At 40.9% G+C, this 288,358-nt stretch overlaps 12 protein-coding genes across 13 annotated transcripts; 7 read left to right on the forward strand and 5 right to left on the reverse strand.

Annotated features, from left to right (window-relative positions):
- Positions 1-6,315: 6,315 nt before the first annotated feature.
- On the reverse strand, positions 6,316-35,558 carry neurl1b (neuralized E3 ubiquitin protein ligase 1B). Of its 2 annotated transcripts, none has more exons than XM_083891278.1 (6): positions 35,467-35,558; positions 13,142-13,386; positions 12,731-13,064; positions 10,799-11,539; positions 8,835-8,963; positions 6,316-7,299 (listed from the first exon to the last, which is right to left on the reverse strand). In XM_083891278.1, the coding sequence occupies exons 1-6, from the start codon at positions 35,540-35,542 to the stop codon at positions 7,052-7,054; spliced, it is 1,773 nt and encodes a 590-aa protein (XP_083747404.1). In that variant the 5' UTR covers positions 35,543-35,558; the 3' UTR covers positions 6,316-7,051. The 2 variants fall into 2 exon arrangements, with proteins under 2 accessions (XP_083747404.1, XP_083747403.1); XM_083891277.1 differs by lacking the exon at positions 35,467-35,558 and adding an exon at positions 18,107-18,208.
- Positions 35,559-45,613: 10,055 nt separating this feature from the next.
- On the reverse strand, positions 45,614-49,626 carry dusp1 (dual specificity phosphatase 1). The gene is made up of 4 exons (XM_083891319.1): positions 49,024-49,626; positions 48,639-48,784; positions 48,191-48,410; positions 45,614-47,503 (listed from the first exon to the last, which is right to left on the reverse strand). The coding sequence occupies exons 1-4, from the start codon at positions 49,430-49,432 to the stop codon at positions 47,148-47,150; spliced, it is 1,131 nt and encodes a 376-aa protein (XP_083747445.1). The 5' UTR covers positions 49,433-49,626; the 3' UTR covers positions 45,614-47,147.
- A 6,821-nt stretch (positions 49,627-56,447) lies between these two features.
- ergic1 (endoplasmic reticulum-golgi intermediate compartment 1) lies at positions 56,448-79,398 on the forward strand (the record flags this gene model as incomplete). Its single annotated transcript, XM_083890947.1, has 10 exons — positions 56,448-56,467; positions 65,533-65,594; positions 69,277-69,349; positions 69,825-69,919; positions 73,898-74,022; positions 74,551-74,655; positions 74,739-74,799; positions 75,060-75,160; positions 76,405-76,527; positions 78,322-79,398. 10 exons carry the CDS (start codon positions 56,448-56,450, stop codon positions 78,427-78,429), a joined length of 873 nt encoding a protein of 290 aa, XP_083747073.1. The 3' UTR covers positions 78,430-79,398.
- A 2,011-nt stretch (positions 79,399-81,409) lies between these two features.
- Positions 81,410-141,093, reverse strand: flt4 (fms related receptor tyrosine kinase 4; the record flags this gene model as incomplete). The annotated part of the gene is made up of 30 exons (XM_083891827.1): positions 81,410-81,635; positions 83,264-83,349; positions 83,477-83,597; positions 84,608-84,732; positions 84,852-84,957; positions 85,123-85,222; positions 85,437-85,548; positions 85,747-85,869; positions 87,311-87,405; positions 87,857-88,052; positions 88,960-89,048; positions 91,842-91,955; positions 92,180-92,284; positions 92,754-92,889; positions 93,383-93,489; positions 94,487-94,618; positions 96,550-96,696; positions 97,246-97,605; positions 100,334-100,442; positions 100,998-101,133; positions 104,264-104,429; positions 107,242-107,426; positions 107,513-107,630; positions 108,894-109,065; positions 109,167-109,306; positions 110,954-111,119; positions 111,254-111,375; positions 113,572-113,846; positions 118,052-118,148; positions 141,036-141,093. The coding sequence occupies 30 exons, from the start codon at positions 141,091-141,093 to the stop codon at positions 81,410-81,412; spliced, it is 4,224 nt and encodes a 1,407-aa protein (XP_083747953.1).
- A 7,079-nt stretch (positions 141,094-148,172) lies between these two features.
- Positions 148,173-157,901, reverse strand: trim105 (tripartite motif containing 105). Its single transcript, XM_083891828.1, has 7 exons — positions 157,830-157,901; positions 155,608-155,942; positions 152,260-152,355; positions 150,720-150,953; positions 150,603-150,616; positions 150,353-150,468; positions 148,173-150,215 (listed from the first exon to the last, which is right to left on the reverse strand). Exons 2-7 carry the CDS (start codon positions 155,911-155,913, stop codon positions 149,656-149,658), a joined length of 1,326 nt encoding a protein of 441 aa, XP_083747954.1. The 5' UTR covers positions 155,914-155,942; positions 157,830-157,901; the 3' UTR covers positions 148,173-149,655.
- Positions 157,902-164,990: 7,089 nt separating this feature from the next.
- Positions 164,991-166,109, forward strand: npy7r (neuropeptide Y receptor Y7; the record flags this gene model as incomplete). The annotated part of the gene is made up of 1 exon (XM_083890620.1): positions 164,991-166,109. The coding sequence occupies one exon, from the start codon at positions 164,991-164,993 to the stop codon at positions 166,107-166,109; it is 1,119 nt and encodes a 372-aa protein (XP_083746746.1).
- A 3,395-nt stretch (positions 166,110-169,504) lies between these two features.
- prelid1a (PRELI domain containing 1a) lies at positions 169,505-173,467 on the forward strand. Its single transcript, XM_083891760.1, has 6 exons — positions 169,505-169,605; positions 171,046-171,161; positions 171,687-171,912; positions 172,067-172,180; positions 172,454-172,532; positions 172,867-173,467. Exons 2-6 carry the CDS (start codon positions 171,070-171,072, stop codon positions 172,986-172,988), a joined length of 633 nt encoding a protein of 210 aa, XP_083747886.1. The 5' UTR covers positions 169,505-169,605; positions 171,046-171,069; the 3' UTR covers positions 172,989-173,467.
- A 1,172-nt stretch (positions 173,468-174,639) lies between these two features.
- mxd3 (MAX dimerization protein 3) lies at positions 174,640-179,784 on the reverse strand. Its single transcript, XM_083891088.1, has 6 exons — positions 179,694-179,784; positions 177,882-177,981; positions 177,683-177,712; positions 177,470-177,584; positions 176,028-176,193; positions 174,640-175,270 (listed from the first exon to the last, which is right to left on the reverse strand). Exons 1-6 carry the CDS (start codon positions 179,761-179,763, stop codon positions 175,152-175,154), a joined length of 600 nt encoding a protein of 199 aa, XP_083747214.1. The 5' UTR covers positions 179,764-179,784; the 3' UTR covers positions 174,640-175,151.
- Positions 179,785-182,842: 3,058 nt separating this feature from the next.
- On the forward strand, positions 182,843-193,951 carry fam193b (family with sequence similarity 193 member B; the record flags this gene model as incomplete). The annotated part of the gene is made up of 10 exons (XM_083891048.1): positions 182,843-183,001; positions 184,368-184,646; positions 186,678-186,864; positions 189,877-190,095; positions 190,840-191,251; positions 191,360-191,543; positions 191,636-191,869; positions 192,469-193,537; positions 193,630-193,705; positions 193,824-193,951. The coding sequence occupies 10 exons, from the start codon at positions 182,843-182,845 to the stop codon at positions 193,918-193,920; spliced, it is 2,916 nt and encodes a 971-aa protein (XP_083747174.1). The 3' UTR covers positions 193,921-193,951.
- Positions 193,952-195,677: 1,726 nt separating this feature from the next.
- Positions 195,678-202,926, forward strand: ddx41 (DEAD (Asp-Glu-Ala-Asp) box polypeptide 41). The gene is made up of 17 exons (XM_083891049.1): positions 195,678-195,775; positions 196,717-196,812; positions 197,014-197,164; positions 197,283-197,357; positions 197,473-197,533; positions 197,624-197,760; positions 197,860-197,932; positions 198,160-198,313; positions 198,531-198,667; positions 198,908-199,070; positions 200,869-201,000; positions 201,096-201,167; positions 201,251-201,347; positions 201,638-201,787; positions 201,895-201,966; positions 202,082-202,192; positions 202,655-202,926. Exons 1-17 carry the CDS (start codon positions 195,749-195,751, stop codon positions 202,789-202,791), a joined length of 1,845 nt encoding a protein of 614 aa, XP_083747175.1. The 5' UTR covers positions 195,678-195,748; the 3' UTR covers positions 202,792-202,926.
- Positions 202,927-207,708: 4,782 nt separating this feature from the next.
- LOC310928870 (putative ATP-dependent RNA helicase DDX41) lies at positions 207,709-215,022 on the forward strand. The gene is made up of 17 exons (XM_083891531.1): positions 207,709-207,842; positions 208,784-208,879; positions 209,081-209,231; positions 209,350-209,424; positions 209,540-209,600; positions 209,691-209,827; positions 209,927-209,999; positions 210,227-210,380; positions 210,598-210,734; positions 210,975-211,137; positions 212,936-213,067; positions 213,163-213,234; positions 213,318-213,414; positions 213,705-213,854; positions 213,962-214,033; positions 214,149-214,259; positions 214,722-215,022. Exons 1-17 carry the CDS (start codon positions 207,816-207,818, stop codon positions 214,856-214,858), a joined length of 1,845 nt encoding a protein of 614 aa, XP_083747657.1. The 5' UTR covers positions 207,709-207,815; the 3' UTR covers positions 214,859-215,022.
- A 378-nt stretch (positions 215,023-215,400) lies between these two features.
- On the forward strand, positions 215,401-219,045 carry dok3 (docking protein 3; the record flags this gene model as incomplete). The annotated part of the gene is made up of 5 exons (XM_083890799.1): positions 215,401-215,457; positions 216,414-216,710; positions 216,967-217,057; positions 217,529-217,716; positions 218,239-219,045. 5 exons carry the CDS (start codon positions 215,401-215,403, stop codon positions 219,043-219,045), a joined length of 1,440 nt encoding a protein of 479 aa, XP_083746925.1.
- Positions 219,046-288,358: the final 69,313 nt, after the last annotated feature.

Consider the following 288,358-nt stretch of genomic DNA (forward strand, 5'->3'; position numbering starts at 1 on the left):
AACGAGACCGTTTCGTCCCATTTGGTTTGGTTGCTTTCACACCAGAGGAACCGTACCAAAAGTAGGGCAAAGCGAGACCTGCCTGAAGCTCAAAACGGAGAGATCGTCTGTTAACTTAAACGTTTGTTGTGTTTCCTTCCAAGCTACACATGTTGTGTTGGACCTTTCTCCCAAAAGATCTCTGGTGGATTTAATCCCATTAAAGGAGATCACTGACAAAGGCATATCAGGACTGTAACTTTTTTTTCCATAATGAGCCATCTTGCACTTCTGTCATCTGATAACCACACTATGATTGCACAAAGTTGTGATGCTAGGCAGTAATGCTTCAAGTTGGGTAAACCTAAGCAACCCTTTAGTTTTTTGCAAATTGGGTTAGGGTTAGGCTTCTGTCTTAGTCACATTTATTTTGCAAAGTAAAATCCAAAGGTCTCAGTACATTTCATTAAATTTTGTATAGACTTTATAGGGTCTGAGATATACACAATTACATTGTCTGCATATAGCGACAACTTCGCTCACCTCAATACCACTAATATCTGTTCTATCTTGTACAAGATATGCAAGAGATTATATACTGAGGGCAAATAGGAGAGGCGAAAGAGGGTCTCCCTGCCTGCAACCCCTCCCCCACTGGATATTTTTGTTATCCTTTTGGAGACGAGCATAACAGTTGGACCCATTTAACAAAGCCAGGACTCAGGCCGCACTTCCTCAAAACTATAAAAAGGAAAGGGCAGGAGACACGGTCGAATGCCTTTTCTGTGTCCAGAGCCAGTGCCATGTTTCCACTTGGCACGAGACATAATATTCAGTAACCGACGACTATTATCAGACAGCTGGTGACCAGTAATAAAGCCTGTCTGGTCTGGGTGTACTAGAGTCGTAATAACCAATTTAATTATCTTTGTCAGTATGGAGGTCAGTATTTTCAGGTGTATTTTGAGGCACTATGGGTCTGTATGAACTGCACTCAGTAGGGTCCTTTCCCTCCTTATAAATAACCAAAATGATTGTCTCTACCCAATTTGGTGGGAATTCCCCCTTTGCATCTACAGTACCTACCTGCCTGCTGTTTCCCCTCAAAGACACAATTTGCATCTCTGTGCTCAACTGTTCTTAATTAATTAATAATAAGTAGGGGAGACTGGGGTAAGTTGAGCCAAAGGGTAAGTTGAGCCACCCCTTGTTGCTAGGAAACGGTAAAAAAACATTGATCATGTGACCAAATATTGAGGAGGAAGGCATCATTTCATGGAGTCTGTGAAGGTAAGAACCACATAGGTAAAGTGGTTAGACATTTATTTCCAAAAAACATTTTTCACCCTTAGACCAAAATAGATCATCCAGTATCTATGTGCTACAACACGAGGTCATAAACCTAGCATAAAAATGCACAATTTCAGCTGTGGGGACTAATAAAGTCAAAATGGTAGCTCTGGGCTAAGTTGAGCCATTTGGCCAAGGGTAAGTTGAGCCACTGGTTTCTTGGCTGTAGCCTATACAGTATGTCTTAAATATTAAATCAAGATTCTGCATTTGTATGATTACAGAGCGGACATCATGCCTCGTGTATACAAGCGCAAAACAAGCAGGGGAGCCACCACTGATGTTTTTGAAAGAGCCACCAGTGAAGTGAAAGAAGGTGAATATTTTAAATATTTAGTTATTGGCAGATATCAGCAAAACTTCACCTGTAGTAAGTAGCCGCCTACCATTGGCAACTACTACAGCAATCAGAATGAGAAAATGTCTTTGGAAAACGAATATCCAACGAACCTGCTGTTAACTTATACCCGCTTAACAAACACACGATTCCCTCCGCTGTGCATACTATGAAGAATGTGGTGCTTTGTTTGCATAATTAGCTCCCGCTTCAAACAGAAAAATGCACAACCGGCGAAGGAAGTGGACACAAAAGCAGGATACTTTAGTCATAGGTTGGAGGGGAAAAAAACAGACATTTTATTCGGTTTGTACAGGTTCAGTGTAGAGACAGACAGTTTCCACTCACCTGACTCCACCCCCCCCCCCCCCCCACCCCCCCACTCTACCTGCTAAGACACACCTCCTCATCAATCACACAACACTACTCACCTGTGATCACTGCTGCTCCTCATCTCCTGCAATCATCCCTCTCTATATACAGCAGCTCCTCACTCACTCACTCCTTTGCCAGATTGTTCTTAGACCTCATGCAAGACTCTCTGGCGTCTGCGGACTTGGTTTTGTGTTTTGGGTTGTGAGGGATACGTCTGATGCTGTGAAAACATCCACAATATCATTGCACACTGAAGTCAAGCAGTGACACTTTTTTCCGTGAAGTACATTTAATAGACTTAACCCACAGTCTGGATCTTTATGAGAGGCCAAAACACCCAGAACATGCCGTTTTCAAAAATGAGCACCTACATTGAGGACATGGGTTTGGAAGTGAGTGAACTGGCAAAGACTGAATGGTGAGAGGAGATTATAGTGAAGGAGAATAATATTGCAGGTCAGTGGCTGAATGACCACAGGTCATCGTGATCAAAGTGGAGCATGCAATCAAACCTGTCAGAGCGGAATAATGACAGGAAGTCAAGTGATCTGTCAGGAGAGGAGAAGGAGAAGTTTCGTTAAATGGCATAGGAAAAACAACATGACGAGAAGTTGATATGTTGACCTCTGTGTAAGAGGCTCTAACTGCAGTTTGTGAACAATATGAAGCAGAAAGTCAGAATATGATATAACCTCCAGTCACTGCTGTTTTCCAGAAAAGGGAAGGAACTCTGAATCACATTCCCTGAGTCTGATGCCTCTTTGTTGCAATATCCAGAGTTTGTTTCTACAAGGAGAAAAAACACAGATTTCAAAGTTTGAGGGCTCAATAAAATGTGACCGTGATAGAGAAACCTTGTGTTTTTTTTGTCTCCACTAGTTTCCTTTTGAAACAGAGGGTTATTGGATCTAAAGATGTTCACACTGCTGAAGCTCTTTAGAGATTTGGGGTTGGATTGTGAAAAATCTTCACCATACGGATGGAGAGGTCATTTAAATGTGTGATTTATTAAAAACGGACACATTTTTGTCAACTGTTTTTTGACTCTAAGGCTATAATTATAACATGGTCGCTACCTCAAATTGTAAAATTTAAACTACACTGCAGACTTGACACGCTGTTCAAATGCATGCATCAGCCAAATCTTTTATATACTGACCCACTTGTATGCTATAATGCTTACCCCCATTTTTATAATTTATCAGTGATTTCCACGCAATTTTCCAAACTTTGCTTAATTTTCTCAGGGACATACAATTGACAAAAACATTAAAAGTTGTATGTACAAAGCCGTTCCCTGTTAAGTCAATAAAACAAAACATACATCACACATGAAAGACACTGCAGATAACAGATAAAAAGGGTTCAAACTAAACAAACAACAACAATACAACACCAGTCGGTACAAGAATATAATAGAACCTTAACAATCGCTGCTATCTATCAAAATTCATTGACACGGGGCAAAGGCACTTGAAGGTCAAAGGTCATTCTGGAATAGAGATGGAACTTCGGAAGAATGGCCCCCAATGAAAAACCTGAGTTGTTCCAGTTTTCGGAAATAAAGAACATCTCTAATCCAATGACAAAAGGAGGGTGATTTAACCAAATAAGAGTAGCAGAAGAGAGAGCTGAGTGTTTTAAAAAGTGAATCAAAACTTCATTTCAAGATGTACTCATAAATCAAGTAAATGTCTAAAAAAAAATAACTTGGCATAAAAAGGATTAATTCCCCCCCCGCTGGGCCCATCCATGATAACCACTCTTGGATTATTTCAGGACAAAATGTGTCCGTGTCACCCGTCACATACAGCGGGGAGCGATTCTCCAAGTGGCGTTTTAATCTCTTGTCGATTGTGCGATACATGAAGTCAACTTGTGTGACCAAAGTGTCCTAAACTGAGGCCCACGCCCTGAGGGGGTCTGAGGATGATGATGATGATCCAGAGACACTGGCTGTTTGTTTTACGCTTTATCTGCATTATCAGTGTCTTCAGAGATGTTCCAGAAGCAGACAGTCTGCCGTTGTCTCGTGTGACACAGCTCCAATGAAAGAACGACTGAGGAGAAAATGTTTCTTAATATGTGGATAGTTATCTTTGAATGGCATGACCTTACGTCGGCTGCAGAGCCAATCCAGCACTAACAGAGTCAGAATTTGAAGTTTAAATCATTAATCTGAGTAACAACAAAGCGTGAACAAAAAATGTGTGTAAGGTGTGTATGAAATGGTTTTGTGACCCCATGAGTGCAAGATTATTCTTAGTCTGGTAAATTAATCTGCAACCCTCTGTTTTTTTCTGATATTTGAGGAGAAATGCAGGACCTTTCATTAGAACACGGATTTTCTACCCCCTGGTGGAAGAGACTATTATTTACTCTTCCACCAGTGACAATCAGCATTAAAGATGTCATAAATAAACTGCATCAGCGTGTAGTGAAGACACAGGAAGTCGAGATACTGACATGTGAGCTGGATTGAGACCAGGCTTCCCGAGATAAAAGTGTCTCATCATCATAGATTGTGGTTCGAGCTCTTCTACAGTTTATTTAAGGAATATAGAACAGGGAGATACTATAAAAGGGATTTTTGTATCACGACTCGTCATTTTTATGCAAAATAGAGTAAAGTCCGGCACAGAAGTGCAGCAGTTAACACCGTTAACTCACACAAGTAACATGGTTCTCAGTTTGAAGCAGGTTAGAGTTCATTATAATTGCCCTCAGGTGAGAACGGTTGTTTGGCTCTGTTGATCCTGTAATAATGATGGTCTCTATGCTGTAAATTCAGAAGTATCTCAAAACTTAAAAAGGCCTCCACCTAGTGTAGTGGGTATACTGTCAGCATGGGTTGCCAGACCAGTAGCACAATACCTCCAAAAAGAGTATGCACATGACAAATGTTATTATAGTTAGACATCTACTCTTCATTTGCCAAAAACAAATTACATGAGTATAATTTCTATATAATTTGATACAAATGCCCATTTTTAAAGGTGCCATATGTAAGACTGTGGCCAAAAACAGTTACTACACTAAAATTCAAAATACCGAGGTCTTTTAGGTTTTCTGACGTAACTGGCAACCCGTGGTTGCTCGGCAGCTGAGACTCTACTGACTGCAATGATTGGTAGACAGTGGTAGGTGGCGCCACATGCCAAAACATGATTTCAAAACATAAACATGATTTGCAGTTTGCAAAATATATTTTTTAATGCAAATATTTTGGCTGTACTGTTGTTGTTGGTGAGTTCAGTTTGTTATATGAACATTATTCCTGAGTCTCTGTGACATATTAGGAGGATTTTATGGCCAGTTGCTTTAGATTTATTACATAATGCACCTTTAAGTAGATATTCCAGAGGTGTCAAACTCAATTGACCTGGGGGCCAATGAGCATCTAGTTTGGGGTCCGGTCTAGAGGAAAAAACTGAGGGAAAAATAACAGCTGTTCAATAGTGGGTGGGCAATATGAGCTTTAAAATGATTAAACAATATTTCATCATGTTATCACAATGAAGACTTTTCATGATGATCATGATTTCACAGAATTTCAACGTAAACGTTCTTGTTTTGATACAAAACGATGTATACCTCAGAATCATAAACATATTTATGATGCAAAATAAATGAATACATCTCAAATTAAGCAAATAATAACATGGAAAACTGTCTATAATGACACCAGAAAAGCTAATATGTATGTATGTATATATGTAGGCCATGTTTTCGTAGTACCACTATATTAAGTGACGGGTCGCATGTGATCGATTGGGGGTTGCCACATATGGCCCGTGGGCTGCCGGTTTGACACCTCTGGATTATACCGAAATCCTGGCCTTTTTGTAGTGGGTATATGCCGTATACCTGCATATCACATATAGATTACACAACTGCTCCTCACTGTGATCAGAGATGCAGAATCTTTTCACACTTTTGCAGATTCCTCACCTATACCATCCATCCATTTATTCGTCCATAATTTGCGCGTGTGCAGCACAATTGTGTTTTAAAGCGTGCTACATGAATAAAGCCTTATTTATCTTACCTGCATCCCTCCCAATGTCATCTTCCACAAGTTTTGATCACTAACCCTTAATTTGCCTTTTAAAATGTGTTTCTTTTCACTACAAATTGTCTTTATATTCATGGATAACGGACACACACAAGTCTGTCAGTCAAACTCCTGATAAGAAGTCAAATATGACAAATGTTCCGATAAAAGTAACAGTACAGAACACTCCTGATAAAGTCACATTACTCATTGGAAGAGGATTATTAAAACAAGACTCGTTTTAATCACACATAGTCCACATTTATTTATCTCTCATTGTGCAAAAACCCAGATTCTTCATGTTATGCTTCTCCAAACACACTCCACAGAAGACACTATACATTCACGTACATTAACTACATCGTTCCACTTACTAGAGCACTCACTTTATTGCATTACGTCTCACACACGTGTGCCTTATTTTTTTGTTGTTGTTTTCATCACAAATATTTGGTACTGTACACTGAAATATGGCTAAGGTTGTCAGCATAATTACTTGGACACACGATGTGACAAATCTAAGGCACTAGGAGTCAAAGACTACAGTCTACATGTTCTGCTGAAGCACACATATCTATTCTCTTAGGAGGATGGCAGTGGGGACAATAATATTCACAACAGGCTTTTCTGCTTAGCAAATATGTGACGTAAGAGACATCAAATGAAAAATACAAAATGTGAGCGCATGATTCATCTCTCCGTCTCGTTTCTTCTCCAGCCAAAATATAGAGGCTCGTGTGCTTTGAAGCATATGAAGAGCCAAGTCCATCTCCAGATATGATTTTTTTTCATTTTATTTTTTTTAAACCATACACAATGGATATATAGGCACAGTTATATCCTGGTTCATCTCAGTATCGGTGTTGAGTTCTGCGGTCAACGAAGCCTGAGAAGGAAACACTGGCGCGGCGTCCAGTGATGGAAGTCACAGCACCTCGTTTGAAAAGAGCCGACTGTCACGGCCGATACGTCTTGATGACGTCTTTGATGGGCCTCCTGCATATCGGGCAGCAGGCGTTGATCTGTCTCTTCAGCTTCAGGCCGCAGTCGTTGCACAGACACATGTGTCCGCAGGTGTAGATGACGGTGTCCACCTCCTGGTCGAAGCAAATGGTGCACTCGCCGCTTTTGCCAGCAGAGGGCAGCTCTGAGGCAGAGAGACTGGGAGAGGTGGGAGGACTGAGAGGAGAACTGGGAGCAGTCACTAGATGGAGAGAGAGAGAGAAGAGAAATGTGAGTGTTGAGATGCAGAGGACTGTCTTGTTTTTGAGGAGAGCCCAGAGGTGGAAAAAATAGTAAAATATTGTAATCAAGTAATTGTACTCAAAAATCCATTTTTAATATATTTATAAAGTAACTATGTACAATACTTGAGTCAATACGTACTCAAGTAAAATACAAAATCCTGATTTTAAATTGTACTTAAAAAATGCAAAATACACAAAAAAAGGATTCAATACAGTAACATGAGTAAATGTATTTCGTTACTTTCCACGTCTGGGAGAGCCACGTTCAAATTTGAATATTAGAGCCTGAAATCTTAATATTTGCTCAATAGTTGATATAATAAACTTTGGCTGAAAGAAATAGTTATAGTGTATCTATAGTTACTTGTTTGGCTGATTGTTTCCTCACTTATATGCATTTTAACCATCATAAAACAGTGACAATTATCTATCAGTTTAGCTGATCTACTCATATGTCCCATAAACACATATTGTAAAATATTGTATGTTAGAAGGAAAAGCAGCACATTTTCTCATTTGAGAAGCATAAACATGATAATAGGAAACAAATGACTCACTGTTACTCAAATAGATTCATGTAAAAGTTGTTAAATGGCCAAACCAAATGTGTTCAATTCAGACTTAAAGGTCCAGTGTGTAAAAAAAAATAATAATAATAAAAAAAAAAAAAACTTAGTGACATCTAATAGTCAGACTACAGATTGTAACAAAGAGCAGATTCCTTCACTTCACTCACTTCACTTCCCGCAAAGTATGTATTCATTTCTGTTTGCTTGTTAGTAAGTTTCTTCTTGAAAACAAGAAACGCACGCGCTGTGACTGTTTTGTCCCTTCAGGCTGTTGTAGAAATGTGGCAGCACAAGTGAGGCCCTTGCCTTACATTTAAAAGCCTTATTTAAAGGTGCATTATGTAATAAATCTAAAGCAACTGGCCATAAAATCCTCCTAATATGTCACAGAGACTCAGGAAAAATGTTCATATAACAAACTGAACTCACCAACAACAACAGTACAGACAGAATATTTGCATTAAAAAAAAAAAATTTGCAGACTGCAAATCATGTTTATGTTTTGAAATCATGTTTTGGCATGTGGCGCCACCTACCGTCGTCTACCAATCATTGCAGTCAGTAAAGTCTCAGCTGCCAAGCAACCACGGGTTGCCACTTGCGTCAGAAAACAAAACCTTGGTATTTTGAATTTGAATGTTGGCCACATGCTTACATATGGCACCTTAAAGGCAAAATTTAAATTTATGCCAAGAACTTGCTAAATGTTGCACACTGGACCTTTAACTATGGACTCACAAGTCATGAAACACATTACAGAGTCTAAAAGGTCTATTGTTGTCCGTTCAGTCCTGAGACATAACGCCTTATGACCCGTACTGTACAGTCCATGCAGGACGCTACACAACGAGAGCCTTCCTGCTCCAAACCTGTGAGGTTTTTCTACACAAACTGCAGCAAATGACCACATTTCAGTTGCGTACCCAGAGAGGATTCGGAGGCAGAAGACGACCGGTTGACACTGAACGCCAGGTCTGAGTCACTGTCATCTGGACTGCTGCTCTGAGAACTTGTGCTGGGGGACGTTGGGGGAGGACTGGGCTGCAGAGTTCCTGTGGCACAAAGATAAATTCACATGAACAAACCCCAGACGAAGTCGTGCAGATCCTTTAAAGGCGGCAACCAGACAATGTGTAAAATGAACTGCCGTCTCTGTCATTTCGACACAGTGTGTCCTTGAGTGTAACACCGCGCTGTCCTGACCTGGATCAGATTAGATGTAGCCTTCATAATTCTACGACTTGAACTTTAACGGGGGTGATTTCTCTGTGTCTGTTTGATGGCGAGAAGCCAGCGAGAATGTGATCTGAGCCGATGGGAGTTTACGTGGGAGTAGTGGGAGTAGGACTAACAGGTCACAGCTCAAAGCTGGAGAGGAACACACAGACCAAAATGACTCAACTGCATTCCTTCAGCCTGGGAAAAAAATACATTGCTGGATCTGTCTGGAGCTAAGATGATGCTTTTGGGGGGTTTTATAATGTCAAAGCAGACTTTCGACATTTTGTCAAGTATCTGCTTCAACGGAGAGCTGAATGAAAAGATATATAGGTCGGCTTGGCTTAAAAGATGCAGCTAAACCATAGATATCCTGTTTTATTTGACAAAAGGGTTCTAGTGACAGCTCATGTCTAGATCTTGTGCACTGAAACAATGTAATACTGTTTGTATGCTGCATCCTTTTTCTGGAATCAGGCTCTGCCAAGCAATACTATCAGACCAGACTGAGAACAACTGGGGTTTTTTGAGCAGTAAAATTTATTTCTGGAGCTTTTCTCGGGCATTTATTTGAGTTTTTTAATCATACTCCAACCTGCTCTGAGCTGTGTCGCTTTACTGGTGCGATTGTGCTGTTGCCTTTGTCGATCTTGACATAAAACAAATAATTTTCACTGTGCAGTGTGGAATTGTCGCCGGTATTTCACACTGCTTTACTGAGTACTACAAAGATAGCTGTTTGGAGCTGACAGGCTTAATCATTCATTCATTTAAATATCGATTTGGTGATATCCTTCCTCATGCACTGTGATACCAGTTACCAGATACAATAGCAGGGCAAATATCGATATTTTAATTAACAAATTAAAGCACTCTAAAGTAAACAGTCCCTTCCACTTCATCTCTCCTCCTGGTGGCGCTGCTTAAATGAAATAGGGAAACTTGGGTGGAAGTTACCTGGATGAAGAAGAGGGAGTTTGCGGCAGGATAATAATGGTGGAGAAAGCTATGCTAAGAGATGCTCCATCCATGTTCAATATATAGACTGTATGCACTTTGTTCTCTACACTCTTAGAAATAAGGGTTCCCAAAGAGTCCTTCTACAAGGGCTGGGGTTCTACCTGGAACCATTTGCTTCTGAAAAACCCTTCCCCGTAGAAAGGGTTTTTCAAGGGTTCTTGGTAACACTAATGGTTCCAGTAAGAACCATTTTCATCCAGAGAACCCTTTAAAACCCCTTTCCTGAATAAAGGGGTTTAAAAGTGTTCTTGGTGGAACCTTTATAAAAAGGTTCTACCTGGAGCCAAAAAGGGTTCTCCTATGAGGACAAGCCGAAGAAATGGCTCTACTGAGCATTTTTATTTCTAAGAGTGTATGCTGTGAATAAATAGAGAAATCCTGCTTGTTTTCTTCAGTTGATCACAGAATCGTTGTATCGTGATGTTATTGGTATCTTGGACCATGCATCGTACCATGACGTATCATGACCCTGTGATTCACACCCCTAGTGGTTTGAATGTGTTACGTTCAAGTATATCCGCCTTATCCAATTTCAATAATTACACAAATAAACCATAGGATTTGTGCATGCAACAGATTCAATAAAAGTTTAGTTTTGGTTTTTTGAAGTCATCTGACTCTACGTCATAGAAACACACACCAGGCCTACCCAGTATCCTGAGTCTGTTGACGGCCCCGTGCAGGGTGAAAAAGGCCCACAGGACTTGAGAGGAGTCAACACAGAGCAACCGGCCACGTCCCACTCCGTTAACGCCGTGGTGCACCTCCCCACTGGGCAGCAGACTAAAGCTGAGCACGTCTCCAGAGCAAGGCACAGGAAAGTCCCGGTGCACCACCCAGTACTCTTTGCGGTCCAAGAGAACTTCCGGGTCTGCTGGCAGGTCCCCGGCGTGGAGAGTTGCTGGATCGCAGGATGTTAAACCAAACAGCAGCGCTCCAAAGTAGGGAAGGCCCAGGTGGCCAACCTCCACGTACAAAGTCTCACCCACACGCAGAGGCCGGTCACTGAACACCAGCGTCCGGCTGCTGTCCAGAAAGTGGATGCAGGCAGCTGAGCGGTCAGCAGAGAGAATTACGTCAGAGCCACGGATTGGGTGAAAGTGCAAGTCATTGTCGAGCGGGGACGGAAGGCCCCGCGCCATCCTCGGGATGCTGAATCCAGTGGTAGCAGAGGAAGATGCCGTGGAAGACGAAGAGGGGGAGGAGCAGCAGGGGATGAGCTGAGTGTAGTTATTGAGCTGGAGGTTGGCCATCTTGGCTGCAGCGGTCTGGTTGTTTTCCAGCTGATTGTTGCTGTAATTGGCCGAGTCGTGGTTACTCTGGGGCAGGTAGGCGCTCAGACGGGCCGCGCTCAGGCAGCTGGAGCCTACGCTCTCGGCAAACGTGCTTTCTGTGGTGGAGAAGATGGACAAACAAGGATGTGACTTGTGCACGTAGCATCATATGATCAGACGACCCAAGGAAACTCAGGTCACATCCTTCTTTTCTGTTTTTCTACTATGAGGCCTTAAATCTTTGTTTTTTTTCCGCTCTGTGTGTGGTTTTCCCCATAAGCCTATTATTAAAAAAAGCTGAAACGAATGATTGATTTTATTATTGATTATTTTCCCATTCCAATGATTAATTTTCTATAGTACATTCCAATAAAGCATGGGGAAACGGTTCATACCCCGAAGACATTCTGTTTACTCTCACAAGATACAAAGAAGAGCTGTGTCTGGAGAAGAAGAAGAAGAAGAAGAACACCCCCTTTTTAGTGTTCAGTCATATTGTGATATTGTTTGTTGCATAAGTTTCTCAGAACAAATCAGCTGTGTCAGCCAGAAGCTTTATTTGACATTCACCACTTTATGTTCCTCCCTATTTCATTTCCTCACACACACACACACACATAGACACATTCACAAAACCAGTTCACGGAGCTGAATTTCAGGGCTGATGTAAACAAATCTTTGAATACACTGCCCCCCCCCCCTCATCCCAACCCCACTAACACCCTCCACACCAAAGCTCCTGGGATCTGCTGCCCTGACCAAACATGGACATAGCTCTTCTCAGACTGAAGATAAACACCCCCACTGAGCACGAGAGAAGAAACCGCGGGGGCAGAGAGTGATGGCAATTATGGAGATGTAGTAAGAGTTAAAAAAAGAAGAAGAAACAAATGGGGATTTAGAAGTTCTGTGTTGAATCGACTACACTGATTTGATTAGTTTTGTCATGCAGGACACTGAGTCATAAAGTGGCAGCTAAGGAGCTACTGAATCAGCTTATGCTGCCTGAGGAGTGTTCTTTTAGCTGTGAATGTATTTTACTGCCGTGAATTTCAAGGCAATGTTCAAAATGTAGCACAAGGTTTGTTTTGGTGCATATATATATATATATATATATATATATATATATAAATGACTATTGTGCCGAAAATGCATAAGCAGCCAGTAGTGAAATGTGTTCCTCTCACTTCCCTTTCGCACATGAATCACCTCCCGATTGTCTCTCTCGGCTGCAGTCACGACAAAAGCGTTGAGTATTTTTTTTCGAGGAGCGCTTCCATATTCCAACAACACGATAAAATGCTTACCGAGCAGCGTGACCTCCTGAGTGATGCCATAGATGTCTATGATGGCCCAGAGTGGACAGCCAATGCTGAGCCCACAGTGGAAGAGGATGGGCTCTCCTTCGTTGATGCTGTAGAACACTCTTCCGTGGTGATCGGCCCAGAACGACAGCACGTTGTCCTTCAAGGCCAGCCTCTCGGGCAGAGCCTTGGCCCAGTAGCCGGGGCGCGTCACCAGGTCGGGGCACGCGTACTTGGGGATGTCGGTGGAAACCAGTTCACTGGGGTCCAGACTGGTGAAGCCGAAGCGCAGCGCTCCGCTCCAGCCCGTGTGCACGCCAGTCAGACGAAGACGCACCTGAATGAACGACAGTGATGTCAACGTGCTTTTCTAGCCACAGTTAAGAGCAACTAAAAAAGGAGATCGGAGCAAACCTTCTCATAGAGGTGGACAGGCCGGTGGCTGAATGTGATGCCATTACAGAAGCTGTTTTTGCGCGTGGCTCGGCGAAGCTGCCCGTCCAGCCTGATGTTCTTGCCTTTGGCGTGGGGGTGAAAGCGCGGCGACTCCACGTTGATGCTGACCGGAGGAGCAGACGTTCTCCTCTCCACACCGGCCCCATTGTGAGGCAGGGTGTAGTACTGCCGGCTGGCCACTGGGCGGGGTTGCAGAGTTGCATCTAAGGGAGAGAAAGAGAGAAGGCCATCAATACTTGATCAACAAAACAAGAGGTTGACATGCAGGAAGTACTCAAATCCAAGTCCTGTATAATAAATATTATGTATTGAAGTATTAAATTCTGAAACTATGATATACAGTCAGACATAATTAAAGGATTTCCTCCTTCTTCTGAGTGTTTCACATCAAGCACAATGTTATTACCTTCATCTGGATTGAATCATCATCAATACTGAAGCATCGATGAGTGATGCGGTTGTAGCTGCTGGTTTGAAAGAGTTTATAGACTGATTTATTTAACCTGAGGCTCATCAGACGATTTATGTGAGATATTCCATTTTTGGATTCTAATCTTCTTCATCTTTTATTTTAGATGAGATATTGGATCATTTGAATTTTTCACTAAAATGAAACCATGTGAGAAGCTGAGTTGTGTGTTTGTTAACAAATCAGGCTGATGTATTCTCTACCACTGCCTTTTACTCTGTCTGTGAGTTAGCTCATGTGCCACCACCGTCTTCTGTGTGTGACTCATCAGTGAAGGTCAAACTGGTAACGTTATTAGTGACAGCGGTTATCGGATACAGACATCAGTTCATCCAAACACAATGACTCGTTTGCAAGTGGCCCATGGCAGTAAGTTTAGAGGGCAGAGGCCAGTTATGTAAAGGAGCCCACAGTCCCACACACTTCCTTTTCCCACACTGACACTATGAAGCCTCTCTGTTCCATTCAAAAAGGTCATTAAAAAGTCATTTTTTAGGATGGAGCCCGCTTTTTCAGTATAAAAAGCCAGATCCAAATCAGTCCTCCTGCCACAACCATATGGGATGTTTACATCAGAGAAGTGAATCACAGTAAATTTAGACAAAACCTCAAAGGCAGTGTTTGTCTTATGTAAAAAATCAACACAGATTTTAGAAAAGCTAATATTATCAGCATCACACGAGGGAGAGAAAAAACCTTAAAGGTGCAATAAGTCTCCATCTTATTTATGGGCCATACACACCCTTTGCCTACAGCATCAACAAGCACTGAATTACCCTTTTCATTCCTCAACAGTTATCTTCAGAAGTGGAGAATGAATCCCACAGTGTCTCATCAGTGTGGAGAAGCCCACATAAAAGGTTTAATCTCTGATCTTCACAGGAATTAATGTCCAAGAAGGGAAATTTCTTGATGAACGTGGCAAAAAGATTTTACAAAGGATCAGAAATCAAATGACGCAAGCTGACTTCGGGCAGGGGGCCTCGGATCGCTTGAGTTTAATACGAAATAAAACGAGTGCTGGAGATGAGTGTTTATGGTATGGACTGAAATCCAATATTCAAAGGGAGGGCTGTGTTTCTGCGCCGCTTCGGGGGCCACAGTCAGCCAAGCGTGATTACATTTTCTGTTTAAAAATCCACTGTGAAGTGCTGTAAATACAATAAGTCAGTGAAATGTTCCACAGCACATTTCCTTAATTAGACATTGTCACTGATTATATTCTAAACTCTGAAGCAGCAGCAGTGAGAACATCTGTAACATCTCAAATTATGCCCCTTTCCTTGCGCCTCAGAAAAAATGTGGCTTTTTCACTGGCTGAAGCACATGGGAGTGCGAGCATGATGAGGGGCTGGATCATAGGCCTTTAGGCTCAATATCTCCTTGACAGTGATGTACTGTGAGTCTGCACTCAAAGGACCTAGAGTGAGAACTGATATAGACACTTGCCATTATTAGATGAAAGGCATAGCACAACAGATCACGCTGCGAGGGACAGCTCCCAGAGCAGCCAACGTTGGCCCCCAGTTTGTGCCTCACTTGTTTCACGTTTGAGTCACACGGCGCTAAATATTTAGCGAGCTAACGCCGTGGTGGAGTCCTTTATTAAAGGGGCCATATTATACCCTATTTCTCCAATTTAAACTAGTTCCCTGGCGTCCTAATGAACATGTCTGTGACATGCTTTGGTCAAAATACCATAAGGATGAAGCACCACAGCAGTTCAATCACCCTGCCAAAACAGCCCTGTTCAGAACGCTCGGTTTAGTAGTATCTCTTTAGGTCCACTTTAAAAAAAAAAGTAAAAAACAAAATTTAAGGGACAGGAAATGACATCAGCCACAGAGGCTACTGGGAGCTAACAGCAGTTATCATTTGGAGAAGTGATCATTTGCAGGCTCTAGCAGGCACATTGCCGTCATATATAACATGTATCCACTGGACAGAAAAAAAACTCTGAGGCTGGAAGTTTGTGTAGAACTCTGTGCTGCACTGTGGAGCCAAGAATAGAACTTTTCGCGGACTTCGCAGACTTCCTGTATTCAGATACCGTTGCCCTCGCCAGGACACTCGCATGTTTTACGGAGCTCCTTGAGACAACAATTCCAGGAATTTAGCACATTGTGATGTCCCAATGAGTGCGGAAGTCAACATCGCGTTTTATCTCCTTAGACTGAGGAGGACCACAAAAGTCAAGTCATCTTTTTTCACACTTTGCCGACTGATAGGGCCTCCCGAGTCCCAAATATAAGGATTTAAATGATTAAAAAGTTGATTTTGCATAATATGTCCCCTTTAAAGTTGTGATTGTATTTAAAGATGTCTCCGTCAGTCCCACAACTTTTTTTTGGATGCGTAGCAGCTCTACGGAGCAATATTTGACGAATGAGTCACCATTTTTATTGGCCTTGTACACATGCATGTGCATGCGAGTGGTGCAACACATGCCACCAGTGTCGCATTATTTCACTCATCCACAGGTGGCAGTAATTTGCCAAGTAAAGGCTGCAACGCACCAGAGGAGAAAAAGAAGAAGACGTTGAAACGTAAACATGCAGGTTGCCTGTTCATGGTATTTGTTTCTATTATATACACAAGTGCGGTATGACGTTATATTTTTCTGCTGTTTCGCAAACAGAGCGAGGAGAGACGATATTAAGTGGGGCACTCCATTCATTTGTTATGTTGACAAGAAGTAAAAAGTGGGACTTGGTCAGTGACAGGAGATGTAAACAGCAAAAAAAAAAAAAAAAAACCCAGCAGAGACACTGAGGCTGGTCCAGGCAGCAGCTGATGTGCAATGTGGTTAGTGTGTAAAGTTCAGCTGAAGCTCGGAGGCTGCTGCTGTCAAACAAATTCACGTATAGCATATTTCTCCTAGAGTCCCAATCACTTGAGAGTTGGGTAACAGGACCGGAGTCTCAACTGTTGTTTCTTTAAAGCACACATAAAATGCACCAAATCATAAGACTGCACAAGACACACACTGCTGTGCCAGGGGAAGCTTTTGGAAATGCAAAACTGATTTTGTGCATTCCTCAGTCGACGATCGGTCTTGTTTTTCCCACTGTGTACGTTCATCCCGCCGTGATGATCCTTTGTTCGCTGCGGAGGATCCGGAGGAAATGTCGTTTACGTCTTTTGTTTATTAGTCATGAATATAAGCTTCCTGATTAAAAAAAAACACCTCAGTGACATCACTGAAAAGTCAAGATTGCAGCTGTCGGTCATGACCTTTTCATCACTCAAACGCTGACAAAAACAACCTATGCACACTGGTATCCTGCACATCTCAACTACAGACCAACACAACCCAGATAGTGTATTAATTCTATGTTTAATGAAAGCCATGTAGAGTGTGAGCAGCAGGACTCAGGCTGCTCCTGCTGCTCTGTGACTAACTGTTCTCAGTCCAAACCCTACTATGTCAGCTGGCTCTGGTGGCAGCAACCACATCATTTAGCTACGGAGTGGGTTTGTTGGGGGCGTGGAAGAATGACAAACATTAAATCAAAGCGATGGGGAAGTGATGATCACGTAATATGCTTCTTGTGGCATGACAGTGGTTTGGTTAGTGATGTTCCAATATGCAGCTTTAAGCAAAAACAGAGGCTGCATGCAAATATGAATTCTTGGTAACATGAGTTACACAAGACAGCTCATACTTGCGGGAATTCCAGAATATTACCAGCCAGTTTAGTTGTGTCTTTTATTTTTTATTTTATTTTTTTTTAAATGGAGATGTTTAATAATTTATGTTTATGTAATTCTAGTTTGTTATAAATCTTGTTTTGCTCAGTGTGTGCGGTTTTTGGGTTGCTGTCCTATCCTCGTTGGTAGCAATACAGTAATCTTTCCACGAATATGACTGAAAACAGACAAAAATAAATTGTATTACTGTGCGAAACGAAAGCCAGATTCACAGAATGCTATGGTAGGTGCTGTGGTTTTGTCACAGATGACAGAAACCAGGCAAAGAGAGGAGGCAGCAAGTGCTTCCCATGTGGTGACACACAACAAAACAGAAACCAATTTGGTTTTGGAATGGACCTCAAAGTTACAGTCTTGAATAATTCTCAATCCATTCATTCAATGTAAAAAAAGTTAAGCTCATAATCAACATTTTCATTATTATTATTATTATTATGAGGGTGCATCACTTGCTTGAATTGAATCCAGTTTATATTTTTTTTTAAAAGTGGACCATTTGCTCTGAAGGAGCGCGCTCTGTCTTGGACTCGCTCCCTGAAATCACGCTCTTTCTCCCCGCGTGATGGGCAGCGCGTCTTTGCGCAGAACGAGCACAAGTGTGGAGCAACATTCAGGGACTAAACCATGTGTGTCTGCGTGCTACCGAGCCATTTTCACACGGCTGTTTCGCCTGCGCGTTTCTGCACTGTACAAGATCCAAGTCTCTCACAGACAAACAGACAAAGAAATGAAAGAAGTCTCACCTATTAAGGGTTTTGGTGTCGTATTCCCCATTACATCCAGGATTTTCTCGCGGACAAGTTCATTCGGATTGAAGTGCGTCTCTGTGACCATCCATGTGTACGCGCTCCGATCAGGATCTGGATTCGGACTCGCCTTCAAATTGCGTGGTATCTCCGCTCCTCTTAATGTAAAAAAAAAAAAAAAAAAATACCCCAATCCGCTGCGACAGGGCAGACACCTATAAACTGACGCACAGCAGCCCCCTCCGCTCTTTAGTGTACAGGCTCCCCTCTGCACGACTTTAAAGACACAGTGAAACACCGCCTCTGAATAATTGCTCTAATAATTCACTCAAAGCCAGTGATGAAGTGGTGCAGCCTGGAAGAGGCTGTTTCATGTAAAGTAAAGAGTTTCACCACATTTGCATACACGAAGGAGGTCATGCAGACACTTATCTGTGATATTATAAGATTAAAGGACCACTCATTTGACTTAATGTTTTGTTTTCCACTCCCTTCCTCAAAGGGGGGGTTAAAGTGACCTGAATACAATGCCAATCAATCAGAGACGTCTCTTCCATCTCCTTTTTTAAAAAATCTGATCCCTAAAGGAACACGGGGGCATCACAGAGAGGGGATCTACTCAAGATTAATCACACTTTTGATAAAAGTCCAAGCTCCATATGAGGAAATCCCCCTTTCTTTCCCACCCTATCCTCTACCCTCCCATAGCCTTGACTGCTGGGCTCCTCTCAAGCTGCTTCCTGTCTTCTGGACCACACTCCTCTCTGAGGAGTCATGGCCTGCAGGGCCTGTAGGACAGAGACCATGAGAGGGGAGGGGGTGCCTGGACAGAGTATGAATCTCCCATAGTAGGAGGATTAGAGGCCTGAAGCATTGCAGCAGCTGTGTGTCAAGCACGCAGTTTCAAAAGCCTCCTGGTGGAGATATAAAAAAAAAAGCATGAAAAGTTATGTGTCCTTGAGGTCAACGAAATATTCAGATTGCGACCAAAACATAAGACATTACTTTGGTATTTTAACTCTTCGGCTTGTGCATGAAGTTTTGCTGTGTTGTTACGGTCCGTGTCACACGCACACACACACCGGAAAAGTGCCTTTTGGGGTTTCCCGCAGCTGCCACCATGGACGGTGATACGTGTTCTCACTCAGTTCTGACTCCAGTGAGGGCAAATGCTGTAAGTCTCAGGAGAGATGGCGATTGGGTGAAGGGAGGCTGGGACTAAATATAACTCGGAGACAAAAGCATTTGTTTCTGCCTCCTCAAAGCTGTTTGTTTTAGCAGGATATGGTGGCTCGGCTACTTATATGAGCCCTGAGTGAATAGTGTTTGGGGTGAAGAGAAGCAGAAGTGAAATCAGCCCCCCCCCATCCCCCCATCCCCCCACCCCCACGCCCTCGCTTCTTGCTCAGAAAGAAAGAGCTGCTACGGCAAAGGGGATTAAAACAGGAAGTGAAAATATGAGGCACCGATGGAGTCTGCAATCAAGCCTTCCCTGTAAACACAGCAGTAACAAGTGCTGCTTCTCCTGATGATGCTTGGTTTACTGACTGAGTGCTGACTGCGGGGTGCAAATGAGAGTATAATGATTGCTTGGTTTATTTTATTCCAAAGGCGAGGAACTCGACTTTCCGTCATGTAGAAATCTGTTGGGTGCGTGCAGACATTTTCTGCTTCTTCAGTATCGAAGCTGCTTAATTCTAGGGCAAATAAAGGGATAAAGCTCCCATAGAACGGAAGTACCAATTAACACTGTTTTTTTGGTGTGTATCTGCGCCATTACCTCGTTTATGAAGCCCTGAAGGTTCAAAACAAACAGTTCAGCCTCTGCTGAGAATGCTGTGTTTTATTGTAATCTCGGGCTCAACGAGAAAAACCCGGTCTGGTTACGTAAACAGCAGTTCTCCCAAATAGCGGAACCTCCTGCTCCGGGCACTAGTCCAGGCACATCCGGTTGCGTACATTGAACTGCAGGTGAATAACGTCCATTGTGGAGGTGTTTCACAAGCGTCAGTGTCTTCCGACTCCGGGTCAAAATCGTAAAAGGGACTGCGGCGGGGAGTTGTGACAAAGCTATTTTTAAAACATTGTTAAAACAATGTTTTGATAATGAGTAGCAGTGCATCCACCGTTCCAGAGGGGGAGCTGCGCTTCTGAGAGCTGGTGTGCTGATTACGTCACTTCCAGGTATTAGCCAATCACAAGACAATTGAGAAAGCTCTCATAGGCTGGCCAATCACAACACAGTCTGTCTTCTGGGGGTGAGATTTATGTCTGAAACAGCGCGGCTGACGAGAGCTTCAGTGAGGAGAGATTTCTATGGGCTCACCTGCAGCAAATAGGAGGTTTTTGACCATAAAAACAAGTTAATGTATGTTAGTAGACCTCCATAACTCACATATATGTGCGATAGGACCACTCTATGGGAGCTTTAAGTGCATAGAAAGGTAGTTATTTGTTTGATCCAGACAAAAGTTTAGTTTCTTCACTACTACTGCAGTCGATGACCACACGATCTGGCAAGCGCTGGACATTCTGCTGTGATTACAGTCAGTATGATGTGTGAAAACAAGTTTACACTAACAAAAGTAGGTGAAGGGCACACACTACAGAACTGTAAAGCCGCGTCTATTTTTATGTAATTGGATTCAAATGGGTATGTTTTGCTCTAGCGTGAACCGCAATGTATACCGTCCCCCTTCTGGGCATCGAGCATCTGTGATGCAGCAATCTCACGAGAGCTCGCACAGCAAAACACGGTTATTTTGAGAGAAGCGGGGCAGACATGCCTGGTTCGCTCAAGGAAAACTTGGCCCAGAGCGGTGTGAGCGCTGCCACGCAGAGCAGTGCAGTGGCTGATCCTTGGATGGCAAAGTGTTACATTTGCAGTATTTTAAATTCTTTTTAAAGATTCAACGGCAGAGGAGAGAGAAATGCTCAGCAGATGGCGGTTTGGGGAGGGTTTGTATGCGGTGGTCTCAGTATCAGGGGAGGGCTCCTGTCCAAGTCCCACTGATCTAATGGATGAAGTGAGTCATACCCACCTTCAATGTGAACACAACCATCTCCATCAAACACACATGGGCCAGCACAATGAGCCACATTCATACACAACAATGTTTTTCTGGTCACCTCTTTTTCTTCAAGTGCTGTTTTCAGCGACATCTGCTTCCAATGTGTGCTCCCGTCTTTTCATTAGCTCTACTCTTACCAGTCCGTTTGGAGTCAAGCACCTGCTTTTCAAAATTTCACCTCCTGCCAAAGCCATTGTATCAGGGTTTTGTTTTTTTGTTTTTGTTTTTTTAAAGTCCCTCACAAACATGATGAAACAGTGAACCGAAAAAAAAAAAATCTCTGTTTTAAATCAAAGCAACAGCGAAACATTTGCCTTTTAATTGGAGCCATTTTAGAGGGAGTTCTGGCCATATGTTAGATGCCCTTCACAGATTGTTCCAACTTCCAAATCCTCAGTTCGTGAGTCTGAATGTTGTGGGCCATCTTGTGCAGACAAAGTGCATGCATGCTCGGTTCCACTTGTGCACTTTCAGATTTTCTGTAAATCAAAAACACTACTACGGAAGTGAATCACTGGCAAATGGTGTAAATTGGGAAAACAAGGCACTGCTATGAACATGGTACAAGAGTGCAGGAAACTAATAAGCAGTTAATAATAACTCTTGACTGGGCTTTGGGTTTAAAAGAGCACACTTGTACTCAAATGAATTGAATTACTACACCTCATTTTCCAGTACCAACAATATTTTTTAATTTTTTTCTGCAAAGGCTCAGCTCAGACCATACTGTAATTCTTTAATTGGTTTAACATTTACAATAAAGCTTCAATCTAATGTTTATTTTAACAGGATGTCAAGGTCTCAATCATGTTGATGTCTTTGGACTGTGAGAACCTGGAAGACCCCACATGCACAGAGAGAGAGAGAGTACATGCAAAAGATTAATATGCTAACCATCACTCCACCATCACTCAGGAAAAAAGTAATTTAACTAATTTTAATTTTGTCCTTAAAGGTCCCATATTATGCAAAATCAACTTTTTAATCATTTTCATACTTATATTTGGGACTCTGGAGGTCTTATCAGTCGGCAAAGTGTGAAAAAAAATGACTCACTCATGTTTTTGTGGTCCTCCTCAGTCTAATTACAGGAGATGTAAAGCATGCTATGTTGACTTTCGCACTCATTGGGACGTTTGCACAATGCGCAAAATTCCTGGAATTGTTGTCTCGTGCAGCTTCGCTTTGTCCATAAAACACACAAGAGTGCTGGCGAGGGCATGGGCATCCGCAAACCGGAAGTCCGCGAAGTCTGTGAAAAGTTCTATTCTTGGCTCCACAGTGCAGCACAGAGTTCTACACAAACTTCCAGCCTCAGATGATTTATCTGTCCAGTGAATACAGCCTGCAAATGATCACTTTTCCAAATGCTAACTGCTGTTAGCTCCCAGTAGCCTCTGTGGCCGATGTCATTTCCTGTTCCTTAAGTTTCGTTTTTTACTTTTTTTAAGGTGGACCTAAAGAGATACTACTAAACAGAGCGTTCTGAACAGGGCTGTTTTGGCAGGGTGATTGAACTGCTGTGGTGCTTCATTTGACCAAAGCATGTCACAGACACCAGGGAACTAGTTTAACTTGGAGAAATAGGGTATAAATTGAGACCTTTAACTTTTGAGCCTTTGTCCATTGAGTTCACACAGTGTTGATTCAGATCTATATCAGTGCCACATGACTCTCTCTGTGTTTCTCAGCACAGCAGTGTTTTGAGTCGCCCACTGACATCGCCATGCAGCGCACAGGAGGTGATTTGTTTTTTTTATGTCACGACTGGTGGCGACAAGGCGGAAGCACAGCAGCAACATAGCGCTAGAAAAGCAAGGCGACTTAAAAACATCAGGAAGCAACCAGGAAAAGTTTCAGACATGGACACTCTGAAGTGCTAAAGAAAACCCTGGACATTCAGCAGTTTGATGAGATGGCATGGTGCTAGAGCTGAAACAATTACTCGATTAAGCTTTTTTCATCATTAAAACAAGAGTGCCGATTGTTTTAGCTTCTTAAATGTGAATATAGTCTTCATTTCTTGGCTTCATATAACAAAGAAATCATTAAAACTGAATCATTTTGGTTTGCGGACATCGACGTATTTTATCGTTTTCTGACATTTTATGGACCAAATGATTATTCAATTAATGACAGAAGTCACACAGTGGAGCTTTAAGTTGCTTGTTCCTAAGGTCATGAATTACTTTCTGGTCATCTATTAAAGCGTGCAGATTAGTTTGTAGCCATCAGAGTTTATGATCAGTTCACAAAAGCGACAGGAAACATGGGAAACAACACGAGACAAAGAGTCCCAGCTGTAATTAAAAAAAGGAACATTGCACCTACACGGCACGTGTCCCTGGTCTATAATAATTCTAGTGATAATGGACAGAGATATTGACTGGGATTGAAGGAATTTTCCTGGTTCATTTTTCCACTGAAGGAATCTAAATCATGGCATTATGTAACATGTCAGGCTCTGACATGACATGAACCCTTCTTCTTTTACATATTGGAAGGAGGGGATGACATTGAAAAAGGTTGTTTTAAAATATTTAGCGTGAATGACATTGTGAACCGTGGTACGCTGTCACTAAATCCGTGTTGCACAAAATGTTTCGGCAGTCTGCAGCCGTGCAACATGAAACAGTGGCACAGCTCCACTGAAATGTTGTTTTAGGCCTCTCTGTCAGTGGGAGACGTGCTAAAAATGGCCTTTCAGTGCATTTAACCAGATGCACGGACAGTGTTCTTCCTCCATCTGTTCCATTGTCTTGCTCTTCTCGGGGATGAGGAGCGGATGCGCCACCGAATGAGACGCAGGAAATACTCTCGGCTGAGAACAACACAGCCAAGTTCATCCAGCCGTCAGACACAAGAGCATCTTAAGATTGTGGCAAAATGGAAATATCCCCGTCGTACATGATCTGTAATGTCTTAAAGGTCCCATATTATGCAGAATCAACCATTTTAATACTTATATTTGGGCCCTACCAGTCTCCTAAGAGTGAAAAAAGATGACTCACTCATGTTTTTGTGGTCTAAGTACAGGAGCTAAAACTCGCAATGTTGACTTCTGTGCGCACTGGGACGTCACAATGCGCAAAATTCCTGGAATTGTTGTCTCGCTGAGCTCCGTTTAGTCCGTAAAACACGTGAGAGTGCTGTGGTGAGGGCAACGGTATCCGAAAACCGGAAGTCCGCGAAAAGTTCTATCCTTGGCTCCACAGTGCAGCACAGAGTTCTACACAAACCTCAGAGGAAAACCAGCCTCAGATGATTTATCTGTCCAGTGGATACATGTTATATACGATGACAATGTGCCTGCTAGAGCCTGCAAATGATCACTTTTCCAAATGCTAACTGCTGTTAGCTCCCAGCCATAAGTTTAGTTTTACTAAAGCATGTCACAGACATGTTCATTAGGACACCAGGGAACTAGGTTAACTTGGAGACATAGGGTATAATATGGGGTCTTTAACATGTAATAATATCTTGAAATCTTAATTTTATGAGCTAAAGCAAGGACATCGTGAGTTCCCTTTTCTTGCATCGTTTTTTCCTGCCGGTGTCTTAACCGTAGTGGAAAATACATGGAGTCGGGCAGTTGTCAGAGGTCTAATCACAGCTCTGACTGGTGTCCAGTATCTGAACAGAGGGACAGGGACGTCTTAACCGGTGTCCATGTCAAGGTCTTTGTCATCTTTAACATGACTCCACACAATCAGTGAGCAGCCTCGCGTCTGTCAGCCGCGCTCCAAAAATAGATGTTCTGGTCAAGCCATAAAATTTACGAGGTGAAGCTCAATGTTTTTAATGATTCTTCAAAAAAGCAATAAAAGCACAAGTGATGTTGGTGTGTGTACATAGCCGTATAAATGTGTGTTTTTGTGGCAGCTTATAATCGGAGTGGGATGGAAGCTGTTTAGCCACAGCTTTTTTTTTTTTTTTTTTTTACTGCAGAACCGCAGATATAAAAAAAGTCTTGTGCCAAATTCACATTAATCCTGTCAGGCATTAACAGAGGTTGGGAAGCTGTGAAATCTTGCGGTGTATACCGTATATAACAACAAACCTATAGTTAAGAGGACCCCAATTAAGCCTGTTAACATCATTAGAATTTATGACACCGTTCAAAAAGAAAATTGCTTCCCAAGCCATTTAAGGCTCATCAGAATTTGCCTTCAAGCTCCCCAATTCTAACCTCCAAACTGCTTTAATCTACAATATTTGGTTTAAAAGAACCCAAACTCTAATTAGAGAAATGCAGGCCGTTTTAGGAGGAAGTGCTAAGCAGCCAGAGAGTATTTCACCAATTAATCAATGTCTCTGTGTTGCTGCTCTTTCATGTTGCGATCATGTAATATAATTTCTCACCACAGCTACAGCAGCAGTTTATCAAAGTTAATGTTCCAGAGAAGTAGAACGTTAGTTTTTCACTCTTGTAATATGAAGTGTGTTGTGTATTATAGTGTGTGTGTGTGTGTGTGTGTGTGTGTGTTGGAGGGATGTGGGTAAACAAGGCAGTAAACACTGCACCAATATACACATCGTTGTTTTTTTTGTTTGTTTTTCTAAAGCATTTCCTCAGAAGGCTGTGTGGACTACATCATGGAATAACTGGAACAAACAATAACAACAGATGAAAATCCGAAGCATTTTTCACTCTTGTTTTTGGAACTTTTTCCATAATCAAATATTAGCACATCCCTAAAAAGAAAAAAAAGTCTTCTACTAACAAAACGTTCACCCAGCACCAGCACGCCTGGGGATGTAGACCGCAGAGGGCTCAACGACCCGCGGAGGACCCTAGGGTTATGACACAAAATACCTGAGCTATTATTACACTCTGTGGTCCCCCAGTGCACTAAAAGACATCTAAGACCACGTTCAACAACAGCCTAATACCAAAGGAAAGGGCATATATATATATATACGGCTGCAGGTAGTACATTACATAATATTTTTCCGTCCAACTTTAGCCTCTCTCCATTCATCTCTCTACAGTCAGAAATAAGACTGGAGCTGTACAGCAATAGCATGCAAGGTAAACATAGACTGTACATATAAAAACGGACATAGTCTCCCAGTCAGAACAGTGGAGCAGTTCATGGAAGTCTATGAGAACATGTGCCTAATTCTTGCTGGATTTATAAACATTAAACATTAAACATTTTACTGACAAGTTAATGGTTCCAATCGCTATAGTGTTAGGTCTTCAATAGAAAATGAGGATGATTTGAGGAAAAAGGTCTGTATTTTATGTATCTTTGCCAGTCACCCATTGACACCACATCAGCATGTAAACTAGCGGATTCAAACGCAGAAAATTTGAGTTGTAAGACGATTCGCTCGACCGCTGAGCTACTGTCGCCTTCACTGTCACATTTGAGATAATACACATAAAACACATTATCAATAGCTGCCTGGGTGCGGATGACAACTGCCAACTGTTTCAGTCACACACCTGATTCAGATGAACAGCTCGTTATCAAGAAGCCTGATAACGAGCTGTTCATCTGAATCAGGTGTGCTGGACCAGGGTTGGTAAAAAACTGCACTAATGGTGCGTTCCAGAGCCCATCCAAACCAGTTGGACGTGGGACTTATCCTATACCAACAACTGCAAAAAGGGCACTTGAATGCCTGTCGAAGTGGGACCTCCTACCAGCGAAGTCGGGGCTGATCGACCTACCCCCCCCACTTCACCAAAATGAAGTCGGAGAATAATGGCGGCGCCCATGGAGTCGCATGAATAGGCTATAAACTTTACTTTTATGCGTGTAGAGTTGTTTTAGGCACAGCAATTCTATCACAACTTGTTTTTCATGTTATGGCGTGAAATTATGTCGTTGTCGTTAGCTGTTAGCATGAAGATATGTAGGGCTACGGTAAAAGTATACTCATGACGTTACATATCCATATGCATCGCTTTCACATATACGGCTCGCTTGTGTATGTAAGTAGACTGAATTGCTGACGGTCAAAATGCCTCTTCAAACAAATAAAGTGAAAGTGCGGCGATCGTCCATGTTTTCTAACATTCGACTTCAATTGCCTGGAACGCTTTGAAGTAGGAGCTAGTACAATTCAGGTAGAATAAATCCCACATGCCATTTGTTTGGATGGGCTCTGAAACGCACCATAAGTTATCGGTATCTGCAGATATTGGCTTTAACAGGTACAACAGTAGGCTAAATTGGCTACTACCTATTTGACCTATTTGATTCTACAGCTATTGTATTATTTACGTTTATTTATTTTGCTCAATGAAAGAAATGCATAATTTCATTAAAGAAGAGGCTAAATGACCTCTGCAGTTTGGTGCAGGGAAAATCAGTCCAATATATCAGAAATCAGCAAAAAGTCCAATCTCATGCATCCCTAGCTTCCACTTTCAAAAACTGACATGCTATGTGTAAAATGACGAGTATCTTTTCTGTTACTTTGTTCCACCAGTCAGCTCTGCCCTGCTCCTCTCTGGAGATGTCACTTATAAACTGTCCAGCTCCAAATGTCCCATAGAAGGCAGGAAAATCAGAACTGGACCAAAAGTACTGATCCGGAGGTCGTCAAAGGTCATGGAAACTGCTGTGTTGCAAATGCCAGTACAGAATGTCTTGGCGTGTGAGCATTGAATGTTAATAAAAAACAATGTTAACTTGCTTTGATTTCATGTTATGTCTGATTCTTATTATTCTTATTTACATGATTTTTGTCACTGTTTCAGTTCTCTAACTGTGGCTCACGTCCCAAAGCAGATCACAGCATCGAGAAGCAAATTAAATTCTGACCAAGCTAAAATGAGAGGCTGCAACGCGCAGCAGTTTTTTGTTTTTTTTTGTTCTCCACTGAACTGTGCATCACATCATTGACACTCTGGGGAACATAAGTGAAGCGTTTTCCTTCCAGAGCTCTGGGTGCATGAGTCACTCGTGTCAACTGTCACGAAAGACATCCAAGCAGCTAGCAGCAGCAGCAGCAGCAGGTCTAGTAATAATCTGCTGTTGTTTTCTATGTCAAGGGCGATTTCAGAGCCTGTGACTCTTAATGCTTAAGCTTTACATGTCGTCTCTTCCTGTAGCATGACAAGAATGGAGCACAGCAAAGGAAGCCATGCTAGGGTGCATATAATGTCACTTACATTAGTGGATGCTACTGCACAATCTATTCATGTCTGTCATCACAGCTCTGTATTCATGCCAGGATTATGTTGTTTCCTTTCCAGTTTCCATGGCCTCAGCTGCAGCTGTTTTTGCTCTTTTTTTCTCCCTTCCAACAGCACTTTTTCAAAACAAAGCGATGCAATGTAAAATCAAAGAGATGTTCATTATTGTGCTGCGCTTAGGTCTCGAGCTGAGGCACGCTCCCTGCCTTTGCGAGTGACTTGGGTGGGCGTCGGTAATTAGAGAGCAGGCTCTCCGAGTGCAGGTCTCCAGGGAAACAGCTGCCATCCATCCCCAGTTCCTATGGAGCAACTTGAAGCTGAGGTGTGCACTGACTCCTGTGCTGTTCTGGACAGACGCCCTTCACTGAGCACATCCACACTTCCTCCTTCCGTGCTAGATGAGGTCTTACCTCGGTGATCACTAATCATCGTGACAAATTGTGACTGCAAAGTGGGAGTGGGTTGTGAATGATAATACATCTGTGCGGAGAGTCTATCATACTTCAGTGTTTTGCAGAATAAGACAAGTTCATGTTGACATGTCTCTATTTCAAGGATTCAGACATAGATTGTGTATAAAAGTGGTTGTATTGCTCGGTTTGAAAAGTGAAGCCGACTTAAACGTTGGTTTAAACCTCTTGACTCTAGCCTTTACCTATTGTATTCCACCCTGTGTAGTGTTTTATTGTTGTATTTGCATCTCTTTTCTTTTTCAATGTTATTTTCTTTAATTGTGAAGCACTTTAAGCTGCAATGCTTGTATGAAATGTGCTATACAAATAAAGTTTACTATCATGGGTCTAACTGCAAAAAATAACTTTGCTTGAATGGAAGTCAATTGGAAAATGAACCTACTTCTGCCCTGATTTATAGCGTCATTAAAGGTGCATTATGTAATAAATCTAAACTGGCCATAAAATCCTCTTAATATGTCACAAACTGAACTCACCAACAACAACAATATAGCCAAAATGTTTGCATTAAAAAAAAATCTTTTGCAGACTGCAAATCATGTTTATGTTTTGGCATGTGGTGCCACCTACCGCCGTCTACCAATCATTGCAGTCAGTAGAGTCTCAGCTGCCGAGCAACCATGGGTTGCCAGTTACGACAGAAAATTAAACCTAAAAGACCTCTGTATTTAGAATTTGAATGTAGTAACCGTTTTTGGCCACATTCTTACATATGGCACCTTTAAACATTGTCCTTTATTGTCTCAATCACTAGTTTCAGCTCTTCTTCCAAAGGAGCATGGTGTCGATTCTGTACCTAATGTTCCCATTGAGGGCCACATGGTTTGTTTAGTGATTAGCACTCTTGCCTTTGCAGTAAGAAGACCCGGATTTTGCGACCCAGTTGGAGCAAGGGTCTAGTTTGTTTCTAGTGTTGTTTCATTGTAATTCGATTCGATTTTATTTTATATAAGTTTATGGATTCAGATCAAATACAAAAGGCCTCTCTCTTTGTCTTGAACTGTTCATGTCAAAGCTGTTCACTTGAAAATGTTCGGAAAACAAGGAGAAAGAAGCAGATAATGAGAATCCGGTCTTATCATAGCATCCCAAGTCAAGAAATAAGGGAAAATAAACAATGTGCATGGAAAAGCAGCTCTTCCTTATGGCTGACTTGCAGCAACAGGGACAGATCAGAGGCAAAGAGCCAGACACCCTCTGTTTTCCTATGATTCAGATTAGTTTGTTTTGGCCAACCCATTCAGAGTCCAACACAAAAACAAACATATAACTGGGTTATTTCCTTAAATGGAAGCAAAGGGACCGAAAATATTATATATATTTTGGAGAAATACAAAATCGTTGTTTTTTCCTTTTTGATGGCAATATGAAACAGATGATTGTCTTTTTTTCTTTGTCTTATTCCTTCAAAGCAATCTTCAAATGTTCAAATAAATAACAATGAAGTGAAATCAAAACAACTTCATCACCAAGTGTTCGTGCAGAATCTGTCTCATGCTTTTCTTCAATCTAAGGCCCGTGAAAGGGGGACCAGCGAGCCAAGTTCAAAGTTGGCTCGAGTGCTATTGAAATCTAGCGAGCCTGGATGGGACACTCGCCGCTATCTGGAGCCTCACTTCATAGATGGACCTGCATACCAGACATCAAAGGCAACTGTCAGGGAACTCTGTAAACCGATCTGCTGTCCAGGACACTTTGGGACATTTACAGTGTACAGTATGCAGCCGATAGTGTTGACGCAGGTAAAACAACAAAGGTAGAGTTTACAATCCTGGAATCTTTCCTTCATTAGTGAGAACGCCATTAACGCCACGTTACGTAACCTCTGCATTTGATTTTGAAGGAGCTTTATATCGGGGTCAGTTTCACAGACACTTGGTTCACCTTTAACACGTCTACACCACTGAGTGCTTCCGCCCATCTGTGCCCCTTTTCCTGTTCTCCATGTCCCACTGCAGCCATCTGCCCGACCACCAGCCAGTCCCTTTGTCTTCACCCCCCTGTCCCTTTCTAACTCGAGCCTGTAAGCTCCCATTTATCGTACTTATTATTTCCCTCCTAATCTTCCCTCCTTCCCATTCCCTGGCCCTCTTTCCCTCTCTCTCTCGCTCCCTCTTGTCATGACATTGGCCTGTGACACGTGTGGGAAACTTCTGCAGGGCCCCAGCTTCGGACAGGACACTGATATACTGACAGTGCTGGCTGACGGAGCTATTTCTGGATACTTGTAAATATGAGAACTTCCTTTCTTAACGTGTATCTAAACTGATGTCACATGACTATTAGTGCCACAAAGCAAATAAACGGGTGACTTGTTTTCATCACTTCACATTTAGTTTGCCAGAATTCGTGGAATATTGTGATCCATTGTGAAAAAAAACACACAATGTTGGGTTATAGGACAGTGAAATTGGCTCTCACTTACGGGCCTGACTTTGTCAGCAATTGTTCTTCTGTCATTATAACCCTTATCAGGTGCTTCCACACATTAGGCCCCAGTTTTTACGGGAAACATCCGGCTCAAAGTTCTGTGGACGGCCAAACTCTCTCCCCCTGCTTGGATGTGAGGAGACAAGACAAGGAGAAAGCGTTATTGAAGTGTGACTTCAGAGGCGGAAGCTGAGATTGCGATAAGGGGATGTGAGCTGTCCGCTGCCAGCCTGCGAGTGGCACACAGTCCAGATGGGATTGGATGAGTGACTCCATTCACCGCAGTTAATGGAAGATGGTGAACGATTTCCCTGCACTCCATTATGGGTCACATTGAAAATGGAGCTAAAGATGTAATTTAGGGCTGACACTGTTAAAAAATGGATTGGCAAGAACTTTGATGATTGATTATCTTTTTCGCTGATGATCTTTTAAAGCAAAATCTCCTGATTCCAGCTTCTCTAAAAAAAGTAATGGGAATATTCCCTGTTACAAATTAGTGTAGCAACTCTCTGCAGGATTTAAAATAGTTTGGTCATAGATCTTAGCTCCATATAGAGTTTCTTCACCTTTATTGACCTATATACCTTTGTCTTCGAACCTCATCCAACCATACTGAAAACCCAAATCGCACTGGTGTCCCCTCATGTGCAGTGCTTCATTTTTTCTAAATGGGAACATCATTTACAATCAATCAAATCATCATGTTCTATTTAGCGCAAGAAAATATCAAGAAAATTCTTTCGTTACAACTCCCACTGACTCACATAGACCAGTCGTGAAGTTCTAGTTTTCCAGGGGACATATATATATATATATTCTTACTTCCTGTTTAGCTTTAGATAATTAGCTTCAGCTGGCAGAGTAGAAGACATCCTCTTTTTATATATGGTCTTTGCCGAAAGCTCATTTAATTAAAGGGAAAAGACACAACATTGAACTAAGTGTATGGACATGTTTTCCAACACTGTTTAATTCAAATCAATACTTGAATTCAAACAAGATTGAATTATTGTTGTTATTAAGGGTATTGCTCAATATTCATGGGTCAAAATATCGATTTGCTGATATATTGTCAATCTTCTACGTGCAATACAATAATAGATATGCCAGGACAATATCTTAATTAAATTAAGGCACGCTCAAGTCATTTTACTCGCTGAGTGTCATTACTTCATGTCTCCTTGTGGTGGCGCTGCTCAAATGAATGAGGGGAAACTTGGATGGATGTTACCTGGCTGACAAAGAGGGAGTTTACAGCGAGGTAATGGTGCAGAAAGCTACGCTAAGAGATGCTCCATCCAGGTAATGTATCGCTATATGATTGTCTCGCAATATACTGATCATCACAGAATCATTGTATCGTGAGAAACCATTTTCACACTTACAGACTCCCAATATGATATGTGAATATTACAAATAAAATTATCATGCGTTTTAATTTATATGGCTTTGTCACAGACACACAAAAACACAAGCTTGCATATGGAGGACAAAACCTGCCATAATAATAAATAAATGAATGCATGAATACATAAATGCATAAATGAACAAATTAATGAATGAATACAGGAAGAAATAAATAAATAAATGTAGGTGAGCAGAAATTTAGAAATAAATGTAAAGCATTATTATATTATTTATTCTTCTATTTATACATGTATTTATTCATGTATGCATTTATTTATGTATTCCTGTTTTTATTAATTTGTTTATTTATTTATTCCTGTATTTATTTATTTACTTGTTCCTGTATTTATTTATTTATTTATTATACAGGTTTTGTCCTCCATACTCACACACATATACACACATAGTCAGGTAGTCTTGAATAATTAAGACAACGCTGAATATTTAACTGCTTCCCCTTCTGAGTTCCCAAGAGCTTCATCGCATGTGATAGAAGTGACCAAGGCTGTGCTCTCTCTCTCTCTCTCTCTCTCTCTCTCTCTCTCTCTCTCTCTCTCTCTCTCTCTCTCTCTCTCTCTCTCTCTATCACACAGACACATTCTTGCCATACATTCAAATGTACGTTTCAGACGCTTCGTGCAACGTGGCACAAATTAGATGAGATCTGAAAACAACAAATGAAGCAGCCCACGATGATGGACCTTGTGTATCAATCCTCTGGGTTTTCTTTATGACTATACTCTGTTCTCCACTCTCTCTCTCTGTGTGTGTGTGATGTTATCAGTGCAGGACAACACTGACGTAGACCTCTAACATACATAAAAACACATATATTAAGCACCAGCACTCTTCAAAGGCGCCGGGCCCTGCAGCAGCAGCAGCAGCAGCAGCAGCATCAAAAATAGGACCAGACCTCAGACAACGATTACACAACCACACCTGTTGCTCCAGGCTGAAGCAGCCTCTTCCAGTTAAGAGCTGCTTCACCGAGTGTGGGTTTACATTTAGACAATGGATCGTTTGATTGAAACGATGTCACTTATGAGCTAACAATAACACAAGCAGAGGATAGGAATGATGAAAGAGCTACGTTTGGCGGCAAACATCCAGTGAACTCATCTCTCTATTAGCCAGAGTCACATCATCTGTAGTGTTGAGCTCTCGTTGCTGCCCAGCCCTTTACTTTGGAGAGGTCAGAGTAAAAAGGTGGCGCCACCTAGTGACAAATAGTAAAACTTCAACTTCAATTTCAATGGATTTAAAAGATTTGGTGAAAGACATGCAGCATAAGAGTAATATGAATAATGACTATGTTGGTGGTGTTGGTTATATTTAATAATCTTCAATGTGTCTTTTTGTGTTTTTTTGAATGTAATAAACTGTTGTTATAATAAGTGAATGACATAAAAACAACATTTGATAAACTCAAGCTCAAGAAAAACAAGTAAGTATAATCTAAAACTATCTAAGATCAAATAATAAATAAATTAGAATCTAACATTTACAGTAAGGGACTGTCCAAATTTGGGATAGAATATTTCTCTTTATGTCCATTCTTATCCTCCTTTTTCTATTCTCACCACTATTTTGTCTTTTACTTTTTCCCGTCGTTCCACAGGAGCCTGGGAAAACTATGACATCACCAGAGGCCTCTTTTAACCTCTCCCAGTCACATGGGGGCTGAGTGCAGCAGCAGCAGCAACAGCAAACGAGTGACAGGCATTTCCTGTCCTGTCTAAAACAACAAATAACAAAGCTTAATGGATGTAAGATGCGGTACGATACGCCAGAAGTGGAACATTTGAAATTCAGGCACAGATAATTTAGTAAAAATAAGTTGTAAGTGTAACAACTGTACTGATAAACGCTCCATTATGAGAAATGACTGTTTATCCTGTTCATAATTCCAATGTCATCAACTTAGTATGACCTGCACTTAACTGTGGTTGTGCTTTTACTGATTTTGTTTTGTGCTAAACTGTAGGACTGAAGAAAACCCTGTATCCTAAATATGCATATTCACTTTATTAGGTACACCTGTTAAAATGTCTGAAAACAGAAATAATCAATCACCTCATCACATGGCAGCAACTCAATCCATTTACACATAAAGACAGGGTGAGGACAAACTGCTGGAGTTCAAACCGAGCATCAGCATGGAGAAGAAAGTTGATTTAAGTGACTTTGAACAGGATTTCAGAAACACCAGAGTTTTGATGCACAAACATCTCTAGTATTTGGTCCAGAAAAAGAGAAATTAGGTCAGAGGAGAATAACCAGACTGGTACAAGTTGATAAAAAGACAAGAGTAAATCACATAACTGCTCAGGAAACTCTGAAGCACATGGGCTACAGCAGCAGAAGACCACACTGCCTGCCATTCCTGCCATTAGACTCGGTGTCATGTGTACCTTATATTGTGGCCAGTGGGTGTTAGTGGACAAAAATTATGACAAACTTATATTATCTTTTAAGTGTCTTTTAGGAAGGTCTCAGACAAATTAAATTCTAATAGAAATGTAATACCATTGCAATGTAACAGGCTAATGTAATAACGGTGTAACTAATGTAGTGTGTACCTAATATTGTGGCCAGTGAGTATTAGTGGACAGAAATGATGACAAACTGATATGATCTTTTAAACTTTGTTTAAGGAAGGACAGATTACAATGTAAGAGGCTACTTTTGTAAGAATACTCTCTGTGAGTTGAGATCAAACAATGATTGTGTCTTATATCAATGCATTTGGATTTTCTTTGATTTAATCACAGGCAAAATCATTAAGAAAATACCAAAGAAAGAGGGATAAATCAGACTTACCTTCTCTGTTGTGATGACGTTTCTTTTCTTTGGTGGACACAGGTGAAGTGTACAGACTGAATGGTCTGCTGCACATATCTGCTGACTGGTTATTTCCCATGTTTGACTATGACAAATGTTTCAACTTTTAAAAAGAAAAACTACATGAAATGAATAAAGTAAAGTCTGACAGTGTGTCTTCTCATGTGGCTGCTCTGTTTCACTGTGTGCCTTCTCTCTGCTTTTTTGTGTTTAAGTAATAAGAAGAAGAGAAAAAAAAATCCCGCCTGAAATTTGAAGATATGTAAACATGAGCACGTGGCCACTGTTATCTTTTCATTCTGTCCAATAAAAAAACAACGTAAGAGGAGGCAGAGCGTTGGCACGCGCGCGCGCGCGTGTGTGTGTGTGTGTGTGTGTGTGTGTGTGTGTGTGTGTGTGTGATAGAGCGAGAAGTGGGCGGTGCTTAGTAACGTTCCTGTTGTCCTTGAGGGCTGAGTGAGCGCGAGGCTGAGGAAACACAGCAGTTTGCAGCAACACGTTCAACTCTGTCAGGAACGACCATGAAACAAACACATATACTTCTTTGATAAGTGCAAGTGCTGTACTCCTCACAGTTAAAGTCAAGAATCCTCCCTGATTTATGGTGTCCTTGAAAAATGAAGAAAATACAAAGTTATATATAATCAGCGGTTCATATGCGGATCATCTGTGGCGACGCCGAGTGAGGGAGAAGAGGAAAAAGTGTTTCATTATTATCAAACTTATGGAAGCCTGAAATACTAAGTCATAAGTATGAGACACTTGGTCATAATTATGAGATACTAGGTCATAATTATGAGATTCTAAGTCATAATTATGAGATACTAGGTCATAATTATGAGATTCTAAGTCATAACTATGAGATACTAAGTCTTATGACTTAGTATCTCATAATTATGACTTAAAATCTCATGATGTTTATTATTTTCTCATAATTATTTATGAGAAAATAAGTCATAATTATAAGAAACCGGGTCCTAATTATGAGATACTAGGTCATAATTATGAGATTCTAAGTCATGACTACGAGAAACTTGCTCATAATTATGAGATACTATGTCATAACTATGAGATACTAAGTCATAATGATGAGATACTAAGTCATCATTGAGATAGTAAGTCATAAGAAAGTAAGTCATAATTATGAGAAAGTACGTCATAACAATGATATACTAAGTCATAATTATGAGATACTAGGTCACAATTATGAGATACTAGGTCACAATTATGATATTCTAAGTCATAATTAAGAGATATTTAGTCAGAATTATGAAATACTAAGTCATAATTAAACTACTTGAACTGACACATTCGTTATTCACCAAATATCAAAAGTGTATCAAAAACAATCATACAGCAAAATTTCCTCCTGTCAATCTAAGAATGTGTAATAGTTTATTGTATTCACAATAAACTCATCACGTTATTACGTGATAATGATCTGCTTCTTTACCAGCCAGTCAGAAAATGCTCAAAATACTAATAAATATACTACAACTATAATTAATAAGAAAGCGACAGCGAGAGAGAGCAGACATGTTGTTGTGCTTTGAAAACAGAGCTTGTTGTTCCCTCGCCAGATGTTCACAAATGTACATGTTTAAAAAGGCATTAAACGGACATTTTGAGCGCTGGTGTTTTTTAATAAATGATGGCTCTATTCCAGGGTGTGAAGCCACAACACTCCACACATTATGCCTGTATGGAGTGCAGCTATTACTGTAACACCGCATGTTCTTTTTCTTCTCTTGCCAGCAAGAAAAATGTTCACCACAACTTGTATTAACTTTATTGTAAGAATTGCATCACTTCTAGCCTTTGAAGCTGCCATTTTACTGACTGGTTTATAAATAGCATGTTGTATATTTTTTTTTTTTTCCAATGTTGCCGTTAAAGTTAATCATTAACTCATTTTGACATTTGTCAGTGAATGTACATGCAAATTGCTCAAGTGTTCACATGTCCCTCTGAACTGCTGACCACAGCACAGTTACTCATTAACAGTAGTGGTCAGGAGGCAACTGTTCAAACCAGGTTTGACCAATAACTGTCGTCCCGGTGCCTTTGTTCCTGCAGAATAGCTCAGCAGTTTTCTAAGAGCCCGGCTTTTTCAGTTTAAATTTGAATAGTGATGCGACAGCAAGAGGCCGATGCAACATCTGCTGATCACACAAAATAAAATCACCTTCCAGATGTGGACCACCGAGGCTTCCAATGAAACGTTGATTGTGTTGGTGGACATAAAGCAGGGGTCTGCAACCTGCGGCTCTAGAGCCACATGTGGCTCTTCTTCAGCCTCTCCGAAGCGGCTCCTTGTAACTTTGAAGTGAACACCACTTATTTAGAGATCAAGGCAACAAATAAGTGTTTGAATATTGTGTCACATCCAATGTCGACATCAAATAAGTGATATTAAAAAGCCTTGACAAACTTGAAGTATTGTGTACATGATGAAGTACACATGGAGTCCTGTACATCTTTGGATCCGTCAGGCAGGTTTTCTCACACGTGATGAACCACATACAATCGAAATATTGTTTTATTTATTTCAAAGTGGGTTATTTTTTTTATATTTTATTAATATTCCAAAAACAATGGACGGACACGGTCGACATAATTCTGTTTTATTTAACAATAGAGATATTTAATTGTGTATAAACAGCAATAAAACGTCGACCGTTTTCTTAAATTTCATAAATGCAATTTTTATTTTGAATATAATGTAAACCTGTATCAAACCGTTTTTGTGGAAAGGTTGCAGACCCCTGACTGAAACAGTCCAAATGCACACATGGCTCTGTTTTTGTGGAGGCTGTAACGTCAACTGGAGAGAGTAAGTCTTTCTGCCAGAAGATGGCGCTCACACTCAGTAAATGTGACGTTTGTCAGTTTGAGGATTCCTTTGGAGAATCTGTCTGCACTTAATGTTCTCTTCAGTTCACTCTCACTCTCACTCTCACTCATCTTCTACCGCTTTATCCTCCACACGAGGGTCTTCCCACATGTGTTCACCACATCAGAGAACTACCCTTATTGAGCCCAGCACATATTGACAACATCTTACAAATCACATGTTCTTAAAAGAGCTCTTCTATTTTAGGTATTTTGCACAATTTACTGCAGCAAAATGGAAGTGGATGTTTAAAATTATCACAAGATTAACAGATAAAATGTGGTTAATCGCTTTAATATGACAAGTTAAAGGGATTATTCAGGTTTTCAGAAATTGTTTTCTCAAACTGAAGTGATTACACGTGTTGTAATGTAGTGAAGTACAAATACTTTGTTACTGTACTTAAGTACAAAATTCACTTATCTGTACTTTACTTTGTTATTTGTATTTCTAGCAACTTTTAATTTTACTCCATTACTGCACTTAACTGTGTTTATTACTCGTTACGACCAAATAAAATCAGAAGTTGGTGATGGTCTGTATTTATATAGAGCTTTTCTTGACTTGATGATCTTTCATACCCATTCACACGCTTCAATATTAGGTTAAGTGTCTTGCTCAAGGACACATAGAGTAGCAGAGCCAGGAGTTTAACCCACAGTTGAAAGACAACTCACCCTAACACTTAGCCATGGCTCAATCCTAACTCCTCACTTTTTTAATATTTTTACTTCTAAGACTTAAGTATATTTCATACCAGAAAAGTTCTTTTGATACTTACAGTAAATGTCATATACTTTAAGATTTCGATAAGTAATATCAGAAAAAGTGACTTCCGCTTCTACCAAAGTCATTCTCTGCTACGATACTTGTTCTTTTACTGAAGTATCCCTCTAAGGTACTTTATACAAGACTGGTTCGCACCCAAATCCACTGAGAAAATCTGCTTTTTTAGCCTCCTTTGGTTAGTTTGTGTCACTAAGGTTAATCTGAATAAAGGCTTTCAACACCTGAAGTTACAAAATAATACATTTGAAGTTACTGTTGGGGGCAGCAGTGGAACTCCTGTGTTTGCTGATGTAAAATTGCTGATTTCTCTATGGACAATTGGTGTGGGGAGTGAGTTACTTACTAAGTGACCCAATTATCAGTTTCCAGCCATAAAAAGCTGTTTAATGGTCAGAGAAAATTACGAATATATTCTTAAGATTTTGTGGACTTAAGCAGAAGTTACTATCAGTTTCATTATTGTGTCTCTGCTGGCTGCTATGTTTTCATTTAGAGCACGCAACTGTGTCCAAGGTTGGTTCTCAGACATGCTTACGCTCTCTTCAAAACTAAAAGTCGTCAGAAATAATATATTGACAGTACACACACTGTACGTCACAATCACATCTAAAGAAATGGGGCAGCTGTTGTCTGTTGTTGAGCCGAGGGCTTAGTTTGTCACCAACACAGGAGTATGATCACTTTCCTCAGTGAAAGATGGACACAATGACAACAAACATGACAAACATATTTCATTGGTCTCAGCTTGCTGTGCTGTTTCAGTCCATCATGGAGAACTGCAGTAATGTTGCGAGGACCAGCGGTTCGAGCGTATGAATAGCAATCATTTCACAGTCCTGTCGGACCTGCTGCAGCTTGTCAGACAGCCACACCAGCTAAAGCGGGTCAGACTTTAGACGTCCCCCCGTGTTTGCTTTTGCCCACAGCTTTCAAATGATTTATGTTCCTGGTATTTCGGCTTTACGTCAGGAACCCAGAAGATGTGATTCGTGAACTTGTTTGTCCTTGTCGGTCAAAAATCCCCACTTCATCAAAAGTAGTATTAGATATCACACTTCGGTGCATTTAGTGGTTTGTGGAAACAGGAAAGCCCCACAGTCATTACACAAATCCATAAATCCATGTGGCCTCAATTTTTTAATTAAAGGTGTGTAACTTTGCCCCAAAATAACATGAGCTATACTTTTCGTAAGTTAGCTTTAATGTATTGTACACTCTTATGAATAAGGGTTCCAAAATGGTCCTTCTACAAGGGCTGAGGTTAATGTAAGAACCATTTTGATCCAAAGAACCCTTTAAAACCCCTTTCCTGAATAAAGGGTTTTAAAAGGGTTATTGGTTGAACCCTCCAAAAGGGTTCCAGGTGGAACCTTTATGAAAAGGTTCTACCTTTTATTTCTAAGAGTGTACATTAATTTTGTAGAAAGCAATTAATAATTATTTGGGGTGACCTTTTTCATTTGAGCCCTTGCACCTTGAATGGTCTATGCATGCCACTGATGCAGTATAATCAGTATATTTGTATGTCACTGTGTCATTATATCAGCAAAAGTTCAATGACATAGATGTGAAAAAAATTGTGAATTAAAGTAAAGAGATATTTAACATGAAAAGGCCACGCAGCATGGTGGTCAATGACTTTTTCAGGCCAACACACTATCCAAACTAATATTCAAGGAGCACAAACCAAGTCTTTATTAAAAAAAGAAAAGTATTAAAGGTAGATATTGATACAGGTCTGCCTTCAGCTCTGCGATATCTATCTGCTCATATGTCATGACATCACCAGCCCACAGTGTAGCACTCAACGTAGAAGACAGGATGCCAGACATTCCTTGAATACTCCACAGAGGATCTGATTTCTGCTTGTGAACACAACCCTGGAGCTCCAGTGAGTGGAAAAATACAGGCTCTGTTCACAGTCACCGGGGTGAACGAGGCTGTAGGAGGTTTTTACATGCGCGTCTCTGGCTGTCATTCAAATATCTGTTGCTTTTCTTGTGATAACGAGTAATTGAAGATTGTTCACTATTGTGCATTCAGTCATGATAAAATAGCATAAGCATAAAAATAGCATAAAAACATATATATCATGTATGCATCATTTAGAAGATTTCTTGCCATTGCTCCTGCTCCCCCTCCACCATCGTCTAACATTCCAGACAGGGTTGTTAAAGGAAGGGGAGCCATGCTGACAAGGAAAAGCCACTTCACTGCAGAGCAGTGTACGTAATATCCCGACATTCCTTGTGTTATTCAAGTCTTATCATCGGCTATCATGTCACAGATCTCACCCTATCTCGGCGCTTGTCACGAAACAGCAGCTTGTCTGCCGGAGTGGAGTTTTGCTGTGGAATTTGCCAAGAATTCAGAATATCAGGTAGAATATAATGTGTGGTTTCCTTGTCAGCAGTGGTGGAAAAAGCTGGTCACTATAATTGCATTTTCTTTATTTCCTGTCACACATGATACTTGCAACAGCCGAGTTAATATGTCCAATATATCCAATGTATGTCAGAAGGTTTCGGTTGCGACACATTGTCCTCATTTATATTCCTGTTGTCGACAATATCCACATGAGATTTGTTATTTCTGAAGTTAAAGGTCAAAGCTATGATTAAAGTTGCAATTTATAACAGATATGATATCATATTCCATATTCCAGCCATCCATTATCTACTGCTTTATCCTACACCAGAGGGTCGCGGGGGGTGCTGTGCCTATCTCAGCAGACATAGGGCGATAGGCGGGGTACACCCTGGAAAGTTCTCCAGTCCATCACAGGGCCACACATATAGAGACAAACAACCATTCACTCTCACATTCACACCTACGGTCAATTTAGAGTGACCAATTTCCCTAATCCCCAAATTTGCATGTTTTTGGACTGTGGGAGGAAGCCGGAGAACCTGGAGATAACCCAAAGGCTGTCAAGCAATACTATCAGACCTGACTGAGGAAAAGTTGCGTTTATCCCAGGTGTCTCGAGAGCTGGATGTGGCATTTCAGCCTCTCAGCGGTGGCTCTCTGTAGCTTCTGTAAATCAAGGCAATATATTTAAATATTTAAATATTTAAATATTTCCTCAACTAAACATATTCGTCACATCCGTTGTCTACGTCAAACGCGATACTTAAACATCTCCCCAAACTCTACAGACCTGTGTTTGAAATTTGGAAAACCATTCAAACACTTACATAGAAGAAGAAGTACACATTTGGATCCATATACTTATGCCAGCAGGTTTCCTCAAGCATAAGCTACATAAAATCCAAACATTGTTTTATTCATTTCTATATTTATTTATTAAGTAATGGAAGGACATAAATTGGTCTAGGCCTACATGTCAGCAGTGTTTTTGTCAGTTTATACATGATGTTATCTTCATTTTATGGGTCAAATAGGTGTTGCTGTTCCAGATTAATGTGTTATTGGGTGGAGAGGGGACATGTCTCTTCTGATACTACAGATTGCAGACCACTGGTTGATCCCATCAAACTACTGAAGGATTGGATTACTGAGCTGTCGCGTTCATTTCTGAAACTTTCCATGGACTCTTCTTCGTGTTTGCAGCCATCTTGCTTTAATGACGCAATGTAAAGCAAGATGTCTGTCACCTGGTTACACAAGATTTAAACACTGCTATACTGACAAAAAACATGGAAAGTTGTGTGAACTCTTTTGAGAATTATTTGAATGTAAAGGATGTAAGTTTACATTTAAAAGTTATGCGCTACAGTTTTGGTTAGAGTGAGGGTTAGGGTTAGGGTTGGGGTTAGGGTTAGGTATTGACTATGGTTATGGTTGAGGTTAGGTAACAGGCTTTGTTCAGGATGGCCACGTAAATTGAAGCAGTGTCCCAACAAGGATAGCTGTCCAAAGTGTATGTGTGAAGGTTTTATGTAAGCTTTGAAACAAGGCTCGACAATGCTTTGCCGCTGGGCATTACAAAGGCCTCCTCGTCACAGTCATAATCCTCTTACTGATTTACTGCAAGGTGAGTATTCTGCCATGACATCAATGTGTGGCCTAAATCTTCTCACCCAGTACACCAGTACACTGTGAGTGTGAGAACAAATGTGTGTGTGTGAGACTGAGAGCGAGAGACTTAATCCATTTTCAAGGTACGATTAAGTGTGAGGGGTATGTAATTACTCGGCACCCTCCTGCAATCAGACCAGCAGCCGCATTCCCACTTCACACAGGAAGTCGGTTTAAATACTGTTGATGTGCGTTCCTGTTCCTCTGGGAGCTCTTCCGCATAGACGATGGGGGTTTGATGCTCAGTGTTATTTTTGTCGGTCACAGTAAAAGACAAGCTGTTTGTTTGTGGTCGCTTCCTGAACTATTAAATTGATTAGAATAACAACTTGCGGCCCCTCAAACAATCTGATTTTCCGTTGGGAATTCAGTGCAGAAGGAGAAAAACGTAAATTGGGGTGATGAAACTTACAGGTCATATGGACTTCAGGGAGTGTGGTTGGTCAAGAAATGTGGATTTCTGCCATGATGGTTGTAAATAACATCTTTTTTTCCTCAGATGCTGGACATGTGAGCAAGAAACCAGGAGAGCAAACTGGAAACTCACCACTTACCACTCTTCAACACAAACACTCTTTCATAAAGAGTCAAGTCAAATAGAATAAGTTTAATTTGCATGGCTGAAATAAAATATCTCCTCCAGCGATGGACAAACATGCAGTAGATGTCGTGTGTACAGAGCAGATCGGCAACAACAAAAAAAACACATTCTCGTAAAACATTGCCCTGTGATGTAACTGCTGTTCAAGTTAACCTGCAGTGTTCTACTGCGAATGTAATGGAGTTATATGGCATCTACTGTGTAACCACCATCTTGACTTAGAGCACTACTGTTTATGGTGCAAAGAACTGCAGACCTGGCGTGTATGAGCAAACCTTTCCTAAACATAAAGCGCCATGTGATGCCATGTTTATATATACACATATATATATAGAACTAGAACCTAGTGGATCATTCTGTATGTTCAACAGAGTCCACTTTCAACCATATAGTTTACAGTCTAACCAGTGTGATGCAAAACTAACAGAACACCAAAAGCTCCTACTCATGTGATTTAAAAGGATGGGGTGGGACTGTGTGTCTTCCTGCTGTCTGACACGTTATATAATCATTGTTTCTCTGGGACTGTGTTCATTAAAATGACTTTGAAGTTGAGTAAGAGCTTGGGTTGTAAAAATGGAACAGTCAATTGACGACGAAATGACGTTATGGTTAATCGTGTCTCACAGATAGCGAGTGAAATAATGTGAGGGTGTATGTGATAAGACTGTCTAGCGTTTGACCTTTGACTCTTTGCACGAGTTAAAAAGCTTTGTCACAGCGCGCCTTGACATTGTCTCACACACAAACACATCAACTCACAGTGATGTGATGTCCCAGACTTGGCAATTGACTGAGGGCTTTCTTCCCCTCGTCAGATTATAAAAGATGCCCTAACGACTTTTTCACACACACTCACACACAGAGACAGGAGCACACACACACTCCTGCCAACCTCCTTCCTGACAACAGGGAATCTAAAGACACAAAGGAGGGTGGGCTGGTGGGAGTGGGGGTAGCACATATGTCACAAAAAAACCACAGCTCCTCAGAGGAAGCCGGTGACGTATTGACTGAGCCTTTCATCACAGAGGCATTGTCATTAGTGATGTTTTCATTCAGGGACAAACATTTTTATTCCTGAAAGATAAGAGACTGATGACAGGATAAATTCACCATCGACTCCAGTTATATATTGTTAAAGTTTCCTCGACAGTGGCAGTGATTTTTTTTTTGTGAAGTTCTTCAGGGCATCATCATCATCATCATCATCATAATCCCTCGAGGAAGTTTTGTTTTTTTCTCATAGCCCACTTAGGGTCACAGCTGATGTTTTGGGGCTAATTTGCAACCCAAACATATTCCTTTCCCTTTTCACGGCCGTGTCAGTCCCCACCTCCCCGTTGGTGTGTGAGGCGGCCGACACAAGGCCGGTGCTTGACTGAGCACTGAAAAGCGCCTTTAGTTGTCACACTTTTCCCAAACGCCTTGCAGCTGCTCCTATTGTGGCCCCGGAGGGAGGGATCCTCGGGGCTGATTCTTTAAGCCTCCTGCTGTTACCCTGCTCTCAGATGGGTTCAGAAAGAGAGGGAGTGTGGTCCGAACAATGGCTGATGCTATGACATCACGCGTCTTATGAGGGCAAAATCCATGTGCTGATATAGAATAGGATTCCATTGCATGGGAAAGCATAGAGGGGTGGTGTGAAGATGTCTCTGGCATGCCAGAAGGTTATAAAATATGCGCATTTGCTAGTTTTCCTCTGTTAAATTAAGTGAGTGTGGGTCAATGTCAAATGTGTGCTTGTTTTCTTTCACTTTTAAGGATGAAGGATGAAAAAAAGAATGAGCAGATGTCTGAGTACAAAAGTCCAATGAGATTTATTCAACAGTATAAAAACACATATTTAGACAAACACGTGAAAAAAATAGATATGTTAAAGAAATATATTACTTTAGTTCAATAAATATGTCAGAATCCAGACACTGAGGACTACCTGGCCCCCGTGTTAGTCGTTTTTCCGGGGGTTCCCGTCTCCCTCAGCGCCGCAGTACACAGTACAGAAACATGAGGTATTCAATGGTCGCTTTCCCCGATTTGTCAGGATCGTCAAAGTTTCGCCACGATTTCTCGGAAGGCAGGTGCTGGCATTTTTAAATTGGCAACCCCACACGGTTCTCCAACTGAGCGTGAAGATTTCTGCCACATCTACACCGAAGACGGGGGGGTTTTTACATTCATTGTTCGTCGTATGAAGGAGTAAAGCCCAATTTATACTCCTGCGTAAAGTGCTCTGCGTAGCTACGCAGAGTCCTCTGCGTCGACGCAGAACCTGTCGAAGAGCCTCTGCGTCGTCTCCGGGTGCACGGAATATTTTTTAAGTGTCCGTCACTCCGTCAAGGGACTACGGAGACGGCAAGAGCTGCGATTGGTCCTCAGGACAGGCCGAGCTAAGCTGCTCTGTGCCGGCTCTCAGTGCGCTCCGGGCGTCCTGACAGAGGCGGAGCTGATCCCCGCCGATAACGCCGCTGCCGAACTATAAATACGTCATATCTTAACACACACAGCACATGTTTAGACTCTAAATGGCCAATTTCTCGCCTCAAATTATCTTAAAACTGCGTTCCGTGACACAGAAAAGTGAGAAACGGCCACTTTTTCAACAACAACAGTCTTTCTCTCTCTTTCTTTCTCGGACGCCATTGCTCACTGTAGCCAGAAGCACAACAACCTTGCGCAGCGACCCCTACTGATCGGGCGGGAAATTGCAGCGAGTGTCCGTCACCACGACGCAGAAGTATAAATGCTCGAGTGGTCTACGTGGTGACGCAGACGGATAACGCATACGCAGTCGGAGAAGTATAATGTGGCCTTAACTCTTCAATGGTTCAGATTGCTTTCTTTGACCAGTACAGAAAGCCAACTGGGCATGTTTCAACTTTCCTGAGACAACATTTCGCCCTCTCCATTTTGTTTAGCTTACAATATGATTGTGATTATCAAAAGCAGTTGCCTTCATTGCAAAAAAAAATGTCACTTGAATAAAGAATATTCAGATACTTCTAATTTCCTCAAAAGGGAATAACTTAAAATGCTTTTTTTCAGCCTTACCCCACGTTTTTGAACTGTGGGTGACTTTCACATTTAGGAGGTTAAACATCAATACTGCTTATTGGTAGTCATCAAATTTCCCCCTTGAAATTATGAGATTGACCTACAGAGATGCAAGGATCAGATCAGAGTTGAATGTGCTGACCCCGATCGATAACTCACATTCTGTCATTCATAAACCCAATCATAACCAGCACTGTGTTTTTTTGCGTTGTGCGCCGACTTGAGTCACTCCTGTGGTGCAGTTCAAGTCCAAACAAAGTCTGTGTTGCCCACGTCTTCTCCTCAGCAGCTGGGAGAGGTGGTGATGGGACTGTGGAGGAATGAGAGCTGACCAGCAGATGCGTGTACAGGGATGGAGACGGGGAAGTTGAAGACCGTGCTGTTGTTGCCGATCGCCGGGCTGCCGGCCTCCGACGAGCACGTCGACGAGGCCAGGACCTGGGACTCGAACTGGAGAAGCTGACCCATGAAGCTGAAGTTGGGGGAGATGATGCTGCGGCGCTGTTTGACAAACTCAAAGGCCTCGTCCAGCTTCACGCGGTTGGTCCGCATTAGGTAGGCAAGGCAAATAGTGGCGGAGCGGGAGATGCCTGCTTGACAGTGCACAAAAACACGGCCTCCTTTGTTTCTCACCGAGTCTAAGGGGAAAGAAAAGAGAAAGCCAGATTAGTTCACTGTAAGATGATGATAAGATCTGGAATTAGGGTTTTTTAACAGTCACAGGAAACCGCCAACACAAAAGTCCTTGCAACACTTTCAGCCACTATTTAAATTCAACAGTGCTCATTATAAACACAGGAACAACGTTAATAGGGGTGCGGGGTGTGAGTTTGTGGGGGGTTATCCCCAAAGGAGGCAGTCAGAGGAGGACAAAAGAGGGGAACAGACCCCTGCTGCGGCTATTGATCTGGGAGGAAGGCCGTCAGTGAGTGAGGAGAAATTGCCTTTTGTTTAGCCAGAACAAAGAGTGGCGTGGAGGGGGCCATTCAAGCCCCGCCATCCTGTCCACTACAAAACTAGTTTGGGGGCCGCGGCCTCGCGATTCATTAAAAGGGGGCATCCCTTTATCTGCGCCTCAGAGGTGGCGATGATGTAACCGCTATTGTGGTGGAAGTGGGGAGCCTGTGCCGAGCCAGCTGGTCTGTTTTGGAGGGAACTTTTTAAAATTTAAATCTTGGAGTCAAAGAGTGAAGTGAAAGGGGGTGGGGGGGATGGGGGTGTGTAACCTTTTGTAATGAGCCAAAGGAGGTGGCAGTTGTGTAAGGTGCAAACATTTGGCAGTTGACTGTTAAAAAGGTGTAAAAAAAAAAACAACAACAACTTACCAATAAACTCGATAGCCTCATTGAACCACGAGCTGATGTCGGCTTTGTGGTTGTCCTCAACTGGGATGCTCTTGTAGACGAAGGAGTCCTCGAAATGGTTGGGGCAGTTGGCAGAGACGTTAATTAAAGCAGTGATTCCCAGCAAGTCCAGCATGTCTTTTCTGGACGCATGGTAAGCGCTTCCAAGGTACAGGAAAGGCAAGATCTCGACAGGACCCCCCTATAGACAGAGGAAAAATAACAGTCAACATCGGCTCCATGACATCACATTTGAAAGTTTAAAAAGTGTCTTTTATAAGCTGTCACAAACTACATTTCAATCTTCATATATTGTTTTCATTTTCTTTGTATAGCTGAGTAAATGCTTATATCCTTATTAATATTCTATATCAATATATAGGTGTTTTATATTAATAGTTTGTTAAGAAGGAATAGTAAACACACAAACCTGATCATATAGAGGAGTGTTGCATGGACTACAGCTTGGGTCTGCACTCTCAGGACGGCTGCAGCTCAGGGGCAAACTCAGACCTTGAGGAGGGGAAGGCTTAGTGCACATCTCTGGATACTCAGTGGAAAATATTTCAAAGCCACCTAAAAAAGAAAGGCGAAAGAAGAGGAAGAACGAGGTCAGATCATACACATCCACACACTAAGTATAGGTCTGTGAAAAGGTGCCAACTGCTCATGGGGCTATTTTGGATCACTGTTTACTCGCAGCACCAGCTGGTTTGGTGACAGCTGTAATCCGCATGTGTTGCCCCGTTGTTAGGAAACAATCAAACAACTGCGCTGCACAATATAATAACACACACACTTTTTTTTAAACTGACCTTTAAGAATGAAAACACTGGCTCCACAGGGGTCGCGACACAGAGCCGAGACCGCCAGCATCAGCGTGCCGTCTTTCTTGGCCTGGCTCAGCTCCAGACTGCGGTCGTCCAGCAGCACCACAGACTGGTACTCTCCGGTCAGCAGCCTGGTCCTGGTGTCCTCGTTGGGGACAATGTGCTCCAGGCCCAGACCCCCTCTGGCTCTGCGGCGCACGATGGTGCTGAAGCGCACGTTCGTGGAGCCCGATATGTGGGACGAGTTGAAGGAGAGGAACGACCGGCAGTCCAACAGCAGACAGCCCGGGTTGGCGACCTTCAACTGGGCACGCAGGGACGCACAGTCGATGGTGGGGACCTCCATTATGACCATAGTAGGACGGCGGGATAAAAGCAGTAAATCCAAGTACATAAAAGCGCGAGTGGTAGGCAAACAAGTCAAAATGATGTCTTCTGAAGTTACGAAGTCCTTTGTTCCGGTTAAAAAACAAATTATCTCGTTATTAAAAACAAGATATTAAAAAAAACAAACACGTAAGATTGTCGACTCTGGTCCTCTTCTTTTGAGTTGTATCCAGATGTCGCTTTTCTTCGGAGAACTTTAGAACAGTGAGTGGCTTCTGCTTCACAGCGCGTTTAAAACGCCTTTATATACGAGCCGTGCTTGTGAATGAGGTCGCTGACTCCAGGACCCGCCTCTCCTGGCGCGCTGCCAAATCTGCTCACGTCATTGCTCGCGCCCGCCCCGAGCTCAGAGTCAGCTACAACAGCTCCGTGAAGTTGGCCCCCCACCCCCAATAAAACCATTTCAAAATACTTGTAATCGATTGTGCTTCGTTTGTGCAGGTTTGTGCAGCAAAAATTTTCGTTTGTGCTGCTTTAGTTTTTGAGTTATTGACATGTTTATATCCAGCCCCCCATATCGTCCAAATGAGCTGAAAATGGTCTCGTTTGTTTCGGCTTCGTTTGTGCTGGTTTGTGCTGCAACAATTTTCGTTTGTGCTGCTTTATTTTTTGAGATATTAAACATTATTTCAAAATGGGGCGCGCGCGCGCGTGCCCGCGCCGCACAGAGCGAGCCTCTTCAGCACTCGGTAGGTGAGGAAGAGGAGGATGAAGCAGAACCAGTGAGATTTGTCCAAATGAGCTGAAAATGGTCTCATTTGTTTGGGCTTCGTTTGTGCTGGTTTGTGCTGCAAAAAGTTTCGTTTGTGCTGCTTTAGTTTATGAGATATTAATAAATCTATATTGTCACGCAGCCCCCCATATTGTCCAAATGAGCTGAAAATGGTCTCATTTGTTTGGGCTTCGTTTGTGCTGGTTTGTGCTGCAAAAAGTTTCGTTTGTGCTGCTTTAGTTTATGAGATATTAATAAATCTATATTGTCACACAGCCCCCCATATCCTCCAAATCAGCTGAAAATGGTCTCATTTGTTCGTGCTTCGTTTGTGCTGCTTTACTTTACAGTACTGGGGTTAATATTAACCGTTTTCCGGGTTTTAATTTTTTTGGACCTCCAGGCTCCACACCGGGACTTCCCCGGAGGTCTACCCGGCCCAGGGGGCCCCTGTCCCGGCCACAGTCACCGCCACACACCGCCCCCAAATCCTGGAAGTCAACACTTTGACATTTTTTCAAGTGACGTTTCGGTCAACGTCACACCTGTTTGTGCTTCGTTTTTGTGCCGTCTTTTGGACCCTGGGGTCTTCTGTCAGGTGTGACGTTGACCGAAACGTCACTTACCATCAAAGACCAAACTTGTGTGACAAAGTGTTGACTTCCAGGGTTTAGGAGCGGTGTGTGGCAGTGTCTGTGGCCGGTCTGAGGGCCCCCTGGGGCGGGTAAGCGTCTGTGAAAGCCTGGGTGTGGAGCTCCAGGAGTTAGTGAAAAAATGTCAAAGTGTTGACTTCCAGGATTTAGGGGCGGTGTGTGGCGGTGACTGTGGCCGGGACAGGGGCCCCCTGGGCCGGGTAGACCTCCGGGGAAGTCCCGGTGTGGAGCCTGGAGGTCCAAAAAAATTAAAACCCCGGAAAACGGTTAATATTAACCCCAGTACTGTAAAGTAAAGCAGCACAAACGAAGCACGAACAAATGAGACCATTTTCAGCTGATTTGGAGGATATGGGGGGCTGTGTGACAATATAGATTTATTAATATTTCATAAACTAAAGCAGCACAAACGAAACTTTTTGCAGCACTAAGCAGCACAAACGAAGCCCAAACAAATGAGACCATTTTCAGCTCATTTGGACAAATCTGGCTGGTTCTGCTTCATCCTCCTCTTCCTCACCTACCGAGTGCTGAAGAGGCTCGCTCTGTGCGGCGCGGGCACGCGCGCGCGCGCCCCATTTTGAAATAATGTTTAATATCTCAAAAACTAAAGCAGCACAAACGAAAATTTTTGCAGCACAAACGAAGCCGAAACAAACGAGACCATTTTCAGCTCATTTGGACGATATGGGGGGCTGGATATAAACATGTTAATAACTCAAAAACTAAAGCAGCACAAACGAAAATTTTTGCTGCACAAACCTGCACAAACGAAGCACAATCGATTACAAGTATTTTGAAATGGTTTTATTGGGGGTGGGGGGCCAACTTCACGGAGCTGGACACAACGGGGCTCGCGCACATGCGTGACATTTTTGTACTCGCGTAGCGCACGTACGCGTTCACGCGGTGTCAGATGTCGAGAGTTAGTTCTTTCTTTCTTTCTTTCTTTCTCTTTCTTTCTTTCTTTCTTTCTTTCTTTCTTTCTTTCTTTCTTTCTTTCTTTCTTTCTTTCTTTCTTTCTTTCTTTCTTTGTCTGTTTTTGTTTTTACTTTTTTTAATATATATATATATTATCTTATTTTCTTTTTTGATATTTGTTGCCAGATGTCAATAGTGTTTTCTTTCTTCTTTTTTTTTTATCTGTTTGTTTCACCTGCTCACACCATCAACAGTAAATAAAGATATACAACAAAGATATGGTTTATTGGTTTATTGGTTTACGCCCGTAATTTATCTGGTCACAAAGGTCAAAGGTACAAAGTATGAATTCACTTAAATGAGGACAATATGGGTTGGGCCCAGATCACTAGTCATACGTGATGATCTCAGAATTGCACTGTGTCCATGTGAGTGAGTGAGTGAGTGAGTGAGTAAGTGTGTTTGTGTTGTTGTTGTTTTTTCCACATAGTCATCCGTGTAGTCACTTTTAATGACCTTATTTTAGTGCTAGGTGAATGTATTCATTTTGATGTATTTTTAACATGTTATTTAGTCACTTATATAGTTATTCATATATTGGGTATACAATTGTGTTTACACTCTCACAGGTTATTATACTTGTCACACTGTTAGATTTGATCATTTTAAGTGTCTGCCTCTGTGTGACAGCATAAAAGGAATGTGTCAAAATTTCCATGATGTTAGTGTTTAATTGGATTTCAATTTTGCCTCTTCAACCTGAGAGTTTGACAAATAACAAGATAATAAGTAAATATCTGCCCGGGCGCCATAAAAGTTTATTCTTTGTTTTTATTAGTCAGAGGTACATAGTGTTCAATGCCGCGAGAGCAAAGGCTGACCATAAAAGTTAATCACTGTATAGAAATCTGAAGTCCAGTAAATTTCCACATGCAGAGAAACAAAAACACTGATGTACCAGGAAGACAACTTCAGATGGAGAACTCTTGACCTGTACGTTTATGTATCTGTGACCTAATTGAAACAGCTGGACGAGGTGGTTTTCCCAAAATCAGTGTATATTAGAGGGGGGGGGGGGGGGGGACACATGATGGCAGTCACCCTGGGAAACCCTTTTCATTTGTTGGTGTGGTTTACTGACTCAGAGAGGACGACACTGTTGTCTCAGAATAAGGAAGCCGGAGGATCGCTGTTGACAGAAGACAGGCGCCAGCTGAGAAGAGGGTGTGTTCGTGCCTTGTGTCTTCAAACTGCAGAAACATGCCAGGATTGTCTTGTTGTGATACAAATGTTTACTAAGCAGACTTTAAAAAACAGGTGTTACAAACATGCCCTACTTTCAGTTTACAGCTGTTTCGTGACATTTAAACAGTTAATCTTATTTTAACGTAACACATAAATATATAGAAAATATGCTTGTATTAAACTGACTTGAGTCAATGACACTACATGTAGAAGGTTCAAGGTTTCTCATGCTCCTATAGATGAGGATGACATACAGTATAGGCTGGGACGTCATTCTCACTTTTCTGTAAGTCGTACAAGACTGTGAGGACCTGCTGAATCCACATTCGCACTGTTTTGCCCTTGTGTTTTAAAGGGGAGATGGATGGTGGGGGGAGGGGAAGCTCAAAAGACAGAAACTCAACCAATCACAACCGAGTGCAAAAACTATCCATCCGGTTAAACCTCACACTCCGGTGAGATGAGTCAACTGTGAGGCACTTGCCACAGGGCAGGAATGTTACACACTATACACGTAAAGAAGGGTCTGAAGACACGCTGTACCCAAACAATCTGTCCTCAGTGGGAATACATCTTCCCCCCCAGGTCATACGTGGAATTAAACACCTGAAACAGAGTGAGCTGAGTACAATGATGACCTCGAGAAACACACGTCTATTGCCACAATTAAGCTGTAAATGTTAATTTTGTACCTTAAAATTACCATTGGTGTTTGGTTTGTTCTCAGAATATTGCACAAACAGAAACTGTTAATGATAGTGATCATCACAATGATAACCTATAAAGATTTGAGCGTTTCCATGGTGGACTGTGGGCAACAAAGTATTTCAATGCAGAGCCAGAGTTGTTGTTTGTTTTCAATTCCCATCATTTTGGCCCATAACCGAGCGTAGCTTTCATCCAGAAAGGGAAGTGGAACAGAGAATGACAGAGAGGCATTTCCTGTGGTGTGGACTCACTGTCACTTTACTGACTGTTTACTGTCATTGTCGCCATGGGCAACAGCTGAGCAATCGGTGTGAAAACACAGTGTCTGTCCTATCTTTCTATGTCTCAACGACAGATACGCCACTTTTCAAATAAGAGTACGTACAAATTACGTGTTCATGGGAAAAACCTTACACGATAAAAGTGTCTGCTAAATGACATGTAACGTAATGTAATGGAGTTTCTGGATTTTCCAATATGACAGATGGAGTTCGCTGCCTCCTCATTGTGGATTGTGACAGTCCAAATCTGTGCAAAGTACCCAGGCACCCATATGGGATGTGGATATAACGAAAATGTAAAATTCTGTGAAGTGGATTAAAACATACTTTCATCTGTTTAATGTTGAGCCTAGTGAAAGCAAAATAAGCATTGGTAATGAATGAACTTACTAGTACTTAAAATGTAACTTTTATCAAGTAAACTGTGTTGATAATTAAATTTTTAGGCTTTCTAACAATGTTCTCAGACCTTATTTGTCATTTGAAAAATGGTTTCAAAGACGTTTCCTCAACGAAGCAGCGTGTTTGTGTTGCGTAAATACTTGACATAGCAACAGATGTTCATAAAGCCAAGGTTAAAATAGGCAAAGTAAAAAAAAAGGTTTTAATATATATATATGCAGGTCAGGCTACTAAGAATAGTAAGAGGTTGAGGACATTCTCTTCTTCATTATAACAACAATAAAAATAATTAAGCTAATAATACATGTAATGATATAATTACCGACAACAATTTTCTGGATAATTATAGTGTGTGTGTGTGTGTGTGTGTGTGTGTGTGTGTGTGTGTGTGTGTGTGTGTGTGTGTGTCTGTGTGTGTGTGAATGTGGTACATGCTAAACAGGAAGAATGTGTTTCAATGACATTTGTTATGGTTTTTCACAATGTTCTCTAGTAAAGGTAACCTAAATAAAATTATGGTTAATCAGGTCAACCTTATAAAATCTAAACTAATGCTCAGAGTACTTAGTTTAATTGTTTGTTTGTTAATTGTTGTTTTTCTTTTATTGCTATTTTAAGGTATTAATCAGGGTCATAAGGTGAATGAAACAGAACAAAGATGTACATTATGTTTTGAATGATGTACTTGAAAACAACATACTTTTGGGAAAAATATGGCCAATCTAAGTGTATTACTTGCTGAGCCAAATTATTATTATCATACTTTAAAAATATATTTTTACAATTGTCGTGCAGACTGACTGGCCTCTGTCTTCCTGGCATATAGTCACAAACTCAGAAAAAAATCAGAATGACGTCACGTTTGCCACTCATGTGTATGGGCATTGTAATTATAGAGTTCAGTTGCAGACTCTTTTTGCAGTTTCAGATATCTACAACTGAATTGTGTTCACATTATTTGCCGGCTTCAAGATATGAAGGTCCTGCACCCAGCTGTTAGTGAACAGTACATCCAATTTTGTTTTTGTTTTTAAACCAATCCAATGTGTAGGCACTCACACCACAAACAATGTAAGCAAAGATGTCTGCTGTGCACAACGGAGGCTGAAGGTCCGATCACTGCCCCACATGGGGATTTTATACAGGTCCAATCTATTTGTAATCTGTATTTTTGCCAGATCTCTGGCTTTCACGGTCCAGTCAGTGTCTCCTGGTAAATCCCCTTCATTTTATTATTTTTAAGCACGCTAATCAATTAAGTTGTGAAGTCAGTTACACTAACTGACTTCACAACACGGATAGAGCTGAAACAATTAATTGGTTATTAATCGATTACTATTAATCTATTATTTAAATAATTAAACTATTTTGATAAACGATTCGGTTTGAAGTTTTTTCATTTTTTTTCACAAAACAAGATTTCTGATTGTTTCAGCTTCTTAATTGCAAATATTTTCTGTTTTCTTTGATCCATATAACAAAGAAATCATTAAATAAACTGAATAATTTTGGTTTATGGACAAAACAAGACATTTGAGAACATCATCAATTTGACAAACACAATATTTATAAAATATTATAACCTATAAACTCAATATTTTTTTTTAACGTTTTCTGGCATTTTATGGACCATACATAGACAAAACATCCCACAATGCAATGCGGTTAATTTAGTCATGATGACGTTGTAAATTTGTAGCTGTAATGAAAGAGATCCATAATTTACAGCCGAATTGTATCAATAATGACAAACCCCATACACGAATGACGAAAAGTGACGTCATTCTGACTGTATCTGTACTTTTAACTTGTAAGAATGACGTCGCACATTCCTGTAGTGAGTATTCTGTGTAAACCGATAAAATGTTAAAACCGCTGTGTCACTTTAAAAATCAACGACGGCTCAAGGCGGAAGAAGAATCAGCGAGAACAGGAAGTCGCTCTCAGCCAATCAGCTTTTGCAAAGCGTCCTAAGCTGACGTCAGCCCGGTACCGACGAACAACCGGTAGCGTTGAAGAAAATCACTGCTGGAGCCTGTTGTTTTTAGCTTTGTTCGCTAACTAACTTCCATAGTCAAACGTGCAAACATCACCATCATCATGCCTTTCGATGTTAGGAGGTGAGTACGGGGCTTCTTCCCTTCACCGGGGTTGAGACATGAGGGGATGAATTAACGGAGGGGGAAAACCCGCAGTATCGTCTTTAACGAGCAGCCCACGATTGCCATGAATGGGTCACTTTGTCGTTTAGGGTCTAGTAACAGCTCGAGTAGATGACCAGGTGGTATGTGCGCTCTTTCCTGTGTATGTGCAAACTTTATTCAGCTTAATAATGATCTGCAACACGTCAGAATTGGGTTGGGCGGTATCCATATCTCGATGAAGAAAAACAAAATCAGATAAAAATCACGGTGAATGATTATTTAAGAGTTCTGAGTGAAAACTGAGGAAACTAGTTACTTGTTTTGAACTTCAAACACACCTTAAAAATAGAGAAACACTCCAGATATCTGAGGTAGAATAGTACAATGTGTGTTTACAACAAACCCAATGAAAACCTGTAGCTTGACCAAATTTAAATGTTCTGTCTCACATCCAATTCACGTACATTCATCAGCATTGAGATTTTACCAAAGTTGCACAAGTGATATCAGAATCAGAATATTTATTTATTATCCCGGAGGAAATAATTTAGTTACAGTTGCTCCATATCAGACTCATTAATACCCCTATCCCATCGGTAGACGGGATATCTGCAACGTCATTCTTACTAATAAAAACTACACTTACAGATTTCTGCAATTCAGTTTTTCACTTTTGCCATTCACATGTATGGGGTTTGTCATTAGAGATATCTACAGTTCAGTTGCGGACTCTGATTCCAGTGTCGGATATCTACAACGTCATTATGGCCAGTCATGAATCAAGTTCAAGATCTCTTTGATACGTTGGCGTCAACAGTGATGTCATTCTGACTAGTGAAAACTGAATTGCACATATCTGAAAATGTGGGCTTGACTAGTCAGAATGACGTCACAGATATCCATACTACAATCACTACTAGTCACAGTGAAGTTACGACTACTCGAAATCATGTCACAAAGTCATTATGACTGGTCGCAATTCACGTTGAAGATATCCTCAATTATCCTCCGTTGAAGATATCGATATTTCCCTTTTTAGATATCTTAAATTAAGTTCCAGATAGTTGTACTGATGTTGTAGATATCTGAAACTGCATTCATGTCTATAATTCAATTGCAGATATCCTGGAATTAGAGTCAGCGACTGAATTGTAGCTATAATATCTTATAGTTATGACGAGTTAGAATGACGTCACTGTAATGGAAATTCTAGATAGTCTAATTTGCCGATTGAATGTTAAAAAGGTGTGGTCATGTGGTCACATAGAAGTTCTTTTTCCAATAAGTTCTGGTGGTGGATGCGCACAGCTCAAAGTTCCCCAATCATATTTTTGAAGCCTGAACTCATAGTTCAAAGTTCTCTACCACAGATAGAAGTTGCCCTTCATTATCATCCTTATTCTCTCCCTTAATCCTTCCATGTGAAGCTCTACGACACGTCTTCTACTTGTATATACATTGTGTGTAGGTTCAACCATGGTTTATTTTCTTCTGATATAAATATAATTGCAACAGACACAAATTGCACAAAAAGGACCCTGTGGAGTATTGCATGCAAGTTACAACACACTAACACACAGTTAGTTCTACTCAGATTTCCATGTTGAAGTGACTCATGTGTTTTCCATGATGTGACTCAGGGCTGCATGGACTCAGAAAATCAGATTGCCAATTGAAATTTTCAAATCAGAGTTGTGTCACAGCAGCATGTGGTCCATATGTGGCATAAGTGAAGATAGTTCTATTATGTAATCTGTCTGGTAAAGGCTAGAAAAGCTGTGGTCTAACATTTTGTGACCAATAGACAGTCGTTACAGTGACATCACCTTCACCTATCTTCTCAATATACATTCAGGACCATTAGCATCCAATAAACAGCTGTCAAAAATACACCAGACTGCAGCCAGTGCACATCCATTCAGCTCATCTATAGTATATTGTACGCAGAGATAGTCGCACCTTTTGTCTTTTGTGTGGGGCTGTTGAAACTGTCAATAGAGCACACCCTAATCAAAATAAAGGACAGGATGTTTGTTGAATGAGCACATTGTTACCGGGCAGATACTGGCCGCTCTGTGGTGATGTTACATTCTGAATACACATAAACCCCTCAGTCTTTGTGAAAGTCGAGGATAATTTTATTACAGGTGTTGCAATTTAAAAAAAAATTGCATCACAATTTAAAAAAAAATTGCATCACCATTAGAACTTCCCAGAAACTATAGGAAGGCGTTTTGTCCAACTAAATTAATTGTTTTAATTGTTCAAATTTGGTGTGGTGGTTAGTTACACATTATTCTGTGCTATGAGTCATAAGATATATTTTTGTCACTTTACAGGGACTTTAATGTCACGAGGCAGATTAGTGCTGAACAATTAACCGATACCATTTTTAGATTAAATGACCTACATCGTATTCTACACACAGAAGAAAACATCTTTGTTTCACACAGATTTGCACACACAGTATTAGTATTTTAAATAAGTAGTATTTTTCAAAAAACAGTTATGAACAGTTACGTAAATATTTTTGAATTTTCTAATAGAGAATGTGAGCTGGGTTTAGACCGTCATGAGACAGGTTATGTTTACCCTACTGATGATGTGTTGATGCAATAGTAATTAATTTCAAAATCGTTCTGCCTTAAGACACGTGGAGGTAATGACAACATTGCGCTAGCTGCAAACAGGTTGGAGTATGACTGAAAACAAAAACACTGGCAATATATTCAGTGCAGTGAATCAAAAGTGAATTCCACACAATACTCGAAAAATATGGGAATTCTGCAGTTTGACATAATAACAAATGCAGTTTATTACTCATGTCTGATAGTATTGCTTGACAGAGCCTGTAATCACATTCTGTTCATGAAAACTAAACGGCACATTAATTGTATCAACAACAATATGCAAATTATTATTTGTGATCCCAGAGTAGCAAATGTTGAATAATTGGTTGATCATAAAAGTTTCATTTACATTTTCCAGTTTCTCGCATGTGAATATTTGCTGCTTTCTCTGTTTTACGTCATTGAAAAAGATATATCTCAGCAGGTTTGTAGTCGTAACCATGGTAACCGGTTTATGAAATTGATCGCCGCTATAGCTCACACACACATGTCTGTGTCTCAGACTGGCAACAGTTGCTGTCATTTCGTGACGCAACGAGCAAAGGGATTTACGGGCACACATCATGTCATGTGGTGTTTCTCTTGATTGTGCCACCGCAGCAGAGATTACCTGAGTTTGATGTCTGTGTGAGAGCAGACGTATCATTGAGTTACGAAGAGGTCATGTCCTGTTTGGATGCTTCGCTTGTCTCGAGTCTCCGACCGTGATCTTACAAAACTTGTGTTGCAACACCTGGAAATCACTCAGTTGACTAAGTAGCTGGTTGTTTCACCCTCTCAGAAACACCAGGGTGTTAGTCAGAACGTGTAACCGTGATTACCAGAAGTTATGCCATACGATAGTGTAGGGTATGTATTTACAGGACGTTGCTGGACTACATCCTTTTTGCCGGTTCAGCATTGTTATGGTGTTCTTTCTATCAGCAAATCACAATATAATACCTTGTTGAGGCACAATTCAAATACTATACATTTCAATTTTGTCTAATCTGCTGATGACTTTTCAAATTAATGGATTAGTTGTTTAGTCATTTTAAAATCAGAAAGCGAAAATGTCTACTGGTGCTTCCTAAACCTGAAAATTATATAGAGAAAGCAGTGATATATGTACTGTCATAGAAAAGCAAAGAAACCAGAAAATATTCACATTTAAGAAGCTGAACATGCAGACCGATTTATGAATTAGTTATCCAAATTTAGCAGTTATTTTACTTTTATTCCAATTAATTTCATTGTTTCATTGTTGTAACTCAACTTTTAATGGTAAAGATATATCATTATCATAATTTTTTATGCATTTCAATTGCAATTTTATGGGTTGAAGTAAGGAGAAAATTAGGTATCTACATGAAGCGTACACTAAACTCTAAATGATCAAAATCTTAAGTAAAAAAAAAGATGCCAAACAGTGCTTGGGATGTTCACAACATCTATTTATTTAAATATTCAGTCTGTATTAAAGTAACAAAAAAGTTTTACATTTTGCCAACTTGTATATTTACATTATCTTAACATTTCCAACAATGATTTTTAACTTAACATAACATTTTGTTTGGTGTCCTGTCCTGGAGGACACAAATGTGGCAAGAAGTGAATATAACTGAACATACCTAATAAGAAAATAAATACTGTTCTTTTTCTTTTGGCTTCTCCCATTTTTGGTTTCTGTTAAAAACTCTAGACATTAGAAAAAAAACACTGGACTCTTGTGAGAACAGGTGAATGTCACATAGTGCACCCTGAGAAATGCCCATAATAATGAATTGGACAGATAACCTAAACAGAGAACTGGCATCATGTGTGAGGGAACTCAGTCTTCTGGCTCTGAGAGAGTTGGTGTGAGAATCAACTCACTGCAGTCAGGTGTGTGTGCCACTGATTGGCGTTGATGAAGCTCAGGTGTGGGGAGTGTTCATATACCCTGAGTCTCCAGAGATCTGTTTTGACTCACTGTCTCACCTTCAGAGGTAGTGAGAGGTTCTCCCTGTGGCTTCTTAAGTTGTCGGTGTATCTATAAACACCAACTCAGAACTTTGTGTGTGTTTGATGTCAGTTGCTTGTTTCCCAGTGTATAACTTGTGTTCCTGGAGAGTTTTGTTGTGACTACTGCTGCAGCCTTTTGGGTTATCAAAGGTCTCCCGGGCAGCATTTGCCTTTCGTTTCGTGTTTTCTGGGTCTCCTGGACAATTCTGCTTTTGAGTCAGCTGCTTGGCAGCAGTGGTTTAATTAATCATTTGAGTGCTTTATTTCATTAAGGAAGCCTGTAGAGGCTCTATACAGGCTTTTTTTCCCCTTTCCAATCTATTGCTATTGCGATTTTGTGGTTAAAGGTGCCATATATAAGAATGTGGCCAAAAACAGTTACTACATTCAAATTCAAAATACACACAATGACCACACAAAAACTGCGTATAGTGAAACACCTGTAGCCTAGCACTACGCAAAGGCAAAAAATCCATCTACTTGCCCATTTAACGTCCACTAATTATAATAAGTGATGATATATTATTTGTATTTGTATTAGTGTGGGATAGAGCCAGGATGACTGTTTGTGATATTTATGATAATTATTTTATGTAACTTGTTTCCTATAGCTTCACATTTACCAAAGTTGTACCAATAGGCTCGTCTAAGTCAGTGAATTTTTTTTTTTTAAAGTATATTTTTTTAGGCTTTTTTGTCTTTAAAGGTGCCATATGTAAGAATTTGGCTAAAAACGGTTACTACATTGAAATTCAAAATACCGGGGTCTTTGAGGTTTCGTTTCTGACGTAACTGGCAACCCGTGGTTGCTCGGCAGCTGAGACTTTACTGACTGCAATGATTGGTAGATGGCGGTAGCTGGCGCCACATGCCAAAACATGATTTCAAAACATAAACCTGATTTGCAGTCTGCAAATATTTTTTTTAATGCAAATATTTTGGCTGTACTGTTGTTGTTGGTGAGTTCAGTTTGTTATATGAACATTATTCCCGAGTCTCTGTGACATATTAGGAGGAATTTACGGCCAGTTGCTTTAGATTTATTACATAATGCACCTTTAACTTTGAGACACCACTGGGTCTGCACCTGTGTCCCAAACCCCCACATTTCCTGACATGTGACAAGTGCAGGTATGCAAATAAAAATCCCCATACTCAAACTGGTAATAGTGTGTATCGGACAATACTGGCCCACTTCAATCATTTATTCAGTATACATAATACTCGAATATCACGTTTTTTATGGCCGAGTTCCACATGACATTGTTTATTGGCTCCAGAGGATGAATCCAAACTGTCCATTCAACGCGGAGCAACACATGTAACGGATGAGCCACTGACTCACTCTCGTTCATTTGCGAGATCTGGTTCATTTAGTGCGGGCTCCTTCTTTGAAATGTGGCCCTGCGCTTGCACTGTGATGGTGTCAACAGAGGGATCATACTGGTACATCATGTCCTCGCAGAACACAAAACATCTGCGCCCTTTTGCAGAAGGCCGAGTCGTGGGAGGTGACGGAGGGAGATGTGTTGACTGTAATTCAGGAAATTACGAAAGGCAACTTTTGACCAAGAGGTGAACTCTCAAGAGACCTCATTAATATTCATGTAAAACAAAGTGTTCTCAGTGAGGGGAAATTAAGTAAAGGCCACATTATACTTCTCCGACTGCGTTTGCGTTATCCGTCTGCGTCACCACGGAGACGCCTCGAGCATTTATACTTCTGCGTCGTGGTGACGGACACTCGCTGCAATTTCCCGCCCGATCAGTAGGGGTCGCTGCGCAAGGTTGTTGTGCTTCTGGCTACAGTGAGCAATGGCGTCCGAGAAAGAAAGGGAGAGAAAGACTGCTGTTGTTGAAAAAGTGGCCGTTTCTCACTTTTCTGTGTCACGGAACGCAGTTTTAAGATAATTTGAGGCGAGAAATTGGCCATTTAGAGTCTAAACATGTGCTGTGTGTGTTAAGATATGACGTATTTATAGTTCGGCAGCGGCGTTATCGGCGGGGATCAGCTCCGCCTCTGTCAGGACGCCCGGAGCGCACTGAGAGCCGGCACAGAGCAGCTTAGCTCGGCCTGTCCTGAGGACCAATCGCAGCTCTTGCCGTCTCCGTAGTCCCTTGACGGAGTGACGGACACTTAAAAAATATTCCGTGCACCCGGAGACGACGCAGAGGCTCTTCGACAGGTTCTGCGTCGACGCAGAGGACTCTGCGTAGCTACGCAGAGCACTTTACGTAGGAGTATAAATTGGGCTTAAGACTGAGCACTCATTCAACCCAAAAATAAATGTGTATCAAAGGTGTGAAAGGATTGTTCAAGTGTACTGAGGACAGAGTAATATAAAGTCTTAAAATGTAAAGATTTATAAAGTGAAGTCAGTACATTTTAGATTGCGTGTTACTCTGGAAAATTCTATTCTGTGTATCTACAACATTTACCCGTACAATTCTCTCGTCATGGAAGGAGTGAAGTGACAACTTGAGTAATGTCCTTGCTCATATGTATATGTTTACATTAGGTCTGGACTATAATTAAATAATGGTATACATTACAATATAATTTCCTTCAATATATCAGCATAACAAACGTAGACATGTGGGACAATATAAAAGTTTCCCATGACGATTATCCTGACCAAAATAAATATTGTGTTGACTGGAGAAATCACTAGGACAGTATGTTGTGAGATAGACAGGATTTTCACATTCAATATTAGTGTTTTCTCTTCACTCTTGTTTGCACGATAAAGGAAATTGATGTGTTTTTTTTTATCAGGATGAGCGATAACATTATAGTATATTGTCCCATAACTAAACTTATATAGTATATATAGTGATTTATAGTTCATACGATGTGAGACCTAACTGATAACTGAATGTTTTAGCTCAGATGTGTGAACTGTTTTGCACTCTGGTGTAAAAAGGAGCCTTTAATTGTCAGACATTTATTGCAATTATGATCAAAATCACAATTACACTATTGGTTACATCCTCTAACCCTAGTTAACATGCATTATTGATATTTACACATACAGATTGTATCCATACAGTGACAGATGCCAGCGGTATTATATACGTACTCTTTATCGTATTTTCAGGAGTATTTCAAATAGTTGCCACTGTATAAAAAGTATAATCACAATTCACATTTATCAAATACACTTTTTAAAGTTGTGTTCCTGACCAGCCTGACACAGTCTGTGGTTTAAATAAATATAGCTGACAATGTTCCAAGGAGTGCATTTTCTTCACAGGACCGTCCACAGTTTATTGGCGAGGTTGAAATGTTTGAGCTGAAGTCACAAAGAGGATAATGGACAAAAGTTTCAAGGTTTTCACATGGAAGTGGCGCTACATCACTGCCTGCTCCACCTGCCTGGTCGTCTCAGGAGATCGGTATACTGAGTCTGGGTGGAGAGGATGTGAGGAAGGAGACTGTCTGTGCATGTGGAAGCTTAACATTCAGGAAGCGTGTTACGGTATAAGCTGTTATTGTGATCCTGATACAGGCAACCGCTCCCTGAATTGTCTGCCCCACATATCCTGCCAGTCTAGGAGATGATAGGACGTTGTTTGAGGAGTTTAGGATCCAAGGATTTCTTGTGCAGTTGATTTAAATAAATAAAGAAGCGAGAGCAGGGAACTATGACCAGAGCTGGAATTGTGATTATATCCCTAAAGCCTCTTGGTGGAAGAAATGTGAAGCGATCCGCGAGTGTTTTTTGGAAGGAGACGAGGAATGAAGGAGAGCCTATAGTGTGCGAGGAAAGCTGAGAAGAGAAAGTGGGTGGTGTTTGTGCAATCGGCAGTGAAGTTTGGGGTCAAAAACGTTTCACTGCCCAAAAAGGACATGCGTAAGAACTCGTGAACCTGAATAGTTTTGGTGTTGAGTCGTTTTCCCCCCTACTCAGCTCCCCAAATAGGCAACAACAGTATTTCACAATTGTTTTCGTGCGCTTCTGATTCACCGATTTACACACAATCCGTTGGTAGAGAAATGATGTTGAAGATTTAAGCATCTACAGACTGTGGATATTTCACTGCTGCAGTTACTGTCCAATATTCTACTAGTTCACTTAACGCCAAGGAAACCTAACAATGTGTTGCGTTTATATTCTTGTTTCTCTCCTTTCATTTGTGTGTGTTTTCCCGTGTCTATGTTCGAGAGTCGTTTTTTGGGGGGTCAAGTCAGAATCACAGAGCACACATTCAAAGAAAGAGGTGTAATGGTTTTGTGTGTGTGTGTGTGTGTGTGGACATGAGTGTGATGGCACTGGTCCACCGCAAACATTCCACCTCTCTTCTGTAATATCGCACAGCCTTATGGGTACAGAATGTGCTTCTTTTCTCAGCGAGCAGTGTGTTTACATTTGTTTTGTTTTTTCTCTCACTCTTCCTTTCCTCTTTTTTCTTCCTTTCCCCTCTCAGATTTGATATCTACAGGAAAGTGCCAAAAGATCTCACCCAGCCCACATACACAGGAGCTTTCAGTGAGTACTTTTTCACACACAACAGGCCAAAACTATGAGCCTGTGTTTTTGGCAGGGTTTTTTGGATATGTTGAACAAATTGCCCGCTTGTATATTTAAAACCACCGAATGTTGAACAGAATTTGCAACAGTGTGCAAAATGTTTGGTTCAGTTTTGGTTAAATAAAGTCCAACTTCTGCTTCTTTTACTATTTTAAAAATGTGCTTATTTGTGTTCTTGCTCAATGTTAGCTGAAAAGACTGACTCATGAATGTGTGCTTAAAAATATGAAAATGCCTCCTTTTAGTCTTTACTTAGACTGATAAGAGGCGACAAAGTGTTAAATTGACATATAGTATTTATTTTACACTTGAATGTAGTGTGTTGGTGATAATTTCAGATGCCACTGGTCTGTTGTTTTGAACTAAGCCAAGACTCTTTGTTGCTAAGCACAAAAATGAATTAGCTACTACTGTTTTACTTTTAGCCTTAATTTTAGCCTTAAATGGCACAAGGCTATGGGTAGCATACTATTTAATTGAAGTATAATATTTATTTTACAATTAAATATAGTGTGTTAGTGATAGAATTTGTTGCTAGGCACAAAAACGAGTTAGCTACTACTGTTTTACTTGCTAATTTTAACCTTAAATGGCACAAGGCTATGGGTAGCATTTAGTTTGAATATTTCAGTAGCATGAGAGTTGGTGTTTGTTTTAGTTGAAAAGAAAATAACCAGAGAAAAAAGTAAAGAAGAAAGCTGTAGCTCAAATATAGTAACAATACTTACCTAAAAACTATGGAGAAAAACTGGAAGGGTGGTCAGAAACATCACAGAACATATTTTCTTTATTGTTTCATTTCAAATTTCGACTGTTATTTAGATTTTTTATCTCATAATTTCGATTTATCCCATAATTATTACTTTTTAGCTCATAATTTGGACTTTAGCTAATACTTTTGACTTAAGCTCATATTTTCGACTTTTTAGCTTATGTGTTTGACTTTTTAGCTCTGCACCTACCATGGTGAGAAACATCGCAGATAGAATACATATTTTTTCAATCTTTTTAGCTGACACTTTTGCCATATCTCATAATTTAGAATTTTGACCATAATTCTGACTTTTGAACTTATAATTCCGAGGTCTTATCCCATAACTATGACTTTCTATCAAATTTTTTGAGTTTTTTGCTCATATTTTTCAGAAGCACTGTGGATAGGATTCATGTTTTTTAGTGAAAAAGAAATACTTTAATGAATCACAAAGGACTGTATTATGGTGAGCGAGAAAGGATTTTCAAGTAACTCATAAGAAATATTAATGTTCGTCTACTACATTCATGATTATCATGATGATAAAAGTTCACCACGATTAATTTATTGTGAGTACTTTTTATATTATTATTATATTTATTAGCAATACAATACAGGTCACAGATATTCACTAATGAGCCATAGCATTAAAGCCAGATATTGTTTTTACCGTTTTTAGATTATAACATGACAAACTGTGTATTGTAATGTATTCTCTATCTTGAAAAATAAAAATAAACAATTAAAGTACCAGTTCATGCTCACTGAGATGAGTGTTTTAGGAACAGGGAGGAGATGACAGCTGTACTTCAAGTACCAGCGTGCCCCACTTTAAAGGTACAGCTTAACTGCACAGTACCTGTTTTAGCACAGTGAGTATGATAAGAATGTTAATGGTCGTGCTCTTTCACTGCCTACAGGCACCTGAGAAGTCATCAGTGGAGATCTGAGTGTGTGTTTTTTTTCCTCTGTCAGGTCATGTGTTTCCTGTTTGTCATCAACATGTCACTGTCCTAATCAGGGATTGTGTTCATTATTCACGGCTTAATAGAATACACAACACCGGATGACACATTTTTGGCTCCGTCGGTTTGCAATTGTTGATTATTCGCTGGTCATGTGATGACGGTACACAGGAGAACAAAATGATCAACTGATGACAGCGTGGATAAACAGTGTAATCACTGACAGATAGTGAACACTTTTAATCAATTTCAAACACTTCTGTGGGTGACAAAGAGTAGAATGAGATTTCTAAAGATAAACACACACACACACTCACACCGTTTCCACCCATAAGGAAGTTCTTCCTGTATGGAGTGGACTCCCTTCCTGTCTCCATCCTCTGTCTAGGGGTGAGAGCATGTGGTTGATTTGGATATTAGAGAGACCTGAACTGCTTCACCCACAGCAGTTTTGCTTACATTTTGATTTGCCTGGTTCAGAGACGACCAGAAAACAGGCTCCCTCTTTTCACAAAAGGTCAAATATTTAACCCCGTCTGCTTTTGTTTTTGTTGTGGTTTAGGGTCACATTCCTGTGGGTTCAATTTGATGGTATTTACTTTGAACAATACATCTGTTTTTTCTTCTACCATGGTTTTCCAGAGGCCAACACACTGTAGACATAATGTATGTCAGTTGTCTGACGCAATAGCAAATGATTTATATAATGTTTTTCATGTTTGTTTTTAAATATTTGTCAAATGTTTAACATATTCGTTTGCCCTGCTTGTGCTGACCTAAAAAAACATCTAATTTTGTTGCTTTGTGTGGGCAAAGTGAACTTTTTAAGCCGAACGAAAATAAATAGAACATCTAGTCATGGAAATGTGCTAGTTTCAGACTGATTCATCGTATTACTGTATCTGAGTCATTTGTCAAAGTTCTGATAAAAAGGCTTTTAGAATAAAGCAACTTCTGAGCCCCTTTCATCTCATGTACAGGCTTTAATTTTGAGATCTCAATGATGACTCATCTGCCCTATTGTTTCAGTCTAAGCCAGTAGCTGTGTACTACTCTCATATTTTGTAATCACCATTGCGCCCTGAGGCTCAAAAGGCTTTGGATGAACCTGAATTGGTGATCTGTGTGTCATAGTGACACTCCCTATTGAACACCACTTTTATGTAAAGTCTCTGTCAGCCACAAGGGTTGGCAGTGACGCTCCGACAACCACAAGGTCATGTGATGGTGTGATCCCAGGAGACAGTCGTCATGTAAACACGCCTCCCCTCGCTGAGTGAGTGAGAGCTTTCTGATGAAGGCTCTTGCCATACCAGATAGGCCACAGTTACGTGGACACGCAGACACGTGACATTGTTTTATGTGACACTTGGCTGATTTGTTTGACACATGAAGTGAAACAGGCAGCCTGACTCCTTCCCCTTTTTTCAAACCCAGACTTTATCTTGGCTCGGACTTGACAAAAACACCTCATTTTTAAAGTTAATATTCCTTCTCTGCTCCCTGTACAATTTTTTGTTAAATCCTTCAAGCTTCACGTGAAGAGCCATTTTTGGTCTTGGGTAATTGTCTGCGAGTTTGTTCGAGTTGTAATTTGAAAAGGTTGTACGTGGCATGAGCTCACCTTTTTCAAAGCAGATATGCGGTAATGGCTGCCTGTTGTGCTGCTATAAAATGTTTAATTAGTGTGAGAAGATGCTTAAAAACCTGCATAATGGCAGGACTTAACACCGCCAGTAAAACAGCCATTTAGGAAAAGATTTTATAGCTGCCATGATTTCATTAATGTCAGGATCTTAGGTCAGCCGCTTGGATGGCGTCATTTATTGAAACGTGAGATTAGTATAAAAGAAGTGCCATGTGTAAGTAAGCTCAGCGGTGACTCGATATTCAATCTGACTTTCTTTCTCTTTGCCCACAGTTTCCATCCTCTGCTGTGTCTTCATAATCTTCCTGTTCCTGTCTGAGCTGACGGGATTCATAGCCACTGAAATGTACGTATTGTACCAAATCATCCCCCTCACCCCCCTCCCCAACAACTGCCGCTTACCCCACAACATCCTGTGGTTTTAACACAGTCGTAACACCGTCCCCTCTGCCACCTGAAATTGACTTCATCGTGAACGTTATTGCTCACATTATGATGTATTTTGCATGACCTGTGTTGTAACCAGTGAACAGGGTCAATTTGGTCGCTGGGAATTGGCTCTGTGTATGAGTCAGCCTCTTGGCCATGTGTAATAAGGGACTACTTTGGGGAGGGTGTGACACAAAGGAAATGAAACAGAGAGAGAGAGACAATGTTCTGTACTTTGGCAGAGGATTAATCCTTTGACTTTTTAATGAGGTTAGCTAAGAACATGTTGTCTGGGGAGAAAATGTCTTTGTGCCACTTATTTGCTCTCTCTTTTATTTTTCTTTCCATTTCAGCTTTTCTAACCTTTGATTTCTTTTCTCTGTCCATGACAGTGTAAACGAATTGTATGTGGATGATCCTGATAAAGACAGTGGTGGGAAGATAGATGTGAGTTTAAACATCAGTTTGCCAAACTTACACTGTGATTGTGAGTATATACATATATACATATATATACACATGCAACTCTCAGTTTCTCTGCCACACTTCCTTTTTGTCTGTTGTCTTTCCCACACTGTTTATGTTTGTTGTCCCTTTTCAGACAGTGTCATACTTTCCTCTAATTTAACACAGCACACCCTCACTGGGCTTCTCTGATATTCAACCACTAAAACATGTTTTGTTGCAAACAAAAATGCAAGTAAATAACTATAATTGTACATCTTAATCAATGTGCTTAACTATTTGGTCAAAAATAATAATTGTATTTTAGCATTAAAAACATAATTTCAATTAAAGAGCTTTTACATGCTGGTGTACTAACCGTATGTAGAAGCTCTTGAAACATGATTTTGATAATTACCAATGCTGTTCATTTGTTGCTCTGTTGAAATTGCACTTATTTTTCCTCAAGAAAATTCAGGTTTTGTAAAAAAAAAAAGATACTTTATTGAATGTAAACCAAAGGAAAATTACATTTAATAAACATGTAAATAAATTACAGGTTATTATGCTATTATTTTACACGTCCGGCCCACTTGAGATCAAGTTGCGTTGTATGTGGCCCCTGAACTAAAATAAGTTTGACGCCCCTGTTATAAATGCTTCAAATGGCACACTAACACGGGTCATTTAAATTAAATCATTTAATTGATTAATTGCCCAGCCCTACTTTTATTTGACCTGGTTTTATTTTAACCGTGAACCCAGATGTCACTGAACATATTAACACCAATCACCTAATTGGGCAGATGTCTTTGACACTTGTAGATGTATCACATTACTTTGGGAATGCCTGCACTGAAGAACAGATTCAGCACATAATAGTTTGTTTACCTCGCTGTGTTGTCTTTCTCTAAATGACACCAACAACCAAAGGTCCAGGTTGTGTTGCCTCGGTTCGCTCTCGTGCTGCCGCACAGCTGCGCTCTGAGTTTGATATATAAAGTCTGTTGGCTCATCTACTGTACCTCGATGTCAGAGAAGTGAGCAGGCTGAAGCCGTCACCGACTATTTACTCATCATGACTCTGCTCAGAAACTATGTCCACTGACAAATCACACACACACTGGTGAGGCTCAGAAAGCACACATACACACACACATAGTCATTAAGTTGGAGCAATATCCAAAAATGGTGAAGCCAATAAAGCCTCATGAGAAAAAATGAAATCCAGATTTGTGTCAGAGAGACTGGGGTAAGCCGACACACAGCTGTTGACCATGTGTTTTTTGGCATGTGTTCTATAAACAAAGTACGTCCCCTGCCGCTTTCAATGAAATCGTTTGACGGTGATTACATGTATGCTGGTTTTGTTTATTTTCAGAGTCAAAACTTCTTTTTTTTCTGCAGAAATGTGGGGCTCTCTGAAAATATCAGGCCAAACGCGTCGGTGTAACCACAGTGCAGCTGCATGTAATGAGCAAAAATGTTCCTCAGCCCTCCCTCCCCCGCGACTGTGGGTTAATATTATACAACAGTTTATTTTCCAGGCCTGCAAACAGGTTGTCACACATTACAAATTTACTTGGAAGAGAGAAAACATTCTTCTCATCATGGAAAAAAACCTTTTGACTATTTATCTGCTCCACGGACTTTGATTTGTGACTTCATGGAAAAGTGGAGCCTCATGTAATACCCTTATAATAATAATCCCCTCTACATACACACACACTGTACATGTTCACACTTGGAGTCTTAAAAGTCTTAAAAAGGAGAAAGACCAGCTCCCACACTCTCAGTGGCAGACTTTGATTTGTGCACGGTATTTTGAGATCGGCATCGAGAGGAGATCAGGTTGAGTGAGAGGTCAAATTTGTCTTGAATGTCAAAGGTTAGACCGACGCTATGTGGATGTTTTTAGCACAGATCCTGTAGACGTCCTCTCTCTCTGCACTGCTGGCCAACACTGAGCACAGCAGCCTCTGAAAATAGGCCACTGGCCAGTGTGCCAGTGCACAGCGGCTTGCAGGGGGGTGGTGGGGTGGTGCGGTCAGTCGAAATGGAAAATCACAGACGGAGAGAAGATGTGTTTGGACTCGGTGTGTTTACTTTGTGGCCTATGCTCTACAGGATATTGGAAATTAGTCCTTTATTTTTATGTCAAGGTGTGTTTTTGCTTATTGAATGTGGCTAAGAAGATGCAGATAACGATTATTCTCATTATAGGGGAATCTATGTTTAAGTTTTTTTGATTTAGGGCTGTGTAGTGATTATTAAGTTTTGACATAGTCTCAGTATCGATATTTGGATGTCGAAACACTTATTTTGTTACCAATTTAATTAAATCATTTTTGGAAAAATTTAATGAATTGCACATGACCGTAAACTTTCTAGTCTTATGTTTATTCTGTGCATTTTATATCATCTGGACATTAAAGGTCCCATATTATGCAACTTTTTAATCATTTAAACCCTTATATTTGGGACTCTGGAGGTCCTATCAGTCAGCAAAGTGTGAAAAAAGATGACTCTCATGTTTTTGTGGTCCTCCTCAGTCTAAGTACAGGAGATAAAACACGCGATGTTGACTTCCGCGCTCATTGGGACGTCATAATGCGCTAAATAAGTTGTCTCGCGGAGCTCCGCTTTGTCCGTAAAACACACGAGAGTGCTGGCGAGGGCAACGGTATCGGAAAACCGGAAGTCCGCGAAAGGTTCTATTCTTGGCTCCACAGTTTAGCACAGAGTTCTACACAAACTTCCAGCCTCAGTGGATTTATCTGTCCAGTGGATACATGTTATATATGACGGCAATGTGCCTGCTAGAGCCTGCAAATGATCACTTTTCCAAATGCTAACTGCTGTTGGCTCCCAGTAGCCTCTGTGGCTTTTTTTAAAGAGATGCTACTAAACAGAACATTCTGAACAGGGCTGTTTTAGCAGGGTGATTGAACTGCTGTGGTGTTTCATCCTTAAGGTATTTTGACCAAAGCATGTCACAGACATGTTCATTAGGACACCAGGGAACTAGGTTAACTTGGAGGAATAGGGTATAATATGAGACCTTTAAGCAAGTGCCTGCTGCTCAAAACGCAACACAGACACACTCACACACAAGTGTAAACGTACAGAGATTCTCCTCTTCACACGTTAGAAAATAGTTTATAAGAATTAGACTAAAGTCTAGTCTGTTGTTAAACTGTGAACAAAATGGTGAAAGTGTTGGTTAAACATGTGGTTTGAAACTAGAACATTTATGTTGATATTCTACAAATACTGATGAACAGAGACATTCAGCAGCTTCGACCCCCCCCCCCCACACAAACACACACACACACACACCCAATAAAGCCTGTGGTTGTGGTTCCTCCAGAATGCCGCTGAATTTTTCATGACTCGGAAACTAACTAACTTTAAACATTTAAATTTGGCAGGGTGGTCAGTCACACATTTTCCTGTGAGGTCAGAAGAGACATTTTTCATCGCTTCACACGCACTTTAAGTTCTGTTTTCTTCTCCTATTGACACTCGTGTGATTAACTCCTTCGATGTCAACCTTTGATACTGAACAACACATTTTTGATATTACAAAGGTATTGCAGTTCAATATGCATCTACAAGTTGTTATGGCCGTTCAACAATCTGTAATGATGTTTTTTTGACGTGTGTGCGATTTTGTGCTTGTGTAAGCACTAAGTTAAACCCATGATGTCATTTTATTTTTTTATTGCATTGTGGTCAAAGGTCAGATCTGAGGGAAGCAACCGATGTTTGCTATAGAGCTGTTGAGTTGATTATTCAACAACTTCAACAAGTTTGTTGCTTTTTAAACAAAACCTTTACTTTAAACACATCAGTGGGGGGTTTGGAGCATTTTTTGGATACAAATAAAGTAATAATAAAGTATTTGAAAATAAAGAAAAATGTATTTATTAAATATTCTTTCTTGTTCTTTACATATTTTAATTGTGATTAACAAAGTTATCTGTGTAACTGTTAATTGTGTACTATTTTGTTCTTCCAGTGGTGGGTTTGGACATCCAGGATGAGATGGGCCGCCATGAGGTTGGTCTCATTGACAACTCCATGAAGATCCCTCTCAACCAAGGTGACGGTTGTCGCTTTGAGGGAGAGTTCACCATTAACAAAGTAAGGCCTCATGACATAATGAAACCCACTTTCAGGAAAAGTGTTTTTTTATGACGACAAATCAGATTGTGGGATGTTAGTTTGTGGTTATATATGTTGTGTATTTGGCTTGGAGGCGAGTCAAATGAGGCCCTGTCTGAGTCCAATGACGCTGACCTACTTCTCCCTCTTGGCTAAATTGTGTTATGTTAAATGTAATTACTCAAGGTTTTTTTTGCTTACATCTGACAGCATAGTGAAATTTGGGTCTTGTGATGCCTTATTTGTTCCACCGCTACTCTGTGCGTCACTGCGTTTAAAATGATTAACCCAGCAGTTGCACATTTAACACTCTCACTCGTGGAATAATTGCAAATTTCTGGAACATGTTAAAGTGGATAGATTTGTCCTCCGGAGGAGGAAGAGGGGGCAAGGGCCATTTAGTGTCCGACTAAGCGCGAGTGCATGATCAGGCTTGATCACTAGATAAGTTAATGTGTTACTGGTGCTCGTGCTGTTACCCACGTTAGTCTCTCTGTCTGTCCCCAGGTGCCAGGAAACTTCCATGTTTCAACACACAGTGCCACAGCGCAGCCCCAAAACCCTGACATGACCCACAACATCCACATGCTGGCCTTTGGGGCAAAGCTCCAGGTCAGATCTCACACAAAAGGCGCTTTGAGCAAATCTGCCGGAAAACAACGCTAATTCCGGCAAATTTCTCTCTTCTGTCACAGGTTCAAAAAGTGCAAGGAGCCTTCAACGCATTGGGAGGGGCTGACAAGCTGTCATCTAACCGTATGTACACACACATTGCACATGTACTCATCACGACCACAGTGTGACTTTTATGTAAGACACGATGCAGTGAAATGAAGACGCCAGCTGAAACCAAATCAAGTTTCCACTCGATTTGGTTTCAGCTGACACTGCACCTTTAGAAAGAGGAAAAAAAAAAACTCCAGTCAGATGCGTCATGATCACAACCACATCCATGTTTGGACATTTAAACCCCCATTTAAAAAAAAAAAAATGTAATAACTTTTTTGTGTTTGCAGCTCTGGCCTCACATGACTACATACTGAAGATTGTCCCAACAGTGTATGAAGATCTCTCAGGCAGACAGAGGTTCTCCTACCAGTACACAGTTGCCAACAAGGTTCTGTATCCTTGCTTTTTTTCTTCTTTCCATCCTTCCCATGAGGTCATACCACATATATAGTTATGTGTTTTTTTTCACTCGTCATGGAAGCAGCGTGGCCATCCCAGCATATGGCCCGAGCACGTACTGCTATGTTAACATGTTCACTCACCCAGAACTGCAAAGCTCACCCTCAGTCACTGGAAAAGTTGCCTAGATGTCAACAAACCACAAAACTCACACACACGTCAGGAACTGTGTCGTCTGCACTGACAGCTGGGTTTGGAGTTTGGAGTAATAACAGTCCAGGTCAGCTGTGAAGTAGGGAGGATGAGGGCCTGAAGAAAATCCAAAATCACATGGTACGGTTTATAAATACAGGTCCAGCTGAGGCACACATCAGGACCTGGACTTCAGCAAAAAGTCTATTTTCAGTGCGCAGTGTTTTATTATATATTTCAGTGTGATTCATAGAAACTGAGATATCGCTTACATCAGGTAGCAGAAGCCTCCTCCTGCTTACTTCATCTTAGTGTTAGCCAAATTTCTTCTCTTTCATGACAGCTATTCTCTTTAACTTTAGAATGTTTACAGCCATTTTAAAGTCTGGTATCCACCTAATCCTAAAGATGCATCACTCATCAATGTACAAGACTATATCAAGTATTTCCACAATTTAACCATTTTTTTTAACTGCTGGAAAATAACATTTAGGGCTGCAACCATGTGATTATTTCCATAGTTAATTGATTTTCTTGAGCAAGCATTAGGTCTGTAAAATGAATCTGTTTTATTAGTTATATGGAGTAAAGAAACCAGAGTATATTCACATTTTAAAAGCTGGGAAAATCAGAAAGCTTGTTTTAATAATGAAAAAAAACCTCTAACTGATTAATTTAGTAATTGATTAATAATCAAGTAATTGTTTCAGCCGTAGTAACATTTGAACTTTCAGACTGGCCTTTGCATTTTAAAGATAAAAACAAAGCACTTAATTAATTATATATAAAGTTTCCATAACAATCACCCACTTTTAGACATAACAGAGCAACTTTTTAAATGAATTATTATGAAATAATGTATTGTTGTTGTTTTTTTTAAAAGATTCATTAAAAAAGAAATTGTTTTCATCGCCAACCTGCAGTACCTTCTTAGCCCACTAGGCGGTTGTGGCCCACACTTGGGTCATCATTGATTTTTTTGATGTCACAATGTTGGCAACAACTTAAATTGATTGATTTTCTTCTTCCTAATCCACACAGGAATATATCGCTTACAGCCACACGGGCAGAATCATCCCGGCCATCTGGTTCAGATACGACCTCAGTCCGATCACAGTCAAGTACACAGAGAGGAGGCAGCCATTTTACCGCTTCATCACGACAGTGAGTAAAATCACCATCAGATTTTGACAGAAACTAAAAGTATTTTCTTAACAGTTTTGTTTGTAGAAAAAACATCATCTCCCGTGTTCATTTCCCTGCTTCCACTCCCACCTGACCCTTTTAGTTGTGGAATTTTTCCCTGCACCACCTCATGAGGAAAGTTTCCTGTTGACTGATGATGATGTGGTCAGGAGTAGATTGGCTGCTTAGCTGATGAGCTACACCATTAGTTGTCTTTGTGTGTTGTCTGAGTATATCATGACCTAAGGCAGGCGTAGGAGATGACTGTGCTTATAGTGTGATTATGAGTCATGGTGAAAGATCGAGTCAAGCAGCAACAGTTATGCTGAATACCAGCGCATACCGAGGCCTCAGCATAATGTATTATTGTGATTAAATTTGATTAAAGGAGACATGTTATGCAAAATCAACTTTTTAATCATTTTATTACTTATATTTGGGACTCTGGAGGCTCTATGAGGAGGCAAAGTGTGAAAAAAGATGACTCAGTCATGTTTTTGTGGTCTGTCTCAGTCTAAGTACAGGAGATAAAACACGCAATGTTGACTTCCGCAGGGTATCTGACGTCAGAGATGGAATTGTTGTCTCACGGAGCTCCGATTTGTCCCTAAAAAACTTGAGAGTGCAGGCGAGGGCAATAGAGAGCAGAAGTCCTCAAAGTGTTCTATTCTTGGCTGCACAGTGCAGCACAGAGTTCTACACAAACTTCCAGGCTCAGAGGATTTCCGTGTCCAGTGATTACATTTTATATATGACGGCAATGTGCCGGCTAGAGTCGACAAATGATGGCTTTTCCAAATGCTAACTGCTGTTAGCTGCCGGAGCCTCAGTGACGCTGACGTGGTTTCCTGTGTCTCATTTGCATTTAAACTAGTGCTGGGCACTAGGTTAACGCATGACGCGTTTGCATGACGTTAGCACTGGAGTCCAAGCACAGTTTACCAGTTAGCTCCGTTAGCTGCATTAGCTCCTTTAGCGCTGTTAACGCGCCTACAGTCGAACTGGAGCGGTATGTTTATTAAACAAAAAGAGGAGTGCTACAAATAACCAGCGGACCTGTGTTCTGCGTATGTGTGCCTCTGTTTTTAAAGTTTAGCGTTACTTTAGAGCAGGGGTCTCAAACTCAATTTGCCTGGGGGCCGCATGAGTTTGAGTCTGGGTGAGGCTGGGCCGCATCTCTGCCGCTGAGGATGCGCGGACGCACGTTTAAGTGAAAACAGAATCACATATAGGCTGCTATAGTAACTTGACAACAGCTGAGATGACGCGATATAGATGTGTGTGTGTGTGTAACTGATGTTTTGAATCAACAGCTGCTACAGTCTGCAGCTTTTTTCTCTCCCACTTGCGCCGTTCTTCCTTATCGTCACTGCGGGCCGCACTTACATTATACTTTGATATCAAGTGGGGGGCCACAAAATATCGTCCCGCGTGTATCTCGGGCCGCGTATCTGAGAATTTAGAGATTCATTCACGCAAACTTGACGTCACACACGTGCGTTAACGTTAACCACCACTATCGCGTTAACACGCCCAGCACTAATTTAAAGAGACAGGCACAAAACTGACCGTTCTGAACAGGGCTGTTTTGGCAGGGGGATTGAACTGCTGTGGTGCTTATTTTAAACAAAGCATGTCACAGACTTGTTCAGCAGGAAACTAGGTTAACTTGTAGAAATAGGGTATAATATGTCTACTTTAAAACCCGGCTAATGCTAATGCCATTTATAATCTGTTGAGGAAACATCTGACAGACTGATTTTCTTTCTGCAGATCTGTGCCATCGTCGGCGGGACGTTCACAGTCGCGGGCATCATCGACTCCTGTATATTCACCGCTTCAGAAGCCTGGAAGAAGATCCAGATCGGGAAGATGTCATGAGGATGGCTCCTCCTCACTTTTCGCCCCACATCTCTATTTATAAGTGCAAAGTTGATAGCCTGTTCGCTAAATCCAGTCCTGCCTGAAGGCGACTTCCTTCTGAAGCGCGCTCCGGCACACAATTTAACTACCAGGCTAACCACGCAACTACTGCTTCTCACTTACCAAAGCTCCTCTCAGCTTCCATCAGCTCGACTGACGTGTGGACGCGGACTATCACATGTCCACTTCCTGCATCTTCAGACGGAGCAGAGGAGAGAAGGGAAGCTGTTTTGATACTGCGGAGATGAAGTCTTAAGTATCGGTGTCAGGGTTCGACTCGTGTGGGTGAGGGCTGGTATTTTTAGAATCAAGGGAAAGAAAATAGCCGAGATTTGTGCTGACGTTCAGTGTTAAAACACTTAAGTGATATGTAATGTAGTATCCTACTTTGAGTCGAACACAAAATCACTTTAATTATACTGTGTTTATTTCCCTAATACTGCAAAAGGGTCTGATTATTTGAAGTAAGTGTTGCTTTGTGTTTATTTCATATTTCCTGTTATTTCATCTCCAGTATTCAGACTGTGCCTTTGGGTTTACTCCTCCATCTTGAAGGATTATAATCACCTTTTATTACTAAAACTTTCATTAATGTTACTGCTACAGTATTTTTTTTTTACACTGGGATCATTCGTCTATCATTCCATCAGTACAATATGGTTCATCAATGCTGGATTATTCCACAGTGCTTTTTCTTTTTATACAACAGGTACATGAATGTGTTTACTTAAGAGTTATTCCATGAAGAACTTGTGAGATTTGGTTTTGTTAAAGAGGGAATACGCAAGAACCGGGAAGGTATTTTTTTATTTTATTTTTTTATTTCCTTTCATACAATTGTCACTGCAGATTTTTTTCTGATCGTGATTGGTGATCATTTCAGGGCCTGCAGAGAACAGTCTTTCCTCTGTTCAGGTCATTTTAAGTTCTGTCTCAAGTTTCTATGTAATGCTATGTGTTCCTCAAGTAAAGGCACCATAGAAGACACTGACTGTTGTATTTGTACTTTATTTCTATAGATCACTGGTTCTCAAACCTGTTATACCAAGCACCACCTGAGAAAATATTGAGGCAGATTTATTCCCAATAAGATGATTTGCTCTCTCATCATCGTCCTCTTCCTCACATATACTTCACACACTGGTATTGCAGAATTAGAGTAAGATGCAGTGAGAGATAAGCTGATTATTATAAAATTGTTTTGTTATTTGTCCCTTTTTCTACGCACTACACATCTCTGGTATATACACTACCATTCAAAAGTTTGGGGTCACTTAGAAATGTCCTTATTTTTGAAGGAAAAACACTTCAATGAGTATAACATTAAAGGAATCAGAAATACACTCTATACATTGTTAATGTGGTAAACGACTATTCTAGCTGCAAATGTGTTTTTAATGGAATATGTACATAGGTGTGTAGAGGCCCATTTCCAGTGTTCTAATACATACGTACATTGTGTTTGCTAATCGCGTTGGAAGGCTATTGGATGATTAGAAAACACTTGTGCAATGATGTTGGCACAGCTGAAAACGGTTCTGCTGGTTCTTTGACAAAAGCAAAGTTTGAAGGGCAAAATTATTCTAATTCTAATCTTGTCAATGTCTTGACTATATGTTCTATTCATTTTCCAACTCTTTTGATGAATAAAAGTGTGAGTTTAAATGGAAAACACAAAAATATTGTATAGGTGACCCCAAACTTTGTATACAGTAGAAGAGTATTTCTGTACGGTACGCAAGCTTCCTCTGGTGGTACACGTACCACAGTTTCAGAACCATGGCTCTAGATTGTTCTAAATTCAATTGTCTTCCTGTTTTATAAAAATGTTTGCACAGGCTTATTTTAATCTATTATGGAAGGGTATTTAAGAACTCCTTGTGCCAGTGCCAAGTCCAAATAAATGGGGGTGAAGGGCATCCTGCATCAAATCTTTCGGTAAGTCAAATATGTGGATCACTGACAAGAGGACATGAGGGTTAGGGTGAAACGTGAAGTTTATCTCAAGATCTTATCAAACTTTTCAGGTTCCCATGACAACAAGGAAAGGAAAAAATAACTCAGCCCATTGACCTTCTGATTTCATAACACTCATTAAGCTGCAATGGCTGGAATCGTGCCTTGTGTGATGTGAAAGTGGACTTTGCACCCAAGACGCTGCTCATCTCTCCACATCCCTGCAGCTTGTCATATGTGTGTGTGTGTGTGTTGTTGAGAGCATGTAAAAAGGGTGTTAAGCTGCCACAGCTATCATCATGCTGACGTCCGGCACTGATAAGCGGTGCTTAGTGTGAGTCACTCCTTTATTCGGGCCTACATCGCTCTGTTTACCTCCGTCACTTGTTCCCCCCTTCATTCACGGTGCCACATATCCCAGCGTCTCCACCTCCACTGCATGACACAGAAACCGTGACTGTCTGCTTGGTTTGGGTTGAGTGGTTCATTACGTGGATCATCAGATGCTGTAGCTTAATGGTTGACCTGTAATTTGTCACAGCGTGACAAGAAGGAAGATCTGGACCGAGAACCCTGTGGGCTGCTTGGAACATTGACTCACGGAGAAAAGAGACAAGATAAAATGTCTTTATTTTCTTCCCGTATGAGTCATAATCTGAACAAACATAGGACGAATACTCTGTATATAAAAGATAAAAAATATAAATGTGTGAATAGAAAATACTGAGGATGTGTTTTTTGTCATAATGCTGCCACCCAGTGGCTGGTTAGAGAAACATCAAGCACACACACACACAGAGCTTTGAAGAACTTTGAGATGAGTAGAGGTCAGCTCCGGCCATAAGGATCAATAACCTGATCATTAATAAATGACTAGTTACGTGTCATCACTGGGATGTTGTGAAATCCTACACATGTCCCGTCAGCTGAGCTGCTTTTAACCCCTTCGCTTCGCTCCAGGCCCGCGTTTCCGCTCAGATTACTACACGTTAGAGGAGGCGAGGCAGGGAGCGTCCGGCGAGGAGAAGAAGTCGCAGAAGCCCTCCTCGGACAGGTGTCCGTATTCGTTGTTGTAGAAGGTCTGACCTGACAGCTGGCTGAAGAAGGCGGGGCGCTGCCACGGGCTCATGGCACCGCCGACGCTGCTTTGACCCAGGGAACCGTGGGAGGCCGTGAGAGGCTCCGTGCTGCTGCTGCTGCTCATTCGACTGGGGACAGGGGAGCAAGAGAACAGCAAAAGCCACTTTGAGTGCAGGGTATCACACACGTGTGCAGGATTGCATGGTTCAAAAATGCAACAAACCCAGTGATCCAGATGGATTCTGGCATTTAAAGACTTTTTATTCTCTGTCATTGTGTATTGTATGTTTTGGGTAACATCTACTGCACGTCTGTCCGTCCAGGGAGTGGATCCCTCACCTGTGGTTTTTTCCCCTGGTAGTTTTTCCTTACCCTGGTCGAGGTTTCTAAGGACAGAGGATGTTACCAACCCTGTGAAGTCCCGTGAGACAAACTATGTTTTGTAAACTGTGGGCTATACAAATAAAGATTGATTGATTTATTCTGCATTCACGTTACACTGGTCAACACCAAATATATTGTTATACGTTTTTTTTTTAGCTGATTTAGGAAAAAAAATCACATTGGTTTTGCTCAATCAGGTCAACTTTCTGAACAAAGCTACATATTTTATTTATTTTTTTACATTTTTGTTTACATGTACGGGTATTTTCACGTCATATGATGCACAATGATTTTATATTTCTTGCAATAAACACATTCTGAAGATTATGCATGTGCCAACTTATGACAAATTGTTTTTTTTTATATTACAAGTGAATGAAATGGCTTCAACGGGAAGATTGTGCAAAAATAAGCCTGTCATATTCTGCTACATACACCATTGTTCCTAACAGGCATCTCGTCACAAGTTTCATAAAGCGTGCTTACCGTGCTTATTTTGCTATTAAACTTGGTGACCAGGATAAAGCTTGGGCTAAATGTAATCAATTTAGTCATAAATTAGCAATAAAAACCTGACCTGATTGACACAACACAGAATATGTTGTTCTTGTTCAAAATGCTAAATAATATATATAAAAGGCAACAGATTGTATTTTTAAAACTCCTTTTCTTTAAAGGTGCCATATGTAAGAATGTGGCCAAAATAATTCAAATACTGAGGTCTTTTATGTTTCATTTTCTGATGTAACTGGCAACCCGTGGTTGCTCGGCAGCTGAGACTCTACTGACTGCAATGATTGGTAGACGGCGGTAGGTGGCGCCACATGCCAAAACATGATTTCAAAACATAAACATGATTTGCAGTCTGCAAAAGATTTTTTTTAATGCAAATATTTTGTCTGTACTGTTGTTGTTGGTGAGTTCAGTTTGTTATATGAACATTATTCCTGAGTCTCTGTGACATATTAGGAGGATTTTATGGCCAGTTGCTTTAGATTTATTACATAATGCACCTTTAAGTGACAGTCAGAGAGCTGAAAATAGTTCTTATTTGTCAGGGTTTTTTTAAACTCATAGTGTAAGTTGCTTCTTTCTTTTCAGTGTTTTTCTCAGAAGAGTTCCTCAGGTTTTACTGACTCACTGTTGCTCACTCTCAAACATCGAGACGCTCACTGACGCTCACTTCCTTTATCGATCTACTGCAGTTTCTCTCCACGTGAAAAAACTCTGACTCAAATCTGCATGTTTCCAACAAACAGAGCACGGTTCACAGTGAGTAAGCAGTCCACATGACGCTTACTGTCACTATCTACACATCGTCTCTTCTTAAAGGTTGAACAATCATTGCACAAAAAAGAAAAAGAAAAATCACCTTTTTAAGACGGCGCCCCTGTGGTGGTGCTCAATTCTCTCAAATTCCTCAGAGGCCAGAACCATCCCGCTGTCTGTCTGGTTGTCCTGAGTGCAGACACAGTTTGACACCACATGAATTAAAACAGCGTGAAGTTGACCCCAGTGCCATTTTGACGAGAGAATTCTGAAAGTCGAGTGGCATTCAGAAAATGTCACCTTTTTTTTTTCTTACCTGAGCAGCTTTCTGTGGGAACATCTCCAGGGGCGACTCCTCAAATGTCTTCACTCTGGGCTGACATACGTTGGTGGGCCCCACAAACACGCAACCACCAAAGGGCACACAGTTATAATACCTGAACAGGAAGTGAAGAAACAGTTATCAGATGAACACATCATAAAAGCCTCCTGATGATGTGCAAATGTGAGGAGACAAATTAGACGAATTGACTTAAGCTTTTGGAAAATAAGCTGTTTTAAGTTCAGTTCAGGTCACTTGAGTAATCATCTGTGAGAGGAACAATGACAAAAATACATTTCCCAGCACATCAACCATCTCATTGTTCCCCTATGTCATTTCCACAGGTTTATCAGTCTGTCAATAACGCCTGGTAATCTTAAATTCACTTTTAACATCTTAGGTCACATGACTGTTTTCCCCTATTTAGTAGGGGTGGGGAAAAAAATCGATTCACATAGGAATCGCGATTCTAATCATCCACGATTCTGAATCGATACATAAACCTCAAAAATCTATCTTTCTATTTTGAAAAACCACACAAAACACCAGTTTGTGTTATTTGTATAAGTTTATTTTTGTAACTTCTCAGAGAAAAAGGCAGCCAGTCTAAACTTTTATTTATGCAAGTTATTTTTTTTTGTACAGTAAGTAAGTTTTTATTTGTTTTGAATGAATAAATGTTAACTTTTGTCTTAAGTTTGCCTCTGTGTGATCACATTATCACATTATCTTATACAAACTGTATTGTTTTGATGCCATAATTTGCCTTAACACACTATGCATTGTATAAATTTTTGAATCGAGATGATTCGTTTGAATCGAATCGTGAGCCACCCAAAGATTCACATCCCTACTATTTAGTAATAAAGGAGATTTTGCCTTAATAAATAAATAAATTAATAAATTAACGTTAACATGATGTTAATTCAGTAACACTGTAAAAAATATAAAAACAATGGGAGAAAAGAGTATGGTAAAAGAAGTGGGAGTTGTGTGCTTGAATGATCAGCACATGAAAGTACACAGCATCATGTTTTTTTCAACTAAGTCAAACAATAAACCAGTGAGAAGAAGAAAAAAACCAAAACATAATAATAGATGTAGTGATATGTGCAGTACTAGTACCTGGTGGGTAACGTGTTGCAGGCCACTCTCAGCTCCTCCTCAGACGGAGGCCGTGACGAAGGCTGCGAGAAACCGTCGTCCTCCGAGCTCTGTGAGTGATTCAGAGGGATGTAGTCCTTCCCATCCTGGAGGGAAACACAGAGACAGAGAAGATGTCGATAAAGACCTGGAACTAATAAACAAACTAATAATAATAATAATAATAATAGTAATAATAAAAAGAAAAATAAACTTGTGAACTTGCAGGTAGACTGTTGTCCTGCAGCAGGTCTCCCAGGATCTTCACCAGAGCGGGGAACGTTGGTCGCTCTTTGGGTTCACCCTGCCAGCAGGCCAGCATGATTCCATATCTACCAGCAGAGGGCAGTACCGTCAAAACAAACACAACATTCACTCTGACTGAGTAAAGATAACTGATGTTGCCTTAAGTTCCTGATGTTTATGAGCAGATGGTTCAAGAAATTAAAGAAATGTCAAATAATATTTGAATAAAAAAGTAATGCTTTTTGAGTTACATTTCTGGGGATGCAGTTTCTGGCGCTCGCATCCTGACGCCATCTTTTAACCGTTTGCAGAAATCCTCATCAATTTGTACTCCAGGGTAAGGAGATGCACCTGAAGGTGGAGAAAAGGAAGATGAAGCATTCACTAATGTGGCAGGGATGGGAAATTAAACTTTATGTTATATTTGTGTGTTTGATCTGCAGATAAAAGCATACAAATAACATTGCAAATAGCTTTTGTCAGGAAGAGAGATTCATAGAACATCAAACTCTGTTTTCTTAAAAGGATTCAATTAGTTTTCTTTTTGTTTTTTTGTTGTCATTACCCAGCGAAAAGATTTCCCAGAGCAAAACTCCAAAAGACCACACATCACTCTGACTGGTGTACACTTTGTCAAAGATACTCTCTGGAGCCATCCACTTTAAAGGCAGACGAGCCTGAGGGAGAATTAAAACACCAGACAACAATTACAAGATATTTTCCGTAGCAGGAAAAGGCACCTGAATATAAAATGTAGTCATTATGCAGGTTATTAAAAAAAAGTGCAATATTTCTCACAGTAAAAAGAGATGAATAATGAAAACCTAGGAGCTCAAGTGTATTAGGTGAGCTTATGGAGTGTGAGGACGCCGTACATTGCCTTTCCTGACGTAGTCGGGGTCTTTGTATATGTCTCGGGCCAGGCCGAAGTCACAGATCTTCACGATGTTGTTCTCTGACAGGAGAATGTTCCGGGCTGCCAGGTCTCTGTGGATACACTGCAGATACACACACACACATACACACACACACACACACACACATACATCACAACACTGCAGACAGGCATGTGTGTGTGTGTGTGTGTGTGTGTGTGTGTGTGTGTGTGTGTGTGTGTGTGTGTGTGTGTGTGTGTGTGTGTGTTTGCATGCACTCGGTTCCACATCATTCAATTACAAGCATGATGACCTCAAAGGTTACTAACGTGCATGTACTTGTGTTGTTCCTTTAGGACGTTTTCTGATATAAGCCCTGACTTATTCTCAAAAGGAAGTCCATGCAGTGTCCAAACAAGAATAAGTGTGCAACCTGTGTGTAAGTTTGTGTGTGTGTGTGTGTGAGACTGTGACTGGACAGTGTCTCCGTCAGCCTCACTGCAGTCGATCCAACATCATCCTCCACGGCGCCGTCATGTAAATGTGCCTCCAGGGCGAGACAGATGTGAGTCCTATCAGTTCATTAATATCTTTATCACTCATAACTGCTTTTTTCTTTTTTTCTTCCCGCGGGTTTGAATTCATTATTCATCAGTCAGTCAGACTGTCGTTGAATACAAATATGAGTCGGCGATCGGTAAATTCAGTACTATTTCAGAATCAAAGAATGGCGATTTGACGAGACACAAAGCAAGTCCGTCTGTCTTCTCATGATATCCTTAATTAATTTGCAGTTTTGAAAATTTTAATTTAAAACATGTAGCAGTTATGGAGATATTATTATAATCAGTGAGTGATCCATATTGTCTCTAATTTGATTTATAATATAATATAATTTGGTTATACACTCTTAGAAATAAACGTGCTAAGTAGAACCATATAAGGTTGTTCGGCTTGTCCTCATAGGAGAACCCTTTTTGGCTCCAGGTAGAACCTTTTTATAAAAGTTCTACCTGGGAGCCTTTTGGAGGGTTCCACCAAGAACCCTTTTAAAACCCTTTATTCAGGGAAGGGGTTTTAAAGGGTTCTCTGGATCAAAATGGTTCTTAATGGAACCATTAGTGTTACCAAGAACCCTTGAAAAACCCTTTTTTCTGGAAAGGGTTTTTCAGAAGCAAATGGTTCCAGGTAGAACCTCAGCCCTTGTAGAAGGACTCTTTTAGAACCCTTATTTCTAAGAGTGTACTGTGTCAATGCAGCACAGAACAGGAGGTTTTTGTCCCACTGAATACTGAATGTTGTTTTTAAATTGGTGCATTGCATTGTGGGTCCAAGGTGGCCACTAACAGCACACTCACACAGTGTGTGTGTGGAAGTACACATTGACCTATAAGTTGCTTATAATTGGTTTGCGCTGCAGAATGGTCGCACAGCTCCAGTTATTAATGTCCACGCGTCGAGTTAGCGAGAGCGCAGAGAAAAATATGAATGAAGCAGGTTTACGACCTCGACAGCTCTCTCTCTCTCATCGCAAACTGCGTTTTCTGAAATGATGTCAATTAACCTTTCTGGAGGCCAGGAAGTCCATCCCTCGAGCCACCTGGAAACTGTAGCAAATGAGATCTTCTATGGTCAGAGGAGTTTTCCACAGGTCCTCCACTGAAAGGGGGGGGAGGGGACACAGAGGGAGTGGGACAACCACAGAGAGAGAGAAAAAAGGAGAATGAGTGACTATCCATTATCCCATTATCTATACAGATTATATACTTTGAGGATTGCAGAGGGAGCTGAAGCCGGGCAGCGGGGTCCACTCTGGACAGGTCAGCAGGCTTTCACTGAGACAAACGGCCATTCCCACGTTCAGTTTACGGGCAATTTACTCTCCAATTAACCTAACGCCAATTTGCATGTCTTTGGACTGTGGGAAGCTGGAGTGGCCAGAGAAAACACAAGGAGAAACATGCAAACCTCACACACACACACACACACACACACACACACACACACACACACACACACACACACACACACACCAGGATACAGCATGAGAAGCTTTGTGTGAGGCGCTAATGCAAAGACAATTTACTATTGTGTGTGGAAACTAACTCACTTTTTTCCACATCAGGCTTTTGATTAATTGCGTTGGACGATGGCGCCTGGGGGCAGGTAGTCGGAGACGAGGAGGAGGAGGAAGAGGAGGGAGGAGGAGGAGGAGACGAAGAAGAAGGTGGTTGACGAGCTTTTTGGTCCATTTGGCCCGCTTCAATCATCCGTCTCACCTGGCTCTGGGTTTTCGGAGAGCGATCCTTAGAGGGGAAACAATTAAATAGACATTATTAAACATTTTTTTTGGAAGAGTTAAAGCTGCATTATGTAATAAATCTAAAGCAACTGGCCATAAAATCCTCCTAATATGTCACAGAGACTCAGGAATAATGTTCATATAACAAACTGAACTCACCACCAACAACAGTACAGACAAAATATTTGCATTTAAAAAAATATTTTGCAGACTGCAAATCTTGTTTATGTTTTGAAATCATATTTTGGCATGTGGCGCCACCTACTGCCGTCTACCAATCATTGCAGTCAGTAGAGTCTCAGCTGCCGAGCAACCACGGGTTGCCAGTTACGTTAGAAAACTAAAACTAAAAGACCTCGGTGTATTGAATTTGAATGTAGTAACCGTTTTTGGCCACATTCTTACATATGGCACGTTTAACCAAGAGGCTATTTCTCATCTGAAACCACTGGATTGACAACGATGTCACGCTTGAAAGAGAAATATATAATTGAAGCAAAAAAGTTATGCAGAACGGTCCGATTGTTTGGTGAAAAGACAGAATATTCAGAATATCATTATTACATGAACAGATACTGAAAAATGTACAATTTAAATAGGTTAATTGGAAACGCGGAGACATAGTACAAGACAACTGCGCTGCACAGTTACAACACATTTTAAAATGCATGCACGGTATAATATAAAATACATAAAACAGCCTGACACAGCAAGTATAAAATCATGCCTGCAGGCAACAGCAGAGGATGTTCAGCACAGACTCAAGACACGTACGAGCATTTCACTCTTTAGCGCTGAGAGACCTGAGCGCTCATTGAGTGTGTGAGTGTTATTATATTTAATAAAGAAAAGACAAAGAATAGGAATGAAATTAACATTAAATGATGAAAGGTTATGCAGTGTTTTGATACCCTGTAAGGGAGGAAGAACTCTCTCTTGGCTCGTAGGAAGTTGGACAGGTTCCCGTACTTGCAGTATTCCACAACCACCATCAGCGGACCTGGTGATACACACAAACACAACAGTAAAAAAAAATCTACAATCTTCATTCAACGCACTTCACTTGATTAAAGCGCTGAAATGATTTCTTGCTCTCGCCGAGCGGGGTGCAAATATTTTTTACATCCCAAAGTGCTGGCGTCTGCTTTCTGTCTGCGATCATCAGCGCGGTCCAAGGTGAATATGATAAACATTTTCAGATGCAGACCTTTCAAAAATGATCTACAGGTCAAATAGGCTCGAACCGACAAAGAAATAAAGCGGTTGTTTGGCATCTTAATGTGTGTGTGTGTGTGTGAAAGGTGCAGGGGGTGAACACGGTGATGTAAACGCTTCATTAAACAGGAATTCATTCACAGCAAAGCCCCAAAGCACAGTTCAAGGGACATAAACCTGCAAGTGTATATTTGTAGTAAACAATAAATATGTGACATCAGCCAAAACAACATTATGTTTTTATAACACTGTGTACACTACATCCTTAAAATTGCAAAACTGTGCCGCTGAGGTTCTGGTGGAAATCATACCCATAATGCATTAAACTAGAATGTTTCGTCCCATTTGATTTGGTTGCTTTCACACCGGAGGAACCGTACCAAAGTAGGGCGGATAAAGCGGTCCGAGACCACCCCTTCAGACAAGTCTCGGACCGGTTGATTTGGTGCGCACCAAAGGACCGAGATTACATTCACCTACGCACCTTACCACCTTACCACAGCATTTAGTGCGCACCAAATGTTGTGTGAACGCACCCTAAGAAGGTATACAGCAGCTGAGGACCGCACTGGACGTTTTTTAGCTACACATGACACTACAGTTGGTGTAGAGGTTAGCACTGCAAGGAGTTTGCATGTTCTCCCTGTGTGTGTGTGTGTGTGTGTGTGTGTGTGTGTGTGTGTGTGTGTGTGTGTGTGTGTGTGTGTGTGTGTGTGTGTGTGTGTGTGTGTGTGTGTGTGTGTGTGTGTGTGTGTGTGTGTGTGTGTGAGTGTGTGTGTGTGTGTGTGTGTGCGTGGGTTTTCTCCGGATTCTCCAGGTTCCTCCCAAAGTCCAAAAGAATGCAATATGGGGATGAGGTGAATTGGTCACTCCCTCTGGTGGAGGATAAAGCGGTAGATAATGGATGGATGGAACCACTGTCATTTCAAAATGAAAGTTATACTGCATGTATAGTGTGTGACTGAGTTTGCATGTGTGTGTGTTTCTTGTCATGATCTTCCCCAGGGTTTCTCACTCCTCATCCTGGGGGAGCCACTGACTGTCCTGCATGTTTTACATGTTTCCCTGCACTAACACGCCTGATTCATCAGTAAGCTCTGCTGAAGCCTGATAATGACCCATTTATTCGAATAAGGTGAGTTGGAGCAGGGGAAAAAACAGCTAAAACATGCAGGACAGTGGCTCCCCAGAACCAGGAGTGAGAAACCCTGATCTTCCCGCTCAGTCATCTCATTCATTCAGTGTTTCCACTGGCCCCTCCCTCTCCTCTCCTCTCCTCACCTGTTGCGCTCAGCTGACTCTGATCACCAATCAACCCAGTATATGGACTCATCTCTCAGTTCACTCACTGCCAGATTGTTCTAAGTCACCTGTAAGAATCTCTCCTGCCTTCTCGGTCTCTGCCCCGGTTATCTACTCAGCCTTCCGCCCTCTTGACAACAACAGACTGCTCCCTGTCTGTCTTCTGCCTTTTAAAGACAACCAGAGATCGACAACGAGCACAGCTTCTTCCACGCCCCCCCCAGAGTTTTCATTGAACTGTCGCTGAATTTCAGGTAAATAAACTTCATTACCAACTGTCTGTGGGTATGGGGATTAGATCAATTGGACACTGTAAATTGTGCATAATACAGGGAGCAGGGGGGGCTAGACTGCCCTGATTAACATTCGGGACCCCTTGAAAGCCTCAACGGCAAAATAAGCCACTGTTACGTGTTGCAGTGAAATTGGAAAAGATGTTTTTTTCCTAAAGATTTTTGTAATTTCAGTTTTACATCTATGATCTACATACATAATAAACTTTGCATGCTCTCTTATCCTTTATAACAGGGCTGTCAAACTCATTTTCACTGAGGGCCACATCAGCATTATGGTTACCCTCAAAGGGCCAGATGCAACTGTCATACAGAATAAATGTAACTAAATGTCACCAAATATAAAGTAAAATAAAGGTAACTACTCTTGCTAAATAACTTTCTGTATTTATTACTTATTCGATACCACTCGTCGCATGATGCATATACAATGATACACTGCGATCTAGTGGCGGTGCCGCCACTTTGCGGGTAACGCAATCGCCGTGCATTGTGGGAAATGTAGTTTATGGTCAACACACGCCTTAAAGCGGCATTGACCTATTTTAACACCGATTTTTTAAGACCAATTAATCACTCGCGGGCCACATAAAATGACGTGGCGGGCCACATCTGGCCCCCGGGCCTTGAGTTTGACACATGTGCTTTATAACCAGACAAAATGTAGATAATTGAATTTATAATTTTCTATTTTAATGTTTTAATTAATCGCATTCCAAATGGCGCTGTGGAAAAGGCCCACACGAGCCACACAAGCCCACATCTGACGGGGAAGATCTTCTGATTATTAATGGTTATTTCGCACACTGCCTGTGACGGACTGGTGACCTGACCAGGGTGTGACCCCACCTATCACTCATGTCAGCTGAGATTGGCCTAGCAAATCCCCCGTGACCCTCATGTGGAGGATAGCTGTAGAAGACTAGTGGACGGATGGATATATTAAGTGTAATCCGTGTCAGTTTGTGTGTGTGTGTGCTCACCGTTTGGTTTGGTGCAGGCTCCCAACAGGTTGACGACGTTCAGGTGATTACCGATGTGAATTAGTATCTTCAGCTCTGACATCAAGGCTTTGTGCTCGCTGGCCGTGGCTCCATCTGCGTCGCACACACAGTTCCACATTATGCATAGAAATCCATTCTCATTGTTTATGTTTGTTTATGCGTGCGCACTCCCGACCAAGTCATGTGCTGCGCTCACAGCATGTACATCTGTATTTGAGTTGTTTACTCGGGATCGAGAGCTCCACATCTATGCAGCACATATATATATATATATATATATATATATACAGTTTAAACAAGGCAAAGACAAATCTCACCCTTTAACATCTTGACAGCGACCGTGTCCAAACTGTTGCTCTTGTTGATGCCGTAGATTGATGCCTCAATTACTTTTCCGAAGGCACCGTGGCCTAAAACTTTGCCTATGCCAGGAGAAAGAACGGGGAAAAAAAGAAGAAAACACAATTTGATCTATGTCTCACTGGAATAGCTGTGGTCGAGAGCAGTTGCAAAAAGTAAATGCATCTGGAAACCATAGAGACCAAAGGGGGAGGAAGTATAACCTGAGTTGCAGCATTTGGAAAAACATGTTCTCATAAGTTGCCATCGTGGGATCGATGTGTTATCGTGAGGCCATTTTTTTTTTTTTTTTTTAAAGAAAACCTTTGCTGGGAATGAGCACATATTTAACATTAGCACTTTGCCCGACCGGCTGCAAGCCAAACCCATGGCGTTATGGATTCTGAAAATGGAAAAGTAATTCAGTTTCATCCATCTACCCACTCTTCTCCACACCCCTGTATTTCCTAACAAACACACCTCCTCCCTCTCATGTGCTACTTAATCCAACCATTCATCAGTTCATCCGCTCTTTTCTCCCCGACGGCTCACCCAATCGCAGCCTGTCTCTGGAGATCTCCCACTGCGAGGAGTCGTAGGGCAGGTATTCGCACTGCTCGTCCAGCGGCACCTCCCCTGGGTCCATAATGATGGACAGATAGCCCGTTTTTATGTCCGCCGGGTTAACCTGAGGTGCACGGAGAGAACGGAGTAAGAGCGACGTGAGGTGAAGAGATGAGCGTTGAGCGGGAAAATAACAGATGAGGGGGTGGAAAGAAGCACAAAAATCTAAAAGGAAAAGGTTGAAAGAGACAAAAAAATGCAACCATGAAAAGGGAGAAGAAAAGAAGCATTGATAGACGTGAGCGAACAAGAGCGCAAACACAAAACACAGAGAATTTGATAATGACGGTTGCCACCTTGTGAATTATGCCTGAGAATGGTGAAGGGAAATAAGAAGCAGTTTGAGCCCCATTATATGAATGTTTGGAGTAGGAGTGTTAGCGACTAATTGGGCTCAGATCTCAGGCGCTCGCTCTGCAGTCAGCTACAGACTCTCTCTGAGATCAAACAGTCATGCTGCGATCCAGAGGTTAAAGTGTCTCCATCACGCACACTGAGAGTCTCTCACACACGAGAAAAAAAACACAAAGGTACGGAGAAATGTGGCCCGCTCTGACCCGTTTCACGTTGCAGAAAATGATGATGAGCATGGCCCAGAAGAACACGGCAATGACTCCGGTCCCGATGAGGATCACGATCTCCACGTTGGCCTTGTCGCTTGAACCTTGACGGAGAAAATGAGGCAACTTTTAGGGCTGTATTACAAAAACCAGTCACCTGAGGTTTAGGTTACACCAAAGTGCTAAATAAGCAAACATTCATTTCAAACAGTCTTTAATAACTGTGCTCAATTATTCATCCCCGCATATGAAACACACGGCAGAAGTCAATGACTTTGATATTGACATGGAGAACTGTCACAAAAGCACACAAATATACCCCGGCAGTGCAAAATTGTGAGAGGTGAATGATTTAGAGGTGCAGACCTGTGCAGCCTGTGTGTGAAGGCCTGAGCTCCAGGGCAAGTGTGATTTCAAGCCTGGGTGCACTCGAAAAAACATGTCAGTGGCGAGAGTGTCAAAGCAGAGTCATGTGCTCCAGTGACCGTTGTGTATCAGCCCGCTTTCTGTGCATTTCTATCTTTGTGAGGACCAGTTTGAGTTATAAAACCTGCACTCTTAGAAATAAAAAGTGCTAAGTAGAACCATATAAGGTTCTTCGGCTTGTCCTCATAGTAGAACCCTATTTGGCTCCAGGTAGAAACGTTTTATAAAGGTTCCACCAGGAACCCTTTTAAAACCCTTTATTCTGGAAAGGGGTTTTAAAGGGTTCTCTGGATCCAAATGGTTCTTACTAGAAACCATTAGTGTTGTTTCAGAAGCAAATGGTTCCAGGTCGAACCTCAGCCCTTATAGAAGAACCCTTTTGGAACCCTTATTTCTAAGAGTGTAGTGAGAAGTTTAGAAGTTAGTTTGGTTTGTATTTCAAAGAGTTTTTTGAGGGTGAGGAGGGTGGGGTTACTGTAGGGAATGTAACGCATACCAATAAGTGTTCCAACAAAGATAGGAGTGTGTGTGTGTGTGTGTGTGTGTGTGTGTGTGTGTGTGTGTGTGTGTGTGTGTGTGTGTGTGTGTGTGTGTGTGTGTGTGTGTGTGTGTGTGTGTGTGTGTGTGTGTGTGTGTGTGTGTGTGTGTGTGTGTGTGTGTGTGTGGCTGCCTCACCTATGACCTTAACAGCAGCTGAGGAGTGGACACATCCACGCTGGTTGCAGGCTGTGCAGGTGTAAAGCCCGGCGTCCTCCTCGCGCACCCTCTGGATGCTGAGTGTGCGGTTTGAATCCTGCAGCTGGATCCCTGCAAGGAGGCATGGCATGATTAGTGGTGCACGCACACACACACACACACACACACACAGGATGTGAATCAGTGCGCTGTGTGACTTTTCTTCTCACGTCATAAATTCCCCAACATCTTTGCTAACGTTTCTTCGATTCTCGTCACACCTCTGGATGCCATGACAGAGCTCATTTATAACCCCCCACCCGCCCCCCCAATGTGTCACGCTACATATCTCTGCAGCCCGTCTGAGTGAACCCAGAGCAACAGCTGTCACTCAGACCCACCCCTCCTCTCCCTGATCTCCTTCAGATGTAAGAGGATATGCACAGTGAGAAAACTAATGAGCCAAATCCATCAGCCTGCAGGGTGTTTGTCTGTGTGTGTGTGTGTGTGTATGGGGGGGGGGGGGATACTTACACAAGTATAACAATGAGTGCGTGGGTGAGCTAGTGGGTGGTTTTGTGTAAGTATATGCGTGTGTGTGTGTGTGTTTCTGTAATTATATGATTACTATTTATCATAACGCAACTTGGCAACAAAAAAAGAAAAATGGTGCCATCTGCTCGAAGTCGTCAGTGTTTGTGTAGACGTTAACAAAACTTATTGTTTCACTAAACAAATGCTATAGAGCCAGAACGTGGCAGAACGTGGCAGACTCTCCTGGAAACTGACCTGAACAAAAGAACCTGCTCAGCTAAAAACGAGTCCTGCGGTATTAAGATGCAACAGGCAACTCTTAATGAGTAGCTGCTGGTTGTGTTTGTGTGTGTATCTGTTACCTCGTCAGGACATTTTATGACCTTGTCATGGAGACCGAAAATCGAACCCTTAATGAGGCAGAACCTCATTTCTGAGGCTATCCATCAACTCTTTAGGGCTAAGATTTGAAGGGGACATATTATGCAAAATCTATTTTTTTTAAATATATTTTTTGGGCCTTTTTGCCTTTAATGGATAGGACAGTGGAGATAAACAGGAAACAGGAGGCAGAGAGGTGGGGAATGACATGCAGGAAAGACTGCTTGATGCGGGATTCGAACCAGGGTCGCCTGCAGCGAGGACTATAGCCTCAGCATACGGGGCAGGTCAGGTGCTCTACCATCTGAGCTTAACATTGCCCCCAAAACCAACTTTTTAATCATTTTAATACTTATATTTGCGACTCTGAGGCCCTATGATTAGGCAAAGTGTGAAAAAAAGATGACTCTGTCATGTTTTTGTGGTCCTCAGTCTAAGTACAGGAGATAAAACATGCGATGTTGACTTCGGCAGGGTATCTGACGTCAGACTGATAAATTCCCGGAATTGTTGTCTCGTGGAGCTCTGCTTCGTCCCTAAAAAACGCAAGAGTGCAGGTGAGAGCAATAGTATCTGGATGTGTTCTATTCTTGGCTGCACGGTGCAGCACAGAGTTCTACACAAACTTCCAGCATAGGATTTACGTGTCCAGTGGATACATTTTATATATGAAGGCAATGTGCTGGCTAGAGTTTGCAAATGATGGCTTTTCCAAATGCTAACTGCTGTTCGCTGCCGGAGCCTCAGTGACGCTGATGTAGTTTCCTGTGTCTCATTTGCATTTAAAGAGACAGACACTCAAAACCGAGCGTTCTGAACAGGGCTGTTTTAAAAATAAATAACACTTTTATCAGTCCCAGAGGGAGAACTTCCTTCTCTGCATTTAACCAATCCTCTACTAGAAACCTTCCTAGAATTAAGAGTAGCGACCACTGAGTAGCACTCCGGAGACAATGGGGTTGGGCAACCGGTTGGAAGCCAAGTTCCTTTTCCACCTAGCCATGGGCTGCCTATTTGCATTGTGTGTTAGTTTAAATGCAGTGTCCTAAGAAGTATAGCTGCCCAAACGTGCGTGTGTTTGGAGCTACCAGCTTGGCAGGTGCACTGTTGTGAAAACAAGTATTGCCTGTGTAGGTGTATTTTCACACCTGACATTTGGTGGAGCGGATGGTTGTCTTTGAACCAGGAGAGGTGGGGCAGAGGTCTGCCTTCCACGTCGCACTCCATCCGCAGAGACTCCGTCACATTCACCGTCTGGTTGGTTAGACTGCGCTTGTACCGCGGCGCCTCCAGGGCTGCAAACAAAAAACAGAAAAACAGAGACAGAGCAAGAGAGGGAGAGAGGGAGAGAGGGAGAGGGGGAGAGAGAGGGGGGGGAAACATATCTGTCACTTGTCTGCATTTGTGTGATCAGCACACAATCAACTCAAGCCCTGTAAATGTAAGTGGTATTTACTGAAAGGTCTCGCAGGACGGAGGAAAGAGCAAACTCCCATCAAAATATACATCTCTCCTGAAGGCACCGATGCAAGGTTACAAAACATAACATGAGTGAAAAATGGATTTGTTTGTGTTTTTTTCCAAAGCCTGCAGCGTCTCAGCTCTGTCCTTCCACATGGATGCTGTGCAGTCACTCAGGTACTCTCACCATGTGCCTATTGGCAGCAAACACTTTCTAAGTGTTTTCTGATCCACCAGCATGTCAGACTCGGGCTACATCTCATGTTTCCAGTGCAAAAGGTTGAGCTCTTCTATATTAATAATTGTGGTTACACTGACTGCTCTCTACTCCAGGCTACGTGTGCATGTCTTCGTCTGAGGAGTTCATCTCTTTTATCTCTCACCTTTGACAGAGATGTATCTGAACAGACACTGCTTCTCCCCGATGCGTCGGCTCTGAGCTTCACACACATAATGACCCTCGTCCTGGAGCTGTATAGAGGCGATGGTGAAGTCCAGGACCCAGCTGTTAGACGGCTCCTGGAAGGAGAGCTGTCCGTCAAGCATGTCGGCATAGAGATGCACGCTCCTGCAGTCCAGCTCCCGCGGTTTGCCTTGGTCGTCCTTCAGGGCGTGCGGGTCAAGGCGATACCACTGCAGCTGCTCGTAGGTGTAGTTGTCAGCGCTGCAGCACAGGGACACTTTCTCCTGCTCCAGGAGATTCTCAGAGGGCCGGACATCAACGCTGAAGCCCTCGGGGATGGCTATGAAGGAACAGAGAGGAGCAGGTGAAATGTAGCCTCGCATGACAGGTGCATTAATAAGTTATGTAAAAAGTTGGTCCAACCCCTTTCCTATTCTCAGCCTGATAACCACAAACCTGCAACCCTACTTAAATAGCAGTCACTTTTTATTTGTCGTGCTCACAGACATTTTTAAACATCCACGACAACATTCTGTGCCTCTTACATCACTACACAGTTTTCGTGAGGACCACCTAATTGTCATAAATTAGGCCACGCGTAGAGCAGCTGCCTTAATCTTTTGGTGTTCACAGCTGATTTGTTAGATTTTTCTGATATTTAGCATATTAATAATAAGTCAAATATTCTGCTGTTGGTTGAAATCAGAGAGAGCTCTCCTGCTATGAAACATTAACTGCTCTGTAACTTGCTAAGTTTAAAGCAGGCAAACTTTTTTACTGAATCAGGACAATTAATGAACAACTGTAGGGTGAAACTAAGCTCACACTTTGATCATTTAAGGTCCAGTTTGTAAGAATCACTAAACTAATAATTAGTGATCTAATGGTGGAACTGCAGATTTGCATGTCATTGAATTCTGGTGGCTTCCAGAGGCGGAAAGAAAAAAAATTAATTACATTTACTCATATTACTGTAATTAAGTGATTTTTTTGTGTGTACTTGTACTTATTAAAGTTTTAAATTATATCCCATCCATTACTGAGTAAACAAATGTTGGCCTGAATTAAAAAAATATATATATATAAAAAAAATAATTCCCGCAAACATTGGAAGTGACAATGAAAAGAGGTGAATGATGAGGACAGGTGAGTGAATGATGAGGACAGGTGAGTGACTGATGAGGACAGGTGAGTGACTGATGAGGACAGGTGAGTGACTGATGAGGACAGGTAAATGATGAGGACAGGTGAATGATGAGGACAGGTAAACCATGAGGACAGGTGAGTGAATGGTGAGGACAGGTGAACAATGAGGACAGGTGAGTGAATGATGAGGACAGGTGAGTGAATGGTGAGGACAGGTGAACAATGAGGACAGGTGAGTGAATGATGAGGACAGGTGAATGAATGATGAGGAACGGGTGAATGATGAGGACAGGTGAGTGAATGGTGAGGACAGGTGAAAAATGAGGACAGGTGAGTGAATGATGAGGACAGGTGAGTGAATGATGAGGACAGGTGAATGAATGATGAGGCCAGGTGAGTGAATGATGAGGACAGGTGAGTGAATGATGAGGACAGGTGAGTGAATGATGAGGACAGGTGAGTGAATGATTAGGACAGGTGATTGATGAGGACAAGTGAATTATGAGGACAGGTGAGTGAATGCAAGGACAGGTGAATTATGAGGACAGGTGAGTGAATGGTGAGGACAGGTGAGTGAACAATGAGGACAGGTGAGTGAATGATGAGAACAGGTGAACAATGAGGACAGGTGAGTGAACAATGAGGACAGGTGAGTGAACAATGAGGACAGTTAAACAATGAGGACAGTTGAACGATGAGGACAGTTGAACGATGAGGACAGTTGAACGATGAGGACAGGTGAAGTGAAGCTAATCAAGGTCTCTGAGTGATTGAGAAAGTTGAAGCGTTTGTGAACTTTGACTCATTTTGACTGATACATAATGTGTTTACATAATTTTTACATATTCTTTAATTTGTAAAGGTTTGCCTTTAATTAAAAACAGTTAATGTGAGAGTTGTGTTCCCTTGCCCTTTTTTGGAAGACACAAGAAAGAACCTAACTTTTACTTTTAAACAAGCTACTTTTTTACTTTAACTTGAGTGCATTGTTTGTGAGGGAACTCAGTCTTCTGGCTCTGAGAGAGTTGGTGTGAGAATCATCTCACTGCAGTCAGGTGTGTGTGCCACTGATTGGTGTTGATGAAGCTCAGGTGTGGGGAGTGTTCATATACCCTGAGTCTCCAGAGCTCTCTTTTGACTCACTGTCTCACCTTCAGAGGTAGTGAGAGGTTCTACCTGTGGCTTCTTAAGTTGTCGGTGTATCTATGAACACCAACTCAGAACTTTGTGTGTTCTGAACTGCCCGTTTCTCAGTGTATAACTGAGAAAGTGCTGGAAAGTTTGTTGTGATTTCAGCCTTTTGGGTTATCAAAGGTTTCCTGGGCAGCATTTTCCTTTTTGTTTCATGTTTTCTGACAATTCTGGTTTTGAGTCAGCTCCTTAGACCAGTACTTTTACTTGTACTTTAGTAAAATGTTATCAAAATACTGGTTGTTTTACTAAAGTAGAATATTTCAGGACTCTTAGAAAGTAGAGTATCAACTTCAAAACATTAACCTCACACACTCTGGCTGGTTTGTCCATTTGATCCACTTTAGAAACATTGTAGCACAACATGGCCTCTGCAAAGCAACTTAAGTACCTAAATGCACTTAAATATAACCGAGTGGACCTTTAATATATAAAAAAAATGCTGAAAATAGACTCTTGCTTGTAGGTGCAGCCCCTCAGCTGGTGCACAGGAGGCCAACCCAGGTTCTTTGACGGAGAGTAATGCTGCCTCTGTTATTTCTAAATCTAATTTCCCAGCGCTGTGAACACCAAGAATCAAATTCTATTTCCCTCCATTGTTCCGGGGATGAAGGCAAATCCCTCAAATCTAGACAAATAAATCCTTTTGACGGGAGGGGGGCTTTGATGGGAGCCGACGTACTGTGTAGGTCGTCACATTAATCAACCCACGGGTGAAATAACGTACTCACTGGTTACGTAGAAGTAAATCAGCCGCTCGTCTTTGCCGACCTTGTTTTCGGCCGAACACTTGTACATGACGGATACGGTGGCGTTGCGGATCTGAAGCCTGCTCACTATCTGTGAGGGGGAGAAGGTGGACTTTAATTCATCAGGAAGAAACGTGCATGTCTTAAAAGCAAGTGCAGTCTGCTGTCATGTGCAGTCTCTGTGCGCTGAGACAAAGCAGGACGACCAGAGGCAAACTTACTTAGCTGCATGTGTGTGTGTGTGTGTGTGTGTGTGTGTGTGTGTGTAATAATGTCTTCTTATAGTAGAGGTTTATACAGTACATGCACAGGCGTGTGTACTCAAATGTGCGCTTGGCATGTGATTCTGAGTATGTTTATAAGCGATCCCCACAGGAAGTCTGCAGAGGAAGACTGTTCTAAATATTTCCACTGTGGAAATGGTTCTTGATTGACAAATTTGGTTCTGGAGCTCAGAGATTTGGGACGCTTACATAAAAAAAAAAAAAAAAAAAAAAAATCGCATCACAGTCCATGGATAAGTCCATTTACATACATTTCTTCCTTAGCAGGTTATGCTTTAATCCTAAATCCTACAATCACACATTCATATTATAATAGGACTGACTTCTATATATATATGAAAAGGTGAATTTTCAGGATCAACCTTTTGTCGCCCGTCCACCACTTCCACAGTCGTTTCAATGTCGTCGATTTCATTCGCGGCCATTTCTGAGTTAATGTCCTGCCAGTTCTGACAGTCGGCGATCCTGTCGCTTCGGGTCTTCCTGTCTCCTCGAACCCTGGGGACGAACACAGACACATTCGTGACATCTCCTCTCATCAGCATGCACGGCACAGAGTGGGCAGCAGGAATGAGGATCAGACATCCTGAGCTTTTTTTTTTTTTCCTCTCCACGCTCTGGATTGCATTTCATATCGGAGCGTCAGGGTGCATCCTGAAGCCATGGCAATTATGTTGTGTCCTGGCAACTAATGGAAAAACTACAGTACCAGTTGCTGTTATGAAGACCCTCAGTGTGAACTAATGAAACATAAAATGAAATGTCCTTTTGCATTTTCTTTTGGAAATGCAGCCATATTTACGATCCAGGGCCTAGTTTTATTTGACTTTTTCTTGTTAGTCTACACCATTAATAAATCCAATATACATACACGGCACGGTATATAAAAATGGATTTTAAAGGCACAGAACAGATGAAATGTCATATTTTTATTCAACTCAAATATGTAGATGATATAAAATCTTAAAATTAAATATGTATGAGAACATTTAATTCCACCGAGGATTTCCTGTCAACAAACATCACGTCATGCATACGCACTGATATTATCAGTGCAAGTCCTCAGAGGCTGCAGGTGTGCGCTTGTGAGGCTGTGTTTTGTGGAGCCCATGAGTATAAAAATACAATATTTTATTGACACAGAATTACTTTTGGCTTGTGAAAGCATGGCTTTATTAGGTGATGGCACATAGCACTGATACTCACCCTTAATGAAAACACGGCTGCCAGCAGAGACACAAGGGGAAGAAACACACATTTTAACCACTTAACAAAAGATTAATCTGATTCATTATTTTGCCTGCTTAAGTCTACAATAACTTAAGCATAGATTTGCATCAAAATCACCAAAAAGAAATCTTAGTGATGGATGAATTATAGATCATATACAGCTTTTCTCCTTTATACAACTTGTGTATTTTTCATGTCTCTATGTTGTTGTTGTTTCCCTGAATGTATTTTAATTTTTATATCCCTTGTAATATTAACCTGTCAAGGGAATACATGCCGAATTTAGCCTCAGGCTACAGCCTGGCATATATACATTTTAATGTTCATGAATATGCATTGTTTCTTTCCTTAAATAAAAAAATAAATGAGCACAATTTTTTTTTTTTAAAAGAAAAACAAACTCCTGTGGTGCTAAGTGATGTAAAATAACAGATTTTCTCTATTGGCTTTGGTGCAGGGAGTTTATAAAGCAACACAAACTTTACTTACCATCTATCTATATAGCAAGTTGCGTCTGTCTGTCTGTGACAGGCATATCTCGCTCAGATCGCACTAAGACTTTGGATATGGGTTGAGCTTGGCCCGATGGTGTGCATCCTTGATTTTCAAATTTTTTGGGAGGAATTTAAATTTTCACTGATTTATCATGCTGCACTTTTGCTGATTTATCACGCTACACCAGGTAGGCAGCGGCTCATCAGCAGCAGCTGCGCTGTCTGGAGCGGGGAAGGTGGGAGTGAAGAGGCTGTGCTCACGATGGGTGAGACATTTTCACACGATTCACCTCAGAACATGGTTTTATACTGAAACAACGAAGTCAGTGTTCATTCACCAATACGCGAGCACATATTTATTTTGCATGAGCATGCTACTACTTTGCGGCTAACTTGGCGAACCTGTTTGCAAAGGTAAGCTAGCGAGGCTACGATTAGCATTAGCGTAGGGTTAACGTAATACAAACACTGTGCAACCTCATCAGGCACAACGCAAATGTACTTTAACAAAAAAGATGGAAGCTGCTCTCGAGTCATTTTGAAAACTCTGTTTTTGGATTCTAGATAGTCCCTGGTAGTTGGATTTGTTTTTAGATGGGGTCGTTTGTGCCTCCTCTCTGAGCTTCCGCTTCAATTTTCATTTACAGATCATCAGCGAGTGATTGCATTTATTGAACATTAGAACTATTCCCAAAAGCTCATCCTGAAAACCAGACATAATGTAATTTTACCCTCGAATGGGGAGAAGAGTGCCTTCAAATGGACGGCACAAATCTGAGATTTGTCCGCGTAATGTGAAACATTATACATTGTCCTCATTGGGTGAGGGGAGTACACCAAAAAAATGTTTTATGTTGAGTTCAGCGTTAACTTTAGAAAGTAAAGTCAACTTTATCAGGCCAAAAGCAATAAAATACACTGAATGTCTGTAAAAAAAAAAAAAAAACACAAAATCACAATATTATTGACCTGACATTTGGTCTCGGACTGCAGAACTTTGCCAGACTGAGTTGTGGATAGTTTTGTTTTTGCAAAATTCCTACACTTCATATTTTGGCCATTAGATTATAAGATGAAATTCAATTCTTCTCAACAACAAAAGGTCAGTACAGTTGTGAAATGTCATATTAGATGTTCTTGCAGACAATGGCACCAATGGACCAGACAGGACCGGACTGGTTGTGTTTCACAGTGTGTGTGTGTGTACTTGTCTGTAAGAACAGGATGGGCGCTGTGTTTGTTGCCCTCATGATGCATGGCCATGAAAGGTCAAGAAAACAGCAATAACTAAAGGAATTAAGCCTTGACGGGAGATGGAGGAGGCAGTTGAATATTAGAGGAATATTCAGTGATCGGCGGCCGCAGCACCCATGGCCTTAAAGGATAATAAGAAACAACTGAAATCTACTTTATATCCACAGAAAGTAAGATGGGAAAAGCCAAGGGCGACGCAGCACAATAAGTCACTGTGTGAGTGTGTAAAGGTGAGAGAGCTGAATAATGGCAGATCAGATTTCTGAAATGGGCACAATACTGTGAGCATGTTTGACCTCAAACACGCTGTCCTCTATTTACTTCTCCACCTCGTCCACTTAATCTTTTGTATCCTCTTTTTTTTATCCACCTCCACTTCTCTCATCCGTCCTCCTCATCTCCTCCCTCTCTTCTTCTTCTGCCGCCCAGAGCCACTTATTTTTCATGCTGACCTCTCTTCACGCACATCACATCCCACCATTCTTATCGCTCTCTGTCAAACCTCCCACATGGGTGGTTACACAGAGTTTCCTGAAAAAATATACACACGCCAACCTGTGTCTGAGTGTGTGTGTGTGTGTGTGTGTGTGTGTGTGTGTGTGTGTGTGTGTGTGTGTGTGTGTGTGTGGGTGTGAGAAAGTGTTTCTTACTGTCTGCTTTGGGTGTTGTTGAGAACACACGGGCCCCACGTCCTCCATTGCCAGCTGATGTTGGGAGAAGGGAGACCGAAGGCAGTGCATGTTAGAATCTGGCTGCTGCCGCTGGGGTAAGGACTGGACGGCTCTGCCACTTCTTTCTCGTGAATCTGCGGGGCCACTGGGGAAGAGGAGATGCAGTCAAGTCATCTGTAGCGCCATCTATGACTAACCCTAACCCTTAGGGTCACAGCCTGATCCCATGTTTACTCTACAGTATGTTCACCTAGTTCACAATACATGATTTCCGCTCAAAGTTGCTAGGTGTCAAATTTTCAGATAAACCCTTTAACACCTGAACCTCAAAATATCCATCTGGACTGTTTTTGCTTATTTTAACCATAAAAGGGCAAGAAAATGTCCTGTGAGTAAGTGCTATTGTCCATTTTTCCAGAATAACTTTCAATGTCTGGCAGTTATTGACGATATACTGCATGTTAAAATAGGGTATTTACAATTTCAAATGAAGAAAAACATTTAAATGTTTTAAACATAAAAAAAAACACTCTAGTTGTTCATGAACACCAGATTTTGTGTGTTAAATTTGAGATGTGAACGGTATAAAACATGTTTAAAACTAGAAAAGCACTCGGAGAGCGCAGACCTCCGCCAAGGCAACTCGGTGCCTACAAAACAGCGATTAATAATAGTGATAACATCTACGGATCACGCCCAAATTTCAATTTCCAATTCCCAATTCCAATTTCATCAGTTGTTCCTGGTCAGATTGCGGACATTTCCTAAAAATTTCATCCAAATCCGTCTGTGGCTTTTCGAGTTATGTTAACAAACTCTGGCGAAAACGTATACCTCCTTGGCGGAGGTCAATAAAAACATTTGAGTTGAGATGTCCAATAACGGCCAAAAGTGAATTTTTTTCCCCTTTCTGGCAACAAAGATGCCAACTTCCTGCAACAGCCTGTGTGAAATTACCATAAAAACCACATGTTTGCTCTGAGATGCAACTTCTCAGCTTTCAGAAACCAGCAGAATTTTTCCAATAGCACGCGTCGCGTAATTACGGTAAATCTCTAACGTGTCGTCTGTGATACACTCGGTGTGAAAAGGTTAAAACCTTCCCAGCGATGCAGAGACTAGGATGGACTGACAATAGCTGTAACCTGCCAATGAATACAACAGAGGAAAAGGAAACAGAGAGATAAAACTGTAAAATCTAAAAATGTGACAGCGATGGTCCATGTTCCTCGTAGTGAAAGATGGAAACGGCTAAAACTTCACGTCTCAAGACAGCCTGTCTTATCTTCTGGGAGCCACAACTTTCCAACAACTCTTTGGGGGAAAACTTGGCTTTAGGTACAGAAGTAGTTTCGAGTACCAGCAGCACATGACAGTTATTGTGTTTGATGTGTTAAAGGCACAGTCAGTGTCAAAAGGTAATGCGCGTGGGGATGTCTTTGTTCTTTCGATGCCATTTTCTTTGAAAAGGGAAAAAACAAAAAGGTCAGTTATTCAAGATGCTACAAAAGAGCATCGACTCGGGTGAAAAATAAGACGAGGGATTTCTTTTCTTGGACAAACAAAAAGTGAATAAGGGTTAGGGCAGAATGGCAGATGGGAACCTTTTCAGGGTCTGCGTCCATCGTCGTACACAATGCAGCTCATTAAAGCAGTGGCCGTTGGTTCACAGGCGTCATCGCCGTTGCACAAGAGGTGATCCACCTCACAATACCACATCAGTGTGTACATACTTATCATGCCTTAATGATTGAACCAATTGCCTAGATACCGTGTTCCATTGCTGTGCTGCTATCAGATCCATTGTATGGGCATTAACTATTAAAGGATTGTTAAATGCTGCATATTTATTAACATTTTATTATGAAACACATGCTAGTGCAATAACTATATTCATATTTAAATGAGCGCAATGTCCTCTAAAATGATTATACTGCATGTTCAGGCTGTATACAGTATATTCTGTCTAAGCTGTACATACTATTCTATTTTTAGTTAGGGAGCGAGCACAAATGGCAGGGGTGAAAATCCTTGAGATTATTATTATATCAGTGGATTTGCGCACATTTTTGAGGGGATTAATGTGCATAAAAACAGAGGAAAAATGGAGTTTCACCGAATTTCTTGAAACTTGGTGGGAAGATGTTATAGCCCAAGACGGAGGAAAAAGTCTACCGTAACCATGGCCTCAACTCAACAGGAAGTTGGACATTTTGAATTTTGACGTCCATTTTGGTGATTTGTACCCTACGTAAATGAACGAACTCTTCTGAGCGTGTTTCTCATATCAACATAAAAAAAACGCACCAATTTGTACGAGACACATCAAAGGCGAAAATTTGTCAGATTCAAAAGGGCGTGGCCACAGTAACCATCTGCATTTTTGGTGAATTTTGATCGTTCGCCACGAAACAGGAAGTGCCCTATAACTTCGCCATACATTGACCGATCGCCTCAAAACTACATACGTGACACAAGAGACCGATCCCAAACACGTCTACTGACGCATACTTGACCCAACAGGAAGTCAGCCATCTTAAATTTAGCTACCATCAGGAAGTGTCCTGTGATTTCGCCATACATTGACTGATTGCGTTGAAACAAACTGACCCTGAGTCGTTATTATTACTATTTCTTTACAGTCATTTTTGAGGGGATTAATGAGTAAAAGTGAAGACTGTTGAGTGAGGGAGACAGTGAGGACAGGGAACTGGGGCACTTGCGTGGGGACACAGGGGCCCTTTCATGACTGCGTGCAGTCCTTGTTATGTTTAATATTCAAACTGTTGTATATTGTTTATAATGCATGATGACATTTTATTACCGTGTGTGTACCTTGGTTTATTTACAGTGTGCAGCTGGAACACTGCAAATGACCCAGCAAAGGATTACCTCATCTAATCTTATACATAATACACAAACACTTGGCGCGAGTCAGGCCAGCAGACTATAGTTACCGTTGACAACAAGCGTGATGTTGAGTCTCCTCTCCAGAGCAGCGGCACTATTTCTCAGCACCACCGTGTAAAGTCCAGAATCCTCCTGACAAACGTCCTTGATCTCCAAAACATGGTTAAGGTGCATCCTCATCCTTTTCATTTTGAACTCTGGGCGCTGGTTTATCACCTTTCCATCTTTATACCTGGACACACACACACAGACAGCTTAATTATGCTTTTGGCTTTGGCCGATTACATTGAATGGATACACAGGACGGTCTCATCTTACCATTGTGTTTCAGGAGTGGGGAAGGCAGACACGTTTACACGTAGTTTGAATGACTTCTGGCCAGCAGTGACCTCCATCACTGGCCCAGACTTGTAGTCCAGGTTGATGAATGGTCTCTCTGAGAGAAGTTGACATGACTGGGTTAGTCTGTGGTTCATGGCAGCATGTGAAACAGCAACATCTCATCAACACTTTGACAGGGTTGCAATGAAGGTCAACACAACATAAACCAAGCCCAAAGGACATGGGTGTTGTTTCCATTTGGGTTTAATGTAAACTAACATTGGTTTAGCTTAAATTGGTGAACATTATCCTCGCTGTTAACGTCCTGATTTTAGCATTTAGCTCAGATTCTTCAACATAATGTCTCCTACAACTGCTTGTTTAGTTACTCTCTATCAACAGATGGTTAAAGCCTGCACCTCATTAGATGATAATTCTGTTTTCTGGCCCTTCTGACAGTCGTACTTGGCTTTTGATTTTATGCTGATTTGAACAGATTGTCTGGCCAAATGATCCTGTAGTGTGAGAGATTAACAGACCAGATTGTAATGTCATTGGATGTATCAGAGTCTCCCTGATTTCAAATCAAAACATTTAAATGTTTGATATATATGACTGAACGGTTTTTGGGGCGTGAGCAGAACCCCCGCAATAACTAGTCAGAGAGACGTTATTAAATAGCTATTAAATGACGACGCCAATGGTCCGCTTCCAAGTTACGTTAAATCACGCGAGTTTCTGTGAGATCCCTGGAATATCCTCCCTGAAATTGTTTAATTAATTGAATGCCAAGTGTGTTGGTCCTGTGACTTAACTGGATCGTCTAGTCTAGGGTCTGCAACCTTTAGAATGAAAAGAGCCATTTTTGTCCTCTCCACCCAAATAAAATTAATCTGGATCTGCAAAACCTATTTGATCCTTAAAATGGAGATAAAATGTAAAGTTACTTAAATACATACTCTATTTAAAGAACAACAGTTTGTCGCAAGTTGATACCCAGCCTATAAAGTGATATATGATAGTGAAATAAAACAATTTCATGTAGTACTTTAATAGCTTTTGGGGGAGGTTTTACAACTGGATGTGACAGATAAAACATCAAAACAGTTTTATTTAGGCCTTTATCTTGACAAAAAAGTGTGAAAAACATGAATAGTTTTTTCTTCAAAGCTAGATGGAGCCGCTACAGAGAGGCTGAAGAGATTGCAGGTTGCAGACCCCTGGTCTAGTCTGTGGTTTCTCAGAAGTAAAACATTGAAAATCAAATACAAAGTTTGTTTTTTGAAGTCAAATCAGATTTGAAAATCTTCTAGTGTGGGACAGGTTTAATATGACATTTAGACAGATCTAATGGACAGATCTGAAAGCTCTTGCTTACCGTGAACTATGACCTGAGTCTGTTGGGTCTGTGTGGTGTCCGTGCTGGTCACGTTGCAGATGTACGGGCCGGTGTCTGTGACATTAACGCTGTGGATGGTCAGGACACTGACAGCCTCTGTGGCGTGAGAGAGAGCTTCGCGGTGAGGTTTGGTGTCCACCCAGCTGTTTGTCTGGCGAGAGGAAAATTGATTCATCTTAAAACAAACCTCTAAAGTCAAGGTTTTTGTTTATTTTATGAGTGAACAACTACTGCTGCTGCTACATTCTGTACCTGTTTGCCAGGGTACGACCATTGAATGTCCACCCCAGCGTTGAACTCCACCACCGCGGTGCAGTTCAGGGTGAGAGCCTCCCCTACTATCAGCTCTACTGGCTCCTCAGGAAACAGCTTGACATCGTAAACCTGACTTCCTGTCCAGGAGGGAAAAAGAAAAAAGGGTGAGGGGAGAAATAGTGAGACAGAGGGAGGGAGGGACACAGTAAGAGAGGTCATGGTGACATTGTCAGCAGTTTTTCCTTTCTTGTTGCACTAAAGGAAATGGCTTTCCTTTGGACCAGAAAAACCGTCCCGCTTTTAGAAAAAGTTGTCCGTCACAAGTGAGCACTGTTTGCATTCATGTGCTAAATTATCCATCAGTGGAGGGGGAATAAAAATGAACTACGCCGGAGTCTTAATTCAAGATAAGACAGAAAAGGCAGGGGGAAGCTTTGAATACCAACCGCGGTCTGATATTCAAGCCACCTGGAGATGAGAGGAGGTGACAGAAAAACACATGCTGCTGATGTCTGAGCAACTGAGAGTGACTGCTCGATTGTTTAAATGCTTCATTAGCTTACACACTCACTCTGACTGATGCAGCTTTAGGTCAGCAGCAGTGGGCATGTGTATAGTTCCCGGAGTGAGAAGGAACTGGTAAATGGAATTATAACTTCCCTTCTTCTTGTTTTTATTTAATTCTGCTCACACATCCACACATGAAAGGCGTTGCTTTTGAAGGTCCAGTATTGAATATGGTGGGAGTAGAGGTTTATTATCTTGGTTAAAATGAGCAAACCGTGAACAGTGAATAATTCCCAAACAGTGTGGTAAGTGCCAACAAGTGCTCCAGTATACAACCCATTAGCATGTGTATATAAACACTTCTAGAATAATGTATATATATTTAAGGCATGGGTACCATTTTGGCCATGTTTTGTCATGTTTCTACAGCAGCCCAAATGGACAAACCAGCTAGCAGCAGAGGTGTCAAAACTGGTGTCACACGGGCCACAAGAGGCCCACCACTTAGTATGATGTTATAATGAAACACGGACCGCAACCTTTTAAAGCTCACATAGAGTGGTCCCATCGTACATATATGTCAGTTATGGAGGTCTACTTACATACATTAACTTGTTTTTATGGTCAAAAACCTCCTAGTTGCTGTAAATGAGCAGATATAAATCCTCTTTTCTGACCCTGTTGCCCAGCCGCGATATTTCAGACTCAACTCTCACACCCAGAAGACAGAGTCTTGTGATTGGCCAGTCTCTCCTCACTGAAGCTCTCGTCAGTCGTGCTGTTTCAGACATAAATCTCACCCCCAGAAGACAGAACTGTGTTGTGATTGGCTAGCCGGCGTGAGTATTCCCAACTGTCTTGATTGGCCAATACCTGGAAGTGACATAATTAACAACCAGCTCTCAGAAGCGCAGCTCCCCCCTCTGGAACGGTGGATGCACTGCTACTCATTATCAAAACATTGTTTAAGCTTTGTCACGACTCCCCGCCAAAGTCCCTTTTATAACAGTACATTTTGGTTTGGCTTGTTTTGTGTTTAATTGCAGATGTTTTTGATATATTTTGCATTATAAATATATTTTATTCAGCAAAACGAGTACTTTTACTTGAATTACTGAATAGTTGTTTTTCTCTACACTGGCCCCCTGTTGAGCAGAGCAGACACTCATTGGCCCACAGGTCACAAACGGAGAATGGCTTTGCACACATTACACCTGTTGCAATAATCGACAAATAACATGGGGGCGGGGAAACAACACAGATTTCTTTTTTTTTACCTGTAGTGTGGAACAGGTAGTTGGCAGATTGGTGCTCTTGGCCTCCAAGTGCAGCAACGCAAGTGACTCCGATGAGCATCGGCACACTGTCGATGATGTGTCTGGGAATGGACCAGCCTCGCTTGTTGTCCCATGTCATCCCACTCCCCTCCAGAGGCGTGGGATACTGAGATGACAAAATCGGCAAACCAATATTCAGCATCAACCTGACAGCTTAAACTGGAGAAGCAGAGGTGACTGTGGGTTGTGTGTGTGTGTGTGTGTGTGTGTGTGTGTGTGTGTGTGTGTGTGTGTACGAACCGCATGGAGAGAGACGTTCAGATCGGGCACTGTGACCAGACACGGCACTATGACGTGTGTGGAGAAGCGAGTGATTAAGATGGTCTCCAGGTCATTTCTTCTGAGGAAAGGTTGCTTTGGGTCTGGATGTAGACAGAAGCAATGCGACAATAAAGGGTTACCCAGACAGTAACGGGGATAATCGCAGCTATAATGGAGGTAACTTTATGAAAGTAGACATTTCACAGCCTGATAATGACCCCAAATATGGGCTTTATCACAATTATCATGTAGCTACAGCAGCTCACTCCAGTGTCCCCACAAACTAAATTACATGTCGGCAGAGAAACAGACAGCCGAGGGCTTTAATCCTCCTCTAAATAGCTTTGCAGTTTCACTCTAAGACGGCGACGCAGCAGAGAGTGGAAATATCTCTGCTGTGTTTCATCCTGTCACACGGAATCTGTTGAACGGGGATTTGAAAAACATCACCAATTTGCATTGCATCTACAAAACCTCATATAGCCACAGCGTGAGCACACGCTGCATAGATGTTACGTGACTACAGTCTATTGTTCTTATACTTTTTTTTTCAAATTCATTTGAAGCTGCTGTGAGAGGGCGTTAGTGCGCATATACTCTTGATACTAAAAGAAATAATCCTCATCTGTGCTCTCAGTTTAGATTTTTTACAATGAATTACTGTAATATCGTTTTTTTTGTAGGGCAAGAAGTTACCTAATTGTTACCTATTTTGGACCTTTTCTGGTATAAATATCAGGACCAGTCATCCTCATGGGGACCAAACCTGATCCTCATGAGGCAGAACCTGGTTTCTAAGGAACTGGCTGAGTTCAGGGATGAGATTTGGACACATCGGCATGCACTCTTAGAAATAAGGGTTCCAAAAGGGTCCTTCTACAAGAGCTGAGGTTCTATCTGGACCGATTTGTTTCTGAAAAACCCTTTCCCGAATAAAGGATTTTAAAAGGGTTCTTGGTGGAACCCTCCAACCCTTTTTGGCTCCAGGTAGAACCTTTTTAAAAAGGTTTCAAGCTGGAACCCAAAAGGGTTCTCCTATGAGGACAAGCCGAAAAACCTTATATGGTTCTACTTAGCACTTTTATTTCTAAGAGTGTGTAGACTCAAACCCACAACCTTCGAGTTGTTCCATCCCTGCGAGAGGCCATATTTTACATGTGCCTTTGTGGTGTTTCTGTATGTAACCCAGGATGCATGCAATTGCTTACAATACAGTAATAAATCCAGGGCCTTAGTGTACATGTGTGTATGTGTGTTTAGAGCACAAAGGGGTTTGACGTCTGCCAGTATAACTGAATCCAAATGCCTGGATCCGCCTCTAATCTCCCCACACGCTGGGTTTAATTTAAGGCTGTGATTTCATCTGCTTCTGATTAGCCCCCTGGTTGGTTCTGGTGGAAACTGTTTTTGCACCTTGTCTGTGGGGTTAAGCTGACTTTTCACATGACCGGAGTGGTCGGAGAGAGATTCCCCTACACGAAAGCCATCTGTCTCTCCGTCCACTTACAGCAACGCACCGAGGCAGCACTTAAGTCCTACAGGCAGCTGAAAATGGAAGGGAACAGGAGTGGTGCTTCTGAATCCTTACACGTGACACGCCGTGAAACCAGGAGAGAAAAAGATTTGCTGCAAGAACCACCTTTTACTTTTTTTTTTACTCTATAATCAGATTTGAAACTCTGACAATTCATATAAAAATCCCCATGAGGTGAATTAAAAGAGAAATGCTGCTATATCCCAATGTTTGTAATGGAATAGCATATCCCTTCTCTAATTAAAATAGAGCTCATTCCTGCCTTTATCAGAGGCTTTGCATCTTTAATTTCCTAAACTTCAGACCTGCCAGCTTCCAGTGTGTAACTAAGGCAAAGTCAACAACTTCCAGGTCGAATAACACAGGGGCATGTTTTGATATTGGAGTCATATTTAATCAGGAGGGTCGGCTTCGGCGGGGCAGCTATGATTTTCTCTCCGAGGCGCCCAAGGAAAAGAGACAGCGGCAGACTAAATGGTTCAGAGCTGAGCCGATGGGAGATGAAACATGCTCACTTTAATCCCAAAACAAGTTAAGAGCTCACAAAGTGCAGACTCACCACAACAAGCTGTGGAGACGTCACGGCTGGGAAACAAGATGTTCCTTTTCCAACCTGACAACTCCATTTCATGCACGGGATTCTGAATTTAAACAGTCCTTTATATCGAGATTTTATGACTCATCAGCAGGATGAAAGAGCCATTTAAATCAGTTTTGCATCAGCGTTTGTGCGTGCCTGTGTGTGTGTGTGTGTTTGGCTCACCCCTGATGAAGGCATAAACACTGACTGCGGTGGTGCCGTCAATGATGGCTTTGACATCTTTGTAATAGCATCGATAGTAGCCCGTGTCTTTGGCCTGTGCTCTGTTCAGGACCAGCCTCTTACAGTACGGCAGCCCAGGCTGTCCTGGACACTCGCTGACGAAGACGACCGTCTGTCCATGGTCCCTGGGCGTTGAGAGCTGGGTCTGACGGTCAGTTAGCTCCACTCCCGCCAGAGTCTGATCAGGCCAGGCCCAGGCCAGAGTGCGCTGTCCCCTGAAAACACATCAGGGCAAAGAGATTTTTTTGTCAGGATGATAAATCATCAATAATATTTGTAACTTAAGGGCATATACGCTCACTTATTTCAAGTCCGTCTTAAAGCTGCAGTGTGTAACTTCAAATCAAATCATTGTCCAGTGAGTTCACATGAGGCTGATTAAAGGCCCTGATCAATGTATTCTCATGAAGGGTTAGTATGAAAACGTACAAAAAAGTATGTCATGTTTTTCGTGCGTTATCCTACAAAAATCCAATGACACGAGTGCTTCAGTGAAAATAAAATCATGCGCTCGCTGAACACATTATCTTCCGTTTCTCAGTTATTACGGTGATTTTTCAGGTTTCTACCCTGCGTTATGGTTACTGTCAAGGGTAAGGGTGATGGGTAGGGTTGGAGAAAGGGACAGGCTAACTCTGTCCCGTTAGGGTTATAGCGCATTGTCACGTCTGTGGTCACATGACCATGGCGAGACGATTACGTGCCACAGCATACGGAAACACTGTGCATTACTTTTCGTAGCTTTCAGTACGAATGTTCCATGAGAACAGGCTGCCCTGGATATTTCTGTGCACAGCACAAACAGACCCAGTCTGCTCGTGCATCCCAGATTTTGCAAAGAACGCATCCGGTGCACATTAGAGTTTAGATTCTCTGCCTGTGGTTCGGGCCCTTGAGCATTTGTGTTTTTTCTCCCTCGTCGTGTTCGCGTGGTGTGTTACAGCATGTCGTATTGTGTGAAGGTGTAAAAACCTGCGGCAGTGAACCCATCATTTAAAAACCAGGAAGCGTATCGTCATTAGCAACATATGCGCATCTCAGCGGCTCTGTTATTGTTGTAAATTAGACTGGGGCAGCAAGTTCAACAAGCTCCCGCTGTGGGGAGTACGTGGACGTACGTGTACATTTACGGCTCACGTATTAAAAAAATGTTGGGGCTCGGGTTCGTAATTACAGTTGATGTGTCGGGCCGGGTCGGGCTCGGAGACAACGTGCACAGGCTCGGGTCGGGCTGGATTTTTTGGGCCCGATCTACATGCGCAAAGTGGTGAGTGAGGAGTATTAAGCCCCGCTTTCAGCTGTCAACCAAACGTGTCCGAGGGAGCTCTTCTTCTTTGGTAGGAATGCGTCCTATTCCCTGCATCTAGACTTGTATCGCCACCCGGTGGTGAAGTGAGATGATGTGAGAGTGAACGTAAAACAGGGTCCACGATATGCGACACGCGCTTTGCATAATCATGTCAGGGAACTTTAGGCTATCAGCTCAGTATGACGGTGTTTAGATCTCGTGTCAACAGCAACATATGACTGAAAAGACCAAGGAGGTGTCCAACATAAAGTTTAAAGAGTGCATTCTGCCGCTCTACTGTCATTCAGAAGTTTGACGGGATAAATGCTTTTGCTCACACCCACGTTTGCACTGTCAGTGCACACAGACATGTCTGACAGAGCCTGGACACCGCATGCAAATAGTGTTGCTAATTTTCTCGTCCACGAAGACCAAACAGAGGCAGAATATTAATAATAATAACAACAAATAAAGCCACGCACTGCAGCTTAAAAACAACAGTAGCTGATTACTGTGAATAATCAGAGGCTATTTAAACAATTTATTAGTGTTTTAATTGAATAAAGCATCAGTAAATCTCACATCCTTTGATTAGATGTCATGTTCTGCCTGTGTGTGTGTGTCTGTCCATGCACACATCCCTGTTTGCTTTGTGCTTTGCCACATAAATTCAGTTATGTTAACCTGGAGGCATTATGAGCGAGGTTGAGTAATGTCTGCCTGAAAACTGATAGCTGTGCTTTCACCACCTGCCTCAGCCAACTACATATATCCACATTTTTCAGACACAGTGCCAAAATGTGATGAGTGGAAAAACCACTGAGGGCAATGAAAGTATTATGTGGGTGATTTTCTCGCCCTTGTGAATAGAGTCTGTCTGATCCATAGATCTGGATTTCAGAAAAATTTTACATTGTGAAGACAAAGTTGACTAAAATGAAACTGACTTTCCCTCCATGAGGAGATTCTCACTGGAAAATATGAGTTTTCCATGCAACAGTTTTCGACCTGTGCTGGGAAAAGTATCACAAGTTTTCCAAAGACAGAAACAAAACGGTGAATGGAGCAACAGCTCGGCAGCGTGCGGTGCAGCAGAATGTTCATAAAGATAAAGGCTGGTCATTTTGAGTGATTTTATATCTCTCGGCGACTTGGTCAAGATAGACGCCGCTGCTTTCTTTTGCAGCAAATTGGTTTTGTGTCGTGTGTTGTACAGATTTTAAAGCCTCCGGGATAAAAGCTGTAATTTTGGGACCTCATTAATAACACCAGTGTTCAGTCAAAACGCAAGGCGAAGCAAATGTCAGCGCTAGACTGAAATTAGTTTATCAATCATTTATAGCAAAATAAGACTTAAAAATACTGACTAACAGCTCTTTGTTCCAACACATTACTTTAAGGTTCTATACGTGACACTCAGAGAACCATTTTAAAGGGATCATGAAGTGCAGTCACCATCCTGTTCCTCATGCTTAGGTCGGCATGAGTGAGCATCATGGACATGAGCCACAACTGTGTTGTGAGGGTCAGACTAATCTCAGGATTATGAAGGAAAAGTCTGCATTATCTTTATTTTGCCACCTGACTTTGGACCAGCTGAACTGGAACTGTAGAGACTGCAGTGGCAAAACAGCATTGACTGATTTGAAGGAAGTGGCTACATATACATAAAACTTGTTTCGGTTGGTCACTGGTCAACATTAGTCATTTCAAGTTCAAAGCACATGTTAGTTTACACTATAATATGTCAGGAAATCTATAGAACTATAACTTTGCACCATAAGCTGTCATATTAAGTTTATGGTGAGATTTGTACACATGCAAATAAACACTTGCTTGCTAATTAAATGTACTAATGAAATGTAAAATTTACTATCATTGGATTCAAGTATAAAGTGCAAATACATGGAAAAGTCATGAAAACCACCATTAATTTGTGAAAAATGGTGGGTCTTGCCTGTGTTTGTTTCATGACCTTTTAATGCATGTGAAAGGTAGGTCAAATACTTAAGCAACTGTAGATGGTTACAGCAAAGTACTGCACTTTACTGCATGAATCGAATAAACTTATTGATATGCTGATTGATTTCCTTAACCTTAATTATCTCGACCATGTTCCTAAACCCAACCCTTTTTCATTTACATATGAGTTTGCTGTTTGATTACATCGTTTTTCCCTTAACCTGCCCATTGTTATTCCCTTACTCTCTCTTCAATGCCAACCCTTACCTTGTCTAAAGCTAACCTTTAACCCAGGGGTTTCAAACTGGCGGCCCCCCAATTGATTACATGCGGCCCCCCACTTAATATCATGTTATAATGAAAACATGGCCCACGACCTCACTGTCTTTTAAACACAGCGTGTAGCTGAGGCACAGCCAGGTGATAGAATATAATGTTTGCTAGCAATATTTTTGTAACAATAATAATAAGACATTTGGTCATAATTATCCCATTATTAAGTGTATCATATACAACATTCAATTACATATAGATATAGAAATACGCTTGTTAGGGCCCGAGCCACGAATGGCAGTGGCCGAAATGGCTCCTGGTACAAATTTTAATTACAACTGTCCACACTATTATTTATGTAATTTAAAATAAATGTCTGTTTTTGATATTAATACATAATCATCTATCATAAATAGTATTAATAAATATGCGTGTGATATCATGATGAAATATTGTAAACAGTTGTTTTTTTCCCACTTTTTGTTCTCTAGGCCTCCCCCTCTTGACCACAATAGATTTGCATTTGCCCCCAGGTCATTTCAGTTTGAAACCCCTGCTTTAACCCATCCCAACCTATTTCCGATATCTTATGCTTTGTTAAATTATTTATGTATCAGTGACAGGGCTGCTACAGGTAGCACACCCCCAGGCCAGTGCACCACAATCCTAGTGGGGACATCTAAGTTTTACCTAATCACCACATCATCTAATCCTAACCTAATTCTAACCCTTCAAACATGTCCTTTAAAGATGTGAGGACCTGCTAAATGTTACATGTCCTCACAACAATGGCTTTAAACCAGAATGTATCCTCATAATCTGATAAGACATTATGCACTCGGTCTCTCTCACACACACACACACACACACACACACACACACACACACACACTGTACCTGCATGTGATGGTGAGCGTTTCGTAGACTGGAATCACTAGATCTTCTCTGGAGCCGTCGAGGATGGGCGGAGTCATAGAAAAGCCAGTCACCAGACCTGAGGGAGTGAACATGGCAACTGCATTAGATTCATGTTACACACGTCGGCACGGTGTGTGTGTTTTTTTGACAGAGCTGCAGCTCGGGCTGTCAAATCTCCGCAACACATCAGGAATCTGAAATCGGACACGACAGCAGCTCAGACGGCGCATTGTTCATTACATTTACAACCTGCAAAGCTCCACGCTGAGAACACCCAGACAGAGTAGTCATGGCCCACCCACTGAACTGCTTCCTCCTCTAAATATATCCTCAAATTCATTACACATGCATTGATTTCACTGACTTCTGCTTAGTTAATACGACGAGTCTGGACTGACATTATTCTCCCCTCAGGCTGTGGAAAGTGCTTAGTCATACGAGCATATATCATATATAAAAATGTCACCATGACCTCTATAGCCCACCTGGATATCAACAGACTGAGGAAGTGCGCATGAAGGTGCAGAGGCTTTCTTTGCTTTGCCTCATCTTTCACCCTCGCATGCTTTTGTTTGTTTTCAAAGTGGCTCAGAGTTATTGCAGCGTAAAACGCCGAGTTTCCGGGAGAATCAACAAAGCTGCCAAAATCCACCCAAGGACAAATAGAGCGGGTGCATTAATCGATATTATATCGTTCCACGGACAATACAGTACAAACACACGATGTAGATGTCAGGGGTGTGTGCAACACATTTTTACTCCAGTCATCGCTCATCCTCGAGCAATTACAGAACAGGATGGACAACAGACTTTCTACATCAGCCGCAGAGAACATGCACATGAACAACTCACACCGGTCACTCATGACCTGCTGCGTTGTGGACTCCAGTGTCCAGCACATCCTGCTGCCCAGGGAGCACAATAGAGGACAGTTATTCCTCTGTAAATATTGTGTTAATCATGTTTACAGTGAAGGCTGCTCCCAGTGGAAGAAGAGCCATCAGCTTGAGTTTCCGTCATTAGTGCAACAGCAGACAGAATCTCTGAGAAAAACCTTGAATATAGTGATGTGAGTGTATTGTTGTTATTATCATAGACTTTTACTCTCTAAAATCAAACACTATCTTTTTTCTGATGTCTGTCGGTTTATATACGACCAAATAAAACCAATGACGATATCCAGTGTATCATTTTTGCTATTTAAACAAAACATACTTGTTTTCTTTTGATTTCTTTATTATTATTTTAAATATAAACTAAACTATGACTGAGAAAAGATTTATAAAAAATCTTGACATTTTAAAGGATTCATATTATACCCTATTTCTCCAAGTTAAACTAGTTCCCTGGTGTCCTAATGAACATGTCTGTGACATGGTTTGTTCAAAATACCATAAGGATGAAGCACCACAGCAGTTCAATCACCCTGCCAAAACAGCCCTGTTCAGAACGCTCTGTTTAGTAGTATCTCTTTAGGTCCACCTTAAAAAAAAAGGTAAAACGAAACTTAAAGGACAGGAAATGACATCAGCCACAGAGGCTACTGTGAGCTAACAGCAGTTAGCATTTGGAAAAGTGATCATTTGCAGGCGAGCGGGCACATTGGGGTCATATATAACATGTATCCACTGGACAGATAAATCCTCTGAGGCTGGAAGTTTGTGTAGAACTCTGTGCTGCACTGTGGAGCTAAGAATAGAACTTTTCGCAGACTTCCCAAACTTCCGGTTTTCAGATACCGTTGCCCTCGCCAGCGTTCTCGCGTGTTTTACGGACAAAGCTCCGCGAGACAACAATTCCAGGAATTTAGCACATTGTGGCGTCCCAGTGAGCACGGAAGTCGACATTGCGTGTTTTATTTCCTGTACTAATGCTGAGGAGGACAAAAACAAGAGTGAGTCATCTTTTTTCACAAATATAAGTACTTAAATTATTAAAAAGTTCATTTTGCACAATATGGGAATTTTAAGAAGTTGCTGTAAAATTGCAGTTTTAAGGGATTCATTTGACATTTTCTTTACTGATACGTACATTTTGCTTTCTCGCAGATTCGACAGTTAAATGTAGATTAGAGGATTTATACCACTCCCAAGTTTGCAGCAGAGGCTTAACTTAGCTTATTCGTTTTTATTTGATTTACAACCACATGTAAATCATCTAATCCCTGTGAATTTGTGACTGCGGTCAGAAGTTCGGTCAGGGAAAAAAGGTTGCAAATCAAATCAAAGACTTTATTGTCCCTACGGTGAAATGTTTCTAGGGCAAAAAGTGCAGCTGTAGAACAACACAAAGTACGACAGAAACAACAAACCGAGTCCAGTTATTATTCTCATGATCATCGTTGTCCTACCGCAGAAACTGTTGACTCATGCATGCTTGATTCTGCGAGAGACAGTGCAGAGTCATTCCCTGATGTCCTTCATAATATGTCATAGCACAGTCAACATCGTGAGAAAAAAACAACCACAACTTAAAATGACAAATACACTGGAATGTGACAAGTTACAGCAGAACTCCACAACAGAGGCTATTGCGTTCAGATCTATTATAAAAACTTAAAGTATCGATGATAGGTTGATAGGTTGTGTGTGTTAATCGTTTTGGAACAAAGAATCTCAAATGTTTGAACAAGCTTTTCTCATGAATGATCATTTTATTCCACACTAATAAAAGAAATAAAAGGCGATGTCCTTGTTCATCTCTGCTGAGGATTACAGTTGAGGAAAAAATAAAACCATAAACCGCTATTAAAAGAAACCACTTACATCTGAAATATAACTTGGAGGAAAGAGCAGTAGGATAGTTAATATAGAATCAGTACGTTTACATGCAGAGTTAAGGCCGTAGTCCGACTAAGACAGGCAGTCGGACTACTTGCATAGTCTGAATACATGTGGAGGAGAAAGTGCATAATGAATTAGTTTCCTGTTAACTGTTATGCACAGACAAACAAACAGAGAGATGGATGGTACTGTGGGTCTGTATGTTTCATACCTTCTCTACAAGTTAATTGCGGTTGCCATGTTGTCCGAAGAAAGACGCGACCACCATATGATCCGGGACAGTTTCACATCTTAGGAGAACTGAGACAATGCCTGACAGTGAGGCATCATGGCAGATTCAGACGAGCAGCGTGCCAGCTCTGATACATATAGTTACTGAGCCTCGAGATAGAGTATCTGGTCCAGATGCCTGGCGCCTCAGTATCTAGGGAGGGAACCTTGAAAGGCGCCTAGTTTGTCTTATCCTTAAGTTATGGCTGTTAATATTGAACACCAGGTCTGGTTATAAGAGTATGTCAGTAATTCAACTTAAAGTTGGCAGAAGGTTAGAATTTTCTCTCACAACATTATCCAGTTAGTCCGACTAAGATTAGCTCGAAAATCAAATTATTGTCTTAGTCTGACTTTTAACATGCATGTAAACGTGAGTGACATCTATAAATCATTGTCTACTTGGCTCACAGCAGGATGTTCCTTCCCTAAACCTCCAGAGCTCTTTGTCTTTTCCATTATAGTTTTCCCCCGACATACAGTACTGTCTCAGCTCAGATGTGAACCTGCTACCAGCTTCAGTCCCATCAACACAACACACTTTTGTCCACTCTTCCTCACACACATGACGCTGTGAGAAACATGCAGAGCCTGTGAATTCAACCCCAGGAGCTGTCAGTTTCCTGTCAGTGCGGCTCACATCTTTATTGTCTGAAGAAAAACAGTTTTCTTTCACACAAAAACTAAGAGCAGACAGTGTTAGAGTGTCTCTCCTTCATATCCTCTGTAACCATCAGAAAAAGATGATTTACCTGAGTATTTATTAGTTAAAGGTTACGGAATCAACTGGAAAAAAAACATTGATAACAATTTACCAAATCAGCACATACATCCCGTGTAAATAGGTGAACATTATCAGAAAAGAATCATTCAGTGTGTTTGACAGACAGTCTGACAAATGGCCTTAGCTGTTTTGTTATTCAGAAGTTAATCATGTTCTCCTTCCTCGTCCATCATCATCAAGTTATAGCAATAAAATATTTAACACACACACACACAGAGGCAGACGGCAACACATGACCCACAGATATGACTCTAACTTTCAAACTAAAACTTCCATCATTTAGAACTATTTGACATACAGGTAATACTTATTTCTACTCAAGGTAACAGAAGTTTGTTTTTGCAAACCTTTTCTTCTTCTTTCATTTTATTGTGTGCATTTGTGACTAATGGATCACAACTACTCGCCGCCGTTACCTGCTCGCTCTGCCATCAAAGCTCTCCGACTGAAACCGAACAAGACGACATGACAACAGTTCCCACGATTCCATGCTGCGTTCAGATGTCATTAAAGCTGCCGTCTGGTTGTACAGAAATGTATTCTAACAACAGGGGTGTCATGGAAATCCAGTTTACAGGCTGAGGTTGACATGATTTTCCCTCGCTCCTTGATGCTCGCCTCACTATCTGTCGAGAGATTGCACGCCGTCAGCCAGAGAGTCAAATGCTAATTCTTCCAGAAATGTCACAACTGACTGGCATGCCCTGAAAGACGAGACATCAACGTGTCAGTGTTTGGGAGGGAAAACCTGGAGGAGAGGCGTTTGCCATAAAAGGGGGAAGATGTTAGCTTTTGCTATTTGAAATGCTCCATCGTACAGCAAGATTGACTGATATGTCGAAGCAGCCGAAGGCAAAAGAAAGACAACGGTACACCCACACAGAGTCACGCCGAGAGTCTCTGTGAAGTCTCGTAAAAAAAACATTTGATAGAATTTATAGTGAATATGCCTGCGCACTGTGAGCTCCACACGCCTGAGGCCAATGTGCAAAAAACACATTATTTGTCTTATTTTTGAACACGTTATACATCATTTGTCATCCTTAGTGGACGTTTTAAAACAGGTGAAGGAGGGGCCGTAAAGTCTCAGTTAACGTTGCATTGAGTTGCACAGGAGGAAGGACCAAACCTGCCATTGCCACATGTGCTGTTTGGAGGTCTTTTTTCGCTCAATCACTCGTTGTCTATTGTTTTATCCTCCACGTGAGGGTCGTGGGGCGGCTGGAGCAAATCCCAGCTGACATAGGGCAAAAGGCAGGGCATCGCCAGTAAATCACGGAGCAAACAACCGTTCAATTTTGACTTTCCATTTAACCTCTGCATGTTTTTAGAAGTTGAGAGGGGGTCGTACCTATGTTCCCCGGGTCCTATGTTCCCCAATCGGGGAGCATCGGACCTTTTTTTAAAAAAAGGGTCCTATGTTCCCCACTTTGTGGAAGCCTGGGTGTGCAGCTCCAGGGTAAAGGATTAGAGGTTAGGGTTAGGGTTAGGGTTAGGGTTAGGGTTAGGGTAAGGGGTAGGGTAAGGGGTAGGGTCCTATGTGGGTTAGGGTTAGGGTCCTTTTGGGTGAACAGCGGGGAACATAGAACCCTTTTTTAGAGAAAGGGTCCTATGTTCCCCGGTCTCATACAAAGCTGGGAACATAGGACCCGGGGAACATAGATAAGGTTGAGAGTAAGCCGGAGAACCTGGGGGAACCCCACACAATCCAAGATAACTTTCTTTTAGCTAGCTAGCCGCTATTCCGCCGAGTGAGTGCAAGGGCATTTCTGCAGCTCACATACTGTACACTCTTAGAAATAAAAGTGCTAAGTAGAACCATGTAAGGTTCTTCGCCTTGTCCTCAAAAGGAGAACCTTTTTGGCTCCAGGTAGAACCCTTTTTATAAAGGTTCTACCTGGAACCCTTTTGGAGGGTTCCACCAAGAACTCTCTCTGGATCAAAATGGTTCTTACTGGAACCATTAGTGTTGCCAAGAACCCTTGAAAAACCCTTCATTCAGGAAAGGGTTTTTCAGAAACAAATGGTTCCAGCTAGAACCTCAGCCCTTGTAGAAGAACCCTTTTGGAACCCTTTTGGAAGAGTGTAGTTCACAATGATTCCCTTATGTTTCACAACGATGAAAACGCTGAATATCAATATCTTCCATATGGATTGGCTGCGTGTAACGTATGCATCACGTTCACATCGCATATGGGAGACGTGTTGGCCCGTCGGCTACATAAAAACGGTCTAAAACAAACATAATTCCATTAGCGCTTGTTTACATTCTGTCACTTGTAATTCGAAGCACACGGCGCTCAGACGTAAAGCGATGTGAAAGCGAACGCCAACGAAAACCAAACACATCAATTTATCCCAAGTTCAGGCCTGATAACGTATCTTGTCATGATAATAAACACGCTTTCCTGCCGTGACCTTTCATGCTGTGTTTCATGACAGATTGCTATGACTGTTATCACTCACTTACCTCATTTTTCTTGTTACTCATTAGAGAGTGAAGTTAAAAAATAAAAAAAAAACGAGAAAAAAGAAAAGGGAACATTCCTCACATATTGTTACAAGCAGTTTCAGCTGGAGGCCAGTCAGCACAAACAGTTATGTGGATGATCAGAGAGTGAGCAGAGCTGCTGCTGCTTAAGTCTTCAGTCTTAGCTCAACTATTTCCTTTTATTTGCTATATTTTTATATTAACCCTGTGAACACATTTAGCATTTAGGCTGCTTTTTTCCATTACTATGATTAAACATACAGAGGCTATAAGAATGTGCAATATAGAGTGTCTATTAGACCACTAGCTCATTTTCACCAACTACATAAACACATCTGAGCAAAAAGTACTCAATGTTCGGAGTAAAAATCGGATTGATTTGAATTTGGCTCGTTTTTATGCAGAAAAAGAGAAGAAAAAACTGTCTATTTTGTGACTTCTGCACAATTATCCCTACTTTATATCCATCCATCATCTATCGCTATCCTCCACGGGGGTTGCTGTACCTGTCTCAGCTGACATAGGGCGATTGACGGGGTACACCCTGGACAGTTCGCCAGTCCATTCATAGAGACAGATAACCATTCACTCTCACACCTACGGTCAATTAAGAGTGACCAATTCACCTAATCCCCAAATCTGCATGTTTTTGGACTGTAGGGGAAAGCCGTAGAACCTGGACAAAACCCATGCACACACGGGGAGAACATGCAAACTCCATACAGAAACACCATTCTTCCAACCGGGGCTTGAACCCAGGTCTTCTTGCTGCAAAGGCAAGAGTGCTAACCACTATGCCAGTGTGGCCATCACTTCTTCATATCACTACTAAAAATATGATGTAATCATAATTTTGACTCAAAAACACATAAGAAGACATTGCAAAAAATGCATTCATGCATCCCCCCCAGGATGTCCACATAAGGAGTTGTGTATTATTCACATGCACGGCACAGATCCGTGCCTTGTGAGCACAAAGGGTTAAAGGGTGTGTACCCAACTTCTTGCCTGTCAAGATCCTGTGGTTTCAGAGAAAGTATTTGAAATTATGTTTGGACCAACTTGACATCCCAAATGCAAATGAGTCTTTGAAAAAAAAAAACAATCCAAAGCAGAAAGAAAGAAAGGGTTTGAGGACACATGAGGAACAAATACAGGAGCATGAAGTGACACCAGCAGAGAAGATCAGATTAAGAGACTCAAAGAGAACTAAATGCATTAGGAGCAGGGATAAGTGAACGCAGGTGAAACACGTCAGGGTGGGACAGGACAATCAAAGCCATGGTAAACAGGCCAAAGACAGGAAGTAAATCAGACCAGACACACAAGGAAGAAATAACACAGTTAACAAGGGAACTAATAAGACACAAGCAAATACCCTACAGCTAAAACATGGGGGTAAAAAGAGAAAAATTAAGACGCATAACAACTTAAAATATGATGATCATGAAAACGAAATCCAATAAACAGAGAAGCAAATTAACCACAACAAATTCACAATTTAATATTTCAGTAAAGTCCGGGGGTCGTGACAGCTGCGTCCTGTTAAAGGCTAGGCCGTGTTTTCATATAACATCATATGAATGCAACACTAAAGCTATTCATGACATTGTGAGCAGTACAAACTGGGGGTAATGTTTAGTCCAGCTGCTGACGGAGGACGCTGGGTCAAGAACGCAAAAACTTTTCGTTTAATTTTTATCAAGAGTATTTATCGCTGCATGGTAATGAGCAGCGTTGTAATGTAACGAAGTATAAATACTTTGTAACCGTAACTTTGTAACGGGAGTCGTGAAGAAGCTATTTTTAAACATTGTTAGAACAATGTTTTGATAATGAGTAGCAGTGCATCCACCGTTCCAGAGGGGGGAGCTGTGCTTCTGAGAGCTGGTGTCACTTCCGGGTACTGGCCAATCACAAGACTCTGTCTTCTGGGTGTGAGAGTTGAGTCAGAAATATCGCGGCTGGGCAACAGCGTCAGAAAAGAGCATTTCTATCGGCTCGTTTACAGCAACTAGGAGGTTTTTGACCATAAAAACAAGTTAATGTATGTAAGTAGACCTCCATAACTAACATATATGTGCAACAGGACCACTCTATGTGAGCTTTAAATACAGTAATGTCAGGTACTTTAAGACTTTTACTCAAGTAATATTCTAAAAGGTGACTTTACCTTCTGCCAAAGTAAGTTATTTGTACTTTTACTCAAGTATCGCTTTCAAGTACTTTATACAAGACTGGCAATGAGTGCACGTGGAAATTGTGCTCTACAAAAACTCACAATGACGATAAACAGTAACTTTGACAAAACAATAAATATGTATTACACATCAGTGGCAAACTGCTAACTGATTCTTTCACTTGGGAGGAAACAACGAAAGCCTGAATCGTCAGGAAAAACAGAAAATGTGAAACACAGTAGATTGGATTGCAAAAGAGCGAGGAATTATGTAAATTACATGTGATCTGTTGTCAAATATATCAAATGGAACGCATTCAAATCATCATCAGAGAGATCATCATCTATGCACAGACAGACTGTCTGCACTAAATGCTCAAATGGTCACTGGCTCATTCACAACTACCTTGCAAATGTAAGCGCGGGGCAGCGAGCCAAAAAAGTATTTGAGCCAGTTTCTCTTCTTTTCCCATGCATTCCAGCTGCTGGTGCAGAGATAAGCTGCAGCTTTGGGTGAATAGCTTCTAACGCACACACACACACATACACACACACACACAAAAAAAGTCCTCCAATGTTGATTTATTGCCTCTGCTATCACAGGATGATGAAGGCACAAACACACATGTTTAAATGTGTAAAATCCCAGTCTCTAATCATGGAGCTCGTTCCACGTTGTGCTCAAAAACGACTCTTGCCGACCTCTCGAAACATTGTGATTCAGCTCACTGCATTGACATCTGATCACTGGGGACTTTCAAATGTGACTGTTAATGCAGATTCAGAGAGAAACTATTTACTGGCAGTCATTAGCTGTGGTTTCGACTCAGAGTAACAGCTCATCGAATGCGGCTCTTAAAGAAATCTGATTTCTCCGTTGTTGGGAAGTCACATGCCCACGTCCTCCACCAGCTCCAGCTGAACGTGCCGAGCAAACGCGACCTGAAAAGTGACCTTTCAGGCTGAGAGGAAATGTTAAATGTTGGGTAAAAATGTAATTCACATAAGAAGGAGGCAGTGAAAGCAGTCCATGTTGTTAACAGACACACAAGCCATGTAATGAGATAGCGATGAATACATCAGACATATGGCCTCACACAGCTGCTCTCTCTGTTTTCTCTGTGCCGCATGCCTCTGTCATGATGGAAGTGCCAGATGTACGTATACGTGCGAGCCAAGTGTCAGAAGTCAGAATTTTTCAACGACAATTGTGCCTGTTCACTCAGCGTGTGCGTCGGGGCCGACGCTTTGATGTGTCAGCACCACATACCAGATTGGCAGGGCGAAGACGAGCGACTTGCCTCCTTGTCAAGTGAGATGTGTAAACACTAACAGCGTGGTGTAGGGGAACATCTTCAGTGGCTCTTCACTTAGCCGTGAAGGACCAGAGAAACTGCCGCTGCTGCTGCTGCGCCACTGAGGAGTTTTGCAACAATTTATTACAGTGAAATATGCTGAAAAAATGTGGAATTGATAAGAGCGAAAAAAAAGTGAATCCCCAAGCTCCTGCAAAACATACACAGGTGCACAGTGAGGCGGACATTCATGCTCCGGTTTTGACCTAAAGCAAAAAACAAAAAATCTTGCGCACTCGAAAAGTAGACCGGGCCAGAGAACTCTCCTGCACATCATTCAGTCTCTCTCTGCCCCTCACATTTCCTGTCTGATTCTCTCCCGTATCCCATAAAACACAGCGAACCCTCCTACAAAGTAATAAAAATGAACGCAGCAGACTTTATTAAAGTGTGGGCTGAGAAATAGATGAATCAGATGAATGTGCCTCTCAAATCATTTGATTCCATTCGCTGCTGATTCTGCTGATAACGGTGAATGTTTACTTGAACAGGCAGGAGGACTATTCAGTGTAATGTGAACTTTCTCATGCTTTAACAGCATGCAATAAAATATGTAAGTACATGCAGCTCTTCATGATTACATACATACATATTTTCTGCAGAGTAGTGAGGAAACTTCAATGCAGAATAGCTGTTTTAACCATTTAAAGGGGACATGTTATGCAAAATCAACTTTTTAATCATTGTAATACTTATATGCGAGCACCTATGAGTAGGCAAGGTGTGAAAAAAGATGACTCTGTCATGTTTTTGTGGTCCACCTCAGTCTAAGTACAGGAGATAAAACATGCGATATTGACTTCCGCACTCATTTATACGTCACACTGAGACATTCCTGGAATTGTTGTCTTGCGGCGCTCCGCTTTGTACCAAAAAAAAAAGCGCGAGAGTGCAGACGAGGGCAATAGTATCCGGAAGAGCGGAAGTCCGCGAAGTGTTCTATTCTTGGCTCCACAGTGCAGCACAGAGTTCTACACAAACTTCCAGCCTCAGAGGATTTGCGTGTCCAGTGGATACATTTTAGATATGACCGCAATGTGCCGGCTAGGGTCTGCAAATGGTCGCTTTTCCAAATGCTAACTGCTGCTAGCTGCTGGAGCCTCAGTGACGCTGACGTAGTTTCCTGTGTCTCATTTGCATTTAAAGAGACAGGCACTCAAAACCTTCAGAGCGTTCTGAACAGGGCTGTTTTAGCAGGGTTATGGAACTGCTGTGGTACTTCCTTATCCTTATGGTATTTTGACCAAAGGATGTCACAGACATGTTCATTAGGACACCAGGGAACTAGTATAACTTGGAGAAATAGGGGATAATATGTCTTCTTTAAAAGCCCCAAACATGCAAAAACATTGTGGCCACAAAATATGTATAACATATTATTCATACATATGTATTCTGTGCAGGAGCAAAAAAAAAAGAGAAAGAGTAAACAAGGCTGCAGTGACAGAGAGAGTTTGACTGATTTAATCTTAGACTGGGAACGAGCTGCAAAGAAACTCTCAAAAGCCTGGCATTGCAAGCAATCGTTAACATTGAGAGACATTTACTGATGGAGGTGTAAGATGGACTTTCTAAATTCACCAGAGCATGAAATTGTAACTCATAATTGCTCACATATTTCATGGTCGTCATGTCTTCGGTCTCCATACATTCATTTGTTCACAACTTTGTCGCATGAGCCCATAAACCTGAGCGTCCTATTCTGTGCAGGACACCTGGCGCGTAAAGATAAATCTTACACACACAGGAAGAGACGACTCGCTGCAAGTCAATTAACGATGCAAAGCCTAACTGACGAGTAAACAGATGCTCAGCAGGTAAAAGTGTCGCGCATCAAAGGTACGGATGAAGATGAGAGCTCCTCTCCGCGGGGGTACGAGATCGGGGGAAGCATTCAAGTGCGTGTGAAAGGAGCTCAACGAGCAAATTTCCTGTTTTCTTTATCATGTTGACGCTTCCTTCACTTCCCCTTTTCATGGACAGCGAGGGAGACGCTGCCTTCAGTGTTTCCTCGCTCGTCTGCAGTTCGGTCTCTGATCAGTCACGTGGCAGGAACAGGAAACGAGCAGCCTTGTATCAGCAAATAAAACTTTTATTTTCCAGAGTCTCCAGAAAGGTAAGTTTTGGCAGAAAGGACACAACATGGGAGTCATTGAAAAACACAAAGGTTTTCACAGATATAGTCATTGTAATTAAGTGCTTGAGTTGTTATTGTACGATTATATGCTGGAAAAGTCCTCACATTACAGTACACCAACAATATGGAAACAGTGTGGTCGTACATATTATTATGATTATGATCATAATACCATATATTCCTATGGAAGTTAGTAACAGTTTGTTTTTGGGGGCATAAGGGATGATTTAAAACATTTAACGTGAAGTTATTACACTGACAGTACACTCTTAGAAATAAGGGTTCCAAAAGGTTTCTTCTACCAGGGCTGAGGTTCTACCTGGAACCATTTGCTTTCCCGGAGAAAAGGTTTTCCAAGGGTTCTTGGTAACACTAATGGTTCCAGTAAGAACTATTTTGATCCAGAGAACCCTTTAAAAGCCCTTTCCTTAATAAAGGGTTTTAAAAGGGTTCTTGGTGGAACCTTTATAAAAAAGTTTCTACCTGGAGCCAAAAAGGGTTTTCCTATGAGGACAAGCCCAAGAACCTTATGCGGTTCTACTTAGCACTTTTATTTCGATGAGTAAAGCCTACAGTAATTATGCTTGAAACATTGCAGCGGGGGGAAAGAGCGCAGTGTCACATCCAAGGCCGTCATGCAACAGGTCTTTCACTTTAGCCATTTAATCCTCTCCCTCTGAATGAGGAAGCCCCACAACGATCAAAGAGACATCTGGATCAAAACTCTTCTTCTTCGCCTCTCTCTTAGACATTTTCTGCTCCATATTTTCCATTCGTGCACACATAATTCCCACCTCAGTGTCCAGATTTGTCTTCATGTCTTTTGTGGCCTTCTCTATCTCTTTCAGCACAATGTTCTGACTTTCAGCCATCATCTTCTCCAAGGATCCACGCAATTTATCAACTCTAGAATTTACTTGCTTCTCCATACTATCAATTCTAGCATTGACTTGCTTTTCTATGTCGGTCTGCCTACGGTCCAGTCTTGCGTTAATTGCTTTCAGTTCTTTAATCACCGCAGCACTGCTGCAACACTCGGTCTCATTTTTGTTGCTGTTTGTTTGTCTTGATCCCCCATACTTTCGTCCAAAATTTGGCACAGTGCGAAGGTGTATACTTCACAATCCCAATGAAGGTCAGTTGTCACCGATAAATCATGCGTTTAGCAAAAGTTTGTTCAAAACTTTAAGAGCATCAACACGCTAAAACGCTCACGCGGCCATCTTGGATCTCTGGACATGATAGTATATATATGCTATGACTATACTATATATATATGTATATATATATATATACATATATATACTATACTATAGCCATATTGTTACTGTACTTTAATGTAAAGTAAAGTCTTACTCATGTGGTAAAGATTCAGCTGTGTTGTTCCTTCAGCTGAGATTTGAAGATTTGCACTTTTTAAATGTGCTTTATAATTACATTGGATTGGATTTGAACAGATTTGACAGCGAATGTAATAACGGCAATTTAACTACATTTCCCCTGTAAATTGTCAGGGTCAAAGAGCAATCTATGGGTGGCAATCAAGTCTAACCGTTATTCTAGTGACAGTTTCTGATTTATAAAAAAAAAAGGTGGGGGAGCTGAGGCGGAGATACTCTGAAATAGCAACGCCATGAATGTCCGGCGAGGGACTGGAGGCCAGGCAGGCCACGCAGCAGACCTGCTCTCTGGATGTGAGGTCCAACAGCCTCAGGCTAACACACGCCCACTCTCTCTGAAAGAAATTAGGTTCCCTTCCTTTGTCATCGAGACACAAGGCCAGGCCAAAGCCAGGCGACGGACTGACTGGCAGCTCGGCTTTGATTTCATTGTTACGACCGAAGAGAACGTCGCTGTCCTCTCCACTAGTGGAGGAGTTAGGCTTATCCAACATCCTGCCAGAGGAGGGGTGCCAAATCAAGGATGTGGCGATGAACCATCTGGGCCTGCTTCCTATGTCCCTGACTAAATCTTCCTGTATCTGCCTCACAGGCACACCGGACAGCTCCAGCTCTTCCTCTGTGCTGAACCAGGTTATTTTTCCAGGTCATCATTTTTTTTATGACTGCGAAATGGTTTCCCCTACTGAGAAAAGAAATCCAAGCGTATATTCTGGTAAACTGTCCCTTTCTCGTGCATGGCGATATTTCTGATGCCAACAGTGCAGACCTTCTGTTGCCATGGCGTGACAGGCTCCTAAAACTCATGCTGTGACTGTGCTGAGGCCAAACTTTAAGCAGCCCCGTAACACTTCTTGTTATCTAATTCCTGACGATTTGGGTCACAATAAACAAGTCTTTGCTTCTGTGTCAGCTCTGTCGCATTGAACTAAATCACTGAAGCAGGAGCTGTAGAAAACAGGGTCAGAGCATGGCGTGACGGGTCAACAATTATATCGCCCCAAAGCCTAAAAATGGCAATTTCCCCAGGCTTTGCGAACAGTTTCTTTTCCGTGAACCTCGAGTGACCTCAAAAGGCAAAGTGAGAGGTGTGATTGGAGTAAATGGACTTCCAACACACAGCTGCCTGAGACTGAGCAGCACTTGGAATGTAATAGAAATAGTGGCTCTTCGTGTAAGTGTTATAATGATGCTTGTTTCTAAGCAACACAAGGTCCTTTGGTGTGTTGTAATATCCTCCTGTCAGCAATTGTGTCCCAAGATCCAGTTTCTGTCTCCTCAATGAGCAGAGGGTGATCAACCTATAAATGCAATAAATGCCACGATGCAATTCCCCCGCAGTGTTTGGCAACACCACTTCTAACCTGTAACAGCTGTTCTCGACAGCGTTGGGGTTTTTGTAGCCGTCAATTCGAAAGGTAATCTGTATTCTTCCATGTAATGATGCGCACGTCTCCTCGGCTAAGTCCAAATCCAATCGGCTTAAGACAAACCAAAAGAAATGTTCTCTCTGTCCTTCATGCTCATATTTTCTCTCAATTAACATGCAATATATGAATAATTCAGTTTACCAGGTAGAAGCGCATGTGTGTTTAACTGTGCACACTCACCAGCTCACGAGTGAACCGACGCACTCGGGAAGTCAGAGCTCAAGTGCTCGAGTAACATAACTCAAATTAATTCTGTCTCTCTGCTGATTGCAGTGAGAAACAGCGACCTGCGCGAACTTGATGAAAAGGAGGGGAAAAGAAATCAATAGGTTAAACCTCCTCTGCATGGTAATCATTTTTAAGTGTCGGAGAGTGATTTCAAGAATGCTAAGAGAGTTTCTCTCACCTGCTGTGGCTAACATTCCATTTGCATTTCGGTTGCAAATGATTCATTCACGTTTCATTTGCGGCGAATGCGCTCGGATCACATGCACATGAAAGTTACCGTGAAGAAATTTGTTCTGTAAAAAAATCACTTTTGTTGAATAATTCAATCAGACTTCAGTGTGATTCCAGAGAAGACAAGATAGTGGCTGTTGTTTGAGAAATACACTAAATATTATACATAAATGATTGTATGTATGTATATATATGTGTGTATATATGTATGTATGTATATGTATATATATATATATATGTATATATGTATGTATATATATGTATGTATGTGTGTATATATGTGTATATATATATATATATCTATATATATGTGTATATATGTATTTGTATGTATATGTATGTGTATGTATATATGTGTATATGTTTGTATATATGTATGTGTATATATATATATATATATGTGTATATATGTATGTGTATGTATATATGTATATGTGTATATATGTATGTATGTATGTATATATATACGTATATGTATGTATAGATATATATATATGTGTGTATATGTATGTATGTATGTATGTATATATGTATATAAACGCATATGTATGTATATATGTATATGTATATATATACATACGTGTGTATATATATATACATACATATAAATATATATATAAATATATATTTATATATATATATATAAATATATATATATATATATATATATATTTATGTATAGGTAAACAAAATACATGGAATCAACAAAATTATATTAAAAAGTCAATAAATAACACCTGAAACACATAAATACCCTTCATTTAACATTAAAAATACCAGGTAAAAAAACCAGGTATGAGAAGTGCTATACCTAAAAATGTCAAGATATTATTTACAAGCCATATCACCCGACAAAAATATTGATTTAATTTATCTTGTGATATATATCGATGTCGAATAGCATAAAAAATATCTCAAAGCCTGAGTCTTTTTACTCCTTGAATCCTGTTCTAAACAACTGTCAGACCCAAGAGCTCCTCAGCACCTCCATATCAAAATGTGAGAAAAAAATAAAATCAGACAAAAAAAGAACAAAAATCACATTGGACATAAACCTCACGGTAAAGAACTCTGCGCTTCCCAAAACGACTATGAATTATTTTGTTGTTGTTGATAAGGAAGCGCTCAGAACCGAGGTGCAGCAGTCTTAAACCCTCCACTTACGCACTTGTCCTTATCTGAAAACACTTCAGAGGTGTGATTGAAATGTAAATCACTGCCCGTCGATGAGCAAATTCCCCCGTGGCCCTGTCCACAGAACAAAACGTGAAAAAAAAACAATCTTTTTTTCTTTGTCATTTTGAAGAGGTTTTCCATAAACACGGAATGGTTTCAGGACATGTCTTCATCCACAAGAAAACGACTCTGAACGCTGTAGTACACACTACGCTGTGCGCCACAGGGCACGTGTTTTATGTGCATAATGTATGCAATCAAACAGAGACGGAAGTATCCATGAAGGAAATAAACCAAGTAAACAGTCAGAAACACAAGAGGAGGATGACAACAACAACAATGAACAGCTAATGGCGAGCAAGAGAGAGGTGAGATTATCCTCATCGTTTTTCCACATTAAACATAGTGTTTCAGTGCTCCCTAAACTCTTGTTTCCGTGTGGATAAAATGCCAATATAATAATAAAAAGTCAGCTCTCCCTCTTCCTCTTTCCTGCTCCCTGGCACTGGGCTGGGCTGATTGCTCACCTGAGGTTCACCTGTGACCACTGTGGCTCATCAACTCCTCTGTGTATAAAAGACCATCTGTTTCTCCTCCTCTTTACCAGTTTGTCAGTTCACCTTTGCGGTGAACCTGTCCCACTCCAGATACGATCTTTTGCATTCCTGAACCTTGTACTCCACTTGATTTTTCTGCTGTGGATTTACCTGATGTCTGTTTCCCTTTTATCCCCCCAGCCCGACCTCTTCCTGCCTCATTCCTGTTGCCCAGCCACGTCCACCAATGTCCTGTTTTATATGCCAGTCTTATTTGCAGAGAGTTTCTCGTCGCTTGTGAGTTTTGTCTCTGGCACTTTCGTGGTCTACTGGTTTTGAATTAAAACATCTCAGACGTCCGTTCCACCTGAGTATTCTTGTGTCCTTTTTGTCTGCAAGCTTAATAGATTCACTTAGACTCATTTGTGTGCCCTTGTAACTGTGCCACCTGTCTAAAAGAAAAATTATATTCATTCTGAACAATCAGAGTGAATATTCAGAACTTTCAGACCAAAACTCCACATTTCAAGTAAACTCTTAAGTCGTATTCACACCAGCCTTTCTAATTCAAATACTAGTTCCTTTGGGGAGGTGTGAATGCAACTGAACTCTGGTCTGCCGAAAAAATGGGTCTCAGTTCACTTAAAGTGAATCAAATGCAGGAAGCTGACTATAACGTAGGGCATTGTGGGTAAAACGCAACCAGAACGATAGCCCGTAGAAATGTCTGATTCCACTGATGCAGCGTATATGTGTCAAAGCGACTTGCACTTGAGTTGCACTTGTGACTGTGATGTCTTTGCACACAGGAGTAACGGTCTCTTAACCACTGAGCTACTCCACATGTTCACAATAAACCATACAGGATTTGATGCCGCTCCATGTTTTTCCTCTTATGTGGAAGAAACAGAAGTTGTCCTGCATTAGCCAACAGATGAGCTAGTTTTCTTGTTCGTTGTCTTCTCCTTCAGTAATTCTTCATGCAGCGCCGCCTCAGGCAGGGAGGGGGATATGTTATTCAAAAGGTTCGGTTTTCACTAAAGTGCAGTAAGAAAGCAAACTCAGACGGGCTGATGTTGCAACCTCCAATCATAGTGACTATTAGGTCCACTTTAGATGAACTCCTCCTCAATCAACTCAGCAATCATCTTAGTTTTTGCCGTATTTGTGAGAAGTTTAAAGGGACACTGTGTAGTATTTATGGGTTTATATGACCCAAAATCCACTTTGTATACATATTATGTGCTCCTGCATTGTCTAGTCGCTGTATAATAGTTTTTGTTTCATTTTCGTAGTGTTTCAAAAAGTCATGTAAAATAACATGGTCGCGGGCCGCTGTTGCATTGCCACTGTTAGCAGCGAGACGCCATGTTTCTGCTGGAGCCTGTATAGACAAACGTAGCCGTACCGTAGCGCTCAGGGAGCAGAGGAGCAGTTCGTTGTTGTAAATTTCAGCCTCTCCTCTAGATGTCACTATAAACTACTTACTTCACCTTTAAGTCTGGTTCTGTCCACACCATAGTCATGAAACCACACTTGTCAAAGTGGTTAATGACCTGAGAATAAACATGGACAGAAGTGCTGTATAATGGACCTGCTGCACGTCTCATCAGTGAGTCTTCCAAGTTTGGCCATGCACTCATGGACATGTGGACCTGTGTTTTTGTGCGCACTTGCACATGTATGCAATTTCCCCGGTTAAAAGTCTGCCGGTGATTTGGTCTTAATGGCTACAACCAAGACACCAAACAGCAGTCTTTGCAGCAGCAGAGTCTGCAACCTCCAAAACCAAAGATGCAATTTCTTTGACATGTGCTGACGGTAGAACAGTCATTGTGAATGACCTAAACTGTGGCCTCACCATCGTTGGCAGTTCCATCAGAACATGCCTGCTCACGGCATATTGAATTGAATATGTTGGTTTTCGGCTGCACCAACAAAATCATCCATCCTGACCTGTTTGTGTCAGATTTTTTCCCCCTTTCTCTCTGAGATGAAATTCAAGCTTTGAAAGCACTGTTTTCACACAATGGAGAAGATCCAGCCTGTTTGACATGCTTACAGAACAGGACTTTCAGTGTGTGCCGAGTGTGGCAGGAGCAAGGGGGAGTGGTGCGTTGCTGCACACGATGACTTTGAAGAGTGGAGAGCAGCCAGATTTAAATGAGCTGCAGTGTTTTTAAGTTTTTGAAGGTTTCAAAACTTTGTGGAAAAACCATGAAAAGACAATAGAATTTAAAGAGGTTCTTGATTTCAACACAAACGGAGTCAAAGGAAAATAAATGAACTCTTGTTGAATGTTTATGAGCCTGACAGGATTAGTAGAATTGATGTTTGCAGGTCTGCCATTGATACAAACCAAAGCACTGGTCGAATTTTGAACTCATTGTGGTGTTTCGAGGAATAAATAAAAGAACAAAGCTCTTATAATCCATCCTGGGGGAGGACGTGTAGGGCTGTGCTTCATATACAAAACATCCAATAGCACTGTGATTTAAAAGTCTTTGGGATCACGATGAATGTATGCACGAATTCTAATGGCAGCCCGTTTGAAAGAGTTTTCAATTAGGACTAATTGACTCTCCATTGCCGTTGAAAGAGAAAATGTGGCCACTAAAAAAAAACCTGGACTGGTCAGAAATGCAGAAACAAAAAATACCACAGATGTTTTTCATCAACTTTCTTACACTATGCTTCAACATATTTTGGCTTCTGCTGCACATTGCTGGTGTTGAAAGAGCTTATCTCTCAGCTCGAGCCATAGTTGGGGTGTTGGTTCTCAAACATAATGAGAAAGTGAGTGACCAGGCATATGAATGCCCAGAGGCTCGAACTAACCTCATGCCTGTGATGAGTGAGGCACAGGACTCTGTATTTATTTGGACTTTATTGCAGAGAGCTGCAGCAGCAGAATTCCTCTTTCATCATATCTGCTCTCCTAACAGAACAAGATACCGAAGGAGAGACACCGAGTGCCCACTCCTGAGGTTGAATCCTGGGATCAGTGCTGAGAATTGGGGGGGGGGGGGTATTGTTGGCAAAAGCAACTATGCCGCTAATAGTGTCTGACTGGAATAATACCCAAAGTTGAGGGTCAGATTTCTGGAATGATCTGATCGAGCAGAGGTATGCGTACAGAAAACACTCAGCTAAAAGCAACATCAACATCATGGACCCGAGACCCAGAGTAAGCCAAAGATCATTCGGCTGTAGTTCTCAGCTTGAGTGATAAAAAATAAAAAAAATCACTGATTTCAAAAGCTGCTTCTTTGACTGGGAGGAGGTGAATCAGTCAGTAATTCACAGTTCACTTAAGTGATATCCTGTACCGGAGAAGCTGATCCGAGGCGTCCCTTTTTTCAAATGAGACAGAGGCTCTGCCGCTGTGTCATAAATGTTTAGCTCTAATTCAAAGCAGAGACAGAGCGTGACAGGAGGATGGTAGAAAATGGCTCACGGTGAAATCTCCAAAAAAATGCAGCTGCTGCATTTACACCAGCCCCACGACCCCCAACCCCAACCTTCCCTTCAGATCATAATAATAACGTTGTGAACCCAGTCTCCAGCTCACAAGAATATTTGTATATGAAAGACACTTGTTTGGAGTTTGGAACTCCTGAAGACAAACAACTTTAAATATGATCTCCTTCAAAGCGCAGAGATTTTTAAAATCCAGATGCAAACAAATCATGATTTTGATTGTATGACTTTTCTGCCTTGGACCTATGACACACACACACACACACACACACACACACACACACACACACACACACACACACACACACACACACACACACACACACACACACACACACACACACACACACACACACACACACCAGCTGCTAAACATTGTCTCCTTCGCTCTCTACCTTAATACCATGAGGCTGTAATTGAAAAATGTGGCTTTGATATGAAGCTAGTGGTTCTTCCTGCTTCCAGGATTATTGTTCTTCTCCTCCGTGGTTTCAGCATGAGCTGAGGAGGATGAGGGGAGCCTGTGTGGCTGAAGTAACAGGGCAAACAAGTCTTTCCTCAGATGAAACCACACACAGCACGTCGGGTTTGTGTGATGAAAAGAGATTTGCTGTTCCAAGACACATACTGTGGATGATTGGGAAGCTTTTATGTGTGTTTCTTGTGAATGTTTCTCTTTTTTTTAAGGGTATCTGTATCAGTATCAAACCAATACTGGTCTAAATCCATCCATCTTCTACCACTTTATCCTCCACATGAGGGTCAGAGGGTGCGGCGCTGTGCCAGCTGACATAGGGCGAAAGGCGGGGTCTACCCCAGACAGATCGCCAGTCCATCACAGGAGAACATAGAGACAAACAACCATGCACTCTCACAATCGCATCTAAGGTCAATTTAGAGTGTCCACTTTACTGTTTCTGGACTATGGGAGGAAACCAGAGAACACATGGGGAGAACACGCAAACTCCATGCAGAAAGGCCCTTGTTCCGACCGGATCATGAACCCAGGTCTTCATTCTGCAAGAGCAAGAGTGCGAACCACTGCACCAACCATGTCAAAATCGTTGGATCCAAAAACCTTAAATATCACCTAAATGCTTCATTAAGCACAGTCTATAAAGAGAGATGTGCACCACTGACATCTGCCATGCTGCAGGGACCATGTGAGCTACTGTATGTGGTCGTACTTCAAAATAAAAGAAGAAGAAAAAGCAAAAAACGATGAGTGTCATGTATTTCAGACTGATATCGATATCAGTAGATGCTTAGGATTGTAATTGAGCCTTGAAGAAAAACATGGTCAGGTGAACAGAGAAGAGAGACCCAGGGCCTGATTCTCGCAAAACAGCATTTGCCACAATTAATGCAATCTGTCATCACAGAAGCTCGATAATGTTTACTCTCAGTTCGAGCCAGCGGTTCCTCTGCCATTGCTGAGTGATGCTATTAGAGGCAAAAACAGGGCCACTGTTTATTTGTTCCTCCAAGTACACTATAATATGTGAACCCACACAGCCACAAACATGTTCCCAGGGTTTTATGAGTTTAAATCTGCATAACTCAGCTGCAGCATACGCTCTGAGAGAATAGAATCGATGCACGTATTAAAACGTAATATGACATTAAGATGTACGGTTTCATGACATTTCTGCAGATCACGTTGAAAATAAGTGGGAAGCAAGTCGGTTCGTATCGGGTAGAGGTGACATTTTCTGACATTTCTTCTCGGGGGGGACGTGAAGGAACCTGCCCCCTCTATCCCCCACATGTCTGCTGCACATGAGTCAGCTCTGCTCCCAATCTGCCTCTAGATATTAGGATCTTAAATGCAAGTAAGTCAAAGTCAATGAAACTACACCAAAATCTGCTTCTTCTTTTTTTACTACTACTGACTAACAGCTCTATCTTGAATACCAGCATGTCACATCATAGTGACTCATTAACAGTGAATTTAAGATAAGATAAGATAATCCATAGTCCCGCAATGAGATAACGTGCAATATGACAACAGAAGACAGCAAAAATAAGAAGATTGTAATAAAAAAAAAAAGGTCAACAGAGGTGAGCGTACATTATAATCACAGGAAATATAGGGGGAAATTATATAAACAATGTAAACAGCATGTAAAGGTATGTGATGGTAGGATGTAGGTCTGTTTTTGAAAAATGCAAAGTACATTCATGTTGAAAAACAAAAGTTTCAGTTAAATATGCTGTATTTTTTTGCACAAAGTACTTTAAAATTATGATTAATAGAACTTCTTCACCAACAAGTGTGGGTTCAAGCTTCATACACACATAAACCCCCCTCAGCTCAACATTTCTAAAACTTTGAGCCCTGTAAAGTAAAAGCTCAGCGTCGGGATGAATTATTGACTTAAAGTCAGTGTAAACAGTCAGCTCGAGCTCTTCTTTCATTTAAAAAAAAAAAAAAAGTTGTGCGCTGCAAACTTTCAGACTCCCAGAGTTAAAAGTCTCCTCACCTGTGGCAAATGCTATTCCAATCCAAGTCCGACAGAAACACGTACAATATGTCTTCATCTCCAGATCTCCGGTCCAGAGGAGCACAAATGCTGAGCGAGGTTTTCTGCTTTTATATTTTTAACAACAACAAAAAAAATAATAGTAATAATAATAATCAAATAAATGTAGTGCTGTTGACAGTGATGATTCTGATGAAGGAGAACGCGCGGTAACTCCAGTGGAGAGGGCGCGGAGGTTTGGATGAAAGTCCGCGGATGGAGAACAAACTCAGGTGAATCTCTGTCAGTCGCGGTCAGTGTGTGTATCAGTGTGTATGTGTGTGTCGGCCAGTGCTCTGTTCACAGAGAGGACGGAGTCGAAAATGTTGACGGAAAGAAAAAGAAAAAAAAAACGTGTGTGTGTGGTTTTTTTTTCTCCCCCGTTTTGGAGAAAGGATGCATAAGGCACTGAATGGGATTTACAATGATTTCCCTTTCCTTTGCTCGTGACTCATGACTGAAGCGCGTGCACGTGCATCCATCCACTTCATAAAACAAGCCGAGTCTTGTGTCTGTGTGTGCGTGTGTGTGTGTTCTTGTATGGGTCACTTTGTGAGGACCAAAAAACTTATTATAGCTTAAGAAGTGAGGACATTTTGGCTTTGTCCTCACATTCTAACTCACATCCCCCTGAAAATTGCTTTTTTTTTCTGTGTTAAGACCTGGTTTTTGGGGTTAGGGTTTAGAATTAGTTTAAGGTTAGGTATAAGGTTACAAATAAATGGAAGAGTCCTAACAAGGATCGCTGTGCAAACATCACCACAGTAATTTGAATCATCTTGTTTTTTGTTTTCTGTAAGTCATTTCACCTTCATGTACTTGTATTTATATCTTTGTGAGATCCAATACACTTTAAAAAACTATATTTGCGGGGACATTTTGTCTTGGCCCCATATCTTTAAAGTGTTTTTTTCCAGGGTTAAGACCTGATTTTAGGGTTAGGATTAGAACTGGGTTTAGGTTAGCGTTAAGGTAAATTAAGGTGCTTAATTGTGATGCTTAAAGGTACAGTATGTAATAAATCTAAAGCAACTGGCTGTAAAATCCTCCTTATATGTCACAGAGACTCAGGAATAATGTTCATATAACAAACTGAACTCACCAACAACAACAGTACAGCCAAAATATTCGCATTAAAAAATAAATATTTTGCAGACTGCAAATCATGTTAATGTTTTGAAATCATGTTTTGGCATGTGGCGCCACCTACCGCCGTCTACCAATCACTGCAGTCAGTAGAGTCTCAGCTGCTGAGCGGGTTGCCAGTTACGTCTGAGCTACAATGGCAGAGAAAACGAAACCTAAAAGACCTCTGTATTTTGATATTTGAGTGTAGTAACAGTTTTTGGCCACATTCTTACATATGGCACCTTTAAATGTGATTGTTACCGTTAGAGTAAGTTTATAGGGGATATGGAATGCATTTTGTCAATGATATGTCCCTACGAAGACATAAAAACACATTTGTGTGTGTGTATAATAATGTATTTAATCTTTAAGAGACAAACAATAATAAAAAACAGACAAGTTTTAGGGTAAGAACACAGAATGCATCATTATAGCTAAAGTTAGGCATTTAGTTTTGATGGTTAAGGATTGGGCGAGCGCTGAGCAGATGCATTATGTCCACAAACGTCCCCGCAAATACAGGGAGACAAGTGTGTGCGTGTTGCAGCAGTGTGAGGTCATTATGCTGTGGGGCTAACACATGTATTACTGTCACAATGTAAACACACACAAGATATCATGTTTGACTCTTTTTTATTATTCAAATAAATTATTGAAACCGTTTCATTATGAGCATATTGTCTCACGATGTACAGTCTATCAGTGTTAACATTAACAATTGTCTTCTAAGGCATGAGAAGAATAAAAAAAAACTGTGGGGGGTGAAGTAGCTCAGTGGTTAAGACCAGTACTCCATGTGCAGAGACATCATAGTCACCTTTGTTTACTTTGTTGATAAAAATGGAGTGAGAGTGGAGTGACATTTGTGTCAGAAGCACATGATGTGTTGACCCCTGACACAACACTGCACCATTACAGTGACTCAGTGATTGCAGTCCTCCACCTCCTCTCCCTCTCTCTCTCTCTCTCTCTCTCTCTCTCTCTCTCTCTCTCTCTCTCTCTCTCTCTCCCTCTCCCTCTCTCCACTATAATTTACAAGGCGTCTCCCTAACCTTCATGACAAATGTCCTTTAATGCATCACATCCTCAGTATAAGACCGATAAAAATCATGCTGACACTGGTTTTACCCTGTACACGGTGAAAAATGGATTGTACAAAGTAGACTCAGCGATGTACGAATTTCAGATGCTGTCCAAAAAACGTTTTCCTTTTTTCGCTTTAGCACAAAACAATTAGCTATTGATTTTTTCATTTATTTTACTCCTTGGAGTTTTTTCTAAATTCACCACAGGACTAACAACCACCACATGAGGCAAGCACATAGGAACAAAGACACACCTCAGCAGGAACATTTGGAGGAATATTACTTTGAGCGGATTGTCTTTCATCACCAAACAATTTGTCTCGCCTCTGACTTTTCAGAGTCATATTATACCATATTTCTCCAAGTTAACCTAGTTCCCTGATGTCCTAATGAACATGTCAGTGACATGCTTTGGTCAAAATACCATAAGGATGAAGCACCACAGCAGTTCAATCACCCTGCCAAAACAGCCCTGTTCAGAACGCTCTGTTTAGTAGTATCTCTTTAGGTCCACCTTAAAGGTCCACCTTAAAAACAATAAAATAAAACTTAAGGGACAAGTAATCACATCCTCCACAGAGGCTACTGGGAGCTAACAGCAGTTAGCATTTGGAAAAGTGATCATTTGCAGGCTCTAGCAGGCACATTGCTGTCATATAGTATAGCATGTATTCACAGTTTGTGTAGAACTCTGTGCTGCACTGTGGAGCCAAGACTAGAACTTCCCAATGAGTGCGGAAGTCAACATCGTGTGTTTCATCTCCTGTACTTAGACTGAGGAGGACCACAAAAACATGACTGAGTCATCTTTTTTCACACTTTGCCGACTGATAGGACCTCCAGAGTCCCAAATATACGGATTTAAATGATTAAAAAGTTGATTTTGCATAATATGGGACCTTTAAAGCAACACAACGTGGAACTTTAATCCATCAAATATATAAATATCCTCCATCAAAGCCTGAGCAGGCCTGCATCGATAGCATTGGCGCTAAAGAACATCTGGTTTCAGGAACTACAACATTCTACTTTACGGCATACGGCACAGTTAAAAAAAAAAACAAATGTGTGCAAAGCTCTTCCAGCTTTGTCCACGGCCTGTTTAGCCCCTCTGTACCCAACATCCATCATCTTTTGGGAATCCTCAGAGTGTGAATGAAAATCACATTCTGAGAGAGCAAGCGTGCCCGTAGAGAGCTGCTGTCTGCCCCGTTTTTTTATTTTCCGGAGAGGGATTCAGAAAATTGAAAACTCATGTACCATAATCACTGAGAAGTGAAAAGTCAAAGAGGATACAAAGGGTGTGTAGTTGGGTGATAAGTCTCACACACACACACACACACAGCTGTGCAGACGTATGTGCAGCTATGACTGGACCTCCTGTCAGACCTGTGATGGAGCCACAGAAGAACCAGCAAAGCCCATTTGAAGCCAGTATGATCAATCGCAGACTGCTCTCCTTTCCAGCACCATGAGTGTGCCGTAAAAATCAATAGCACGCTGAATACTCCACTTGAAAATCCATTGAAACAACAACAACAACAACAACACTGGCCGACTGTAATGCGTCTCCTATAACTGAGCCCTCAGAAGTGCAGAGAAGTCATCAAACAGCACCTGTCAATAAGACACATGAGAAAATCATCCACGGTGGTTTCTGAGCTGTGGACCTGTAACATCAGGAGTGTGTGGAATAACAGGAATCATTTCACTTGATTGTGGGAATATGTTTCATTCAGAGCCCTCGCGGCGGTCCACCTCCCTGACCAGAAACCACTACTGCTGTGATTGAATGGTTGTAATCAAAATGTCCCCCTGGTCGGAGCCGCGCGGCGTCTTCGGCTTCTGGGAGGAAAATAAACGCAGTAAATCGCGATGATTGTCGAACAAAGCCTCGTCCGGAGACTAAGCAAATCTTATTATGCGTATGAAACAAATGAGGGTGAATGCATGAAAACACTCAAGTGTCCAATATAATAAACTGCACACTTAAGCATGGAGACAACAGTGATGACATTAAAAAAAAAAAACACACACACACACACACACAATAGCCCTCATGCAGGATGGGTCAGATGAAAAGGTTTGAGTTTATAATCCTGCTGGCTCTTGAGAGACAACTGAGGGCTCAAGGACTCGTCCTTGTAGTGCCAGCACTCTATCCGGCCCATCCTGAGCGCTCAGGAAACACATTACAGATCCACGGGTATTATCATAGGAAGGATGTGGAGCACGCAATGCAGCCTCTGCTCACTCTCTCACTGTGGTCCTGTGCACTTTAATGCACTGTATGTGCCAAAGCTACTTTGAAGTGGCTGTCCCCGTTTTGGGTTTTGTTTTGATTGCAGCAGCCAAAAGTTATCTCGGCTTAGTTTGATCGTAGTTTGCTCCCAGACAAGAAGATGGAACTGTAAAGCAGCGTGTGTTCATGTAAATTATTCACCGACTCATTAGTCACATGGAGCCAGTGCACGGAGTGTCATGTGGCTGGTCAGTCCTTACACAGACCCACGTCGTTTCCTTTGACATAGGGCTGGAACTTATTAAAAAAAAAACATAAAAAAGATTATTGATATTAACATTTTCAATAATTTTCTTAACATTTTTTATATCAATAATGATCATGATAAATGTGAGATTTGCTCTTGAAAGTGGAAAATTAAACTTTTGTGAATTATTTCTGTGCAATGCATTATATTGACATACACTGAACCTCAAACCTCAACCTTAATTTGAATATTTTCCATCCATCCATCTTCTACCACTTTATCCTTCAAATCAAGGCTAAAAACCTATTTATTTAGGATGGCTTTTAATACCGAGTAGTATGGTGACACTTTTTATCTTTTGTCTTCTTATCTTTTATCTGATTCTATCTTATTTTATTTTGCACTATTTTATTGTTTTTATTGTTTTTAATTACTTTTATTTGTTTCCTCTTTATTTATTTATTTCTTGTAAAGCACTTTCAGATGGGGGAGCTGTGCGAATTTGAATATTTTATTACTTTAAAAATGTCGTATTTATTCTATGGAGGGCTGCTATTAACGGCCTGGCATTTTCGTGTTACATGTACACATATGTATCATACGAGACATAATGCCATTTATTTGAAGCCTGTTTTCTCCGCCCATTCGCTTTGCTTCACTTTTTTTTTCACCAGCAGGTTGCTGAGGATAACATTAGGGTCAGCACAGGAAACAGCAGCCGGAGGATGGAGATGAATCTGACCCCAGACGTCAAAATGTGGGACGGAAACCAACATTCATTCAAAAACAAACATAAAAAGACAAAAAAAAAAGTGGGGGGTAAACGATGCTCTGAGCTGCGTTGAGTTGGATAATAAGATGTTGTGTATTCTTTCATATCAAGATGAATTTATTGTTAATATAGAGTTAACATGTTAACTAAACAGCCAATGTGTAATATATATATATATAGATCGATAATGTGCAATATCTGTATGATAATCATGTGCAAATCTTATTTGCAATTTATATAAATTGCAAAAAATATAAATATAAAATATGGCATTTTACATCACATCCTGTGTCTACTGTGTTTCATAAGTAACTGTGTATAGCTGTACTCATTAATATGTATTTTTGGTCAAATAAAATGAAAATAAATGTGATCTGTGGGACATAAAGTACACCATGGAAGTGTTATGTAGTTGATACTTCATGTTACTTAGCCATGGTGATTGTTTTTATTGCTTGTTTATGGGTTAAATTTGGGGGTGTTGAACGTTTTGGCCACGACATCAGAGATTTTAAGCAAAAACGAAAATAATTTTATAGACAGGATGAGATTAAAGGGCTGTTTCACCCATTTTTTTTCACTTGGTCAAGTGAAGAATAAACTTGATATCATTATGATGCTGCTGTCTTTGTTTAATTCATATTCTAATACAGAGTTGGATTGTTTTTTATTTTATTTTTTCATAAAACTTGACAGAAACACAGCGTAGGTCAAGAGCAGTGTCCGGGCTTTTATTTTCTTCGAAGGAAGTGACTTTGACGTCAAATTCTTGTCAGTTATATTTATTTATTTCAATCCCAACTTCCTGTGTTGTTGCGGAACTGAGACACGCCTCTCAAATCCACTGTCTGATGATCAAATAACACATTTATCTCTGGAAATTTGTTAAAAAAATATATATATTTTCAGGGTGAAGTGGCCCTTTAACAGTAGCAGCATAGAAGAAAAAGCTGAAGTATAGAAGCTCTGTCTGAGTTCAGTCTGCTTTTATACGTTGAAGTGAGCGACCAGTGTGACATGTGGGTTGTAAACGCACCCATACCCATGTCGCCCCTGTGCAGGAAAAGCATGGGTCTCCCTCTGGTGTGGTTCATTGTGCCACTTTTCCAGTCAGCAGAGAAGGCAACGGCATCCGGCCTCGTCGTGCCCCTGAGGGCCGTCCAGCAGCACACAGGCATCGCCACTGTCACTCTGTTTATCTGACCTTTCACCTGACAGCAGGAAACAGGACGTCAGGGCTCTTGTGTGTTTGTGAAGATAACCCAGGTCCCGCCTATTCTCACTGTTTAAGTGTCAGAGCTCGCTCGTGTGTCCAAAAAAGTCCCAGTCCAGGTGCAGGAGAGTCAACAAGCCTCCTCCACCGTCCCTCTTGTTAAATGACTTTGGATCCACATCAAGCTCAGCGCTGCGCTCCGCTTTGATGGTGCTTAATAACATCCTTGATTATTTCGAGTGAGGTCACTGAAGTGTGCAGTGACACAGCTGCAGAAAAGAGTCCAAGACGGTTTATTTAAAGATGAAAACGTGATCTGCTTTATTATGCTTGCATCAGCACTTTGCTCGATCTGTACGTGACAGAACGTGCAATATGATCGATATCAACACAATGCAAGTTGAAGAAAAGCACTTAAGTAATTCCTCTTGCACTAACACAACAAATCAACAGCCGCAGTGTATTACATTTCATGTTCTTGGCACATGTGATTTATAGAATACAAATGAATGTGAATGTGCAATAGAAGCAGCTCATTCTAACTCATAAAGTGTTGTGAAACATCAATATAAATGTACAGCAAATGCATTTGAAACTAAAGTAAAATGCAGGTAAATCAACTGAATCAAACAGAATCCCATAGAAAAGTAATAGTCACTGATATTTCTCGCTGATTAAACTCCAGGCCGATTGTAATAACCCTTCACAAGTGAGCCTACAGCATTATTCTGATTATCATTAGAAAGATTATGTATATCTCCCTTGAAGACATATTTGGTTGAACAGTCGTCGAGCCAGTTGGTCCTAAAATGTAATGAGCCTCACTATACTAAAGCCAAAAATAAATTCAGCTGATTGCTTCTGCAATGAATGAGCTTCATCAGAACTATTACAGAAAATTACTTTATATATATATATATATATATGTGGTGAGCATGACATTTTCAAAGTATTTAAGGTTCATTTCAGATAGAAAGTAAACACAAATGGTATCCCTGCAAGTCAGAAAACATGATCAAATGATAAAAGTCTGTGTGTTATCATGGCCTGGATTATACTTTCCATGTCCGTGTGTTTGCAGAGGTCCACCACGGTCCTTACAACATGGTTATGTCATCAACTGCCTATGTCCACAGCAGTGCACACAGATCATTTGCAGACGTATCGCATTTTGTGATAGTACAAACTGACAGTACATGTTCGACCCACCACTCATTAAGTAAAGCTACATGACATAAAAAAGAAATTAGTGTTCATCCCACTAAAACCAAACTCCAATTACCACAATGATTCACTATTGCATGTGTAAGTTTTAGTTTAGTTTAGTTGGACTGGTCTATTTGTTACAATTCTCACCTCCCCGCCTGGACCCAGACAAAAACAGAAGAAGCCAGTGCACAGAAGCATACGACAGCAACCACAAAAACATGGCAAAATTCAGCCTGGTACATTTTTTGAGGGGGGCTAATGAGGAGATCAATTTTATGCTCCGTCAGCTCAGAGAACTGAATCCTCTAAATTCACGGATGGTAGGAAGACTCAAGAGTAGTGCTCGACCAGCTTAGCTGAAAAAACAGCCTACTAACAAGCTGAGTATCGCAAGATGGCGTGACGGAGGCGAACACACAGCTCAACTTAACTGTGCGTGGAACTGCACTAATAGAAGACAAGAAAACACAAACTCCTGGTGAGAAACAGGCTGTGAGATCAAGTACACTTGATGACTGATACAGATCCTCTTTTTAGTATGAAAGGAACCATACGCACATGCAGGAATACCGTTTGTGTCAGCTCTGACCCAGGCCTAATGCAATCAATGGCAATACTGTTCTTTGCTCTTGAAGAGGATGGACTGCTCTTACAAAGCTGAAAAGCTCTCATTGATTATTGATTGTTAGCCAGACATTGCGACAGGTGGGTAGTGGAGGAGTTTGATTGGCTGAGGCTCCTGACTGCTGCCACTAACGCACGGGCTGAAGAAGGGGAACACCTTGCCCCTCGGCCCGTTGGTGTACGAATAAATCAGACTCATGTCGTCGGCATTGTAGAAGGACAACCACCTCTCCTCGCAGTCAAGGAAAACACCGAGCCTCTGAGGGGAAGAGCTGAGCTGCAGCCTTGTCCAGGGCTGGGTGCCGGCAGAGTACTCGTTCCTGTTGCGGAGTCGCAGGGTCCAGTAGCCGCTCTCCGGACTCAGCTTGATCCGCGAGTGCCTGTCTATGGCCTCTGAGGCCACGCCCACGTCCCACTTGGGTTTGGAGCCCACTTCTACCTCCCAGTAGTGGCGGCCGGTGTAGAAGCCCTGAGACGCCAGAATGTTAACGCACTGGAGGAAGCGCTTGTCGTTGTCTGTGTGCCACGCCACACTGTCATATTCGATAGCGACAGTTTTGTCCCTGGAGACTCTAATGCTCGGATGAGCCGTGTCAACATCAAACGTTAATGGGGATGGACCTTCGGGATGAAAGTATTCATTAAATGTTATGTTTTGTGCATAAATATCCTGTCATTTGAACAATGGTGTTAATACTGTTATTCAGTTACCAGAGACTAAATCTTTCTGTATGAATCTCAACAGAGGACAAAATTACCTGGCTTTAAACCTTTGAACATTTTCCTCCATGTGATGTACTGCAAAGGTGCCAAGTATTTGCTACTGAAAGCATTTGTGTCAAACACTGGAGCACGATTCACCTGTGGACATTGTCTGTAGAGAGAAGAGAGAGAAAAAAAAAACCTTTTAACCTAGAATCATTTATTCTCAGCTCAAATTTATGTTGAAATGAAAGAAGTGTGTGACAGGTGAAAAACACATGTCACAACACCAAAAAAAACACTTACCTTAGCTGTGGGAGCTACAGCATGAAATGAAAGAGAAAAAAAACTGTTTCAACTGATGTCAAATTGACATGACATGCTGTGACATTTGAAACTTTCGATTTCAACTCGGGATTTCACCTCAGTCAATACGATATCCTCGGTGGTAGCGCTCGCCTCCTCCAGCACTCTCATGTTCTCCTCCAGCTCCCTCATGGCCAGCTTGATGGCCTCCAGGTGGTGCTGGACCTTCTCCAGCTCCTCCTGCTGCTCTCTCCTCAGCTGCTCCAGCATGCACGTCTCCTCGTCGTGCAGGATCTGATGGAGAGCTCCGAACTCGCTTTTGACACGAGCCTGCAGATCTGCTCCAAGTCTCTGAGAGGAGGACACATGGACGTTACACCTAAAATACATAATGTGGATGTTCTGTTGGCAGTAAAAGCAGAATCTAAGCTCTTAATGTTCTTTGTCAAATCATAGGTAAAAACGAAACTTGCAGGAAATGACATCAGCCACAGAGGCTACAGGGAGCCAACAGCAGTTAGCATTGGGAAAAGTGATAATTTGCAGGCTCTAGCAGGCACATTGCCGTCATATATAACATGTATCCACTGGACAGATAAATCCTCTGAGGCTGGAAGTTTGTGTAGAACTCTGTGCTGCACTGTGGAGCCAAGAATAGAATCTTTCGTGGACTTCCGGTTTTCGGATATCGTTGCCCTCGCCGGCACTCTTGCGTGTTTTATGGACAAAGCGGAGCTCCGCGAGATAACAATTCCTGGAATTTAGCGCATTGTGACGTCCCAGTGAGTGTGTAAGTCAACATCGCATGTTTCATCTCCTGTACTTAGATTGAGGAGGACCACAAAAACATGAGAGTCATCTTTGTTCACAGTTTGCCAACTTATAGGACCTCCAGAGTCCCAAATATGAGGATTTAAATAATTAAAAACTTGATTTTGTCTAATATGGGACCTTTAAGGGTTGGTGTGGAGGGTCCACCACATTTAGTGCCGTCTCCATGAATTCTCCATGCGTACAAACATTTACTCATACACTGCTCAACAAGATAATCTCTCTGAACACTCGTAAAAGTGTGTATTTTTCATGGACAGTTGCAAAATGTAAGCAGCTTATAAACAAAGACCAGGCTACACAACAAAGTAAGAGATGCCAACTGATGATTAACACTGCAACCACCTGTTTATTTCAGCTACAATCAGTTACACTTTAAGTGGGACCTGTTAGTGGGGATGGTTCGGTTTGAAAAATGTCAAACGCTCACTCAAGAAGACATTTCAAAAGCAGAAACAAGCAAGCGGCAATAAAGGTCCACTTAGCAATACAGACATCACTGTGTCAAACAACAGTTCGCGTGTATACAAGCAATGTTAGTGCTTCAATGTTTCTTCCTCGTGTAAACACGGCAGGATCATTACGTAAGAATCAAATCGTACAGGAGAAAGGATTTCCTTTGTCGACACACGACCAAGTCAAAGGCGAGGCGAGGATGGCGCTAATGCATCCAAGCATGAGACCATTATGTTTTACATATCAGAGCAGAAACTGTCTGCAAACACAACTAAATATGCACAGTGACATTTTGCAAACAGTCATTAGAGGGACATGTGTTTTCTTATCTGTTAAGTGCCACCATCCCTTCCCCCCCGGAGCAGAGCACCTTTATTGTTTCCATCTTGTCATTTTCTTTGCGAATACTATTGACGAGGTCCTCTCTCCGCAGGCAATGGTTCTCCAAAGTCTCTCTCAGTTGTTTCTGTACAACAATATGCAAAACATTTATGTGTCAGAGGAAATGCAGAAATTAAAGAAACTCAAAAATAATATAAAAATATGCCCACAAAAAATGTTCTGTTATCACTAAAGTGTTTTTTGTCTTTGTGACTTATTTTTTTTAATTAACCAGCATATATCGAGCTATCTGCAGCTGGAAGTGTTGTGAAGTGTGAATTAAACTGCTCTGTATTGACAAGAGCAGGGTCCAATTTTATCACCCACCAAAACGCATTAGATTTACCGTTCGGTGAGTAAATCACAGAAGATTAAATGTCGCGTAATAAAACACTATTTCACCGCATATTGATTTATAGATGCTGCGTTTCTGTCATACACACATATTCTGTGAAAAGCTGCCCGTACTCTGTCTCTGATTGACATTTATTGCTGGATAGGCCCCTAACATCTGCTTTTTAAACATCCAATAATTTTCCTGAAATCCTGTGGAGGAGCCCGATGTGAGACGTCCACAAAGGTTGCTCCAGACTCATCCTCCCAGCTAACTAGTCAAATTTCCATATAATATCCAAGAAGATGGCATAAAAAGCTCTGGATAATTCATTCAGGGAGTGACTGTGTGAGTGTCCTGCCTGCAGAACGCTTAAGCCAGGTTCAGATATTGTCCTGCTGTTGTGAACAAGAACCAAGTCTGAAATACTAATGATATAAAAAAAACAACCAAATAATCAAAAGATGTCTTGGTTTAATAAGCAAAATCCTTTTCACAGACAAGAGTGGATGTGGAGGATGTTCACAATGTGCTTCCAGAGGCAAACTACAACCCTAAACGTTCCTCTATGTTACCCAGAGGAGCAGCAATTGTGAGCTTACGTCTCTGAATGAGCTGAAGCAGACGTTAAATGAGTGTTTAGCAGGCCACAGCTATTGTACAAAGCCTGCGTAATGATCTGCAGCTCAAACACAAGGCTCGCAAACAAGATGCAATGAAAAACGTGAATATGATACTAAGTGGCTGCGGCACGCCAACGTTCAATCAAGTGATCATAACCTCAATCAAATCATGAATAATAGCCAATCAGACGCAGGGTAGAGGACGGATGTTGCTCGTCACAAGGAATATTAAAATCAAGAGTGGTGATATTGACAAGAAGGAAGCCGACCTTCAAAATGAAACTCCACAGAGGGAAAGGAGAGAAAAAAAACATCTGCCACAACAAGTTTTGTGAACAATGGAGATTTGTAGGCAACCTTGTTGTAGAAGGACATCTACAGTAATGTGGAGGCTATTGTATATTGTTCTGTGTGTTGCCCGAAAGAAAAAAAAAACAGAAATAATAATAATACAAAACACATGACCAAACAAGTATGTGTTTCTGTGTCCCAGACTCAATCAGAGCATCTCCTTGTCCCTTCTAATAAATGTATTATTGAAACATTTTGGATTCTGGCTTCTCTAGTTTGTATTTAACATAATTGATTATCTACAAATGAAATATGTTTGACCTTTGGATTTGTTTTTCTTAGTAATCCTGGACAGATGTTCATGTTTGTTTGGTGTTTTTTTTTGTATGATTTCCACTTTCCTGTTCCCTGTCCAATGTCTTGTCATCACCATAAAAATTACCCAACAGCCAGTGGAGACTGCAGGATGTGGCCCATCAAAAAACAGAATCATCCCCATAATTACTTTTATACAATTGTTTTTGCTTTTTTTCTTAGACAAACAAGATATAACTTGTTAATTATTGAACTTTAGAGATGCACGAAAGTGGATTTTATTACCTTTCGTCTTTGTGCAAAGCTAAGTTAGTCAGCTGATGGCTTTGGCTTTACATTTAGTCAGAGAGCTTATGTGACCATACTGTTGAATAAGAATCTCCCTGATACTGAATGCTTTAATAATTCAACTTCATGAATATTACAAAGATGGAATTTGTTGCAGAAGTTTCAACAAATGCAAAAGTACAGGTTGTTTTATTATTCTGGCTGGGTTTTACAATATATCCTGTCTTACAAAGGAATATAAAACGAGTGTAGAGTGAACTTTGTCCAGAGCAATTGAAACCAGATTATGTTCAAGTGGAAACTTAAGTGACACAAACACAGGTGTGGAAGTATTAGGAGACACTAAATTATTGTATTCAACTTGTAGAAGTCAAAGATTACAGAGCACAAAAATGGGCCTCATTCACAAACAGTCCGTACACTCTTAGAAATAAAAGTGCTCTGTACTGTAGAACCATATAAGGTTCTTCGGCTTGTCCTCATAGGAGAACCCTTTTTGGCTCCAGGTGGAACCTTTAGTGTTCCACCAAGAACCCAGACTTTCTTCTGGAAAGGGTTTTTTACAGAAGTAAATGGTTTCCAGGTAGAACCTCAGCCCTTGTAGAAGGACCCTTTTGAAACCCTTATTTCTAAGAGTGTACGCACAAATCTGGCATTCATCAATATGTTCTTACTTAAATTTGATACTTGGTCAAAACCACAGGGATCAGATATCAGACAGATAAAAATGTAAATTACAAAACAATAGCAAAAGCATTCTAGCTGAGTCATGTTTGGGCTGTTTATATCTTCTTTTTGGGAGAACAATATTTGTAACACTGTTGGAGAATTATGTCTTTAAAATGACTCAGCGCAAATGTGTTTCATAGTTAATAAATGGTCTAAAATGACTGTATCGGACTAACATTGGTAGATACTCGAGTTTGTGATATCAGTATCAGACACAAACGAGTGATATTGTCCCATCCCTAATAAACAACAATATTTAAGTGTAAACACAGCCTTTAATAGACAACAATCATTTAATTAATTATTGCATTCACCAAATCTATTTATTAACCATAAAATTGATGCCCTTCCACCATCATCATAACTTTCTGTTCTAAAATATTTAACTATACCAGTTGAATTAGCCTGCTTAGCTTATGTAACATGAGAGCGTTGACATTTCTCCTGCATCATTCTGGCCTACAAATGACATTGTTGAGTCTGATTAATGTTTGCAAGCAGCAAACGCAGGTGCCATTTAAATTTTTTTCTGATTGAATGACACTTTTCAATTACAATATACATTACAAGTATTTGCGGATATCAATAACCATTATGAGAGAGGACACATGTCTGTCAAATGCAAGGCAGTAGGAACAAAAATCAATCAATGTCAATTGATCAGTTTGCTTGAGGGGAAAAATATCTGACAGACTGCAGATGAGCAGAATAAGGATTAGGAATCACAGTGGGGTGGGGGTGAGAGGAGTGAACTCACCTCAAGGTTCTGGATGTAAGCGTGTGAGGTGGTGGCCCTGACCTTCTCCACCATGGCAGCAACCAGGTAGTTGGTTTGAAATTGCTTGCAGGTGAACTCCTTTCTGCACTGTGGGCAGGTGACCGGCCCATGTGTCGTTCTCCAGTACCTGGAGATGCAGGGTTTGCAGAAGTGGTGCATGCAGGCCAACATGACCGGCTCGCGGAACAAGTCGCAGCATATGGGACATGTCAGATCCTCTCTCAGGCTGCCTTTGGTGGCTCGAGCAGCAGCAGCAAAAGGAGCAGTAGCAGCAGCAGCAGCCATGATGATGAGTCCTAGCCTCTGGGGTCACACTGAGGGAATAGAGATGAAATGATATTGTCAATTTCACAATATCACAAGAAAAAAGTGTATCATTACTGTCAAGGACCTCTGACATGATGTAACAATTGCTCTTCAGAGCAAAAATGGTGGAGTGGAGAAAAAAGTAGGCACTACAGAGACCATCATCCCATGTGTGCCAATCATCCTTCACACTCTGCGCACTTCCACTAAAACATTGCAGTAATAAATGTTTTTTTCAGTTCAGACAGTGCACAAGTCTCCCTGCTATTAGATGATTGATTTTTTTTCCTTTCTTAGAACAGGGTTGTGCAAAGTTTTCTTTCCAGTTTCATAAACACTGACACTGAAGGCTTTTGTTTGTGCAACCAGAAGACTACATGTATTGTTGTATAGATTCTATAGTTCAAACTCAATCTGTGATTCGAATCGATTTTTTCCTTCTTGAAAACAAACGAAAATAACGTGTAAATTATTCAGTGCAACAAAATTCAAGCCTCGAAACGAGTATCTAAACAAGAAAGCAGGCCCTGCCGTTGTAAACAACAGCAAAACTATAACTTATCAGCAAGCTTTTCCACTGCCTTCAAACAATGTCCCAAAGTCATGGGAGTCTTATCTTAATTACGGGAGACCAGAGGGAGTGTTCTCTGTGGACGTTAAAGAGAAAAACAATTTTCATTAAAAACAAATCCTCCTAAACCAAGAAAAGCCATGGTTCAAAGTGACACAAATCCCATTTCTTCTCCATTCTGATAAACAAGTTGCACTTTAGCAGGTCGTCTTGACCGTGTCTATATTGGCTATTTGTTTTAACAATAAGTTTTGACCAGCTTATTAAGACTGCAGAAAAACATTGGATTTGCTCCAGAGCAGTGGTTCTAAAACTTTTTATACCAAGTACCACCTGAGCAACTGTCATACAGAATAACTGTAAATAAATGTCACCAAATGTAATGTGAAATAAAGGTAACTACTCCGTAACATATTGATAAATACCTTTCTGTATTTATTACTTATTTCACTCGTCGCATGATGCATATACAATAATACACTGCGATCTAGAGGCGGTGCCGCCACTTTGCAGGTAACGCAATCGCCATGCATTGTGGGAAATGTAGTTTATGGTCAACGCACGCCTAAAGCAGCATAGACACGTTTTAACACAGATTTTTAAGACCAATTAATCACTCGTGGGCCACATAAAATGACGTGGCGGGCCACATCTGGCCCCCGGGCCTTGAGTTTGACACATGCTCTAGAGGATTCTAAAAGCCCTACTATAACACTATACTATAACTATTACTATAACAGTATCACAATACATATCACACTGTGGACTTGTGACTGCTAATATTGATATTCATATCTTGACACTCTTTCATTAGACTTTTTTGTTATTATTATTATTTTAATATTTCCATTCCAACAAGGGAATGAAAGCAAAAGTGTGGATGAGGCGTGTCTGAGAACAAGTACACAGTGAGACAGCAGCAGGGATGAGTCAGCTGTAAATGACTACAATCAGACACAAAGTTCAAAGTCACCATTATTATATAATAAGGTTAATTGCTGCACACAGTGTGTCTCCTGTTAGTCCAACACACAAAAACAAATCAATGGAAACACCAACACACTTTCTCAGCTGCGAACTGCAGCCACTTTACGTGAAAACTTAAGAAAGCGAGTGATTTCTCACGGGACGCAGTAAGCTAGCTTGTCATGTTGTCGGGTAATAGCAGCGTCACATCATATGTTTTGTTTTGTTTTGGTTTCGGACGTTCAGCTCCGTAAAACAGCGAGTAAAACAACGCTTTCTGCAACATTCAACACACTACATCAAATGTTTGACGCGGCGAAACCGCTTAATATCCGTCCAACGTTTTAGTTAAACTCACGTTTATCAGCTGTTCGGGGAAACGTCACCTCTGCTCTGCTCTGGACTCCTGTTTCTGTTGCTGTTCTCAAGCTCAAGACGGCCGCGTGTACTGCGCATGTGCAGAACACAGCCCCGCCTCTGATTGGTCCATCCCTCTCACAACAAACAGTATATTCTTTTATTACAGGCCAGATGCTTTTCTTCATATCTCACTCTGACTATTCGTCTTCCATGAAAATTGTAATCTAAAAGAGAACAAAACAAAACAAACAGGAAATGCACTTTAATTTCTCCACTTTCTGTGCACATATACAAATCTGCTGCTTTGAATATAACAACCTAATGGCCCCTAGTATTACAATTTTACAGAATAGCCTTTGATGGTATCATTATATACTGATGCTTTTTATGCCTTAGATATTATAATAATAATAATAATAATAATGCATTATATTTATGGTGTTGTTGTTATAATATGCCTATATTTTGATGTGTGTGAACCCCAGGAAGAGTAGCTGCGACCTAAGTGGCAGCTAATGGGGATCCAATTAAGGAAATCAAGAAATAAAAACATCAGGCATTCATAATATTAATGCTTAGCACATGCATATAGATGAGACTGAACTATAATCAGCTCTAATACAGCTTTAAACCCTCAAAACAATAGATACTATACATTGCCCAGTTCAAATTAACCAGTTTGTAATAGAATGTATATTTAAGAATATGCAGAGGCTTCACACATTTATTAGACCACCAATGTAAGGTTTATGCCACAGCTGCAGCATTGGTAATTATAATATAGTATAATTGTTTAATAATGGTTAATACACACACATGTAGAAGCTCTTACATGAAGCTTTCTGACTGAAATAAACTGAAATAATTTTATTTTTAATGCTAAAATATAATTATTATTGTTATGCATACATTTTCTAATTTACTGTTTTACAAAGTAGTTAATAGTAATTTATATTTTTATAAATTTATAATTATATATATTTATATATAATTTATAGATTGAATGTTATACTTGATTAATTTCTGACTTGTCAGAGAAGCCCTCACATTTGGGTATACAGTAAAAGGGTGAATTAAGTTCAAATAAACAACAAAATGTTTTTAACAACATAAAGTTTTTGAAAGATTTCTAAAAAAAAATATGTATGTTTTCTCATCTTTATGACAGGTGGTCTAAATAGATGTGTTAAGCACTGTACATATTCCACTTTATTAAGAAAATAACCATCTTCCCTGGAGCCACAACTGCACTAATCTCTGTAAACATGAGCTTTTAAATAAACACTCCATTTCATGTGACTCCAAGTGTGACTCCATCTATTTACCATATATATGAACACACAACTTGATCGGGTCGAGATCACGATTTACTTCTCACACAAACACTGACCTTCTCTAGGAATAAATGAAACAGCACACCAGGAGGTATAATTGGAGCACTGCACACTAATGTTTACGCCATGGGATCCAATTTGCAGACTTCACACAGTGTCCGTCCTTTTAACTCTGCATCTAAATCGCCAAATAATTAAATGCTGTCATCTGCGACAGCAAGTTTGACACAAAATTGGATTGGAAAATTGTTTGACCACTAGTATGCGGTATGCATGTGAGAGACAGAGGCACAACAGCTCCAGTGTAGGCTGTGTGATGTGAGGACACTGCAGTGATATCATGGGAGCTGGACAAAAAGCAGTGATCAGACTCCAGCCATATGGAGAGGAGTCAGTGAGCTTTGGGTAAATGGATAAACGCTGCCAAGGACAAGCAGCTAAAACAAGTGATCAACTCTGAGAATACTTTTTTCCTTTACACAACTTTTGAGGCACTTTATTGGTGATGAATGTAAATCAGAGTGGCCTGTCAAGTCTGAACTGAGAAGTGACCCTGCAGTGCATGTAATGAGGAATGGCCCTCATAATTGAAAGGATAAACTGAGTTGGAGAGGAAGCCTCTCCTAATCAATAAGTGGTAATCTCTGCTGCTGCTGCATTTATAGTGCAAATTGTGGCACCCCACCAAAAGCATTCAAGGCTCTCACACAATGTTCCTCCCTGAATAATAAATCAGAGCCACGACACTGTGAAGTTGCAGAGAAACTACAGAAACACGGCTCAAGGGAAACATTATCTCCTGTTATCATATCGACTAAACATTGTCTCAGAGGATCGAATTGGTCTTTGACTCAGGCTCCTTTATCTGTGTCGGATTTTAAGTGACGCTGTGTTTAAGGGCTTTCCTTATTGATGTGTCCTCTACAGGTGTTCCGGGGCTGATAAGGTGAATGAACAAGCTGCAGCACATGGAGATTTGTATTGTTTCCTTAGGTTAATAACACTCTGAATCCAATTTATCGCCTCTTGCTTTTGGAGTTTGCATGTTCTCCCCGTGTGTGCGTGGGTTTTCTCCATTCTCCAAAAACATGCAGATTTGGAGATTAGGCAAATTGGGCACTCTAAATTGACCGTAGGTGTGTGTGTGTGTGTGTGTGAGAGTGGATGGTTGTTTGTCTCTATGTGGTCCTGTGAGTCACCAAGCCTTTTGCCCTATGTCAGCAGGGATTGGCACCAGCGCCCACCTCAACCCTGGAGGATAAAGCTGTAAAAGATGGATGCATGTTTTCAAAGTGTTTTTTGCTTTACTTTCAACCATTTAAGATGTACTTTGAGCTGTTCTACAGACTTGTTCGGCTCTCATAAAAAGACAGCCTTGAGAGATACTGAAGACTATTCAGTTTGTTTTTTCATATTTCATGTGAGGTTAAAGGGCTTCAGGTCCACTACAATATAATATTAACAGGAATAAATCAATGCATGTCAATGAAATTCACTGAATTCATTGAAATTCACCTCCGCAAAATGATTGCTATGTAACAGAGTCATCTGCCTCTCAAACATCTGCAAAAAAAAAAAACTAACAATGCATCCAGCAAGAAATTGAATCTCTTTTAGGAATTCATGAGAGGTCACAGGAGCGAGATGTGTGAGGTCACTGTCCGGTGGGAAACAGCTCAGTCTGGTTTCGTGCGGGGACTGTATTGTGTCAGATGCAAAAAAAATAACAGTGAACTATACTCCACTGTTTATCTGACTGCAGGAAATAGATCAGATGTGACAGTGACACTGGGCCCCAAATAAAGCAATATATGAGGATTTGTTTTACAGTGCATAGTCGTTCCAAAGTTCAACAAATCACACAGGGACACGGGGAACTGAAATAACAACGACAAATAAGTGACTTTGAGTAATAAAGTGTGACATGTTACTGGAAGAGAGGTGAATAATAAACACATAAAAGTGCACAATGAACTAACAGTGATAATTAATTGTGTAAACCAGAGCAACATGTCCCTGCATGCGCACATGTCCCTGCGTGCAGCCACAGTCGAATCAGTGGCATGGTGCGGATGTTAGTGGACGCTCTCAGAGTCAGAGACAGAGACGCACTGAATCCTGCAGACCTGCTGCCTCAGGAACGCACGCTCCAGCCACAAGATGCGCGCTGTGTGAGCCCCAGCTTGGGAGGAGCTTCGGGTTTTCCACCCGCGTTTCCACGCCAGTCTTGAGTGAAGACTCGCTCGCCAAAGGAGATACAGGGCCAAAAAAGGTGAGTCCGTCAACATGGAGATGGCCGTTCATTGACTTTGAAAGGTTTTTTCGCGAGTCTAGTTTGGTGACAAAAATGGCACGAGCCGACGCGCAAGGTTATTCGTTTCTCTGTTGTTTTTGTGACCGCGCAATCTGTACTTAACTGAAAGTACCGCAGGTGCGTAATGTGTGAGAGAGCGAGGGGGAAAAAAAGCTTTAGAAAAGGAAGATGAACAAGTATCCACATTCATTATGTTCCACACTGTTGTTTGTGCACCTGTCAGGTCGGTTGAATAAGCTCCGGGAGCTCTCATATGGAGACATTTGAATGGTGAATGCCAATTCAGCAAGTTAAACAAATGGCGACAAATTACGCACGAACGGAGCATCAATCACATTCGACTTGGATTGAGTTATCTCATAATTTGGCGTAATGGCGCTCATTAGAATCCGGTTCTTTGGTGTGTTTCTGCTCCAGCAGGTGTATGTGAACAGACTCTCCTCAGCTCCTTAAGTCAAGGATTTGCGTCGCTGATGAGAAATGGGAGCTTTGATATATTACTGATGCTTTGAAAAGTACACATATCGCCTGCAGCCTGCCTGATAAATCTGTGCGTCCCTGTGAGACTGTGGTGACAGAGAGGGTGCATGCAGAATGTTCATCATGCATTCTGGTTAACAACACTGTAGTTTGCATCATCTCGGTTTTTGTGTGTCTGTGCGTGTGTGTGTGTGTGTGTTAACCCATTAGGACCCTTTGCAGGTATAAACTCTGTCAGGACCGGTAGTCCTCAGCCTGGGCCTAATGAGACAGAACTTCATTTTTGAGGCTGTAAATCAATTCAAATCAATTTCATTTGGATAGATTAAATACACAAATCCATGTTCCTTACTATCTGTACGTGGAACTGTTCCTTACCCTTGGTTCGGGTAAGAAACAACTGGTCTGAAAAAACCCTTTAATGGGAAAATGGGGGGAAAAAAACCTGAAGAGCCATAGAGGATTGATCCCTCCTCCAAGATGAGCAGAGCAGTGCAATAGATGGACATGATGTGCACAGAGCAAATCGACAAAACACATTGTCCACAATATATATACAGTATATGTTAGTGAACAAAGGAATGGCAGGCAATGTAGTTTGTATACTGCGTATATTGTTTACCTGTGTATGCGTGTATTGTGTGTTGCTTAGCTTCCTCTGTTCCAGGCCTCTCACCTGAACAATGAGGATGATCGTAATATATCTAAATAAAATCTATTGTCTGTTGAATGAATCCAACAACATGTTTACGAATCCTCTCCTCTTTGCATCGCTGCAATAATAATGAAAGATATGTAATTTATTGTTAGTTATTAAAATGTGTTAATTACATAAAGTGTGTTTATTTTAACATTAAGTGACGTTCATTGGTGAAGTTGCACGTTGAGGCTGAATATGTGTCACTTCCAACTGTGCCGGAAGGCAAGGCAAGGCAAGGCAAGGCAAGTTTATTTGTATAGCACCATTCTTACACAAGGCAATTCATAGTGCTTTACAGGCAGGAAATACATTTGAAATTAAAACACAATCAATTAAAAAATCAAGTAAAGAAATTAAAACCATTTAAAACATCAAACAATTTAAAATCAAGCAGAAATTAGTGTAAAGGAAGAACCTATGTAGCCTTCAGTTAACATCAAAACTCAAAAGGTCTTTAGTTTTTCCATTGTGGACCAAAATGGCAGCCTCTGAAATAAGTTTTCCAAAAGTATTTTTCTACAAGGGCTGAGGTTCTACCTGGAAACATTTGTTTTTCAAGGGTTCTTGGTAACACTAATGGTTCCAGTAAGAACCACGTTGATCCAGAGAACCCTTTAAAACCCCTTTCCTGAATAAAGGGTTTTAAAGGGGTTCTTGTTAACACTAAGGATAAAGGTTCTACCTGGAACCAAAAAGGGTTCTCCTATGAGGACAAGCCAAAGAACCTTATTGTTTAATCTTCAAATCCTGCCAAATGCAAATGATCCTAAATTTTACACACTGGACCTTTAAATTTCCTACTGTGACAGTGAATTCTACATTTGTTGAAAGGCGCTTTGCTGAGTCTAATGTTACTGGATGTCATCATTAGTATTAATCTGCTTTATGTAACTAAAGAGTCAACACTGACGTTGGTTTTTTAAATATGCAACACAGCATCCAGCCTCTCACAGGTAAACTGAGTGACAAGATAATTACTGAACAGAAAATATACTGAAAAGAATGATCTTTTTTTTACAGACACACAGTTGTGTAACATGGGCCAGCACCAGTCTCTCTGTATAGAGTGTTGGCTTACCACACATTATTCCATTAATGAACTGCAGACTGCATATGCGAGCAGACACGGCTCTAATGATGCAGGTTTGAACTAGCTGACTCCTGCTTCCTCTGTCACTTTTTTTGTTCAGCCTTTAAAACGCCTATTCCTTTGGGCACATTGTTGTACTCAAATGAATACTGGTTGCTATAAGACATGGGCAAGGCATTTTTCAATATGAATAGCAAGAAGTGTGGGCTTTTTCTTTGTATTTAGGGACCAGCGCATTCAAAGCAAGATGGTTTCCTAGTGATTGCATCTTGGTGAAATGACCTCAATGCGATATTCTGCAGTTGTTGTAATAATTATGCGGCATGCATTAGACGACTCGCTTATCTTCTCAACTGCTCTGTCTCATTGTGCTCAACTTAATTACCACATGACTTCAATAATCGTATGTCCTTCACAAAGCAAATCACTCTTTCTAGGTGATATGAGGAGGATGATTGTTATCACATTGGCCAGGGAAGATATGTTTTCACTTTTCACTGCATTTGTCTCTGTCTGTCTTGTTGGTTCATTCGTTTTTTTTGGGGGGGGGGGGGGGGTTTCTTTGTGAGCTGCATAACTCAAACAGTAAATGAATGATTCGGATGGAATTTTCTGGAGATGCGGGTCATGGCTAAAGGAAGACATTGTTGGATTTTGGTGGTGATCTGAATTTGGAAACTGAGCAGCCTTGGTGGAGTTTTGCACTCTTTGAGATTTAGTTTCAGTCAAATCTCTTGCAGTTCACGTAGTGCTGGTGAGGGTAAAAAAGTCCCCGATGATTAATAACACACTTGACGGTATGATGCCATTTTGCCCTTGTAATCCTGTTGAGAGGAAGGTTTAAGGTTTATGTTTTTGGGGGTGAGGGACTGAAGGCATTGCACAGCATAAAAGAGAAGGGCTTATGTTAAATGAAAACCCTGAACTGGCCTCAATCATTGCACAAACCCAGGGTTTTCATTTACATGCAAATACAATCTTTGACCAAAGGAAGCCAGTGAGGGATCATGTCCCTCATGAGACTCTGGCTGCTTGGTTGCTGTACATATTTAAATATGGAAAGAAATTAACACCAGAAACAGATACTTTTTCCACAATGAGCAAGTGTGATGTAATGATTGTAATGATTTTCATTTTAAGGCCTTGCATGAATAACATTCTGCATGGTGTGTCTCAGGCAATAAAATGATTATACATTTTTTTTTTCTTTGCAGGAGCCAGCACTGCTTCTTCCCAATAAAATGAGCCCACCAGACACATCCAACAGCACAGAAGAGGAAGGGGAGGCCGGTGGAACCGATCCCTTGGCTCTGCTCAATGACAGCATGGGTTTACACCCACCTGGTTTCCACATTGACATCACCAAGCACCTTGGAGTTCAGATCACCCTGATAACAGCGTACTCGCTAATCATTCTGCTGGGGCTGCTGGGGAATGCTCTCGTCATCTACATGATTATTCACTTCAGAAACATGCGAACAGTGACCAACTTCTTCATCGCGAACCTGGCCCTTGCTGACCTCTTGGTGAACACTCTGTGCCTGCCTTTCACTCTGGTCTACACTCTGTTGGATGAGTGGAAGTTTGGGGCTGTGTTGTGCCACATGGTGCCCTTTGCCCAGGCCCTCAGCGTGCACGTGTCCATCCTTACCATGACTGTCATTGCTTTAGAGCGCTACCGCTGCATCGTTTTCCACCTCAACCGACGGCTCACGTGGCATTCCAGCTTCCTCATCATGGCCTTCACCTGGACTATGTCTGCTGTCTTGGCTGCACCCTTGGCCATCTTCAGAGAGTACCGCTACGAAGAGATACCTTCCATCAACCTGCGCATCGCTGTCTGCTCTGAGAATTGGCCCCATGGCACCAGCAGGGATGGAGTCATTTACAGCCTCTCAATGCTGCTCCTACAGTACATTATCCCTTTAGCCATCATTAGCTATGCCTACATCTGCATCTGGGTCAAACTGAAGAATCACATCAGTCCATCCAGTCGCAATGACAGCATCAACCGCCGCAAAAAGACCACCAAGATGTTGGCGCTGGTGGTGGTGGTGTTCGTCATCTGCTGGCTGCCCTTCCATGTGTTCCAGTTGGCCAGTGATCTGGACCTGGTGCTCAGGTTCAAGGAGTACAAACTGATATACACAGTGTTCCACATCGTGGCTATGTGCTCCACATTTATCAACCCTCTTCTGTATGGGTGGATGAATAAAAATTACCGTAACGGCTTCCTCATGGTCTTCCGTTGTGAGGATAAGCCAGAGGCTTTCCACCCCGAGGGTTCGTTCCGGACACGTTCCATAAGAGGGATGACTCTGAATGGTCGAAATGGTGGGCACCCTCCCACTGCTGTATGAGAGTAACACTTTGTTTTTGGTTTTTTTACTGTATAATATGATTGAACTCACTGAATACACCATTGTTTCGTGTTGCTTGTGGTTCAAAAGTAGCCTTTTGACTCGAATGGTGTGCTCGTACATATCTTGGTCACTGAGGGCTCAAAGCTTTGCATGTAAATCGCCTTATGTAACGGTCTTTACTTTGTGAATGACACTAGTGAAAATACAGTCGTCAAACCTGTTGAAATTTATGTTGAAAAATGTTTACTCGGATGTTAAGTAACTTGGTACAATGTATAATGTGTTTTGTTGGTGTCCAAATAATAATGTTCTCAGCTGCATATGCATTGCCTGTCTGGGGCTTTCGGTGTGCTTACACTTACACTTTTATGGTCAAATGGTGAAACATTTGGTCGAGTTTAAACCAATTATTTTCTCAGTAATTACAGTGTTCTAGCTGAGTAACACTGAATTGTCATTTAAGGAATCCAGAGCCGGCTACTGCTGATTTTCTGTCCCGCCAGGAAGTTAATTGTGTTCACCTGGCAACCAGCCGTTCCTGATCGGATGGACCAGCAGGACTCTGTGTCCAAAGGAATGGGATTGAAAACCAGTGAACCATGTGAAGTGAGAGCAACAAGTTCTTGATGTCTTCATTAGAGAATGGGAACAAGCACTGAGTAGGGTGTTTTGGAAGTCCAAACATGCAGCATTATATTATTACGCTTTACTGATGGACTGAACTTTTCTGGCGGAGGAAAACATGAACATTAGTTTGACATTCGGGAGAAATGATGCCTTCATGTGAATGAATAGTAAATATCTGATAAATGATGGGTGCAGTACATCATTGAAAAGTCACGGCATGTTGCAAAAACTGCTTAGAATACTTGTTACTCGGTGAGGTTGTGGCGAAAAATAAACTGATGGAAAATCTTTCTGTAGATGGGAAGGCAGCCAAACCAAAGGACAAAAGGTGCATTCACAAAAGAAAGAAAGAAAAAGATTAAATCAAGACCTATAATCAAAGTTTCAGACACGGTTTCAAACAAACCCCAGAACGGTCTAAATAACATTCAGTAAAGTATTTATTCGAGACAAATGTGGCCTATACGGTGTGATTTATTCTGCAGCAGACAGAATATATATATGGTGTTTTGTTCTGCGGGTTTCTCTTGACAACCGCGTTATTGATTGCATAGCTTAAGCCTATACTCCTTATTATGTGCTGCAGATTATTATAACAGCTCTGAGCCTTTAGTGGGACTACCAGCAGAGGCATATTATGCTTAGATCTGCGGCATTTAGTCCCATAAGGTGTTAGCGCTAATGTGTAAGGATGTTTTTGCCACAGACTGGAGATGTTTTCAGGGTTGATTTTAGCTGTGCAGAACAAATGAAGCATCTGTTCTCTGCCACAGTGTGCTCAAGGCGCGTTATCTCCAAAAATGACTCTGATGTTGTCTCTTTTCTTTTCTTGTTCGATTTACCTTTGTGTTGTAGAAAAATGTTCAATTGTCTCGCTGGTGCACTTTTATGTAATGAAATATTCATTTGTTTTCACAACATATATGACCCAAAGATGATTATTGTGGCAATTCGCCCCTTCAGATAACAGATCTCCTGAAGTCCCCAATGACAGTCAACCTCAGAGAGTGGGGCGATATACATATATATATATATTTATTTATTTTTTATTTAATATATATTAATAATTATATTTGCTTATATATTTGATTTTTTTTTTACAGCCTTGTAATTGAGATTTGTCGAATGACATGATAAATTACTAGTTTATTAAACTATATCTCTTGTAAATGGCTATTTTCCTAGATCAAAACAGAGTTTTTGGTGTTTCAATGGCAGTAACAAATAGTCACAAACATTATAATATGCACACATTTGCAATTATCAGAATATAAAATTGGTGGAGGTGGATTGGAAAGTTTGCCGTCTTGAAAAAGTGGAAAACGCTGCTCTTTATGTGCATGTTGTGCAGTCACATAGTGACCTCTAGTGTTCATATTTCTTTTTTCCCCTTCATTTTTATTATTTTCTACATTGTGCATTAATAAACTATGGAGGAACACTATGGAATTATGTAGTCAGGAAAATTGTTCAAGAAACTACAATATGTTTTGTATTTTTGGTTCTTCAGAGGAGCCACATTTTGCTTTGATGACAGGTTTTGCAGGTTTTGTGCCTTAATTTGTGGAATTTCATGCCTTCTTACGTGTTTGGGGCCATCAGTTGTGTGGGGGTAGGGTTGGCTCTATACAGTGTGTGTATAGCCATATTCAACAACTGCTCTTAAGGTCAGTCAGTATGGAACATTTCAAGAACTTTGAATGTGTCGTCAAGTGCAGTTAAAAAAAACATTAAAGGCGATAACAAAACTTTCTCTTATGAGGACCGGCCCAGGAAAGAAAGACTTACCTCTGCTGCAGAAGATGACGACTTCATCAGAGACACCAGCTTCAGCACTTAACCAGCTATCCTAACACAATGCAGAGGTCTCAAACTTGCAGCCCATGGGCCACATGCGACCCTCCAATCGATTTCACCACATAATATCAACTTATAATCAGTCAACTTATAGAAGTTGAAGTCATTTTTTATAATATTACTTGACATTTACTGTCCTTATGTATAAAAAGTAATTTTCTGGTAAATGTACTTGTTTAAGAATTAAAAGTATTAAGAGAAAGGAGTTAGGCTTGGGCCATGGCAGTTCAGTGGTAGGGTGAGATGAGATGTCTTTCAAACTGGAAGGATGTGGGTTCAATTCCTGGCCCTGCTAGTCTACATGTGAATGAAGCATGTGAATGCATATGAAAGATGTGTGAATGGCTGAATGGCAAAACTATGTAGCTGTGTAAAGCAGCTCATCAAGACTAAGAGATAAGAGAGTCCTTTATTCGTCCCGCAGTGGGGAAATTTACAGCGTTTACAGCAGCAAGGCAGTAAAGATAAGGATAATAAATAATAACCATGCATTACCATGAAAACTACAATATAAAAAGATAATACTGAGACTATATAAAAAAAGTTAGAAAGACAGACAGACAGATAGAACAGTAGTAACTAATTATTTACGTTACAATAAGTTTTTATTATGAATTATATATTGCATATATCCATATCAAAACAAACCCTTTATTTTGAAATTCTGTGAATTGTGATATAACTTTAACTTTATCTACTGAACAGTGTATCATAGCAGATAGTGGTTACTTTGAAGAATGCAAAATATAAAACATTCTGATTAGTTCGTGGTTTTGATCCCTTCAATATGACTACAATGTAGAGAATAATAAAAAGAAAGAACTGAATGAGAGGGTATGGATGTACACCATGGATGTGACTTTTGACTGCAGTTACACCCGGAAGTGTCGTCATATTTGACCTTCCCTGGAGTTCCGCCCTCGGTTGACATGTCGAAAAAACGGTGAAGTTTAATCCCACGCGACTGTGAAATGCTGACAGTCGCCTCTTGAATGTTTTCGTCACACAGGTAACCGACTCTCTCTGTCCGCTGCTTGAGTTTTGCTCTGCGTGGTAGTTTTTAGGTGTTATCTTGTAGTCATTCATTCTTGTGGTTTGCTTCATGCTAGGCTAGCGGCGCTAGCATCTCATGCTATGCTAATATAAGAGGAAGCTGAGCAGTGCGGACGTGACAAACGTCACGGTGTTCTTTTTTTCTGTGTTTTTTCCTCTTTCTTTCTTTAACTGTATATATATATATTGAAGTCTGTCCATAAATGTGTCTAATTATGCTGTTGTCTTTTATTCAAAGACATTGAATGTGATAGTTCTTTCTTATGTCAGGACGACGCTTTTATCTGGCAAGTTCTTTAAAAATGTGCCTCTCTGTGCCTTTGATGTATGATTAATCTATATGGTAATATATGTACGTAATTTAGACTTAATTATGAAGCAAGTGTAATTGGGTTATACATAACACGTGTAATATAGACCAACCTGAAGACCGTGTAAACGCCATATTTTACAGAACCCTTAAAATGTATATAGATACACACATATTGTTAAACGAGGTCTACTGATATGGGTCTTTCTTCATTCGATGCTATGCTTGTGAAATACGGGCAGCAATGTCGATTTATTTATTGAATGCCAAAATGTTTTGTTGTCTTTTCTCCCCATTATCTGATAAACATCTATCAGTTTAATAACAAATGATGCACTCAATTGCTTGACATAAATAAACATGTACTGAGCAGCAACATCTATGGTTTGTCTCTCAACTGCAGTTCCTAAAATATGTTTAATTAAAATATGGAACAAAGAAAACATTGATTGCATGACAGAAGCCTTAAGAATAATATTTGACAAACATATACATATTGGATGAAGTGCACCTAGCAGCATTTATCATGTTTCTGAGAACATGAACGTAATGAGCGGCTGTTTAGTCAGTCTACTTCTACTCCTGATAACAAATAGTGGTGAGTGTGATCTTTATCAATATGATCTCAAATCAAAAAAACAAATATCAAGATATTTTTCTTTGTCAAGATCAATGCCCACCAATTTGAAAAGTAGTTTTGTTTATGTAACCTTTATTTAACCAGGTAAAGTCCACTGAGATTGAGATCTCTCTTACAAGGGCGACCTGGCCAAGAGGTCAGCAACACGCGTCATAATATATACAAGTTGAAAAGACAGATTACAAGCAATAAATTAAAATAATTTAGAAATGCCAAACAGATTGGCAATTACACAGTGCAGTCGTTGAGATCACAGTAACAATTTTAAAAACACTCTGTTCGATATATTTGTGTGGTACTTGGTAGTTATTAGCACCATAAACAGAACAAACTTACTCTTGTTGCTTTATTCAGGGTCACCTCTGTAAATCACCTGTCCTGCTTGTTGACTAATGTAGTAAAACTTGCTGCAGGTACTAATTCATTTTGTTTGTGTATGTGCACAGGGTGCTGAGTAAACGGAGGGAACAATGGTGAAATATTTCTGCTGCGCAGGTTTACTCAAAAGTACCTGGGACCAAGTCTGTATTGCTTTCTGGCAACGGTATCCCAACCCTTACAGGTGTGTGCACTGAGAGCAGTTGCTGTGTTTGTTCTAATTTATGTGGTAATGTGATAATTAGTGGTGAGAGCTGCCAAGCACATTACTTAGTAATACGATATTGATGCTGAATGATATTGTGTTTATTTATTTAATCATCTTAATGTTCAGAAAACCACTAAATCTTGTCATTTTTGCATGTAAAGCCTTTTAGAGGTTGTATGTTGCAGCTGAATATCCCTCACCCATCCTTTCCAAGTTTGTTGGTGAACCTATGTAGCCTTCAATTATTATCAAAACTCATAAGATGTTTAGTTTGTCTATTGTGGGCTCTTGTTTAAACATGGTGGTTCAACATGGTGAAATTACATTATCTTCAATTTCTGCCAAATTAAATTAATTTCATCTTCATATTACACACTAGACCAGTTTACAAAATATCAGTCTATACTATACTATATAGTCCAGCAGTTGAAATAAGTTGGTTAAAATGATCACATGTTGCAGACATACACAGAGAGTTGTCTAATTCCTTCATTCCCACAGTAATCATGTCTTGACTGAGGACATCATTTTCCGGGAGGTTACGCCAACCAACTGCCTGATTTCCAGGCGTCTGTTGACCAAACATAGTCGAGCACCTCGCTGGATGGAGCGCTACCTTCCAAAGCACATGGCCAGCTCAGCGTACATCATTGAGGACTCCATCGTGGACCCTCAGGAAAGGACCATGACCACGCTCTCATGGAACATCAGCCACGCTCGACTAATGGTAACTCCTTCTTTGGTTACAGTTGGTATCTGTAATGTTGCATTACTATCTCCTTTAACCTTTACCCTCCCAGTGACTGCTTATATTTTTAAGGCACTCTGCATTGCACAGTGTAGTTTTTTATTTTTTTTTAATTTGTTGCTTTCTCTCCCAGTCTGTGGAAGAGCGGTGTGTATATCAAATTAACCCAGAGAACAACAGCTGGACAGAGCTGAAAAGAGAAGCTTGGATCTCGTCCAATGTCTATGGGCTCTCGAGAGCAATTCAGGTCAGTGGAGCACTACAATGTGGGGCATCTGAAATGGTGACATAACAGCCGATTTGTTTGTCTGTAATTGGCAAGATAATGCGCCATGTTAAGATGAACCTTTAAATTGTCTCCCAAGAATTATATTGCGAAATAATTTTGTCACATTAGAATGACTTATTTATATATTTATTGTTGAGCTCTGAGAGCGTGTGCATAAGTGAATATATGAAAAACTGATTTATAGGTTGTTGACACATCGTATAAGAGGTCTTTTCTGTCTTCTCATTCCAGGAATTTGGTCTTGCAAGGTTCAAGACAAGTGCTACAAAGACAATGAAAGGGTTTGAATACGTGTTGGCCAAAATGCAAGGTAAATTTACTAACTCTTTATTCATCTCTATATTCATTTATTTGTATACTTAAATAGTTATTCTATAGATATTACTCAGACTAAAATGGGTGTACTAATGACCCTAATCATTTTTGCCATTCGTTGTAATAATTGCTTTAAATATGTTGTGAATTAGAGAATAGAGATGCGTAAGTGCATTGAGGGGTAGGCTGCTAAGATTCAGGGCAGACACAAGTGATTGATTTTAGTGTGTGTTTTTATGAGACTCTTCCAAGTATATCAAGGCATAGCCCCAATACGTCTAAGCACATTGATTATGCAAATTAAGGTCAATATTTGCTTTTTCTCGCAGGTGAAACTCCATCAAAAACCTTGGCAGTAACAGCTACAGAGCGTGCAAGAGAGACAGCACTGGCAGCGAAGGAGAAAGCCAAAGACTTGGCCTCACATGCTCAAAAGAAACAGTTTGTGTGAAGAACTACTTGAATCACTGGTTCTGCAGCTGCTGACACTGGGACAGAGTTGTCTTTCCCATCTTGTCATTGCTCAGACCAGCATCAGGGTGAGACAAACCGATCCCAGTCATGGGTAGACACCTCTGTGAGGAAGCATCCCAGTGAAATAGGTGGGTGGACCGTAAAAGGCCTAATCTGGGATCAAGAGCCTGTTCCAGCCTCCCTTTCTGTACCATGCCAAATATATCATACCTTTTTTAAGGACTACATCATCCCAGTTTAACCTGGAGAAAGACAGTAATGGTCAAATTCTTGGCATAAAAAAAAAAGATAGATCTTTGCCAATCTTGATACCTTTCCACAGACCTTTGCTTGACCCATGTGCCTATCAATGTTAATTTATCATATTGTTTTATTATAATCACAAGGTACAATTGCCTAAAATATATATAATGAATGCACTGTTGCTTGTTGATTTAGTAATTCAATTACTTTCCTGTTATATTTTTAGTTCAGTTAATCGTCCAACACCAGCTACTTAAGGGTCATTGACTGAAGAAGGGTCCATGTTGTTGGCAGAATAAATGCTAATCCCTGTTGACAGTGTGGTATAATTTGGTTGCAATGGAAAATCAACATCTTCACTTGAACTTAAAAATGTATATTTGAAGTCAAAAACGACACCTTGTAGTGTACATTCAGATTACATCAGATGATACGACCCATGCAACACTTTGCTCTTACTTGATCAATTATATATCGAATTGTCAATAAATCAGTGTTTTTGTAACCATCTTGCTGTGATGACTTGTGTTTATGCATAATTAAATCAGTCTTAACAGTGATAGGTGGGGTGGGTAAGAGAGGAACCATTGAGTTTTAAATCAGGTAAAAAACAATCATAAAACGGCAAATAAATATAGAAAATATTTATTCAGTAAAAAACAACAACAAAAGGATTACATCAGTACAAAATGCTACATAATATTACTGGGCGGAGGGACAGAAGAATGCAGACATACTATTAAAAGCTAATAAGGCATCTTGCATATACAAGTGAAGCACCTTCAGTTATTAAATACATAGCAATGAATAAAATAGATACTTGCAATACAGCATTAATTGCAGTACAAGTAGGAATGACCTGCCTGAGTGGTGAATGTGTTGCATGCATAATAAACATTTTAAATGACAAATGCACAAGCAGCGTAAGTGTACAGTCGTGACAACAGACACTAAGAAAGATCAGTTGATTTTTAACAGTGAATAAAACTCATTAGATCTGTGCAAGAGCCTCCTTAATGCTCACATGTTCTCTCTGTTCACACAGTTCTTGCACCTTCCTCTACGTTCATCTCACACTGAAGTGTCAAAAAAAAGAAGAATGCACCGAAAATTATATCTGGCGGGTTAATGTAATTAACCAGATATAATTGTGCAAATATGACCAGTTAATTTCTCGTCAGTGTTCCTTTTTGATGTACCCACATTTTTGGAGATTGAAAACAAGTGCAATACAATAATAATTATAATAATAATAATATGATCAGTTTGTGCAACAGAAGAAAAAGAACAAAACACATGACTGAATCAACATGATGATTAAAAAAAAAAAAAAAACATAGCACAGGTTAATGTTTAAGTGCATGCTACACATGATGTTTGCAGAGATATAAACTTAGTGCTGAAGAGAAGCTGTATAGAACACCAGACCAAATCTGATTTAAGGCAGAATTCAATATAGACGTTCTGTAGTAGAGAATAAATAAGAAGCCCTTATGTGGATTAAGAAAAGTCCTTAAAAGACAAGTGAACTGTTTGGATCATTGTAGGCTACAGAGGCCTCATGGCTTAGGAGGGAGCAAAACAAACATCAGTGGTTGATGCCAATTACACACGTGTACATGCGTAAATGTTACATCCGTCCCAGCTCAGTGATTTTAACTGCTGTTCAGTGCAAATGGACACAGCTCATTCATACCTGACATTATCGTTTAGCTTGTTGTCTGACATTATTATTATTAAAAAAAAAAAAAAGTGTTCAGCTGTACAGTAACATCGCTCTCCGCTGTGCCGCCGCGTCCTCCATTTGCGCTGTGTTTTTTTTATTTGGAATGTTTACCTCCTCTTCCTCTCTCCATCTCAGTGACATAAAGGGAGTTCCCTGTAGAGTTGACTGCTGTCATAGCCACGCTTTGTCCATGCTGGAGTAACAGTGATCTGCGTCTGTGTGCGGCATGCTCAGTCCGTCAGAGTCCACGCAGTCGAACACGATGCCCTCCACGTCAACCTCCACATCCTCTGCAACGAAACGAGAGCAATGTTTTCAAATGAATGCAGTAGCGTGGATGAAGCCTGATATAGTCAACATGGAGCTAGTGCTAACTGCCAATTTGCTTGAATGAATTAATGCATTAACACAAATGTGCCAATAACCGAAAAAGGAATAGACAAATGATAAATTATCTCTGCTTTTGAATAAACAACGTCTCGAATTTTCAACATGAACCTATGAAAAACCAGATATCCAACTTAATTTATTATTCTAATTGCTCTTTTCTTAAGTTGAAGTTTGTTTGTCACCAAATGTCTCAAGCTTAGCTTAAAACTAATTATGGAAACATCACATCTTGCTCTGTCGACGTCTGCTTCACAAAAACATTATTATTTACTTGCAGAGAACAAAGCCTGTGGACTCATGGTTGCTATTTTAGAGCTCAAAATTCTAAGGAAGATTGTAGATTGTAGTCTTCAAGACCTGTTGTACAGCCTTTTGAAATAAATCTGCATATGGCAGGTTCTCCAGTTTCCCCCCACAGTCCAAAAAAGTGCAGATTTGGGGAAATTAGACACTAAATTGACCAAGTAGATGGTTGTTTGTCTCTATGTGACCCTGTGATGGACTGGTGACCTGTCCAGACTGTACCCCGCCTTTCGTTAGCTGGGATTGGCACTAGCGCCCCCCGGCACCCTCATGTGGAGGATAACGCGGTAGAAGACCTTTGTGAATGAATGACAAAGGTTGAGGTGAGATGCTTCTTGTGTCTGAGAGACGCACCTCTGTCGGAGTCGGACCTCTCCGAGGACATGGTCGAGCCGTGACTGTTGTTCCTCATCCTCTCACTGCCTCTCTGGAGCTGCTCGAGCCGAACCCGCAGCTCTCTCTGCTCCCAGCGCAGGCGGTCCTTCAGCTGCTCGGCGCGCTCGTCCTGCTCCTGCAGCTTCTGATGTGAGAGAACAAGTGGAGAGGAGGGGAGAACGAGTGAGCAAAACTACGACAATATTGGCCAAATAAGGAACGCATAAAAGACAGATTGTACAAAATGTCAACTGAACTGAAATCCACTGTGAATAGGGCAGTGTGAAGCATTGTTGAACTGCATTGTGGGCATCAGCCAATCATATTCATCCATCTTCTACCACTTAATCCTCCATGCACTGAACACCACAAAAACCAAGGAGATCATAGACTTAGAGGGTCCACACTTTCTCTGCTGACCTCTCCTGGACTTAAAACACCACAACCCTAACCCTAAGAAGGCACAACAGGGTCTCAGGAGGAATAACATGGTACAACTGCTGGTGACCTTCTGCCACTGCACTGAGGCAGAGCAGAAGAAGCTCCAGAGGGTGGAGCACAGAAGATCAATGGCTGCCCCCTCCTCCCCCCTCCTCTCCCCTCCCTGAGGGACATTTACACCTCCTGATGCCTCAGCAGAGCGAATAAGAACGTCATCCATATCAGTAAAGTACACATCCTGGTTTCTATCTGTCTGACCTGTTGCCCCTCTGGCAAACACTACAGTTCCATCAGAAGTGACAAACTGTGTCTGGGACAACTCCTTCCCTTAAGCCATTGGTTCTCAAAGTGCGGCCCGGGGGCCAATGGCGGCCCGCAGAAACATTTCTTGTGGCCCAAAATGAATTACAGTTGATAGTTTTAATCCAGGAGGTACTAAGCAATGTTTATTGGACATTACTGGATACAGACCAATAAGTGTAAACAAAAATACTGGGTATTTACCTGGTTTCTATATGGTGAATTTTAGTGTATTATTGGGTTATAAGCTGGTAATAAGCAGGTAGCTACAGCCCCCAATTACTAGCTATTTACCCAGTAAATATATGGTAACAGAAATGTGTTACTTGGTATTAACCTGTAATTAGAAGGTAAGAACAATGGCCAAAATACTGGGTAATTACCCAGTAAATTATAAAGCGTAAAACTGTAGAACTGCAAATTGGTCATTAAAATTATTACAAATGGGACTTCTTTCTGGTTTTTTTTCTTTGGTGGCCCTCAGTCCAATGTTGAGTTCTTAAATTGGCCCTCAGGTATCAAAACTTTGAGAACCCCTGCCTTAAGCCATAACGACACTGAACTCACACATATGCAACATCACCACATTATTTTTTTTTTTTTTTTTTTTTCTCCGAGCTCATTTGCAGTTTTCTCCACTTTCAACTGTGTGTCGGTGCAAACGTGGCGAGCGCGTCTACCTTGATGTGAAGCTGAGCCCGCCTCAGCAGGTTGAGGGTGGTGTTCCTCATGGAGTCGGACGACAGAGGCACTTGTTTCTTGAGCTGCTCCAGGCAGTGCCTCAGCTGAGCTCGTCTGCGGAAGCACAACAGGAAGCATCCGCTCGTGAGGTTTTGTCCACGCGTTAAAGATCGCAATAGGGTTTCGCGTTATTGTCAAAACAAAACAATTACCTGTTCTTTTCCAGCTCGTTGTGAACTGACCTGCAGCAAGAGAGAGAAAGAGGTTGAGATGAGTACTCGTGACAGAAACTACTGCCTGCTGATGTCAGCTTCTCAGCTATTTGTTTTTGAAAGAGTTCTTTATCAGAGCGGAGTGTCATACCGCGCGACCACACCCTCGTGTCAGTTGTGCGTTACGTAATGTATTTACCTATTGCCACCAGCAGATATCTTCTTACTCTTCTGTTTGCTCCTCTTATCCGAGTGACCTGGGCTGAGAGGCAGGAGTGAAGCGTATCCATGTTCTGCCTCTGTATCAGGAAACAAGCAAACGAATCAGCTGTGTTAGAAAGTGGTCTGAGGATAAATCACAGATACTTTTTTTTTAAGTTGTGGTTTTGTTATTTACTATAATGAACATCAAATCAATTGTATGTGTCACATGTGTCATCGCTACATTGTAGAAAAGCTGCTGAATTAAGTAGTAGTAAATAGCAATAAATATAGAAAATGTATTCTTGTGAATACATTAATGTGATATCAACATGCACAATAGCCTATAGCAAAATATATGTACATATTGCAAAGAAGACATTGTTTTGTAGACTAACACAACACCCATATACACACACACGCCCACATATACACACATTGCATTTGGAATAAATTATTTTTTGTTCACATTTATTACAACTTGAACTTGTTTTCAGATATTTATCTGTTTTAGGTATTAAGTTGTTATTTAGTGTAGCAGAAAATGTTTTAAGGGGGACATTGTGATGTATACTGTTCTCTCTTAATGCCTTATATAACAATTGTACTGACGTTTGTGGTAACACTGTTAAAACACTAAAAGCTATTTTAATTTTTGCAAGAACAAAAAAAGGGCTATTAGAGTTATTATCCATTCTATTCTACTATATAATGAACCAAAGTAATGCATTCTTCCTGAACCTACAGACATTAAAATTTCACGACCTAGAGGACCTGTGCACTTTGAATATTATGTTTAAAATGAAAAATGACCTTGTGCCAAAAATAATACAGAATCTGTTCACAACCAGAGAGAGTCAGGGGATATTAAATGTTTAAAAAAACAGCAATTAGAGCAAATGTGATGTGGCTCTGTGGAACAGAGGAATTAAAATGAACAACTTCACTTTACAAACTGGAGTGGAAAGTGGACTTTGCTCTTAATCAGGAAATAATGCACTTCTAAGTGTATATGGTTCATAAACGTTGCATATTCATGTTTTTGATGATTTATCACAATATATTTTCTTAATATCATGAAGCAGCTCTTATACTTTAATGATGCAATAGTGGTATTAACAATAGCAGCGGCAACTTGTGTTATATTTATGTTATTACTTTTTTTTTTAGATGTGTTTTGTTGTATGTGCTTGCTTTTATTGGCCTAATGCACAGTGAATCACTTTGTACTTTGTTTAGATAAAGTTAGTAAGTAATAATAATATTATAACATGGGAGTTTTCTGCAGACTGAGGACAAAGACATCCCACTGCTGCTGCTGCGGCCGCGGCTGCTGTCATCATCATCAGCATCTTCTGCTGGACGGTTTGTTTCTGGGTTTTTGGCGCCATCACCGCGCAATTATCCGCCCTGACGCAAACACTTTTACGCACAAATCGGTTAAAACTGGCCGCGCACAGTAAACACAGCTGAACACTGAGGCAAAATCTGCACAGTCTTGGTCCTTCTTTTTCTGCCGCTCTTTCATTGACTGAGCGCTCGGATTCGTTTTCAAACTGGCCCAGATTGGCGCCTTTGAGTACAATGATGCCTCCGATATGTAGGTCACTGAGTCAGACGCGAAAGATCGCCCTGCAACTATCGTCCAGCAACGATATCGCAGGGAATCTCGGGAGACTGAGCTGCATTGTGTGTCCACGGTGTGTTCTGTGTGTCCAGTTGCAGCCGCTTCATTGTGCATTTTTGTTGTTCTTACGATAAGTAACTTCCTCCCCCTTTACTGACTGACAGCTCCCACCAAAATACGCACCTCTCTCTCTTCTCTCCAGAAACTCCGCGGCCCGCAGAAGCACCTGGATGTTGCAAACGTGTCCTTCCATTCTTGATTGTTTTCCTTTCTTTCTTTTTTTTTTGAGTGGGTAAATAAAACAAATGCGGGTGAACGAGGTGGAGCGACTCAAGCGTCAGTAGCCTGGAGAGATGAAGCTCAGTGTGACTGCTGCAGCTGCTGCTGCTGCTGCTGCTACGTCCCCGCTCCACAGACACCCAGGTGCTGCCTTCACGCAACCTCGGACATTTGAAAGTTGTCCTCATGCTACCTCTTTTAGTTATAGTATAGTATAGATATAGTGTACCACCACCACTCTTACTTGTTTTTGAATCTACATTTTGCATCACAACAACATTTTTTTAAAAGATGTGTTTTGTCATTTGTCAACGATATCCATAAAATGCCAAGAAAATGTATCAGTTGATCAACATACACCCATGTGTTTAGTACATCAAGATCAAATTAATACCATCTAGAGAAAGTTTTCATCAATATCTTCATTTGTGTTTTAAATAAAGATAAGTCAATGTCCTGCACTTGAAATAATATAATATATAATAATAATAATAATAATAATAAAACACTAGGTTATATTTACATTATTAAAGTCAACGTTTAATGATATATAAGCTTGTCTAGTGTTTTAATTACTTACTTAAAACTAATTTTAATTCGTTTCAAAAAATGTACTGCTGCTGCAGACATTATATTTTCCGATTTCCTTTTTTCAGAAAGGATTTGAAGGCATCGCACAGCGCCGTCACTGTCAAACCCCCGTCCCCTCCCTCCCCTTCACTGTCTGCACCTTTGTTTTTCAGACATGTATTTATATGACATGACCTTATTTAATCTGCACCTCATGGCTCTGATTCACAAAACAGTTTTAGAGACAGTCTAAGTGTTGGTTTTTATTAAAACTGTGATTGAACTTAATTTACCCTGTAAAAAATAAGTTTATTTTCATTTTCATAATACATTTTAATGATTTGCTTCATGGTTATTTAATTAGAGTATAGCTGACTATAGAGTAGTCACAACTAGTTTTTAAAGATGTCAGTTAGTATGTTTGAACATTAATTAAACATTACAAGTGAAATCACAATCAGTTTTCACCTGCAAATCATTTAATCCAGCAAACAGTGGGAATTCAGCACTTTAATGTCAATGAAGAACAGTCTGCGCAACAATGGGACGGCCCATAACCAAGCAGAAAGACAACTTGGGTTGTGACCAAAACAGTTGTTGGATTGAGAATTTACCAACTGTTTTCTCACATTCAACCTCCTGCTTTTATAAGCAGAAACTGTGCATATAAACAGTAATCTTTTCAGCTCCACCGGATTGAAATGCACTGCTCTTTACTTTTCTGTTACCATGGTGATTAGCTGTATCTGAGCACCATTTATGATTGGTCTGACTGAGCTGACTCAGAACTCATTATTAGAACATATTTTTCCTTAACTCTTTCTACATACATCTAGTATCATTACAGAATCACGATACGTGGATATAATATATATTATAATCAAGGTTCCATAACAGATGAATTGGTTATGGTCATATAACACAGATGTTGGCTGGACCCCCTGTGGCCTCCACCAAACAATATGCATTCCCTTTTATACTCTGCCTAAAGCAGGAAAGCAGCACTTTAAACACAGTCGCAAAGACAATAAAGACATTTCCACATGTGTGAAAATACAAAGATATTAACAAAACACAAACATTTTGTATGTGCCTCCCTCTGCTAATTTTGTTATTTATATAGACAAACAATATTTAGTGCTGTGCTGTTTATGGACAGGTAAAGGTGAAAGGTTCAGTGTGTGCCATTTTATTGGCAGAAATTGAGTGTATTACATGATGTTTGCACAAGTCATCTTATGTGCTGCCATGTTTCTACAGCAAACCGAATAGGCAAACCAGCCAGAGAGTATATTTTGCATTTTAATGCGGGCATCATACCCCACACACACACACACACACACACACACACACACACACACACACACACACACACACACACACACACACAGAAGAACTCATCCTAACAGACGTCTCTTCTGGCATACAAAGACCACCATATTCCCCAACCACTTGGGAAAGGGAGGGAGGGGTGAGCACAGCTGTCCTCCCTTTGTTATGATCAGCAGCCTCACCATTAGATGTCAGTAATTCATTCACTCGGACCCTTAAAGTGAATTAAAAAATATTGATGTGGTATTTAGTAAGCCCGTAACGATATGCATATAGAAACCGAAATCCCAGCACTCAAACTCTAACCCATGAATCTGTGTAGAGGTTGGGAAAGGCAGATTTGAGACACGCCCCTTCCAACACCCAGAGTTGTCCTTCCAATTCAGATGCAGCCATAGTATTTAGCCTTGTTGAGGGTATTATATTGTTGAAACGATAGATTTTATTTTATAAAAAAATGCTGCCCCTTCACAACATATACAGGCCACAACAGAAATGATGTATAATTACACACAATACAGAGTCGTTGTAAACAAATGGCTAAGTTATTTCCATCAAGTGCTTAAAGCGTGGCTTTAATTAATGAATTAATTAATTAATTAATTAATTCATTCATTCATTAACTACTGTGAGCAGCATTTTCTGTTAAATTGTTCTCAGCTTTCTCAAACATAATGATATATACTATAATATACAGTATGCTTTATACTTGTGTAAATACTGGCTGTGTGTTTGTTATAATGACATTTTATTATTGACAAACCTTTTAGAACGTAGTTGACATGTTTTGTTTTTGTTGACAACTGTGTCTTTGAATTACCCACGGGAAGAAATAAAGTTTTTTCGAATTGAATTGCGTTCAGACAGAAGAAAGTGGGCGGGGAGGCTTGACCTAACTAAAAATGGCGACGCGTGGCTTCAATTGTTGCGTACATTTACAGTCGTAGTCTTCGGAAGTGAGTGAAGCTCCCACGCCCACAGTATCTTTAACCTATGAACTCCCGAGTGTGCCAGCCCTCCGCCATATTGACTGTTGTCTTGACTGGAGGAGATAGAGAACATTTTGAGGTCCGAGAAGAAACGAAAGTGTGCTCCTTAAATATTCGAAACTGGTGCAAACTTGGCCAAAGCGAATCATAAACACCGTCGCAATGGCGAGGAAGAAAAGCAAGCAGCAAGGGGTTGCCCAGAAGGAAATGGTGCCTGGACAGCAGACCGCACCGAAGAGCCCAGTCTCTCCCGGCGATGCAGCAGGCGGTGGCGGTGGAGATGCTGGGCTGGATAGGCTGGCCACTACCAGAGCGAACCAGGTAGCTAACAGCAAGGCAGTCGTTTCGGCTTAAAACAGGCTAGCTAGCATATGTGCTAACAGCCGTCTACTAATCATAGCATCCCTCCATTGTGTTTTATTTAATGTAGCCGGATCCTGCAGAGGCGAGGGTATATACACACGCGGGCAGCGGGGAAAGCTATTTTAGTCTTAGCGGAGTAGTCGTTGATGTAGAGCTGTGCGTCGTTTTGAGATGTAAATAAATAAATAAATAAAATGCATCACAACTTGGCGAGCAGAATCGCCAGCGTCAGCCGGCTTTGGGGCAGTGTGACTGGCGTTGTAGCCCGTCCCCTCTGGTCAGACAGGTGACATTGTACTACGGGTCAGGTCGTCTCATTTCCAGCGTTTACAACTCACCCAGGCTAGCTAGCATTAGCCAGGAGGCTAGCCGGGCTACAGCTAGCGTGCTGCAAGCGTGCTACACTTGATCACATCCACAGAGACCACTACCTTGCTATGAGCTAAAACGCTTGCCAGTTATAATACATACACCGGAACTGCAATTAGGGTACCACAGCCCTGCACACCATTTCATCCGTTTATTTTAGTCTGCGAATGCAGATGTGTGGGAGGTTTTAGTGTATACAGTAGCACACCGTTACGATCAGCCAATGTTGCTGGCTACTAAGCAGTTAGCAACATCACACATCGCAGTTCAGTTGATGTTATAAGCTGCGGGCTGGTGCACCGCTATAACTCCCGAGCCTTCTCTTACTATCTGCTTGGACTGGACGTCTATACACGTCTCACACCAAAATGTAATATATTTAGAATATAGACAGATACGTGCTACTGTTAATTAAGAAATTAACTGGCTATCCTTTAATGAGTGTAATGTGTCAGTTCTGGGTAAAACTAATGCCATCAATATGTGTGTAAACTTCAATTCCAGTGAAGTGGAATAGTTAATTATCAGATTGTTTTATTGTCAGATTGTTGTATTGCCAAAGTTGTGAAGTGATCTAAAATAACCAATATGCACTGTCCTGCTTTTTGGCACCCTTCTTTTTGGGATACACACTGCGGACCATTTTTTGTGTCAGAGAATCTTTCCTTTCAGGCAAAAACACAAATGGAGTTGAAAAAACACAAACGACGCCATATGTTGACTGTTTTATCACAAAACAGCCATGTAGCCAAGAAGGAAGAACACACACATGCTCAGTGTCCTTTGTTGTTGCTCTTTGGTTACTGTGTTGCATTTTAAGATGTTACACTGTTTATGTAGCTGACAAAGCTGATGACACCCAGCATAAACAACCCATGGTGAAAAAGCAAACCAGGTCAGAGTTAAAGTTTCAGAACCATGACTTCGCTAACCTCTTTATTCTCTTCCTACCTAGCCTATGCACACCTGCTGCCTCCTGTGCCACCGTGAATTTAAGGACTGGGGAGCAAGCTCTGTGAATGGACTCCCTGGGGGCCACGGGACCAAGTTGGCTGATGCTGTGCCTGCGCTCTCCCAGGCCTTATTGCGGGAGGCGCCTGGGCGTAAGCTTGCTGATGCTGTGCCCTCGCTGTCTCAGTCCCTGCTGGGAGAGGTGCCTCTGTGGATCTGTCAAAGCTGCTGCAAGAGTGTAGAGGAGGAGGAAAGGCGGAGCACCCAGGAGCAGCCTACACCGGTAAGTAAAAGCAGTCTGATTTGGGACAAATGTATGGAACAACAACTTAAATTTACCACTGTATTGTTGGCTTGTTTTTTTCGATTCTGTCAACTGATACCGCATTGAGTAATCCGTTTTCATGTACTTGCACACTAAATTATCAGCTTGGATTCAGTAAAGCCCAATGTATACTTCTGCATAAAGTGCTCTACCTAGGTTATGGAGACCGCTCTATGTCGCCGGAGGGGCTGTCGGAGAGTCTCTCCGGGTGCACAAACATTTTTTATATGTGTCGGTCACTATGTCAAGGTACAACAGAGATGGCAAGGGCTGTTATTGGTCCTCAGGACAGGCAGAAATAACTCTGCTCTGTGTCATATCTTAATACACAAACCACATTTTTAGACTCTAAATGGCCAATTTTGCGCCTCAAATGATCTTAAAACTGCGTTCCGGGACACAGAAAATAATAAAATTTCAGGTGAGAAACAGCCACTGTTTCAATGTTATTCAGCTTCAACAACAACAACAACAGTCCTTCTCTCTCGGATGCCATTGCTCACTGTAGCAAGAAGCACAACAACCTTGCGTAGCGACCCCTACTTATCGGGCGGAAAATTGCAGTGCGTATCCGTGTATCCTATGAAGGCTCGAGGGGTCTCTGTGGTTACGCAGTCCGATAACGCTTTACGCAGTCGGAGAAGTATACCGTGGCCTTAAGTTTCAACATGTATTCTCCTTGTTCTAACTTCAGAAGGAGTCTGTCTCCCTTTGGATTTGTGACTCTGTGACACATGTACGACAACAACAGTGTTTACATGAAATGCAAATGGTGACTTGCTGTATTATCAGTGGCTGCCCACGACCACAGTGTTCAGGACTTGTTGCTGATGTTTGGCTCAAACTTGTTGTTACTCTCCATTAATGTGCTACCAAGATTAGAAAAATATGTCGGGCACCAGTACTGTCAAGTTCCATATTTTTTGCTGTGTGCAAATTTTTTTTGCCGTGAACAGAGTCGCACTTCAAATGGTTGTCTTTCTCTTTTCGCCTTTATTTTGGAGAATGCGTTAAAGTACTGTCGTTACGCGTAGCACATGGGTTAAAAAAATATATTCTTCTGCGGTCTTTGTGGATGTGATTTTCCTACATTTTCTGACTCTTAAATCAATTCTAACTGCAAATGCTCCCTATTGATTTATTTGTTTGTTTTGATTTTTTTGTATTTGCTTTTGTGCCAGTCAGTTTGGCTGGTTTGCTGGTTGTCCTTGAAATCTTATGTAGCCTGTTCATGGTTGTAATATCCCTGGACACATATGGCGCTTTTCCATTATACTGTTCTAGTACCGCTTGTCTCAACTGTACTCGGTTTGGTATCAGGCCCCTGGTTCATCCATTACTTCATAGTACCTCTCCAACGTGAGTCACCATGGCATGACTGCGCAAAACTGCCGTGGCGTCTCTATTCGCGACACAAGCACACAAACTAGTGACGAGCAAAGTATTTCTTTTTGCTGTACTGAATCATTAGACCCGGTAAATTGAAAATGGTTTCTTCACAGGGTCTTGGAGGACTTCCTGCATGAAGTCTGTGCAGTGACATGGATTGTTATTTGCTAAACACACCAGACTTTTCTTTTCAACTGATCGCCACGCTCACGGCTTTTCTAGTGACGACACTCTTTGCCAATCAGTGGCCGGCAGTCCGCTATACTGGGAAAGCACCCTTGGGATTTGAAAGAAATTTAATGTCTGATACACTTGCTCAAAATTGGTCAGGTAAAGAATATGTGTTTCTCTAGGAAATTATGATTGTGTTAGTGTTTGTAAACAAAATGTGGTGAGACAGTGGCTAGAGAAGTGGGAGGCATTATCGTTTTCTGCAGCCTTAAAAAAAGCAACTAGTCTCGGAAGCATACACATAAGACATTTTGACATATGGTTTAGTTTTTAGTCCAGGTTTGACTTAAGAAGTTCTGCCAGAAAGTGCGCCCATGTTAGTAGACATATGATTAAATAAATTTTTTCTTCTTCTTTCTTTTCCTTTAGATGCCATTGTCACACTCTTCCTCCTGTAAATCCCAGAGCTGTGGGAACGGTTACTCGGAGCAAAGCACTGTGGACTGGGATCCGAGTTCCTTCCTGTCAGCCCACAAACTGTCAGGTCTCTGGAACTCTGCTCACACTAGTGGAGGGGAACACTGCAACCACAACACTTCATCACACTCGCAACAAGGTCAGTCATCACAGGGTAGAAGATGGGTCCACACAACATTTAATAACCATGGCAGTAATCAATTCAAATAACACAAACTTTGATTTCAGGCTTTGTTGCAAGTTTCAGTTCAGTAAAATACGCACAAATGACGTTAGATTCAGAGCATGTCATGGTGAGTGCTTTATTAGCTCATGTGAAGGTCTGCTTTGTCTTAGAACAAAGAGACATCTTGTGAAATATTTCTAGGGCTCTCGAGGTCAACATTATGAAGAGTGAAGTGACATTTTAGCTTATTCAGAAAATATGACTAGGATCCTCATTTATTTTGTGAATTTGTCCACTTATTAAATCCTTCTAATTCTACCAAAATCACGACAAGGCCATGCTTAATTAAACTAACTAAGCATAATGTTACACATGGCTGGTCTAGGGATTCGCCAGATATAATTTAGGAATGTTTTATTAAAAAGAAAATGTCTTTCATACTAGTCATGAGATGTGATAATTTTTCACATATTTTGTGATTTGTGAGAATCTTTTTTTACTGGAATTGTGTGTGTAATGATGGACTTGTTAAAACATTGCAAAGTACAAAGAGTAAGTGTTAAAAAGGAAGAGAACACGTAACAATAAGGGGGAATTTATTTAGTAATGTGGAATATGAATAAAACAATGATAACAAGTACACTATGTGATTTGATAATCAAGGTTGTTATGTGGACGAGTAACAGCAAAAGCTTACAAATTCAAATTGATAATCCATAGGGCTATCAAAGAATATGCTCACAGTTTTTACTAGGATTTTTTTCCAAGTAATTAACTGCCAGTATCAAATCAAATGAAATATGTTATTTGTATTGTCTGAAGGAACTTTACATAGTAAGGCAAAAACCTTGGTTAACAATACAATGAAGAAACACAGAAATAAACCTCTGGCATAACCAGAGTCAAAGATTTGCAGCCATATGCCTCAGCCGGTTGGGGTGAAAGGAAAAATCTGGGACAAAAAGTAGTGATAGAAAGAAAGAGTTCGGGGTAAGTTTAGGGTGACCGTATGTCTGGATTTAACCAGACAGTCTGGATTTTAAATACTCTGCCCAGTGTCCCGCTGGACGCTCAGTTGTTATCCTTTTTGGAGTTGCACTGGAACGCAGCATAAGTTCTGCTGCCCTAAGATCTTTGGTCTAACAAATAATTGGCTAAAAGACATTTCAAATACGTCTGTTATATCAGGGGTTAAAAAACGTAAACAAGGCTTCCATATGCCGTCTATGCGCGGAAAGGCTGCTGGTGTTGGCCGGCTGCGTCAAACATTGTGTCGGTTTGTTATTTTGCCATTTAATGACTATTTGTGCAATAAGTTAAGACTGTGCACTTTGCAAGGTATTCTCAGTTGTCAGGTCTTGAAACGGATGTTTTGTTGTGATTAAATACAAATACTGTTTTCCTCTTCTTTTATGCATACATCATGATGTATCATAAATCAAATATTCTTTTTGGTGCTATGGAAATGGCCAGTCTCGCTGAGGTAGAGACGGAAGAGAGAAGCCCAGGAGCAGATGTATAATAGTTGTATTAAGGATAGTTTTAAATCAGTTGTAATATTTAAAAAAAATTATAATATTATGTCATTTTATACAACCAGTAGCAGTATTTGCAAGAAACATACTGGTGTGCATTTAAATCATAGCATAACAATGGTGATGACAATACTACAACTACTAAACTACGACTAGCCTTGCAACTGGAGCTCACCGGTACTTGCAGAATGAGGACGGAGAGGAAAAGCACAAACTAGGGGAGAGAAAGAACAAGATTACTGTCATGTAGTGATGGCATATTCATACACGGAGTGTGAGAAAGTGAGCGCTCAGTGCAACACAGGAGTTCCCGCAGCAGTCTAGGCCGATGTCAGTATAACAAAGAGAAAGTTTTCCCTGAGCCAGCCCTGACTATAAGCTTTATCAAAAACATAGGTTTTAATTCTAACTTTAAATACAGAGGGGGTGATTGTCTCATTAACTGATAATGTGAGCTGATACCACTCACAGCGTGTTACACACACACACACACACACAGCTTCAGACACAAGGCTTGTTATATTCTCCCTGGAAGTCGCATGTGATTGAGCTTTGCAAAAAAACAAAGTACGCTAATGTAAGCAAAACATTCTTGACAATAATAACCTGACGCAGTGACTGATTCAACAAATTAAAATATCCAGTAATGAACAGAGTAAACGGAGCTGAGTCGGTAGCAGAAAAGAGAAATAAAATAAAAACTGTTGCCCCACTCCAGAAATACTAGTTTAACACTTAATTTTTTTTGTACTTACAAGTTACAAAAAAAAGTCTATTCTTACTCCATCTTGACTGTGAATGGGTGACATGTTTATTGATGATTAGGGAAATGCCATTTATTTCCTTCTGATCTTTTGGTTCTCATCGAACCGTGTTGTGGAGGTCACCTGATCCTCATGTATGGTTGTATTTCTAGTTTAGCAACTGCTCAAGTGGGTCGTTTGACCAGATCATATTAGAACTCGGCTAAGTAAAAGTAATCATGAGTGTGCTCGGTGCATGCTCTGGTTCCAATGTATAAATAATAAAATAATTCATTAATAAATCTCTTATTAAAGTGCTGACTGAAACAATGGTTATGAGTTTTCAAACCATTGTAACCACTAAGGTCCACCTACACATACTGTATAGTACAGTAGCTTTTGTTAGCATTATAGGTCATTGTTGTATTAAATAATTCAAATAAATTCCACCATTGTGTCATTTTTTTTATACAACCAAAAAAAATCTGTTAGATATTTCTAACAAGAACAACAATGAAGTTAATTTTTTTGTACTGCCCGACTCGGGAGGGTCAAAGTGATGTCAAAGCTTCACGGACATTTTTTTTATGGTTCCTAAGAATCATTGCACTCATTACTCTTATAAATAGCAACATATTGTGATATCACAACTCATGTCTTTACTACCACTAAGTTAACCATTATCACATGTGTGTTTCTCCATCTAGGTGTAACACCGGGCTCAGTCTGTCATGAGAAAAGAGGACTTCACGAAGCTCCTGGGAAATCTGCTAAAACATCTGGGACCAAAGTCTGTCCCTACAGTCATCCATCGTCCCAGAATTCCAGTGGATCTTCTGCTGGGAACCCTCTGTCTACCTCAGCAGACCTTTGTAAATCCACTCCCAAGCACTTCAAGACCATGTGCCGTCGACCAACACCCCCAGGTAAGCACTATTCTTCTTTTGGGGATTTGTGGCATTTAATTGAATCAAAACCCATTATTGGCAGTTAATTGTTAAAGAAAATAGTTCTATATAAATCTTAATATATTTTAGATTTATAATGTTTTATAATGTTTTTTTTATTGTAAGAGACTGTAAAATGCATTCAGTTCATCCATTAATTTGCCCTACTGTATTTATTTTTTGACTAAGCAAACTTCATGGAAAACTGGTTCATCCATAAAAAGTAGAACTGTATCATTTGAGTTCCAGGAAGGATGTCGTTCTTCTTTATTTGTATAGTAAACTTACACCTCAGAACGCTCTGGCTGGTTTGACCGTTTGGGTTGTTTAAACGTGGTGCAAGATGGTGGCTTCCATAAAGCAAGGGTCACTTATAAATGTCCTTATTTTTTAAGGAAAACCAGCTTTTTTCAATGAATATAGCATTGAATTAATCAGAAATACACTCTATAAATTGTTAATGTGGTCAACTATTCTAGCTGCAAACGTTTGGTTTGTAATATGTACATAGGTGTACAGAGGCCCATTTCCAGCAACCATCTCTCCAGTGTTCTTATGGTACATTGTATTTGCTAATCGCGCAACTATTTTGATGAATAAAAGTGTGAGTTTTAATTGAAAACACACAAATTGTATAGGTGACCCCAAACTTTTGAACGGTAGTCTACATAGACTTGCTTGCTTAATTGATAGTAATTTGTGTTATTGTTTGTTATCGTTCAGGTGAAGCCTTCCACCCCAGTGACCATCATCAACACACAGACTTGTCGGTTCCCCCCAACAGTCCCACCGGCCTGTCATCCCAGCATTCCTCCCTCCTTCCCCCAAAACCGAACTCTGCGCAGCACGGTCACGTAACCTCCTCGTCGGGCACGGGTGTGGCAGCCCACGCTCCCTTCTCCCCGCTGGTACCAAATCTCCACGGCCCGACAGCCAAACTCAATTCTCCCAGCCCAGATAGCCCGACATCTGTACATAAGCCCAGCCCGTGCAAAAACTCCCACATTCCTGCTGTGAACACGCAACACAGCAAACTGGGCACATCTTTAATAGGCTGTAACCATCCCTGTAATGGGCACAGTCAAGGAGCAGTGGCTCCTCCCAATGTAGGTCATCTGACAGCTGGGGCCTGCAGGTGAGGACAGATATCTTCACACTTCCTTTCTGGGTATGCAAAATTGTCACAGAATCCAAAAGCCTTTTGGGTGTTTGTGTCATTATGTCGTTTTCTTCTGATTCGTAGGGATCAGGCATGTAAGGGGCACAAAATGACAAATGGGACATTGTGTCATCCTTCATCTGAACTGGAGGAAGGGGAAGATGAAGACAGCAGCTCTGAGAGGAGCTCATGTGCCTCTTCTTCCACCAACCAGAAGGATGGAAAGTACTGTGACTGCTGCTACTGCGAGTTCTTTGGACACAATGCGGTAATTTGAAATTTATTAATAATAACTTAGCCTTTATCAAACTTGACATCATGACAAGATATCAATATTTTTTATACATTATGTGATCTCAGCCTCCAGCTGCACCGACGAGCCGAAACTACGCTGAGATCCGAGAGAAACTCCGCTCACGTCTGACCCGGCGTAAAGAGGAGCTGCCTCAGCGTCAAGACTCAGACCCGGCTGTGGCCGATGTCATCGACAACAGAGACGTGGACGAGCTGCTAGACTTCATTAACAGTTCTGAGCCCAAACCTGTCAACAGTGCAAAGGCTGCCAAAAGGGCTCGACACAAACAAAAGAAGAAGGTATGATAACAACAGATGCTACCCTTTTTTTTACTTGGAGTATATATCATATGCGTTTTAGATTTTATCTTAGGTTTGTCACTGTTGGTGATATTGTTTAACTGTACATGTATGTTTTGTCCTGTGTGTGTGTCTGTGTCTGTGAGGGAGATTATTTCCAAGTGTAAATGACAGATTCTGCCGATAATGATGAACCCGTCATTAAAGTGGGGAGTATCAAAATATGAATTGATTGAATTGCTTTACCTAAAATTGACTTCTACAGTTAATTAAAAAAATAAGATTTGGTTTTCTTGTAACCCCCATTGTTCTCTTTTTCTTGGTGATTTACACCAGTTGGTATCTGCTCTGATGTTGCATTCCCTCAACCTTTCATCTCTCTTTTACCTTTCTCTTACCTAACCCTCAAGAGTTACTGTTTTAATTTGGAGATTAATGTATCAAAGAAAAAGTAAACTAGATTTGGTTACTGTCTGTTGGTATGTGTTCTACATGCTTCGATTGATGCCAAATTAATTACATAGTTTGAACACAGGCCTGTGAATGAATTCTGTCTAAGTATGTTTTAAGTGAGCATGTCTGTACTCTGTGTGTTTCAGGAAAAAGCACAGCAGTGCAACGTGGGTGCTGCAGGCAGTGACCCCCACTCCAATCCATCCGAGTCGGCCGATGAGCCCATACCTGATGGTTCTGAAGCCAGTCGAATGCTGGACTGGCCTCAGCTGGAGCTTGAGCGTGTCAACAGTTTTCTTACCAGTCGACTGGAAGAGATTAAGAACACTATCAAAGACTCAATCCGGGCCTCGTTTAGTATGTATGACCTCAATCTGGATGTCAATGACTTCCCAAAGAAGGCAGCCACATTGGAGGGCAACCATTTACTGTCTCATCTCAATGGTTCCTCTGATCTGCAGCAGATAGACCTCGACCTTGCCCCTCTTTCACTGGGATCCTTTAAAAGCCACCTTGATCTGGTTAATGGATGGGAGGACACAAATGCTGTGTCTTCCCCTAATACCACCACCACCACCACCACAGCATCGGGTGTAACTGTTGGGTCAAAGGACATCCAGCGGTTGCACACTACCCCCAGTCTCTCAAAACTCATAAGGGTTCGCTCACCAGAAAGATGCACGTCTACTGGATCTGACATTTTGCCACAGGTGCCAGCCTTAGCCACGGCTAAATCAAAGGAGGACACCCCTGATCCCAAGAACACAGTGATTGGGAACGGTGGTGCAAAGTCTAAGAAGAATAAAAAGCAGCAGCAAAAACAGGAGCAAATTGTGCCTGAGATCAATTCCAGTAAACCAGTCAAAGCTGTCTCCAGGAATGAAACGCAGAAAATGAGTGAGTCTAAAGAAAATTCTTCTAATGGCTCAAAGGTTGGGAACAAACAACTACAGCACTCTACGGACAACCAGAGAAATGGCCTTAAGAAAGCCGAGGACGGCAGGTTGTCCAAACATGCAGCAAATGGGGCGAATGGCGGCCTCCCCAATGCACAAAGAGGTAAAGGTGACATGGAGACGCGGGGAAGTCGATTTGAGCAGGATGCAGAAAGCAAAACTCATCACACCATTCCAGCAAATGGACAGCAACATCAACAAGCCAAGGGGAAAAATAAGAAGAGCAAGAACAAAAATGAAAAATCCAGCAGTGCTATTGGTACGGAAAGAAATCTGCTTATAACACCATTGTTAGGATTGTTTCTAATTTTCAATCTCATTTAATTTTCTTGTCTTTTTTTTCCCCTTCAGAGGATGTGTTTCTCCCAAAAGATGGGGACCCAACTGAAATGGATGAGATTGATCGGGAAGTGGAATACTTCAAAAGGTAAGCATAATTAGTGGAAAAAGGGTAGCTCAACTTTTATGTTGATATGAATTAAATGCATCTCTAAAACTGGGTTTTATTTCTTCCTTCTTCTCGTTTGTCTCTTTGTTCACTGTAGGTTTTGCCTGGATTCTGCAAAACAAACGCGCCAGAAGGTAGCAGTGAATTGGTCCAACTTCAGCCTCAAAAAGGTTCCTTCCAATGCAGCTCAATAACTCTGATGAGTGCCAGAAAGGAAAAGAACTTCACAGTCTTTCAGTACAACCCTGTTTGGCCTGAAGCCTTCTCTCATTCCCTGTTTTCTTCTCTTCTTTACCAAGCCAAGGGACCCTGGTTCAAATTCATACTCCATCCAGAAGACTGAAAATGTAACTTGTGGCTAACAAGCCAGGGATCATTCTCAAGGCCAACTCTTTGCTCTTATTGCAATGTTCACTAAATGAGAGATGCAAAATGGAAAAAGTCTGACTCCACTGCATCCATGTGCTTACGTATGTAGTATGTAAACAATTACCTTACATGAAATAAATGTTTTTATCACAAAATCTGAGACATTTTAACGTTGTTAAACTTCTGAATTTCAATTGATCTGATTCGGTGCTTATCCTCTTTCACATTACGACTCACACCAGCCTCTGTAGACACTACAGACCATTTTTCTTATACTTTTCCAACTGACAAAAAGGAGCACATGACATTTGACCTAAATGTTATGGTAAAACACTTTTCTACAGGGAACAACTGTGTTGAATTTACTTAAAGGCAAACTGCAGTGCATTTTGGTGGTGGTTGATCATTTTGAATGTGAGAGTTTTTCTCAGATTTAAAGTTTGATCGATCAAAAATATTGTGGAATCAGTAATGGCTTAACTAACAAGCACTTGATGACCTCACTGTTAACTTTTATGTACAAAATTATTTGAAACACGAACATGAAATGTTTGACAGCTTTTGGTACACCAACACCACAAATAGAACTTTGTGGGAGAATCTCAATTTACTTTGTACAACACTCTGCACTCACAGGAGGTGGCATCGAGAACATATTACTCCACTTAGGTACCAATGCATGATCGTGTCATTGTGTCCTGTCCTGTATCTGGCAAATGCGTCTGTTGCGTCTGTATCATAAATTGGTGTTAAACTTGGAGCAGTGATGTTTTAGTGATATTCCGTACACGCTCAATAGGACAAGTCCTTCACCACTCCCAAACTGTTATTTCAATCTTCACATCCCAGCCAGTACACCGGTGTGCATTGTTCATTTTAACAATGGAACCCTCACGCCTTGTCTGACAGTCAATTTTAATGCTTGTACATACTGAGTGATTATGTTGGGCCTTTTTGAGCCTTTGTCATGTCTCCCCACAGGTTCCCTTACCTTAATGGCACCGTCCGCCTCAGCTAGCCTATGTGAAGTCCAAGTCTTGATTATCTTTTGATCCCAGAAGAGTACTTTTGGGACCAGGGCCTCAGGATGTACACCAGTGTCCTATGTTTTAGCTGATGGCTTTTACTGAGATGGTTTCTTTCCTGAATTTGTGCTGAGATTTTGTTTTCATATGACATCTCTGATGCTTTTCAGGCTATATACAAGTAGAGAGGTTTATCTTAAATGTTTCGAATGTAGATTTATACTATTCCAATAATGGCCAGTGTATGTTGGCTTGTTTCTTTTTTTTAATTCACTTTTGATACTGTGAAAAAAATCTTTCGGTCAGGAAGATTAAAAACAATACAGTTTTGACAAAAAGAAAGTGTGGTGTTTGCTTTCAAAGTTCATTTTTTAATTTCAGTTTGGTATCCATGTCATCTTCCATCTGCACCACCTGTTCCTCCAGCTCCAGACTGAATCGCGCTTTTTTTTTGGACGCTGCGGTTCGTTGAGGTTTGATCCTTCCGGCTTTCCGTACACAGCGTCACAGTTGCCTTTAATGCGTAAACAGTGGCCCAGGTGCTTTTTTTTATATTTGAATGAACAGCATTTAGTGACCAGTAGCGATTCTTGCGTTGTTTGAGGACATTACTGTATCCTTACATAAAATGGAGACCGATAATGGACCTCGGAAGGTAAGTTCCGCTTATGCTATCGTCCGTACACGCTTAATGCTAGCCAAAGTCAGCTAGCTAGCCGAACATTTGACCATTTATTTATTCACATAGTCGTAAAACTAGTCGCCATAGCTAATGTATTCTTTAAAATGGAGGATCGACTGTGTTAAGCTACGGCTGCTGAATAATATAGAAGCTCGGAGTGCAGCAGATACTCGGTGTTGGAGTTAGCCGTATTAACCGTTAACAGTATTGACTACGTAACTACGACGTTTCAGAAAAACGCACGGAATGTAATAAAGTACATTATTAAATGGTCCCTTTATAAACTGTGTTATAGTAAAGAACACGTGTCTTCGTAATTCGTAACTACGCGAGGAGTTGGTTGATTAAGCGAGTAAAGTCACAATGTAAAAGTCTGAGAGCGAGAAAACCTCACATGGTTGACTTTTGGCAACAGGCTTTTCTCTGATCATGCTTTGTTTACTATAAAGTGAAACGAAGTTGTAGGTGCGACCATCAACTGTTCAATCTATTGACCACATGGTTTAACGATTAGAGCCATTTGGTATATTAATTTATTGAGGCATTGCATCTTTTGGACACAAGCTATTTGGTCTGAATCAAGACCTATAGTAAACATTTCCAGTCCTGTATGTATTCCTATAGTCACGTTTTTTTAAAGGCCAGGCAGTGATTTCAGCTGTATACAAAGTTTGCAGGTTGATATAAAATGTTCGGGCAGTACATAACTAAACAACATATGCCAGAATATTGCATATATCTAAACGATACCACTGAATCTGTTTTTTACAACCTTGGTTGCTGCTTCATAGTATTTTGTATGCATGTATTGTAGTATAGCTCTTGGATACGTCTTCTTTGAAGGGTTTATACTGGAGAAAGAGATGACAAACTCAAAAGGTAACATGAGTGTTGTTGCCCATGTGTTTCTACAGAGATTGCACGTGGAGTTTGCCAAGTCAGGCTCAGAAGGATCCGAGGATGATGATTATGTTCCATACGTTCCAGTCAAGATCAGAAAACAACAAATGGTAAGTGATTGTCCACTTGGAAATAAAGGATAAATCTACTTCTGACAGGTTGGGATATCAGGGTCAGTGATGACCTTATTTGGTAGATCAGGGTTTGACCAATCTGTGCAGTCTCTTTGGCAGGATCTTAAAATTCTATACATTTACTATTGCTCTGTGAAGGTCATGTATCTTTAAAAGACCCTTGTATTGAACTCACAGCTACAGAAAATGCTGCGCCTGCGAGGAAAGGCGGTGGACGAGGATCAGAAGGACAGTGGGGAGGAGCAGAGGGACGAGGATGAGGGTCTTGGTCCACGATCGAATGTCAGTCTCCTTGATCAGCATCAGCACCTCAAGGAAAAAGCAGAAGGTATCGAGTTCTAACAATATTTAGCTTGGATTTTGAGAGTTGCCTGTTTTTAATTCATTTTATTGTGTTCAATTCACAGTGACTTTAATTCTTCAATGATGTGCTTTTATATCTGCAGCCCGGAAAGAGTCAGCCAAGGAGAAGCAGCTGAAAGAGGAAGAGAAGATTCTTGAGAGTGTTGCTGAAGGCAGAGGTAAAATTAAGCTTCAAATTAAAAGATAATCAAATTAATGTAATACAACTGTTACTTCAGAATTTTTTTTTTACTTGCAAAATTAACTCTGGGCACTTGATCTCTCCTCTGTCAGCTCTGATGTCTGTAAAGGAAATGGCCAAAGGTATCATATATGATGATCCAATAAAAACAAGGTGAGTTTTTTTTTATCAGGTAATTCTATAATGTTTTGTGCATGTGTGTTTTCATTTTAGGTTCTAATTACTTTCTTTTTTTTTGTTAAGCTGGAAGCCTCCACGTTATATCCTCAATATGCCAGAAACACGGCATGAGCGTGTCAGGAAGAAGTTTCACATCCTGGTTGACGGAGACGAAATCCCTCCTCCAATCAAAAGCTTCAGGGAAATGAAGCTTCCACCAGGTTACAACAAACCCCCTTTTTTGCTCATAAAATTACTCTTTGTCTCTTTGTTACATGTGATAAATAACTGGCAACAACGATATGTTATTGTGTTTGCAGCAATTCTAAAGGGTTTGAAAAAGAAGGGGATTGTGCATCCTACTCCAATTCAAATCCAAGGAATCCCCACAGTGTGAGTAGAATATACATCCATCCATCCAACTTCTACCACTTTATCTTCCGCATGAGTGTCGCGGGGGAGCTGTGCCAATCTCAGCTGACATGGGGATAGGCAGGGTACACACTGGATGGGGAGGAAATGCGTAGAATATGCAATGTATTTGAAATACAAACAGTGTCAAATTGTATTTTTATGTTGAGTTCTTTTAAACTTGTGACCTGACCCTTGTTTGTGTTTAGTCTTTCAGGTCGTGACATGATTGGCATTGCATTCACTGGATCGGGAAAGACTTTGGTTTTCACTCTGCCCATCATCATGTTTTCCCTGGAACAGGAAAAGAGGTTGCCTTTCTTTAAGAGAGAGGGACCATATGGACTGATCATCTGTCCATCAGTAAGACAAACTTATTTAACTCATGACACAGTTTGAAATTTGTCACGGAGTCGTCTAAACTCATTGTTAGGATTCTGTATATTCTGTATGTAAATTGAGTGTTGCCTTTACTGTTTGGTACCATAAAATACCCAAATAATAACATGGCATTTCTTATGTTGCTATGCACAACCTCGCTTTAATCTGATTTTTAATACCTTTTTGTTTGTTATTCCAGCGAGAGTTGGCGAGGCAGACGCATGGCATCATTGAATATTACTGTAAACTGCTGGAAGAGGAGGGAGCTCCTCAGCTGCGCACTGCCCTCTGCATTGGAGGAATGTCTGTCAAGGAACAGATGGAAGTTGTGAAACAGTAAGTAGAGTTTACAGCTTAAACTGGTGTTAAACATAAAGCAATGATTTAGCATTTATCTGTTAGTTGATGAGCAATTTTGATAAAATATTTGAAGTTCTGGTTCTGATGGGTTTACAGATTTACAATAATTCAACCTAACCTTTAGCATGACCCCCTAAAGAGCCTGCCATTAACACTACTTCATTTAAAGAGTTATAAATTGTGCCACGTTTTGAAAGTGTTTCCTTCCAATCATAGTGGGGTCCACATGATGGTCGCCACCCCAGGTAGACTAATGGACTTGCTGCAGAAGAAGATGGTGAGTCTGGACATCTGCCGTTACTTGGCTTTGGATGAAGCTGATAGGATGATCGACATGGGGTTTGAGGAAGACATCAGAACCATTTTCTCCTATTTCAAGGTGAGTTGCTCCTTTATGGCATTAACTCACAATAACTATGACATTCTAATCAACAGAGATAAATTGTTTGAGAAGGCTGCAGTCCAGATTTTTTTAAAAAGTTCAACCTTACCTGGTGGAAAAAAAAAACATATTTCTGACAAAGTTGTTGTTGGCCATTACAATTTTAAACAAGTGAGGAGAGAGGAAGTAAAATATGATTTGTTCCAGAAGAACAAAAGAAGACAGTGGTGGACCATTGCAGGTGCTATTAAACACCTAACCCCCCAAACTAACTAACAACTACAATTTAAAATGTTTGAGTCCAAAGAGGTCTATATTCTGACTTAACCTCTTCTTCCCTGACCCTCTTTTTGGAGTCCCTGCTCAAAAATGACATGCCCAAACTAAATAGAGTAAATCTCTGCAGTTACAGGCTCTATGTGGATAATCTTGGTATCAAAATAAAGATAACCTGTTAATATGATAACTTGTGAGATTCCACAAGAGGTGTAAGTTTTACTGTAGATGCCACTGTGTCAGAGTAAATGCACATGGAACACAGCATAAATGAAGGATTTTTTTTCTCTCGCCTAAAAAAATATTGTATTTTAAAGCAAATATCACATTTAAAATATGCAGTAGGAGCTTAAAACACAAATGGAGGTAATGTAAAAACATGTGGACATGAGTTGTGCAAATTCTGATGCTGCTGAAGTGAAGCGGAGTCAAATGACAGAGGCTTTAGTAAAGAGATATCTAGGCGTTCTCTTTTGGCACAGTTTGGCACCATCTTTGCCGTTTGAGGTTTCTTAGGTACCAAATTATTAAAACCCATTTAATTTTATTTACATGTCACTATTTGTCTAAAAAGAACTTGATTTGAAAAAAAAAAAAGTATGCTAACTCGCTGTAAATGGATGCTCCCTGTGCAGTGCGTAATAACAACTCTGTGACTCTGCAGTGTCTTCAGTTACGCAGCGCCATAGCTCTGGCTTACCTTGGTCAATTTGGGTGATTGACAGCTCGCTTTAAACCTCTAAACTGGTAGAATCAGATCCCGGTCTCCAAATACGTGTGAATCACTTCATTTGCGAGTCAAAAGGACATAAATGCATATGACGCATTTGTGTGGACATTTGCCCTTCTCTAATCAGAACGATCTAATGTTGCTCTGTAATGATCAATCAGACTGGGATTTGTTCCCAAAGCATGCTGGAAAGTGTAGTTCTTCATTAGAATTGGTTTTTCCGGTGGAAATAACTTGTTTTTGATAAACAGCAAAGGTAAGACAACATTTCTGCTTGTATGTCTTGAAAGTCAGTTGTTGTTTTGCTCTTATTTTGGGGCTGGATCTGTGAATCTTGGTCGTAGAGTGATAAAAATGGTACTGCTGGAATCTGTGTATTCTCTGTTGTCCAGTGGACACATGCTTTTTCTGTTTACATAATCACGCTGATGCTCCGGTGCCGCGTTTCAATGTGTGCGCTGTAACGTTTTTTTTCCGCTCCTGCTGGTTTGATCCATCGGTGTTTCGTGAACACAAGAATGGTTTATATGAGCTTTTAGCTGAGTTCCTGACCTTTCTGTGGGTATGCAGCATGTCTGTGTTTGTTAGAGTTAGATAATGTTTTATGACGCTTTTGTCGCTGCGTGTAACGCTGCCCCTGGTACCGGAGGCAACCGTGAAGTTGTTCAAGCCAGTTGAATGTTGGCCTTTCTTTTTGTCAGACCAAAATCTTGCCATGAAAACTGAGTTTAATAGATGACGCCATGATGCACATTTATTCCTCACATTTGTTTGTTTGTTTTCTTCAAGGGACAAAGGCAAACCCTGCTTTTCAGTGCTACTATGCCCAAGAAGATCCAGAACTTTGCTAAGAGTGCGCTGGTCAAACCCATCACTATTAATGTGGGTAGAGCTGGAGCTGCCAGCTTGGATGTCATTCAGGTATGTTCATCTTTCTTTGTTGCAAACTGGCGTTGTCTGAATTTCTGTCTGAAAATTTGGTGCATGTCGAGAACTGGACTTTTGTGTTTGTGCAGGAAGTGGAATACGTCAAAGAGGAAGCCAAGATGGTGTACCTGCTGGAGTGCTTGCAGAAAACATCACCTCCAGTCAGTACTTTCAATTTATTACACGGACATATATATACCCAAACATCTGAAAAGTTACTTAATGTATCATCCTCATATGACAGGTGTTGATATTTGCTGAGAAGAAGGCTGATGTGGATGCCATCCATGAGTATCTGCTGCTAAAAGGAGTGGAGGCAGTGGCCATCCACGGAGGAAAAGGTACACAGAAGCATTTGAATCATTATTGTCCATAGTAGTCTGTACTTTCTAATGGTGTCTGCGGAGGATTTCTGTATCTGGAATTTTGCCCAACCAAACATCAAGTTCACCATAGGCTAGCTCTTCAGCCTTTATGCAGTTACTCATTGTGACCACAAGATGGCACCCTGCTTCCAAATGTTACACATTGCAGAACTTGAATTCAGCACTGCAGAATTCAAGTTCTCCATTTGTCATTGTATTTTAAAACACAATTTACCTGATGTGATGCTTGATGATACTTTTTCCAGATCAAGAGGAAAGAACAAAAGCCATAGAGGCATTCAAAGAAGGAAAGAAAGATGTCTTAGTTGCCACAGACGTTGCCTCCAAAGGTCTGGATTTCCCAGCTATACAGCACGTGGTGAACTATGACATGCCTGAGGAGATAGAAAACTATGGTAAGCGGATATGTCCAGCCTTTTAACAATCAGTAGAATAGTAGTTTGATTTTTTTCCTTTTAATTAGTGGAGCTGGTTTGTTGAGTATCTCGTCTTTTTTTTCCAGTCCACAGAATTGGTAGAACTGGACGATCAGGCAAGACGGGTATCGCCACAACATTCATCAATAAAGGCTGTGGTGAGGGGAAATAAAACATTAATTTTCAGAATATTTGCAGTGTATCATGAAGATCTTGGTTTAATACAGTGAGTAGATGTTAACAATAATTGTGTGTTTTTCCTTTCCCTACTAGACGAGTCTGTATTGATGGACCTGAAAGCTCTGCTTGTTGAAGCCAAGCAGAAGGTTCCGCCTGTTCTCCAGGTTCTCCAGACGGGAGACGAGACCATGCTGGATATCGGGGGTAGGTTTTTCACACGGTCCACTGTTTTCCCCAATTGTCTATTTAACAGATGTGTACAGTACTGTGCAAAAATCTCAGGCCACCATTTCATTAGTCGTTTTAGCCACGCTATAATGACCAAAGTGACGTATATAAAATTACTGGTAAAACCTGAGTCTGTTCTGCTATTTCATGTTGACAAATGTCTCCTGTGAACAAGGTCTGTTAGGACAGGTTTATTCAACACATGCTTGAGCATTACATACCCATGTTGTATGAGTTAAAGTTATTGACAGCTTGCTAATATACAAGACTAACGTTCAGTCACATCATTCCAATTGAAATGCAAGTGATCGCAGAATTTGATTGATATAAAAACAACAAAGCTATTTGCACCGTACTGTATATTATATGTATATTATACTCATTAGTATGAAGAGTTTGCAAACCTTTCCACTCACCACACATGTTGTCTGTTTACAGAGGAGAGAGGTTGTACCTTCTGTGGTGGTCTTGGTCATCGTATCACAGACTGTCCTAAACTGGAAGCCATGCAGACCAAGCAGGTGACCAACATCGGGCGGAAAGACTACCTGGCTCATAGCTCAATGGACTTCTAAGAGTTTTTTTTATTTGTGGGAAGATTCTCTAAAGCTAAATGGACAACATGTGTCATGTCACTGAACTAAAGCTTATTTTTATCATGAGCTTTGTTTTCACTTCAGTAAGTTAAAAAATATTGCTTTCTTGCATAATTTCCCACCTTAATATTTCTCATTCTATAAGTGTCCCCTTTGTAACATACCTTTTTGATAATAATGAAAATTGTAAATAAAAGTACTTTGTTCTGTATCTGTTGCTGATCTCATTTTATTATCTGGAAAACATAGAAAGGTGTGGTGCTGCTCTTTTACGGTGAGGAAGTTGCTAAAACAAGCAGAATAATGCAAAGGGATGTTGAGTCAAGAAAACGGAAACACTCTTTCGCAACAGTTGACCTGCAAATATGTGAGATATCTTCACTTTTAGCCCCGATGGACATAAACCAGTAAGACCGAATCAAAGTGACACGTGACGTAACAGAAACGGTTACAAAACTACTTCAAACCTCTGAGCTATAGAACACCAATCAGTAACAGGATCAGTGAAGCGTCTTGCAGGAATGGAATTCATCTTCAAAGAAGGGCTGGTGTACCTTCAGGGACTCAAGTTTGGAAAAGTAAGTAAAAAAAAAAGTTTTTGCGTCATTCAGCAATTAATGTTTTTCTCAAGTTTATAATGCTTGTGTGTGAAGAAAGTGGCAACTGAAGGGCTTGCTTTGTTATCATGAAGTACATGTTACCATCTCTAACTTCAGATAGGGGAGTTTATTACCTATTCTTCCACAAATATGGGTTTTAGTAGATAATCCCACTGTTAAGAAGCCACCACGGAATTTTGTTTCTCCCTTGAAATGTTGAAATTTTAAATCTGTATTACAGTGCTTTTGTTCTCTTCACTAGTAACTCATCTAATTTTACCTGTGCCCACTTTTAGGATGTAATTAAAGCTCGGTTTCACAAATTTCACAACTTGAACACCTCAGGTGTGACTGAAGCTTAGTTTAACAATTCTGAAGATAATAGTGCTCACATGACACCGTACAGTCAGAGAAATAACAGAGTTTGATGTAATGTTGAAAAGCATACTGCATGTTCCTTGTACAAATTATATATGATTTTATTATTGACAAAGCACTTTTAATAAGATCCAGGGTTTAATAAAAACATTCAGGGTTTACCGAATACCCTTTTTTTTACTTGGAGTATATATCATATGCGTTTTAGATTTTATCTTAGGTTTGTCACTGTTGGTGATATTGTTTAACTGTACATGTATGTTTTGTCCTGTGTGTGTGTCTGTGTCTGTGAGGGAGATTATTTCCAAGTGTAAATGACAGATTCTGCCGATAATGATGAACCCGTCATTAAAGTGGGGAGTATCAAAATATGAATTGATTGAATTGCTTTACCTAAAATTGACTTCTACAGTTAATTAAAAAAATAAGATTTGGTTTTCTTGTAACCCCCATTGTTCTCTTTTTCTTGGTGATTTACACCAGTTGGTATCTGCTCTGATGTTGCATTCCCTCAACCTTTCATCTCTCTTTTACCTTTCTCTTACCTAACCCTCAAGAGTTACTGTTTTAATTTGGAGATTAATGTATCAAAGAAAAAGTAAACTAGATTTGGTTACTGTCTGTTGGTATGTGTTCTACATGCTTCGATTGATGCCAAATTAATTACATAGTTTGAACACAGGCCTGTGAATGAATTCTGTCTAAGTATGTTTTAAGTGAGCATGTCTGTACTCTGTGTGTTTCAGGAAAAAGCACAGCAGTGCAACGTGGGTGCTGCAGGCAGTGACCCCCACTCCAATCCATCCGAGTCGGCCGATGAGCCCATACCTGATGGTTCTGAAGCCAGTCGAATGCTGGACTGGCCTCAGCTGGAGCTTGAGCGTGTCAACAGTTTTCTTACCAGTCGACTGGAAGAGATTAAGAACACTATCAAAGACTCAATCCGGGCCTCGTTTAGTATGTATGACCTCAATCTGGATGTCAATGACTTCCCAAAGAAGGCAGCCACATTGGAGGGCAACCATTTACTGTCTCATCTCAATGGTTCCTCTGATCTGCAGCAGATAGACCTCGACCTTGCCCCTCTTTCACTGGGATCCTTTAAAAGCCACCTTGATCTGGTTAATGGATGGGAGGACACAAATGCTGTGTCTTCCCCTAATACCACCACCACCACCACCACAGCATCGGGTGTAACTGTTGGGTCAAAGGACATCCAGCGGTTGCACACTACCCCCAGTCTCTCAAAACTCATAAGGGTTCGCTCACCAGAAAGATGCACGTCTACTGGATCTGACATTTTGCCACAGGTGCCAGCCTTAGCCACGGCTAAATCAAAGGAGGACACCCCTGATCCCAAGAACACAGTGATTGGGAACGGTGGTGCAAAGTCTAAGAAGAATAAAAAGCAGCAGCAAAAACAGGAGCAAATTGTGCCTGAGATCAATTCCAGTAAACCAGTCAAAGCTGTCTCCAGGAATGAAACGCAGAAAATGAGTGAGTCTAAAGAAAATTCTTCTAATGGCTCAAAGGTTGGGAACAAACAACTACAGCACTCTACGGACAACCAGAGAAATGGCCTTAAGAAAGCCGAGGACGGCAGGTTGTCCAAACATGCAGCAAATGGGGCGAATGGCGGCCTCCCCAATGCACAAAGAGGTAAAGGTGACATGGAGACGCGGGGAAGTCGATTTGAGCAGGATGCAGAAAGCAAAACTCATCACACCATTCCAGCAAATGGACAGCAACATCAACAAGCCAAGGGGAGAAATAAGAAGAGCAAGAACAAAAATGAAAAAACCAGCAGTGCTATTGGTACGGAAAGAAATCTGCTTATAACACCATTGTTAGGATTGTTTCTAATTTTCAATCTCATTTAATTTTCTTGTCTTTTTTTTCCCCTTCAGAGGATGTGTTTCTCCCAAAAGATGGGGACCCAACTGAAATGGATGAGATTGATCGGGAAGTGGAATACTTCAAAAGGTAAGCATAATTAGTGGAAAAAGGGTAGCTCAACTTTTATGTTGATATGAATTAAATGCATCTCTAAAACTGGGTTTTATTTCTTCCTTCTTCTCGTTTGTCTCTTTGTTCACTGTAGGTTTTGCCTGGATTCTGCAAAACAAACGCGCCAGAAGGTAGCAGTGAATTGGTCCAACTTCAGCCTCAAAAAGGTTCCTTCCAATGCAGCTCAATAACTCTGATGAGTGCCAGAAAGGAAAAGAACTTCACAGTCTTTCAGTACAACCCTGTTTGGCCTGAAGCCTTCTCTCATTCCCTGTTTTCTTCTCTTCTTTACCAAGCCAAGGGACCCTGGTTCAAATTCATACTCCATCCAGAAGACTGAAAATGTAACTTGTGGCTAACAAGCCAGGGATCATTCTCAAGGCCAACTCTTTGCTCTTATTGCAATGTTCACTAAATGAGAGATGCAAAATGGAAAAAGTCTGACTCCACTGCATCCATGTGCTTACGTATGTAGTATGTAAACAATTACCTTACATGAAATAAATGTTTTTATCACAAAATCTGAGACATTTTAACGTTGTTAAACTTCTGAATTTCAATTGATCTGATTCGGTGCTTATCCTCTTTCACATTACGACTCACACCAGCCTCTGTAGACACTACAGACCATTTTTCTTATACTTTTCCAACTGACAAAAAGGAGCACATGACATTTGACCTAAATGTTATGGTAAAACACTTTTCTACAGGGAACAACTGTGTTGAATTTACTTAAAGGCAAACTGCAGTGCATTTTGGTGGTGGTTGATCATTTTGAATGTGAGAGTTTTTCTCAGATTTAAAGTTTGATCGATCAAAAATATTGTGGAATCAGTAATGGCTTAACTAACAAGCACTTGATGACCTCACTGTTAACTTTTATGTACAAAATTATTTGAAACACGAACATGAAATGTTTGACAGCTTTTGGTACACCAACACCACAAATAGAACTTTGTGGGAGAATCTCAATTTACTTTGTACAACACTCTGCACTCACAGGAGGTGGCATCGAGAACATATTACTCCACTTAGGTACCAATGCATGATCGTGTCATTGTGTCCTGTCCTGTATCTGGCAAATGCGTCTGTTGCGTCTGTATCATAAATTGGTGTTAAACTTGGAGCAGTGATGTTTTAGTGATATTCCGTACACGCTCAATAGGACAAGTCCTTCACCACTCCCAAACTGTTATTTCAATCTTCACATCCCAGCCAGTACACCGGTGTGCATTGTTCATTTTAACAATGGAACCCTCACGCCTTGTCTGACAGTCAATTTTAATGCTTGTACATACTGAGTGATTATGTTGGGCCTTTTTGAGCCTTTGTCATGTCTCCCCACAGGTTCCCTTACCTTAATGGCACCGTCCGCCTCAGCTAGCCTATGTGAAGTCCAAGTCTTGATTATCTTTTGATCCCAGAAGAGTACTTTTGGGACCAGGGCCTCAGGATGTACACCAGTGTCCTATGTTTTAGCTGATGGCTTTTACTGAGATGGTTTCTTTCCTGAATTTGTGCTGAGATTTTGTTTTCATATGACATCTCTGATGCTTTTCAGGCTATATACAAGTAGAGAGGTTTATCTTAAATGTTTCGAATGTAGATTTATACTATTCCAATAATGGCCAGTGTATGTTGGCTTGTTTCTTTTTTTTAATTCACTTTTGATACTGTGAAAAAAATCTTTCGGTCAGGAAGATTAAAAACAATACAGTTTTGACAAAAAGAAAGTGTGGTGTTTGCTTTCAAAGTTCATTTTTTAATTTCAGTTTGGTTTCCATGTCATCTTCCATCTGCACCACCTGTTCCTCCAGCTCCAGACTGAATCGCGCTTTTTTTTTGGACGCTGCGGTTCGTTGAGGTTTGATCCTTCCGGCTTTCCGTACACAGCGTCACAGTTGCCTTTAATGCGTAAGCAGTGGCCCAGGTGCTTTTTTTTATATTTGAATGAACAGCATTTAGTGACCAGTAGCGATTCTTGCGTTGTTTGAGGACATTACTGTATCCTTACATAAAATGGAGACCGATAATGGACCTCGGAAGGTAAGTTCCGCTTATGCTATCGTCCGTACACGCTTAATGCTAGCCAAAGTCAGCTAGCTAGCCGAACATTTGACCATTTATTTATTCACATAGTCGTAAAACTAGTCGCCATAGCTAATGTATTCTTTAAAATGGAGGATCGACTGTGTTAAGCTACGGCTGCTGAATAATATAGAAGCTCGGAGTGCAGCAGATACTCGGTGTTGGAGTTAGCCGTATTAACCGTTAACAGTATTGACTACGTAACTACGACGTTTCAGAAAAACGCACGGAATGTAATAAAGTACATTATTAAATGGTCCCTTTATAAACTGTGTTATAGTAAAGAACACGTGTCTTCGTAATTCGTAACTACGCGAGGAGTTGGTTGATTAAGCGAGTAAAGTCACAATGTAAAAGTCTGAGAGCGAGAAAACCTCACATGGTTGACTTTTGGCAACAGGCTTTTCTCTGATCATGCTTTGTTTACTATAAAGTGAAACGAAGTTGTAGGTGCGACCATCAACTGTTCAATCTATTGACCACATGGTTTAACGATTAGAGCCATTTGGTATATTAATTTATTGAGGCATTGCATCTTTTGGACACAAGCTATTTGGTCTGAATCAAGACCTATAGTAAACATTTCCAGTCCTGTATGTATTCCTATAGTCACGTTTTTTTAAAGGCCAGGCAGTGATTTCAGCTGTATACAAAGTTTGCAGGTTGATATAAAATGTTCGGGCAGTACATAACTAAACAACATATGCCAGAATATTGCATATATCTAAACGATACCACTGAATCTGTTTTTTACAACCTTGGTTGCTGCTTCATAGTATTTTGTATGCATGTATTGTAGTATAGCTCTTGGATACGTCTTCTTTGAAGGGTTTATACTGGAGAAAGAGATGACAAACTCAAAAGGTAACATGAGTGTTGTTGCCCATGTGTTTCTACAGAGATTGCACGTGGAGTTTGCCAAGTCAGGCTCAGAAGGATCCGAGGATGATGATTATGTTCCATACGTTCCAGTCAAGATCAGAAAACAACAAATGGTAAGTGATTGTCCACTTGGAAATAAAGGATAAATCTACTTCTGACAGGTTGGGATATCAGGGTCAGTGATGACCTTATTTGGTAGATCAGGGTTTGACCAATCTGTGCAGTCTCTTTGGCAGGATCTTAAAATTCTATACATTTACTATTGCTCTGTGAAGGTCATGTATCTTTAAAAGACCCTTGTATTGAACTCACAGCTACAGAAAATGCTGCGCCTGCGAGGAAAGGCGGTGGACGAGGATCAGAAGGACAGTGGGGAGGAGCAGAGGGACGAGGATGAGGGTCTTGGTCCACGATCGAATGTCAGTCTCCTTGATCAGCATCAGCACCTCAAGGAAAAAGCAGAAGGTATCGAGTTCTAACAATATTTAGCTTGGATTTTGAGAGTTGCCTGTTTTTAATTCATTTTATTGTGTTCAATTCACAGTGACTTTAATTCTTCAATGATGTGCTTTTATATCTGCAGCCCGGAAAGAGTCAGCCAAGGAGAAGCAGCTGAAAGAGGAAGAGAAGATTCTTGAGAGTGTTGCTGAAGGCAGAGGTAAAATTAAGCTTCAAATTAAAAGATAATCAAATTAATGTAATACAACTGTTACTTCAGAATTTTTTTTTTACTTGCAAAATTAACTCTGGGCACTTGATCTCTCCTCTGTCAGCTCTGATGTCTGTAAAGGAAATGGCCAAAGGTATCATATATGATGATCCAATAAAAACAAGGTGAGTTTTTTTTTATCAGGTAATTCTATAATGTTTTGTGCATGTGTGTTTTCATTTTAGGTTCTAATTACTTTCTTTTTTTTTGTTAAGCTGGAAGCCTCCACGTTATATCCTCAATATGCCAGAAACACGGCATGAGCGTGTCAGGAAGAAGTTTCACATCCTGGTTGACGGAGACGAAATCCCTCCTCCAATCAAAAGCTTCAGGGAAATGAAGCTTCCACCAGGTTACAACAAACCCCCTTTTTTGCTCATAAAATTACTCTTTGTCTCTTTGTTACATGTGATAAATAACTGGCAACAACGATATGTTATTGTGTTTGCAGCAATTCTAAAGGGTTTGAAAAAGAAGGGGATTGTGCATCCTACTCCAATTCAAATCCAAGGAATCTCCACAGTGTGAGTAGAATATACATCCATCCATCCAACTTCTACCACTTTATCTTCCGCATGAGTGTCGCGGGGGAGCTGTGCCAATCTCAGCTGACATGGGGATAGGCAGGGTACACACTGGATGGGGAGGAAATGCGTAGAATATGCAATGTATTTGAAATACAAACAGTGTCAAATTGTATTTTTATGTTGAGTTCTTTTAAACTTGTGACCTGACCCTTGTTTGTGTTTAGTCTTTCAGGTCGTGACATGATTGGCATTGCATTCACTGGATCGGGAAAGACTTTGGTTTTCACTCTGCCCATCATCATGTTTTCCCTGGAACAGGAAAAGAGGTTGCCTTTCTTTAAGAGAGAGGGACCATATGGACTGATCATCTGTCCATCAGTAAGACAAACTTATTTAACTCATGACACAGTTTGAAATTTGTCACGGAGTCGTCTAAACTCATTGTTAGGATTCTGTATATTCTGTATGTAAATTGAGTGTTGCCTTTACTGTTTGGTACCATAAAATACCCAAATAATAACATGGCATTTCTTATGTTGCTATGCACAACCTCGCTTTAATCTGATTTTTAATACCTTTTTGTTTGTTATTCCAGCGAGAGTTGGCGAGGCAGACGCATGGCATCATTGAATATTACTGTAAACTGCTGGAAGAGGAGGGAGCTCCTCAGCTGCGCACTGCCCTCTGCATTGGAGGAATGTCTGTCAAGGAACAGATGGAAGTTGTGAAACAGTAAGTAGAGTTTACAGCTTAAACTGGTGTTAAACATAAAGCAATGATTTAGCATTTATCTGTTAGTTGATGAGCAATTTTGATAAAATATTTGAAGTTCTGGTTCTGATGGGTTTACAGATTTACAATAATTCAACCTAACCTTTAGCATGACCCCCTAAAGAGCCTGCCATTAACACTACTTCATTTAAAGAGTTATAAATTGTGCCACGTTTTGAAAGTGTTTCCTTCCAATCATAGTGGGGTCCACATGATGGTCGCCACCCCAGGTAGACTAATGGACTTGCTGCAGAAGAAGATGGTGAGTCTGGACATCTGCCGTTACTTGGCTTTGGATGAAGCTGATAGGATGATCGACATGGGGTTTGAGGAAGACATCAGAACCATTTTCTCCTATTTCAAGGTGAGTTGCTCCTTTATGGCATTAACTCACAATAACTATGACATTCTAATCAACAGAGATAAATTGTTTGAGAAGGCTGCAGTCCAGATTTTTTTAAAAAGTTCAACCTTACCTGGTGGAAAAAAAAAACATATTTCTGACAAAGTTGTTGTTGGCCATTACAATTTTAAACAAGTGAGGAGAGAGGAAGTAAAATATGATTTGTTCCAGAAGAACAAAAGAAGACAGTGGTGGACCATTGCAGGTGCTATTAAACACCTAACCCCCCAAACTAACTAACAACTACAATTTAAAATGTTTGAGTCCAAAGAGGTCTATATTCTGACTTAACCTCTTCTTCCCTGACCCTCTTTTTGGAGTCCCTGCTCAAAAATGACATGCCCAAACTAAATAGAGTAAATCTCTGCAGTTACAGGCTCTATGTGGATAATCTTGGTATCAAAATAAAGATAACCTGTTAATATGATAACTTGTGAGATTCCACAAGAGGTGTAAGTTTTACTGTAGATGCCACTGTGTCAGAGTAAATGCACATGGAACACAGCATAAATGAAGGATTTTTTTTCTCTCGCCTAAAAAAATATTGTATTTTAAAGCAAATATCACATTTAAAATATGCAGTAGGAGCTTAAAACACAAATGGAGGTAATGTAAAAACATGTGGACATGAGTTGTGCAAATTCTGATGCTGCTGAAGTGAAGCGGAGTCAAATGACAGAGGCTTTAGTAAAGAGATATCTAGGCGTTCTCTTTTGGCACAGTTTGGCACCATCTTTGCCGTTTGAGGTTTCTTAGGTACCAAATTATTAAAACCCATTTAATTTTATTTACATGTCACTATTTGTCTAAAAAGAACTTGATTTGAAAAAAAAAAAAGTATGCTAACTCGCTGTAAATGGATGCTCCCTGTGCAGTGCGTAATAACAACTCTGTGACTCTGCAGTGTCTTCAGTTACGCAGCGCCATAGCTCTGGCTTACCTTGGTCAATTTGGGTGATTGACAGCTCGCTTTAAACCTCTAAACTGGTAGAATCAGATCCCGGTCTCCAAATACGTGTGAATCACTTCATTTGCGAGTCAAAAGGACATAAATGCATATGACGCATTTGTGTGGACATTTGCCCTTCTCTAATCAGAACGATCTAATGTTGCTCTGTAATGATCAATCAGACTGGGATTTGTTCCCAAAGCATGCTGGAAAGTGTAGTTCTTCATTAGAATTGGTTTTTCCGGTGGAAATAACTTGTTTTTGATAAACAGCAAAGGTAAGACAACATTTCTGCTTGTATGTCTTGAAAGTCAGTTGTTGTTTTGCTCTTATTTTGGGGCTGGATCTGTGAATCTTGGTCGTAGAGTGATAAAAATGGTACTGCTGGAATCTGTGTATTCTCTGTTGTCCAGTGGACACATGCTTTTTCTGTTTACATAATCACGCTGATGCTCCGGTGCCGCGTTTCAATGTGTGCGCTGTAACGTTTTTTTTCCGCTCCTGCTGGTTTGATCCATCGGTGTTTCGTGAACACAAGAATGGTTTATATGAGCTTTTAGCTGAGTTCCTGACCTTTCTGTGGGTATGCAGCATGTCTGTGTTTGTTAGAGTTAGATATGGTTTTATGACGCTTTTGTCGCTGCGTGTAACGCTGCCCCTGGTACCGGAGGCAACCGTGAAGTTGTTCAAGCCAGTTGAATGTTGGCCTTTCTTTTTGTCAGACCAAAATCTTGCCATGAAAACTGAGTTTAATAGATGACGCCATGATGCACATTTATTCCTCACATTTGTTTGTTTGTTTTCTTCAAGGGACAAAGGCAAACCCTGCTTTTCAGTGCTACTATGCCCAAGAAGATCCAGAACTTTGCTAAGAGTGCGCTGGTCAAACCCATCACTATTAATGTGGGTAGAGCTGGAGCTGCCAGCTTGGATGTCATTCAGGTATGTTCATCTTTCTTTGTTGCAAACTGGCGTTGTCTGAATTTCTGTCTGAAAATTTGGTGCATGTCGAGAACTGGACTTTTGTGTTTGTGCAGGAAGTGGAATACGTCAAAGAGGAAGCCAAGATGGTGTACCTGCTGGAGTGCTTGCAGAAAACATCACCTCCAGTCAGTACTTTCAATTTATTACACGGACATATATATACCCAAACATCTGAAAAGTTACTTAATGTATCATCCTCATATGACAGGTGTTGATATTTGCTGAGAAGAAGGCTGATGTGGATGCCATCCATGAGTATCTGCTGCTAAAAGGAGTGGAGGCAGTGGCCATCCACGGAGGAAAAGGTACACAGAAGCATTTGAATCATTATTGTCCATAGTAGTCTGTACTTTCTAATGGTGTCTGCGGAGGATTTCTGTATCTGGAATTTTGCCCAACCAAACATCAAGTTCACCATAGGCTAGCTCTTCAGCCTTTATGCAGTTACTCATTGTGACCACAAGATGGCACCCTGCTTCCAAATGTTACACATTTCAGAACTTGAATTCAGCACTGCAGAATTCAAGTTCTCCATTTGTCATTGTATTTTAAAACACAATTTACCTGATGTGATGCTTGATGATACTTTTTCCAGATCAAGAGGAAAGAACAAAAGCCATAGAGGCATTCAAAGAAGGAAAGAAAGATGTCTTAGTTGCCACAGACGTTGCCTCCAAAGGTCTGGATTTCCCAGCTATACAGCACGTGGTGAACTATGACATGCCTGAGGAGATAGAAAACTATGGTAAGCGGATATGTCCAGCCTTTTAACAATCAGTAGAATAGTAGTTTGATTTTTTTCCTTTTAATTAGTGGAGCTGGTTTGTTGAGTATCTCGTCTTTTTTTTCCAGTCCACAGAATTGGTAGAACTGGACGATCAGGCAAGACGGGTATCGCCACAACATTCATCAATAAAGGCTGTGGTGAGGGGAAATAAAACATTAATTTTCAGAATATTTGCAGTGTATCATGAAGATCTTGGTTTAATACAGTGAGTAGATGTTAACAATAATTGTGTGTTTTTCCTTTCCCTACTAGACGAGTCTGTATTGATGGACCTGAAAGCTCTGCTTGTTGAAGCCAAGCAGAAGGTTCCGCCTGTTCTCCAGGTTCTCCAGACGGGAGACGAGACCATGCTGGATATCGGGGGTAGGTTTTTCACACGGTCCACTGTTTTCCCCAATTGTCTATTTAACAGATGTGTACAGTACTGTGCAAAAATCTCAGGCCACCATTTCATTAGTCGTTTTAGCCACGCTATAATGACCAAAGTGACGTATATAAAATTACGGGTAAAACCTGAGTCTGTTCTGCTATTTCATGTTGACAAATGTCTCCTGTGAACAAGGTCTGTTAGGACAGGTTTATTCAACACATGCTTGAGCATTACATACCCATGTTGTATGAGTTAAAGTTATTGACAGCTTGCTAATATACAAGACTAACGTTCAGTCACATCATTCCAATTGAAATGCAAGTGATCGCAGAATTTGATTGATATAAAAACAACAAAGCTATTTGCACCGTACTGTATATTATATGTATATTATACTCATTAGTATGAAGAGTTTGCAAACCTTTCCACTCACCACACATGTTGTCTGTTTACAGAGGAGAGAGGTTGTACCTTCTGTGGTGGTCTTGGTCATCGTATCACAGACTGTCCTAAACTGGAAGTCATGCAGACCAAGCAGGTGACCAACATCGGGCGGAAAGACTACCTGGCTCATAGCTCAATGGACTTCTAAGAGTTTTTTTTATTTGTGGGAAGATTCTCTAAAGCTAAATGGACAACATGTGTCATGTCACTGAACTAAAGCTTATTTTTATCATGAGCTTTGTTTTCACTTCAGTAAGTTAAAAAATATTGCTTTCTTGCATAATTTCCCACCTTAATATTTCTCATTCTATAAGTGTCCCCTTTGTAACATACCTTTTTGATAATAATGAAAATTGTAAATAAAAGTACTTTGTTCTGTATCTGTTGCTGATCTCATTTTATTATCTGGAAAACATAGAAAGGTGTGGTGCTGCTCTTTTACGGTGAGGAAGTTGCTAAAACAAGCAGAATAATGCAAAGGGATGTTGAGTCAAGAAAACGGAAACACTCTTTTGCAACAGTTGACCTGCAAATATGTGAGATATCTTCACTTTTAGCCCCGATGGACATAAACCAGTAAGACCGAATCAAAGTGACACGTGACGTAACAGAAACGGTTACAAAACTACTTCAAACCTCTGAGCTATAGAACACCAATCAGTAACAGGATCAGTGAAGCGTCTTGCAGGAATGGAATTCATCTTCAAAGAAGGGCTGGTGTACCTTCAGGGACTCAAGTTTGGAAAAGTAAGTAAAAAAAAATGTTTTTGCGTCATTCAGCAATTAATGTTTTTCTCAAGTTTATAATGCTTGTGTGTGAAGAAAGTGGCAACTGAAGGGCTTGCTTTGTTATCATGAAGTACATGTTACCATCTCTAACTTCAGATAGGGGAGTTTATTACCTATTCTTCCACAAATATGGGTTTTAGTAGATAATCCCACTGTTAAGAAGCCACCACGGAATTGTGTTTCTCCCTTGAAATGTTGAAATTTTAAATCTGTATTACAGTGCTTTTGTTCTCTTCACTAGTAACTCATCTAATTTTACCTGTGCCCACTTTTAGGATGTAATTAAAGCTCGGTTTCACAAATTTCACAACTTGAACACCTCAGGTGTGACTGAAGCTTAGTTTAACAATTCTGAAGATAATAGTGCTCACATGACACCGTACAGTCAGAGAAATAACAGAGTTTGATGTAATGTTGAAAAGCATACTGCATGTTCCTTGTACAAATTATATATGATTTTATTATTGACAAAGCACTTTTAATAAGATCCAGGGTTTAATAAAAACATTCAGGGTTTACCGAATAATCAAATTTTCCTAAAGTGCATTTTTAAACTGACATTTTAGCAGAATGCAGAATTAGTATTAGTATTAATATTAGTAATGCAATACCATAGTCAATGCATGCATGATTTAAAGCACAAGTGTGGTAGAAGGTTAAGGTGCTCTGGATGGGTATTTCCATAACAAAATCCAGGATTATAAAATAACCGGGGCTGTCAACGCTGCAGGTGCAGGTCACCATTTATAGCCTCATTACCTCATTGCTGAAAAGAAAGTTGGCCAAAGAACGAACCTTGTGGCACACCATAAACTGGACCACAGCATACCTGCTTGTTGTGTGAGATCTAAACCAGCTAAGAACTAGTTCATAACTGTACTAACCTATTATAACAGTCTCCTATTAACCTCCAGAGAACATGGCGGAAAGTATGGATGGTGCTCTACAAACCCAGTTCCACGGGGATTGGCCGGCTGGAGATCTACAGTGTACATGTGGACAACATTGACCTGAGGAAGTTGGCTCGCCAAAAAGCACCAGAAAGAAAAGTTGTGCGTCTAAGTGACTTCCTCAGTGTCACCCCCGCAACAGAGGAGACCTGCCCCGAAGGATGCATTGCTTTCTGCCTTCACACTACACAGTGCATCTACACTCTGGCCTCGACAACAAGCCAGGACTGGCTGAGTGCCCTCTGTCTTCTGGCTTTCCAGGTATCACACAGCTCTACTCTCAACCAGTACAACTTTCCCTCTTATCAGGGTTATATGTCTTATCCACAATCTGTGACAAATATGACAATGGGGAAGTGGATATTGTATCTGCAACTTCTACCTCTTCACTTCTCCTATTCTTGTGCTTGCACAAGCGAGGCTCCTTCTTGCATCTTACCTCTCTGAAGTCATAAAACGGTGATAAGGAGGGTGGTTTACACTCGACGTCCTATTTACCATGCTACTGTGTTTACAGAAGGATTCTGAAGAATCAGACAAAGGTGGTTTGGAGAGAGGAAATTGCTTGACCATGGAGAACAATGAACTTTACTCATCTTGGAACACTGGTAATACAAACTGCCGACCGACCAACGAGCATTAAAAGAAAGAAATAACAGTATAAAAGCACCACATAATCCTGGTTCAGGAATGATCATCTAACCACAGCGGTTTTTCTATTAGGGTTTTTAATGTGTACATTGGTGGAGCTGCTCGGAAGATAATACGATTTTAAGTACATAATTGAACATCTTGATGTTATTATATTATGTTGACATATTATGGGGAGCGGTTTGCAGATATGATTTAGACAAACCAATGTAAACATCACCACAGTGTAATGATCCACTCTGTGTTTCAGCTTTCATTCATCCAAATTTGCTCTTCAGATAGTGTCAGGAGGCTTATAATTATGTTTTTTTTTTTTTTTTATATGCTAATGGGTACATACTTCTGCACATGAAATGTGCTTTATATGATTTATTAAATGGACCATCCTCTGCTTTCATGTGCTGATGCATTTGTCCTGTTATGTTTAGATCTGGTTCTTCCTCCAAACCGGTACCAAGTGACTGTCCTCAGCACAGATGCGTCCAGGAGGTGCAAACTGTCTGGGGAGTATCTGGTCTCCCCAGAAACAGAGGCCATGAGATTGCTGACCTGCGATACTGGTCACATGGTCTACTGCTGGCCGTACAGGCTAGTGCGCAAATTTGGACAGGTTGAGGTACAGTTAAAACTTCAGCTTAGATCTTTAAAGGTCCACTGTGTAACATGTGTTTATTGGCTGAAATTAAATAAACTGATAAAAAGTATCTTTATATAAATGTATTTTAAAAACAAAATTGTTTCGTTTTTATAGCCACATAATAAGCCTTTTATATGTCGTTTGGGCAACAGCCTTGCTTTACAGAGGCTGCCATCTGGCGCCGCCATGGTACAGCAGCCTGAACCGACACACCAGTCAGAACATGTGTTTTGAAGCAGAAGCTTTCTACAGCATATGACATCCTTTCTGGATTGTGACAGCCACCGTACATGCCAGCACTGGTGTGATTGGGGAGAGGAGACCTCCGTTTGTTCCAATCTGCAGTCTCATTATTAGCTGTCACTAGTTCTTACACATCGGGACGTTAAAAAGCAATAGTTAGACATTTGAATCAACTATTTAGCTTTCTTATTTTCCATGTCTGAAAAGAAAGAAAGACACTTTTCCTACTAAGACGTGTATTATTGTCTGTGATTACAGGGGGGATTCAGCATTGAAGCAGGCCGTCGCTGTCAGTCGGGGACAGGACTGTTCATCTTCCTGTCCGCTTATGCTCCTGAGATCTTCCACATGATATCAGAGCAGTGCTCTGTAGTGAGGAGCTCATCTCTTCAGCCTCTCAGCATCGACAGAGGATCATTATGTGGCCCGTCTCGCCAATCTCCTGCTCCTCTTGTCTATAGTTCTGCAGATGTAACAGAGGACGACGAGCCCGCCGAGCCCCGCTCTTCTAATGACACCACTGTACCAAACGTGATGTCACTATCTCACATGTCTAACAGCAGGGAGGCTGTGGGAGATGAAAGTGAGGAGGATGAAGAGCGCTGTCATTCCCTGGAGGCTCTACACCTGGATGGTGACACGGATGACAACATTTACTACAACTTGAGGAGATTCTCTCCTCCTCTGATCAGGAAGGACAGCTCGGAGTGCATCTACGCTGATGTGAAAATAGCTGAATCTCCCTCAGTCTCCCTGCTGCAGACTCTCTCCTCACCCCTTCATCGCCCCGATCCCCACCCTCCTCCTTGCACCCTCTACTCCAAGCCTAGATGCCAGCCTCAGCCCCATGTGAATAATTTAATCCAGCCATGGCTCAGTACTCGGGCACAGGCAATGGATGACATGAAGGAGATGGAGAGGACCATCAGCTCCTCTGCCCATGCCACCCCCACCGAGGACCCCAGCAGTTTTAAATACAGGCTTGCAGAAATACTTTCTAAGGACCTGGCAAAGTTCCAGCCACCTCTCCCCTATGGTGTGGGCAGCCCAACATTTACTCAGTAGGCTATTAGTTAGCAGACAGACAAGGAGGGGCAGTTTTAACCATGATAGATTGTCACGAGGGATCTTTTTTTCCCCCTTTTAATTTCTTTAAAACACCCTTCACTGGGAACATTAGGTGTCAAATGTTTGGCTTGCAGATGTATTCATCTGTGGAGCCTGTCGCTTTACTCAGTGGATTGTTTTTATGGGGAAAAAAAACAGCATTTAATTAATGTTGTTCTTCACTGCTGGAACATTAGAGAGGATGTGGGTCCCTGTGACATCGCAATTAGTTGATAAGCTGAACGAAAACCTGATTATTAATGAAAACAGCTTTGAAATTGACTTATTTGATGTGCATGGTGCATAATAAGAGTTTTGCAGCAATGCAGACAGACCAACAAGCGTAATTGTGTTTTTGCTTTTTTGAACACGCTTTATGTGCAACTGTCTGCTTCACATGCATTGCTGACTGAAATACAGAAGACACAAAGACAAACGTAAAATGCATAGTAGTTTCTTAACTATATCTTTATTGTTGCAAACTAGATTTCATAAAATACTCATCGCTAAACATAAATATCAAAATAATTATTATTTTTAATTTAGACAAAAGCCATGAGTCACTAGTGATGTTCAGGGCATATAAAGTGCATAAAAAGGCCTTTGGAAGTTCAAGGTGGCCTGAAGTCAAACATTCTCATGTGTGTTCAGTAGTTTCAACATTTCATTCATTTGGCAGTGCAACATCTAAGCTATTTGTAGGAACTATGATCAACATTTCTACACTGCTGTAGTATTTGGTTCTCCTACAAGAGTCACTGCAGGTGTAAATTGTCAGGAATCAGTGTTCTCAATGTTCTGTCATTGTCTCCCAATCTGACTTTCCTCCATGTCACTGAGGTGTGAGGATTCCCCATCACTGCTGTGGGATGAGGCAGTGGATTTATTTGACCCCAGGTCAGATGCAGGTCCGAGTATAAACAAGTGGCCCACGGAGGCACCCTGGTCTCGCTGTCCTCCCATCAGCTGGTCCTGCGCACTGACCGCAGGCAGCAGAGTGTGGATCAGACTTCTCCTGCAGCTACTGTCTGCTGAGCTCATGCGCTCCGACTGAACCACGCCGGTCAGAAGCTCCGACAGCTCAGTGATGTAAATCTGCGCCATTTGCAGAGTGTCATATTTGGACAACTTCTTCTCATTCTCCATGGACGGGATGACGCTCCTCAGCTCGTCAAACGCTTTGTTCAGGCCGTGCATCCTCCTCCTCTCTCTGGCGTTGGCTGCGACGCGCCGGTGTTTCTGTGGACCACTGTAGTGGCTCGTCTTGTCTCCCTCTCCCGTGCTCTCGCAGTCCGTCTCTGTGATCCCTGCAGCCGACGCGCACTCAGGCAGTTTACTCGATGGATGAAGTTTCTCCAGTGGGATGCCCAAGTCTGCAGCGCCGTGCGCGTCCCTCCTCGAGAACATGCGCATTGAGTTTGCGGAAATCCAACTTTTGGAGTTGATGTGGGCCAGGCTGCGCTGCTGCAGCAGGGCGAAATCCTCCGGGTACTCGGACCAGCTTGAAATCTCTGCTTTTGCACTCATCACTGTACTGGCCTGAGGTCGTGCACAATGCAGGGAAAGGTCACGCAGGAGCCGATGTCCTCGTCTGTGAAGTGGGTTGCACTCACTGCGCCAGCATTTTATATACAGCCAGCCTCCTCTCAGTGCAGTCACCTTAGAGTCACGGACTCAGCTCTGACAGCCCTGAAGCAGCCAATCACACAGTCCCCTCTGACCCTGTCAAAGAACAACCAGACAATGCTCGACTTCCCCCCCCCTTCCTATTGTGCATTGTAACTCAATCACGACCTTGTTATTATCCTCACACAGAGGGGGAACTGAGAGTATTAATCATTTAGGAGCGTGGCTTTAATGTTTCTGAAGCTTAATGATCTGATGAACCCAAGTCTGAGCTGCACGTCACTTTGTCTTAATCCCTCAATGTTCCCACAAACGGCAACAATAAAGTAACAAGTGCGCAAGCCAAAAATGCTTTCACATTTATTAGTACACATTTATTTATTTATTAGTTTATAAGTTCTGCTACTTTTGAGAGTGAACTTAAAACTAAGTTTTTACCCATATTATCATGACTTCATCATCATCATTAGGGTGCATCATTTGCCCAACTTTTTGAAACAAAATCAATTTGTATATAGTATCATTTTTTACACTTTCCAAAGTAAACTTCCATGAGCAATTTCATAAAATTCGAATGATGTCTACTGGGTCAAACCGAGCCTCTGAAGTTAAAGGTGCCATATGTTAGAATGTGGTCAAAAACGGTTACAACATTGAAATTCAAAATGCCGAGGTCTTTTAGGTGTCGTTTTTTGACGTAACTGGCAACCTGCGGTTGCTCGGCAGCTGAGACTCCACTGACTGCAATGATTGGTAGACGGCGGTAGGTGGCGCCACATGCCAAAACATGATTTCAAAACATAAACATGATTTGCAGTCTGCAAAATATTTTTTTTAATGCAAATATTTTGGCTGTACTGTTGTTGTTGGTGAGTTCAGTTTGTTATATGAACATTATTCCTGAGTCTCTGTGACATATTAGGAGGATTTTAGGGCCAGTTGCTTTAGATTTATTACATAATGCACCTTTAAGAGCCTGTGTTGGCCTTAAATCTGGGCTGAAAAATCTGTTTTTCTTCAATAACATTAAAAAATAATGAATAGCCCTATATTATCATCCATCCATCCATTATCTACCGCTTTTTCCTCCACCAGAGGGTCACGGGGGGTGCTGTGCCTATCTCAGCAGACATTGGGCGATAGGCGGGGTACACCCTGGACAGTTCGCCAGTCCATCACAGGGCCACATAGAGACAAACAACCATTCACTCACACACTCACACCTACGGTTAATTTAGAGCGACCAATTCACCTAATCCCCATATCGCATGTTTTTGGACTGTGGGAGGAAGCCGGAGAACCCGGAGAAAACCCACGCACACACGGGGAGAACATGCAAACTCCTTGCAGAAAGGCCCTTGTTCCGAAGTTGTTCCAAACGGGGCTCGAACCCAGGAACCCAGGTCTTCTTGCTGCAAAGGCAAGAGTGCTAACCACTACACCAACCGTGGGCCCCCTATATTATCAATTGAAGTTAAATAGAAACATGGACATTATGCATCATTTAGTACCAGTTTTATGTCTCTATCGTCATTATTTTCTGAGATATGGCAAAAGTGTCATTTTTTTGGGACCTCAGGTCCTTGTATAAGAAATTGGTCCTAAATTGTAACTCACAATATCAGGTATTGTTGTATCCACCTAAAACTTGATATGTGAGACCACAGACCAGCCCTGAACATGTCTGCAAAATGTGACCTCCCAACAGGAAATGGAACGCAATGGACCCAGTAGATACTATTCAATCAAGCTAATATTCCACAGATTTTCTTTTATTTGGTATTGTTTTATTTTAAAATTGGATACAAGTTGAATTTTTCTGCTATTGGGGCAAATGATGCACCCTTATCATCATCAAACAGTCCATGGAAAACAGACTTGGGCATGTTTCTCATGAGCAACTGACTCCTTCACAGTTTCTAACCCTTACATGACGCGTCGGGGTATAGAGCCTTGTTCTCAAACAAACAGTAAAAAAGGTGGTGGACGATGATTATTTGCGGAAGAATAATAAAAGGAACAGGTGGGAGGCAAGGCCTGAGACACACCTGTCTGTATCACGTCCATGAGAACTGATAAGATGAGCGAGGGCAACTTATAAATCATTTAGGAAAGTGGAAAGGATCAAAACATGCATGCAGCATATTGAACTCATTGTTATTATTATTATTATTATTATTAGGCCCATAGCACAATATAAAATCAACAAACAATATATAAAGGAAAGAGTAGAACGGTTATAGACTATGAAAACATAACAATACATATTCTGATATAAAGTGTCAGCCACCTTCACCTGTGTACAAACAGGTGCATCAGTGTCTCCTCAGTCTGGAAGTAAACATGACTCAGTATAATATATATATTTATATGTATAACTCATAATAATATGAAACTGCACATAAAATAGTTTTATGGCTTAACAGGCAGGCACATCGATACTTGCAAACATTTCACTGGCACTGCAGTTTCATGACATTGTTATAAAACTATACAATAATGGTCCAGGGTGTAACATATTGAAGGGGTATTGGCAGAAATGTAATATATAATACAAGTATGTTTGTACAACTGTATAATCATTTGTAAATAAGAATCACTTGGTTTCCGTAGCCTATGACGTATTTTATAGTTTGGAAACCAGTGACTGTTTTTGAGCTTATATATATAATATGTATGTATATATATGTGTATGTATATATATATATATGTATATATATTTATATATGTTTAAGTTATATAACTTATATATAAGTTCATAAACAGTCACTGGTTCACATACATTCACATACAGCGTGTATATAATATACACATATATATGTATATACATATATATATATAAAGATATATAAATGTATATACATATATATATGCATACTGTATATATTTCCAACACAATGTATGTGAATGTATTCAACAATATGTTGCTGAAATTAAATACACATAGGCAACATAAAATGCAATGTTGTTTCTTAACTACAACTTTATTACTGCAAACTAGTTTTCATAAAATAAACACAAATACCAAACTAATATTGTTTCATTATATAGTGTGTGTTTTGGATTTTGAAGGCAAAGCTTAATATGCAAATGAAGAAGAATCACATGCTTTCTTTCTAGATGTCTCACACACTGAACCTTTAAGTCTGTCCCCCCCCCCCCCCTCTACCCAGTAAATAGAAGATCCCACATTACTGTTTTAATCCCTCTGTAAGTGGCAGCAGATCAAGGAAGATAAATTACACTGCAGTTATTTATGGTCACGTGGGAGGGGCGCTTTGCCCTGTGCCTATCAGCTGGTGTCCCCTGGCACCCTCTTGACAAACCGACGCAAACTCCACACACGCCTCTGTCACAGCCAGTGCCGTCCACGTCTCCCATATGCTGCCGCGCAGCGACAACTCAGCTTCCTCCCTGACACTCAGCGCTCTAACACTGGAGCTAATCACTCATTAGGTCATTAATAACGAGGGGGGGGTTCAGTCCGCTGGGAGATCTGAGGTGATGCAGGGATGGTGACTCCCCCTCCTCCTCCTCCTCCTCCTCCTCCATCTCTGTGACTGTGTGTTTTTGTATGTAGTGAAGCACTGGTAAAGAAAATCACCGTGACCTTCCTCGCCGCCAGCAGTTTAATGAGGCCTGGTCTTAGTGAAATAAATCGGCACGCTCTCCGTCCTGGGGTGTCCATTCAATTTTTTTTTGAAGGGGGGGCGACATGAATATTTCATTCCTTCAGCGCGGCTGCCAGCGCAACAGCCTGCAGACCTGCGTGCGGACTTTAAAAATGCGGGCTACACTTCCCATCTGGTGCGGGGCGTGAGTGTGGGCGTGGCCGCGGTGGCCGAGGAGGTGTGAGGAACATCTGAGGTCAACTTCTACTGACCTCCTGCAACACACACACACACACACACACACACACACACACACACACACACACACACACACACACACACACACACACACACACACTGAAAGTTCTGTTAACTTTCTGTGTAGAGTCTCGCTGCATACAAATAAATACATTTCACGAATAAAATGTCCTACACAATATACAGTAAACTCTTTATTTGCCCCCATAGGATAATTCATTTTTGTCTCACCGGTGCCACATTCATCACAATCGATAAATAAAAGCTACATAAATCATAGTTAATATATATAAATAAGTGGGGGAAAAGCCCAGTTGCCAACATTCCATAAGGCCACATATTGCACTCATCACCATATTGCTTATTATTATTGCACTCCGAGACATTATTCCACAGACATTTAACAACATATTGCACATTCAGCACAAATATGTGGAAGACGTCACCTACAGTATATATAAGTGAAAGTACACATTTGAACACAAAGCTATCATACCTCATATTTGACACCGGTAAAATACAAGTAACATGCTGTAGTCGTTGGTTTTTGACATGTGTTTGCTTATGTTTTTACTTATGTCATTAAATCCTAAGCTTCTACATCCTGCATCGTTATAGCCACCGTATGGTGAATCTGTGGTGTTGACTTATACACACAATAAATCTAGTGAGATAATGCAGTCTGCACTGCACTAGTTCCATCATTGATACAGTAAAATATGGGCAAATGCAAGTGTAGTAAAATGATAGATAGATAGATAGATAGATAGATAGATAGATAGATAGATAGATAGATGGATAGATGGATAGATGAATAGATGGATAGATAGTAGATAGTCCTCACCATTCACCACCTGTCCTCATCATCCACTGTCCTCGTCGCTAACCTGTCCTCCTCGTTCACTTGTCCTTGTCGTTCACCTGTCCTCATTATTCACCTGTCCTCTTCATTCACTTGTCCTCATCGTTCACCTGTCCTCTTCATTCACTTGTCCTCATCATTCACCTGTCCTCCTTTTTCACTTGTCCTCATCCTTCACCTGCCCTCATCGTTCACTTGTCCTCCTTTTTCACTTGTCCTCATTGTTCACCTGTCCTCGTTTTTCCCTTGTCCTCGTCTTTCACTTGTCCTCTTCTTTCACTTGTCCTCGTTCTTCACCTGTCCTCATCGTTCACTTGTCCTGGTTGTTCACCTGTCCTCATCGTTCACTTGTCCTCGTCTTTCACTTGTCCTCGTTGTTCATCTGTCCTCATTGTTCACCTGTCCTCGTTGTTCACCTGTCCTCTTCATTCACTTGTCCTCATCATTCACCTGTCCTCCTTTTTCACTTGTCCTCATCCTTCACCTGCCCTCATCGTTCACTTGTCCTCCTTTTTCACTTGTCCTCATTGTTCACCTGTCCTCGTTTTTCCCTTGTCCTCGTCTTTCACTTGTCCTCTTCTTTCACTTGTCCTCGTTCTTCACTTGTCCTCGTTGTTCACCTGTCCTCATTGTTCACCTGTCCTCATTGTTCACCTGTCCTCATCATCCCCTGCATATATATATATAAAACATTTGGTAACGCTTTCTTTTACAGTCCCCTAATTACCTGGTATTTAGCTGGTAAATTCATGGTAACACTAAAGTGTTGCTAGGTAATTACCAAGGCTAATAAGATAAGTAAATACAGTGAAACCGTTGCCAAAATACTGGGTAATGCACGGTAATGTACTCGGTAAGTAAAGTAAAACTGTACTGTAAAAGAAAGCCAAGCTTGTTTCCATGTAATTACACACATTTTTAGGGTTAGGTTTGTTAGATTACCCCTTGGGTAAATAGCTAGTAATTAGGGGACTGTAGGTACCTGCTTATTACCAGTTTATAACCCAATAATACACTTACATTTACCATAGTTTTGCCATAGTTTAGCTGTACATACCTTCTTATTAACAGCAGTAATAACACGCTATAATTAACTATATAGTTACCAGGTAAATGCCCAGTATTTTGGCAACAGTTTCACTGTATTTACTTTCTTATTACCATTGGTAATTACCTAGTAACACTTTGGTGTTACCATGAATTTACCAGGTAAATACCTGGTAATTAGGGGACTGTAAAAGAAAGCGTTACCAAACATTTTTTTTTAAATTCAAGCTAACATTTCTGGTTTCCAGTTGTTTTGTCACACTATAATCAAATAGATAGGGTTCTTAAATTTCGTTCACACAGTATTCTGATATCTCCACCCACAGGTTTTGTAACAACCACAACTTTTAACCATTCAAAAACATTCAGCAAATCACTGCAGCAACAACATCCACGGTTGTTATTTAACTGTAAATAACCATCTGAGAGTACACTGTGCATGGTTACATCTGTGAACTGCAATCACACTGTTTTTACACCATTTCTGTTCTCTGTTTTTTGCTCGTCACTCATGGGCTTATAATAGAGAGAGACTTGTTCCAATAATAATAATTAAACATGGTGTCAGTGTTCTAATTTCTGCCAAATGAAGCGGACTTAATAGTGAAATTAATCCAGTCCTCTTTTCACTGGGGACGCCTTAAAAACCTACTCCATTATCCCTGGGGAACTGCAGTTGAGGAACCATTCCCTCCAGCAATCTATAATTAATTCAACACTACTTTTACAGTCTTACTTTGAAGTATCGTATCTCACTTTCATTGTCCACCTGTTCATACACTGTGACACCGTATTAGAACTTTAATTCATCCGTACATGCCACGATGAAGGTCACACCTTCTCTTAAGTGTAATTAAAGGAGAAGAATGTTGCCTATGTTTATATATCTGGATTGGTGTGTGTAATTTAGGAAATATTGGGATATTAATAGCCATCACTGGTCATACAAGAATAACATATCTATGTGTAGTCCAATTAGTAGGTGTTGTGAGTAGGTTTTTATGTACTTTTTGAAGTAATTTTTATAGTAATTTAGTCATTTTACGTATACGTTAAGAACAGGTGAATGACGAGGACAGTTGGATGATGAGGACAGGTGAACGACGAGTACAGGTGAACGATGAGGACAGGTGAATGACGAGGACAGGTGAACGATGAGGACAGGTGAACGACAAGGACAGGTGAACGACGAGGACAGATGGACGACGAGGACAGGTGAACGACGAGGACAGGTAAACGAGGAGGACAGGTGAACGAGGAGGACAGGTGAACGAGGAGGACAGGTGAACGAGGAGGACAGGTGAACGACGAGGACAGATGGACGACGAGGACAGGTGAACGAGGAGGACAGGTAAACGAGGAGGACAGGTGAACGAGGAGGACAGGTGAACGAGGAGGACAGGTGAACGAGGAGGACAGGTGAATGAGGAGGACAGTCGAACGACGAGGACAGGCGGATGACGAGGACAGGTGGACGACGAGGACAGGTGAACGAGGAGGACAGGTGAACGAGGAGGACAGTCGAACGAGGAGGACAGTCGGACGATGAGGACAGGTGAACGACGAGGACAGGTGAACGAGGAGGACAGTCGAACGACGAGGACAGGTGAACGAGGAGGACAGGTTAACGAGGAGGACAGTCAAACGAGGAGGACAGATGAACGAGGAGGACAGGCGAACGAGGAGGACAGTTGGACGATGACGACAGGTGAACTACGAGGACAGGTGAACGACGAGGACAGGTGAAAGGCGAGGACAGGTGAACGATGAGGACAGGTGAAAGGCGAGGACAGGTGAACGATGAGGACAGGTGAACGGCGAGGACAGGTGAATGACGAGGACAGGTGAACGAGGAGGACAATCGAACGACGAGGACAGGTGAACGACGAGGACAGGTGAACAAGGAGGACAGGTGAACGAGGAGGACAGGTTAACGAGGAGGACAGGTTAACAAGGAGGACAGTCAAACGAGGAGGACAGTCGAACGAGGAGGACAGTCGGACGATGATGACAGGTGAACGACGAGGACAGGTGAACGACGAGGACAGGTGAACGATGAGGACAGGTGAACGATGAGGACAGGTGAACGACGAGGACAGGTGAATGATGAGGACAGGTGAACGGCGAGGACGGGTGAACGACGAGGACAGGTGAACGAGGAGGACAGTCGAACGACGAGGACAGGTGAACGAGGAGGACAGGTTAACGAGGAGGACAGTCAAACGAGGAGGACAGATGAACGAGGAGGACAGGCGAGCGAGGAGGACAGTCGGACGATGACGACAGGTGAACGACGAGGACAGGTGAACTACGAGGACAGGTGAACGACGAGGACAGGTGAAAGGCGAGGACAGGTGAACGATGAGGACAGGTGAAAGGCGAGGACAGGTGAACGATGAGGACAGGTGAACGGCGAGGACAGGTGAACGACGAGGACAGGTGAACGAGGAGGACAATCGAACGACGAGGACAGGTGAACGACGAGGACAGGTGAACAAGGAGGACAGGTGAACGAGGAGGACAGGTTAACGAGGAGGACAGGTTAACAAGGAGGACAGTCAAACGAGGAGGACAGGTAAACGAGGAGGACAGTCGGACGATGATGACAGGTGAACGACGAGGACAGGTGAACGACGAGGACAGGTGAATGATGAGGACAGGTGAACAATGAGGACAGGTGAACGATGAGGACAGGTGAACGACGAGGACAGGTGAAAGGCGAGGACAGGTGAACGATGAGGACAGGTGAACGGCGAGGACAGGTGAACGATGAGGACAGGTGAACGGCGAAGACAGGTGAACGGCGAGGACAGGTGAATGATGAGGACAGAATTGGTGCTAACTAACAGTGTGACCTTTGACCCATTTTGACTGATACATTATGTGTTTACATATTTTATTTTGTCAGCACTTTGATTTGTAAAGGTTTTATCTTTATTTAAAAACAATTCATGTGAGATTTGTGTCCCCAACCTTGTTAAAAAAGTAATTAAGTAACTTTTACTCAAAGTAAATTTTAAACAAGCTACTTGTACATGTTTACACCAGTGATTTTACTTGTTCTTGAGTCAAAATTTTATCAAAAATAGTAGTATTTTACGTGAGTACAATATTTCCATACTCTTTCCACCTCTGTCCTCCTCAACTCTGTCCATCCCACTATGTTTCAACCATACACTATGACATTTATTTAGTAGCTGATCCACTACAGACTTCAGTGAACTAAACAGTGAGACACCGTGATGGTTGTAATTAAAAGCTCATCCGTTTCCCCTAACAATAGAGTGTTTCCTCTTTTTTTTCCCTTTGGTCTTTGTCACACCATCGAGCACCAGGAACAGTGAACCTCTTGATGTTGGGAGAAGTCTACTCTGTAATTTTCCCTCACTCACCCCAAGCTACAAGAGGTGGTTCTATAGTGAGCAAAGAGAGAAATCTTAATGCCTGGCTTTTTTCAGACGCAAATTAGGACAATTAGCAGCTTCATTAATTTGGGAAAAGGGAAGTAATATTGTAGTTAAAGTTTTCGGTTCATTAAGTCAATGTAATCTGTGCTTACAGGCTAATTGATGAACTCCTGGGGAGGGACAATAAAGAGAGAGGACTTCTTTCTTACATTAGGCTAACAGTGAGCTAGAACCCGTGATGGCTTTACAGGCTTAAAAAATAACGTGTTCATTTACAACACCTTTTTAGAATTTAAAAATATATTATTTCTGTGATGTTTCATTATAATAATATTAATAAGGTAGAATGTGAGAGGAGCTGCGCTGTGCTCCACTCACTGAGGCGCTTCAGAGATCAAGTCTCGGCAGGGTGCCATATCTAAACACATGATATAGGAGGCCCCTCAACGGTTGAAGGGGACAGTAAAGCAGGTCTTAAAGTCAGACGTGCACCACCGATCACAAGAGTTATTAGACACCGACCACCAACATGCAGTCTCTGAGGCTAAGTTTTAGAAAATATTTGCCGAAAAATCCATTAAAATATGCAAAAATCAACAGTTATATCAAGAATTAAATACTTAAGTAATATTAATATTAAGTTTTTTTCACCTTTATTCTTTCTTGAGTCTAATCATCTAATATTTATTCATTTTTATCTAAAAGATCAGTTTTCCACTAAGGACATAATTAAAGTGTGTTTGACTAATCATCAGTAATAGTGTTATAGCAGTTATATTGGTTTATACATTTGTAATATATCTTAATTTTCTTAATTTTTGTTTAAGAAAGTTACACATTATACAATTTTATGAAGGATCTAAAATGTAAATAATATAACAACCTTAACATTGGACAGGGTCATTTGATGCTGTAGGTAAAATATGCTGATAACTTTTTAAAAAAACACATTAACAGAGTAAATGCGTGCCGAGGCATTAATACTTTTTCTTAAGTGAAGGATATGAATACTTCTCTGGGCTTCTGCGTCTCTCTCTCTCTCTCTCTGAGCACATTTCCCCTCGACTCTTTTCTTTTTTTCTTTTTTACATTTGTAAAATGAGGTTCTTGCTCATCATGTGGTGCAACTTTCAAGAAAACCATTGCAGTGTTTAATCAGTATTCAAGGAGAAGTGGTTTGTTCTAATGGGCCTTCCTCCATGTACGACACACCCCCCCCCACACATACACACAGAAAAAAAAAGCAGTTTAGAGTGCGCTCTTTTCTTCCACCAGCACACCATATGGCAGATAGTGAAGTCGGGTGAATGGACCCAGTCCATCAAAGCACGAGGAGAGGGACCTCCATCAGGGCCTCTGAGAGCTGTCAGCGGTGGATGAACACTGACAATGTGTAATGGATGCTCGAGCAATTGTGTTGTTTACATGATTTTTTTTAATGCACAGATAAATTTAAAAAAAAAAAAACCTCCAAGGAGGACAAGAAAGATACGTAAACATGTAGCACACACACACACTCTGAAATCATAAATAACAATGCTGGGTGCACAGTGCAAAAAGACAGCCCTGAAATATTGTACAAGTTTGAACTACTGAATTTAAGAAGTTGAATTCATGTTGAGCTGTCTCCAAATGTATTAACATTTAGAGAGAGCATATACAGTCAGGTCCATAAACTTTGACACAATTCTCTTCTTTTTGGCTCTATACACCACTACAATGGATTTGAAATGAAACGAAGAGGATGTGCTTTAACTGCACACTTTCAGCTTTAATTTGAGGGTATTTATCCAAATCAAGGGAACATTGTAGGACAAGGCTATTCAACTTCAGGCCTGGGGGCCAGAACCGGCCCCCTACTAGTACAGCTGTAATTGTAGGCAGTCTATATATGTACCAGAATATTTTGCACTATGAGCCAACTGTTGCAGTACCTGTGTCTTGTTGGTACTATAACTTTTATTTTTTGCACTATGAGCCAACTGTAGCACTTGTGCCTGAATATTATTGATACTGTTACTTATATTTCTGCAAAAATAGCCTATTGTGGACATTGCACTTTAATGTTGTTGATATTGTTGCCTATAATTTTGTAAGAGCCAATTGTGACTGTTATACCCGAATGTTGGTGGTACTGTAACTGTTACCTTTTAGCACTATACGCAAATTGTATTGTACCTGAATGTTAGTGGCTTTGTTACTTACCTTTTTTGCACAAAACTAGCAGCCATTTCAATAAATAAGTGCTAAATAATTTATTTGTATCCGTTTACTGTACATGTAACACAAAATAGTAGTACAGGGGTTGACCGGCCCACTGGCTCGAGAGCCTTTTGAAAAGCTGGCCCTCCGGAAATTTTAGTTGAATATCCTGGTGTAGGAAGTACAACACGTTCTATATGTGCCTTCCACTTTTTAGGGGACCAAAAGTAATGGGACAATTGACTATTTTCCAAAGCTATTTCAAGGACAGATGTGGGCGATTCCTTCATTATATCATCTTCAACTAAGCAGGTAAAAGTTCTGGAGTTGATTCCAGGAGTGACATTTGCATTTTGCTGTTCACTCTTAATAAGGAGCTGTCACTGTCAGTGAAGCAAGCCATCATTGGGCTGAAAAAAATCAAAACAAACCCTTCAGAGAAACAGCAAAAACATTAGGTGCGGCCAAATCATTCAAGAATTGAGTTGATTTGTGTTCCAGTATTTATGGACCTGACTGTAGTCTTACTGTAAACTAACAACCATTGAAACAATGACAATGTAAACTCAGTCAGCATGAATGTCCAGTGTGTGGCATTTAGGAGTGTTTATCTGCAAAAATGTAATATAAAACACACAAGTATGTTTGTTAATAAATTGTTTTTAAATAAAAGTGATTTGGTTTTAAAGCCTGAAGCCTTTAAGTAAAGTCCTTGCATTACAAAGGCTGCCATCTTGCAACAACACAGATTTGTCCATTAACCAACAAAGAAGAAGAAGGAAATGTGTGTTGTGAACAGTGTTAATAGCCTTTCTGGTATGTGAAGGCCACCATAGTTCCATGATGCATTTGGAAAAAAGGGAGGGCTTTGTTGCAATCTTCAGTCTCGACACTAGATGTCACTAATTCTTACACACTGGACCCTTTAATGTTTTTAGACACACGTATAGAATCATGTGCCACTAACTATAGGCGCACAACAGTAAGATGATCATCCCATAATCTTCATTCATGTTTGTTACAGTAGAGTTTTGAAAACAAACAAAGTAATAATCATAATATTGCGAGATATATAATGAGGTGAAACATTGACCAACAGTAGAGGGCAGCACTACACCACTGAAGGCTCTTTTTTTTTGTTTAAAATCCAAAGAGAAGAAGAAGACATGGGAAGTGTGGATGCAACCTGTTTTCAAAACCCAGGGAAGAAGCATGAGCTGGAAACAAAGCCTGGATTTATACATGAACTACAAGCAAGCTGAGCAACAAAAAGTAAGACTGCTGTTTGAAGTGAACGTCATTTTCTCTGCTGCTGCTGCTTTGGTGAAGTTTTGTTGTTGAGAGATAAGAAACACACACCTTCTGAATCCTATGTGTTTGTTTGTGTGAACTGCTGCTTGTGTTTGGGCCTGTGTTGTGTTTAGGAGAACAATGTTTTATAGGTGTTATCTGGAGCTTCTTGTAGTGAGGTAGAGCACAACAACACCAGATGTCCTGATGTATGAGATACAGTATGTACAGTTTATTTGGAAGAGACAGTGCTTTTGACCATGAGTATGAACCATTGGAACCAGAACTGGGTCTGTTTGTTTGTTGGTGTAACCTAATCTGTAATCTAAACAGATTACTGATGGATTTGGAATAGGACAAGTTTTGCTTCCGGTGTTGTTTAAATGTCTATCTATAACCTTTGTGATTACATGTATTGTTATGGTTTATTTCACTGAATCTTAATCTAATTCGACACAAACACACACTGTAAACCGCACAGCTTGTTGTTATCATGACGGACATTTTAATGAGTCACAGCAGGAAAATCACCTGTAAAAATAATCAAATGACTGATGTCTGGGTTCCACTTATCCTCCTCACTCCCAGGGTCCATGCTGATTTACCGTCACACTGTGATGCCTTACGCGTGCTGAACACAGCCATAATGTTATCAGTAACACCTGTCAACATGTCTGCTGTGGAAAAAAAAAGCCCCTGTGTGTATGTACAGATTATGAAAATGGAGAATTGCACTTGAACAGCTTGTAATGTCACCAGACACCACCAGAGGGAGACAACACAACATCACTAAACTCTGATGGTTTCCTCTCTTTTAAAGTAAGAATAACATGATTCTGCAACCCCCGAGATCCCAAAACAAGTAGGAAACTCTACACAAACAAAATTATCCTTTAAGAGCTGATAGGTTTATTATCAAGCGTCTACCAGACACAGATCCTGCAGGAGATACCCAGAGAAGGGGGGATATGTGTCTCTTCAGTGATGGTCAACAAACAGAAAACCATTTACTGTGAGATTGATGTGTATCTCATAATAATAAGACCCTGCTGCTCAGTTCACTGGGGATTACATCCCTCATGATATGGGCAATGTCATGATGTGATTGCAGCTGCAACTCTCTCTTTTTTGGGGGGGAAAAGAAATAAAATGAAAGAAATCCTTCTTTGAGCTGTCAGTAGAGAGCAGTAGCGCACTGCGTTGGCGGACGAGCCGCATGTGGAGCAGCATGCGGCTGTTAGTTAGATAAGATGAGCAGTACTTTGTCCAATGACCTCTTTGACCTTGCCGACTGAATTAAACTTGCCGCACGTAGTGAGAGCTGTTTTGAAGTATAGGTGTTATGGAGCTGTGTTCAGTGAGTGATCCCTGTGAAAAAAACGTATGACCTTTTAATGTCTCCGGTGTCTGTGAAGTCGGTGACCGGCCTTGAAAATCGTGTCTGTCCTCTTTGACTTGATCTCTCACGTGGTCTGTTTTTACACGCAAACTTCTAACGCTGATGGAAGAGTGTGTTGATCGAGGAAATAAAGCTCGATATTTTTTTTTTTTTTAAAAAGACAGATAATTATGTCTGTCATAATCACGGTCAGAGGGTTAGTTCAACAAAATTATTTCATTAGGCAGATAGTGACAGCCACAACCAGCCTCAATTATAACTGTGCCATCCCTGTAATTTGGCAGTAAAGATTGTTCATCAGCCTTCAGTATGGATTCTCTATGGTTGATTAATGTAATTGGATTGAGAGTCACTGCCGTCTTAGTCTGAGCTGACATCACTGATCATCAGATTTAACTTTATATTTGTGGCTTTTAATTATGCGTGTCACTGAGTGTTTATGTGTGTGTGTGTGTGTGTGAAAAGGAAAAGGAAAACAAAAACAGGAATACCCCAATTCCCACTCATCAAATCCCAGGTTTAAATGGGTTTTTGACAAATTCACTGCGGGGTTGGCGTTGATCGGCAATAGTAAAATTCTGGCTTCCTTTCCTGAGCAACGCTAAGATGCACATTCATATTGTAGCCGTAAGAATATCCTTTAACCACAAATGTCTTTACTGAACCTAACTTTATTTTAACAAATCTAATTAGTACCTTAAAGGTGACATATTATGCTAAGTCAACATTTTAATAATTTAAATCCTTATATTTGGGACTCTGGAGGTCCTATCAGTCGGCAGTGTGAAAAAAGATGACTCACTCATGTTTTTGTGGTCCTCCTCAGTCTAAGTACAGGAAATGAAACATGTGATGTTGACTTCCACACTCATTGGGACGTCACAATGCGCAAAATTCCTGGAATTGTTGTCTTGTGGAGCTCCACTTTGTCCAAAAAAACGTGAGTGTGCAGGCGAGGGCAACAGTATCCGAAAACCAGAAGTCCGCGAAGGGTTCTATTCTTGGCTCCACAGTGCAGCACAGAGTCCTACACAAACTTCCAGCCTCAGAGGATTTATCTGTCCAGTGGATACATGTTATATATTACGGCAATGTGCCTGCTAGAGCCTGCAAATTATCACTTTTCCAAGTGCTAAATGCTGTTAACTCCCAGTAGCTTTCTGTGGCTGATGTAATTTCCTGTCCCATTTTTTTTTTTTTTTAAGAATATACTACTAAACCGAGCGTTCTGAACAAGGCTGTTTTGGCAGGGTGATTTAACCGCTGTGGTGCTTCATCCTTATGGTATTTTGACCAAAGCATGTCACAGACATGTTCATTAGGACACAAGGGAACTAGGTTAACTTGGAGAAATAGGGTATAATATGGGACATTTAAGTTTGAATCAGGGCTTGAAGTAAAAGATGCAAAAATACTAACAAACTTATAATAACTTTCGTCACTGAGCTCCACTTGGTCGTAGTCGTTGTTGTTTTTTACCAGAGGGCAGACAAACCACTGACGATGGCAATGGTGTAAATTGCCTTTGTTTTTTTTAGCGGGTTCACGTTGGGTTAAAAAAAAAAAAACAACCCCTGCTACACCTGCTAATTTTAGTGTGAAAAAAAGCTGAAGTGAAAGACAGAAAGCAGGAGAAAACGAGCCCTGAGTGTTTACCAGGTGACAATGAGGCAGCATGTCCAGCTCTGCACGGGGTCATGTATAAATAACCTTCATTATGAAATCTTCTGCACCTGCCTGTCAATTGTTCCCATGCTGACACTCTGGATTGGTGTGATCACTCCTTTTTAAAGCACTTGCTTTGGATAGAGAGGAAGGAGGGGGTGGTGGTGGTGTGATATAAGGGTGGTAAAGAGAGAGAAATGTAGAATGAGAGAGGTGAGACTGCAAATGCTCAGCTGCATCTTAAGTCGCTCTTATTGTGGGTCAGTGGTTTCCATCGGTAATTTGAGCTGGTACAGGTGTCAGCGGATTAGTAAATGTGGTTACGGGTCCTGCATTGGCACTTCCTGTCTAGCCTCTTTCGGTGTCGTCCCGTGTTGGTGTAGACGAAGATAAAATGTTAATGTAGTAAATCTTTGCATTTAGTCAGGACATATATATATATATTCGAGCCCCAGGGCTGAACTGAAGGGAAGTCATTAGCACCTTGTCCTTCTCTGTGATTCTTAGTCTACAAAGTGCAAGTGATGGTGTCAGGGGAGAGTGCCATAGGTGAGCGTGTTGGCTGTGAGAAACAGTGAACGCAGATAGATGAGACCAGAGGGACAAAGGTGAGGGGTGACGAAGAAAGAAATAAAGAAAGTTGAGGAGACTATAGTTGGAGCTAGAGTGTGTATGTGTGAGGTGGGAAATGTTGTACAGGCAGTGTTTTAATGTAGCAAAGTACAACTACTTTGTTACTGTACTTAAAGGAGCCGTATTATACCCTATTTCTCCAAGTTAAACTAGTTCCCTGGTGTCCTAATGAACATGTCTGTGACATGCTTTGGTCAAAATACCATAAGGATGAAGCACCACAGCAGTTCAATCACCCTGCCAAAACAGCCCTGCTCAACGCTCTGTTTAGTAGTATCTCTTTAGTTCCACCTTAAAAAAAAGTAAAACAAAACTTAAGGGACAGGAAATGACATCAGACACCGAGGCTAACAGCAGTTAGCATTTGGAAAAGTGATCATTTGCAGGCTCTAGCAGGCACATTGCTGTCATATATAACATGTATCCACTGGACAGATAAATCCTCTGAGGCTGGAAGTTTGTGTAGAACTCTGTGCTGCACTATGGAGCCAAGGATAGAACTTTTCACGGACTTACGCTTTTTGGATACCGTTGCCCTCACCAGCTCTCGTGTGTTTTACGGACAAAGCGGAGCTCCCCGAGACAACAATTCCAGGAATTTAGTGCATTGTGACGTCCCAATGAGCGCAGAAGTCAACATCGCATGTTTTATCTCCTGTACTGAGACTGAGACGGACCACAAAAACACGAGTGAGTCATATTTTTTTCACACTCTTCCGACTGATAGGACCTCCAGTCCCAAATATAAGGATTTAAATTATTAAAAAGTTGAATTTGCATAATATGGGATCTTTAAGAACAACATTTCAAAGTACAAAAACTTTGTCATTTGTATTTCTAGCAACTTTTATTCCACTACATTTCCTCTACCTTTGTTGTGATACTACCAAATAAAATCAGAAGAAGAGTTGTCTTTTCTAGCCATTTACCCATTCATACACTTAAACATGGGGTTAAGTGTCTTGCTCAAGGACACGTATGACTAACAGTCAGGAATTGAACCTACAACCTTCCAGTCAAAAGACAACACACTACCACTGAGGTACCATGGCTCAATCCTTACTCCTCACTTTTTTACTTTTAAAACCTAAATACATTTTATATCAGAACATTACAGTAAATGTCATATACTTTAAGACTTTAAGTTAAGTAATATTATAAGAAAGTGACTTCAACTTCTACCAAAGTCATTTTCTGGTAAGATACTTGTACTTTTACCCAAGTATCCATTTTAGGTACTTTATAAAAGACTGTGTATAGGAGGAGAGGTGTAGAGGAAGCATTAAACAAAAATGAACAATCTCTCCCTTTCCTGCATAAGATCATTTTCTACTGTGGTGCAAACTTGTTCTCTTATCCACCATCAAAGAGGAAGTTCAGTGACACGATCCTGCTGCATTCACATCTTGCGGTACATAACAAGCTAAATTATGTTTTCTATGATTTATTCAGCTGGAGACAGAAGGTGAACTGACAGACACGCAGCATCGGTGTTAAGTGCCGACTAACACACACACACTGTGTGTGTGGTATGAACTTGCTGATGAAAATCAAACTTGAATTTCTGGAAATGTTGCTCTCGGTCACTCCGCGACAAAACATACAAACAAACAAACAAACATTTGGGCAATGAGATGATCACTTTTTTTTTTATTATTTGAAATAAAATGCAGTATGCAGAAGTGCAAGTCTCTGCTTTTGTTGTTGAGTCTGCAGTGTGGACTGTCCTCGCTTTTACAACACAGAGCCCTCAGATATATTATGGCTTTTTATTATCTGCACAGTGGAAAATGTATTTTATGTCATAGTATTAAAGGTCCAATGTGTAAGATTTAGGTGAACTAATTTCCACTGGGCTGAATGTTTTCTGAGTGTACAATCACCCCAATGTATGATTTTTATTTTTTTTATTTTTTATTACACACAAATTGAGCCCTTTATATCTGGAGAGGTCTCGCCATGCTGGACCATCATGTTTTTAATGCACTGAATGATAACTGAAGGCCACCATAGATTCTGCTACATGCTTGTAAGGGAAGGAAGAGCTGCAACATGCATCTTCTCCGATATATTGCAGTGTCTCCACTACACGGGGCCCAGCTCGCCTCGCCACGTCGCGGTTCGGTTGTGTTTCCACGGCTGCATGAAACTGCCGTGACTTTGTTTTATATGCGACACACAAACGAGTGACGAGTGACTTGTAAAGCAGTTGTTTTCAGTGTAACTGAATCATTAGAATCAGTTAATTAAAACGATTTGTTCAGTACTTCTTCCATGACCGGAGCAGACTCCGTCTGACACAGTCACTGAGCTGAAATACAGTGATCGCCGCTTTCAGCAGTGCTGTCGCTAAACACACCAGACTCCTCCGTTAAATTAAGAGATTTTAGACATTTCCTTGGTAAATGTTGGAGATTAACCCATGTTTTTGCATTGTTAAAGGGGAAATATTATGCAAAATGGACTTTTTAATAATTTAAATCCTCATATTTGGGACTCTGGAGGTCCTATCATTTGGCAAAGTATGAAAAAAGATGACTCACTCATGTTTTTGTGGTCCTCCTCAGTCTAAGTACAGGAGATTAAACACGCGATGTTGACTTCCGTGCTCACTGGAAGTCACAATTTGCAAAATTCCTGGAATTGTTATCTCGTGGAGCTCCGCTTTGTCCGTAAAACTTTGTCAGTTCTATTCTTGGCTCCTCAGTGCAGCACAGAGTTCTACACAAACTTCCAGCCTCAGAGGATTTATCTGTCCAGTGGATACATGTTATATATGACAGCAATGTGCCTGCTAGAGCCTGCAAATGATCACTTTTCCAAATGCTAACTGCTGTTAGCTCCCAGTAGCCTCTGTGGCTGATGTCATTTCCTGTCCCTTAAGTTTTGTTTTACTTTTTTTTAAGGTGGACATTTAAGGTGGACATTTAAGGTGGACTTAAAGAGATACTACTAAACCGAGCATTCTGAACAGTGCTGTTTTGTCAGGGTGATTGAACTGCTGTGGTGCTTCATCCTTATGTTATTTTGACCAAAGCATGTCACAGACCTGTTCATTAGGACACCAGGGAACTAGTTTAACTTGGGGTATAATATAGGACCTGTTTCTACAGTTCAGCATTGTTTGGCTTGATGCTTGTGTCGGACATCTTGCTCATGCCTCTTCCTGTGACGATACTCCGGCAGTAAGACGATGTCACGCATAGTATCGCCTCAGCTTGCTTGGAACCTCGCCAGAGCAGGTACTAAAAAAAGTACCATGTACCAAAAAAACACAAAATAACCGTACACACTACATCCTCCACACCGTACCCTCAGATATAGTAAACACATCCAAGAAATGATGGGTCCAATCCTGTCTGCCGCATGATGGATCACAGAATAAATACCAACAGAAACAGTGTACGCGATTAAAGAAAAAAAAAAAAAAGTCATCACTCAATGTACAGTACTTAGATATAAAAAGTGGCCGAGGACATCTGCAGGGCATCAGTAAACCAAGAGGGTGGAAAAGCACAGAGTGGAGTGATAGCTCTTTTGTTTCTTTGCTTGGGGCAAGATGTGTTTTCTCTCTCTCACACACACACACACACACACTTGAACACGAGTCTATATTAAAGCGTGATCCATGATCAGAAAACATAGGTGAGCTTTACATTGTCAGCTGTTGTTGGGCTGTAAGCTTTGTCTGTGGTGAATACAAGGAGTGCAATCCTTGCAAAAGAATAAAGGATCATCATTAAAACCCAGGGAGGAGCATGCACGAAGAGGAACGCAGGATGCCCAAACGTGCCTGGCAGTCCAAGGTCAGGAGCAATGCCCTCTGGCAGGAAGCACAGTGAGGAATGACAATGTCAGACAGAAATGTCCCTCACCTCTTTGGACCTGTCAATTTGGCAGCGATAATTAATCTCTCTCTGGTTAAATATAAATATTGTAAATCACAGCGTGGCCCTGCACCAGTAGGAGGGCTTCATCTGTCAGCTGCAGACCTTGGCTAATGGCCCTTTGTAGGCAGAATACTGGCAGAGGCAGCACATCAGCCCTACTGGTCGTCCTCATCATTTGTTTCTCACCAAGACGTCCTGCATCTAACCTGCAGTACAGCAGTCCATCAAGCTGCAGGCATGTATGACACCACAGCTGTAGACCACCAGAGTGATCATATTCATTTATTTTTACATCCACTGTTTTTTTTGTTTTTTTTGCTACAACTTCTTCGGCGATCCTCTTTCAGTGCTACTTATCTTTCCATCCTGCCCTGTAATTACAGGCAAACCTGTCAAATAATAGTCTCAAAGGGCTGCAGAGCATCTGGGCCACCATCAATTTGTTAACAATTAATTAACATAACAAATCCCGACTTGATGGATTGTTATGCGGGAACAACGCTTAATTGATGATGTTACACCGTTCGCAATGTGAGAGTCATGAATCTTTATGAAACACTTTGATAAAGGTATCACTCCTGCAGTGATGTTGTTAAGCCATTAATTACAGGTTTACCAGATCCCCACTTAATATTAAACTATAAAGTTTGCTTTAAGTGATAAAATATTGTTAAGTTGTAAAATGATGAAGTTTGGTCCAGATGCATGCACTGCATCTCTAGAGGACAAGTAGTTAAATTTTAAAGTTGTTTGAATTACTGTTAACAACCTGGAAACCCAAAATTGCTTTTTTAAACATTATGAACAGTAATAAAGTCACTTTATGAAGTGGTTCTAACATATGTAACCCCCCAGTCCTCGGTGAAATGTGTTCCTCCAACTAATATGCTCACGCAGCAAAACAGTAAACACACCCGTTGTTGCAGATAATACTGTTGCATTTTCTGTCCTCCATGAAACAAGAACGTAGGAGCTAAAACTACGAAGGAAACCAACAGGCTTTTAATTTCAACAGTATTAATAATAACACAATTAATAATGGGTGTATATATCAACATATTTAAACAATATTAAGCCGTAAAGTAAACTAAAATGTACACTGGGAGACTGATAATTCAGATGCAGAGAAGAGAAAACTGTTTAGGTCCTGTACAAAATCTTTAATCCACTGGGCAGGTAAAAGTCCTGCATAATAAAGTCGTCCAGACAAGGCAAAAATCCAAAGTTATGTGATCTGTGTGTGCGGTCATACCTTTTTTATGTTTCATAAAAAGAAGATATTATTTGCTGTTGCAATTGACCCGAAATAATTATGGAACTTCTCTCTCTCATATATTTTATACAGTCTATGGGTGTGTTCTTTCATACATCTCATTTCATATTTCAATGAAATAGTTGTTATTGCAGTAGTGTGTTTTTGTGTTATTCATTTATCTCAGCCTTTTGACCCGTTTGACGTCAGTTATAATTTATTAGCAGTGTTGGGCACGTTACATATGCTACTGAGTTAGTAGTAGTAGTAGTAGAGTTACTGCATGGTAAAAGTAACTAGTTACCAGGGAAACTAATGATTGTGTTACTTTTTTTGGGTGTGGGCTGACAAACACTTTGTTGTTGTTTATCTCAGTGAGGAAAACGTAATGTCTGTACGTCCATTTTGAATTTGCTGTTTGAACATTTTATTGTCTGTAACGGTTACAGCGCTGTAACGATTGAAATAGTAATTATTTAGGTTAGTGAAATAAACGCCGGTTATTTTAACGGCATTTTTCCCATCACTAGTTATTAGAGACCCTCACAAAGTTCAGACTATAACTCAAATATATATGTACACAGGTTGACTAGGGGAAAACAGGAAGTGAGCGTGATCACACAAATGGCGGGAAAACTAAACAGAGTTCAGGAACAGGAATTGGAGAGCAGGTAACAAAGCAGGAAATGAATCCTGACAAGATGTAAGGTTTTGTTTTGTTTTGATAGAGCTTGACCTCTAGATTTCTAAACTACAATGAACATACACATTAATCTACCAATTGCTTACTGCAATACTGTGTTCATGTCTGAAGAAAAATGTGTATGATTTTTCTTTTTTGGTGGAACAGCTCCGTCGCAGCAGTGTTAAATACTGTAAGTTTGAATGAGAAGAAACTCAGACGAGCATTGACGGCCTCCCTCTTGACCTTTGAAGATAAAGCAGATGCTCCGATGCGACACACAGTTCGCTGACTATCACACACTGACGTTTGGAAAATGAACTAAATGGCTAATATATAATCTGCGATCAATCCTGGCATTCACGTAGAACATTACAAGCTGTTCAGCAGGCTGTTCATGGTCAACATTGATTGGGTAAAAAAATGTATTCAGTGAGCATTGCGGTGTCTGTGTGTTTGTGAGCGCGTACGAGTCCTTCACATTTGCAGTGTTGTCTGCAGATTTCTTCCCCTGCGTCCTTGCTATTCTGCATAGTCCAAGTGTGGTCAGGTTTAATAGCGGCAAGCACACAGTTGAGACTTAATTACTTGTACACTTGCTCTGTGTGACCCACCTTACATCCATAATTATACGAGTGTGCTGCTGCCTTCAAAAAGCTCCCCTCACATCCATTTAGGTCCGCCATTACATCAACCATAATAAACTTGTTTGTTTGTGTACTTGTAGGGGGGTAAACTCCGTGATAGCCTTTGAATGAGCTGTTAGCACAGTGCTCTGTTGTGCTTGTTAAATGCTTTGTTGGAAGTTTGACACACACAGGCTGCATTCGACCGCGGCCAACGCTGTCCTTAAGTCGTGAGTCGGCTTTCGCGCTGGGCCCCCTCCTCGGGTGAGATGGCAGACGGAGGCAAAACACTACTGTGGACACATACACACATAAACATACAAATACATGCAGAGTCACCTTTAAAGTTTATGTGCATTCCCTGATGCCAATGCAGCTTTACTGCATGACTAATGCAGCCTGCGAGTCATTGTTGTTGGGCTGAATTAATTGGCTGTCATCATAGTAGCACTCTCTCCTCCTCCTCCTCTCTCTCTCTGTCTTACACACACACAAAATAATGAAGATATAAATAAATACACACAAGTTTAATTTATGACATTTAAGTGACACGAAACCATATGTGACCAGTATTCAGTGGGTTGAGCTCTGCATGTTCTCCCACAGGGTGTGCGTGGATTTCTCCCACAGTCCAAAAATACATGCAGATTTGGGGAATAGGCATTTGGACACTAAATTGACTGGAGATGTGAGTGTGGATGGTTGTTTGAAGATGGATAAAGTTGTAGAAGATGAATGAATGAATGATATCAACATGCTGTATGGTTAAAGGACACATTTTAAGAGATAAACGTATGTGTTTCTTGGATGACAATGAGATAAGTATCCCTTAACTATACAATATTATAATGTATGTAAAAAAAAAAAAAAAAAAACCTTGTGTGTTGACGGAAGGGATGTAAATTAGACGTTCCTTGAATGCATCTTCAAGCTGCTCCTCTAAGCTCAACACGATGTAGATCCCGCAGGGGTGATGACATTAACCAGGGTCTTTGAATGCATCTCACGGTCTGCTCCCGTTTGCTCAACACACTGTGAAGCCTTGATTATTTCCAGTAACTCTCATGCACTGGAGTTTAGAAGTAGCACAACTACTATGAAGCTCTTACTGATAGATTCAATATGAGCATCAGATATGCTAATATCCGAACACCACTAACTGACTGACTGACTCACTGACTAACTAAGTATCTTGGGCACACTCTGCTCCTGCATTTTTTCTGTCTTGAACTTACCTAGAACTCATTATTTCTTTTCCCCCTAATGTTTTCTCACTGTGCCATAACTCTAATGAATGTCTCTGTGTTGTTGTTGTTCTTCTTGCGGAATGTTTCCTATTAACATTGAATGTTTCCTATTACACTGTAACCTTAATATGTGGATCACTTGCAAGTCACTTTGGATAAAAGTGTGTGCCAAATGAAAATGAAAATGTATGTAATGTCTGTATGCAAATGAACCACACAGCCTTGTTGTTTTGATAGAAAACACAGTATGATGATGATTAATGACATCCCAATAACACGTCCTACGAAATATTTTTCCCGTTTCGAAGTCACACCAATGACTCGCCCAAAGAAGCTAATCTGTGAATTGTGTATTTAAAAAAAAAAAAACCTTGAAAAATTACAATTCCCCAGAATGTTGAACTATTCCCTTAACCTAATGGAAGACGCCATAATTAAATAACTTAACATTATATACATTTTACTTGCAAGGGAAATGCAGTCTAATTACATACAGTGGGTGAGATAAATATTTCCTGTGTTGCGTCTTTGTACAGTGAGGAGATAACATTTTAATGACCCTTTCATTTCAACAGCTTCGAATTCCAATTGCAATGCACTTAAAAGACAACGAGCTCAACTCCCCCCCCCCCCCCCCCCACACCCCTTTTTTTTTTATTTGCCTGTGCAATGAACCATAAACAATATTTGTATTTCTCAACAGTTTACACAGACTGGAAGAATAATGGAGTGTCATTCCGAACCCTCTGCCTTTGCATAATACTGTCTGAGTACTCACGCAGTGTAATATCCTGTCTGTCTGCAAGTGATTTGTTTTTAAGGATTTCTCTTTTGCTCTGATCATCCATTTAATATGGAAGCAGCAGAAAATGTTCTCATCTGACAGTGACGGCGCTGTGCTGTGACATGTGCCCTATTTCACGGGGACAATGTCTTACCTTTTTATGACCTCACACATGGTTTACTCACGTGTGAGCGCATGTGTGTGTGTGTGTGTGTGTGTGTGTGTGTGTGTGTGTGTGTGTGTGTGTGTGTGTGTGTGGAGGAAGGTTTGTTCCACATCTCTTTCCAAGTCCTCAGAGCTTTATCTTAACACAGACTGCAGATGCTGTCGTCTGCTCATTTGGGATGAGAGAGGAGACAACAACAGGCTTTAGAAATAAAGAAAACTTTGTCCTGTTATTACATTACATTGTTTTCCCCAAAAGCTACAATTATTAGTACCATTAGTTCAATAGTTATATCACAAAACTTTAGTACTGTTTGTGTATGCAGGGTTTGAGGTATAACATCTGTAATTGCTTTGTATATTTTCCTTACACTGAAATTGTTCTTTCATTAACTAGTGTTTGTTGTTTTCTGCCCCTTAAAGACCCCGTTTAGACCTGGTTTTAACCTAAGCCTCAAAATGTCTGTCTGGACTTGTTTTTGTGTGTGCTTATTTTAACCTTAAAAGGGTCAGAAAATGTGCTGTAAGTGCTTTTGCCCATTTTTCCTGACTGCATGTTAAAATAGTGTACTCACAATTTATATTGAAGACAAATACAAACACTGTAGTTGTACACAAACACCAGGTTTTGCGTGTTAAATTTGAAATTTGAACAGCATAAAACATATTTAAAATATATTTTTTTGTCTCAATGTCCAAAAACAGGCCAAAAAAATGGAAACTCCCTTTCTAGCGACAAATACACTGTTCCACTGGCTTCCTGCGACAGCGTGAGTGATAATCACATCTTCAGCTTTTAGAAACCGTTGTAATTTTTCCGATGGCACAAACTCGAGCTGCAACTAACGATTAGTTTCATAATCGATTAATCTGTCGATTATTTTCTCAATTAATCGAGGAATCGTTTGGTCAGAAAACGTCAAAAACGTTGATCAGTTTTTGTCAAACCGGGAAATGACGATGCGAAATCATTCACTTTTAATGATTTCTTTGATTTCCGGAGGAAAGAAACAAAGAAAATATTCACATTTAGTGAAGCTAAAACAATCAGAAATCTTGTTTTTTTATCATGAAAAAATCTTCAAACCGACTATCAAAATAGTTGATGCAAAGTAATGCGAAGTGCGCAAACGTGTCTGCATTATGCTCGGTGTTATAGGGTTAACATGTGTCCTCAGAGTTACAATCACGGCCTGATCAGGCTAAGCACAGGTCTGATTTGCAGCCACTACCGCAGTATTAAATCTGAATGCTATATAACTTATTTTTTTCCTCGAGGTTAAAATGTTTTTCAGTGTGAGGTGAGCTTTGATTCACTACGCTACTGTCTTTTTTTCTTCCCCTCGGGAGACGTAAGGAGAGAGGGAGTGGGAGAGATGCAGACACACAACGAGACACACACACACACACACACACACACACACACACACACACACACACACACACACACACACACACACACACACACACGCTGACACATCTGTCGAGTCAAACTCATTAAAAACATCATTCTTTTGTCTTGCAAACATGTCGTGATGTTAGTGTGAAGCCAGACTGATCATATGAAGTCTAAGGACATGCGTCCCGGACACGTTTTTACTGTCAGGTGTGAATAGTCGCACTTATTATTATCCGGCCGTGATCGGATCACTGAAGACTGACGTTAACGCTGTCGTTCGTCATTTGAATGTCCTTTACGTTCAAAACCGCCGTCAAGTCGGTTCACACGACGCTGATGAAGCCTCGCAGCTTCACACGACGACTCTCGACTCTCTCCGTGTTGTAGCCGTGTATTGTTTTCATCTTTGTTGTGACACAGAGTGATGGGTTTTTACATCACGACTGACACTAGTAAAGTGAGATTTCACCGAATGGTGCTCAAAAGATTGAAACATGAGTGAGGCAGTGAGATACTGAAGCAAATGGTTTGAATTTGGAGCTCTGTCAGAAGTTACTCACTGGAGCTCTGATATCAGTTCTAAACGGGGCCCAAAACGATTAAAAACCTGGTTTAACTTCACTCAGGAACAAATATGAATTTTTAAATATCTGACAGTTATCACAATAACACAGTTACTTTGTTGTAATGTCCTTTTTGCCATTGGGGCTGAGTGAGCTGAAAAATCACAATATATCACGATGTGAATGAAATCAATAGTTTTTATTTCAAGTTTGAAGGTAAGACTGGGTGATATGACTTAGAAATAATATCTCAGTATATTTAGGTTGTGTCCCGATATACAAGATATATCAGCATATAAAGCAAATATGTAAATATATATAAGATCTAGTTTATTTCTTTGGCCTTTTAATGTTGTTGATTGGAGGAAATCTATCTATCTATCTATCCATCTATCCATCTATCCATCTATCCATCTATCTATCTATCTATCTATCTATCTATCTATCTATCTATCTATCTATCTATCTATCTATCTATCTATCTATCTATCTATCTATTGTTTTTACTATACTATAATATTTAGTGTATTTCACAAATGTATTCAATATAATAAATATGATGAGAACACCCTTTGAAACCAGGAAAAAGTCATCACAGATGACGATATCCAAAATCTACGACAATATCTATATCTATATATATTTATTTTAGATGCTGTTTTCCACCACAACAAATGGGAAGCAAATCATTTACCAATACTGTGCCGATGCACGACAAGAGCTGAGCTTCTCCAGAAGTATTTGGTGAGTGCAAACAAAGTCCTGCATTGTCCTGTCACATATGAAAAGTGCCTGCGTACTCAAGGTCCCATTAAACTACAGTGGGCCTTCAGGGCTACAACAGGGGTGAACAACCCTTTTCCCTGCAAGGGCGATCTCCATTTTCATAACATCCTTTGTGACCAAAGGCCTATTAAATCACCGAGTACACACAATATATCACTAAAACTTTTTTTCTGGTTGGAGCCACTTTTCTTCCGCGAGGCTTCAGGTGGTGATGATGCTCCATGTCTGTTTTGAAAAGTGATGCAAAACGTTGATCTCTGCCTCCGGTTTGAGGGCTGATGAAAACAGACTCTGTTAAGCAATACTATCAGATATATACAGCGAGAGGCATTTATCCCATTAAACCGCGTTTTTTGAGCAGTAGAATTCACTGCCGAAACTATTTCCGTGGACATTTCTCTTTGTATCGGGCTGTAATTCAACCTGGTAATTAGTTTTGTGTCAAGACAGACAGACGGACACACAGAGGCAACAGCAACGTTGCACGAGTAAAGTGTGACGGCTGCAGAGTTGCTGTTGCCTCCGTCTGTCTGGACACAAAACTAATCACTTCCTGTGCGCAGCCAGTGCAGGCGCATGATCTAATCACTGCTATACTGAGAAGCACAGAGACAGAGAGATGTGAGGGGCTGATATTAGCAATGGATGTAAACTCAGTTGACAGAGGTTTGAGTTTAGTAGACATTTAATTTATGCACCACAATTTTATTTCTTTTAGTGTTTGCATTGTGCATTTACGCTCACGCGACACAAAACCTACAATGATCTTTGAACGCGTTTCCTTTACCATCTACCACTTTATCCTCCACATGAGGGTCGTGGGTGGCGCTTGTGCCAATCCCAGCTGACATAGGGCGAAAAGGCGGGGTCACACCTTGGACAGGTCACCAGTCCATCACAGGGTCACCATAGAGACAAACAACTATTCACTCTCTATCTAAAACCTACGGTCAATTTTGAGTGTCCTATTGACCTAATCCCCATATTGCATGTTTTTGGATTGAGGGAGGAAACACTGGGAGAAGATGCAAACTCACGAAGGACAGCTATTTGCCTTGTCCAGTTATCAGACTAAAAACACCAAATCGTTGTGAAGGAATACTCAGGGTATCCGTGGGGTCTTAAAAAGTCTTAAATCTAATAATTTGGATTTAAGGCCTTAAAATGCCTTAAATTCTCCTAAAATCTCATAAAAGGTCTTGAATGCAGTTTTGAAAGGTCTTAAAAATCTATTAATGTTACTTTTATTTAAAACGTGCATAAACTTCAGTCTCGCTTTCAAATGTTTCTGTTTTTGAGGATGCGATAAAACAACTACAACACGGAACTAAAGTCGGCCACCTGTGCTGCCCGGTGAGAATTTACCGAGCACCACTAGCTAGTGTGCTGTGTGCGCGCCGTGGTGTGTTACCGCTTAGCATAGCAACGGAGAAAACCTAACGAAAGCCCACAGCTAAGCCCAATTGCAAGTTCAACGATTTGTGGCTCCAATTTTCCTTCATGTCTTTTGTACTTTTTTGCCAGTATGGATTTGAAATGGGTCTTAAATTGTATTCATTATGGTCTTAAAAAAGTCTTAAAAAGTCTTAAATTTGACTTGTTGAAACCTGCAGAGACCCTGGATACTCATTCACAGCTTCTCTGATGAGACACCAAAGATTCACTAATATGAGGCTGAACCTGATGGTATTCATGTCATTTGTTGATGACGGATGCACTAAAGCTAACAAACACGTCATCTAAATGTTGACATCGGCCTGCCAACGTGCTGACAATGACTGTGCCGTTGTGCTGCTGCTGATAATCTTGTGTCATATATTTATCAGGCCCATACCACACAAAAGGAAAGCCAGAGGCTGAATGTCAATAGTTTCACACGTTATGAGCGAGGCACACTGTAAATGTCATTATAAAATTTCATGGCGACCGATTCAATAGCTGCGGAGATATATACGAGTTTGAATAAAAGCGCTCGGTGGGCCAACATTGGCGTTCTGTCGTCATGTTGCTATCATCAGTGAATGGAAAAACCTGAGTGAATGAGACCCTTCGCATGCAAAGGTCTTTACATAAAGGACAACTTTTTTTTTTGTTGTTGTTGTCGCCACAGTGCCCACCCTTTTCTAGAGGCAAAAACACAGCATAACAAGCGCAAATTACATTTACATATGATTAGAAACGGCTCAGACAGGTGGCCTTGATTTAATTATTCTTAAAAAAAAAGCTCTCGCATGTATCAGTAAGGGCAAGCTAAATAACACAAACTCCACTGCACTGCGAGTCCTCCAAACAACTTTGTAAAACAATTAAAATACCTGGACATTATAACCTTCACGGAGGCGGGATTTATTATAGGAAGAGGTGTACCTTACACACTGGCATCCTAGTGTTATTTCTGTCGAGTCGTATCAGTTCTCGTTTACGTCTCTCGGCCTCGTTCGTACTAACCATGTACTGTTTAGTATTAGAGAGCGCTGTTTTCTTGGCCAAGGACCTTTCTGCAGTGGTGATGGGGGTGAGTGTACCATAGCTACAGATTTGACTCCGGCCAACCTCCAGTAACTAGCAGGCAGCTGGACGGCACCCGGCTCCAACTGGCAAGGATCAAACTGACAACGCTGGTAATTGGGTGACCTCTTCCCCTCTCGGCCAACTTGCCACTTCTCCAGAGTCCAAATGTACTAATCCACTTACTTTTCATCAAGATCGTGGAAGCAGCTGACACCACTTGACGAAAAATCAAATTGGAAAATCTAATCTTGTTATCATGCTTGCTGACAAATGTATATCTGTCTTCTTCTGCCTCACAAACAAAGAGAATCATCACTCTCCTGTGTGTGTGTGTTTTTTTTTTTTGACCTAGCAGTATATTCAAGGTGCCGCGCGGATGAGGATGATGCATTGCTGTATCTTTTAGTTTGCGAGAGGAGGAGAAATATTATCACATTAACACTCTATTTCCATTTTATGTGAATAATTTGTTTCTGTTTTAGTCCCCGGGAACATTATTTCATCCTTCAGCGCGGACTGAAGAGAACTATATAGTTACCCGGTGATGCTGCTTAAATTGTGATTAACCGTTACAAAGGAAACATGAAGCATGTCTGAAATATGCCCAGCGGAGATGTTCTTACAAACAGTCCACTGCAATCACGCCGCCTGACAAGCAGCTATTCTATTATCAGCCACAACACAAACAATGACAGCGTTCAAAGTGTCCTTTAGTGCTTATTTATTCCTGTGCCATATGTGCGGCGGTGGCGGCGCCTGCCGTGTGAAAATCGTTGTTGGTTGTTACTCAGAGACCATGACGTATTCCTAGAAATTAATTCAAGGAAAACAGGCCATGGGTGGGTGATAATAGCACCTTTCTATTGACAGGCCTTTCACATGGATCAAAACTTAATGGGCTTCATAATTAACAGCGATGATTCCTCTTCTATCTGCTTAGCCTTTGTCAGGGCAAAACAAAATAGAAGGTTGACATTTTCTTAGATTACTTTCCCATTGATCTTGCCCATCCTACTGTGAGTAGTCGGTGGATGAGAAAGGCTAACTAGCTTTGCCTTTGAACCTGTGGACATCCACCGGCTTTGCCATTCTGTGAGCGGACATGAAAAACATCTCATTAAATGTGTGTGTATCTGTGTGCGTGTGTCAAGGTAGAGCTCGGCTTGTTATCGCCGATGAACAAAAAACTTGTTTTGATTTAGTTGATTAATTGAACAGATGAAATAAAATGGAGAAATAGAAGGTTTATGTTTTAACCCGCAGGATTTACATGAAATCAAACGGCATATCTTCACTACGGTCAGCATTTCAGGTCCTGCAAATGTCAATGTATTCGCATGCTGTAATTATATTTTTACACATTTCATAAATTGTTAAGGCGTCACATACATAAATTTAACCCAGCATCGCAGTGGTTTGATTTGATCTCTCCTGTTGCCGTATCAGAGCTGCAGTAAATCACTGCTCCTGCAAAATGAACATGGTCAGTGTTGCTCTTTATAAAAGAAAAAAAAAATTGATAATGTAAGGCCAATGTAAGAGAAAACTGCAAGCAGAGCAAGTGGCTTTAGGGTAAAAATCTGATTTTACACACAAAATCAGCATAAAACAGAGAATCTGTTTACAGGTCATGGATCGTACCACTGCAAAATCTGATAAACCGCTTCGAGTGGAAAAAAAACTCTGGGAGTTGGCCACTTTTGAACGGTACTCGAGGCTAAATGTGAGAGTGCGTTTTTCTCCTGCAGTAAGAACACAGCTGCATCTCTGACCAAACTGTTCGCTGTAAATCAGGTGCCAATTCTTAACAGGGAAGAAGAATGAAATGAGAGGAGAATGCGTGGAATAAAATGGGCAGGGTGTGAGTTGTGAGTTTGACAGTGTCATGCGAGTGCAACACCAAATTGATAAAGAGCTATTTTAATATTCTTCTATAAACACAGAAAGTGGAACTTATCTCTCGCTCTCTCTCTTGAAATATAAAACCTATCTTACATTTCTCGCTCATGGAATCGTCTTGTGTGAAATATGTTCATCCTTTTAAAGGAGTCATATTATTCCATATTTTCTCCAAGTTAACCTAGTTCCCTGATGTCCTAATGAACATGTCTGTGACATGGTTTGGTCAAAATAAGGATGAAGCACCACAGCAGTTCAATCACCCTGCCAAAACAGCCCTGTTCAGAACACTCTGTTTAGTAGTATCTCTTTAGGTCCACCTTAAAAAAAAAAGTAAAACGAAACTTAAGGGACAGGAAATGACATCAGTCATTTAGGCTACTGGACGCTAACAGCAGTTAGCATTTGGAAAAGTGATCATTAGCAGGCTCTAGCAGGCACATTGCCGTCACATATACCATGTATCCACTGGACAGATAAATCCTCTGAGGCTGGATGTTTGTGTAGAACTCTGTGCTGCACTGTGGAGCCAAGAATAGAACTTTTCACGGACTTCGTGGTTTTCAGATACCTTTGCCTTCGCCCGCACTCTCGTGTGTTTTACGGACAAAGCGGAGCTCCGCGAGCCAACAATTCCAGTAATTTAGCGCATTGTGACGTCCCAGTGAGCACGGAAGTCATAATATTTTGCATAATATGTCCCCTTTAAAGCTATACTTGCCTTTGTTGCATTTTTACTCTTTTCTTTTGTAATCGTAAATTGCTCCTAATAAGCGTATACGGCACTCTAAAACGCGCGCCTCGCCGATCGCTGTCGCAGATTGCGAGTCGCGTGCATTTCTGACAGAGCAGTGTTGCCAACATGGCGACTTTGTTGCTAAATCTGCAGACTTTTTGTGGTGTTTAGACAAACTCTCACGTGAAAGCACGTATCACTCTGCAGTTACTGTGCTCAACAAGCAGCGTGTGTTGCCGGAATCACCTCCCAAAGCACAGTAAACTCCGCAGTCCAAGCCTATAGTCAGAGTAGAGCGGAGAAACCTTCGCACTCTGTGTCCAGGCTGCAAATGAATTGCGCATGGACGTTGCCGTTCCTGCCTTATTTGCATGTACATGTTTGAGGACCAGGTCACCGGACGTGGATAAAAAACCCAGAACATTTTAAAATGTAAAACACTACAGTGTTGTACCAAACCCTAACCCCGCATCGTTCTTTATGTTTTGCTTGTTAGTGGATATAGAAACACGATGCAGCCCCTTGATTTGCTTTCCTGTGCTCGCTTGTTTAAAAGTTTCATTCTCTGCGAATCTGTTGGACTCTAAAGAGACAAATTTGCCCATAAGCTTTCAAAAATAGTGGTGGAGCATCTTGTTATTTACACTCACAGTGTATTAAAATGCTAAGCAAGGAAATCATAATGAGTTTCTGATTCACGGCCGCTGACCAAAAGTGGGAGGCTGTAACTGCAATTTCTATTTCCATTTTCAGAGCCTCCGAGTAATGTATTCTCTGCTCCACGCCAATGTGCAGTCTTTGCAGTCATTGTATGCATCTTAGATATTGTTTTACAGTAATTAGACTTCATGGTCGATGATTCCTTGCTTTAATTAAATAAATCCCAGACTGAACGAGAGTGCCCAAAGTGTATTTTCCCCCTCAAAAAAACCAAGAACACTGCAGAAATAAAATAGGATCTAAAGTATTGATTTGTCTGGAGGTGTTGGAGACGAGTCTCCTGGCTATCCATCTCAGGTGACTTTTGACCCAAACAAAGACGGGGTGAGAGCCTGTACAGGAGTGAACAAGCATCGAGCAGCGAAACAGTGAATAATGAGCCGCGCGTTCGATGTCTTGGTGGTCCTGAAATGAAAATTTTGTTTATCCCACACTCACTCCTGTTTCCCCCCTGTCCCTTCACATGCTTCTCTTAAGACAGTTCATACGAACGTAGCACGCCATTTCTTTGTTCATCCAATAAAAGATGCAACAGCTGCTTCTGAGGGAGTGAATTCTAAATGAGGCTTGGCGATGCCCTCCACTGTCACATCCCACTATGCCCCGGACTCCTCCTGCTTTCCTGCCGCCTCACCTCCCTGCCTCCTTCCCCTGTCATCTTCCCCTCTCTCTACTTTTGTCTGCCTCTGCTCTGTAAGATGAGCCCCTTGTGTCGGCCGTGTTGACAGGGCTTTCTCTCTCCAATGTTACCTGAGGGAAGCCGACGAGTTCCAGGCCACGCAGAAGCATCGCAGCGTGTGACGGCGCCTCAGCCTCTGCTCTTTACAGAAACCACAGGAGGAGCGTCTCAAAGAAGCGTTATTGCTCCACTGTTAATGAGTTGTGATGCGTTTGTTGGCAGATTACCGGGGGGGTTCTTAGTCTTAAGACCCTCTGTGTGCAGTTTGTCCCCGCGTCTGATTGCCACCATCCGTCCTGATTGCCACAGGTGAGCGCCGGCGGAGCTGAAATCCCAGGCATGCAACTGTCTTGAACCTTGCAGCCAGGACCACGTCAGAGGCAAAACTCATGCTGGAATGAATGAATGATTCACCCTCTGTCAAAGGAAGACGGGAAATTTGTGTTTGCGCGGATATAATTATTGAATGACGGCGTCGTACATATCTGCACACACAAAGTGAAACAGGGGGGAGATATGGAGCAGCGCAGGGGTGGAGGCAGTGAAGTAGAACAGCAAAGAAGTGACAGCATCAGTGGATGTGTGGAGATGGAGGAAACCGGGCTGTGGGAATATATTAAGGCCACATTGTTTTCTTTTAATCTTTTTGCACAATATGTAGTATGTGTTTTGCCTCAGACGTCCAGCTGCTGCTGCTGCTCTCCCGAGTAACACAGCTGCAATTAAACAAAGCTGTGACTTCTTATGCATAACATGCTTTTATTCTCCCACAGCAATAATCTGATCATTCAGCATCCCTAACGAGCACACTCGCAAATCCCCCGGTCTTTGTAGTGTTTTTCCTGGGTTTTGTAGCCAGCTGAATCGGAGGGATTGAGTCAGCTTAACCTTTCTCGCTGGTAATCATCGGCGATTATACGCATTTGGGTGTCCAGTTATTCAGAATTATAGTGAAGGGTGGTCAGTCATGTGGTAATTAAACGTCACAGGGGCTACCTGAATTACAGCGTATATGGTAGATTCTGTGTTTCGAAGCAATATCCAGCTCCGTGGGTAACAGATAATAAAAGGAATTCACTGGGTTATTCACAACAACCGTGCTCAATTTTTGTATTAATAACACGGGAGCAAAATCAATAAAGCTTCTGTCCCTTTGGAAGATGGATTTTATTAGAAGCACTAAGTCCAACTAGGCTCAACTGGACTATGTTCCTTTTTCTTTTCTTTTTTTTTCCTTGTTCCAGCCTCGCAGATGGATTTTCTAAAAATTTTCTGTGAACAGATTTTTTTCCCCCATCTTTGTTTCCTTGACAACACATCTAAACAAGGAATGGTCTCCCAGACAACAGGTCTGGAAGTACCACAAATATTTTGGTGCGTGTGTGTGTGTGTGTGTGTGTGAGAGAGTGAGAGAGCAATGAGAGGAGAGGGAAAGAGATTGTTTTTTGCGTGTTTTTTTCTTTAAAAATATCTTTCTTTTAGTGAGGGCTGAATATGTTGAGAGATCCATATCGTGCACTAACTCACCGTCGCCAACGAAGATGTAAAAGAGTAATGTGATTTTCTGTTTTAGCCAAAGTCCTCTGATCCTTTCCAAGATACCCGAGCATTAAAGCAGGATCTTTTTCCATTGACAATAATACATTTTCTCACTGTATGAAACGAATTGTGTTTTTGTGAGATATGAGCTGGAATGTGTTGCTCTCCATGAGGATGCTCATCCCTATCTCAAATCCACTCACTGCTAACAGGGCCAAGAGTTTGTCCCTCCGTCTGTTATTGACCCATCCTCACTCCTGCAGATGACTGCATCATCCGGCAGCGTCTCTTTGTTTTTCTGAACATTTCTCTCCTCCACCACCCGCCCGCTCACCATAATGTATCTGTGGTTATTACAAAGAACAGCTACTATGGCTGAGTCAGTGTAAGGTAAAAAAAAAAAAAAAAAAAAAGCTATTAAAGGGCTGATTGTGTGTGCTGTTTGCGTTGAGGCATCATCTCTCCTCTCTGTGGACTTGTGTTTGCAGCTATGAAGCCATCTGTCAGACAGAGAGGTCAATAAAGAAGGTGAATGCGTTTACACTTCCATTAAAGGTACAGTGTGTACAATTCAGATGAAATTATTTTTCCGTGGACATGAATTGGAGATAAAATAATCATTAGGGGTTTCTCCAAATCCTTGATTCAATTTCATTTTTCGATTTTAAGGTCAAGATTCGATTTGATTCTCAATCTTTTTTTTTCTCCTCTCTTTTAGCACAGATTGATCTACCATTTTTAGTCTTGGATCATTGGTTTTATATGATTATGATTATTTTTCCCATTGTGATTGTGCACATGGTGTCATTAATGAAATAATGTCCATTGTTTGTTTGCAAAGTACCACACACTAAGGCATTATTGTCAAATTTAAATAATTCATTAACAATATGAATAGCAATAACCAGTTAATGTGTAAATCCACGGTATTCCACCGTCGAATAAGGTCGTGGTATTCTCTATTTCGACGTCGACGTTGTTGACGAAATTCACGGGGAACGAAAAATATTTCCACACCGGGGATTTCAGATAAGCGGTAGCGGAGTCAGAGTTCGGTTGATGTGTTGCCCAAATCAGCAGTTGTCATGGTTACTATTAGTTGGGCAGCAGGTTTGGAGTTAGCGGGAGGAGGTGACTTGTAGTCGTGCTACAATGGCTACAAACACAAGACTGTGGGTTTTCCCCCTCTGACACTCGTCGAAGGTCGAGATTGTGACGTCGCTTCGATCCCCTAATATTTATACTCATAGCCCAATTTATACTCCCGCGTAAAGTGCTCTACGTAGGTTACGCTACGTAGGTTACGCCTTCATACTTCATACGCAGAAGTATAAAGGCTCAAGGTGTCTCCGTGGTTACGCAGTCGGAGAAGTATAATGTGGCCTATAGTTTTTTGTGCACACATCACCTGATTGTGTGAATTATTATATTTAATTTCCCCAGATTGAGCATGGATCATTTCTATCAGAAGCAGGGTCACCTCTACAGAGGCCTCAATGGACGAACTAAACATCATTTGCTGCTAACTGAAGGTTAGAACGTAGGTTCTCCAACACACTTGTGAAGGGTGAGGTGAGGGATATTCAGCTGTAACATGCAACTTTACCCATAAATGTTGCTAAATTTGACATACTGTACCTTTAGGCAGAGGCGCAGCTCGTGAACAGGCAGGGCAGGGAACTGCTTGGGGCCCTGAGCCAACAGGGGGCCCCCGACACTCGGAGCCTGAGGGCTGTTTTTACCAAAATGCAGTGACCAGCCGCATCCCTGTCCGAAATGACATCTCAGTAGGAAACCTCACTAAAGGGGCCCTACGTCAATCCCACGATCCCACCTGACGTCAACCTGTGTGAAGTTATCGTTCTGCAAGTTGGAAATGAAGCTGAAGGAAAATGAAGAGGAGGAAGAACAAAGATAGGACGACAGTTGTAAGTGGCACTGCTAGTGCAGATAATGATATAATCATAACGCTAACAGTAAATGACTGCTGTTACTGAACAGTTACTTTGTCTAACTAACGGGGACAGACTTAAACAGCAGCTAACATTAGCATCAGAACGCTAACTAGTAGAAGCAGTGCTGATGAGGAATTGCCTTACTGTGGGATTAGTACCCCCAAAAAAACTCTTTAACTTCTATACTTTATATTTTGTTTATAAGTTTATAATGTGAGTTATTTACAGTGTAATGTATATTTTTATAAGTTTATGTAAGGTATTTACAGTATTTTATTGTTCTTTATATATATTGTCTTATAATGTGGGTTCGTTAGAGTGCAATGTATCTTTTTTTTTTACTAAGTTTATATAGTTTTTTTTAAGCTATTCAAAGTATTTTATTGTTCTTTACCTTTACATTACATTTACATTTATTTATTTTCAAAATTAAAATGGTGATGAACACTGGTTGGAAGGGCCCCCTCGGAATTTTTGCTTAGGGCCCCAACAGACTCTAGAATCACCTCTGAATTTAGGATGACTTGAGCCATAGACAGAAGCAGCTATACGTATATGCCATAAATAACCAAATAAATAATATAAGGATTATCGAATAATTAATTAGTTGAACCGAAATGAAACATTTCTTTATTGTTCCATAATAAATGCGCCCCATGCACAGAGGAAGCTCCTTGTTCTACCTGTGGAGAAGCTTTTGCTGTGCTGCTTTTGTGCAGAGCTGCTTCTGTCAAATAGGATTACGAAGTAGCGAGCTGAAAATGACTCCACTCATGAAGTTTCTTCTGCCAATGCATTCAACAGATGAAAACACGGCTGATATAAGTTCTAAATAATGACAGATGAGGAGTCGTGGCCTGTTGTGTTTGAAGGTCTCCTTCAAAATAGTGAGCCGATGCAAGGCAAATGTTTTCACCCCATTCATCAACCTTTAATGACTTTAAGTGAGTGTTTTAGTCGGGAAAAGTGAAGAACCTTTTGCAGAATAAGTGTTAAAACTAAAACGGCGCATTCACAAACAATGTTTAAATAAAAGAGTGGTTGTTTGATAAGCTTTGTGTTATTGATGTGTTATATTTCATTTGGCATGTTAGTGTTAACCGGTCTAGACGGAGCAAAGAGCTGTTAAGTAGCTGAGAAAAATGTGTCTTATTCTTTTATTTTACTTTTATAATGAAGGTTTTCTTGCAATATCTTTGAAAAAACCTTTGCCAACCTCAATCACTCAGGTAAATGAGTTCTATTTTATCTCATGAAACAAAAATAGAGATACCATTTTAATAACACTTTTTGTTAATCCACTGATCTAAAGTGGAACTTAATATTTCCACATTTCTTTCACCACTTATCTTCAAAATGAAGTCTATCTTTCTGTTCTGTGAGAGAAATATATGAGGCGTATTATACTATGACTCACAATTTTGATCTCAGGCCTCCAGTGTCTGACATAAGCAAAGAAAGTTAGGTATTACAGAGAGTGACAAAGTCTGCGTCTGTGTGAGGATATTGGCTCTGTGTATTACTGTGACAACAAATCTTTACAGTTCACTTTTGTTGTTACTATGTTGACAAATGTTTGGTTTGCCTTACATCGGTGATCTCCCGTGGGCTGCGTTCAAGGGAGGAGAACAATGACCTCTATGGTGGTGTCTGAAAATTACATTTAGCTAAAGTTAAAGGTCCCATACTATGCAAAATCAACTTTTTAATCATTTAAATCCTTATATTTGGGACTCTGGAGGTCCTACCAGTTGGCAGTGTGAAAAAAGATGACTCACTCATGTTTTTGTGGTCTTCCTCAGTCTAAGTACAGGAGATAAAACACACAATGTTGACATCCGCACTCACTGGGACGACAGAATGCGCTAAATTCCTGAAATTGTTGTCTGGTGGCGAAGTCCACGAAAAGTTCTATTCTTGGCGCCACAGTGCAGCACAGAGTCCTACACCACCTTCCAGCCTCAGAGGATTTATCTGTCCAGTGGATATATGTTATATATGACGGCAATGTGCCTGCTAGAGCCTGCAAATGATCACTTTTCCAAATGCTAACTGCTGTTAGCTCCATGTAGCCTCTGTGGCTGAAGTAATTTCCTGTCCCTTAGAGGTGCCATATGTAAGAATGTGGCCAAAAATTGTTACTACATTCAAATTCAAAATACCAAGGTCTTTTAGGTTTCGTTTTCTGACGTGACTTGCAACCTGTGGTTGCTCAGCAGCTGAGACTCTACTGACTGCAATGATTGGTAGACGGCGGTAAGTGGCGCCACATGCCAAAACATGATTTCAAAACATAAACATGATTTGCAGTCTGCAAAATACTTTTTTTAATGCAAATATTTTGGCTGTACTGTTGTTGTTGGTGAGTTCAGTTTGTTAAATGAACATTATTCCTGAGTCTCTGTGACATATTAGGAGGATTTTATGGCCAGTTGCTTTAGATTTATTACATAATGCACCTTTAAGTTTTTTTTTTTTTTTCTTCTTCTTTTTTAAAGAGATACTACTAAACTGAGCGTTCTGAACGGGGCTGTATCCTTATGGTATGTTCATTAGGACACCAGGGAACTAGGTTAACTTTGAGAAATAGGATATAATATGACTCCTGTACAGTACATAACCATGTTTCCTCCAACAAACCACACCAAAATTTGACACTAGTTGTCACTTTTGAGCAGAAACCTTAAACGTGAAGCCCCCTCTGTGGGCACACTTACAGTACAATGCTGTAACATCTGGGATTAGTGAGCTGGTTGCTGAGCACAAACCTCTTCCGAGGTGACAGCAAAATTTATATGATCTTTCTTACCATGTCCATGTTTGCTTTTACAGATTTGATTTACTCGCGACTCAGTAGTTTTTGGCAGCCGATCAATGATTTGTGTTCTCGCCTTGAAGCATCGCGAAAGAAGAGTTGTCAAAAATGGTGCCAGCTTTTCTCTTCAGCGCTGCAGAAAGGTGACATAACTTACACAAAAATGTCAAGGCAAGACAATGTTGACTATGATGGTTAAAGCAAGCAATAAATGGAAAACATGTGAGTGCCTTTAAGTAAAGAATGAGTCCAACTACTTGGACTCCCAAGCCCGTCGAGTGATCATTTGAATTTCTTAATCGATCGATTGCAAAAGTTAATTAGTTAATGACGATGAATCACATTGTTATCACACGTTTAAAATTCTATCAGTCCATATAATTGTATCTTGATTGGGAAGCAAATGAATGCAAAGAGTTGCTTTATGAACCTGACTTAGATTTATTTGATTATTTAGTTTAGTTGCTCTCACTGTTTCATACAGACTGTGTATTAGAGTTGTGGGAGATGAATGAACTCCTACACACAAACAAACAAACAAACACACAGCTCCGACTAATGTGATTTTAAAAAATGTTATTAGGTCGTCCCTTAATTACTTGCAATGAAGGCTTTAATTCAGACAGCCCTATGTACTACCCATAACTAAGTTTGTATATTGGAAATAAAAGTCATTTATTTAAAGTGACCTTAGAAAACCCCTTTTATATTTACTTTTAGGAAGGGCCTTGCTTGACGGTTATTTCAGCATTGAGCCGACGTGTGTCTGCAGCAGTCTGCACAAGCGTGTGTTTTTTGTGAGTTGGAACGTACAAATGATGGTGAGCGACCCTGTCCACATAAACCAATGAATAAGACAAATGAGAGTGGAGAGAATTGTAAAAGAGTGTTTATGTCCTTTCTGGATTGTGAAGGCCACTGTAGTTCCTTGACATGCTTGGGAAAGATGGTGTTTAGCAGAGGAGTTCTATTGTTGTTCTCTGCACACTCAAGATTTTTACTAATTCTTAACAATGGATCTTTAATTCTTTATTTAATTCTTTTCAGTTTGTACTTAATGATTGTAAACAATGGAAACCCTCAGTATTCCTTCTGTTTTCCAGGCTTTGTTAGCCTGTGCAACCAAAAGAAGACTCTAATGTATGTGCTTTAGTTCCCAGTGGAACCTTGACACCACAGGGAACCAGAAATACAGGTGAAAGCTTTGTGAAAGTAGATGCTTCAGCAACTTTTATTCGTAGGTTTTGAGCCAGTCTGCCTCACAGAGAACAATGAATTATCAATGTAACAAGACCTGCACCCTATATGCGATATGGCAGAGTAAAAGTCAGCTGCATTAAAGCACGTGTTTTAGCATTCGGTAAATATTCATGTGACTGTACAAGTGGTAATCTGAGCGGAGAAAAACCTGTGGCCACTACATCTGTCAGTTCAGTTTGCAGGTGCATCTGGCCTGTGCTCTTCTGCAGTCGCTGTCTCTAAATAAAAAGACAGACCTTTTGCATTCCCAGCTCCCTCACTCTGTTCTACATGCAACACTTTCACTCACCGCTGCCAAGGAGCCCAGATTAAATCCCGTTCAAATAAGATATATCTCCATTTCTGTATGCAAGTATAGATAAAACCTTGCAGCAGCGCTCTGACATTTCTTACAGGCCGTGGGATGTCTCTGAAGGATTACCTCAGGGGGAGTGGGCTGCATTAGCTAGCCCATGACGACTCATTCTATTGATAGTCGTGGCAGGTACACCTCAGGAAAGAGCCCTTGTGTGGCCTGTGGAAAGAAGTGAAATGAGTATAAATTGTGCTTGTCAATTCCAAAGGGGGAAGGTGGTCATCTGTAAAAGAAAAGATGTATGAGCACATAGGGATGGATAATTTCACTCCTCAGCCAAGGGAGGACATTCCCTCCTCTGGACTGTGACGGGACTTCAGAGTTTCTCCCACATTCTTCTTCCTCACACAACCTCCTTCATATTTACTTCATATTCACTCACAGTACGTCATTTCTGCTGTTGTCAATCAAAACAGTAACAGAATTGGTACTAAGCTCAGGTGGAAGACCGCACAACAAACAGCAATGAGTGGCTATGATCTAATTGTTACCAAAATGCAAAACAAAACACACAGTGGCTAACTAGTAGTATTGTGATGTTTCACAGACCCACAAGTTATAGCTGTTACTGTATGGAGTATACATGTGCTTGTGAATGTGCTATGTTCATTGTCATAGATATGGAGGTATTACACAGGAGAGTGCATCAGAGTCGTGTGTGTATATGATTATTGCACATTGTCGCGCTCTTTAAATTTAGTGAAAGTTCTTTAAAGCTTTCATGGTCATTTCACCTTGCAGGGTTCTAGCTAACGCATGATAACGTATCGGTCTGTTATGCTAGGATTTGTGGCCGACATGTAAAATAGAGGACTGTTTTTGCTTGTGTAATAATATCAGATCAAATGTAAAAAGCTTGTTCTGGGACGGAATCGTGATGGCCAAAATACAATGGCGTAGGAATGCAACAATATTATTATTATATATAATAATATATATACCGAACAAGGTGTACCGAATGGTTTGGTAAAATTTTTACCGAACCATTCGGTACACCTTGTTGGGTTACCAATACACAACGGCATACAACGTTATTTCCGTACTTGTCGGGCCCGTCGCAAAACTTTGTATAGCCGTGCATGCTGTGTGATTAGATCAACTCGGGAGCAGAGACACGAGAGCAGCGCTGCACTCACTGCCTTGCTCCGCTCATGCCGCTTTCAGAGCCAATCAGAATGTCCCTGAGATTCCCAGGAGCCAATCAGTGCGCCACATCGCTGCGCTGTTTTAACAGTGCAGAAACAATGGCGAGTGAACAAAAGACATTTTTAAGTTGTTCGTTTAAGTCCGTTTTTGTTGTACTTGTACTGCACTTAATAGTTCTTACTTGTTTCCAAGTTGAAACTGTCCCTCACAGTATCAACATCGAAATTCTTGCTATAGATCGCGCACACATCGGCAGGAATACCATCGACATTCAGCCACACAACTCACAACATTAGCAGCACGTAAACACCTCCCACCCTAAGTTTCCCTCACAAGCGAGCAGAACAAAGGCGCTCAGATGTCAATCGCTGCATAGCAACTGCCAAGCCCATGGAAACCATGCCCAGCAGCGTCACACTTTCCATTAGATTCCAAGAACTAATCATGACGTTAGCATACATTAACCATATTTGGAACGCCAGGCCGCCTGGACCGCTGCTTGCTGAAGTGTATCAATTTCTCCGTTGTTAACAACTTTAGAAGCATGCTTGGCCCTGTTCTCAACTTAAATGTGACTCTATAAACGGGGCCCAATGTACCAACTGTGTATGTGCTTAATGAGATAAGATTTGAGCTGTGTACCAAATCCAGGTAGTACCAGTTTGCTTTGAGATGTTTTGAATGTTTTGAATAAAACATTTGTTATCTCTGTTTTTGGGTTGTCTCTCAATGTTTCCCTTTGGGTACCCTTAGAATGGCCAATTTTCACCTTAAATTTTCAAAAGCTCCGCAACAAGTCGCTCCCCCCGCCCCGCTTGGTCCCTGCGCTCCCTCGACGTTACCATTACGCGGAAATAAAATCCTGGCCAGAACCCTACCTTGAATATAAATATAGTGCTCTGTGGATTTAAAGAGTGTTGTTGTCGGAGCCTTGATGTTTTAAGATATTATAATGCGTACAAATGTTACATGTCTTTCAATTCAGAAAGAAAATACCCAGACTTTAGCCCCACACAGTCAGACTGTCACAGTGAGTCAGACCACCTCTTTTTCTCCATGTTAGAAAGAGAAGGGAGCGATGACCCAACTATCAATCAAGAGCAAAAGCAACAGCTTCCCCCTCAGTGGTCGTGCACGGTATTTGGCGAGATACACTTGGCATTCTCAAGGTCACGTCCAAGCAAAACCTGTGGAAAAGCAAATGTTGACCTACCTTTTGATGCAGCTTTTACAAATTTGTTTAATGAGAAATTGATTTTCACTCGCTCTCTTTCGACTATTTTATTTATTTATTTATTTTTGCATGGATGAAGCAGGCGGTCTCTCGGGGACTGGTAGCAGCAGGCGGTTCAGCTCCAGAGGAGCAACAATCAGAGAGACAGAGAAGTGGAGCTGCTCGCCCCGAGAACAGAGCAGTAAGAAGCTGCTCACTGAGTGGAATGACTCACAGACAAGGCCATTCAAATGCACATGATGATGGCTGCAGCAGGCCTCTTTCACAGCCGCACCAGGCTGCTTGGCTCGAATAGAAAGACCCCTCCAATGCTAATGGGTTGTAGCCTAATGTTGTGGAAAAAGATGGAGTTCTGTCATCAGGGCTGAATGAAACAGTAGACTGAGAGGTGGAAAAACATGCTCCAGTATTTGAGTGATCAGAGAAATCAAATACATCAGTTCTGCTGCTTATAAGTTTGGCTGCGTGGACCAAAGAATTATGAATAAATCATGAGGGAAGTCTGAAGTAACATGGCTGCCAAGAGAACAGGAGGTTTAGAATTTCTAAGCAAAACATTTATTCACGACTGGCGCAGTGAATACAAAATATTGTTTAAAGGAGGAGAGCGGCTCTGACAGGAATAGTGAAATACAATTGATGGATCGCAACATTATTGATTGGCTAAACACAGGGATTTATCTGCTATTGATTGAAAGGCTTATAAATCATCATCATCATTTCTATTCTGCAGGTTAACGGCCAATGAGAAATGTCAACCTGAGAGCGCATCATCACGGCTAAAAGATGCGTTTGGCCTTCTTACCCTTTTCATAATAACTCACAAAGGACAGTTGAGTCTTTTCTAAATAGGTAAATGAAATCTCAGACATTACCCAGCTGAAGAACAAGTTATTGATCTCACTGTGGGTGAGGAAACCCTATATCACAATGCCAGTTTGGATTAATCATTGGACGTGCCGTCTGACATGGCTTTGCGTAATGGCAACAATCACACCCTCTCCGAGAGGCGTTTGGAATAAAGATGAGCGGATGATTACTCAAAGTCATAAAACATGAACAAACAAATATCAAAGTAAACATCTTAACGCCTCACTTCACAGAAACAATTTCTAAAGTTTCTCAACGCTGTCTCATCTCACTATTTTTCCAGTAAATAATGGTCAATATGTGTAATGTTTTCCTGCGAATGCAGTTGAAGAATATTACAACTTTGAATGACCCGCTGGCTCTGTCGGGGTCATCGAGAAAATCAATGACTTGCGACATTGATGCGGGAACATTTGCCGGATATTGCCATGGACTAAACAAATATAAAGACATTTTTGTCTCTCAGAGAAGTGTCCCTGAACAGTCATGACTGACACGTGTTCAGATGTAGAACTACTCAAGGTGCAGATCTGTCAGCTGTGATCCACGCTAAGCCCCGACAGAATAAGCTGGGGATTGGAGCAACTAGTCCAGCTGGGGGAGATGTCTTCGCTTGTGACACTGCAGATTATGACAGGCTCCCGGTCTCCAACAGACGGGGGAGAATTTATGGAAATAGAAGTGGAGTGTTGAGACGGGTGGGCGATGATCATTGTCTGTTCCGTACAGCAATCAGGTGAAACCCTGCAGGGCTGAATTTAAAGCAAAATGTGCACGATAAATCTCCAGGTTTTCCTGGACCGCTTAATGAAAACTAATAGTCAGACTGTGAAAGGAGTCATCCATCCTGCTAGTTTCCCCCCCGCCCAACAACGACTTACTTCCCTGTTGGTGCCGAGCTATAAAGTCTGTACATGCAAGTTTCTCTGGGGGGGGGGGGGAGGTCATGTTGAAAGTAAACACGCTCATACAAAACTTCTTTAACTATTCATGTCTCCTAAATGTAGACATAGATCACAGACAGTGTGAATTAGGGTTTATTATCTATTTACCATATTGAGGGAAGAGAGTTCACGGAGGGGGAAATAATACACGCTGACTTTGGCAGGGATTTTAAACAGAGATGACAGTTTTTTGTGGTACTTTCAGCACTGTCGGCTAACTAGAAAAAGTGTTCTTTTTACCAGGAATTGAAAAATTGATTTATTACACAGCATCGAGGTGTAAGCACCTAGTTATAGAACATGTTCGTGATGGATGTTTATCTGTGCTCAGGAATAACATGTTATTTCTCAGAGCAGGAACTGGGGCCAATCCTGTGGAACCACAGGGAAGGAGTTGAGGAGAGAGAGAGAACGAGAGAGAGGGTGGGAGTGGGCGGGGGATGGGGGTGTTGGTGATCTCAGCCTGCAGATAGGCACCACGGAGACGTTCTCAAATAGAATGTGACTTTGATTTCTCACCTCATTTCACTCTCGGCTGTCAGATAGGTTTCTGCTCAGATGACATCTCCTTTCACGACGCTCGTGCAAAAATGTGGAACGGCTCAGAAATGAGGCAGCTGCTGCCCTACACGCCAGTTCAGTTTCCACGACATTATCACCTCCGCCGCTCTCAGGTGACTCGACGACACCGACGACGCTAATTACGGCAGCAACAACTTAAGCTGCAGCCATGCAAATGATGCGCTGCACCTTTCCAAGTGCCTTGTTTTCCCACTGTTCTCGAACTCTGCTTCTCCGTCTGCTTCTCCATCTCCCCCTGAGCAGCCGTGACCCATTTATCTCTGATGTATCAGCATCTTGGTTTTACCTGAGCAGACATGTTGATGCACAGCTGTCTACTCCTCACAGTCTCGCGTAGGGAATCCATTAGCACTGCAGTTACTCCCCCTTCAAAAAGAAGGGAAAGAAAGGGAAATGTGAATTTTAGGTTATGTTTCATTATGAACCACTTTTTTTATTAAGTAACCTGTTGTAACATGTATAATTAATTTATTCAGTTATTGTAAATGTTCAAATCACTTATAAAGGAAAAAAAAAAAAATATATGGGTTGCTAATTTAAAAAAAATATTTAATCAGGAGATGTTTATCCTTTTAATTTTTAAATATTGCATTTAATAATGTGCAGTGTCTCCAAATGTCATGATTAAAATGGCTGTGGGGGTTTTTTGGGTTGAAAAATTCCTCCCTAATGAAATAAATCATGGGAACACAAATTAGCTGAAAAGGCCCAGTCACAAATTTGAGCTCAGAAACTGATAACTCATGATAACTCATTAAGTCTCATCTATAAATGTTAATAATTATGTTAATTTATGATTTTCGGTCCAAATTAGTTTCACTGGAATATTTCATTTGGTTGAAAAGTTTATTTTAGGAACTTTTGGGAAGTTAGACGCTTAAATGCTCCGTTCAAGGCTGCCTTGTTAGAAAGTAGCCCTATTGTGCTGCTGTCACACTTCAAATTTCACTTTGCTGCAAAACTGTTAATTTAATACTGTTAACAAGGAGCATAGGATGTTCTGACAACCCTTCCTGTGTTATAGGAGAATAATTCACATCAAAGTGTGTTTACAGTCTCTCAGAGGGTGTCAGCCAAAGGTGTCCCTGGTGGAAAATGATGAAAAAACAACAGCAACAAATGGCTGTTTCCAGCTAAGCCCAAACCTTCCGTACAGTCTGGCCACATGCAATAAACAAGATTTGTGTCTCGTTCTGTAACTTCATATTGTCTCTGTTCTGGACCATGTTCTCATCTTGAATCCCAGGGGGGGAACAGGATTGGGGGTATAATCCAAAGTCATGGACAGTCCTGACCGTTTCACACAAGATAGATTAGCTCAAGATCCTGTAGCCAGCCATAGATTTTTAAAGCCATCAGGGACAGCTCTGCAACACTATCTTCAAAAGCCGCCTAGTGAGAGCATATCTGACTCATATCTGTGATCAGCAAACTCAGCCTGGTGTAAGAGACACCAACAAACTGCTTCTGTCTTTTTGAGCAATTATTAAGGAAATGGAGGAACAATCTCCGTGTGCTTGCCAGACCAGGTCATTTTCAAACCTGTTAGCAGTCGCACTCTGTGGTATCATGAGGCTTACATACCACCTGCTTCGCTTGTATGCTTACCAGATCTGCTCCACTTGGCGATGAATACTATCTCAATGAGACAGCTGGGTACTGGTAACTACTCTCCAGTGTTTCATCAACAGCGATTCATGTGTTATTCATCTGCCTGGACTGCTGGCCGGTGGCCATGTAATGACTGTTGATCACAGCAGTTGTATACTGCATTGAGATTTTTGCTCTGGTAAACTCTACTGTTCATTATTCCTCAGACATCCCCCAAGCGAGGGACAGCGCTGTGGTTTCAACCATATGAATAACATAATCAAGTAGATGTCCTCAGGAACTAGCTGGCTTGTAATCAAATTATAATCAAATTCTCAAGGTTTTAAAAAGCGTCATAAAACTCTGTTCAATAATTCATACAGCAAATATGATATTACCAGGCATTGTTTATGAATTTGCCAGGCTGCCACCCGTCAATGCGCGCATTTCGCCCCCAGAGCGACTCTGACTGGTCCTTCTGCTGCAGAAGTCGCCGAGGTACTGGCAGCAACTGTATTAAAAAGGGAAAAGGCCACTTGCTGGTTGTGCAATATAAGTGTAAATATGGGCACCTTAGAACAGCTGGGTTATGAATAATGGAAGTAGGTTGCCCTTGGTATTCATGAGAGGGGGCGCACTCTGCCACTCAAAAACAGAGAGGGAAAGTTCACAACCCCTCGCTGTACTTCCCTTTTTCTCAGTGCCCACATGACCGTCAGATGCCCATCAGAAGTGAGACAGCACTGCTGGATGCTGCAGGCCTCTGGATGAATTCACTTGTCTCTTTTATCCCCTCCCCCCCCCTTTTTCCTTAAGAAATCTAAAATGCTGCAGGAGGGAGATCTGTTGCTGTTTGTGACAATAAATAAATAGATGACGCGCTGCCTCTGCCAGTGAGCTTTCAGAATAGAAAAGAGAGGTCAGACGCTCGAGGGTGTAAGACAATGCAGAGAGGTAATTTCGCAATGACAGTGCTGATCATTTCACAAGTGAAAAATAAAACATCCCCTGTAGCAAACTGCAATCAAACTTAGAGGCAGTCAAGGACAAAAAATATATTTTCTTCATACTCATGTTTCCTATTTTTTATTTATTTTTTTTACCCTCACAATATTATATTTTATTTGACAGTGAAGAGAAAACACTGCAGGAAACGACGGCGAGAGATGGAGTTAGAGAGAGTACATGACATGCAACAAAGATTCGTGGCTGGAATCAAACTATGGACGCAGTGGATATGTGGTGTACTTTGTAAAAACTCGGCCACCAAAGCACTCTATAGTCTTGTTTCTCAAAGCCGCCAAATTGACCGTATTGATTTTTTTCCCCATTAACCGATTGCTGTCTCAGTTTTGAATTACTGCTCGTGCTCTGCAGGATGAGCTGCCTGCAGCGACGTGAGGTCAGCTGTCTCATTAGACACAAGTTAGTGACACCTCTGATAAGTTGGGATTTTTGGTCTGTTTGGCCAACATCAGAATGTTATCCTCTTCAGATCAGCACAGAAAGTATCCAAGGCTGAAACTTATCCACTGTTGAAACACACAGAGACCTTATACACTCCTGAAAAAGTCATTATCTTGGTGGGTAAAGTCAATACATTGGAGCAAAAGCCCAGCTCAGAAACTCTCACAGCTACATACGCTATCCGAAGCATTGTAATTTGCTTTTGTGGTTCAGCCACTTCCCTTAAGCATTCCTCATTTTCTTCTGCCTCTGTGGTGACTTCTTAAGAAGAAAAGACTTTGCCTCTTTTTATTTTCAGCTGTGAGTTGGTGAGGAAAGCAATTAATTGGAAGACGGCGGAGACGGACAAACCTACATGGTTGCAGGATTGCCACAGGGTTAAGATTCACATTGCTTGTAGCTCGTGGTACTCCACATTTTCAGGTTAGATTCAGATCTTTTATACAGAAACTACAGCTACTACACTTACTGGCCACTCAATTAGGTATACTGGACATCTAATATAATGGCAGCATTGGCATCTGGTGTGGTCTTCTGCAGCTGTAGCCCATTGTTTTAAGGTCTTCTGCATACCTTGGTATTACAGATGTCACAATATCCATTGTAAACCGAATATTGATCGAAACAGCGATCTTGACCTTCGAAAGCAAAGGTGGAATTGAGGATTTAGTAGAAAAAAACACACCATGTTGTGGTTGTAGCCATTGTAGCACAAGTACACGTAAGCTTCTGCCAAGTAATAGTAATCATGCAACTGCAGATTCGGACGACACTTCGACCGAACTCGAACCCTCTCCCACTTCTCTGAAATTTGCGTTGTTGCCAAGAAATCCACGGTGTGTAAACTATGAGTAGTAAAGCACAGAACATCTCCCCGTGCACAGGAACACAGGAAACTCTTCCGTCCTCTTTTGGAGCGAAACTTCCTCAAAATTCAACACACACTAAAGCGATAATTAGCTCTATAGATGTGTTTGTAGCATCATGTGGCCTTATACAGTGGTGGAAAACCCTGGATTGAAACAGTAACTGGTTATTGTTACATTCATATTGTTATTAAAGTGGACCTAGACCGGAAGTTCCAATTAACGCTGTTTTATTATTGTCTATCTGCGTCATTACCTTGTTTAAGAAGCCCTGAAGGTTCAGCCACTGCTGAGAACGCTGTGTTTTATTGTAATCTCGGGCTCAGCGAGATCTCTGAAAAAACACGGTCCAGTTACGTAAAACCGGTTCTTCGGAACAGCAGATCCGGGCACTAGTCCGGGCACTAGTCCGGGCACATCCGCACATACATTCAACCGCAGAAGAAGAAGAACGTCTGTTGTGGAGGTGTTTCACGAGCGACAGTGTCTTCTGACTCTGGGTCAAAGTCATTCAAGATTCAAGATTCAAGATTCAAGATTCAAGATGCTTTATTTATCCCGAGGGAAATTATTGTGCAACAATTGGGAGGTAAAAGTGGAGATGTACAAGAGTTAAAAGATACATAAAATAAAATAAAATAAAATTAAACAAAATAAAAGTCAAATAAACAAATAAGACAAATGCAACAAAGTGCCAAACAGAAGGAAAAAGACATACAACAGTAACTTACAACAGTAACTTAAATGCAACAATGCCACAAAAAAGAATCAAAAAAGAATCACAGTCAACGTAGGTATATATAATATACAGCAGTACGCACGGAAATAAAATAAGTACAACTAAATATGGTGAGCAAATGTTGAAAGTGATAAACAGTGATAAGGTGACTAATGATATCAGCATAGTGCACACAAAGTAAAGTGATGAAGTGATATGGGTAAAGTGACATTTGGATCAGGACACAGTTTCTCCACTGTTCCTAATGCGGCCAGAAGTAGCTAAATTGGCCAGAAGTAGCTAAATTACTGCGGGGACTGCGGCGGGGAGTCGTGAAGAAGCTATTTTTAAACACTTTAAAACAATGTTTGATAATGAGTAGCAGTGCATCCACCGTTCCAGAGGGGGGAGCTGCGCTTCTGAGAGCGGGTGTGCTGAATATGCTGGCCAATCACAAGACTCTGTCTTCTGGGTGTGAGAGTTGAGTCTCAAATCTCGTGGCTGGGAAACACCGTCAGAAAATAGGATTTCTATCGGCTCGTTTACACCAACTAGGAAGTTTTTGACCATAAAAACAAGTTAATGTATGTAAGTAGACCTCCATAACTAACATATATGTGCAACAGGACCACTCTATGTGAGCTTTAAGTGATTTAAATTTGACAATAAGGCCTTAGTGTGGCCCATTGAAAAAAGGATTAATATTATATCACTCATGAAACCATGTAGAGTAGACAATCAAAATGGGCATTAAAAAAAAATGAAATGAGTTAAAACCAATGATCCTATAGACTAAAGAAGCAGAGTCTAAAAATGGCAGACCCATCTGTGCTAAAAGAGGAAGAAAAAAGATCAAGAACTGAATCATGACCTTAAAATCGAGAGAACTGCTGCTCACTGGACATTGTCTTTAAATGGACCATTTTCTGTAAACTATAGAGACCGTTGTGCTTGAAAATCTCAGCAGGGCTGGCGTGAGTGTTTCAGAAACTGCTGATCTTCTAACATTCTAACATTCAAAGTCACTTATATCGCTTTTCTCGCACTTTCTGATGCTCCATGTGGACTTCAGCAGGTCATCACAGCCATGTCTATACGTTTAAATGCATTGAGGCGTCCAGGTCTGCCTAATAAAGAGGCCAGTGAGTATATATGTCTTCACAGTCAATCATTTAAACTGCACATCACAAAGCTTTTGCAGGTGATAACATGTCACACATACACTGATCAACCACAACAGTTTGCAGTTTAAGTGGCCCGCTGGCCTGTACTGTGTGATTAATAAAGATGTTGTTCGCTGCCAGCTGTAACATTTTCCTATAGGGATCAATTATCATGGTGAAAAAAATGGATGTCATTAACATTTTATTGAAGTTCTTACAACCCTGACTCAAGGGTGCAATTTTCTCCTGGGATGAAGGCAAATGTACAGCTACAGCCTCACTTTTCAAAACGCTATTTTGTGCTCTTTCACTTTGATTGATTTGCTCATAACAAATATCTCTGAACAGTGTCCAAAAAAAGAGAGGAGCAGTGAGGGCTTCATTACTCCATGTTTCCAACCAAACCTTAGTGCTGGCGGCTGTGGGAGGAGGGTCAGATGAAAGTTTAGTTAAAGGCGATGAATACTATCAACTTTTTAATCATTTAGATCCTTATATTTGGGACTCTGGAGGTCCTATCAGTCGGCAAAGTGTGAAAAAAGATGACTCACTCATGTTTTTGTGGTCCTCCTCAGTCTTAGTACAGGAGATGTTCCTTCTTCCGCGCGCACTGGGACGTCACAATGCGCTAAATTCCTGGAATTGTTGTCTCACTGAGCTCCGCTTTGTCCGTAAAAGATACGAGAGTGTTGCCAAAGGTAAAAGTATCCGAAAACCGGAAGTCCGCGAAGTCCACGAAAAGTTCTATTCCTGGAAGTTTGCGTCCTACACCAACTATCAGCCTCAGAGGATTTATCTGTCAAGTGGATACATGTTATATATGACGGCAATGTGCCTGCTAGAGCCTGCAAATGATCACTTTTCCAAATGCTAACTGCTGTTAGCTCCCAGTAGCCTAAATGACTGATGTCATTTCCTGTCCCTTAAGTTTCGTTTTACTTTTTTTTTTTTTAAGGTGGATCTAAAGAGATACTACTAAACAGAGTGTTCTGAACAGGACTGTTTTAGCAGGGTGATTGAACTGCTGTGGTGCTTCATCCTTATGGTATTTTGACCAAAGCATGTCACAGACATGTTCATTAGGACACCAGGGAACTAGTTTAACATGGAGAAATAGGGTATAATATGGCCCCTTTAATACTAATTATTGCAATATAATTCACTGTAAACAGCAGTGTAACACTGTTCAATATATATCAATATCATTGTTATGCATTGTGCAAACACACTCTTAGCATATTATTTCCTTAAATGTTTTATTTGTTCAATGTTTCTTCCACTTCCACTTGAGAGCAAATACCAATAGTTATCTGACTTTTTTTGGAGCCCTGTGCAGCCAAGGAGAAATATTCTTCTCTGTGTTTTTCATTTGAAATAAATTGTTTTTAATTCTATGATTTTATTTACAGTTACTAGTGCCTGGAAAAGATGAAAATCGGACGGTAAGGGAAAGTGTTCTTTTTTTTTTTTTATAGAAAAAAACGTTGTTTTCCAGGTTGGTACATAAGGTTTGTGCATTAATAACACAGCAATTTTTCCCATAATTTCTATTTTTTGTAATTATCGCTCAAACTGGTGTGACACCTGTCGTGGTTTGTATAAATGCCATTTAGGCGGCGGCTGTTTTTGTTATTCTATTAAAGGGGCTATTTGCTGTCACGCATCCAGATATTTTCCGAGCAAATGCAGCCTGTTTTTATAATCATGAAAAAACATCTTACAAACCCGTCATAATCTGTTATTCGTGCCTGATTCATACAAGTGCAAACAGATACGGGGGAACAGCATTCACACGCTTTGCTTTTTGTTGTGTCTTTTTAAACAAAATTTTGTATTCACCGTGTCTCTCCTATACTTCAGACCCCTGCTTTTATATGTTTATAACATCCATTTTATCTCGCTGTGTGCGTCTTTGTGTGAGTTCGTGTGAGTCTCCGGTGAGGTGCAGGGAAACAAAAAAACCCCAGAAATGTCTCATTTCCCTTGAGGCCCAAAAAAACCTGAGCCAAACACAATACGTTTCTCCAGTTTTGAGTGTTGATCTTTTAATAGCGTTTGTCTTATCGCACGACAAACTGAGCCGTAATTATTACTTTTTGAATGCTATAATGCTTAGCAGACAATTTCCATAAAAATGGAACCTTTTCCTTAATAATGGGCTTCAATGGTGCAAAGGCATGTTCTATATTTGTCATGCGCTGGTTCTGTAAGCCGCGGATGTTAGTGTCATTTGTAAGACGCGCATGTGATGTGACATGCGTCGAGGCTGATGCATTGAAACACGGAGAGAGCGATTAACAGTGAAATCATGCATGAGTGGGTTTGCTCACCAATCTGCTTTGTGTATTAGCTATAACATCCATATATTAAAGCTCGCTGAGCCTAATGAACATTTCACTCTTATTGATGATCCCATTGTTGTGTGGAGGAATTTGCATAATCACTACTTTACTCGGATTAAATTTAGCTTCATTAAGGCGCACTTTCATTCCTCTTCACTTTACTGAGAACGGTTATATTGTCACATAAACAGTGTGTGCTTCTATTTTTAGTTAAGAGTTTAAAAAACAACAGTTTTTTTAAATTTAAATCTGCTTTTTAACAAATTGCATGCAGTAACTTACAAGATTTTTTGTTGTTGTTGTTTTTACTACTTCCCGCGCCCTGTGTCGCCTCATCACTATATTTCACAATATTTTCTGCTGAGACAGGGACTTGTGGAGAGTGTTTTTATGTTCTGGGGCGTTGAGAAAGTGGAGGCGGGTGAGGAGGAAGGAAGCAGAGAGATAATAGTTTGAAGGCTGTGTCAGTGGTAGGCAGACTTCAGAACATATCAGAGCAGCATTCAGAGATAAAAACAGGTATATCACCTTATCATGTCCTAAGAGCAAGTGATGTTAGAGAAAAAGGAAAAGATCCCTGGCAGCTCTGCTCCTTTTTCCACCCCCTGACTTTATTTATTGCTAATTGTGTTACAAATACTCAATAAATCATTAATCACGTTTTTTATGTCACCGAGTTCGTTACTATTACCAAAATACAGATAATTACGGAAGCTGAGTGTCGAAAAAAGTGTCGGTGACTGCTAAATTCAGACAAGCGTACACTCAGCCATCAGTGCAGCGAGAGTTTAACACGCTGCAACAGAAGAAAAAACATGTTCTTCAGACAAAACACAGGCAGATGGATTAAAAAGAAAAAAATCTTTGGCAACGCACGCTCGGCTTCGAAAAGTGCGGCAAATAAATAAAACATGGGCAAGTTAAGAAACATCTGACAGTGCAATATGCACCAGCAAGAAGCACATTTTACCAATACAGACGATACAATTAGACGCACAAATTCACACGGATAAGAACGTGCACACACACAACTGTGACCCGCTGCAAATACAACTCAGATTTAAAGATTTCTCTTTATTATGTCATTTATTCATCATTGCAGATGATGTTTATATTCATAGTAGTGATCATATGAAGTAATTTAATAACTTTTAACATGAGGTATAAACCATGGCAACAAGTCATTGCTCATTAGTGTTCATCAGATCTCCCTCTAGAGCAGGGGTTTTAAAAATTTGTGTTTGAAATATGACTTTATAGTTGGGCAATTTTCAATAAATTACGGGTTTTTTTTTTTTCCCTTCCTTTAATGTAAAAGAAATAGTAGTTTTCTTTTTGTACACACACAGGGAAAGGCCCTTGATCCAACCAGGGCTTGAACCCTGGTCTTCTTGCTGCAAAGGCAAGAGCTCTAACCACTACACCAACCGTGTGGTCCTATATATATATTATGTATATATATATATATATATATATATATATATATATATATATATATATATATATATATATATATATATATATATATATATATATATATATATATATATATATATATATATATATATATATATATACATATATAATATATATATATATATATATATATATATATATATATATATATATATATATATATATACATATATAATATTTATATATATATACATATATAATATTTATATAAAACCTAATACATGATGTTATCTTCATTTTATGGATCAAATAGGTTTTGCTGCTTCAGATTAATTACATTTGGGTGGAGAGAGAGGCTCAGAATGACTCTTCTGATTCTAGAGGTCACAGACTCTTGCTCTAGAAACTGTGATTGTTCTTCTGTGTTACATTATATTTGGCTCCATTTTCTGCATTGTGATGTTTTCTGTCTTCTAAACACACATTACCATATTGAAGATTTAAGGAAAAAAAAAGAAGAAGTACAGAATGATAATAAAAACACTGCAACTGAAGATGAAGAATGCAGATGAATATCAGTCTGTGAGAGCAGACTCGAGTGCTGTGGGATAATCCTTCTGATGTTATAATCCGTGAACACATCAAGATCCTCAAGTTTTCAACGTTAAAAAACAAACACGTAATCATAAATGATGCACGCTGCAAACACGTTTATTTTAGACGCGCTGAGAAGCAGAAGTCAACAGGAACTTAGAAAAAGCTTCAGTTCACGATGGCATAAGCACAAGTATAAGTAAAAACTTAAGGGACAGGAAGTGTGATCAGCCACAGAGGCTACTGGGAGCTAACAGCAGTTAGCATTTGGAAAAGTGATCATTTGCAGGCTCTAGCAGGCACATTGCTGTCATATATAACATGTATCAACTTGACAGATACATCCTCTGAGGCTGGAAGTTTGTGTAGAACTCTGTGCTGCACTGTGGAGCCAAGAATATAATTGTTTGCAGTATTTGCGGATTCCCGTTTTCAGATGCCGTTGCCCTCGCCAGCACTCTCATGTTTTTTTCGGACAAAGCGTTGCCCCGCGAGACAACAATTCCAGGAATTTAGTACATTGTGACATCGCGGAAGTCAACATCGCGTGTTTCATCGCCTGTACTTGGGACTGAGGAGGACCACAAAAACATGAGTGAGTCATCTTTTTTTCACACTTTGCAGACTGATAGGACCTCCAGAGTCCCACATATCAGGATTTAAATGATTAAAAAGTTGATTTTGCATAAGATGGGACCTTAAACATGGTGAACGCGTAAAGGCATAACTGGTGACATTACTAGGCAACACATGACATCAACATACATTTCACAAATTTGACTTTTATAACACACACGCACACATGTACAGCATTCCCAGTGACTTCACCCTAACCTTAAAAATGAAATGTCTATAACCCTAACATAAACCCAATTCTAACCCAAACTTTAAAACCAAGTTTAAACCTTCAAAGTTGTAAAACAGCCTAAATATCCTCACACACACACACACACACGCCGTGGCAAAATCCATAGCACAGCTGATTTAGACCAGTTTGCCGGCTCTTGATAAATTTGTTTGTCCATTTACTTAAACGCATGAGGAGTTCAATTAATTTCATAAAGTGGAACAATACTGGACCTAATCAAAATAAATGAATCCACAAAACCACACCATTGCTTTTTATTACGAAAACACATTTCTCCTATTTGCTGTGATGCTTCCCAGTATCCACGGAATGACCTGTTGTTCCCCGTTAATCACAAGACAAAGCCGGTCCATTGGCTCTGACATATTATCACTGCCAAGCTGCTTTTACAGCAAATTATACAGGCATTGGTACAACTACATATACAGCTGGTACAGTATTGACTTGTATAATTGTTTCTATATTGACTGGGTTGTAAATACTGTACAATGTATTGAGTAAATAACTAATAAGAGATAGTGATACTGTGACGTTTGTCTTGCTTTTTCATGGCTGTATCATTTGTTTGAGTCTGTGTGTGTGTGTGTGTGTGTCTGGTCCTCATAATCTGTCACACTTTAAGAGGGTTGTTTATGGTTTAACACCTGGTTTAAGGGTTACAATTAGGTTTATGATAGGGTTAGTCATTTAGCTGTGATGGTTAAGGTTAGAGGGGACATTTTTCTGTGAGTGTCCTCACTAGAAACGTCTGTGTGAGTTTATTTTACACATTTCAAAATTATTTAATCCAATCCACTTCACTCAATATCCTATGGCTTCATACAGAGGCAGACAAATGTTATGAAACAAAAAGAAATATAAAGGAAAACTGACAAATTGACATGTTGAATAGTGTAAATAATAATTAATTCCGCAAAATTCCCTGTCATATAATTCTAAATATTTTGACAGTGTTATCATTTGTATAGTTTGGCAATTTGTGTCAATGTGGTGATTAGAGTGACTGTATTCTTTTAAATTATGGTAAATTATGAGTTATCTCATTGTGATGAAGAAACTTCTTTGTATTTAAACTCATGGTAACGAGTGGCACGATGAGTGGACATGGTAATGTCACGCTTTAAATATACTCCAATACAAGTAAATGTCCCACGGTACTGACAAAAATAAACCTTTCAGTAAAAGCAAAACTGTATTTAAGGTTTTAAAATGAAAGCACCGTTGTGATTACACATGGTTTAATGTTGTCTGTCAAGGTGGAACTTGCTGAAAGTAATTTATGAACTTGATTTTACACACACAACATCACATTGTGTGTGTAAAATCTAAATCAGCTTCTCATCATTTCATGGGTTATGTTATAATGGACGCTCATTTTCTTCTGAGGCTTTTGTTTGAACACAGTCCCTGACTATATCGACTGTATAGATGTCCAATAAGTCCGTTGTGCTTTACTGTGTATTGTTTTGTCATGCATTACGCATTAAAGTTTATTATCATTACAGGAGTCTTATTTAGCCTTAGCTGTAGTCGTATCTGAGTGTTGTGCGGCGTCTGACGTGTTAAGTCCAGGCGGCGGCCGCCGCCGCGCTCCAGAATTACAGACCGACATCGACTTGTTTTGCCTTTGCTTTTCCTGTGCTATAGACCCACTGAGACCTGCTCTGCTGTGCCATCAGTAACCTATACAGCACCGCATGTCAACTCACAAGTGACTGCCACAAATATCAGACAACCCGGATGAGACACTTTATCACATTTCATTGCTTTTCAAATGTATTCCAAGACGAGGACAATGTGATCTATTATTTATACTCCACAAAGCCACCTTATCCATCGCTGCCAACGGACTGGCTATAAATAAAGTATTCATTCAGGACTTCTAAACACACATAACGGATGCCTTGCGCTTCATTCGGTCTGACATTGACATCTCGGACGTAATGTGTCTTCAAGTACAGTGCATATGCATTATTTAACAATAACCACGTCTTCAAAATTACAATTGAGTGAGAGCTGCTGATCATTACAGTTTTATAAAGAAATGTCAAATCAAAATGGTATTCTGTCACGTGGTCTTTGGATGAGGTGCGGGCTTAAACGACGAGAGTTCTCTCTGCACTTTAATTTAAAGCAATTACAGGTCTCAGAAGGCAGCGGGAGTCTGGGTTACAGGACAAGGTTACCTTGCCAGGCTGCTTATCATGGAGAAAGTGGCCTGCTAGGACAAAGCAATTCAGAATTTTATTATCATTCAAATTAGAACATATAGAGGGGCTCCTATCCGATTGGTGGAATAATGGGAGTCATTTATCTAGGTCTCACCGACCTTTCATTTCCCATTCATGTCTTATTAGTGCAGCATACATCATCATCCTGCCATAATTAAAAAGAGAAAATCAAATTGATTGTGGGGGGGAAAAAAAAGGTGCATGCAGGTAGATTGAATAGAGCAGCGCTCTCTAAAGCCTCGTTTTGTCGTGGGCTTTAAATGGCCTTTTCTCTGTTGATTTTCTTTTGTTATTTTGGTTTCTTGGTCACAGAGAAACTCAGGACGGCGTCTCACCAGGCAGGCGTCATAGGTGTTTAATCAGCTCCAGGCCGGCCACTGCCATAATCAGAACAAAGGCGTATTAGAGTTGCCATATTGGAGTGATTAATGCTCCGTCAGACTGAAGAAAAGGTTTCTCGTGCTTTATAAGGCTGCATAATGGCTACAAAATAAAAGTAAAGTGGCATAAGCTGATGGGCAAGATGAGTTTGGATTTCAAAAAGTAAATGTGGGTGTTTTTGCAGCTCGAGGTCTTGCTTTCTAAACCGAGAAAACCACGTTATAAAATTACAGACGGTCGACATTAATCTAAATGAACTGTGATGGAATGATGAAGCCGGGGAACGGCAAAGAGAGCTTACAGTGGAGACGAGGGGACACGAGACACCGGCAGGATTGCTCATCAGAACTTAAATAAACCGGGAATGGGAGGATGTTTTTATTGTTGCAATCATGTTTGCGGGCGCCCACAATGAACTCAGCCGATGCTGATAGGAACTGAAGGGAGAGAAGTTAACTACTCACCACTCTGCAGTTCAATGAGTGCAACTCAATAGTGCGTCTCATCTCGTCTTCATTTGAAGCTTGCAATTCACCAGGGGTCCACATTGGAGAAGATAAATGGGGCGAGAGTTACCCTCAAAGTGGCCCTAATGAGAAATCTGCGAGAGATACTCATATTTTATCTGCAAAATAGAACAAAACAATTCTCCCCAAAGCCCTCTTAAATGCTAATTGAATAGTAATGCTGTGCCTCAGGCATCTTGTTGTCAGCTCATTTGGGCAGTGATTTGTCTCAATCTGTCATAGGATTCTCACTTTTGGCACGCTCTCAATGAACTGCTCAATGTGCCATTGAAATACAATTTTATAAAATCCCTGTGCTGTTCAACAGCCTCTTTGCTGGGCCTGCTCCACGCTTTAAGTCATCCCAATTGCATTTTTGAAGGAAATTTTTAACCCCAAAATAAGCAAAGTTCACCTTTCATCGTCTTCTCTGTCCGATGCATGTCTCTGCTTCACAGGCACCGACCTGAGCAGAGGTCCGGCAGCTTTGTAATTCAAGTAACCTCGCTGTTAAAACATATTTAATTGTCGTTCTTTCTCAAGTGAAAATGGATTCTCTGTGAAACATAACAAAGTCTTATCTCACTGCCGCACTAATAAAAATGATGGATAACACGGGAGCCCGAGATGATTGGAGACAATTGGATTTCACCCACATTATGTAATTCAAACGCTGCTTGGAGGACAAGCTGCAGTCTCAGGTTCCTCTTTGACTGCTTTCCACCCGGCAGGGTTATGAAGAGGCCACAAAAAAACTCCCCACTGTGACAGAGACAGAAAGCTGATCTGCTGCGTGAACATCACAGCTATGATGATGATGAAATGGTGATGCTGTGCTGTCAGAAAAGACAGACTCTCTATACCTGATCTACTTTTATAAAGACATATAAAACGAAAAAGGCATGCTCTTATAATACAAGACAATTTATAATTGTAATCAACAAACGTCATGTGGGTGGACCTTCATGTAATTATGACCCAACACTGTTCCTGTTAGCTCGACAGAACATTTTACAGTCTCTCAGGTCAGTGGTTTGGTTTAATGGTCCAATCTTACACCCAGTGCTAAATATACCAATGATTAATTGTGCAGCCGGTTTTTTTTGTGCCGCTTAAGTAGCAAGAAGCGGATTCCGCCACACCCTAAATGCACTTGGCACCATGAGCTTTAGATAATGAACCGAGGCTATATTCATACCGCTACATTTTCATTAGAGAACGGCATTTTCAGATAAAAATCGATGGTGTCCAGACAAGCATTTCAGCTCAGAAGTAATCTGCATCCAAACTTAACACGCCTCTTAAAATACGAAGATGATGAGACTAAAAGTAGTAACAGAGCTTCTCATTAGTGACTGAAAGTCCAGTCGTGGCCAATAGGAACCAGTCAGGAAACAGATATGGGGAACTGCGCCATCATTTCCACAACACAGCCCATGTGTTTTCAAACTAAAATGGAGTGTGAAAAAAACAGTGACGTTTTTAAAACTGTGTAAATCTAACCTTAAAGGAGACATATTATGCAAAATCACCTTTTCAATAATTTAAATCCTTATATTTGGTCCTCTGGAGGTCCTATCAGTCGGCAAAGATAACTCACACATGTTTTTGTGGTCCTCCTCAGTCTAAGTACACGAGATAAAACACACGATGTTGACTTCCGCGCTCGTTGGGACGCTAAATTCCAGGAATTGTTGTCTCGCGGAGCTCCGCTTGGTCTGTAAAAACACGCAAGATTGCTGGCGAGGGCAACAGCATCCAAAAACCGGAAGTCCGCGAAAAGTTATATTCTTTGCTACACAGTGCAGCAAAGAGTTCTACGCAAACTTCCAGCCTCAGAGGATTTATCTGTCCAGTGGATACATGTTATATATGACGGCAATGTGCCTGCTAGAGCCTGCAAATGATCACTTTTCCAAATGCTAACTGCTGTTAGCTCCCAGTAGCCTCTGTGGCCTGTCCCTTAAGTTTTGTTTTACTTTTTTTTAAGATGGACCTTTAAGGTGGACCTTTAAGGTGGACCTTTAAGGTGGACCTAAAGAGATACTACTAAACAGAATGTTCTGAACAGGGCTCTTTTGGCAGGGTGATTGAACTGCTGTGGTGCTTCATTATTATGGCATTTTGACCAAAGCATGTCAGAGACATGTTCATTCGGACACCAGGGAACTAGGTTAACTTGGAGAAATAGTGTATAATATGACTCCTTTAAATGACTAAGATGAAGATGTAGTTTAGTCCTTTCACCAAAAAACATTGCGATAAACTCACTGTAAGATATAAGTCAAACAGCATTAGCTTGTGACAATATTGCAACATTAATCAGATCAAGAACCACATACAGTGATTCCCTGTGGAGAAGAGCACACGTGTTGTCATTTTTCACAGCTTTATTGTGAAATACCTCAACTCTTATGCTATTTCATTTCGCCCCTCGCTCTTCAAACCTCAATATGCCGGATCTCCTTGAGAACGTCCTCCACCTTTCTGAGTCTTCAGGTGAGGATGATTTGATGTTTTTATTTGAAAGCTGATGATGGCAAAGAATAAAACAGAACAGAATCACACTCTATGTTAGATGGATTCATTTAAACACAGTATAAGTAATTCCTGCCCCTAGGGGTCTATCAATCAAAACAACAACAAAAATATACCTAGAGTGATGACGTCCGTAAGCAGCATGGGATCATGGGTATTGTTGTATACTGTTGTTTTATTTATAGTATATAGAGTCTTTGGTGATTGAACACACAGTGAAAAATATATACAATAAAATGAAAAAAACATATTAGCTTAGTAGTTTTGTTTAATAGAAATACAAATGTATATGGATTTAACGAGCGTTGGAAACATTTTGGCTAATGTAAGTACACTACTCAGCAGCATATATAACAATAGTCTTGTTGTTTTTATATAATTAATGCAGAAATTACACTTACTATTCTTACAATGACATGATGATGATGTCCTGCATTATTCAGATTTTAATAAATTATTGGGGGGTATATGGTGAAAGCAGATGGTGTGCTTTATTATTAATAACACTAGAACCCACTTATGTTTAGGTAGATATTTAGAATGTTTTATAGAATATTTATTTAGTCATCAGTGAATGTCTTGTTGGTTTTATATCTCAGTTTGATTCAATTAGTGTTTCACAAAAGAGTGAAGAGTGTTTGATATTTCACAGCGTCTTCGAAATATCAGCCACCTATTAATAAAATATGTAGAGTCTCTGTCGAGCGTAGAATGTCAGCTTTCATTTGCAAGCCTGCTTGCCACCGTTTTTTTTTTTTTTTTTTTTAAAGTCATTTGCCACCATTTAAATTCATGTGAAGTTCAACTTCAGTCCAGCAGTCCATCTCAGTGTGGGGTGACAGAGCAGGTTAATTGCTGGATTTTGATTGTCGTGCTGTAACAGATGAACGCGGAGCAGAGAGAATGGCGTTAACACGTCGATAACAGATTACTGTCTCTTGCTCACATCTGTCTCGTGTGGCACGACGGTGTCAAGAGTGAAGAATTTTAATCACAATGGTATGTAATGACATAAATCTACATATCATGGATGAGTAAAAATTACAGATTAACTCACTAGCTGAACAAATATTCTGCATGTACTCTGTGTGTATGTCAGTGAACTGCATCATCCTCATCCCCACGATGCTGATTCAACCCACAGCGAGTGAAATTCATAGCTCGAAAATATGGCTCGGATTTTAAGAATTGCAGCCGTACACGTGTTGCAGCACATCAAAGATTCTGACCTTCAGGACTTCTGAAGACGTGGCTCTGTTATTATGTCATGTTCTCACTGAAATTCATACCTTTTCTGTCTGGAAGATTTAAAATAAGGAGAACAGTTGAAATTGTCAACATCACTGCAGCTTAACGTTGCTCCCTAAACCACATCAAGCCACTTTTCTGATGCATTTTCACTTATTGCAAGGATTTCATTGACAAAAGTGGCACCACATAGTGAGAGGCTGATACAGATCACTTAAGATAATGGTATTTGTTTTTTTTCCAGAGTGCACATCAGGTTAATTGACCTTACAAGATGGATTGCCCTTGCAGGGTATCGATCAGTCTTTGCACGACACAGTTGTCTTCTGTGCTTGATTTGTTGCTTGATGTTACAAAGGAAAGGGATATTACACCACATCATCATAGGATTAGACTTTTTTGTTGTTGCTGATGCCTAAGCCCTCGTTATGTTTAATGGTGTGAGTTATTGCGTGCCCTGAGCATTGTAACTCATGAGACGCAGAGCATAGGAACATTTATAGACCCTTCAGTTGCTATAGTGGCCAAGGAATGCTCCTGCAGTAAACTGGGGATTAAAGAACAAGGATGTTGAATTTCAAAAATTTCACCTCAGGAGAAGTTTATTTCAATAATGAATGTATTTCTACCATTTTTTTTTATTTAAAGAGGGTGGCCTAGACCCAGTGAAGTCTAGGGGTGATATTAGGGGTCAAACCATTATCCCAGCACTAATGTGCTGTGAGATTGGTAGCTAATTGACGTTGCATGCTAATTGATATTAGTATTGGGCACATTATGGGCTTTTGGCTGAACATACCGTCCAAACGGATACAAACTAGAGAAGATGTTGCCTGAAACTCATTAAGTTCAGTACTCCTTTATCCAAGGTTATGTTTTGGTGATTTACATTTGCTATTTTGATGCTCCAGTGCAGAGCGAGCGGAGGGTAGGGATGGGTATCTGCTTGGTGGAGACCCACCGAGTCCAGATGTCCCCACCAATATTTGGAGAAAGCCAGATTGTTCCCACCAATATTAGAGACAGGACAAAGTATGTGTGCGCGAATGCTGTGAGAGGAGAGGGACAGTGAGCGAGCGGATTTTACGAGCATCAGTGAACGCATCACAGCCGAGCAGAAACATACGGTAGAAGAGAAGTGCTGTGGCGACAACATAAGCGGCACAGTGTCCCCACCAATGTTGTAACCAAACCTACATCCTTGGTAATGTTACCAGACTCGTACAATAACAATCCGAGCCGTTTATTGGCAAGGACCTTTTATGGAGATAACTCAGGATGGCAGTGTTGCCCAAGGCATAGGGCTCAGGTCACAAAATTCCAGAATTTAATGGTGTTGAACATATTAAGCCATGTGTCTGTGTGTGTCAGTCAATGCAGGGGATGGGGCTTGCTCCTATGGCAAGCAGTTTTAACATTTAATCGTTAGACAGGATATTCACTATACCAATATCTGAAACGTCATGCATTATTCACTTTTGCCATTCATGCGTATGGGATTTCTCATTATATCTACAATCTACAATGTCATTTTGACTATCCTCAATTCAAGATATCTGCATTGCCCTTTTTAGATATCTTAAATTAACCCATTAACACCTAAGCCTCAAATTGTCCATCTGGAATTTTTGCTTATTCTAACCATAAATGGGCTATAAATATAAATATATAAATAACATATTTAAAACTAGAAAAGCACTCGGAGAGCGCAGGCCTCCGCCAAGGCAGCTCACTCTACCCCCAATCCCAGCCATGGATCACGCCCAGCATTGTGAAAAATTTTCTGAAAATTTCATCCAAATCCATCGTGTTGTGTTGCTAACAGACAGACGGTCAGAACAGACAAACTCTGGCAAAAACATATACCTCCTTGGTGGAGGTCAATAATATTTGTTTGAGTTTTTGTCACAGGCCAAAAAATGGAAACTATGTACAGGCTTCCTTCCAACTCTTTCCTATCTGCTGATAAAGACGCTGATTCTCTGCCTTCCTGCAACAGTGCAGGTGAAATGACCGCAACGACCACATGTTGGCTTTGACGTGCAACTTCTCAGCTTTCTGAAACCTGGATTTTTTTCTGATAGCACAAACCGATGCGAAATTGCGGTACAAGTCATACTAGTCACAGATATCTGTAATGGTAATTCTAGAGTGCGATTAAATGTTGAAAAGGTTTGCTATATACTGTAAGCTCCTGCTTACCTGTCTGTACCTGATCTTCCCACAAGTCACAGTGGAGAAAGTTAGACATTCAAAAAGTCAGGGTATATTTCACTAGAATCGACGCTGATAATTGTCGTTGCCTCAAGTGCAACAAGACTTTCCTCGTGTTGACTCTCCTGCTTGGCTTATAGACCGTGGTCAGAAAGCAAAGGGGGCAGATATTTCCCCCAGGACAGAAGCTGTAGCTGCTTTGAACCAACACACATTTACTTTTACAAGCGGGTGATGAACATACGGACACTCGACTTGATCAGCAGGAGTCTGGGCGTTTATTTCTTCCAACGGGCATAGAACATTACACATTAGTGCCTTCTTTGTCTTGGCTAACATTAACCCTGCATGGTGGCTTCTCATCCTTCATAACACACACACACACAGCTGAGCACTCATTCAGTGAGTAACCATGTACACGCACAGTTTCAACGTATTCACATAAAGGTATTTAGAGAAATAAAACACTATGACGGTGTATTAGGGCCAC

The sequence above is a fragment of the Microchirus variegatus genome (genome assembly GCF_963457635.1).
Source record: "Microchirus variegatus genome assembly, chromosome: 6".
Classification (NCBI taxonomy): Eukaryota; Metazoa; Chordata; class Actinopteri; order Pleuronectiformes; family Soleidae; genus Microchirus; species Microchirus variegatus.

What these genes read in the sequence shown, in the direction of transcription:
- neurl1b (XM_083891277.1), bottom strand. Translation starts at nt 18,197, where the DNA reads ATGGTCACAGAGACGCACTTCAATCCGAATGAACTTGTCCGCGAGAAA. An exon ending in CTGTCCACCTCTATGAGAAG is followed by an intron (nt 13,065 to 13,141) that starts GTTTGCTCCGAT and finishes TCGTTCATTCAG; the next exon opens with GTGCGTCTTCGTCTGACTGG. An exon ending in TCAGGAGGTCACGCTGCTCG is followed by an intron (nt 11,540 to 12,730) that starts GTAAGCATTTTA and finishes TCTCCACCACAG; the next exon opens with AAAGCACGTTTGCCGAGAGC.
- dusp1 (XM_083891319.1), bottom strand. Translation starts at nt 49,432, where the DNA reads ATGTACTTGGATTTACTGCTTTTATCCCGCCGTCCTACTATGGTCATA. An exon ending in CAGTGTTTTCATTCTTAAAG is followed by an intron (nt 48,785 to 49,023) that starts GTCAGTTTAAAA and finishes TTTCTTTTTTAG; the next exon opens with GTGGCTTTGAAATATTTTCC. An exon ending in ACACTCCTCTATATGATCAG is followed by an intron (nt 48,411 to 48,638) that starts GTTTGTGTGTTT and finishes CTCTGTCTATAG; the next exon opens with GGGGGTCCTGTCGAGATCTT.
- trim105 (XM_083891828.1), bottom strand. Translation starts at nt 155,913, where the DNA reads ATGGCTGCTGCTGCTGCTACTGCTCCTTTTGCTGCTGCTGCTCGAGCC. An exon ending in ACAAGATGGAAACAATAAAG is followed by an intron (nt 150,954 to 152,259) that starts GTGCTCTGCTCC and finishes TCCTCCTCTCAG; the next exon opens with AGACTTGGAGCAGATCTGCA. An exon ending in GTTCAAAGGTTTAAAGCCAG is followed by an intron (nt 150,216 to 150,352) that starts GTAATTTTGTCC and finishes TTCATCCCGAAG; the next exon opens with GTCCATCCCCATTAACGTTT.
- prelid1a (XM_083891760.1), top strand. Translation starts at nt 171,070, where the DNA reads ATGGTGAAATATTTCTGCTGCGCAGGTTTACTCAAAAGTACCTGGGAC. An exon ending in TCAGCCACGCTCGACTAATG is followed by an intron (nt 171,913 to 172,066) that starts GTAACTCCTTCT and finishes TTTCTCTCCCAG; the next exon opens with TCTGTGGAAGAGCGGTGTGT. An exon ending in GGCTCTCGAGAGCAATTCAG is followed by an intron (nt 172,181 to 172,453) that starts GTCAGTGGAGCA and finishes TTCTCATTCCAG; the next exon opens with GAATTTGGTCTTGCAAGGTT.
- mxd3 (XM_083891088.1), bottom strand. Translation starts at nt 179,763, where the DNA reads ATGGAAGGACACGTTTGCAACATCCAGGTGCTTCTGCGGGCCGCGGAG. An exon ending in TCTGGAGAGAAGAGAGAGAG is followed by an intron (nt 177,982 to 179,693) that starts GTGCGTATTTTG and finishes TTCCTGATACAG; the next exon opens with AGGCAGAACATGGATACGCT. An exon ending in AACGAGCTGGAAAAGAACAG is followed by an intron (nt 177,585 to 177,682) that starts GTAATTGTTTTG and finishes GTGCTTCCGCAG; the next exon opens with ACGAGCTCAGCTGAGGCACT.
- ddx41 (XM_083891049.1), top strand. Translation starts at nt 195,749, where the DNA reads ATGGAGACCGATAATGGACCTCGGAAG. An exon ending in TGCAGAAAACATCACCTCCA is followed by an intron (nt 201,168 to 201,250) that starts GTCAGTACTTTC and finishes CTCATATGACAG; the next exon opens with GTGTTGATATTTGCTGAGAA. An exon ending in ATTCATCAATAAAGGCTGTG is followed by an intron (nt 201,967 to 202,081) that starts GTGAGGGGAAAT and finishes TTTCCCTACTAG; the next exon opens with ACGAGTCTGTATTGATGGAC.
- LOC310928870 (XM_083891531.1), top strand. Translation starts at nt 207,816, where the DNA reads ATGGAGACCGATAATGGACCTCGGAAG. An exon ending in CCATTTTCTCCTATTTCAAG is followed by an intron (nt 211,138 to 212,935) that starts GTGAGTTGCTCC and finishes GTTTTCTTCAAG; the next exon opens with GGACAAAGGCAAACCCTGCT. An exon ending in GACCATGCTGGATATCGGGG is followed by an intron (nt 214,260 to 214,721) that starts GTAGGTTTTTCA and finishes GTCTGTTTACAG; the next exon opens with AGGAGAGAGGTTGTACCTTC.